The sequence below is a fragment of the Lepisma saccharinum genome, chromosome 4 (assembly GCF_977018435.1).
Source record: "Lepisma saccharinum chromosome 4, izLepSacc3.1, whole genome shotgun sequence".
Lineage (NCBI taxonomy): Eukaryota > Metazoa > Arthropoda > Insecta > Zygentoma > Lepismatidae > Lepisma > Lepisma saccharinum.
The window spans coordinates 60,801,840-61,045,632 of record NC_139232.1 but is presented as its reverse complement, the minus strand read 5'-3'; the positions used below and the strand labels follow the sequence as shown (position 1 = coordinate 61,045,632).

General features: G+C 37.4%; 2 protein-coding genes across 2 annotated transcripts; one reads left to right on the top strand and one right to left on the bottom strand.

The window, feature by feature from the left end:
• Positions 1-9,933: 9,933 nt before the first annotated feature.
• On the bottom strand, positions 9,934-159,476 carry LOC145986955 (ATP-dependent translocase ABCB1-like). The gene is made up of 25 exons (XM_083121419.1): positions 159,301-159,476; positions 143,751-143,834; positions 135,188-135,233; positions 134,310-134,473; positions 117,731-117,866; positions 116,916-117,013; positions 107,395-107,566; positions 103,815-103,942; positions 102,553-102,742; positions 93,435-93,659; positions 93,089-93,214; positions 89,770-89,973; positions 86,572-86,742; positions 69,889-70,045; positions 68,860-69,029; positions 67,763-67,906; positions 55,583-55,684; positions 53,809-53,970; positions 52,690-52,893; positions 51,010-51,251; positions 49,890-50,046; positions 41,575-41,769; positions 37,559-37,765; positions 11,208-11,354; positions 9,934-10,140 (listed from the first exon to the last, which is right to left on the bottom strand). The coding sequence occupies exons 2-25, from the start codon at positions 143,792-143,794 to the stop codon at positions 9,934-9,936; spliced, it is 3,798 nt and encodes a 1,265-aa protein (XP_082977545.1). The 5' UTR covers positions 143,795-143,834; positions 159,301-159,476.
• Positions 159,477-168,797: 9,321 nt separating this feature from the next.
• On the top strand, positions 168,798-222,567 carry LOC145986495 (ATP-dependent RNA helicase DDX42). Its single transcript, XM_083120571.1, has 18 exons — positions 168,798-168,923; positions 169,155-169,376; positions 176,676-176,823; positions 176,916-177,013; positions 185,256-185,358; positions 188,224-188,364; positions 189,473-189,629; positions 196,745-196,884; positions 197,824-197,957; positions 198,595-198,689; positions 198,946-199,076; positions 201,659-201,799; positions 205,420-205,570; positions 210,562-210,654; positions 212,004-212,137; positions 215,856-215,972; positions 216,838-216,957; positions 221,491-222,567. The coding sequence occupies exons 2-18, from the start codon at positions 169,168-169,170 to the stop codon at positions 221,602-221,604; spliced, it is 2,226 nt and encodes a 741-aa protein (XP_082976697.1). The 5' UTR covers positions 168,798-168,923; positions 169,155-169,167; the 3' UTR covers positions 221,605-222,567.
• The last annotated feature ends 21,226 nt before the right edge of the window (positions 222,568-243,793 follow it).

The window sequence follows — 243,793 nt, the reverse complement described above, 5'->3', positions numbered from 1 at the left end:
TTATTTACTAGTGTAAATTATAATAAAGTTACAGTGGATTGTGCAAAACTTTTTGACAACCCTTTGTATATTTATTTTAAAGTGTGGAGTTTACATTTGCCATTTCACATACTCAGACTTGAAATACATCTAGCAACAAATCACAAATGTTATAAGATAAAAAAATGTTAATTGTATAAGGATTTCAAACTCAAATTTACCTAATCAACTTCAAGATATCTTATCTTGCAACAATCTTCCGTCTGTCAGAAATATTCTTCTGCAATGGACATTAAGAAAGTAAACGGATAGAGAATTTTGTTTTATTTTCCCACACAGCTTTCTTTTCTTTTGTTCTTCCTGGATAAAAATAAAAGCTAAACTGTGAAAAACTTACCCCAGGGCATTAATAAATATGTATAAATTCTGTGGGTGCAGGACAGAAATTTTTTGGACGGGACAGGAAAAATCCACAATTTCCTGACACTGTAGAAATCTCGAATTATACTTGTCATTTCGACTGGTGATTGTTTATGCACTTCTGGAATAAAAACTACCAATTTCTGAGAAGTGTCAGACAATTACAATGCAGAAAACAATGAGAGTTATAACCACTTTTAAACATGATCATTTCAAATTTCTGACTGTTTGAGATTCCTAAAAGTCAGGAAATAATTTCCCGAAGTTGAGATTAAGATGGGAATTTCTTGGTACCCAGGTGGCCACGGTGGCTCAGTCGGTAACGCGTCTGACTACCATGCTCAAGGTCCCGGGTTCGATCCCATGGCCGGTTCAAATCCGGGAACTTTTCTAACGATGGAAGCGGCCCCGGCACCCACCCAGCATCGAATAACATGGGTACCTGGGGGAAACCCTGGGGGGTAAAGGCAGTCAGAGGCGTGATGCTGATCACATCACCCCCACTCACGACCGGATCAAGAAAGTGTGGGGCGTTACCCCCACACCCCCTATATGCCTTCATGGCGTGGTGCTATGCACAGGGGAGCACTTTTTTTTTTTGGTACCCACTTTTCTGGATCCCGCACACTCCCAATAAATTCAATGGGATTTGGATTAATAAAAGTTGCAACTTTTCACGTCTATGGAGAAAAATTCATGCAGAATTCACAGAGCCATTAATTCACGCATACTTCCAGGAATTCAAGGAATCCCCAGTGAGTAGTACCCTGGCATTGTGAAGCATAATATACAGAGCACTCCGCGACAGTCGCACGCTACAGTCTGTTTTTTCGCTCTCCCTGCCTTCGCTCTCTTTCCCTTTCTGTTGACGTTGCAGACTGATGCCAGCATAATCCTCCCTCGGAAGTTGTGTTGTGTCATGTCCGCGTGTTTTAGATTTTGGCTTAATATGGCACCACAAAAGTTTACATTACAACAAAGGATTTATCTTGTCGAGTGTTACTTCGGAAAGAGGAATTGTGGAGAAGTGCGACAAAATTTCCTGGTGTTCCCGTTCCACATAGGACCACTATATTAAAAATCGTAAAAAGTTTAGAGTAACAGGGTCAGTTCTGAATAAAAGTGGAAAGAAAAACCCACGTGTACTTACTGAGGAAAAACTCGATGAGATAGGACAAAGGTTAGAACAGTCTCCTCGGAAATCTATCCGCCGTCTCTCACAAGAATTGGGTGTTTCAAAAACCATTGCATTTAGAGCCGCTAAAATTCTTAAATCTAAAAATAAAAAATAAAAAAAAATAATCTAAAAAATATAGTATGCAAAGACAATTCGCACACCATCCGTGAGTTAAAAGAGAGTCTTGTATGAGAAATCGGGAGAATTACAGTAGACGAACTTGCACGTGTAAATGCCAATTTCCTTCAGAGATGCCAGGAATGTGTTGCAGCAGAGGGACATCATTTTCAACACCTTCTGTAGTCAAGGTTAGTACACAATATGAAAACTATAATTTTAATAGCCGACTGTCACGGACCCCGTTCACCAGGAAATACAAGTGTGGATGCCGGGCCGCTTGCTGCCGAGTCTCGTAGCGAATGTCAGGGAATGATCTGTACATACTGTACGTAATTCATTCTACATATCAACAAGTAACTTTTGCTAACAGCACAAGTTTTGTATTACAATAATTTGGGGATAATCTTGAAAATGATGTATACAAATGAAAATTTGGTTAGAAAATTAATATTTGGTTATTATATACCTATTAAAATTTCTTAGGGTTCTTTTGAAATTTTTAACAATTTAAAGTTTTTTGGAATATGCTTTTTGAGCTTTAATTTAAGACTTTTAAAACCTGTTTTAGGATTTTTAGTCTATTTCAGGATTTTTAGAGACTATTTTAGGAACCTAAAAGCACACTTTCTAGAACCTAAAAATCCGACGTTACTGATTACATTCATTAAGGATGAATATATCCTTCACGTTTTGAACTAAATATGCATTAGTTCGTTGTGTGAGAACCAGAGAATGTTAACTCCCAATTTATCAAATTTGCAAGAGAGTGGAAATAATGTATTCTTAGGAATATGTCTGATTCTCAAAAAGAGTCTGTAAACAGATAAGTGACTCCACCTTACTGCTAAGGATTAGAAGTGGTGATATGTCGATCTGAGTCCAAATAGAGCTCTTCAGAGGAGAGGTGTTAAACAAACCTGAAAACTGCATTTTTGGAGTTAATTCCTCTGGTTCTCATATGAAGACTTCATATTAGATTGTGTTATTTTGGTTATTCATGTTCATCTTTTAAACTTTTATCAGAATCAGTACATTCCTGTAACAAAATATGAGGGTTATTTTTTAAGTAAGGTCTGTTTTGCAATAAAAACGAAGTAAGTAAATGTTTTTCAAGAAACAATTTTTTTTCTGAATTTACATACCCTTCTTTATTTTCCTTCATAATTTCCTTGCCAGTTTAAACAATTATCGTAATGAACTAAGAGTTTTTTGATACCCTCCTCATAGAACTCTGCCACCTGTGATGATAGCCAGTTACTCACGAAAGCTGAGATAATTGTTGTTCCTTGCGGCAAAAAGTCCACTAAACAAAACACCCTGCCTGTCCCAAAACACAGTTGCCATGATGCTGCTCAAAGAATGGTGAGAGACTGCACGCGCACTCATTCCCATGCTCACGTGCAATTTCAAACAGTATTCACAAACAGACCTTGCACCTAGCGACTTCCACCTCTTCCGCCATCTGAAGACCTTCCTGGGCGGCAAACGTTTAGACACTGATGAAGTGAAAATGACTGTGAGTAACTGGCTATCTCACAGGCGGCAGAGTTCTATGAGGAGAGTAGTACTGTAAATGTATGTTTGAGATCACCCCTGATTTTTTGACCTCTAAGAAAATCGCACCAAAACCTCAAAAACTCACTTTCTCTCCACGTTCCGCGCCTCATTTATTGCGCTGACAATGTTTCACAGCGCAGAAAAGCCGGTACGAGTAAATACACTTTCTCGTACTTCAAGTACGAATGCACCTTATCGTAATTTTCTAAGTCCGGCAATGTTTATATATCGTGACCTTTGTAAACCTCTCGGAACGATGTGATCTCTCTGCCACACACACACGCGTGCGCGCGCCTCTCATTATTTCCGTATTGTGACGTGTTTTTTTTCAAGCAAACAAATAATAATAATTGTTTTTTTTTAGGATTCCTGGCCTCTATAACCCCGCCAGGGTGCGTGGTGCCCAACCAAAAAAAAAAGGTTCTAACAGCTGCGGTTAGATAACCACACCTCTGTAGAGTTTCACGTGTTTTTTTTTTCTCAAAGGTCCTATGGGACACCTCTGTTTGTCAAAAATTCGAGATATTTGCAATTTAACGCAGGACTTGGAAAATTTTCGGAAATTTTTTTTGGTTCCATGACGACCTATGTTCATTTTGGTATGGGAGGACAGAGGACACTGAGACTCGACCAACGCACTAAACCCGACCTTTCTACGACTATTTGTTCAAAAGTTACGAGTGATCAAAGTTTTGGAGGAGGGTGGGTTAACTTCTTACCCCTTGACCCCAGGACCACCAAAACTTGGTACACGTATTCTACACCTCCAAAATCGACAGGGGGGTATCTAACGATACCGTATGGGGGTGTTTTTCGATAACTCTTACCATTTTCGAGATATTTGTAATTTAAGATTTTTTTAACGCTGGACTTAGAAAATTTTCGATTGATAAAAAAAAATTGGTTTCATGACGACCTATGTTTATTTTGGTATGGGAGGACAGAGGACACCGAGACTCGACCGACACACTAAACCCGACAGGTGGGATGCTTCGTTTTGGCGCAGCTTTTTGACCTACTTTTGAAATTACTTACGATATTTTCCATATGGCTGTCTCCCCTTACGATGTTTTCCTGTAAGGCAGAGATCGTCTGTCAATGGGCCCTCAGTGTAATCTACTACAACCTAATACTAACTTTCTTTTTACGTTTCGCGGCTGTTTTATTGCAGTGACGAACTAAAAGAGCGGAAAAAAGGCTCTGAAAGGTGAGTGTCAAAAAAACGAACTTTCAAGTATGCATGCTCCAGTAATGTAACTTTCTAAAAACATGTGCCGTCCATGTTTCTATATCGTGAGGCGTTTCTGCGATGATGGCCTTTATATGCGGCTGTGAATGAAGTTCTACTCTTAGAAGCAATAATGCTGTAACGCGGAAGAAAGGATATAGGATTCTTGCAGTGATATGGCTGCATCAAAACAACTGCTTTTTATTCACCAGTTCCATCTGTTTCTGCGGTGATGTGATTGTTAAGTCATCCAACAACAGCTTTTAATAATGGTCGTGGATTCCTGTATCCAGATTGTTGTTGCATCTGCGCAAATATATAGATACTCAATCTCTCGTAAACATTCTGTACAACTAAATTATGTTCAATTCGTCCTCTTTATTTCTCAAAATTAAATTTCTGTATGCATCTCGTAAGGAAATGTGAGTCCATATAAAATGTTCAATTTGATCCATCCATCTAATTGGTAAATAACCTCTGGATATTTATTCTTCTTCTATTCCTTGGAGAATGGATTCCCAGGACCAGTTTCAAAACGACGTGCTACATGCTCAAAGTATTGTAAAATCTGATGACAGCAAACTGTCTAGAACCTTTCTTGAATACACAATTCATTTCAAATCGTTCGTCAGTTCTTTCAAACGTCTAATAGATTCGTAGCATTCGCAACCAGCACCACCTTTCGAAGGCACCGATTTTGGTCTGATGCCTTTATTGTCCATGATTCAACACCGTGCATGAGAGGGCATCCCCGATTGCCTTGTAATCAAGAGGTCCTGGGTTCGATACCTGGTGGAGGCACTTAGTTGTTCGGATCCTACTTTAAATTGTAGTCCCGATTAGCCTTTCTGTACCAGTCGACCTCGTGATGTAGTGGTTAGCACCAATTAATTGATTTTGTTTATTTTACTTTTTTCCCGCCACTTTTGGCTAAACGCGAAGATGAGTATGTGATGATGATGAAATTAATGAAGGGACACCACAAATAACACCCATGCCCAGGCCAGGATTTGAACCTGGGACCCCTGCCTCAACGCTGTTGATTTCCGGTTCAGTGGTTAGCACATGATAACTTATTTGAACCAGTTTAAAAATTCAAATACTTAGGAGTAATATTAACAAATGAAAATTATATTAAAGAGGATGTAAAATAAAAAAGTAGGCTTAAAATTTAGGAAATGTATGTTACTTCTCTCTAAGAAACTTATAGTTAAAATATACAAAACAGTAATTTTGCCTGTTGTATTATATGGATGTGAAACTTGGTCTGTCATATTGAAAGAGGAACATAAATTGAGAGTATTTGAAAATAAGATCGTTAGGAAAATATTTGGATCTAAAAGGGGTGAGAAGATAGGTGAGTGGAGAAGGTTACATAATTTAGAACTACATAATTTATATTCATGTCCAGATATTATTAGATTAATTAAATCAAGAAGACTTAGGTGGACAGGTCATGTGGCATGAATGGGAGAGGAAAAAGGAGTTTACAGGATTCTTGTTGGGAGACCTAATGGTAAGAGACCTGTAGGAAAACTAAAACGAAGATGGAAGGACAATATTTGGGATGGACCTAACGGAAATTTTGGTAGAGATGGAAAAGAGTATATAGATCTTTCTCAAGATAGGGACAGATGGAAGGCCTGTGTTGATGCAGCCATGAACCTTTTGGGTTTGAGAAGGCTAGAGAGTTAGTTAGTTAGTTATGAAAGCACATGCCACTATAAAAAAATACAATCCCTGGCAAAAAATGAATTTAAAAAAAATGAAATTTATTTCCATATAATGAACTTCAACCTATACAATTGTACATATTTTTTTTTTAATTTTGCAGGATTTAAATGAAACAGACGTAAATAAGAATTGGGAACACGTACGTAATGCAATAGAATCAGCAGTTAAATAAAGTATAAATCAAGAAAAAGTAAGCCATGGTTCGCATAACCTAATAGAAATAGATTGATTGATTTAAGTCCACTTTATGCACAGTAAGGCTAATCGGGCCTGGACCTGTAGTTTAAAGTGGGATCCCAACCACTACATGCCTCCACCAGGGATCAAACCCTTGATTACAAGGCGACGACGCTACCACTGCGCCATCGGGGAGGCACTAATATAAATAGACTTAGGCGGTTAAAGAACAGCAAGTTTTAGAAGATTACTTGAAAAGTAAAATTAACGAAATTGAAAAAAAAGTATCAGAGGTGCAAATGAATTGAGAGAGGGGTGGCAACCTAAAGTAAACTTGATAAAAAATGGCTGACTATTTTAAAATAGATGGAAGAACTACTTTAATGACGTTTTAAATGTTCATGTAGGAGATAAATCAGAAATAAATTAAGTACGCACAGCAGAACCTAACTTGAATGAAGTCAAAGATGCCAAAGAGAGAAATTAGTCGAGAAGAAACTTGTTAATATGTCTGACAAATGTACAATTCATGATGGATTAAAAAAAAAAAAGAAAAGAAGATGCTCTTTTTAATTTTTTTGCCTTAGAATATGCTTTTAGGAAGGTAAAAGAAACTAACGAAGTACTGTTAGCATATGCAGATGATGTAGACTTACTGGGGAATGATGTAAATACAATTAAGAATAATGCTAAAATATTTTTTCAAAGCATCTAAAGAGATAGGTTTTTAGAAGTTAGCAATGAGAAATCTAAAGATATGTGCTTACAGGCCGAAACCAAGTGATAACAACTTGTTTGAACCAGTTTTCCAAATCCAAATACTTAGGAGTAATACTAACAAATGAAAATGATATTAAAGAAGAAATGAAAAGAAGGCTTAATTCATGTTATTTTTCTCTTCATAAAACTTTTGTCCCCTCATTTCATATCTAAGGAACTAAAAAATTGAATATATATATATATAGATCTTGCTCAGGATAAGGACAAATCGAACTTTCGGGTTCAAGAAGGGTAGAGAATTAATTAATTAGTTAATATTCAATGTAATATGGTTTCACGTATTAAACAAAAACAAAGTTAGTAATATGGTATTCATATTGACAAGGGAATTCTTACAAATTCATTATCTTCGTAAGTTCGCCAATAGCATTTTTCATCCTGTGTTATTTCAAATCTTCAATTATGCAATGCAAAAAAGAAGAAGAATTTCCATGACATGATAACATGAACTTGTACGTTGAAAGAAAAATGAAAACGAAGACCTGTGATAAAAAAAACAACAAAAAAAAACACGCTTGATATTCAAAAGAAGGTGGCTCTTCCATGATAATTTTTACTTTCTCAATCCGAACAAATTCATAAACATTATCATCATTGAATGTTGTTGTTGTTGAGTTGGTGTTTTAAGTCCACTTTATGCACAGTGTGGCTAATCGAGACTGGACCTACAGTTTAAAGTGGGATCCGAACCACTATGTGCCTCCACCAGATATCAAACCTGGGACCCTTTGATTACAAGGGGACAACGCTACCACTGCGCCATGGGGAAGGCCCCATCATTGAATGGTTGGTTACGTTGTCCCTCCGAACGAAAGATGGAATGTATACAAGCCTGTGCCTCCTAAGTTCATCGTGGCTTGCGAAATGAAACTTCTGATGATTTTTATTTTTTAAGAACATGCTTCGCTAAAGAGGTCAAAATGACAAGTTCCGTAATTCTAATAACTTGTTGGTTTCATTACGAACGAGGAAGGATAGATGGAAGCGATTGTGGATAGATAACAGGATAGATAACAGGATAGATGGAAGCGATTGTGGACGAGAACAACAAGAAGAAGAAGAAACATAAGGAGATTAATCGATGCGAACAAGATAAAAGATGATCTGATGTAATGATACTACAGCCATGCATTCTAAATTTTCTAAGTCCACAGCATTAAAAAAAAATCTTAAATTGCAAATATCTCGAAAATAGTAAGAGTTATCGAAAAAATATATCGAAAAACACCCCCATACGGTATCGTTAGATACCTCCCCTGTCGATTTTGGAGGTGTAGAATACGTGTACCAAGTTTTGGTGGTCCTGGGGTCAAGGGGTAAGAAGTTAACCCACCCTCCAAAACTTTGATCACTCGTAACTTTTGAACGAATAGTCGTAGAAAGGTTGGGTTTAGTGCGTCGGTCGAGTCTCGGTGTCCTCTGTCCTCCCATACCAAAATAAACATAGGTCGTCATGGAACCAATTTTTCATCAATCGAAAATTTTCTAAGTCCAGCGTTAAAAAAATCTTAAATTACAAATATCTCGAAAATGGTAAGTTATCGAAAAAATATATCGAAAAACACCCCCATACGGTATCGTTAGATACCCCCCCTGTCGATTTTGGAGGTGTAGAATACGTGTACCAAGTTTTGGTGGTCCTGGGGTCAAGGGGTAAGAAGTTAACCCACCCTCCAAAACTTTGATCACTCGTAACTTTTGAACAAATAGTCGTAGAAAGGTCGGGTTTAGTGTGTTGGTCGAGTCTCGGTGTCCTCTGTCCTCCCATACCAAAAGGAACATAGGTCGTCATGGAACCAAAAAAATTTTCCGAAAATTTTCCAAGTCCTGCGTTAAATTGCAAATATCTCGAATTTTTGACGAACAGAGGTGTCCCATAGGACCTTTGAGAAAAAAAAAAAACACGTGAAACTCTACAGAGGTGTGGTTATCTAACCGCAGCTGTTAGAACCTTTTTTTTTGGTTGGGCACCACGCACCCTGGCGGGGTTATAGACGCCAGGAATCCTAAAAAAAAAAACAATTATTATTATTTGTTTGTTTGCTTGAAAAAAACACGTCACAATACGGAAATAATGAGAAGCGAGCGCGTTCGTGTGTGTGTGGCAGAGAGATCACATTGTTCCGAGAAGTTTACAAAGGTCACGATATATAAACATTGCCGGACTTAGAAAATTACGATAAGGTGCATTCGTACTTGAAGTACGAGAAAGTGTATTTACTCGTACCGGCTTTTCTGCGCTGTGAAACATCGTCAGCGCAATAAATGAGGCGCGGAACGTGGAGAGAAAGTGAGTTTTTGAGGTTTTGGTGCGATTTTCTTAGAGGTCAAAAAATCAGGGGTGATCTCAAACATACATTTACAGTACTACTGAGGAGGGTATCGAAAAACTCGTAGTTCGTTACGATAATTGTTTAAACCGGTAAGGAAATTATGTAGAAGAATAGAGAAGTGTATGTAAATTCAGAAAATAAATTGCTTTTTGAAAAACATTTACTTACTTCGTTTTTATTGCAAAACGGACCTTACTTTCAAAATAACCCTTGCACATGAAAAGTTAAAACTAAAACTCAGAGATACTATTAGGTATGACAACTCAAGAGCCACACTAGTACTGTTATTTTTACTTCCTGAGAATTATTATATTTCACTGAAACATCTCATGGTAAAATATAAATTATTGTGGTTTTGCTTTTATAAAGAAAACAATATTTTATTTCTAAAATCATCATTATACTGACAAAAATTACATGCACAAATACTAAGATGTCATTGTTCTTTTATAATTAGTCCACATGTTTTTATAGTAATTGTTTTCTTTAAGAAGTTCCGCAGGTGATCCCTCCTTTGCCACTCTACCATTCTGTAACACAAATATGTAATCTGCATCCTCTATGTAGATTGGGTTTTCTGTGGTAATAACAGATGTTCTTCTAAAGCATGAATTGTGAATTCCTCTCTGCATCATCTATTAAAGATATGTAAGATTGTCTCAGAAGCATCTTTTTTTTTTATAATCAAATTGTAGGACACATTTTACTTGATTGAGACCTTTGCACACCCATCTGTGTACCCAGGTCATTTCATATTTAACATCAAGGAAGAAAATGTACTTTTGTAGTTGATACCTTTATATGTATTCAGTGTTTCGACATGGGTTGCCAGTTTCTACTCACCTTTTCATCATTGAAACGGTTATTTATGAAGAAGATACTAATAAATGCTATAGATAAAGAAGACACTTTATTATTCTTGGGCTCTATTCCTCCTCGAGTGTGCTGCATTACATCAATGTGACTACCATATGAAATGCTTCATTTCAGTACTTGAAACTTGCTTCATATTTATTACCATTATTCTTCAACTACAGGTGAAAATCTTCTTCCTCCAACCATAAGTTGCAAAATATACATAGTCCCACAGAAGTAGAAAGAATGCAGGGCAGACAGTGCTCACAAATAGGTGAGAAAACAGAACTGGAATTAATATATTTTCCACAATGCACCGTCACCACTGAATGAAAAGTTGATGATCTAGGAATTCAGAAATATGGATACAGCTGATAAAAACTGTAATTTTCAAATACAGGGACAACTGATGTCCTGGGATGCAGGACATGTTACCTACATAAGGGACTGTCTCTTAAAATCGGGAACAGCTTGCAATCCTAGCCGAAACATTGAATCGAAAAGGTATCGATGTTTTTCTACATTTGTGTTTGATATACAATTTTACATGATTTTAACAGAAATCTAGAAGATTATGTTCAAATTTAAGCGAAAAATGCAAGCTCGCCCAGGAGTTGAATCTGGATCTCTGCCATATCATGCCACTGTTCTACCAACTGAGCTACTGGCCCAGTCCTGGTTTCATCTGCTTTTTTTTTTGTTTATGCTGTTTTGTGTGTGTGGAAGATTAGGAAAATAAAATCAACAATCAAGTTCAAATTTTAATGTTCTACAATTGATGAGAAACAAATTATGTTAATCCTGGATCTTAACTTTTTTTTTGCCATGAAATGTGAATTTAACTTACCAATTGGCTGTCATGGTCTGAAGGTGATACTGGAACATCAATCAAGAGAACCGTAGGATCTTTTATAAGAGCTCTAGCTAAAGAAAGTCTGAATTTCTGATCCGGAGACAATAAATATCCATTGTTGCCAATTATAGTATCATATCCCTGAAATGAAAGAACATGTACACACTTTTAAAATGCTATCAATATAATTGGTGAAGAGAAACAGGAAAGCTGAAAGATAAACTTATTTACTATAAAAATATATGTAAAAATTAACTTCCTTCCAGACTTCAAGTATCTACCTATCCCACATCTCCTATGGCTCCTAGGATGTGTGTAGTTAAAACTGGTGGAAAGAGAAGCTAATACATATTTTCGGTTAGTGATAAGAAAAACTGCAAAACAGGACTGGGAGATGATTGTGTCTGTACACTTCCATCACCTGTAAATAGCTCAGGAACTGCACAAGGTAGAATAACATTCTAGGGCTGAGTCGATACAGATCAGTAGCAGTAGGGTCATTCCATGTCAAATCATCCAGTATTTTGTGAAAATGTCACCCACCATCCCCGATTTTGATGAAATTCGGTATACTTATAGAATTTTTAATGATGATGATTACAAAAATGACAATTTTTTTTTGATTGGTCAAGGGGTTCAGAAGTTACACACATTTTAAAATCTCCGTGTACGCCACTTGCGGCTCCACTTTGAATGACACACATTAGGTTATAAATGATGGTATCTTCCCTCAGCTTTGCCGTAGAAACTTCAGTTTCTTTTCTTTTGTTCAAAATTGTAAGTTTTCATTTAGATAAGGTTTCAGATGAATGTATCAATAGCCATGTATTTTTAGGTATAGTTTCATGTATTATTTTAGGAAAAAAATGCTTTAAGGTATAATATTCAAAATTTCTGTTCACTATGTGTGAAGGTAAGCATAGGCGTAACCTGGTGAGGGGAAAAGGGAAGCATTTGCCCCCTCCAAAATTCATAGATTAAAATTTACAAATAATAATTGCAGTGGAACCCCGATTTCAATTTCCTTGATTTTACATTGTCTTGCATTTTACATTCAATCTTGGTGGTCCCAACATAGCAAATTGCTGAGAAAGTTTCCTCCATTTTACATTTACTCGCATTCTAAGTTTTTTCAGCTCTGTCGCCTGAATAATGTAAAATCGAAGTTCCACTGTATCTAAGTCAGTTTCAACTGTCTTCAATTTTTGAAGAAATATAATCATCATTATTAGCATTCCCAAGTTTAGCATATTATCTTTGAGAACATTCTTTTTGTGCATTTTATCTCAATATGTAAGTTCTTTTTTTGGCTACTCTTCACGGGGATATGTAATATGAAGTTAAAATTATAATAATACACATTTGTGCTGATTGAATTTTTTCCAAATGAGGCTTTTTTGCCACATATGAGGGGCGATCAGGTTGCTCTGACCCTAACATAGAAAGATAGTGTTTCAATTTTTTTTATTTTTCAATATACGTACTCCCCTGCAACTCCAATGCACTTCTCCCATCGTGCTCCAACGCCTGGATACCTTGCAAAAAAAAAATTCTTCCAACTGGTCCTCCAACCATGAGTCCACAGCCCTTATCACCTCAGAATCATCAGAAAATTTTTGCCCATGAATGTCATTCTTCAAATGTTTGAACAAATAGAAATCACTGGGGGTCAAATCTGGGGAATAGGGTGGGTGGGGCAACAATTCGAACGAAGCATCTGCGATAGCAGCCCTCTCAATGCGTGAGGTGTGGACAGGTGCATTGTCCTGGTGAAGGATCACACCACGGGTCAATATCCCATGCATCTTTTTCTTGATGGAATCACGTAATTTCTTGATTAGGTCACTGTAGTATGTGCCAGTGATGGCTTGGCCTGTTTGTAGTTGGTCCACAAGGAGGACACCCTTGCAGTCCCAGAAAATTGAGGCCATCACCTTCTTGGCTGACGTTTGCACCTTTAACTTCTTCGTTGGTGGAGAATGTGGGTGTTTCCACTCCATGCTTTGTGATTTTATTTCTGGGTCGAAGTGATGGACCCATGTTTCATCCATAGTTACAAATTGGGCAAGGAAATAGTCTATATCAGCACGAAACTTGTCAAAAATTATTGACTGATGAGCACTCGGGTGCGCTTCTGATCTGGGGTGAGGTTTCGAGGGACCCATCTTGCAGCAATTTTTTTAATTTGCAATTCCTGGGTAATTATGTTTTGCACAGTGTCATATGACAGGCCACACATCTCAGCAATATGACGGATAGTGACTTGATGATCCTTCAGCACAATATCGTGGACTTTGTTAATGTTTTCGGTCGTCATGATAGTTTTTTGGTGCTCCACCTGCATGTTCATCCTCACACGACTCTCTCTCCAACAATTAAACTCACAACACCATCTCTTCACCATACTGTATGAAGGAGCAGTGTCCCCTAGTGTATCCACCAAGTCCTCATGAATTTTGGATACCATTCACTTCTTCTTCTCAAAATATTTGATCACAGCTCTCACCTCAGTTTTCTCCATTCTGGCACATTGACACAACTTCACTCAGTTAAATCCCAGTAAAAAGAAAACTGTATGTTACTCAGACATGCAATTCAGAATGGAAGTATATAAAGGATCACTAAACGATAACAAAATAAAAAAAAAAACAATCATAACGTCATTCCTTCTATGTTAGGGTCGGAGCAACCTGATCGCCCCTCGTACCACAGAAAATCTCCTTGTGACGGGCTGGTTGGAACAGTTTAAACACTTGTATAGACTTCTACAGTATCAAGTAACAAGTGCGGCAATGATGTACAAATTAGAAATAGTATTCAACGCATAAATTTCTTACTAATCATGTAAGGTGAAATGACAACAGCGCACAGTGCAATGTGTCAGCGATTGCAAAGTACTACACAACAGAACCAGGAAGATTAAGTATACTATTTTGAACTGCCTGGGAGATGGAAAAAGAGAAATACTGCACTTATGCAATGAAATCTATGAGAAAGGGGATTGGCCACAAGATTTCACGGAGACTGTTTTGGTACCTCCGCAGAAGTAAAGTAATGCCAGAAAATGTTCTGAGTACAGGACAATCAGCTTGATATCTCACTCGGCAAAAATTCTTCTAAGAATTCTGAACAGACGCCTATACTCGAAGGTCAGTGGCGAGTTAGAGCAAGAACAGTTTGGTTTCAGGAAAGGAAGAGGTACAAGGGATGCAATTGGTTTACTGAGGACCATCGGGGAAAGATATTTAGAGAAAGGAAAGGAGGTGTTTGTAGTATTTGTAGACCTGGAGAAAGCCTTTGATAGAGTGAATTGGGTTAAACTTTCAGAAATTCTGAAGAAAATTCGTGTAGATTGGAAAGAGAGAAGACTTCTAAGCAACTTATACATGAATCAACGAGTTAAAGTGAGAACAGGAGATGAAATGACAGAAGGCTGTGAAATTGCAAGAGGAGTACGACAAGGATGCTGCCTATCGCCTACTTTGTTTAATATCTACTTAGAAGATATAGTGAAAAATTGTTTCCAGGGCACAGGAGGTGTCAAATTGGGAGGAAGAAGAATAAACTGCATAAGATTTGCTGATGACATGGCATTATTCGCTGAGGATGAAATAACCATAAATAGTATGTTAGAAGAGTTAAACAGCAGCTGTGAGCAGTATGGGATGAAGATTAATGTAAAGAAGACAAAGGCAATGGTTATAGGACGGAAACCAAGGAATATTAATGTGAGAGCAAACAGTGAAAGAATCCAGCAAGTGGATAGCTTCAAGTACCTTGGATGCACTATAAGCAGTGACATGAGCTGCAAACAAGAAGTGAAAATGAGAATCGCAATAGCAAAAGAAGCTTTCAATAGAAGAAAAAATGTTTTTTGTGGACCCATGGACATAGGTCTAGGGAAGAGATTAGTGAAATGTTTTGTGTGGAGTGTAGAACTATATGGTGCAGAAACCTGGACGTTGAGAAGAAATGAAGAGAAACGACTCAAAGCTTTTGAAATGTGGACATGGCGAAAAATGGAGCATGTAAAATGGACAGACAAGGTAAGAAACGAAGCCGTACTGAAAAGAGTTGGTGAAAAAAGATCTATACTGGAGACCATCAAGAAGAGGAAAATAACTGTGGTTAGGACACTGTCTAAGAAGGAACTGCCTACTAAGAGATGCCTTGGAGGGAATGGTTGAAGGAGGAAAAGTCCGTGGAAGAAAGAGATATCAGCTTATGGATGATATTAAATTAACTGGGCCGTATTCTATTACGAAGCGTAAGGCAGAGAATAGGGAAAGCTGGAGATTGCAGTGAAAAACCTGCCAATTAGGCAGAAAACAATGAATGAATGAATGAATTTTGAACTTAGGCTACAGTTTTGGTAAGTTACTTTTTACAAGTAACCAAGTTACAGTTACTCATTTAAAAACTAACTTGAGTTACAGTTATTGGTACTTTGAAAGTAATTGCAAGTTACTTTACAATTACTGTGAAAGTAACTGTTAATGATCATTGATTTGTGTAAAAATTACACAAAATCAATATCATGAAGACTTGCGTATTTTATTTATCTTTCTAGTACCTAATATGTCTTCATATATTTACATTACTACTGCAAATAAATAATGGAACACAGAGTCGTCTTTGCTTTGTAATGGTAGAACCAGTACATGATCCTTTTCTTTATTAAATGTTGGTATATGTTCATTAATATTATTTTCATGGATTGGTGAAGGTAATATTTGTTATTCAGTTTCTAATGTAACCTGCTACAGAGCTGGTCTAAGTGTCTGGGAAAGCCAGTTGCTCAGAAAGCAGGTAGTTTAAAAACTTGTCCTTTCAAAACCCGGAGGGCAGTGGCGGCAGGTGGCAACTATGATGGGTAGTGCCGTGATCAAGTAAATAGGAAAAAAAACCTCCGCAATGGCCCCCCGCCCCCTCCTTGAGTGTGCGCCACTAGCCAAGATGTTTGTCCTTGTTTGGTAACGTGGAAAACAACATGTGTTTAAGTAATAACGTACTAATCCGATTCATCTTCACTCACTGACCTATCTTTATACACTACAGGAAACTTGCCTAAAAATATAACAATTACAAGAGGAAAGGAAAAACAAATCCTATCACCTTCTCCTCCTCCATGCACACGTATTCTAACTGGATGCCAAAAATATCTTTGTTATGAAAAGAAATTGTCAAAATGCCAAAGGAAACTTGCATCATCATAGGATATTTTTTAAAAAGTCTGGATGGCCCTCTTGGTGCATGTATCTATTATCCAAAATGTTCATTTAACTTTGTAAAAATATTAGGTTCGTTTCTCCAAAAGTAGGCAGAAATTACTTCCCCAACGGGTCTTACAAACCAGTCGTATTTAGCAACTTTTTTGTAAGGTGGCAACTGTGTCGTGTCAACACTGCGAAAGTTCCCTCGCCAGGCCAGGCTAAGACTGGCACGGTTTCTTATGGGCTAACCCCGCCTCCTGCCACTTTGTTCTCGGCTCATGGTGGAAATTTTCCACGCTGAGACTTCTTCAACCCTCTGCACGTGTGTAAACTTGGTTAGGTCCCTGATTAGGCCAGATCTTCCGCGGCACGAACTGTTGCCTCGCGAGGGTACGAACGAAACAGCTGGCGATGCAGTGAGGAGGTTGGGGTGGTCGTCACGTCAGCTTGACCGATTGCATGATTCGAATCTCCTTGTCTGTAAACTATCAATGTATTCATTTAACTTTACTTGGCGACATATGAATTTCTTCTGAGGGTAGTGCCATGGCATGGCAGCTTTACCCCTTGAGCCGCCACTGCTGGAGGTTGAAAAAAGAAGTCGTTTACTGGCTTTTTTCGAATCGCCTATATAAGGGATTCTATTGAGTAGCGGGGGTTGGCATTTTTTTGTTGCTTGGGCAAGAGGAGAGACCTTGGCAGTTCTCGATGCCGGTAGTGGCTGTGGCTAGTGGTCACGAGTCAACCATTCTCATGGAGATAGTACTGATGGTCTAGGCCAACGTACAAATCTAGTTTTGCACCCAAGTTTTAATTTTGTATTAAGAAACGGCGTTTTTAGTAGTGGCTGTGGCAAGTCTAAGAGGGCTAGCAGTCACGAGTCAACCATTCTCATGGAGATAGTACTGATGGTCTAGGCCAACTTACAAATCTCGTTTGCACTAAAGTTTTTAATTTTATATTAAAGAAAGGGCACTTTTAGTAGTGGCTGTGGCTAGTCTAAGAGGGCTATCAGTTACGGGGTAACCATATTGAACACTATAAGGATGGGACCTGTCATCTTGATGGGTGACCCTATTTCTATTGTAATTTTGACAATGTTAATTTTGCTCCACAACTTCCATGTTCTGTGACTTTTAACAAATATTAGTGCTATACTCTTGTGTAAAAAGTTAAACTTTTATCTTACATGTGAAGGCTACTACATTGGATTACTACTATAAGTACGATCACTCGTCATTTTGAAGGGTACAGTTCTTAGGTAGAAAAATCTGTTAGCAATAGCATATTCTAAGTGTGAGTGAACCTTATTTCATCTTGGCTCATTGTTGTTCATCTAAGGGACGTATGTTCAAGTTGAATGTTACTTCAGGTAGGTCAACGAATTAGCTTACAGTAAAAAAAATTGGCAAACTCTATTCGTTTACTCTATTTGGCTCAGTGCAGTGTCCTATGTCGCCCGAACGTGGCTTACTGGATCGTGATGTTGTTAGCTACCTCATTATCTCAGTGATTTGTCAGATGTCGAATCTGAGGGAGAAGACAATATTTATGAATATGATGAGTGCAGAGTAGATAATGACAATGCCGGAATGGATGTTCGTTACATACTACTTACGAACTTGCCTACATTTATTCTTCAGGTGAAGATGTGCAAGATGATGACAATACATGTGAGTGTCGGCAGATTGATGTTTCCTCCTTTATTGATTTTTATTGTTTTTGTTTATTTTACTTCACTTTTGTGCAACTTTGGGCTAATTGCAAAGATGGAGACGAGTGATCATATGATGAAATTGATGGATGGACAGTCACAAACATCCATGCCCAGGCTGGGATTCGAACCTGGAACCCTTAGCGTCGTAGCGCGATGTGCTAACCACTGCATCATGGGGGCCGGATTTTCCTCCTTGCTACGCCCCTTGTGGGTACGTACTTACATGCTATTTACCACGGCTACAGATATCTTAATCTCAGGGGATAGGTTCTTTGTTTGAGAATTCAAAATAAGAAAGCGTTTTATAGCCAAGAGGATATAGTAAAATGCGGATCTATATTCTGAGAACTTGACAAAATACAGAGAATATATATATATATATATATGTATAATCGAAAAGGCTTCTCCTTCTTTTATTATCAAAAAGGCTTCTTCTTCTTTTAAAAGGCTTCTTCTTTTAATATGGAAAAAGCTTCTTCTTCTTTTATTATGGAAACTGCTTCTTCTTCTTTTAATATGGAAAGGGCTTCTTCTTTTTCTTTGAATTTCTTCTTCTTTTATTATGGAAAAGGCTTCTTCTTTTATTATCAAAAGGCTTCTTCTTCTTTCCTTTGTTTAATTTATTATCTTCCTTTAAAGCGTAATCTTATTTATGTGTTCGCTTTCCCCCCGCTTCTTTGTCAAACAATACAAGCTGTACTTGTAGAAAGAGTAGGGTCGACTAAACTGACAATAGCGCCACCTCCTATTGGACGACCAAAGGGGAATAACCAGGATCGCTAATAACAAGCGCTGCCAATGGCCCAGTGCGACTAATAAAGAGCACAACTGAAAAGTGCTTGGGGCGTCTAATTTGACACAGCGCCACCGGGGACAAACAACCAAAACACTGACGATGTTCTCCTCGTCAGGAAAATAAAAAGAGATAGATTTCTGAATTCGTTCGTTTACTTAATAACTTTCCTAAACGTTTCATATGCGGCCATATTCTTAATTCTTTTAATTTACTATATACAACATTCTATTTACTTCTTTTATAGTATTTGAACTCTTCTTTTATATATTTCTCAATTTACTATAATATATATAATCCCTCTTCTCCGCTCTAAGTTTTATATAATTTCCCTTGCTCCTTTTATATAGCGTGCTGCCATCTCTCGTCGATTCCGAGAAACCATTCCTCCTTGCAACTTTCATTGTGTCATCGAAACTGGCACGTGACACAATATTCCCCTCCTTGAGGATGAAAAATTTATATATTGGAAAGTTCATTTGTAAATTTATAAATTTTTCCCTCATTCTATGTGACTTCTCTTACTGTTTCTATTGTTCATTAACCAAGCTCTTTTTGACTTCCTCCATGCAGTTGTACCTACGGATATTCTCCAGGTTCTCCCTTCTCTCTATCTTTGTTTCTATATGCTTTACTACCGCTGTGTTCCGAAACAAATTCATGACTTCATATAGACCTTCATATATGAAGAACAATTTCTTGATTGCTTTTTCTGATGCTTTGCTCATTGGGTGTGTTTTGCAAAATACTAAGTCTCCCTTTTTTAATTTTATTTTCGTACCATTCTCTGCTTTCTTGTTCATTTTCTTCATTCTCTTAATGTATATATCTAGTAATACTTCCTTAGTCTCTTTTTTTGGATATTACTTCCCTCGGCCAATCAAATTCCTTGAAGATTCCGGGTTCTTCCATATATCCCAGAAACAATTCAGCTGCACTCTTCTTTGTTCTCTCAGATATAGAATTATTTATCCATCTTATTGCTCTGTTAACTGCTGTAGACCACTTCGTATGATTGTCATGACATAACATTCTTAGAATTCTTACTATTTCCCCGTTATAGGGGAGACCGGGGTAATTAGAACATGGGGTTATTGGAACATGTTAATGTAGAATAATTTAAAACGAAAAGACTGGTGTAATAACATTTCATACCTATGTACCTACACTAAACCTACATGCAGAAAATTTGTTATTGGAATAACTACACAAAAGTAAGTTTTATTTGACTTTTATTATACACCTGCAAAAATGATGTGACGCATGCTTGGTATTTCTCTGCTCCTGCATATACTGGATGTGAATGAAAGAACCCTTTCAAAATTTTCTTCACCCCTATAATAAAACATAAGGGCACACATCATTTCATGTGAGTTTGGTTGTCTATGGGCAATTTGCCTGGTTTTTATAAGCAAAGTTCTTATTACCCCAAAAATTTCTGCAAATGGGTTATTAGAACATTGCGTAATTTGCTTGATTTCGCTTGGGTATACCAGATTGTACATGTAACTATTAGAAGTTTTTTCTTTACTACATTGTAGAATGGCCTGTAACCTTTCAAATAAATCATAGAACACTGATTTTCATTCACACATATTTGCTTCACAGCTGGGAAATTGAACTTTATGAAAAAAAGACGTTAACTTGGGATTTTATTTAAACAAGCATTGATAACTCCAGAAGAAGTAGAGCTATTGTGTTCAAATTTGCAGGGTAAATGGGACATTTATATATGATATTCGTATTACCCCAACAGCAATCTAAAGCTATTCAGTTGAAATTTCCAACTTATGTTCCATTAACCCCAAATGGGGTAATTGGAACAATTTTATGGTGTCATGACAATTTTTTTTTTTTGGACGAGTATTTGCAATGCAGGTATGGTCATTATTTTTTTCAAAAATATGCAAAAGATGTCCTTTTAAATGGTAGAAATTTTTAAAAAATCCATCAGTAACTTTCTGAGTAATTTACAGTGGAACTTCTACAGGCTGTTTCCTGTTCTAATTACCCCGGTCTCCCCTATCTCTCTATCGGGTTCGAACTTGGATGATACCTAGTAACGTTTATCATCTTAATTCCTTTAAACTTCATGTAATCCTTAAAGTATTCCGATACAAATTGTGTACCATTATCCGTTAGAATTTTTAATGGAACTCCATAGTGTTTGACAAATACTTCTTCTAAATATTTTACTATTTCCTTTGCTGTAGCCTTCTTGAGGTTATAACATATTACAAACTTACTGCATACGTCGACGCATGTGAGAATATATGTAAATCCTCGCGATCTTGGGAGAGGTCCAATCAGATCAATAGATATCATATCTAGAGGATTTTTTGCAGTTACGTGTAACTCTTCTCTTTCCATTTTTAATTTTGAAGGTTTAGTTTTTATACATAACATACAGTTTCTTACATGATCCACCACGTCTCTCTTCAAACACTTCCAAAAGAAAAATCTCCGGGCAAGTCTCAATGTTTTATCGATCCCGAAATGTCCAGACTTCTCATGCACTTCTGCGAGTACTTTTTTAATTAGTGCTCCAGGTATGCAGAGTTGCACTTGATTAGATTTCTCTATGCTTACTCTAAAAATCATTCCTTCCTTAATTACATATTTTCCTTCTATTTTCCTCATTTTCTTTTCGTTTTAATTTCTATCTCCATTCAAAACATTTAGGATGCCGCTTAATTCTTCGTCTTTCTTCATGCTTTCTATCCATTCTTGTCTGGATATGTTCCCGAGTTCTTCATCCATGATGGCGTTTATGGATAACTTCAACACTTCCTCCGGTTCCTGCATCATATGTAAAGCAGATCTACTTAACGCATCTGCAATTTTATTTTACTTTCCTTTCATGTCCACTATTTCAAAACTGTATTCCTGGAGAAGTAATGCCCATCTTGTCAAACGAGGATTCCATTGCCTAGCAGAGTTTAACCATATAAGACTCTTATGGTCGCAAAGAATTTTAAATTTTCTTCCTTTCAAGTAAACCGCAAACTTTTCAATAACGAATATAATGGCCAAACATTCCAGTTCGCTAATGGTATACGCCCTTTCGAACGCCTTCAGTGCACGACTCGCATATTGAATTACAACATCTTCTCCATCCTCGGTTTTCTGGAAGAGAGAGGCCCCTAGACCTATATTTGATGCGTCTGTTCCTATGATGAAAAGTCTTTTAAAATCTGGCTGGCCTATAGCTGGACTAGATGTTATGTCTTCTTTTAGTACATTAAAAGCCTTTTCCTCCTCTTGTGCCCATTTCCATTTCACCTCATTTCTCAAAAGATCGTATAAAGTCTTGGCCTTTGAAGCGAAATTCCTAACAAATTTGCTCATCCAATTGCATATCCCTAAGAATCTTTGCAATTGTTTCCTGGTTGTAGGCTTTGGAAAACATTTTATAGCCTCATTTTTATCGCTACAAAGTCTTACGTTTCCTCCAGATACTATATGCCCTAGGAACTTGATTTCTTTCTTTGCAAACGAACATTTCTCTAACTTAACGGTAAGTCCTGCTTCTTTCAATTTACATAAAACCCAGTCTATTTTGCTTACATGATCCATCCAGTCCTTTGAATGTATACACATGTCATCTACATATATTGCTAACCATGACTTTGTTTCCAGACCAAATATTCTGTTCAGTGCCGTTGTAAACGCCGACACCGATGAATTTAGTCCGTAAGGTAGTCTTCTAAATTGCAATAACCTGGACCCATACCTAAATGCTGTGTATTTTCTAGACTTTTCTTCAATCTCCACCTGGAAGTATCCTAGTGTTAAATCAAAAGATGTGAAGTACTTACTTCCCGCAAATGAATGCAACAACTCATTAATTTTATCTACTTGATTTTGTGGTAGTAATACATGGTTATTTAGCTCTCTCAGGTCCAAAACAGGTCTCACGCCTCCGTTTGGCTTATCCACTACGTGCATGGGGCTTATGTGAATACTATTTGAATCTTCTATGATATCCCAGTCTAGCCATTTCTGTAGCTCTTCTTCAACAGCTTTCCTCTTGGTAAACGGTATAGAATATTGCCTAGATACTATGGGCTGATTTGTGTCTACCTCTATTTCATATGAATACACATTCGTAAGTCCAGGTCGCTGGCTAAATAAGTTCCTATGTTTGACAAGTACATTTCTCAATTCTCTTCTCTCGTTTTCAGAGATTTCTATGCATTCGCTCACTTTATCTTGTATTTCTTTAATGGACGCCACATATTCATTTTCTTTTTTCTTTATTTCTCTATGTTTATCTTCGTCGTATTTACTTTCTTTATACATAACGTCCCTTTTGTTAACCACAAGACCTTGTTTTCGAACACACATTTCTTTTGTTGACTCGTCACACATTGTCTCCATAGGAATATCAAGTCTACACGACTCTTCCAATTCCACATTTAGCCTTCTCTCTTTAACATGAATGTGCCCATCATACTTTTCTAGGAAAGACACTCCTAAAATAATCTCACACCGTAATCCTTTCACCACTAGGAAATTTACTGAGAAATTTTCACCTTGAATATTCATCATGATTTTTATCGATCCCTGTATCTTGTATTCATCCTTGCCGGCTGCCATGACCAATCTAATCCTGTCTTTCTCGCATGTATCTAATCTAGCTTGCGGGTACTTCTCTCTTATTTTCTTCCAGCATTCGTAACTCATGACTTCCACTATGCTTCCACAATCTACCAAACATTTAACTTCCAGTTCTATTATTTTAGCTTTAACATAAAACGTTCTCCCAGGTTTTAGTCTTCCAAAGTCTGGTTCTCCTACTAAACATAATTCTAAACTGTCGCTGGGTTTCTCTATTGTTTCTCCCCTCATTTCATGTTCCTTTTCACTAGCTCTCACACCTGGGGATTGCTGCAAGAGCATTACATGTTTGACGCTCGATTATTCTGGGCGTTCTCCAAATGTTCTCCTCCGTGCGATCTTTCTTGGAACCTTCTTCCATCATTACAATAGCTTCTTGTTAGCTCCATTGCCTCGTTTCTCTCTTCGTCCTGAGATATATTTCTTCTCTCAGTTTCATCATTGGATGCTCGTCCATTCTGCTGTCTTTCTTCTCTTTCCTCTCTCCATCTAGGACTTCCCCTTCTGCCATATCTTTGGAACCTATTTCGGCCTCTATATGTCCTATCACATCCCTGGTACCTTCCATCTCCAACAAACTCTTGATTCCTGACGTGATTGTTCCTATTTCTCAAGTTGGTTCCTCTTCCTCTATCCTGGTCCTGACCTCTCAAATCCAGATTTCTAACCTCGAGCTCTTGTTCAGAACTTTTGCCTGTTGCTATTATCTTCGTCATCATAACGTCTCTTTGAATAAGGTCGACCATCCCTGTCATTCCTCTCTATCCCAAGAGTTTTGAGTTTTCTTCAACATATCTTCTGTCCTTAGGTATTCTATTAAATCATCCACTTTCTTTATTTTCACCGCTGCTATGGCTCTTTGGATTCTTACTGGTAGCGTTTGGATTACTTGTTTCACTAATTCCTCTTCACTGCATCCTTCTTTCAAATTCTTAAAGCTTCTCAAGGTTTCCCATGTACGTTCCTCCAGACTTTCAATTTTCGACCAGTCGATGTGTTTTCTTTTTAGGGCTTCCAATTGCCTTTCCTTGATGTCTTTGCTACAATAGTAATCTAAAAACTTTCTACTGAATTCTCGAAAATCTTTGAATTTGTGTTGGTTTAATTGGTACCACCCGGCTGCTGACTGTTCGAAACACGTGTCAAAGAGACTACGAGTCATGTGATCTGGGATTCTCATTAAACGTATGTTCGTGGTAAGCTCCTTCAGGAATTTCCTTGGGCATTTCTCTGATATATTCCCATTACATTTAGGCATATGCTGTAATTCCTGTGGTCTAGGTATCCTTGATTTATATCTTTCACAGCCTTTGTATTCTTCTTCTAGCGTATCTAAAAATTTCTCATTGTTGCTACTTTCTTCACTACTCCTCCATTTTCTCTTTCTCCTTTGGTAAGATCTTTTCCCATAATCTTTTTTCCTTTCTTCTTCCATTGTAGACTCATCGCTAGAGCTTTCTTCTTTTATCTCTTTCTTGATATAAGTCTCTTCCTCTCTGCATCGAAAACTGGATCTAGCGTTCCTTTCTTTTACTGATATATTCCCTAATCTTCTTTCCACTTCTTCCATTCTCTTCTCTGTCTTATCCATCCTGGATACTGTTCCATTTATTTTTCTATCCATTTCCTTTCCTCTCTTATCTGCTGCATTCATTTTGGCTCGATTTTCCACAATCTCCTTTTCTATACTTAGAGTTTTTTTCTTGAGCTTCTTGAAGTCCATGCAAGTTTTCTTCTCTAAGTTTTAAAACTTCCCTTTCGATTCTATTGTTTATTTCCAGACTTCTATCTTCTATCAGGAGCTTAGCTTCCTCTATCTTGCTTTCGTTTTCTTTTATTCTTGAACCGGCTAATTCTATTTGAGATTTACTTTCAACCAGCTTTCTCTCCAAATTTTCATTTCTTTGTTTATTTTCCTCTCCGAGATTCGAAACCTCCTCTTCTATTCTTCTATTTATATTAAAACTTGTACTCTCGATTAACAACGTTGTTTCTTCTATCTTGCTTTCCAGCGACTTTCTATTTCCTTCACACGTTTCATTCAATCTCAAGAACATCTCGTGGGTTTCGGACCTCGAAGCTTCCAATTTCCTGCTATTTTCCTCGAGCCTTTCTTCCATCTTTTTATTATTTTCTTCAAACTTCTCTTCTAACTTTCTACTACTTTCATCTATCTTTTCTTCACACTTTCTTTCTAATCTTCTGCTATTTTCTTCCATTTTCTCTTCGAGTCTTCTGTTATTCTCTTCCCCTTGCATCGATAACTTCTGGAGCATTTCTATTATGTTCACCTCTTCCATCCTCTTTGGTTTTTCCTTCATTTTCTCTTCTTCCTTTCCCCTTTTCTTCTCTTCTTTTTCATTTATCCTTTCTTCCTTGCAATTTTTGCATACGTAATATCCTCTTTCACTTATTCCTATGTACTTTTCTCTTCTTATCTTCTCACATAGCCAATGTTTCATTTCTTTGCATGAGCTGCATAGGATAGTTTCTTCCTTATTTCCCTCTTCTCCACAGCAGTTTAATATTTCCTTTCTGTCTTCCATTTCATCCATTATAGTTTCTCTGTTCTCGCCTTCAATTTTATTTTCTTCCTCCATTTTGGCTTTCTCCTTCTTTGCATTCTCAGTCACAATTCTGCTAGCCGCAACGTTGGTCGCCACTAATGCTACGCCCCTTGTGGGTACGTACTTACATGCTATTTACCACGGCTACAGATATCTTAATCTCAGGGGATAGGTTCTTTGTTTGAGAATTCCAAATAAGAAAGTGTTTTATAGCCAAGAGGATATAGTAAAATGCGGATCTATATTCTGAGAACTTGACAAAATACAGAGAATATATATATATATGTATAATCGAAAAAGCTTCTTCTTCTTTTATTATCAAAAGGGCTTCTTCTTCTTTTAAATGGCTTCTTCTTTTAATATGGAAAAAGCTTCTTCTTTTATTATGGAAACGGCTTCTTCTTCTTTTAATATGGAAAGGGCTTCTTCTTATTTTTTCTTTGAATTTCTTCTTTTATTATGGAAAAGGCTTCTTTTTCTATTATCAAAAGGCTTCTTCTTCTTTCCTTTGTTTAATTTATTATCTTCCTTTAAAGCGTAATCTTATTTATGTGCTCGCTTTCCCCCCGCTTCTTTGTCAAACAATACAAGCTGTACTTGTAGAAAGAGTAGGGTCGACTAAACTGACAATAGCGCCACCTCCTATTGGACGACCAAAGGGGAATAACCAGGATCGCTAATAACAAGCGCTGCCAATGGCCCAGTGCGACTAATAAAGAGCGCAACTGAAAAGTGCTTGGGGCGTCTAATTTGACACAGCGCCACCGGGGACAAACAACCAAAACACTGACGATGTTCTCCTCGTCAGGAAAATAAAAAGAGATAGATTTCTGAATTTGTTCGTTTACTTAATAACTTTCCTAAACGTTTCATATGCGGCCATATTCTTAATTCTTTTAATTTACTATATACAACATTCTATTTACTTCTTTTATAGTATTTGAACTCTTCTTTTATATATTTCTCAATTTACTATAATATATATAATCCCTCTTCTCCGCTCTAAGTTTTTTATAATTTCCCTTGCTCCTTTTATATAGCGTGCTGCCATCTCTCGTCGATTCCGAGAAACCATTCCTCCTTGCAACTTTCGTTGTGTCATCAAAACTGGCACGTGACATCCTTTCCAAGTGAGTGTTCGTGTATTTCTAATTTTTGTGATAGAATAGCATAATTATATTTTTGAAAAGCTCCCACCAATGAAAAAAGCATACATAGTCTAAATGGTAAGAAAAAATGTTTCTACAAACACAAAAACTTAAAAATAAATAAAAATACACCATAAGTAAATAAATAAAACACACTCATAAATAAATAAATGAAAAAATTGAATAAATACAAGAAATACACATACACACCATGATGTTGACAGGTGATTTATTTATATATTTTTGTACAGAACATATTTAATTATAATTTTGACAATGTTAAGTTAACTTCACGTCTTCCATGATTTAACTGAATATGAATAACATGGTCCTTCTGAACAGACAATTTGTTCCTTTTGTGACCCTCTATTAGCCGCTGCAGGAGGCAGAATTTGTAATGACTGTTTATAATGATGTGAAAATAAAAGAAATAGAGAAACACAGGTGTTGTTTCACTTTCAGAATAAAAGCAGTGAATAATATTGCATGGAAAAACTGTACCCGTCAAAATGACGGGTTCGTCATAATACGTAGTTACGAAATCACCATCCTCCTAGTGTTAAACAGACATAGTTCTGATGGTCTAGGCCAACGAACAAATCTCTATTCTACATATATCAAAAATATATCATTTCAACTAATTTGGATCATGTGGGGGTTATTGCATTTGTAATTCATTTGTACATATTTAAACAAGAAATAAATAGTCTTCTTATATCTTTTTAATCTGAACATCCGAACTTTCATTCATGAGAAAAGAAAGAATTTCCCTTATATCCATGGTACAGAAAAATAACAAGAAATTGTATGGTAGTTATTCTAACATGTGTTATTTTGAATGAACCGTATTGTTAGTTTATCATGTTTTTGCATCTTATTCACCTGTGGCAGTAGCAGAACAAGTAACAGGTAGAGCCAAGGCAGGTTTTCTGTCGAACAGAGGAAAAAGAAGCAAAACAGTTTTGAACGATTTTAATTAAGAAATCATTAGTATGCTAACCATGGTATTTTGAATATTCTGTCATTGATTTCACTTGCACCTATTTCTTTCTCCTCCATTCCAAGTTCAACAAGATCCAAAGATCTATTCCTTCGACAATGACTTTTTCCTAGCCTGACAAACCACTCCAAATAAACGCAGCAGTCCACCAAAAACACTGAAGTGTTCAGATACAATTAGAAATGAATTGAAGTAAAACGTGGATGTTCTAAAGTTAGCATGCAACAGAGCATAGCTTCCTTGCCAGGCCAGCAATTCCAAGAAAATCCTTTTACGTAGCATCCAGAGAAGGTAAATATATTTTTTTTATAGTTGGGAGCTAACTAACTCTCTAGCCTTCTTAAACCCGAAGGTTCATGGCTGCAGCAACATAGGCCTTCCATCTGTCCCTATCCTGAGCAAGATCTATATACTCTTTTCCATCCCTACCGATTTTCTTTAGGTCCATCTCAACGTTGTCCCTCCATCTTCGTCTTGGCCTTCCTACAGGTCTCTTACCATCGGGTTTCCCAACAAGAATCCTGTGAACTCCTCTTTCCTCTCCCATTCGTGCCACATGGCCTGCCCACCTAAGTCAAGAAGTCTTCTTGGTTTAATTATTCTAATATCTGGACACAAATACAAATTATGTAGTTCTAAATTATAACCTTCTCCACTCACCTGTCTCCTCATCCCTTTTAGGTCCAAATATTTTCCTAAGAATCTTATTTTCAAATACTCTCAATTTATGTTCTTCTTTCAATGTAAGGGACCAAGTTTCACACCCATATAATACTACAGGCAAAATTACTGTTTTGTATATTTTTACTTTTAGTTTCTTAGATATTAAACGAGAAGACAAAAGTTTATGAAGAGAGAAGTAACATGCATTTCCTGAATTAAGCCTACTTTTTATTTGTTAACATTACTCCTAAGTATTTGAATTTGGAAACTGGTTCAAACGAGTTGTTATCAATAATTAGAGATTTTGATTATTACCTAACACTTGGTTCCGACCTGTAAGCATATATTTAGTTTTCTCTTTGTTAACTTCCAAACCTATCGCTTTAGCAGTTTTGAAAAATATTTTAGCATTATTCTTAATTGTATTTATATCATCTCCTAATAAGTCTACATCATCTGCATATGCTAACAACTGAGTCACACCATTTAATTTTAGTCCTTTAGTTTATTTTACCTTCCTAACAGCATATTCTAAGGCAAAATTAAAGAGCAATGGAGATAATGTATTTCCTTGTTTTAACCAATCATGAATTGTAAATTTGTCAGACACATTAATACCCACACGAATTTTACTTTCTGTTTCACTGGTGCATACTTTTATCATACTAACAAGCTTCTTAGGTATTCCAAACTCGACTAATATATTATACAATTTATCTCTTTTTGACCGAATCATATGCTTTTTTTAAATCAATGAATAGCTGATGGACATTTTGATTAGAATCCCACTTTTTCTCAAGTGTCTGTCTGATGTGAAAAATATGATCTGTAGTTGATCTGTTACGTTTAAATCCACATTGATAATCACCTATAATTTCATTAGCATATGGGGTTAGTCTTGTTAAAAGAATGTTAGATAATATTTTATATGTTGTTGAGAGTAGAGAAATTCCACGGTAATTATTGCAGTTCATTTTATCACCTTTCTTAAACACAGGAACAATTATGGATTCTTGCCACTGTTGAGGGATTTCTTCTTTATTCCATATTAAACAAATTAATTTATGAATTTGACATATTAATGAATTTCCACCATATTTAATTAACTCAGCTGGTATTAAATCAATGCCAGGTGATTTGTTATTCTTAAGCCTTTTAATAGCATCTTTAACTTCAGTCAAGTTAGGTTCTGGAACTAACGGTTCTGCTGTGTGTACTTCATTTACTTCTGATTTATCTCCTACATGAACATTTAAAAGGTCATGAAAGTAATTCTTCCATCTATTTAGAATATCGCTTGGGTCAGCTAGAAAATCACCGTCTTTATCTTTTATCAAGTTTACTTTAGGTTGCTACCCCTTTCTAAATTCATTTACACCTTTATATAAATCTGATATTTTTGTTTTTGCGGTTTGTTTCAATTTCGTTAATTTTGCTTTTCAAGTAATCTCTTTTTTTACTTCTAAACGTGCAGTTAACTTCTCGCTTTATTCTATTATAATTGCTTAGATTTGTATCATCAGAGTTAATTAACCACCTAAGTCTGGCTTGATTTCTTATTTCTATTAGATTATGACATTCATTATCAAACCATGGCTTACTTTTTCTTGGTTTATTGTATCCTATACTTTCTTTAGCTGCTGATTCTATTGCATTACGTATGTGCTCCCAATTCTTATTTACGTCTGTTTCATTTATATTTTCATCATCATTTAAATCCTGCAAAACATCAAATCTATTTGACAGTTTAATTTGGTAATCTTTCTTAATTCTTTCATCAGCAAATTTTCCTGTATTAAATTTTATAACTTTTAGATTTTGTTGCTTATGATTTATCACTGAGAGTCTTTCTCTTAATTTAGCAATTACTAAATAATGGTCACTGGCACAGTCAGCACCTCTATGTGTACGAACGTCAATTATACTAGTATGCCTTCTCTTATCAATGAGAATATGATCTATCTGATTATGAGTTTTACCATCTGGAGAAGACCAGGTATATTTATGGATATCTTAATGTTTAAAAGTGGTACTTTTCACAATTAAATTCTTTGAGGTTGCAAAAGTAATCAATCTTATACCATTATCATTACTTAATTCATGAAGACTTTCTTTACCAATCGTGGGTTTAAATGTCTCTTCTTTGCCAATCTGTGCATTACAGTCACCTAACAGAATTTTCATATCATACTGAGAAAATTTATCAAAGACCTGTTCTAACTCTGCATAAAAATCATCTTTAGTATCATCATCTTTATCTTCCGTTGGTGCATGTATGTTTATTAAAATAATTTTACACCACCTACCCTGTAAAACTGCATATGATATCCTATCATTAATAAATTCTACTGTTTTAAGAGCCGAGATAATTCTATTATTTATGAAAAAGCCTGTTCCAAAATTATGATTTTCAGTACGACCATAGAAAAAAGTATAATTTTTAGTATTACAATTCCCTTCTCCTGGCCACCTACTACATCTAATTTATACTTAACTATCTCATTAACTGTACACTGAAATGCCCCAGGCCAGTAAAGGCTCAGAACATTCCAGGTGCCTAATTTAATATCCTTATTCCTAATGTAGATCTTATCCTTAGTCCAGGGACCTCCCAAAGTAGTCCCCACCCGGAGATCCGAATGGGGGACTATTTTACCTCCGGAATATTTTACCTTGGGAACGTCCATGGCCTCATATTGCTGTTTCTTGACATGTCTTTTTACAGTGCAGAGTTGTCAGCTCTACGCCTAACCCCCAATATGAATGGAGGACTGCACCTGTGCAGCTTTTCTGATTGTAGTTTCTTATTCGAGTATTTGCAATGAACATAATTGTCAGCGATGTTTTCTCAATCCTTTCATCATTACATCTATTTTTGTTATTGAAAACATCCGAAAGGTATTTCTTGTTCTCACTCTATTCTCGGTTTACAGATCCTTACTTTTTCTTGTGTCTATTCAAAAACTTGCAAAAGTTTGTCTTGTATATTTCTCCTGTAGTTTACGGTTCTTACAAGCACATAAACATAATTTTTGATGTAACATTTTGGGCATGCTCCCTTCATCAGACATTTATTCTTACATGAAGATTTGGCACACAAAGGAGATGTACTACGAGGAATTTTCAGTGAAAAATGCAAGCTCTACCAGGACTCGAACCAGGGACTCTGGCATACTGTGCCATTGCTGTACCAATGAGCTACCGAACCAGCCTGGCTTTGCCTGATTTTTCACTGGTGCTGTTTTACCTGTATGGAATTGTGTCTGCTAGTGTTACCATGACGTTGCCTGGTTCCTCCCAGTGTAGACATGTAAATTACATTAAGATTTGACACACACAGGAGATGTACTACATAGATTTTTCAGCGAAAAATGTAGGCTTGACCAGGACTTGCACCAAGGTGTCTGGCATATCGTGCCATTGCTCTATGACTGAGCTACTGAGTACATCTCCTTTGCCTGATTTTTTGCTGTTACTGTTGTCCCTGTGTGGAATTGTCTCTGCTAGTGCTACCACAATGGGATCTCTTACCTTTAAAACACTACAGATGTCGACGTTGCCTGGTTCCTCCCAGCATAAAGATGTCAATTCCTTAAATTAGGCTCACACAGGAGATGTACTACTTAGATTTTTCAGTGAAAAATGCAGGCTCAACCAGGACTCGAGCTCTGGTCTCTAGCATACTGTACCATTGAGCTACCGAGCCAGCCTGGCTTTGCCTGGCTGTTTTACCTGTGTAGTTATAGTTGGGAGCAAAATTGTCAAACTTAAGTCTTCCCCTACTGCAAAAAGTAACTCTGTTACCACTGTTAACAATACAGTTATTTACTTTTAAAAGTCGCTAGTTACATTTAGAAGTCCTAAATAATGAGTAACTGTTACTTGTAACCAGTTACTTCTAAACACTAGTAGTTTAACAGTCAATGCAAAAATAATGAGTGCTGATGAACTAAGTTTTGTATAACTGTGTGGTTTGACTGTTTTGAAGAAGTTTCTTTTTTAATTCCAACTCTAAACAGTTATATAGTAGCTTGTGTGTGTGACTCAAACTTGTTTGTAGGATTGCTTAGAAAGTCCATGTCAAAAAAGGAAATGCAGCAATTAAATCCTTGCATCCGCTTGGTCCATCAACTTCTTACTACTGGCCACAAAGTATTCTGTGTCCAGTTGACATTAACAACACAAATGGAAGGACATATGTACTTAGTGATAAGTCATATACTTTAGTGTGTTTGAAATGGTCAAAATATTCTTCTAAAATGTGAACAGAACAATTGATAGTACATGAAATTTTGGCAATGCATAGAGTACAATACTGTAAATATTATTAGTACTAACTTGGGAACTATTTTTGGGTTTAAAGAATCACAAAATTTTCCATCCCATAAAAATAGTGTCCAACATTATTTGCTAAATACATTTGAAAAATCACAATTATTACTCTGTATTTAATTGTTCCTCAAGTGCTAGAAGGTTCACAATATATATTTAACTGGTAAATTTTAATTAATCTATAAATTTTGAAGGGGGCAAATGTTTCCCTTTGTCCCCGCCAGGTTACACCTATGCTTACCTTCACACATAGTGAACAGAAGTTTTGAATATTTTACCTTAAAACATATTGTACTTCAGGCTTTGTGCTAAATACATAAGCATTTTTAATAAGATTAACTTTTAATGCAAATGATTTTTTTATCACCCTGTCTCTGAACTGCCCATCCCAATTTTTCCATCAGGCATTAGTACACACACTGAGCTACCTACATATAAAATTGGGGGAAATTGCACGAAATTTGCTCTTGAAGTTAGTAATTTATTTTTCTAAAATAATACATGAAACTATACATAAAAATGCATGGCTATTGATACACTCATCTGAAACCTTATCTAAATGAAAGCTTACACTATTTTGAACAAAAGAAAAGAAACTTGAAGTTTCGACGGCAAAGTTGAGGGAAGATACCATCATTTATAACCTAATGTGTGTCATTTAAAGTGGAGCCGCAAGTGACGTACATGGAGATTTTAAAATGCTCGCAACTTCTGAACCCCTTGACCAATCTAAAAAAAATCGTTTTTGTAATCAGCATTAAAAATTCTATAAGTATACCGAATTTCATCAAAATCGGGGATAGTGGGTGACATGGCCTGGATGAATTGATGTGGAATGACCGAGTATCTGTTCGAATTTAATTGCTGATACTTTTTCAGAGTTAGGTATCTTGTAAATAAAGGTAAATAACCCGAGAACACTTGTTCGAAAGGTACAGTTACCCTGTACTCATTGCACTGTATCATAAAGGCACATAGATAGGAGCTCTGGCCACTTTTACCCCCAGGTACCCATTTGTTAGAGGCTGGGTGAATCCCAGAGCCACTTTATGCAAGGTCAAGGTCAAGGTCACAAAAATTCTCAACCTTTGGATTGTCAATTAATGCACCATTTCGTGAAAACTACGGATGATATTTCAGTTCTGTCTTTTTGTTCATTAGTATATGTATGAAGGTATGACAGACTCAAATTACAAATCAAAATATCCATTGTTACTATTATTAACAAGCGGCAATTGAAAAAGTCATTTCTTTCCCTCTGTTATATTACAGGATATATTTTATAAAAAGGGTTATAACTCCTCAACCACCCCTTTCTTCTGATACATTTCACTTTTACATGTAATAATGAGAAAAATAGAACATTTGAACAATGTGCAACAGTCAGGGGTCCGGTGGGGACACAGGGATAAAGGCTTAAATTTCAAAATTTTCTGAAATTATGCAACATTTCTGATCACTAATTTCAGTTTTTTCTTTGTTTATTTTTCAAATTGGTGCATGAGTATTACATATTCTCAAAGAGTGGTATTTTGTCATGCTTCCTTCCAAATTTGGTCCTCCAGCATCCATAGGGCTGACGCTAGAAACACAATTCCAGAAATTGTTTCCATAAGCTTACAACACTGCTGCTTCTTATATACTGTTCTTATTCTTTCCCCTAGAAGAATCACTTTGTTTTCAACGAAACTTTGCACAGTTGTAGGAATGTACCTCTGCTACATAATACATATTTATCATTCACTTTGGTCTATTGTGGTTGGCACAGGTGCCAAGTGACAAATACCATTTATAAAAATAAAATAAAAATATTCTTCCATTAACTATCAGTATTGGGATGCACAATGTATAAATTTCACCTCCACTAAAAGCTCTGTCTTATAGAAAGAAAACAGAACAGATTTCATCTTTCTACAACAATTAGTTCCCGATTTAAGATTTTCATAGTACATCACGGCAAGTTTGAAAAGCATGCGCTTGCGTGCCGGAAATGCTATTCACATGTGCAAGGCTCCGTCTGCTAAAGGTTAACCATTTGCATCCATGATTTTACCCACAATAATGTCTTGCTTTTATTTTCATCTCTAGAAAAGGATCTAGGCAGAACTAAAAAAAAAATCAGAGAAAAACTGAAGGTGTGTGTTGGAACAGTTTTCTAGGTTAGGGCTGTTTAAATATTATCATAGAATGTGTACATGCTCAGGGTGGCTAATCACCAGGAATTCCTGGAATTATGCTTGAATTCTGGGTGAATTTTTCTCTGCAGACGTGAAAATTTGGAACTTTTATTAATTCACATGCCATTGAATTCACACATATTTTAAATGGCCTGATGCAATTTTTTTACAGTTTAGATTTTATTTTACCGAGGAAGGAAAATAAAACAGAATTCTCTCAATTCGTTTGCTTTGTTAGTGTCCTTTGCAGAACAATCTATCTTTCAGACCGAAGATTTTTGCAAGATATCTTGAAGATGATTATGCAAATTTGAGTTTCAAATTTATATTTAATTTTGAAAAAAATGTGTTGATAGATGTATTTCGAGTGTGAATATGTAAAATGGCAAATTTAAACTCCACACCCTAAATTAAATATTTTAAATATATATTCCGTTTAATTGAATTGAGTTAGAATTTTTGGGTACATTGGAATCACAGAGATCCTTTATATTGTTAGGATATTTGTGCGTGTTGGTGTTGGTAAGAGGCGGTTGTAAGGTTGAAAAAGAGAAAGCATCAGCTTGTACCCTTGAATTTTTGGAAAGTTTGCCTTGAAAGCCGGGAATTATATTAGGTCAGTCAAAAAGTAAATGCAATCATTTTTTTAAATTTTTCACAGCAACAATAGAAAACTTACAATGATATCATTTTCCAACATAGTCCCCCTGCACTTCAATACACTTGGTCAAACGTTCCACAAGCTTTCCGATACCCTGAGAAAAAAAAGGTTTTCGGTTGAGCAGCAAGCCACGTATGCACCGCTTCCTTCACCTGTTGAACTGTGTCGAATCGCCGGCCTCTTAAAGCATCTTTAAGTGGACCGAACAGATGGTAATCCGACGGAGCTAGATCGGGACTGTATGCAGGATGCTCTAACACCTCGAACCCCAGATTCCGAAGAGTTTGAGCGGTGTTGGCGGCGGTATGAGGACGCTCGTTGTCATGCATCAAAAGAATGCCTTCCAACAATCAACCTCGTCGTTTGCTTCGAATTGCAGGCTTCAACTTGTTTGAAAGCATATCACTGTATCGTTCACTGTTTATTGTTGTCCCCTTTTTGACATAATGTTTCATAATTACCCCTTCTGAGTCCCAAAAAAGTGTGAGCATCACTTTTCCTGCAGAGTGTTGACGCTTGACTTTTTTTCACTGGAGATTCAGGGTGTTTACATTCCATGCTCTGGCGTTTGCTCTCAGGTTCGAAGTGATGGATCCATGTTTCATCTCCAGTGATGATTCGTTTCAAAAAGGCTTCACCTTCGTTAGCATGTCTGTCCAATAATTGCTGACAGATTCTCACATGATTTCGCTTGTTCTCGTCAGCGAGTTCTTTAGGGACCCATCTCGCACAGACTTTATGAAAGTTGAGCCTGTTATGGGTAATTTCTCATTCAGAACTATGACTAACGTGCATATGGTTTGCCACTTCATCAACAGTCACTCGTCGGTTATTCAAAACCAGCTCACAAATTGCTCAATGTTGTCATCAGTAGTGGATCTGGCTGGACGACCTGCTCTTTCCTCGTCCTTCACACTTGTTCGACCGCTTTTGAACTTTTCAATCCACTGGTAAACACTTCGCAACGGTAAATCAATGTCACCATATTGTGCTGAAAGTCTTCTATGGATTTCAGCTCCTGATACACCTTCAGACCACAAAACAGACGCTGTTCTTCTGTGGTGCACACGGGCAGTGGCGCAGCCATGTTTACTTGGCAACACTGCAGAGCGAACTGAAGTGATGACGCTGTAACCTGCCACAGGCGAAGACAACGATACTATCTATCGGCTTGCGAGCGCAGAAAGCTGTACAGCCAACATACGGAAGAAAAGAAAAACATTGCATTTACTTTTTGACTAACCTAATACTTGAATTTTATCATGGTCCTAGAGTGGCCACCCTGATACTGCAACTATATCATCGAGATAGTAATACAAAATGAGGCCTTTGGTTATTTCCACTCAGCTCATTTCATAAGAGACTATTCTTCTCTACAATATTTCAGTATAAAAAGTATTAAGTGCTTATCGATACTGTTTATTAACAAAATTTTTGAAAGATTGCAAATTTACCTCTGGCAAAGCAGTAATAAAATTATGAGCATTTGCCATTTCAGCCACAACAAGTATTTCTTCCATTAAAATTTGTCTGGTGGTATCTCCATATTCAATGTTTTCACGAACTGTACCATCAAAAATATCAGAAATCTGAGGCACAAATGACATTTTTTTCCTCAAAGTCTTAATGCCGTATGCCATTATATTAGTACCATCCAACACCTGAAATGTAATTACACTACTACTGTTACTGAATTTTAACACTATGAATCTATACTGTCACTGAGTACTCACTGAATTCCGACCACCCACCTAACACTTTGTTGGTCCACCTTTGGCTCTGCAGACGGCCTGGACGTGACGTGGCATGGATTCCACGATGTGCTGATATGTCTCCACGGGGATCTGACACCATATATTCCTGATGGCATCCCATAACGAGCCAACTGACGTCGATGCAGGATGCATGGTTCAAAGAGCATGTTCCACAACATCCCACAGATGGGAGAGTTAGAGGGCCAATTCATATGCTGCATCTCTGTGGAATGTTCCTCCAGCCAAGCAAGTACAGTCCCGCCTTGGTGGCTCTGTGCATTATCGTCCTGGAAAATGCCGTCCCCGTGTGGGTAGAAGTGTTGCATTGTGGTGTGTAATTGGACCCCAGTGTTGCTGTCTGTGTTATTGACGCACCTGATGCTCAGGCACCCACAATCATGCCCTTTTGGAATGACTTTAAATCCTGACCACCTCCCATTTTAACGTGCGCTGTTCGACTAACGCGTAGTGTTGTGCCTATACATTCACCACGACACTTCCAGTCAGGGTGGTCGCAAATCAGTGTATAACGGTACATTGCCACGTACCATTATAAGTATATTGTATTGCTCATCAAATTATTTCATTTTAAGCTTATTAGTTTAGAAAAACAGTTATTTTGGTGATATGAAACCCAAAATTTGATTGATACTGATGTGATTTTCTTTGCTTTATGACTTACATAAAAATCGTACATCAATACAAAGTTTGGTAATGTTGTAAAAGGAACCTTAAGTTGTCATTCACTTATGATAGTTATACAGAGTAAGTACTTACGATTGCAATGCATTAAGCATAAAAACATCGATAATATGAGATTTGGCAAATTTTGCAAGATAATTTGGGTTTGTACACATGCGTAAGCTAATTTGAAAGCAAATATAACTAAACTAACCCCGTCTTAAGTAGAAATTGGTCATAAATTTATTATTTTACTTAGAAAGAGTCATATCATATCCTACACATAAAATAAGTTGTTCTATATAGTACAAACTTTATTCATGTGAATAAATCTACAACATATGGGAAAAACTTTTTTCCCGCTGAGGGTAAAAATATTTATCAAACATTTCATGTTGTAATTTAAATAAAAACATAAGTTTAAATGATAAAATATCAATTTATTGTGTAAAATATGCTTCACAGTAAAAATTATAACATAATATTGTAAAAAATAATATTTTGTACAAGCAAAAAATTTCAAGGTATATATTCTGTGACAACAGTAGCAAAGTTATGCATTTGGAAACGCTGAAAATAGGAGGTAAGAAAAGATGGCCAAGACGTGTCTTGCATGATGGCTGAAAAATACTCATCTAACTTGTTGAAAGCCACATAGTGTGCTAAATAGTAGTAAAAAAGCTGCTATTACTACTAATAGTGCTTTTGGAATATGATGTGCACTGTAATGCATGAAAATATTGATCAACTTTCAATTTGTTGATCACGGCCACCTATCCTAGTAAGCGGAAATGGTCAAATTATCTATAAAATAGGAACTTCGAGTGATATAAATCATTTTGGTGAACTTTTGTGAAAGAAACTTAAAAATCCTAGAAGAAATTTCATACTTCTTCATGAATATTTTTAATGTAATGGATTCATGCTTCTTGTGATTGGAATAGATTACACTCGATTATTCTTTCTCAATTCAGAAGACAAATGGAATATAAGTGAAACGTATAATAACATGTACTAAACTGAATGAACTCATAAATGTCACATATTGTATCTTATTGATGCATGCCTATGTACATGTAATTTAATCCAAAAATGTATGCGAGGATATTTGATGAATTAATTTGAATTTCATGATTATTGATTGATTGATTTGTTGTTTTAAGTCCACTTTATGTACAGTAATATTAATCGGGACTGGACCTACAGTTTAAAGTGGGGTCCGAACCACTTGTCTCTCCAGCAGGTATCAAACCTGGGACCTCTTGATTACAAGTTGATGACGCTACCACTGCACCATCAGGAAGGCCAAAAATTTCATGATCATATATCATTGGTTATTCATAAAGTTGTGTATATATGTATTCAGTTTATTTGATGAATTATAAATCTACTTTAAATTATGACTAGTATATTACGAGGGGATATCAAAAAGTAATTGAGTAAATTCTTTACAGCCAAACGGAAATGTATTCACGAAAGCTGAAATATACATTTGGAAGTACATGTATGTCGCCACTTTTCCACGAGACGGCAGGTGTGTGTACCTCGTGCATGCTGAGAGGCACTTGTTTCAAAATGACAGCTACGCTTGATACGTTCGACACAGTTGAGCTGCGGAGTGTGATTCGGTTTCTGTAGTCAAATGGACACAAACCACCTGAAATCTATCGTGAGTTGTGTGCAGTGTATGGTGACACATGCATAACATTCACAAATGTAACTGATGTGCAAAGTTCAACGCAGGGCATGTAAATGTCTTCGATGAACCTTTTCTGGATGGCCTCGCACATCCCACACACAGAGCAATGTTGACGCTGTGGAGGCATTGATTCAGGAGGACCGGCAGTCGACAAATCAAACAACAGCAGATGCAGTGGGCATTTCATATGGCAGTGCATACACCATCATCCATGTAGAACTTGGGTATCGCAAAGTGTCAGCGAGATGGGTCCCCAGACAGCTCACACCACAACCTATGGATGACTGTATGGGATATAGTCTTAAGCATTTGCTCCGGTACCATAAGGCTGGAAACGCATTCCTAGACCGCATTGTTACCGGGGACAAATCGTGGGTTTTCATTACACTACTGAACAAAAGCGACAGAGCATGGTATGGAAACACACACACACTCGGCCCCACCCAAAAAATTCAATCCCGTCTGCAGGAAAGGTTTTGCTTACCGTTTTCTGGGACAGCCAGAGTATCATTCTTGCTGTTTTTGGGGTAAAAGGAGCAACTGTAAATGCTGCTGCATATTGTGCCACACTGGATCGTCTACAAGCAGCTCTGTGCCGTAAACGTCCAACAAAATCTCTGGAGGTCATCATTCTCCATGACAATGGTAGTCCCCATATGGCTGCATCAGTGATGCAAAAAGTCAATTCCTGGCATTGGGAAATTCTCAAGCATACAGTCCAGACCTGCTCCCATCAGACTTTCACCTGTTCGGCCCACTGAAGGAACACCTTGCTGGCAAACACTTCAGCTGCGACACAGAAGTTGTGACAGCCATACGTCATTGGTTATGCATCAAGCTGAACGATTTCTACTGCATGGACATCGAAAAATTGATATCACGGTAGGATAAATGTGAATGTATGTTATGTGGAAAAGTAGAGTAATGTTCAACCTTCAAAATGTATATTTCAGTTTTTGTGAATACATTTCAGTTTGGCTGTAAAAAATTTACTCAATTTCTTTTAGATATCCCCTCGTATTTAATCAATACATTCTCATTCTTTTGATGGTGTCAAATTACTACTGTTGCTATCGGGCATAAGTCCAACATCTGATATCTTGTTATTTGAGATTGCTGTTCAAAGCAAGTTATTTGGTAACTGACTCTTCAAAAACAAATAATAGTTATAGAGCAGATAATGAGACTATCAGTCATTTGATAATGACTTAAGAAAGATGTTACAAATCTACAATCTTTGATTCATGCGGAATATTAACTTTTTTTTTTCAAGGATAAAAATTATCACAAGAAAATACAGAAACAAAATCTAAATTATGGAATAGTAAGTACTCACCACATAGCCTTCGTCTGGATCATAAAATCTTATGAGCAAATAGAGAAGGGTAGATTTTCCAGAACCTTGAGGTCCAACAATTCCAACTTTATGCCTGCTTCTAATGCTGAGATTCAAGTTTGAGAAGACATTCCTCTCCTCTGCACTCTTATAACTGAAGTTCACATTAGAAAGCTCAAACTGTCCAAAGTATACCTTGAAGAAACAACAGTATGTACGTGAAACTGAATATTACTTCACACAAAAAGGGCTATGTGATCATAGGCTATAAACCTTCATTTTCTTTTTTTACACAAGTCTGTTCCAAACTCATTGAAATAAGCAATATAATATTCAAATGTAAACTTCGCTATTACAGTAGAAGTTACAATATATTCAGTACAGCACCATTCAAAAAGAAACTGAGACTTTTGTTGTTTCACCAATCTTAATTATCTTATGTAAATATGAGTTATGGGTACCGATAGAACAAGTCATAAAGTTAATTATTACAACCCCAGGAAACCAGTGGTTGCAAAATGACTGCATCTGAGATTGAGAAAGCTTTCCGTGTCATGCAATTTGAAAGAACAGAGTCCATACTGACCAGATTTTGTAAATAAAACATTATGGCTTAAATGAAGACATTTCCTCAACACCCTCCATGCTATGGGTTGTGGAATACCAAGCTTGGCACTGGCTCTATGTATTGATTTCTAAGAACTGAAATGATTCTTGAATCCATTCTACATGGTCTGCTAACATAGATAACTTTGCATTGCTATTTTCTTTGCAAATGCATCTGGTGTTCTGGAATCTCTTCACCCAAAAGTTGTGACGCACTGTCATTACATACTGTTCTTTGTCAACCTGAGATGCAACCATTTTGTGACCTTGTGTTATGACAATGAACTACAGGCTAAAAAGAAAGAAATAAAAAAAAACTACGAATTCCTCTATCAGTATGCTCACGCCTATATAAGTTAATTATGATAGGTAAAACACAATGAGAAAATGTTATTTTTTTTTCGAAACACACTTTACACCTGCATAAAATTAACACACATGTACAGCAAATAGTAGAAATGGACTGATGAAAATTTTGCCAATATTCTACCGATCAAATAAAAAGTTGTAAAAATTCCTTGAGGAACAAGATTGATCTATTAATTAACCTCCTTAATTATTAAATATAATCAGGTGACTGCAATGGAATTTGTGGATAACAAAATGGCAGAATTTTGTTCTAAATTACAGGCAATGTACAGATATATCAGACCTGGGCCATTTCATCTCAAATCATACAGGTAAGTAATAAATGTGTCACCTTCGAATTTCAAAATCAGTTGAAAAAAATATATGTTTAAGGACCACATGATACATGTTCAAAATTTTTTTTTCTTTCTTTTCTTTTCTGTTGATTTGTTACAGTGTTACAAGCTCACGAAGAAAGACACTATTTGATAAAAAAATGTAGGCAAGGAAAGTAATGCAATTTTCAAACCACTATAAATCAAAAACAAAAAATGGTAGAGACTTAAGGTTTCCTTTAATTGAAAGCTTGAACAAAGTACTTCCAAAACCTTAGTAAGGAACATATTTATGAAATCCTCTTCAACTCTAAATTAAGAAACAAAATACGAAAATTTGAAATTTTTTTCGAAGTTCAAATTTTTCTTTTGAAAAAGTGAAGAACAAAGGACATGAGAGTTTTGCTGGGAAAATAGAATATGGGACCTGGACTAACTACTTTCTAACGTTATGTAGAATATTCTTTGTAAAATATGGGGCGGAAAAAATCCATTTTGACCTTTTTTTAGAAAGCAATTTCTCAAAAACACCCATCTCAAAATTTCTGAAAATTGTAAATTATAGTCTTTGGTTACTGTACTCACAGGAGGTGCAATCAGACCTAGCAATATTTTTGTGTGTAACTGGGCAGAATTTTTGAAAAAATGTCCTCCATGTTCTATATTTTTTTTATTTTTGCTGTAAAATATGTTACACTGGCAACACTGTTTCTAAATGCTGCTTATCAGGAAACCTGTAAAGCATCAAATATATTATTGGTAACATTTTGTCACGCCCGCAGGCATGAGTGTGCAATGGTGAGAAACCACTTAAAATAGGGTCATTCAATTCCATTTCGACCAACCCCTATAGACTCATTTTTTTTTTTAATTAATAAATAATTTAATAACTTATTTCTATATCCTTCAAGTGTTCAAATCGACATTTCAGGCTTGCGTCTAGATCTGTCGGCCATTTTTAATTTGTTGCATGTGGTAATTTTATGCTTTCAGACATTTATGAAAATTCTTATTTCTTCTGTTGCATAATTCCATATGTAATGATCCAAAATTCATCTTTCATTGTGTTTATTGCTATTCGTCATGAATATCCAAGATACATCTAATGCTTTGAACATTTTCACTCCAAGCGTTTTAAAGCTATTCTGGTGGTTCAAGATGTGTGTATATACAGGGTGTTTCTAAAGGTCGTTTACAGCGCTTGGGAGGTGATTCCTCACACGAAAACAAGCAAAAAGTCTAAGTTCCATTTTTACGACTGAGGCTTCGTTTCCGAGATAGGAGCCTCGCAAAAGGTGACAAAGTGATCGTCACACCTAACTGGGACGAATACTATCACAGATAGAGAGGCGGTTCCAAGGGAATCATAAAGGAATCGTATGTGCTCAGTCCGGAAGTCACTATGAAAAGTTCACTGCACGCATGCGCAATGGAGTCCTCAAAGGAATTGGGGATTTCCAGCAAGAACAATACATGGAAAGGGTATGTAACGCAGCAAGAAGGACTGTGACAATGAGAAATGCGTTAAAGACAACACATCCCGACCTCAAACATCAAAACATGAGCACCGAACACAAAATCCGAAAAGTTGAGCACGGTTGCATACCCCAGTTACAGCGAGGAATGAACGAATCATGTCATGTGGCATACGAGAGACACATTACTCCACCAGGAGGAGGGAAAGAAAAACACATTATCAGGTGATTGCGACAACGTGTATTTTTACACGCGACAACTACGTAATATCCCCCCCCCCCCCCGACACACACACACAACAAACAACAAATGCTACAATGTCTTATGCACAGACAGTGCGTGTCACTGTACACCAACTGAAGATGTCATTTTCACCACACAAAGGGGGTGGGGAGCAATACCAAAAGTGTTCGCACGCGATCATTGTGATGTAAAAGAGACCAGTTTTGGAAGCGCTGCACAGGCAAGTCTGGCTCTCGTAGTCTACGTTTGACCTTCATGACTGCTGTTCCCGCGAGAGGAGCTCGAAGGGTTGGTTCTCTCCGGCAGTCGTTCCAGTCGTGTTGCAGGTGCAGGGATATGATCAGCAGTTCGCTCTAGGTTGTCATACGCATTGAAGAGTACTAGTATGTTGTATTGAAAGAAGTTGACGTGGTGGAGTGGACAAGTCAAGTATCGCAACAATTGGTCTGTGGTGTTCGTACGGTGATACGGCCAATTTGTGCAGTGTGCCAGTGTTAAACAAAAACAATACTTTGCAGTTCTAGCTCCCTATTACACAGATGGCTGCGTATACGACCCAGCAGCTAGCAGACATGCATCTCATGTATGGGGAGGCACATGGTAATAGCCGCGAGGCAAGGCGTCTCTATGGAGAACGCTTTCCACATAGACCTTTACCGTCTCACACCTTCTTTCAGGTAGTGGACAATCGACTGCGTGAAACAGGGTCAGTGTTACCACCGCGGCAAGAAGTTGGAAGACCCCGAAGTGTACGCACACATCAGTTTGCAGAAGATGTGTTAACAGCGGTCGCAGAACATCCTGGAACTAGTACGCGCGTGCTCGCTCGGGCACGAAACACGTCTCATGTGAATGTTTGGCGAGTGTTGTCAGAGGAAGGAATGCACTTTTTGTGGCCCATCACCAGCACAGGTTTTCAGTGAATGTGTTGTGCGGGATAGTACATGATCATTTAATTGGACCATACATTCTCCCTGTTCGCCTGAATGGTCGCACGTATCATGCATTTCTTAGTGACGTTCTCCCTGAACTGTTGGAGACCATACCTTTGGCACTGCGGCAAGAAATGTGGTACCAACACGATGGTGCACCAGCTCATATCGATTGTAATGTACGACATTTCCTGCATGACGTGTTTCGCAATAGGTTCATTGGTAGGGATGAGCCTGTGCCTTGGCCACCGAGGTCGCCAGATCTCAACCCTCTCGATTTTTTCTTCTGGGGAGAAATGAAAACCCTCGTATACGACACACCTGTCACATCAGCTGAGGACCTCGTTGTCATCAACGTCGCCGCCGCGACGGTAGCAGATACATCTGGCTTGTTTGCTCGTACTCGACAATCCTTGAAATGTCGCTGTCATCTCTGCGTAGAAGTGAATGGCAGACATTTTGAAAACCGTCTGTGATTATTGCCCTCGGCAAATCTCAGTGAGAACACTCTTGGTATTGCTCCCCACCCCCTTTGTGTGGTGAAAGTGACATCTTCAGTTGGTGTACAGTGACACGGACTGTCTGTGCGTAAGATATTGTAGCATTTGTTGTTTGTTGTGTGTGTGTGTCGGGGGGGGGGGGGATATTACGTAGTTGTCGCGTGTAAAAATACACGTTGTCGCAATCACCTGATATTGTGTTTTTCTTTCCCTCCTCCTGGTGGAGTAACGTGTCTCTCGTATGCCACATGACATGATTCGTTCATTCCTCGCGTGTAACTGGGGTATGCAACCGTGCTCAACTTTTCGGATTTTGTGTTCGGTGCTCATGTTTTGATGTTTGAGGTCGGGATGTGTTGTCTTTAACGCATTTCTCATTGTCACGGTCCTTCTTGCTGCGTTACATACCCTTTCCATGCATTGTTCTTGCTGGAAATCCCCAATTCCTTTGAGGACTCCATTGCGCATGCGTGCAGTGAACTTTTCATAGTGATTTCCGGACTGAGCACATACGATTCCTTTATGATTCCCTTGGAACCGCCTCTCTATCTGTTATAGTATTCGTCCAAGTCAGGTGTGACGTTCACTTTGTCACCTTTTGCGAGGCTCCTATCTCGGAAACGAAGCCTCAGTCGTAAAAATGGAACTTAGACTTTTTGCTTGTTTTCGTGTGAGGAATCACCTCCCAAGCATTGTAAACGACCTTTAGAAACACCCTGTATATATACACCGTATTTACGCGTGTATAATGCCCACACTGGTTTTTGATAGGGAAAAGTGACAATCAATTTATATCTTGTATATAATGCACAGTACAATCCAGGTTCAAGAAATGGCTTTCTTAGTTGTAGGTTGTAAAGCTGTTGCTATGTGGACCAAGAGAACATTACATTACAAAGTGAAAAATTGTGGCACAAACTTTTATAAGTGGTTTTGCTCATTTCCTCTTTACTTTTCCAAAAAAACTTCAAAATATATACTTTTTCTACGACTAACGAAACATTTATAGGAGGCACATTCAAGACACTCAAACTAGCAGTTAGCAGCACAAGATTTCTTCCATTAAGGCATTTACACACTCCATATATGTCATATTATTTGGCCAGTAATACATTTTAATTATTTTCCTTATATATTTTTTTCATACAAAGTACCACAAAAATCAGAACGTTCCTTCACTTTGTAATGAGCTTATTTCAACCGCATTGCAAATAAGTGTCGCCATCTTGAATGCAACCCTGTTGCCATATTCAGAAACTGAAGAATTCAAGCTTTACAACAATATATAACATGATAGGGTTCCGTAAACATTAAAACAATTATTCCGTGCATAATACGCACCACACTTTTTTGGGGCAAAAATTTGGGGAAAAAGTGTGCATTATACATGAGTAAATATATAAAACATAGTTACACATGTAATATACATACAATGTCATATTGAGACTGAAGTGGTGCAAATTTAAGATTTTTACTTTGTCCTCCATATGGGGTCACAGAGTGTCAAGATTTTGATTTTCAAAACCTTCAATATTTTGGGAGTTTATCGAAAAAAGGAGGACCCAAGCACCTCATATATTTAACAATTTTCAGAATTATTTATTGCATTTATTATAGTATACAATGGAAACTACTAGTCTCAGAGCAAAAATAGTAATCAACAAAATGAAATAGCATTTATTTCTGAAGAAAATGAATTTTGGATCATTACATATGGGATTATACAACAGAAATTATAGCAATTTTCATATACATCTGAAAATGGTAAAACACGTCATGCAACAAATTAAAAGTGGCCGACAGATCTAAACGCAAGTCTGAAATGTCGATTTGAACACTTGAAGGATATAGAAATAAGTTATTAAATTATTAATATTTTTTAAAAAAATATGATACGTCAGAGGTTGGTCGAAATGGAATTGAATGACCCTATTTTAAGTGGTTTCTCACCACTACACACTCGTGCACATGCGTGAGTGTGTGCATGCACGCACAAAATGTTACCAATAATATATTTGATGCTTTACAGATTTTCTGGTAAGCAGCAGTAAGAACAGTGTTGCCAGTGTAACATATTTTACAGTAAAAAAAATATGGAACATGCAGGATATTTTTTTAAAAAATTCTGCCCGGTTACACACAAAAATATTGCAAGGTCTGATTGCACCTCCTCCAAGTACGGTAACTAAAGACTATATTTTACAATTTTCAGAAATTTTGAAATGGGTGTTTTTGAGAAAATGATTTGTTAAAAAAGGACAAAATGGATTTTTTGTTATTTTTTACAAAGAATATTCTACATAACTTTAGAAGTTAGTGCAGAAATAGCTTTGCAAATAGTTAGTCCAACTTCCATATTCTATTTTCACAGCAAAACTCATGTCCTGTGGTTCTTCACTTTTTGGGAAAAAAAAAAAAAAAAAACCTGACAAAATTTTGAAATTTTTGTATTTTGATTTTTAATTGCAGAGGGTTTCATAAATATATACCGTGATGGTGAGTTGACAGCACATGTATGATTTGAGATCTGTAAAAATATTGACAATTTCATACATACAAACTGATAGAGTACTGATTAATCTGCCTCATCCCTACAAAGTAGTTAAAAAATGTTCCCAGAAACAAAAAGACGAAATAATATACTGAATGAGTAATAAAATGAAGCATGATCTTTTGAAGTTTGGGGCTTGTTAACAGACAAAAATTTACACTTAGTAAAATCTGCAATTGCATTAAAATATATGCCTTTCATAACTTAGAACAAAGTTACCATATTTACGTTCTTCTTAAAGGTTTGCATAACCACTTTTTGTAGATACAAAATAATATAACACAGTTATTTTTGTGGTTTTTATTTATAATAATTATTATGAAACCATTAAACATAAAAACCACTAAAATAACTGTGTTATATTATTTTGTAGTTACCATATTTTACAAAGTGAGAAAGACAAGATCTAATATATTTTTAAAAAATTTCAAAGAACTAATGTACTTGTTTTTCAGTTCATCAGTAACCTTACATTTTAGTTTAAATAATAATAACAACAACAACAACAAAACAACAACAACAACAACAACCCATGGCATAACAGCCAATGATGGCCAGTTCCTGTCTACCTACTGACTGCTAGCCTCACACCCACCAGAAGTGGACGATCATCCAACCAGTTATGAGATGACATGTGGTCAGCATGATGAACCACCAGTTGTTGCAGATTTCCTGACTGGGTTTCACTACTCATTCATTAATTCATTCATTCATTGCTCCCCAGTTTCTTCACAATGCTGTGTGGCCATCGGTTCCACGAACAGGCCAAAATCTCAGGAGAAAAATTGTTATGCTTTTCCCTGGAGACTCGAACCTGCACGCATCCCGTAGCCGGAGCCTAAAGCTTCCACCTTAGACTGCACGGCCACGGTGCAGGACTACATTTTTGTTTAGGCATCTGTATTTTCTAACGTAACTATAACAACACAATGACAAAGCAGGCTACATCAACTGGATACTACATGATACCACCTTCAAATTAATGTTGAAACAAGTTCGTATATGAGATGGCTTTTGTAGGTACCTAGTATTGGTCGCTATTGATCGTGTTTCAGTATCAATGATCACATTTGCATCTGAAAACGTGAGTTCTAACAAGCATGTTGTAACTTGCTATGCTTATTTTTAATATTTGAACATTTTGTTAAGGATTTGTAGAAAACTTGGACATTTTTATTCTGGGAAGAAAATCTGCATGGACACCATTTTTAGTATCTAAAAAGAGGAAATGTCTAGGAAAAAGAGGACGTGTGCTAACCCTAACTTAGAGACATATTCAGTAATCTTTTCCAAAACTCTTAGCTGCTATTTTTATAAACTTTACCAATTCCTGATTCCAAGGCAGTCCACCAAACATAGAAGTTCTTCTGTATGTCAGTTGCAACAACCGAGTCAATGACTGTTTACCTTTTGTATAATTTGGAGAATATATGCATGCATATGCAATTGCAATTGTTGCTATAATAATTGCTTCTGTTACTCTATGGAAAAAAAACAACATAACTCTAACATAATACTACAAAACCAACAAAAAACATTTTTCACTAGAAGTCTTAACAAATCTGGACACTATCAAGAATATAATGAAAACTAAGGACAACAAAGACTAAACAATATAAGAGAAAGAGGCTCTCTTAGGTTAATGACTAATGAGTACTGGAAAACATTCAAAGCTTTTGAGAGTTAGCATTGCCCAAATGTACATATAACTCTTCTCTGGAACTCATCTAGTTGTTAAACTCTGCAGTAACTTTTAACTCTTACTTTGGCCTCTATCACTCTATATTCTGAGATATTAAAAAAGCCTCTTATACCACATGGTGGAAACATTATTTTTTTCACACTTAATAAAAAACACAGTAACAGCATGTTAATATGATTTCTTTATAAAATTATTTTCCTTTTTAATATGCTGTTATGTATGAATTGAGCTTCATATTTTGTTTGCTTTCTTTATGTCACGGACAACATCCAATTTTATTTGGACTAGGAGTATAGGTATCAAACAGTATTGGTTTCAAAATTAATTAATGATAATGTTTCCAGAGTAAAATGTCTTGTAAAATGCCATTCAATGCTTTTGTAAAGTCTAAATATTTTTAAAAAAGGCAATTTTCATTAAATTGCACCAATAAATTAATTCCATACTTAAATGACAGCTGTTTCAAAATTCTTAACCTGTGAATAGTTGAAGCAGACCTCTGATAGATTAATTTGGTGTAGTTGCAATGGAACACTTACATTTTAAAATTTATGAAAACCTAAAACTATTAAAATTTTTAGTGTTCAAGTACAAATATTAGTGGAAACTTATTCTATTCAACGTCATACCAACTCAACCATAAAATATACCTTATTAAAATTTCCATGATCATATACTGAATCTTTCAACAGTAAGAGTAAATGTAAACTTACATAGCTACAATTTTTCAACACAAACCCACCTGACAACTTGGCTAATGGATAAGTCATGATAGACATTAATGTTAATTGCAAACCACATTATGAGGGAGTATGCAAGTATAGAAATACAGTGAAAGGCACCAAACACCAAGGCTCGGGCATGGTCACTGCCTAACAGTCTGGGCCTGTTATTTTTGAACTCAGATTCGTGCATGCTTTCAGCCATAAGTAACATCTCATGATTTTGCATACTTCTACAAAAATGTGTCAAATTTCCCACAATCTGAAAGATAATTTTAAACTAGAGTAAAAAAGTAATAGTATTGTTTTGCTTTGAACTCCTAATTTTCTTTATCATACTTCTTAACAGGGAATGGAAGTGCTTGGGCCTGTCATCAGCTGTATCAGTGTATCTGCAAAGTTTCAGATAATTTAAGAAAAGAACACACTAAGTTTTGTGGAGCAACAGCCCTTTGAGGGCAAAGGCCAGGCAAACACCTTTTCGTTGGGTGATGCATGGTCAGTAATTCGAAGCTCATTGCCAGTGTTTTCTCACAGACTGGGACTACTTGCACCAAAGGCAAGAGTGTAAACCATTCAGTTACATCGGAGTTCTGTACATAATTTATTAGTCAGAAATTTCTACAAATAAACTGTAATAGTGGACACCACTCTGTAATTCTCTTATTATATTTATGATGACAAAACTTTTAATTTGTGTATTCTGGTTTTACAAGAGTGAATTTATAGTATTCATGCTATTTTTCAACTTTCTTCAAATTTGTTATTTAGCATCGCTTTTCTACCACTTTTTGCTAATCATGACATAGACGATGCATGATAGATAATATGATGAAATTAATGAAGGGACACTCACAAAGAATGAGCATGACCAGGCCAGGATTCGATCCTGGGTCTCCTGACATCATAGCACACTGTGCTAACAACTCTGCCACGAAGGTCAGCTATTTCTCACTCATGACACACACATTGATCTGTCACTTTACACAGTACTGATAAAAAATCATATTGGTCCACCATTCCTGTTAGTATTGCTGTAATAGTTATGCATAAAAATGCATTTGGGAGTTAATAAGAAAGTTGGAATTGTGCTAGGATGCTTAATTGTTAAATAAATATCCAAGTATTCCATAAATGTACTAGACGCATTGGTAAAATGCCAATACTGGCTGCTTCCTACAACTGTTACAAACTATGACCAAAAAAAAAAAAAAAAAAAAAAAAAAAATGGCAATAAGCTTATCAAGACTATACATACAGTTCTAAAGTAAAATCTAAACCATCTAACCTCCACCAGCTACTCTTTCAGAGAAACATGTGACTCATTATAATTGTACATACAGTGTTACCCAACTTTGCATCTTTGGGTTCTATACTTTCCATATTATGGAATCAAAGCTCAGGGTTCCATTAAAAAAATCTCATAAAATTTTCTTGGAATTTACTCCTTCATTTGAAGTTTTTTCACCTTTGTCCAAATATATCTATCTCAAGAGGTTCCATTGGATTAAAGGGGGAATATCGAAAATGGTAAGTGCTCTATCGGTTGAGAATAGAAATATCAATATGTTGTTTAATTTGTTGATTTTTTTAAATGCCTGCCTCTGATTTGCTGCATTGTTGCTTATTGTTTGCTGCAGTCTATGTCCACATAAAAAGAAAGGAAAAAAAGGGATAACACTGAAACATAAAAGGCTTACCATAGCAAATCTATCCAGATCAATTGCTTCAGTAGGAGAAGTAGACACTAAGACTTTCACATATGCATAGACATCCAACAACAAAATTGGTACAAGTGCAAGAGCAGCTAATCCTAATTTCCAATCATAATACATCGAAAGGCCAACTGCTGATGCAACTGATGCTAAGGCTTGCATAACTGCTGCCAGAAATGAGCACATCATCTGTAAGAGGTTTCAGTATAAGAGAAGTATTCTAATTACGTATCATAAAATTGCAAGTTCAATTAAAAGAGTAAAAGTAAATTATACTCGACTACTTAAACTTCAAAATACAATTTTAAAATCCATCGTCTGCCTATTTTACAAAATCTTCTGTCAATAATGATAGATAGATCCATGCAAACAAACAAATGGAACCCTAATTTTGCATTTGTTGACTGCCTTTTCAACTAGTGGCTGGAAAGCAACATATCAGTGATTTGTTCAGTTATGTTTGGCTGACACAATTTATTTTCATGACTCGAGGAACTGAACACTGCTCACAGGAGAAACAAATGAGTGTTGATTTCATGATGTGGTAAATGCAGTTTTAATATTGTGTAGGTGATGTTCTGTATTTCTGCATTGCAAATTTAATTGATTTTTCAATTAATTTCAAAGGACTGCTGCTACCTTCATTAACAAAGGTTATGGCATGTTGCCAAACTTACTGTAATCACATACTTCCTATCACAGTGAGGAGCAACAATGAAAAAAAAAGGAAACAAAGTTGAAAGAGCATTTCATGAAAAATGGTTGGTAAAAAACACACAACACCAGAATTCTGTTTGGCAATGGTGTCAAAGGAAAGTCGATGCTACTTGTCCAGCATCTACTTTGCAACTGAGGTTGTAGCCCTCTGGAGAACAGTGTCAAGGTCAGCCGCCAATTGGGGTGGTGGTCAGCGTAAGTTCTTCAGTCTCAGTCTCCTGGAATATGTACAGTCAAGATTCCACTGAATGTGTGCCATGGGAAAAAAACATATTGCATTAAATGCTACTAGAAAACATAATAAAAAGTTCATTGTACTATTTATAGCATACTAATTTATAAAATCCAGGTTTTACATTGTAAATAAAATATATAAAATATTATTACCATCTTAACATTATCTGCATCATAATATAGTTTGCAATTTAGTTTATCGATAAAATTTTTATCCCTGTCAAACCATGCCAAATCCTGTTCCAAGAGAGTCTTGAAAAGGTTTCTACGAACTCTTCTGGTAAACCTTTCTTCTGCTATAGTGAACATGTATTGCTGAAATACAAGTTTTAATAATCTTAATATTAGTAAAATTGATGACATAGAATATGAAATATGTTACAGAAAATTAGAATTTGGGTTCAACAGTAACTGTTGTCAAAAATATCTTCATATTTTTTTTTCATGCACTTGTTCATAAAAAGTGAAAGAGGATGTCACTTTATCTGAACAAGAGTGTAGATAAAGTTTATGGCAGATGGAATATGTGATTCAGTCATTTTATGATTTCAAACAAATGAGGCAATATACAAGGTGGGCACAGTCGCTTTCCCCAGAACAAGTATTTCTTCATTTATTGGGGAAAGCAACTTTGTGCCCACCCTGTATAACATTATATACATTTTTGTTTTTCTTGTGTTGTTCTCTTGTATAGAAGTAGAAAGTAACATACATAGATTTTTTTTTCTTTTGGGATACAACCATAATTGGTACACTTATCAATAGGAGTTTAAAATGGCATATTAGTACATCCATTTATCTGTAAAATTGTAGATAAATTTACCAATCTGAGATAATGGATAATTGACTGCATAGTTCTCCCATTTTGTAAATATTCTCTTTAATAGGGCAAGGCATTTAATAACCTAACAACTGCTTAAAATGCCAAATGAAAAATGAATTTATGACCCCAAGATAGTAAAAATTTGCCAAATTTTTTAAAAAATGACCAGTATTTTTTTAAACACTTCCCTATTATTAGTTCTTTAACACGTTACGAGTTAATTTTAGTTTAATAACCCCTAGTCATCCTTTGTAAGAACATACTTTATGGCAAAACTGGCAAAATTGTGCAATTTAAAATCAATTTATAAAAAATAATTTTACCCTGTATTGTTTTTGAAAACACAAATTACAGTGGGTTTTACAATAAATCTGAAATAAAATAAATGATAAAACACTTGGTGGAGATTTTCAATTAAAATAATATTGTCTGCTAGTAAAGAATTTTACATGAAGAAGCTCCTCTATAGTTCCACTGAAACAATTGCACCATACTGAAAGCAAACAATGACCTGTGGATTTAATTCACAGTCAGCAAAAAAAAAAAAAAAAAAAAAAAAAAGTTCATGTGACAAAATTTGAAAAATAGGGTTTGGAGATATTGCTATAAGCCTACTTTGTTCCCTGGAAATGTTGTTTGGTTATGTGTGAGCAAGCATTAACAAGCAGAAATATTCAATAAAAAATAAAATCTTAAAATATAACAAAAAATGACACTGCCTTCCAAAGTACCACTAATATGTAATTATCTAAATTACATAAAACATTACCACAAAATGACCTATCCCTCGAAAATTATGAAAAATGAAAAAGTGCCCCCCCTTAAAAAAAAGGGGAACTATACAAGCATTTCTTCCCAAACAATTTCCATTTCAATCGCTGAATATGGGCTTGAAATTTGCATGCACATAGTAAAGAAAGAGCACAGTAGATACTTGAATGTGGGCTGAGACAAAGAAGTTGTAAATAGTTCAAAGATATCAATAAGGATCCAAAAACTGGAAGCTACTTGGTTGAAGACTTGCAGTGCTACAACAATGAATTTCCAAGCATGATGCTAGAATTCAAGAGTTCACAATAAATAAATGCAGAAGAGCAATAATACCTGTAGTAGTGTTGCAATTCCAGTAATAATTCCTGCAGTCAGAAACACATGGACATGATACATGACATTAATATATTTTATCCCAAACTGGACTGCAGCTACCTAAGAAACGGCAAAAGCACATATTAAGAATAACCATGGGGAGGAGGAATAATCAATATTGAAAGGCAAAATATCACATTCACATTAACAACACAATGGCATAAACTCTATTTTAAAGGAATAATACGAAAAAAAAAAGAAAAAAATGGAATGATATGAGATGCAGACAGTGAAACTCAATATCGAGACCTATTACCAAAAGTGAAATAAGTACAAGATAGCGGGGTCAACCAATTCAGTTAATCCATCTCACTAATCAACTTTGTAAATGCCCTCAGCTAAATATGAAGTCCTGATTGACACATCATTATACAGGGAGGTTATTTCAGTCGTTCACCGCCAGAGTGACGGCCGTTCGGCAGACTCTTCATGCAACAGGTCCCGGCAAATTGCGTTCAGGAAGTCCGTAACAGAAACCGCTTGTTTTCTAATGTTTCCACTTTTCACAATTACAGTTACAATTACAATTGAAATAAGCACGTACCTTGTCGCAAGTATGCTGGAAAAGGTGTCCTCTCAAATACAAATATTTCTGGCACCATATTTCTGACATCTAATCTTAGATTAGTCATCGCTACTTTATCCTCAGTTGTCGCGACAGCGCCGGCAGCTTATCGGGGGTTGGGTGAGTTGTCAGCCGCGAGAGGGCGCTTCATACTGCACGTGTCGGCAGTGATGCCAACCGTAGGGACATGTCCCTAAGCATAGGGACTTTTCACTAAATTTCGCCCGCGTAGGAACGTAGGGACAGATTTTGCCAAATGAGGGAAAACGTAGGTACTTTTTTCAATCTCGGTAAATGACATTTTATGAATTAGTTTATCTGGATACTTTAGCGAAGAGGAGAAAAAAGAACTAACTAACAAATCTCCATCAGAATTTTGGAACATGTTATCGGTTACCAAAAACTTTCAAGGCAAGTTCCTTTTTGAAAACATTTCCACTCTCGCGAAAATAGTGCTAACATTGCCACATTCTAAAGCGGAAACGGAAAGAATATTTTCAATGTTAAGTGATACAAAAACAAAAAAGGGAAATAAAATGGGACCAGAATCGTTAAAGACTGCAGGAAATACAGCATCACCAACCAACATCTATCTCTGCACAGCAGCAGCATGTATGACTTCAAATAACATAATCAACAGTAAACGACTCAATGTTATTCATTAGGGGTGTGCGGGATCCTTTACTTTAAAAAGTCGTTAATTCTCGACGTTTTCTGCCTTGTAAGTTTCTGGAACTTATCGAAAATTGTAAGTTTTTATTCTAGAAATGCAAAAACAATCACTTAAAGTGAAAATGACTTGTAAAATTCGAGATTTCCAGTGCTTCGGGAAATTTCGAACATTTCCCATCCCGAAAATTTTCCGACTTGGTCGGGAAATTGCAAATTTTTCAGTCCCGAATGTCGGGATTTAAAAAAATTACCGTCCCGATCCCGTCCCGACCCAAAAAATTCTGTCCCGCACACCCCTATTATTCATTAAGGCAAGAATTTACAATACCGGACCCTTCTGTAATTTCTATGCTACGTCTTATACTCAAAAAAGGTAAAGTGCTCCCCTGTGCTTAGCACCACGCCATGAAGGCGTATAGGGGGTGTGGGGGTAACGCCCCACACTTTCTTGATCCGGTCGTGATTGGGGGTGATGTGATCAGCATGACGCCCCTGACCGCCTTTACCCCCCAGGGTTTCCCCCAGGTACCCATGTTATTCAACGCTGGGTGGGCGCCGGGGCCGCTTCCATCGTTAGAAAAGTTCCCACGAAATAATTATTCGTGATGATTTATCTCAAGTTAACATGTTGGGGTGAGGGGAAAAAATGTTAATTAACGTGTAGAAGTTGTAAAATAAGCATTTCAATTCTCGCAATGATTCTCCGTATACAAGTATGGTAGCCATATTTGTTGATATGAACAAATTACAATTAGTTACGCTGTCTACAGCGTTGCCACACTGTTGATTTCATACTTGGAGAGCATGGATTGTGTAAGAATAGCGGAAGAGAACAGTAAAAAAGTTGTTAATGTTATACAGATTGTTAGGTGGAGTGTGCAGGAGGGCTAATTAATAAACTTATTCATTTCAGTATATTGCCCAAAGAACATGCTTACATGTGACAGCGACAATCACGATGTAGAAGAACTGATTTGATTACAGGTAAATTTGGCAACATTACATCAATCATAAAATTGCAGGATACTAAAATGGCGTCTTCGATGATGTTAAAGTGCTACGAAAAAAATATTTTTTATCGGTTCGTAATCACAATTACCGCAAAACCATTCAGGAATAGCCCCACTGAGCATTCTCGGTAAGGTTAGGTTAAGTTAGGTTAGGCAAACATAGTTAAAATTTGGGCTCGAAAAACGGGTAGCCCAACAAACCATTGACGGATAGCCCCACGAACCATTCAGGTACAAAAAAGGTAAAGTGTTCCCCTGTGCATAGCACCACGCCATGAAGGCGTATAGGGGGTGTGAGGGTAACGCCCCACACTTTCTTGATCCGGTCGTGAGTGGGGGTGATGTGATCAGCATCACGCCCCTGACCGCCTTTACCCCCCAGGGTTTCCCCCAGGTACCCATGTTATTCGACGCTGGGTAGGCGCCGGGGCCGCTTCCAGGTACGGTTAGGTTAAGTTAGGATAGGCAAATGTAAATTCGCTGCTTCATTAATTGTGGAAGCACCGAGCAGAAAGATTTGGTAAGTAAATGTGTATATTTTATCTTCTGTTTTGCATGCTCATGAGGTGATAATTTTTTTAGTCGCTTTACTTGGCGTAGGGACATTTGGTCAGTTGTAGGGACATTTTGACTACGTCTGTAGGGACATTGCCGAAAAATGGTTAGCAACACTGTCGGCTACCAGACGTCAGTGTACATTCATGTTCACTTCTGTTTGCGTTTATCAGTTACGCGTGTTTTTTATACTGTGTTATTGCTAGTGCTAGTGCTTTATTGTGTGTTAATTGTTATTCATTCATTAGTTATGTCGTTAAACAAATATAGTCTTGAACAGAGAGTTTTTATGTACGATAATTACGTAAAAACGAATTCTTGCAGAAAAGTGGTCAGGGAATTACGATAGACAGGATCTCTTGAACCTAAGAAACGTGTTGTATTGCTGTTAAAGGAGGTCATTTTCAACATCTCTTATAACACAGGAGGTTAGTGATCATCATTATTATTACTTTTAAATATAATTTTACGCTTTCGGTTTGCTTTATGCGCCGGGATGCTGTCTTCCCTTTCTGACAACTGACGATAAAGTAACGATGTCTAATCTAAGATTTTCTGTCAGAAATAAGGTGCCAGAAATATTTGTATTTGGGAAGACACCTTTTCCAGCATCCTTGCGACAAGGTACGTGCTTATTTCAATTGTAATTGTAACTGTAATTGTGAAAAGTGGAAACATTACAAAACAAGCGGTTTCTGTTACGGACTTCCTGAACGCAATTTGCCGGGACCTGTTGCATGAAGAGTCTGCCGAACGGCCGTCACGCTGGCGGTGAACGACTGAAATAACCTCCCTGTATATATATGCAATACCTATACTGCGGGCCCGGCACCCACCCAGTGTCGAATAACATGGGTACCTGGGGGAAACCCTGGGGGGTAAAGGCGGTTAGGGGCGTGATGCTGATCACATCACCCCCACTCACGACCGGATCAAGAAAGTGTGGGGCGTTACCCCCACACCCCCTATACGCCTTCATGGCGTGGTGCTATGCACAGGGGAACACTTTACCTTTTTTTACCTTTTTATACTTCTCCAGCTCCCACCCGTTCCACACCAAAAAAGCCATTCCATTCTCTCTGGCCCTCAGGGGACAGCGCCTGAACACTTCACCCACCTCCCGCCAGAATTATAACCTCCGCCTACACCAGGCCCTGGTTAACCGTGGATATCCCTCCATCCTGGTCACCAAGCAAATATCGCGAGCTGCCTCACATACCACTACCACCAAGAAACCTGCTGCTACCAACCTACCTGCACTCATCACCCAATATCATCCCCACCTCAACAAAATCAGGCACACACTGCACTCTCTTCTCCCAATTCTCCACAGTGATCCTGAAACCAAAAACATATTTCCCGACAAACCCAAAGTGGTTTTCAAATGCCCCCCCCCCCAACCTCCAAAACATCCTGGTCCACAACACTCCATCACCACACATCCAACACCCCCCTGTCCATAAATGCAACCGCCCCAGGTGCAAGACCTGCCCCATCCTCATCACTTCTCACACCCTCCACGTGCACACGGCCACTGGCAAATTTACCCTCCAACCCAAAGGGACCTGCTATGCCTCAAACCTTATCTACATCCTCACCTGCAACATCTGTGGTGATTTTTACCTGGGGGAAACATCAACGGCCCTCAACCTCCGCATCAATAACCACTGCTCCTCCACCCACAACCTGGACTTCACTGTCGCCGTCCACACCAACCACCACAACATCAGTTTCAACGACTGCTTCCGGGTAGCGATCATCCATATCCTTCCCCAACCAGACAACACCTCTGTTCGCAAAAGATGGGAGAGGGCCTATATATCGGCCATGAGTGCAACCACTCCACCAGGCATGAACAAGGCCACCCAGTAATGCCCATCCCTCCCAACTCATCCTACACACTCACAGTTTACGACGAGCCTGGTGACGAAACAGTGTTTTTTTCGTTCGATGCAACGCTGCTTCTTCGATGGAGACCTAGCAACTCTGCAGGGCCCCAACTTCCGGTTCCGTCTCTTTCTCCTCACAACGATGATGCTACGAAGTTAGCGAAAATTTTTAATTTTTCTACTGTCCAGTGAGTGTTTCCTTTTACCTTCTTTGATACACACCTGTCAGAATTCAAACTAAATTGTTAGCACTAGGGATGTGACGAAGCTGAAAATTCACCGATACCGATGTACTCACCGATAATTTTTGGAACCGATGCCGATATTTAACCGATTCCAATACACAAGGTTATTAAACAGAAATGGGATGTTATTTTCAGCATGACAAAAATATATTTGCTATGTACATTTCTATTGCATATCATATGTATATACATGGGTCATTCCATGCCAAATGAACCAATTTTAAAATAATTGGTTGCATGACAATTTTAGAAAAATTTCATTTTAAGTACATACGTTTGTACCAGGTGGTTATAATTAAAGTGACGGTGTTCAGAGTGGTACAGCACGGGCTGTAATGAGAGTAGCAGTCTGAAACTTCGTAGATATGATAATGAAGCAATGTGCTCGCGAATTATGCAAAAAAAAAAAAATAGTTCCAATTCTCGCCACCAGGGTAAAAAATGGCGCTGTAAGCAGTCAAAACGTGGAATTTTCCGTAACTCTGACGTCAAAGTCGGTGACATTGCCTAACCATTGTGTGAGCTCCCTGGTTGTTGTTGGTGACGCTTGTTGCTTTTTTTTTCCTTTAGTGATGTGAATGTTCGCCGAACATTAAAAGTTTGATTTTTCCCGTGTAAAAAGCAATGGCTATTGCGAAGAAAGACCGTGCACTGCTAGTGAAGTTGTTTTACCAGAATGGGAGCAATAGTAACGCTGCACTGCGGAAATATCGCCAACAGAAAGGGCTGAGAAGAGGGCCCATGTCAATTAATGGGCTGAAGAAGATGATGAAGAAATTCGAGGAAACAGGTGAATTGGGTGTTGCACCAGGGAGAGGAAGGCGGCCCATCCCCGTGGAAGTTGTGGACGAAGTTGCTGTAGCTGTAGCTGACCGTGCAGCACATGCCTCAACTTCTGCAACCAGTGCTAGAGCTGTGGCACGTGAATTGTCACTCCCCTGGTCAACAGTTCGCAAGGTATTGCGGTGCATTTTACACTGGTATCCCTACAAGATTCAAATTGTGCACCAATTGAAACCCCAAGATATTCCACAATGCCGTGAGTTTGCCCATCGGTTTTTGGCACGCATGGAAGTGGATGACATGTGGCCGGGGAATATTCTGTGGACTGACGAGGGGCATTTTACTCTGGTCGGTACAGTGAATACTCAGAACTGTCGCATATGGGGTTCCACTCGTCCACATGTTGTGCAGGAACAACCATTGCACTCAGTTTACGTGACTGCTTGGTGTGGGTTCACTAGCTCCTTCATTCTTGGTCCGTTTTTCTTTGAGGAGATGACACCTCAAGGGCCTGTTAGGTGTACAGTGACATCTGCACGTTATAGGGACCTCCTTGTGCAACACGTGATTCCAGCTTTGCAAGAACGGAACTGTGAACACACCACCATTTTCATGCAAGATGGGGCAACACCACATGTCGCTCGCCACGTGAAAGATTTGCTGCGAGAAACCTTCACTAATGACCGCATCATCTCTAGGCAGTTTCCACATGATTGGCCTTCCAGATCCCCCGACCTTAATCCATGTGACTTCTGGCTGTGGGGATATTTAAAAGATCGTGTCTATCAGGGACATGTCCGGTCTCTGCCTGATCTGAAAGCTAGCATACAACGACATGTCGCTCAGATTTCACCAGACATGCTGCGAGCAACTGTCGATCATGCCGTGTTACGAATGCAGCATGTTGCTGAATTGGGAGGCCATATTGAACAGTTCTTGTAACCATAGTTCCTAATAAACATGCCAGAATCATTGTTCTCGTGTGTTTGATCTTTCCTGCCTATTTCCTGTAACTATACCACGTTTTGACTGCTTACAGCGCCATTTTTTACCCTGGTGGCGAGAATTGGAACTTTTTTTTTTTTTTTTGCATAATTCGCGAGCACATTGCTTCATTAGCATATCTACGAAGTTTCAGACTGCTACTCTCATTACAGCCCCTGCTATACCACTCTGAACACCGTCACTTTAATTATAACCACCTTGTACATGTCTCTAGATATGTAAACCAATGTTCAAAAAAATATTGTCTTTAGTTCTACTGGGGCAGCCATTTTTCCCAACATGGCGCATGACTTTCTTTGCTCATTTAGCACTTTTCAGAAACTTTAATATCTCAAACATCATTAGAGCTAGAGACTTGAAACAAAATTCACTTTGTAGCTAATGAAGTATACTTTCTTAGATATTCAAGTATGTTTTGCTTAAAATTGCATCGTAACTATGAAAATTATGGTGGAAATTGTGGTAACGATAGTTAAAAAATTAGATTTTTAAGACCGATTTATTCAATGAAGGGGTTTAGTCTAAGGTTTGATTCTTTTTTTCATGTGTAGATCTGCCTGGAGGGTGTCTGTAAATAAAATATCAGTGGCAAGAAATGCACATGGGCTCAAACATGGCCGTTCATTGAATTTTGACAGTTTTCAGGGTTAAATATCTCAGATGGGTCCTCTTGAAAAATTCTGAAATTTGGCACAAAGGAAGCCCTGCATGAACCTAACTCACAGTAAAAATCTCAACTTTTAGATTCAACTCGTTTTGGTCAATATGAGGTAACATATGCCTACTAATTTCTGACATTGCAAAGTAAGGTTAAACAACATCCCATACTTACAATAATGATGCGTCATTGCAAAAGGTTTGATTTATTAGGTACCAATGACCAGTTGGTATTGTCAGCTCCAAAACTGAGCTTCCACCCACATTTTTTTAAATGTAGCAGTACATGCAGCTTAAGATAGGCAGTGGCATGCCCAGGAATTTCGAATGGGAGGGGATGGGGGTTACATATACTTTTTAAGAATAAAGCCCTGTCTTTGCCACATTATCCTGCCTTTGACATAATTGTTTATGGAATACTAGGCTAAAGGTATTGGGTTATGACCCCCACCAAGCCCTCCTTTGGCACTCCACTGAAAGTAGGTTATTTATTTTGGAGGGTCAAAGCTGGTAGAATATACGTATATATATTCCTCAAGAAAAGACATTCGTTGAAGTAGATGTGAGTCATGCATAGCAGAAGATTCAGAGACATGTTTTGATAGGATGTGAGGCAAGCCTGAAATTGATCTGTGCATGGACAATCTCTGCTGTCATTCTTCCTTTGCCTAATGTGCCGAGAGAGTGACTTGTAAATGATCGTTATCTGTGACTGGAAATGGAGTGTTCTGTAGAATGTTTAACTGGAGAGGACTGTCACAAATACACTTTTGGTAAGGTTCCCAAAGACCTAATTAATATTAATGAACTCAGTGAAAATGATAAAACACTTCTTAGGTCAAGACTACAGGTGATGGCTTAGAGACAATATGCAAACACCATTGAAAATAGATTTTTATATGGTAAAGTATTTTGTGATCTTTAGAAGTACCACTTAAAGAAAAAGTTAAGAAGGGAATTTTTAAAATCAATTTGGATCATATGGTAAGGCAAAAAAGTGTCAGGTAAGCCTTATACCAGTTAAATCAATATGCCTGATATGTTGGAGTAAAATTTTCATATCTGGAGAAAGTGACTCACTTAAATGCCAGAATGGAAAGTCATTGTGCCAACACAAAAAACTAAAGGAAATGCATGAAGTCTGTTCTGTTTTTTATGTCTCTCATCTTTCAAAACTGAGGAGGCTGATTGCAGAAAAACAATAAAGTGCTCTTGCTCGGAAAACGATTCACATCATACAAGGAGTGCAAAGGAAACTGGAAAGTTGCTTTTCACAAAGTATTAGAACTGAAGAAAAGGAAGGCAAGTGTGACAAGCCTTTGATTAGCCAGTACAATCATATGATGGAAATTATAAGAAGAAAAATGTAAATTAGCGAAAACTAATGTTGAAAAGGTCAGAATCATCAGTTTGATTGCTACCACTTGGTCAAGAAAAAATATGTGTGATGAATTGAAAGTTTCTGATAATTTACTTAGGAACTTAGTGAAAGAACAAAGAATTCTGCCTGATTTAACAAAAAGAATGAATAGGAAACTGGAGCTGACAACACCAACTGGTCATTGGTACCTAATAAATCAAACCTTTCGCAATAAGATTTCGCAGATTTTCAATTGTCATACCTTGCAATTTCAATTTCTGGTAAGTCAAGTATTAAAACCTTATGTTACTATATTTTATGAGCCTTTATTTAACCCAAATTTAAAAAGGAAAAAGAAAAGACTTCATTATTGTAAGTATGGGATGTAGTTTAACCTTACTTTGCAGTGTCAGAAATTAGGTAACATACGTTACCTCATATTGACCAAAACGAGATGAATCTAAAAGTTGAGATTTTTACTGTGAGTTAGGTTCATGCAGGGCTTCTTTTGTGCCAAATTTCAGATTTTTTAAAGAGGACCCATCTGAGATATTTAACCCCGAAAACTGTCAAAATTCAATGAACGGCCATATTTGAGCCCATGCTGTAAAAAGAGTTGAATTTCTAAGCACTGATATTTTATTTACAGACACCCTGCAGGCAGGTCTACACATGAAAAAAAGAATGAAGCTTTAGACTAAACTCCTTCATTGAAAAAATCGGTCTTAAAAATCCAATTTATTAACTATCGTTACCACAATTTCCATCATAATCTTCATACTTACGATACAATTTTAAGCAAAACATACTTGAATATCTAAGAAAGTATACTTCATTAGCTACAAAATGAAATTTGTTTCAAGTCTCTAGCTATAATGATGTTTGAGATATTAAAGTTTCTGAAAAGTGCTAAATGAGTAAAGAAAGCCATGCACCATGTTGGAAAAATGGCTGCTCCAGGAGAACTAAAGACAATATTTCTTTTTTAACATTGGTTTTGTTATCTAGAAACATGTACAAACGTACGTACTAACAATGATTTTTTTCTAAAATGGTCATGCAACCACCATTGGATCGTTTGGCATGGAATGACCCACATATATATTCTCAAGAGATCCGAATGTACATTTGCATCTACAAAAGATGGTTATGTGAACCTTTAAGAAGAACATGGATTCTCAAGAGATTTAACATTAGTACATAAGCAGCTCTTTGAAATGCAAAATGAATTCCTGTTTTTAATGTTGGAAATTTACTGCTGCCAGATTCAACTTCAGAAACATGACTTTTGGAAGCACTTCAGGAAGTAGCCTACTTCTTCTCTTATCACAAATATGTTCAGCAACACTGAACACTCAATCACTGAATACTGATGAAGCAGGTATGCCCAAGTATTTTCTCACCACTTGCTTCAGGTTTGAATACTCACTTTTGAATTTCCAATACAACAGCAGATCCTGGATCAGCAATGTACTGTTTTATTTCCGATTTTGAGTGAGGTTGATCCTCTGAATGAGAGTTTGCAATAATTTTATTACAAAAACTCTACAATAATGATGAATCATAACCTAATTTTCAATATCTTTTACAAAACTAAAATGTAAAACTTATTAGAAGGTAAAACTCTAGTATAATCTGTACCGGTTTAAATATCGGATTTTTGCCGATGCCGATATGTCAATTTCTGCCAATTTTCATACATCTGTAATCGGCGTCAGCACATCCCTAGTTAGCACAGTAGGAAGCTACGGTTCTATGATGAAAAGGAATCACATATAAATGTAATTGAAATAAAGAAAATATTTCTTTATTATTCCCTCTTGAGGTAGTGTATGTCTTTTTCATATATTTTAGCATGCATCAGTTCTAAATCTGATTATACTCAAAGCATCCTTTTGAGGTATTGTAGCATTTGTAAGCTTGCTTGTTAATGGAGATGAAAGTTACATAAAGTGACACACATATGTTCTACATCTGGATGTGATTTAGCCAGATGCTGAGTTTTGAAAACTGAAGATCAGGATTGTAGAAAACCTGGATGAAGAAAGTGCCATATTGAGTATACTCAGATGTAGAACTGATGCATGCTAAATTATAAAAACAAAGACTTACTCTATCTCAAAAGGAGATAATAAAGAACTTTTTTCTTCATATAAATAACATTTATATGTTATAAATGTTCTTGTTAACAAATGCATAATTTGATGCTGTTGTAACTTGTGTTATTTCTTGTTTTTTATCAATATAATTTGCTTAAAAATATTTATAATTGTTTGAGCATAAACACTATTCATCAGCATATGTAAGCTGGTATTCCTTTTCAACATATATCCGTAGCTTCCTACTGTGCTATAACATTGATTTGAATTCTGACAGGTATATACATAAAATGATGTGCCAATCAAGACTTCATATTTAACGGAGGGCATTTATCAAAGTGATTGATTAGTGAGATAGATTAACTGAATTATGTTCTCGATATTTAGTCTCTCTGTCTGCATCTCACTACCTTTTCATCATATTTATCATTAATAGTCTTGAAGGGCTCTTTCACATGAGATATTACATGACTATGTCGGTGTAAAAAAAAACAATTGAAGGTGATGTAAATAAAATTTTGGTTGCCATATTCTCAAAAATGGGTTTTCATTTAAATATATATATATATATACACTATTTCTCAATAAGTGTACAAAATTTAAAAATTGGATGCCAATGGGATCCACAGTTATGGTAGATTCAGGTTAGGGTGAGTTAGGTAATGCCTGATAATGTATTTGATAGACAAAATGCTATAGTTCGAAGGTAAAAGTAGAACAGAAATGAAACACAATATTGTTTGAATTAACGTACATCAAGCTGATATTTGCATTCCCAGTTCTTATAAATATAGGGTAACTCAAAAGTCTGGTACCATAGGCAACTTAAGCAATAAATGTAAAGAGGAAAAAGTTGCACCGTTCAAGCGTACACTGATACGAACCTAATGGGTAGCCAAAAATGCCACATGCTTTGCCCAGAATACTGCATGTCATCGCAGTACCATAAAGTACTGGGTAAATTAAGAATTGATGTAGATAATTACATGCAAAGTAAACAAGTAAAAAAAAAGTGAATGTGACATGAGCAGTGGCACAGTGTGTAGTGTAGCCTGATTCTCATTTGTGCATGTTTATCTTTTTCTAGTGCTCTGGGGAGGGAAAGGAGAGTGCTTGTCACATGTCCAAGTTTTTTCTACTTGTTTATGCCTTTTTGTGTTTCAGTTAATAATAACATATGAATGGAAGTCAGAGCAAAATGTAACTGTTAAGCTCCAATGATTGTTTCACAATAATATTTACAATAATGAGCAAGTACTGGTGGCAAGGAGAATATCCCTGTATGTATGAATTTTTACCTGTAACACTTCTCCAAATAGTACAGCATACACTGTCAAACTGATTCCAATTATCATGGATGATAAACAGCCCACAGCTATGAAATGCCATTCCTTAGTATGCATACACATTAGCTTCCTTAATGTTACAACCTGTGGCATGTCCTGCAGAAATACATAGGAATTTATACGGAATTAGAATATAAAAATACACAGCAACTGAGCCTGGCTTGGCTTCAAACTATGTAATATAAAAATAGTAAAGTAGTTTTAGAATTGTTGCTAGTTAAAATGTTCAATTTGTAACTACTGAACTTGAATATATCCAGATTTTTGGAAGAAACGTTACAATGCAACAACTGTGTACTTTGTAGTGACATTATTTAGTATGGGGGAAAAATTTAACTTTCATGTGAACTTTACATGGGCATGGTATACTAATAAAAAGTAACTGAAAAACACCTACCTAATATTCTGACATTATAATAATCAGATGCTATCGAAAAAAAAAGGAGAATAAATAGACAAATAATGTAAGAGGGAAGGAGGACCATCAATCTGATTAGAGGGTATGGGGAACTTCTCTGTGAAGCTTCATTGTGTATGGTGTAGAGCATCAAACCTAACTAGAAGCTATCACCATTTAATCTATGAGTTCCAGGTTCAATTTCCAATGGAAGCACATTGTACAGTGACTTGAATCCCACTTTAAATTGTAGGACCAGTCCCAATTACCTTATCTCAGCATGAAGTGGACTAACTAGTGAATGCTTCCAGAAACAAAAGTAAGAACTATGCAACTTTAGTGTGAATGTTCTCATTGATTTAAATGGACCAATGATATTTTGTTGTTTTGCATTTGGTTATTTAATATGTCACATTTATTTAGGTTAATCAGAATGACAAGTATGAATGATGATTAGATTACCTCAAGCTGATGAGTCTGTGAACTGACAACATCATAACAGTCTTGGTTAGAGAGACCTGGCTTCAAGTTCAAACATACCTTTCTACCAACTGAATACCCATTAAGCAAGCCAAAGTTAATGTGCAGTAAACATTCCCTTTTGCAATTTCTACATTTGCATAGTTCTAATTATACACAAAATAATGCATACCTTATCAACATTCATTTTCTGAGGATATGGCAATACATGTTGGCTTTTAGGGAGGAAAACAGGTACTGGTCTTCTGTGCACCACTATCTTCTGTAGCTTTTGTGTTCTCAAAATAGATTTCTGATCTTTTAGATGAGTTAAAGATGATCTTGAGCATGTCTGAGAAATCCCTATCGGGACAAAAATGTAGTTATTTCTTCCTGATACTCTCTCAGAATTATTATTATTACTACTACTACTGTGAACTCATTTTTCAATTAGGCAATTAATGTGGTGTTAAGTATTACAAATTTCAACTTAAGGGGGAAAAACTGTCATTATTCCATTTTCAGGAAAGGATTTCCTGAAATTTGGGATGCCCAAACAGTCGCAAAATTCCCATTATTCAAGATGGAACATTTCACAGTGCAAAAACGGCAGTTTTTCATGCCAGAAACTCAATGGTGAGATTGTGGGGTAGTATCAAAATTCAAAATTCAGAAGAGGTGAGAAACTCAAAACATTTCCCATACCCTATCATTAATTAGAACCATAACAGCAGAAATGTAGAAGCAAACAACTTGTGATACTTATTAACCTCCACTGAAAATTCTAAATAATTCCTGGGTGAGGATAAATGAATGTAAGTTGGTGGTGCTTACATTATTCCAGAAGGTCTTTAATAACCCCTACTAATAGCTGACCATTAGGAGTATGTCAACATACACAGACTAATCAAAACATACGTAAATCTATACTTAAGATAAAGGTGTAATTATTTTTCATAATACACTAATGAATTCAATGAATGTGTTATACAATCCCGTATAATACATACATTGATTATTTTATTACATCTTTCAATGTGAATCAGTTTAATCTAAAGTATAGGCTTATAACATTTAATGCAATGTAATAAGAGAAAACATCTTATTCAACATTCAATCAATGTAGTACACAAAAGATAACAGCTATTTTATTTCTTACATTGCATGCACGTGCAAACACAACACACAAATTTTAATGAATCCTTATAAACTACTCTCTTACCTGGAGAAATGTAGTTGAGATTACCATGATCTTGTAATAGTTGCTTTGTTTTAGTCATATCAAAAATGATTCCTTGAGGTAAGAGTATACTTTTATCAGCAGTCATGATAACCGAGGATAATCTGGACACAAAGATTATTGATGAATTCTTGCACTCCTGAAAAGTAGGATCGTATTTAAAATTTGGACTGACATGAAATGTTTGTAAATACAGAAAACTGACAATCTATCAATCTCATATAAAATTGTAAACATACAATGATGATTTAAAAAAATAATACACCTCCTCAGTGAATGTAAGTGACTGTGTCTGATGGGCTATAAATTTGATTTCTTTCTTTTTTTTAGGGGGTGGTACATCTTGGATGAAGTATTTATATCTTTTAACTAATTTTATCCATGCTTTGATCTTTTACCATGTCTTACTTACAAACCTTTCGATTCATTGATTTGCTTTATTTTACTTCGCTTTCTTGTGCCACTTTTGGCTAATTTGCGAAGATGGGAATGAGTGATGATATGATGAAATTGATGAATGGACACTCACGAACATCCATGCCCAGGCTGGCATCGTAGCACGATTTGCTGACAAACCTTTCAAGACATGAGGAAGGATTTGAGGTTGGTATGAGAATTTGGATAATATCAAGGAAGTATGCATGTTGTGACGATTTCTTTCAAAATTTATTGATAAAATTGTACCATCATACTTCCAAAAACCCAGAAAATATTTTACTTCAGTCCAAATGTTTGTGACCCATCTTGTTCCTTCCTCGGTGCTGGAAAGTAGTAGGAATGGGGAGGTAAGGGATGTTTCTGATTCCAATCAAGTACAAATATTGGTAATCAACAGGGCTCGAAAAATCCCGGTCGCCATGACGACTAAAAATTTCAGCCTGGCGACTGTGATCTTATGCTGTAATATGTACGAAATTTCGATGATTCTAAGTTCAAATTGCAGTACAGCGTAAGTTAGCAAATGATTTTTTTTATCAACGTTGTGACCATTGAATAGAGTCCGTAACAATTTCTTACCCTTTGTCCCCCAAAACCCCATTTCCTGCTTTCTCAAATGATTTAGTGATGTTTTGAATACCGTGATGCTCATCATCTTGTACAGAGTGTTTCAAATATCGCACAACCCAAAATTTGGAAATGTATATCATGAAAACCGTAAGATATATTTACACTGGTTTTTCTGCATTATAAAGCCTCATCCATTGAGATATTTTTCAATGCTTAAAATTATCAGTACACTCCATACAGAAAATTATATAAATTTATAACTGGCAGAAAGCAGCATTCAAATTTTTCCAGAAATGAACTTCTGAGTAAGAAAAATATGTAAGAAATTATTGAAGGGTCATAATTAGACATTTGATGACTGATGCCATGTCAGTCTGTCATTTGCGACAATCTATCCCATCTTGTTATTGTTTTTATCTTTTGTTATCTTTGTTTCTACTTTATGTTGTTTCAGTGTAAAATGGCCAAATAACACTGTATCTGAAACTCTGAATAAATAAATAAATAAATATTGGTCATGTGCAACATTTGATGAATTTTTGACTGGCGATTTTATGGGTTGAGTGAAAAGTGCCATTCTTGGGACATATCTCCGTATATGGCAACACTAGCAGGTCGAAATATTGCCAACAGTCGCATGCAAGATGTGTCTAAGTATTGGCTATACATTTACGTTAAAAATCGTAAATCAAAATTTTGTGCCGAAATTAGACTCTTGAGAGAATCCTAGGTTACCCCTGGGGCACGTCAAGTATCTGAGCGCTCAGCGAGCAACATGATCGCTCAGCTACTTGACGGCCGAATAGGAGTTGCTCCACGAGCGCTGCTCACTTGATCGCTGAGCGAACTTGAACCTTGCTCACCGCAGGTATAAGACACAGAATATATAGTTCTTGGGTTTCGGTCTCGTGAGGCAAAAGGAAGAAGAGGAAAACTGTATGAGGATGGCGGTGGTGGGGTGGCGAGCTGCTAGTGGCTGGCGTCCAATCAGGAAATATTTATGATGAACTGAACGGCTTGCGATATAGCGTAATTAGAGAGAAAGTTCAAGTAACAGAAGGTGATGTAATATTCCAGTTTTTGTAATTGTATTAAAATGTAAGTGTTGTTTATTCCAAATAATAAATACTAAATAAAATATACACCGTCGTTTTGGAAAGTTGTACAAGGGTGTGAAAATGAAAATTTCGACAGTTTTGTTCACATCAACTATTCCATAATTAAGAGTTTTTCAAACACCGAAATCTTGTCCACTCAACGCAGCCACATTCATCACAGATTATTCAAAGGCACTGATATTTTGATCAATGAGCAAACTGCGTCAAGTAAATGATCTGTCTGCTCAACGAGCGAAAATCTTGCTCTGCGAGCGTCGCTCAGATACTCGACGGGTCCCAGGTTACATTGAATTCTCTTCGCCACAGTGCCTGGTTAATTCAGCATGGCGTATTCATTGGAGCAGTGCATGTGCATTGTTGAAGAGTATTTCACTACTAATTCTTACACACATGTGCAAGAGGTTTTCCAATAAAAATGCCCTGCTTCTGCTGTACCTCACATGGCAACTGTTTTACAACCAGTCAAACACTAACAAATGATCCCACAAGTAGTTTAAGAGTTGGTATTTATTGTTGAAAATCAGTTCTCAGAGGTTTTCAGCAAATTAACAATGTTTTTTAAAATAATGTAATTGCTTTTATTTAGATAAATGCTAACATAAATTGATGAACCCAGTGACAGCCTACAGGATTAGTTTAGTGCAGAAAAACCGGTGTAAATATCTCTTACGATTTTCATGATATACATTTTCAAAGTTTGGATTGCGTGACTTTTGAAACATACTGTAGCATGCACAATTGCTAGTACGTGGTTTCCTGGTGCCTGATATTCAGAGCTGGCACCTAGATTTGAAAACAATTTTTCGAGCACTGGTAATCAATATTCTACAGATCCAATACACAATTAGAAATGCTCTATGAAAAACCTAAACAGTTCATTCATCATCTTATTTAATGTATATAACTATCTACCTGCAAGGGGTTTTGCCTAATTTACTTTGCAAAATGAGATGCGGACCCTTCCTTCTTAAATATGAGAACATTAGGAATTATATCTTAAGTGACCATGAAATTTAATTTCCAAATGAAGAACAGAAATATGCTGATCTACCCAGAGATTCGTTAAGTTAGTACAGTCCTGCACACCCCAGTAATTGTCTAAATGCAAATACTGTAATTCTGATAAAAAGGCTTATTAACAATAATCATAGAGTTTCTAAAAACAATATTACAGAGTGCAATTTGATTTAAGTGTTAAATATACAACAATACCATCATTAGCTTTAGAATATTTTTATCATGATAATTAGAATCCTCTTACATAACAAACCCTTTCAAATGCAACAGGTCAACATAATTCATTGAATGTGTCTCCTTTAATTATTAAACATTTTATTTAGGTAAGTTCATTTTCCAGTAACTTCACTTTATTTAAGAATAACATTAATTTCACTTAACTGTACTGAAAAAGATCGCATTCCACATATGACACAGAGTACATCTAACTACTACAAATTTTTTAAAAAAAAATCATCAACATCATCAACCTATTAAACAAAATCGTACAACCATCAGGAACTACATTCTTATACGTGATGTAGACATGAAACAACTCTACCTCCTTGGATCTGAATAGTTTACACTATACAGCCAGGAGGTCAAGTGAGACACTGAAAACATAGGGTCTGTAGACCCTTACTCTCTACAAGGTATTGACATGTAGAACCATCTACAGATTTTTATAAAAAAAACTAATCAACATATGTAGTATAGGAAGCTTTAGCATCTTCTATCAGCTATGCTTTACTCAACAGCAATTGACAGAATTTAAAAAAGAATCAAGATATAGGAGGCTTGTTAGCAAGAAGATTAAAACAAGTATATGCCTATGCTGACAATATATTAATAATGTCCAGAACATGGCAAATGTTGAAAGATACCTTCATAAAATTAGCAGAAGATTCAAGAAGAACTGTAATAAATAAAATATATGAAATGCTCAGGAAATCCTGTAATTGAAAGATCAGTTAAAAAGAAAATAAAATTAATGCTTTTAAATATGTAGGTCCAGTAGTAAACATTAACAACAAAAATGAAATCAAAGAAAGGATAGCAGCAGGCAATTGAGTTCTTAAGAAAGGAAGTTGTGATGCAATATTGTTGAGCTGGCTAAAACTCTCAAATACTCATAGCTAGAGAACTGGAAGTTCAGGCATTTATTTTCGTTAAAATAGGCAGGCAAAAAGGCATTTATAATGTGGTAAATAGGCACTAAAAATGAAAAAAAGGCAAAATAAACCGAAAAAAGGCAAAATAAACCGAAAAAAGGCACATTTAGAAGTCGCTTATTTTTATGTATAATTTCTGGCAAAATGTTAAAATCTAAATTGGGAAGAGCATTTCAATTTTCTCCGTCTTGATTGCACATAACTACAAGGTGCTTTCTAAGTTCTAAACATTCATTGATAGTCGTCTGTCAGAGAGAATGTTTTTCATAATAGAAAATGATCTTTCTACTTCGACAGAAGTTATTGGAGCATACATATAACAAGCTAATGTAGCTGGACTCATTTTGGTAACAGCATTTTCACCTTTTAGAATATCTGAAATTGTTTTCAATTGTTTCAAGTCCTCATTTGCACTCACTACCCGTTAGTACTTTTCCGCAACAGCTCACCCCTTTCCTCATGGCACTTCCATCATCTGCTGCATAGATTCCTCGAAGATTTTCATGGATGCTATAATTGTAATTGCCTCTGGCAATGCACCATATAGAAAAGAAAAGTTAAAAATTGTACTTACGTATGTGAGTATAGTGCTCTTATTGTAGAACGACGTTTCAGAGATTGACTATCTCTTTCCTCAAGTTCGTATAAAAACTAAGTACTTGGCATAGTACTGCGTCAAAAATGTAATATGAGGATTGTGGTTAAGGGTTGGTTAGGGTACATTTAAAATATTAAGTTTTTGCTATTAGAAGTACGTAAAAACCAAGCCGTTCCCTAATAAAACTTGTACAGTAGACCTATTCACAGGTAAAAAAGTTAAAAAAGTTAAAATTCTAAAAAACCTGCATAAATCACAATGCAACCTGCAGGTTTGGCCTTTCCTACCCAACTGTGCTTATCTATCCACATGAAGGTCAATTCTCAACGAATATTTCCCCTCCCCTTAATTTTCTCGTTTCCCCTTATTACGTCACAAATCCAATGTGAATTCACGTTCCTCTCTTGCAGCTTGCATAACTTCCGGAGTGACGTGGAAACCGATATTGGGTTCAATCTTCCAGGCTTTATCCCATTTTTTGAGGAAATTGATCCACCCTTCTTCCAAATTTCCTTCGTCCCTATTAAGATTACTCTTCCCCCCCCTACAAATACTCGCTGTTTCATACATGTTTCTTCCTAATTTCCTCCCCTCTTTTCTGATTACCTCTTTTTTTGCGATTCTATGCCCACTTTCCAAAATATGTTCTGAGAGACCCGTTTTGGGAACTTTTTCCCTTATGTCCTTTTCATGTTCGCTCCATCTTTTACCCATATTTCGGCCCGTCTGTCCTATGTACTCCTTCCCGCATTGGCATTCTATTCGATAAACCACCTTCTGTTTTTCCGGTATTTCCCTAGTTGTCTTTCCTTTCTTATAATCGGTGAAGTATTTTTCTACATTCTTTGGTGCTTTCATCCCGCAAACGATTCCAAAATCTCTCGTTATTTTTCCGATTTTTTCCGATACGGATTGATGGTAAGGGATGCCAACGTACTTTACCCTCCTATTTTCGATTTTTTCCCCTTCTTTTTGATCCCCTTCTTTCCTAATAATTTTCCGTGCTCTCTCCGCTATCTTATCCATTTCTCTATTTGTGCATCCATTTTTTAATCCTGTTTTTCTTATCCACCGAATTTCGTTGTCTTTTTCTTTTTCATTATTGCATAGTCTACCGGCCCTAATAAAAAAGTTAAGGAATACGTTTTTCTTTGTTATTTCGGGGTGCGCCGATTCCTTGTTAATATATAAGTTCCCCGATAGGGGTTTATGATGTACTCCTGTTCTAATCCTATTCCCTTCTTTCAAGATACTAAGATCCAGGAAATTGATTTTTCCATCGCTTAAGTTTTCCCTAGTGAAGTTTATTCTTTCGTCTTGTTTTTCTAATTCTTCAAAAACCTTGTTCAGTGCTACCCCCTTTCCTATAATCAAGATATCATCAACGTATCTCCCATAATATTTAATACACATTCCTGTTTTTTCCAAAGCTGCCTTCTCAATGAAGTGCATAAAAATGCTCGCTACTATACCCGAAATGGGGTTTCCCATCGCCAAGCCTTCTTTTTGTCTATAAATACTGTCATTGACATAGAAAAAGTTATATTCCGTTACAAGGTTATACCATCGTACATATTCCGAAGCAGTTAGGATGTCTATTCCTTTTTCTAACAGCCACCTTAGTAAACAATCTCCCGCCCGCCCCCTCGGTACACTTGGGTATAAGTTAACAACATCAAAACTACTTATTGTATCCTCGTCATCAATTTCCAGATTTTCTATACATTCTTTAACTTCTATGGCATTCCTAACGCTATATTGGGTGTTCTCATTTACCTTCCTTATTCTTTTTACCAGCAATTTTGCTAGCCCATATCCAGGATGTTCGTATGTTGGTATAATAGGTCTAAGTGGTATGCCTTGTTTGTGTGTCTTAGGTATTCCAAAAGCAATTGGTATGTTGCCAACTTTAATTTCCTTAATAAGGATTTTCTTTTCGCTTGTGCCCAATGTAATGCTTGTCTCTACCCCTTTTTTGATCTCTCTTCTAATCTTATTAACCTCTTAACTGGGTATGACGTAATACTCCGTTCTGGCTCTACTGATTTATAATGGGCATGACGGGATACTACGTTCTCATGTTCTTACTGCTGATATCTGTTGTGTATGACGAGATACTTCGTACAATTACTTTCTTCTTTGTTTCACCAGATGGCTCTGACTTCCAGACTGTTGTAACCGTTAGAGTTAGCGGGAAGCAACGAACACAGCCCGACGTTCAGTTCTATCGCGTATGCAATAATGGCTCAGGCAAATCGGAAGCGACGGTGTGTTTTTCCTGCTGAGGAAATCCGAGATATATTGTAGTTGTAAATCTCGCATATTGTAAAAAGTACAAGAAGGACCAATAAAAGAATAAACAATACCTAAATGGTATGCCATGGAGCACAGAAATATTAACTCAAATATTGGTTTACGAAATTCATCAATTTATCAACAAAAATTCCCAGGGCAGATTGGGCTTTCGACGAGGAAATTACCCAGTTAAGAGGTTAATAGGGTCTTTCTCTATTTTCTCAAAATCGTTACCTTTAAAGCTATCTTCTAATTTTTGGTGATATTCCTCTCTGTCCATGATAACCATCTTGTTCTCTTTATCAGACCTAATTAGAAATACGTTATTTGCCTTCACCCATTTTCTTACATTCTTTAAATCGCATCTTAGGTTTTCGTTTACTTTCTCTTTCCGTGTTCTATCTCCCCCTTTCATGTTCGTTTCCTTTTTAATTTCTTTTTGCAAGTGTTGTTCTACAATATTACGTATCCTTTGTCTAACCTCAGTTTTATCCTCCCTTTCGTCAATAGTTGTTACGATCGTTTCTGCTGCTATTATGAATTCCTCTTTTTCAAGTTTCTCTACCCCTATTGCAAATTTCTGCCCCTTGTTCATAATCCTAATCAACTCTTTAGGTGGTTCGTGGGTGGTTAAATTTAAAATGTTCTCATTATTTCCCCACTCCTCTGTTTTTGTTTCTTATTCTCTAGATTATCCTTCCTATTCAATTTTAATTTCATCAATTTCCTCTCTATAGTATTACTATCCCTAAATTTGGCTTTATCCACAGCTCTAAAGTGTCTCTCTTCAATGCGGTTCCACGTCACTTCGTCTAGTTCCCCACTAACTTCCAAATGTAATCTATAGCATTCCTTATTAAGACGTTCGACTTGTCCATGAGCCTCCCTAATACATTTCCCTAGTATTTTAAACTGTATTTCTTGTTTTTGTTCAATCATGCCTACACTCAACGGTTTATACCCCCATTTTAAAAAGTTTGGTAAAACCCCCATTTTCCTGCATTGTTTTAAAAATCTAATCCTGATTAAACCCTTATTCAACTTAATCCTCTTATTTTCTAGTGCACGCACTTTTCTCCCCGTATCGGAGATCAATAGCATTTTATAGGTTTGTCGCGTGTTACTCACAAATCCAGAATATAGAAAATAAGAGGATTAAGTTGAATAAGGGTTTAATCAGGATTAGATTTTTAAAACAATGCAGGAAATTGGGGTTTTACCAAACTTTTTAAAATGGGGGTATAAACCGTTGAGTGTAGGCATGATTGAACAAAAACAAGAAATACAGTTTAAAATACTAGGGAAATGTATTAGGGAGGCACATGGACAAGTCGAACGTCTTAATAAGGAATGCTATAGATTACATTTGGAAGTTAGTGGGGAACTAGACGAAGTGACGTGGAACCGCATTGAAGAGAGACACTTTAGAGCTGTGGATAAAGCCAAATTTAGGGATAGTAATACTATAGAGAGGAAATTGATGAAACTAAAATTGAATAGGAAGGATAATCTAGAGAATAAGAAACAAAAAACAGAGGATTGGGGAAATAATGAGAACATTTTAAATTTAACCACCCACGAACCACCTAAAGAGTTGATTAGGATTATGAACAAGGGGCAGAAATTTGCAATAGGGGTAGAGAAACTTGAAAAAGAGGAATTCATAATAGCAGCAGAAACGATCGTAACAACTATTGACGAAAGGGAGGATAAAACTGAGGTTAGACAAAGGATACGTAATATTGTAGAACAACACTTGCAAAAAGAAATTAAAAAGGAAACGAACATGAAAGGGGGAGATAGAACACGGAAAGAGAAAGTAAACTAAAACCTAAGACGCGATTTAAAAAATGTAAGAAAATGGGTGAAGGCGAATAACGTATTTCTAATTAGGTCTGATAAAGAAAACAAGATGGTTATCATGGACAGAGAGGAATATCACCAAAAATTAGAAGATAGCTTTAAAGGTAACGATTTTGAGAAAATAGAGAAAGACCCTATTAATAAGATTAGAAGAGAGATCAAAAAAGGGGTAGAGACAAGCATTACATTGGGCACAAGCGAAAAGAAAATCCTTATTAAGGAAATTAAAGTTGGCAACATACCAATTGCTTTTGGAATACCTAAGACACACAAACAAGGCATACCACTTAGACCTATTATACCAACATACGAACATCCTGGATATGGGCTAGCAAAATTGCTGGTAAAAAGAATAAGGAAGGTAAATGAGAACACCCAATATAGCGTTAGGAATGCCATAGAAGTTAAAGAATTCATGATTGGGAAAAGAGAGACGCGGTAGTATATAAATACGGAGAAACTAGTACTCACTTTTATCCGCGAAGCTGTTTTTTCTTCTTTTTCCATTAATTTCAGTGGCCACTGCCACCATCCTCGTTGGAACTTGCTGCGCTGTTGCTTGGCGTGCATCTTTTGTTCGTAGTTCTCTGGCTGCCGTTAGGTGCGCTGCTAGGTGCGCTGTGCATCTTGGTGCGTCGTCTGCTATTTCCGGGCGATAACTGCTGCAGTAGTGGAATCCAAGTATGGTGCGCTTGCCCGCTATCGATGTTTAGTTCGTGCGGGAAGTGCATTATGGCGTGCGTTTCCTTGATTTTGGTGTCTATGAGCGTGTGGGCAGGGTGTTTGACTCGAACCTTTTGAATTTTATGACTATTGTATTTGATATGTCTAGCAAGACCAGTAGTGGGTTGGGCTTTTTTCGCATCTGCTAGGTGTTGTTTGGATTCTTTCATTGACAGATCTGATGGACCTGCCGATGTAATGAGCCTTGCATTCACACTCTGCATCATATACACCTGGGTTGTCAAGGGGGGAGAGGAAGCACCGTTTGTGCTTGTTCAGTTTATCAGTTATTTTGGAGTTGGGTTTGTGCGCTACTTTGATGCCAAATGGGAGAAGGGCTTTGGCTATGCGGTTGGAAGTGGTGGGATGGTAGGGGAAGGCAAACCATTTATATTGGTCGCTGGGGGTTGGTTGTGGCTGGGTTGCTTGTGGATGGGTTGATTGTGGTAGGTTAGGGTGTCTGACCTGTATTTCTGCCTTACTGCACCAAGTGGAAAGTTGTGATTCAGTGTAGCCATGTTTCAGGGCTATTTCTGTGATGGTGGCTATCTCCTCTCGTAGATCCTCTTCCTTGCCACAGTAGGAGAAGGCTCTTCGATAAAAGTTTAGCCACACATTGGCTTTTTGCTTAGGGGGATGGCTAGAGAGAGCATGTATGTACTGGTTGCCTGCATCCGGTTTTCTGTAGACGGTGGTTGTGAATTTGTTAAGTGCACGGCTGATGGTGATGTCCAGGAAGTTGATTTTACCAAGTTTTTCATGTTCTACGGTGAAGTTGAGCCTGGGGTGGATGCTATTTAGTTTGTTCACTAGGAGGTTGAGTTCTTCTGCCTTTTTGTATACAACTATTGTGTCGTCCACGTACCTTCCATATCGGATGTGTTGTAGTTCTGGAGTATGGAGTATCTCTTTTTCAGCCAGGTGCATGACGATGTTGGCTAAAGGAGCTGATAGCGGGTTGCCCATCGCAAGGCCTTCGGATTGGTTGTAGAATTTATCTTCAAATTGAAAGTAATTGTGTTTTAGACAAACTTCCAATAGCCTGGTTATCTCTTGTACCTCTAGGGTCGGGATTCTGTTAGTTGTCAGCCAAACATGCTGAAATTCGCCGACTGTCTCACATGTGCGAACGACAAAGAAATAGACTGGAAACCACGCTACCACCCGCTAAGTGGGAGCATGCAAAGAATAACATCGAATACATGCTGCAAATCTTGGAAAACCAAAAAACTAGGTCTTTATGCAACAAACTTCACCACTTGGGAGGAAACGTGGCCGAGTGAGAATGCAATCAACCCCAGATGACGGACATGGAAAAAAACATAATAAATCTGTCAAATCTCTCAATCCCCAACAAATTCAAAGAACTCCTTGCCTACGGCGATAAGTTTAATGTACAAAACAGTAAGCCACCCACCCTCGACCTCATATGTGCGGCAGAAAAAAGCAGCTTGTTTTTGCTCCCAAAACCCCAAGATTCGGAAAACATCAGAACGTCAGCAGCCGGAATTTTTCAAAAAGTTATGACCAACAGTGAAACCAGGAAACCTAATCCAGTGCACCAAGAAATCTCTTCTGTCCTCTCCGATTTTGGCAAATGGCTGAACACCAATGATGTTTGGTGTCTAAAGTCTGACAAAACAAACCAGTTCGTAATCATGCACAAAGGTGATTACTCCACGAAAGTGATAGACAAACTAAACAGTGGACTCGTACAGTGTCATCAAAAAAAGACCCCCACAGACAGGTACAATAGAATTGTGAAAAAATGCAGTGAAAAACTAGTGCCATACTTAGTGAACAAGACCACAAATTCCTCCCTCAATCCCCACCCTTCACCTGCCATTGCCTATGGCATTCCTAAAAACTCATAAACCTGGAATCCCCATGCGACTTATAATAGCTGGCTTCAATTACCCCACAGTTTCCACCTAACAAACTGGCTAAAAAAACGAAAATATCTCATTTCAAACCACAAACTTACATACGTGTTCCGCAACAGTGCCGATGCTAAAAAATCTGGTAACTTCAATAGTGCAAGCTGACAGTGCCAAATTAGCCAGCATTTGATATAGTAGATATGTACAGTTCAATCCCCATAGACCTAGCACTGCGTTCGGTGGGAAAGATGGCTGACAACTAACAGAATCCCGACCCTAGAGGTACAAGAGATAACCAGGCTATTGGAAGTTTGTCTAAAACACAAATTACTTTCAATTTGAAGATAAATTCTACAACCAATCCGAAGGCCTTGCGATGGGCAAACCCGCTATCAGCTCCTTTTAGCCAACATCGTCATGCACCTGGCTGAAAAAGAGATACCTCCATACTCCAGAACTACAACACATCCGATTATGGAAGGTACGCGGACGACACAATAGTTGTATACAAAAAGGCAGAAGAACTCAACCTCCTAGTGAAACAAACTAAAATAGCATCCACCCCAGGGCTCAAACTTCACCGTAGAACATGAAAAACTTGGTAAAATCAAACTTCCTGGACATCACCATCAGCCGTGCACTTAACAAATTCACAACCACCGTCTACAGAAAACCGGATGCAGGCAACCAGTACATACATGCTCTCTCTAGCCATCCCCCTAAGCAAAAAAGCCAATGTGTGGCTAAACTTTTATCGAAGAGCCTTCTCCTACTGTGGCAAGGAAAGAGGATCTACGAGAGGAGATAGCCACCATCACAGAAATAGCCCTGAAACATGGCTACACTGAATCACAACTTTCCACTTGGTGCAGTAAGGCAGAAATACAGGTCAGACACCCTAACCTACCACAATCAACCCATCCACAAGCAACCCAGCCACAAACCAACCCCCAGCGACCAATATAAATGGTTTGCCTTCCCCTACCATCCCACCACTTCCAACCGCATAGCCAAAGCCCTTCTCCCATTTGGCATCAAAGTAGCGCACAAACCCAACTCCAAAATAACTGATAAACTGAAACAAGCACAAACGGTACTTCCTCTCCCCCCCTTGACAACCCAGGTGTATATGATTGCAGAGTGTGAATGCAAGGCTCAATTACATCGGCAGGTCCATCAGATCTGTCAATGAAAGAATCCAACAACACCTAGCAGATGCGAAAAAAGCCCAACCCACTACTGGTCTTGCTAGACAATATCAAATACAATAGTCATAAAATTCAAAAAGGTTCGAGTCAAACACCCCTGGCCCACACGCTCATAGACACCAAAAATCAAGGAAACGCACGCCATAATGCACTTCCCGCACGAACTAAACATCGATAGCGGGCAAGCGCACCCATACTTGGATTCCACTACTGCAGCAGTTTATCGCCCGGAAATAGCAGACGACGCACCAAGATGCACAGCGCACCTAACGGCAGCCAGAGAACTACGAACAAAAGACGCACGCCAAGCAAAACAGCGCAGCAAGTTCCAACCGAGGATGGTGGCAGTGGCCACTGAAATTAATCGAAAAAAGAAGAAAAAAACAGCTTGGCTGATAAAAGTGAGTACTAGTTTCTCCGTATTTATAAGTTAAAGAATGTATAGAAAAATCTGGAAATTGATGACGAGGATACAATAAGTAGTTTTTGATGTTGTTAAACTTATACCCAAGTGTACCGAGGGGGGCGGGCGGGAGATTGTTTACTAAGGTGGCTGTTAGAAAAAAGGGAATAGACATCCTAACTGCTTCGGAATATGTACGATGGTATAACCTTGTAACGGAATATAACTTTTTCTATGTCAATGACAGTATTTTATAGACAAAAAGAAGGCTTGGCGATGGGAAAACCCCATTTCGGGTATAGTAGCGAGCATTTTTTATGCACTTCATTGAGAAGGCAGCTTTGGAAAAAACAGGAATGTGTATTAAATATTATGGGAGATTACGTTGATGATATCTTGATTATAGGAAAGGGGGTAGCACTGAACAAGGTTTTTGAAGAATTAGAAAAACAAGACGAAAGAATAAAACTTCACTAGGGAAAACTTAAGCGATGGAAAAAAATCAATTTCCTGGATCTTAGTATCTTGAAAGAAGGGAATAGGATTAGAACAGGAGTACATCATAAACCCCTATCGGGGAACTTATATATTAAACAAGGAATCGGCGCACCCCGAAATAACAAAGAAAAAACGTAATTCCTTAACTTTTTTTATTAGGGCCGGTAGACTATGCAATAATGAAAAAGAAAAAAGACAACGAAATTCGGTGGATAAGAAAAAACAGGATTAAAAAAATGGATGCACAAATAGAGAAATGGATAAGATAGCGGAGAGAGCACGGAAAAATTATTAGGAAAAGAAGGGGATCAAAAAGAAGGGGAAAAAATCGAAAAATAGGAGGGTAAAGTACGTTGGCATCCCTTACCATCAATCCGTATCGGAAAAAAATCGGAAAAAAATAACGAGAGATTTTTTGGAATCGTTTGCGGGATGAAAGCACCAAAGAATGTAGACAAAATACTTCACCGATTATAAGAAAGGAAAGACAACTAGGGAAATACCGGAAAAACAGAAGGGGGGTTTATCGAATAGAATGCCAATGCGGGAAGGAGTACATAGGACAGACGGGCCGAAATATGGGTAAAAGATGGAGCGAACATGAAAAGGACATAAGGGAAAAAAGTTCCCAAAACGGGTCCTCTCAGAACACATTTTTGGAAAGTGGGCATAGAATCGCAAAAAAAGAGGTAATCAGAAAAGAGGGGAGGAAAATTAGGAAGAAACATGTATGAAAACAGCGGAGTATTTGTAGGGGGGGGGAAGAGTAATCTTAATAGGGACGAAGGAAATTTGGAAGAAGGGTGGATCAATTTCCTCAAAAAAATGGGATTAAAGCCTGGAAGATTGAACCCAATATCGGTTTTTCCACGTCACTCCGGAAGTTTTTATGCAAGCTGCAAGAGAGGAACGTGAATTCACATTGGATTTGTGACGTAAATAAGGGGAAACGAGAAAATTAAGGGGAGGGGGAAAATATTCGTTGAGAATTTGACCTTCATGTGGATAGATAAGCACAGTTGGGTAGGAAAGGCCAAACCTGCAGGTTGCATTGTGATTTATGCAGGTTTTTTAGAAATTTTAAACTTTTTTTAAACTTTTTTTTACCTGTGAATAGGTCTACTGTACAAGTTTTTTATTTAGGGAAACGGCTTTGGTTTTTACGTACTTTCTAATAGCAAAAAACTTAATATTTTAAATGTACCCTAACCAACCCTTAACCACAATCCTCATATTACATTTTTTGACGCAGTACTATGGCCAAAGTACTTAGTTTTTTTATACGAACCTGAGGAAAGAGATAGTCAATCTCTGAAACGTCGTTTCTACAATAAGAGCACTATACTCACATACGTAAGTACAATTTTTTAACTTTCCTTTTCTATATTCTGGGATTTGTGAGTAAACACGCGACAAAACCTATAAAATGCTAATGCACCATAACGTGCAAAAGTAAAACTTGAATAGCACAGGAGTTTTTTTCACTTCACGAATTGAAGCCGCTTCATTTTCTGGAAGAGCATCGATCACCTCACTGATTTTTTTCAAGTTTGTTAGCATAATATATAGCTGCTGATATCCAGGTTCCCTCTCTCGTCAAGACTGGTTGCTGAGGTAAAACTAAGCTCAATCGCAACTTCCTGAAATTTTTCGGGTTCGAGAGGGAGATTTCAGAAATATTTTCTTTGTGTTTCGAAATCAAAACCTGTTCACTTCAGCAGTCAATCATGCACAAGAAATGTTAACCGAAAAGGCAATATACTGACTCAGCATGAAATACTTTTTTTCTCACACTTTTCTCCTTCAGCAATGTTGAAACATGCGTGAGGTTCAATTATTACTTAAATAAGGCGAAAATTGTTCACATAATAAACGGAAGAAAAAATAAATGCCAACAACGTTTTTTTGGGAGAAAAATAATTTATATACCCTTTTTTTAAAAAAAAAATGTCAAATTTCATTGAAAAGGCAAAAAAAAAGGCATTATAATTAAAAAATAAGCAGTGGGGTCCCAAATAGGCAAAATAGGCAAAATGAAAAAGGCTTCTAAAACATTCGAAACAACATAAGAAAACGTATATTCGGAAAAAATTTTATATATGCAGTAGATAAAAAGAGGCATTTTTGGACAAACTTCCGGGCTCTACTCATAGCACTATATAAAGAAAGAAGAATCAACATACGTAACTCATAATGTGAGAGATGGTAAACACAGGGTACATATATTACCTTTCATGGGAACATATGAAAAAGTGACAAAATGTCAAAATGTTGCACTAAATTAAGGCTATTTATAGAAATATCAGATAGTTTTAAAATATCAGCAATTATTAATTATTCACATGATTACGAGAACTAAGTTGATATTGAATTAGAGGATATCACAGTAGCATTTTCTAAATGTAATCACCTGTATCAGCTGAATACTTCCCAGAAGTTCATGTATTCTACAGGTATGCAAAGAGGAACAATTTTTCCATCTGTCTTTTTGTATGTTTTGTTTGTGGCATGTAACTATGAATATTTTAATCAATTTTAAATCAGTATTAACTAACAAACTCTCTAGCCTTCTTATGGCTGCAGCAACACAAGCCTTCCATCTGTCCCTATCCCGGGCAAGATAGATCTGATCTTCTTCATCCTTTACCGATTTCCTTTAGATCCATCTCAATGTTATCCCCCCCATCTTTTGTCTTGGCCTTCCTAAAAATCTCTTACCATCAGGTTTTCCCAACAGTTGCAATGGAATTCTAACAATTATAATTATTCTGTATAGCTTTTAATTGTTACAACAGCCAAATATCAGTGTTGTTAATATTAAAGATTAATAACTCAGTCCTAATAGATACTGTTAAAAAGAGCAAAGTACAAGAATGAGATGTACTCTTACATACAGCTTGTACCTTGAATAGTAATTTCATTATATCTATTTCTGAAGTGGCATCCAAGGCAGATAATGCATTGTCCAAAAGAAGAATAGGTGGCTTCTTTATAATAATTCTTATCATCATCATTTGTTGTTGCTTGTCTTTAGATAAATAAATACCTTCATCACCAAGCATAGTGTTATAAGCCTGTAAATATTATTACATGTACTATATTTATGTCACATCATCATTTTCATACTATATCATCTTTAAATACAGAGAAACTAGTACTCACTTTATCTAAGAAACTCTTTTTTTTCTATTAATTTCAGTGGCCACTGCAATCATCCTCATTGGAACTTGTTGCACTGTAGCTTGACATGATTCTATTGTTCTTAGTTCTTCGGCTGTGGCTAGGTACGCTGTTGTCAACTGTCCATTTGTGTGTGGTGTGCCTGTCTGCTACCGATGTTTAGCTCATGCAGGAAGTGCATTATGGTATGCGTTTCCTCGATTTTGGTGTCTACGAGTGTGTGAGTGGTGTGCTTGGCTTGTATCTTTTGGATTTTATGGCAATTGTATTTGATGTGTTTAGCAAGATCAGTAGTGGGCTGGGCTTCTTTTTGCATCTATTAGATGTTGTTGGATTCTTACATTGACAGATCTGATGGACCTGCCGATGTAATGTTCTTTGCACTTGCACTCTGCATCATATACACCTGGGTTATCAAGGGGGGAGAGGAAGTAACATTTGTGTTTGTTTAGTTTATCAGCTATTTTGGCATTGGGTTTGTGCGCTACTTTGATGTCATAGGGAAGAAGGGCTTTGGATATGCAGTTGGATGTGGTGGGATGGTAGGGGAAGGCAAACCACTTATATTTGCTGTTGGAGGTTGATTGTGGCTGGGTATGGTGCATGACCTGTATTTCTGCTTTACTGCACCAAGTGGAAAGCTGGGTTTCTATGTAGCCATATTTCAGTAATTTCATAGATCTTCTCTGCAACAGTAGAAGAAGGCTCTTCGATAAAAGTTCAGTCACATATTAGCTTTTTGTTTGGGGAGATGGTTGGAAAGAGCATGTATGTACTGGTTGCCAGCATCTGGTTTCCTGTAGACAGTGGTTATGAATTTGTTGAGGGTGCAGCTGATGGTGATGTCCAGGAAGTTAATCTTGCCATGTTTCTCTTGTTCTACAGTGAAGTTGAGCCTGGGGTGGATGCTGTTAAGTTTTTTCACTGGAAGGTTGCTGTATTCATACTCCCATAAAATCTATTTTAGAATGAACTGATAAAAAAAAATATATGGATAAAGTGAGTACTAGTTTCTCTGTATTTATCTACTACCTTGTCTCTCATATCCCCCCAAAAAAACACATTACATCAATAACTGTAAAATTAGCATAATTAATGCAAATTATGTGCTACTGTTTAAATATTCTATTCATGTAGAAATAAGATTCAAGATCTGAGTTGATTAATGCTGCATTCATACTCCCCTAAAATCTATTTTAGAATGAACTGATAAAATAAAAACCTTTACAAACTTTACTGTAATTGAAAAACTGTGTTAAAGATACTGTGAGTTTAAACCTCTGAAGAGCCTCTTACAGTGGTAATGCTGATTCACAGTGGCGCAACCACAGGGAAGGGCATTGTCCCCTACCCCCCAACCTAGGATGGAAATGAGTTCTGGGGGGCAAACATTAACGGCCAAGTGTACCTGCAGGGGGCAATTACCGCCCACAACTCCAAATTTATTTTATGCAAATAAAAATACTTTTCGTAAAATTTTCTTGCTCGCTTCGCTTGCAATAACTGCTTTTCTTAGTCTTATGAAGTTCAGAGCCGTAGCTAGGGGTTTAACGTATACTTGGTTCATTGCGAGTTATACTAATTTAGGAAGTTGGGCGAAAGTTCTGTGGATAAACTCCTAGACCAAAGTCTTTTGGTAGAAGCAATGAACACCGGATAAAATGTTTGCTTCTATACCCCTTATTGGGATATCAAACAACGCCAACAAATATTTCCAAATGAATTGTCACTTTCAATTATTGCCTGAAAACAGAAGAACATGTATTTGCTTCACAAGCTGTAAAAGAAACACACTATTATTAAATAACACTATTATATTGTTATCACAACCAACTAACCAATAGACAAGGTAGAGGTACTTGCAAATTTAGCTTTTGTCAAGAAACAAGCAGTAGTGATTTAAATTTTAACAAGAACAAGAATTTATCAATTGTCGCCTTCGTCAACTCCTTACAACAGTCAACATGGGAAGTCTTTTTAACATTTTAATTGTAAATAAGTTTTTTACAAGACAAGTTTTTACAGTAATGGTTTTAAACGAACGAGGGAATATGGGGGTAGTAAAGGTTGTAGAAATGTTTTCCAAATTCAACCTTTACCTAAACTGTACAGTTTCATTTTTTCTTGCCGTTTGAGATGATTTGATGTGGCTATGACATAATTCTGGTAGTCGGAAAAAGAACCTGAAGAAGGGAACAGATGTTCCCGGAACGTCGTATGAAATAATAGATACTCACTACACGTAAGTACAAAAGTTTTGTATTTTTGATTAATTTATTGAGAATACGAATTAATCTATATAAAAGTGAGTAAGACACACACATCAAAAATTATGAATTTTTTAAAGACTTGTTAACAGGAAATACAGAAATTTCTCTTCAAACAGGGAGTTAAAGAAATAGCGTGTTTGGCCATTGGCTGACTTACATGGTAGAATACTATAGGCTTGCTCTTGACTTTAATGTTTGCTGGCTGGCAATCCTGTGGTGTTTAGTGGAGAGCTTTATCTATCTTCTATATATATAAAAATGTATGTATGTATGTATGTATGTATGTATGTATGTGTTTATGTGTGTTTGTTCCGGCATAACTCTCGAATGCCTGGAGCGATTTCAACCAAACTTGGTACACGTATCACTTGCAATCTGGAAAGAAATACTGTGGGGGTAATACACCCCTGGCACCCCTAGGGGTGGGGGTAGGAAGGGAGTGACGTAAAAATAATCGAAAACGACTGATATTAGTGTGGAATCCATAGATCTCTCTATAAGGACTTTTCGGATACTGGTTATCACAACAAGGCTAGCTTAACCTATTAGATATGGGAGTGTTTCAGTACAATATCCACTACTAATCTGAGGAAATAGAAGAGTGAGAAATGACAAGATTATCCTTTGTTATATTCTTACTTCTGCACTTACCTCACTGTACTGCATAATGAAATTATGAATATTGAGCTTCTCTGCAGCCTTTTCAATATCTTCCTGTGTTACGCTTTGTTCGCCAGAACGAATATTATGAGAAATTGTACCATTCCGAATTAAATGATCTGACTCAATCATCTGCACAACATTTCTCAACCAATACAGGGAAAATTCACGTATATTAATTCCATCAAGAGTTACCTGTAGGGAAAAAAAACTGTATTGTACACGTATTGGGTAACAATTATAATACTGTGAAATAAATTACAAACCATGAATGTACAGCTATGTAATATACTATTACACAAAATTGTGAAGAAGGATGAATGATCTGCGATATACAGGAAATGAGTTTTGGTGAGAAGTTAGAAACAAGACTTTTATTCAGGAGACAATAGCTTCAAATCCCACTGCCAGTCATGCAGATTGAGGTTCATACCAAAATTTATACAATTATTGACGCTTTTATTCACATTCATTTCTCGTGAAAAATTGATCACATTAGAATAGATAAAATAAAAGAGAAGAAGCTACATTAGGAATAGAGCTTTATTTGCAGTCATACTATAGAAAAGAAAACCAAAATCGAAAACGGGGACAGCAAGCCTGCTGTGAAAAGAAAATTTCAGCACTAACAGTGGAGTTCCTTGTTTGTGATCCCAACCTTGTACCGATTCCCTGTCATAAACTCTATTGTTTGATAGAGTGCGTGCAGGTATCCTTGTGATTCTTTGCATTGAAACCGAGCTCCCAGGCCCCAAATTTGAGGATGGGGAATTTACGTTGTCAGTAAATTGAGAACAGATTTCAAGAGGAGGATAGACCATGACAGGGAAACTTGTCCCAGTCGGCACTTTGCCTTTTGTGTGAACGGATCCGCAGCTAAATAGAAATAAAGATTTGGAGATGCTTTTATTTCTACTTCCTTGAAATCCAAGGAAGGGGTGGCAATTTGCAGATATCGCAGATTTTATAACTATGCCAATGAACCAAAAAAGGCTAATCCACGAGCGGTATTTGAACAGTGGATGAGGGTGAATTATCCTCTGGTTTCTCTATCCCCTGTAGTCAAAGTTGACCTGATTTCTGCCCACTTGGGGGGAAAATAGAGGTCGAAGAACCTTGTCCTGTGGTTGCTAATGTCTTGCTCCTAGGGGAGCAAATGTATGTTCTAATTTTTATAATGCCCCAATGCTTCAGGAGCAGTTAACTGATGTTAGAAATTTTTCAATGTAGCACAATGGGCTATCCTCCCTTGCCAGATTATTTGACTTCAATTATGGGATTGACCAGGGTGCACACAGAGGTGGGCTCATAATGGCGAGGACCGCATTATCAAATATGTGTATTTGGGGATGATTTTTTTCTTAAAATAATATAAAATTCAACAGTATACATTTTTCTTAATTATATGTAATATTGTAATATGCAAAAAAAGAAGTTTACAAGTTGGCACCATGCTGCAATTGCAATGAGGTGGGGGAGAGGGGAATCAGAATATATATCCTTAGTAATCCATTTACTTTAGCTGGTTTCAAGTCACTTTTACTACCAGGTGCAAACATATTTAGTTCGTTAGGTGATTGGAATAATGAATTTCGGGGGAAGGCAGATCAATTAAAGTGTAAAGCGAAGTGATTTCAGTTATGAAATAGTTACGCTGTCTTAATTAAATGCTTTATGAGGATTATGACATCATGTGGGTGAACGACATGGGCCTTGGGTAGGAGGGGATGGCATCCCCTGGGATTGACGACATGAGGGATACATTTTATCTGAGAGGTAATCTACATTGTGCTCTCTACAAGAATTTCCCTCCATTATATCATGCCAAATACTTATACTTCCCAACACATGTGTAAAGAATAGCATTCTTAGTAGAAAGTGTTAGGTGGGGAATTTTCTTCAAGTCTTGGGAGTAATTGGGGGGATATTCTTTGCATAAGCCAAGGGACTTAGCTGGGGAATACCATTCTCTCGCACCCCCCTGCCCACTGCACCTAGAGCATTGGTAAAGATTTTAAGTAACATACAAACAACATATTTATATTCGTGTATGGATATATACGTACGTACACACCCTGTTGCTGTGAACCACCGACAACCTTTCACAGCATGAAGAGGACATCAATGTGATCGACTTTTCTTGATAACGTTTTATTGATGTAAAGTCGATGGGGTTTTATTTCGACTTTACGACTCCTCAAAAATCGGCATTTTTATCCTATATGTTTGCAGTCACGAATCACATTTTTCTACTGGAAAACTACGAAATCTTTAGTATGCTATGGATAGATAGGAAAGAGTCGCCCTCAGGATATTAATATATCTTAGCGAATCACTAAAAAACGATAAGCAACAGTACGTGAATTGAGTGAAAGTTAAAATCAGGAATGTCTTTCTGCCAGCTACTCTACTAGCACAATCCCATAGAGTACTAATGTTTCGATGTTGGTAAAGGTAAAGTTCCCGTGCATATAGCACCGTGAAATGAATGCACATTTATGAGATGTGGGGGTAGACCCTTACACATTCTCGATCTCAGCCATTTTGGAGGTGATGTGATCAGCATAATGCTCTGGCTGCCTTTACCCCCCTGGTTGCCCCAAGGGTGCCCATTTATTTCAGGCTGGGGGGGGGGGGCCAGAGCAGCTTTATGCGGGGACAAGGGCAGAAAAATTCGAACCTTAGATTACCCACACTGGGAATCGAAACCGAGTCTCTCGCGTGGCAGTCAGACGTCCTACCGACTAGCCTACCACAGCTCTTATGTATGTTTGCAACCATATATCTGTAGTGCATAACTACATACACACAGGATAAAATGTGTTTTTTCGAGGGCTGATAGAAAGCCGAAACAGGTCCTGAAGTAGCAAAAAGTTATTAATTACAGAAAGTTATTTGTCTTCATGTCCTCAACAAGCTCCCAAATTTCGTTGGTGGCTCAAGGGAAATCCTTGTGTTGAAGGTGGGGTAATAATTATGCAATATTAATAACCATGTTGGTTTTAGTGTATAATTTTACAAGGAATCGAAGGTGTATATATTTTCATTTTTCAAACTATAAGGGCCTCACTCTTCCTAACGCGGCCCTGACCCACATTACAATAATTCTGTTTCCATCTATGGTGTAGATGCTACCTTGCCAAAATCTACTCACCTTTGATAAAACACATACTAATTATTTATTGAACACAACAACAATTACAAAAAAACTACATTGTAAACTTCTCAATGGCCTGAAATAATATTTGACAGTAATCACATGCATTACTAAAATCATTTCAGAATTTTCAAATTCATAGTTAGAACTTACAGATCCAGACACTGGATCATAAAATCTTCGTATCATGTTCATAAAAGTTGTTTTGCCTGAATCAGGTGGTCCAATTATGGCAATCTTTTCCCCTTTGTTAATTACTATATTTAATCCGGCAAATATCTGGAACACAAATTTCACAATTAAAATTTCTAGAAAAAATTACAGCATCTTACATTTGTACCCAGCAGTTAAAAAAAATGTCAGATGAATGACAAAAGAGCTTGACTGTATAAATTTCTACCACAATTCTGTTCTATATTCACTGTACTCACATGATTACTTATAAAAATGAATGTATTTTCTTTAACAACTTTATTTATTATCAATCTATTATACCTACCTTTACCTCTGGTTTGGAGGCATATGAGAAGCACACATCCACAAATTTTATCACACCGTGAAAATGCTGTATATATTTCCCACTACAATCTGTGCTGCCAATAGGAGGTACATGGTTAAGAACATGAAGAACTGATTCACTTGCTGCTCTTGCATGGATGAAAACTTGACGGTTTTCCATAATCCATGTAACATCTGTTATTATCTCTAGCACACTTAGAAAAATCTACAAATAAAATAATAAATTACATATTCATGTCAGGTAGGTTATATTTCAATAGAAAATAAACTATTTCCTTCTAATTTTTGTAATCAAGAACAAATATTACAAACAGCATATAACAAAAGAAAGGGAATATATTAAAGAAAGAAGATATCAATGAAACTTGGTTTTAAGCTCCTTGACCTACCACAATGTGGATATCTATATTGAGGCAAGTAAGTTGAAAATCTCCATTTACATCAAACCAAACGAAATAATTATTTCCAGAACTTACATTTCTCATCTTTGCCATGCCTATCTCATACAGGACAATGGTTGAACACAATACTCTCATCCCATCAAAACTAGAAATTGCATATTCTGCATTCCCCATGTTCGTATTTTCTCGAATGATTCAGATAAATTTCCTGATTTCTCTCTTCCACCTTTCTTTCTTTCATCCTTATGATGGGGATACAATATTCCTGAAATGTTGATAACCTCTTGAGGCCTTTTACTTTAGTGTTTTCTGGTTTGTTACGTTTTTATATTAATTTTAATACAGATGTAAATAATTACTTTTTTGCAAGAGACATTTTCTCACATTTGAAGCAACAACATTTGCTGCAAAGGCCTGACTTTGGATTGCAGAAGGGTTCTAAGGTTTAACGTGTTGATGGTTCCTTCATGCAGTGATGAAACATTGGACTGGAATTCTCCCATACCCAATTTCCATCCAATGGACACAACCACCGAAAGTTTGAATGTCCCATCTTAAACATTCGGAAAGATGAATGTGGATTATAAGCAGAAATTTCTTCTGAAGAAATATAAGTTTGTATTTAGGGGGGTGTTGAGGAAATTTTGGGGGTTGTGGGGATAAATCACACTTTAACCATAGCCACCTGAGCCTCTTTCGCATGTAACCAACTTGCTGCCCGAGCCGATTTTCAGCAAAATGCAGAGTTTTATAAAAATGACTGTAGATCGGATGCTAATTGCCGTAGACAGACAAATGATATATCGTTTCACTCGGAATGAACCATAGATTCGGACTATATAAAATTTATGCACCTTTGGCACATATATGGAGGGAGGGGGAGGAAACTGAAAATTCCAAAATTTTTGAAGAACAAATGTTTTTTTTGCCCTCACCTCGACAAAAAGTACAAGACATTCTAACAATACACATGGAAATAATCGCTGGAGTGTTAGGAACAAGAAAATAATTGCACTATTATCATATGATCAATAGAACAAGACTTGTACCCCCAAAACGACATGTCTGTACACCACTGAGCCATTCAGCAAAATCCGCAGTTACCTTGAAACGACTGTAGGTTCGAAGCTAATTGCCATAGACGGACGAATCAAGTACAGTTGTATGCGGAATGAACCATAGCTTCGGACTACATACAATTTAAGCACATTGAGTGTATATATGGATGGGAGGGGAGGAATTGGAAAATTCCAAAATTTTTGAAGAAAAATGCCCCTTCCCCCCTCCGCCCCTGAACAACAAAGTAAAGAACATTGTCAAAATACACATGGAAATGATCGCTGGCATGTCTGGAACAAGAAAATAATTGCACTATTATCATACGAGCAATACAACATGACTTGTACCCCCCCTAACAACATGTCTACGCATCACTGACTCAGTTTCAAAGGAAGCCGCCATTTTACCGCCATTTCCCCCCCTTTTTATGAAAGAACAAGACATGCAAGAGTCTTTACGGTGCAGAATATGTGTTAACAATAATGTAAAAGAAGAAAATCGCAAATCCAGCCAAAAATAGTGACATTATAACGTAAAAACTACGAGCATGCTAGAGGATCTCGATCGAGACACTCAGGATGCAAAGGGTTACATGTAGGATCTTGATCGAGATGCTCGGGATGCAAAAGGTTAAACCTTACAATCCTCCTCCAATCAAAAACCATGACCCATTACCAAATATTGTTGCTTCAAATGTGAGAAAATGTCATAAGCAGAAAAGTACATATCCTCGTCTGTATTAAAATCAATATAAAATCACAAGCCAGAAAACACTAAAATGAAAGGTCTCAAGAGGTTATTGATATTTCAGAGATATTGTATCCCCATCGTCAAGATAAAAGAAAGAAAGATGATGGAGATGGAAACTAAAATGGCTTGGCTGCACATGTATGAGTCGTCCTCCGCGGATGTGTGGTCTTAAGGTGCTGTGCTTTGGGTTCTGTCTGCGTGGGTTTGAGTCCACCTTGGATCAGTCTCTGGGTTCTCAGCCTGTGTATAGGACCAGTGGCAACACACCATTGTGAGGAAATTGGGGAGCTACGTGTCGGTAGCGTAACCAGGTCTCGGAAATCTCCTATAACGGCTGGGGGTTCGGCATGCTGACCACAAGTCACCCCATTACCAGTTGACGATCTCCACACCTCTAAGTAGGATTGTGGGAGGGAGACTGGCAGTCGGGAGATCAGCCCAGGCCCTTCGAGGGCTGTCGAGCCACGAGTTATTTTTTTTTTTCTACTTCCAGGTGATACAAACATAAAAGTTGAAATATACTTTCAGGTTTTTCACACCGAATTTACTATTTTTTTTCGTAAATAATTTCTTCTCATTAACTAACTAATTCTCTGGCATTCATAAACCTTGGGGTCTCATTATTTTTATATTTATTTCACTGTACTGGCATCATCTGATAGCATTAGTATGAGAACTTTAATCTCTATAAATCGCTGAGACTTCTTAAACATCTGGGTATCTACAGAGTACACAAACTGCTGTGCAAACAATTTACCAGTCTAAATGTCCTGAGAATTAAACGAAATTTGCAGTTTCATTACTTCGGCAAAAAATCAAGTAGATTTTACAATTAATTTATAGCTTCTCTAATATTCTGCTTATCTCAGGTGTGATTCTATGAATATGTTAAAGTCAAATATGATATAGTGTAGTTGTAACGGAGTACATAAATTCTAATATTTTTTACTATTTGAAACAACTTCTTTTGCTACAAAGAATAAGTATTAGTGTTGATATAAACATTAAACAATAAATTATCAGTACAATATAAAAAGAAAAATCTTTTATAAAATCCCTAAAAGTACTTATGTTGGTGAGTATATGATTTCCGTGAAACTATGTTTCGGGATGTAACTACTCCCTTCATCAGGTAGATAAGCTATGCCAATTTAATTATACCATTGGCTGCGTCAAACAAGACATGGATCAAGAGATATGGTAAAAATGGATAAAAGGTTAAAATGTGATCTAAGGCAGCTGGACATGTACAGGTTTCTTATTCCTACCATTATGCTAGAATCCTGATGCAAAAATCCGTAAAAACAGTCCAAAACACGTTAAAAACAATTTTTCAGAAGTGACTCAGTGAACGCAGTACAGCTGTCTAAGGAGGCCTCTCATGGAATGCCGGAAGTTGTGCGGTGTATTTCCCTCTTACTCTCCCTTCCCCCCCCCCCCACCACTTCCGTTGGTTTATGTCATATCTAGCTCGAAATCTATTATTTCACGAGACGCATTGACCTGGAAGCCAATTTTTTCTCTTGTTGTATCCCACCTTTTGAACATTTTCATCCATTTTTCATCAACGTTCCCGTCCTCTCTGTTTAGTTTATTATCCCTCCCTTTACAGATATATGCTGCTTCGTACACATTTCTAATTAATGGTTTATGATCAACTCTCATTATTTCTCGCTTCTGAATTTCATGTTCTTCCTCGATCATGTGTTCTGATAGTCCAGTTCTTGGGGTTCCTTTTATGTATTTATCATGCTCCCCCTACCTAATTTTCATGCTCCGGCCGGTTTGACCTATATATTCTTTATTACATGAACAAGTTATATTATAAACCCCTTTTTCATTTTCCATTTTATTCTCCTTTTCTTTCCCAACCTTTTTATATTGTGTGAAATGTTTCTCTACCGTTCGTGGTGCCCTCATCCCACATTTAATGACAAATTCTTTAGCTACTCTTTCTATCTTTTACAAAATTCCTTTGAAATACGGAATACCGATATATTTGTATTTCTTATTCTCAGAGTTAATTTCGTTTTCTCACATCTTTTTTCCTTTATCACTATTCATTTCTTCCCCCCCCCCTATCCTTTTTACATATCTTGTGCGCTTTCCTGCATATCTTATTCAGATGTTCCTCTTTGTATCCATTCTTTCTTCCCATCCTATAGATCCATTTTTCTTATTTTTCTCTCTCATTTCTTTGACTGATTAATCGTATTCCCCAGATGAAAAAGTTAAGAAAGACGTTGTGTTTTGTTCTTTTGGCATGTTCTGACTTGCTATGAATGTGTAAATCTCCGGCAAGAGTTATATGGAAAACCCCGGTTTTAATTTTTGTTCCGGTTCTGATGATTTTTAAATCTAAGAAGCACATTAAATATTTGGCCGCAGTGGCTCAGTCGATAACGCGTCTCATTACTATGTTAAAGGTCCCGGAATCGATCCCCGGCCGGCTCAAATCCGGGAACTTTTCTAACGTTGGAAGCGGCCCCGGCTGATCACATCACCCCCACTCACGACCGGATCAAGATAGTGTGGGGCGTTACCCCCACACCCCCTATACGCCTTCATGGCATGGTGCTAAGCACAGGGGAACACTTTACCTTTTTATTTTTACCATTAAATCTTTTGCCATCTCTTGTTTTGTGAATTTAATTCGGAGGTCTTGTTCCCCCAATATATCAAATAGTTTCAAAAGATCAGCTTTTCCTCCTATAACCAGAACGTCATCGACATATCTCCCGAAATATTAAATATTTCCTACCATTTGTTCTAAGGCAGTTTTTCTCTATAAATTGCATAAAGATCCTCGATGCAATCCCTGAAATAGGGTTGCCCATGGCTAAACCATCTTTCTGTATGTATACTTCTTCGTTGAAATAGTTATACCTAGTACATAGGTCAAACCACCTTACATATTCCCAAGCTACAACTATATCTACTCCTTTTTCTCTAAGCCATCTAAATAAACAGTCGGCTGCTTTGTCTCTCGGGATGCTAGGGTAGAGGTTTACCACATCAAAGCTCATTATTTGATCATCTTTATCTAACTCTAGATCTTCGATCTTCTCTTTTACTTCCTTAGAATTATATACTGAATTCTGTGTTATTTCCCACTTCTTTAATTTTAGTTACAAGAGTTTTTGCTAAATTACATCCAGGGTGGGAGTACATAGGAATGATCGGTCTTAGTGGTAGCCCCTCCATGTGGGTTTTGGGGATCCCAAAGGAAACCGGAATTTCTCCCTTTTTACAACATCCGATTAGTTTCTTTTTCTCCGTTCACCGAGTCACTTCTGAATAAGTGTTTTTAACGTGTTTTAGAATTTTTTTATGGATTTTTGCATCAGGATTCTAACGTAATGGTAGGAATAAGGCACCTGCACATGTTCAACTGTCTTAGATCACATTTTAACCTTTTATCCATTTTTACCATATCTCTTGATCCATGTCTTGTTTGACGCAGCCAATGGTATAATTAAATTGGCATAGCCTATCTACCTGATGAAGGGAGTAGTTACATCCCGAAATGTAGTTTCACGGAAATCATATACTCACCAATGTAAGTACTTTTAGGGATTTTATAAAATATTTTTCATTTTATATTGTACTGATAATTTATACTACATGAGTAAGTCGCACCTGCATAAATATTAATATATATTCCGATACAGGGGGAAAAGTGCGCAATTTTCAAAACACTACCTTATCTCCTTTACCTTCCTATTCTTTTTTTTTTGTTAGGTTAGGTAAAGTTAAATTTAACAATTAATAGAGTATGGTTTCTCAAGGAATGTAGAAGGTTCGGGGTAATCCCGGGTTTCCTGAAATGGGGATACCGTCCATTAAGTGAAAAAGGGGTAGCACAAAAAAAGAACGTTCAAATGGGGATGTCAAAATGTATAAGGGAGGCATATGCTAATGTAGACCCATTAAATAAAGAATGTCTAAAGCTGCATTTGGAACCAGGAGCTATTATAGACGGCATGACCTGGTTGGAAATTGAAGAAAGACATCACAAGTACGTAGAAGCAGCAGAAGCAGCAAAATATAAACATAGAGTCGTCATACAGAATAAGCTGAATAAGCTTAGGAAGAACGACGTAACAAAAAACATACGCAATAAGGATAGGGAACAAAGTGACCCAGAGGGGAACATGTTAAATTTAACCGATCTAATTCTACCAAAGGACCTTAACGAAATAATGGGAAAAGGGCAGAAATTTGCTATTGGGGATCAAAAATCTCTAAAGAAGATTTTATAGTAGCAGCGGAAGGGATAGGAATGATGATTGATGATAGAGAACACAAAAGTGAATTTAAGAATAAGATTCATGATATTATTGAAAATCAAATCAGAAAAGAACAGAATGAGGTAAGGGGATGAGAGAAAACAGATAGGATTAGGAAGGACACCTGAAATGAATTCAAAAAGAAATTAAGTAACGTTAAGAAATGGATAAAAGATAATAACTTCTTCCTGATACGACCAAAGAAAATAAAATGGTAGTTATTAGGAGAGAGGAATATAGAATGAAAATGAAGGAATGCTTCCGTAGTAGCGATTTCGAAATTGTATGAGGTAACCCCATCAATAAAATTAGGAGGAAAATCAAAAAAGGAATCGAAACTAGCATAACGCTTGCAAGAATAGAGAAAAAGAAATTAATCGAATGTTGTAAAAAGGGAGAAATTCCGGTTGCCTTTGGGATCCCCAAAACCCACAAGGAGGGGGTACCACTAAGACAGATCATTCCTATGTACTCCCATCCTGGATGTAATTTAGCAAAAACTCTTGTAACTAAAATTAAAGAAGTGGGAAATAATACAGAATTCAGTATTAAAAATTCTAAGGAAGTAAAAGAGAACATCGAAGATCTAGACTTAGATAAAGATGATCAAATAATGAGCTTTGATGTAGTAAACCTCTACTCTAGCGTCCCGAGAGACAAAGCAGCCGACTGTTTATTTAGATGGCTTAGAGAAAAAGGAGTAGATATAGTTGTAGCTTGGGAATATGTAAGGTGGTTTGACCTATGTACTAGGTATAACTATTTCAACGAAGAAGTATACATACAGAAAGATGGTTTAGCCATGGGCAACCCTATTTCAGGGATTGCATCGAGGAGCTTAATGCATTTTATAGAAAAAACTGCCTTAGAACAAATGGTAGGAAATATTTAATATTTCGGGAGATACGTCGATGACGTTCTGGTTATAGGGGGCAAAGCTGATCTTTTGAAACTATTTGATATATTGGGGGAACAAGACCTCCGAATTAAATTCACAAAACAAGAGATGGCAAAAGATTTAATGGGCTTCTTAGATTAAAAAATCATCAGAACCGGAACAAATATTAAAACTGGGGGTTTCCATATAACCCTTGCTGGAGATTTACACATTCATAGCAAGTCAGAACATGCCAAAAGAACAAAACACAACATCTTTCTTAATTTTTTCATCTGGGGAATTCGATTATGCAGTTAAAGAAACGAGAGAGAAAAATAAGAAAAATGGATCTATAGGATGGGAAGAAAGAATGGATACAAAGAGGAACATCTGAATAAGATATGCAGGAAAGCACACAAGATATGTAAAAAGGATAGAAGGGGGAGGGGAAGAAATGAATAGTGATAAAGGAAAAAAAGATGCGAGAAAACGAAATTAACTCTGAGAATAAGAAATACAAATATATCGGTATTCCGTATTTCAAAGGAATTTTGTAAAAGATAGAAAGAGTAGCTAAAGAATTTGGCATTAAATGTGGGATGAGGGCACCACGAACGGTAGAGAAACATTTCACACAATATAAAAAGGTTGGGAAAGAAAAGGAGAATAAAATGGAAAATGAAAAAGCGGTTTATAATATAACTTGTTCATGTAATAAAGAATATATAGGTCAAACCGGCCGGAGCATGAAAATTAGGTAGGGGGAGCATGATAAATACATAAAAGGAACCCCAAGAACTGGACTATCAGAACACATGATCGAGGAAGAACATGAAATTCAGAAGCGAGAAATAATGAGAGTTGATCATAAACGATTAAGTAGAAATGTATACGAATTAGTGTATATCTGTAAAGGGAGGGATAATAAACTAAACAGAGAGGACGGGAACAATGATGAAAAATGAATTAAAATGTTCAATAGGTGGGATACAACAAAAGAAAAATCGGCTTCCAGGTCAACGCGTCTCGTGAAATAATAGATTCCGAGCTAGATATGTGACGTAAACCAAGGGAAGTGGTGGGGGGGAGGGGAGAGTAAGAGGGAAATACACCGCACAACTTCCGGCATTCCATGAGAGGCCTCCTTAGACAGCTGTACTGCGTTCACTGAGTCACTTCTGAAAAAGTGTTTTTAACGTGTTTTAGACTGTTTTTACGGATTTTTGCGATCAGGATTCTAGCGTAATGGTAGGAATAAGAAACCTGTACATGTCCAGCTGCCTTAGATCACATTTTAACCTTTTATCCATTTTTACCATATCTCTTGATCCATGTCTTGTTTGACGCAGCCAATGGTATAATTAAATTGGCATAGCTTATCTACCTGATGAAGGGAGTAGTTACATCCCGAAACATAGTTTCACGGAAATCATATACTCACCAACATAAGTACTTTTAGGGATTTTATAAAAGATTTTTCTTTTTATATTGTACTGATAATTTATACTACATGAGTAAGTTGCACCTGCATCAAAATGAATTAAACAATAATAGTTCAATGTTTGTGAATGTGGTCTTCACTCAGATCAAATATACACACGTGTATCACATAGTGGAACCTCATTGTAAACTTTTAGAGGCCTACAATTGAGCTTTTGTAACATAGTACTACATTTAAGAATTGTTTACAAATACATATTACACATGGAATATACTACTTACAATAAGAAAATTCTTTGGTGAAATTTTTTCATCCTGCAGATTGTTTGCCTGTAGGAGAAATGCTGAACTATACCAAAAGCAAAAGCCATATATTGTATACACAAATATCCAAATCAGACCACCTTCAATCCCAGAAAATATTCCTCTACATACTCCAATTTTGTAGCATGGATTTAAACAATGCTTGTATCTGTAAAAGTTCATATTGAAGGAAAATTATAAAACTTAGCCCTAATACAGGAGCAAATTGAAAAGTCTTTGCCACAATTTCTTTTTCAACTGATATAATAAACATGTAAGGAAATCAAACTATAGGCATTGTTCTATGTACCTTGCACTATTTTTCCACATCGTTACCATTGTCACATCGCACCACTAGTTTGGAGATACTGCTGTTGTACAATTCGGCCAGTTGATTGTGGTACCACTGCCGGTCTTCACTTTGTAGTCGCAAATGATCCTCTGTCCTGCAAGGATACACCAAGGATTCGCGAACGGTATCGTAAAAACAACGAAAAACATTGCCCGCTTGAATGCAATGGTGAAAGCAGATCGGTGTGTGCATCTGAAGGACATTTTCTGAGGCGGATGAGGATGCCCCGATTGCTCACTGTCATGAAGGTCTTCTCTGCCATTTTTCGAACTCACAACACCACCACCACACACTTCTCAAAGCAAGACACTTGTCCCCATATGTCGTCTGCATTTCCCTATGGATCTCGATGGGCATTTATCCCTTGCTCCATAGAAAACAAATAACACTTCCCTGCTCATACAATGTGGAAGTGTTGAGTACTACACCCACCTTTGCAAACTGACAGCAGCAGCGTGCCGCGGAACAGCCGAGTGTTAACGCTGGGCCGTTCCAAGAGAAACCTATTGCATTCAATGTATATCTCGGTTTCTCAATCGCACTACTATTTTGGCTGAAAAAAATAGGGGCTAAGACTTTTCGATTTGCCCTCATATTGAATAATTGTTAATAATGCAATCTGCAGTTGGCACAATGTAAAGCTACTGACTTTAATAAAAATATAGAGAAATAAATTTATTGTATAATTCAGTCAGAACAATGCAAAAGTATACCAGAAATATAAACATTTCTGAAAAGCTGACACAGGATACTCAAAATATATGTAAGAGATCAATTCTAGCAAAATTAACATTTTAAACACACATTTCCATTATTAAGTGATTTGCTCAATATGATACTTTTGATTTTGTTCAATACATACCTTAATAATAGATTTACATATACTTACTTCCTTGCTTCCTCAGCTTCGGAATTATATGTTTTTACTGTCTTCAGATTGCATAATGCCCATGTGACCTTTGGCTCAGAGTAACTGATGTATCTTTCCAATTGTGTTTCTGACAAACATTTGTGTATCTGTTAAGTATTATGACAAATGAAAAGAAAAATTCTGCAAGATAAACTTATGAAGTTTAACAAAACATAATTATTTAACTCATCTCTTAAATATAATCTGAAACAACATCCAAAACATATAGCAAAATACAAAATCCCAAATATCAGTGGATGATAACACTGCACAACATGAAATTTGTCCTTTAGATGAAAATGTGTGATTCTAATGTATTTGTGCATGACAAAAACGAATCTGCAATTTGTTTCCATGTATCATGTGTAATTTAGCCAAAAACACAAAATTTGAAAGTTACATAAGAAACGTATGGTACAATAGCCGAAAGTGTGTTTCTCCTGTGTTACAAAGAATGAATGAATGCCCAAAATTATACATTGGTATGACAGAATAATTTTTTTCCACCTGTTCAAGTGGCTCTGGTGCCCACCCAGCGTTGTATAAAGTGGGTACCTGGAGGAAACTGGGGGTAGAGGCAGCCAGGGGCATGGTGTTGATCACATCACCCCCATCTTCGGCCTTGATCAAGAAAGTGTGGGCCCTAACTACACACCCCTATACGACACTGGGTGGGTGCCAGAGCCACATTTAATGCCAAATTCTTTAGCTACTCTTTCTATCTTTTACAAAATTCCTTTGAAATATGGAATACCGATATATTTTTATTTCTTATTCTCAGAGTTAATTTTGTTTTCTCGGGTCTTTTTTTTACTTTATCACTATTCATTTCTTCCCCCCCCCCCCTATCCTTTTTACATATCTTGTTTCCTGCATATCTTATTCAGATGTTCCTCTTTGTATCCATTCTTTCTTCCCATCCTATAGATCCATTTTTCTTATTTTTCTCTCTCGTTTCTTTGACTGCATAAACGTATTCCCCAGATGTAAAAATTAAGAAAGATGTTGTGTTTTGTTCTTTTGGCATGTTCTGACTTGCTATGAATGTGTAAATCTCTGGCAAGGGTTATATGGAAAACCCCAGTTTTAATATTTGTTCCGGTTCTGATGATTTTTAAATCTAAGAAGCCCATTAAATCTTTTGTCATCTCTTGTTTTGTGAATTTAATTCGGGGGTCTTGTTCCCCCAATATATTAAATAGTTTCAAAAGATCAGCTTTTCCCCCAATATATCAAATAGTTTCAAAAGATCAGCTTTGCCCCCTATAACCAGAACGTCATCGACGTATCTCCCGAAATATTAAATATTTCCTACCATTTGTTCTAAGGCAGTTTTTTCTATAAAATGCATTAAGATCCTCGATGCAATCCCTGAAATAGGGTTGCCCATGGCTAAACCATCTTTCTGTATGTATACTTCTTCATTTAAACGGAAATAGTTATACCTAGTACATAGGTCAAACCACCTTACACATTCCCAAGCTACAACTATATCTACTCCTTTTTCTCTAAGCCATCTAAATAAACAGTCGGCTGCTTTGTCTCTCGGGATGCTAGGGTAGAGGTTTACCACATCAAAGCTCATTATTTGATCATCTTTATCTAACTCTAGATCTTCGATCTTCTCTTTTACTTCCTTAGAATTTTTAAAACTGAATTCTGTGTTATTTCCCACTTCTTTAATTTTAGTTACAAGAGTTTTTGCTAAATTACATCCAGGGTGGGAGTACATAGGAATGATCAGTCTTAGTGGTACCCCCCCCCCCCCCTGTGGGTTTTGGGGATCCCAAAGGCAACCGGAATTTCTCCCTTTTTACAACATTCGATTAATTTCTTTTTCTCAGTTCTTGCAAGCGTTATGCTAGTTTCGATTCCTTTTTTGATTTTCCTCCCAAGAAGGTTGCATGAAATACTGTTGCTTCCTCTGTCAGTGGGACAGTCGAGACAGAGATAATCATTATGTCCGTAAACACTGGCCGCTACCACCGGCATCAAGAACATATAACGAGAGCTAATTGAGAATGCGATGAGGAAGAAGCTATTTTAATATCATCAATCAATCAGAATGTATTTCTGCCCCATTACACAGCAAGATTGGTTTGATGAGAATCTTCGTCAAAGTACTAAGCTGAAAAGACCAAGCTTTCAGGTACCTCTGGACAAAATTCCCACACTGAAGTGAGGCAAAGGTTAAGGAAGGTGTGTTTGCTGGCACACAGATTAGAGCCGTTTGATTCTACACTTCCTGACCCAGCAAATGCAGCATGGCAGGTATTCAAGTTGGTGTGTTCTAGTTTACTGGGTACTGTCAAAGCACACAAATATGAAGTCACTGTTCGTGACATGGTGCACTGATTTCATATCATGGGGTGCTACATGTACCTCAAATTACACTTTCTAGACTCACATGTGGGCTTTCCCCCGAAAAACCTGGGAGCAGTCAGTGATGACCATGGGGAAAGGTTCCACCAGATAACTGCTGTGTTTGAAAAGACGTTGGAACGGCAGTATGCTTGCTTACTATTGTTGGTTGGTCTATCATCAGGGAGATCCCTACAGATATGTACAAGCGTAAATGCTCCACAACGTCATGTTCGTAAGTATTGTTACTGTGTTTTCTTACTGTACAGTGTATTGTAATATGCCTATCACACAGCAATGCATCAGGTGGCTGTCCAATGAAAATGATGCGTGATAGAAGCATACGTTTTTCACAATTCAATTCTGTATCCTTTGTTTAGTCCAAATCACATGATTTCATCTAAAGGACAGAAAATGTCTTCAAATTTGTTGTGCAGTGATAATCAGTGGCGTGCCCAGGATTTTTGTAAGGGAGCAGATTATGCTATATTTTTTCAGTAGTCAAACATGTACTTTCCCATCTTTACATGCAGCTGATAGACAATGGATTTTATGTTCCCTGGTTTTACATTTTCCCGCATTATACATTCAATCTTGATGATTCCAACATAGCAAAACGTTATGAAATTTTCCTCGATTTTACATTTTCCTGCATTTTAAGGCTTTTCAGCTTGGTCCCATGGAAAACGTAAAATCGAGTATATAATTCCCAAGTGAGGAGAGACGGAATAAATGTCTGTAATGTTATTTTAAGTTTCAACATATTTTTATTGAATCTTATTTTACTTTCTTCAGACAAAGTTTTAATCATCCCAACTGTTTTCATCCATGTTGGGAGATGAAGACAATGTTTTTAGGTTTTTGAGAAGAGCGGGCCTTTACACCGTTTCTGATGAAGTTTTTAAACTAGCCTTATCTTTTTAATGTTTTGTGTTTGACCTGTGCATGTTTCTTTACAACCTTGCACTTTTAACATTTCTCAAGAGGCTCTTTACACACCTTTATTAATATTAAAGTAAGGGTTTTAGGTAAGAGGATCCTTTTAGGGTACAAAATGGCCATATGTGCTGATGAACCCAAAAATTTTAACTCATTCATTCATCAATAAAGTATTAATTAATCTGTCCTATTTCTATAAAAATAATAAACATGTATAATATTAAATTCAACTGCTGTATTATTAATCTTGACCACTTACTTTAGAAGCAATACTTGATACAATGATTGCAATAGGTGCAGTAGTTAATAGGACAACAGATAACTTCCAACTATGAAACACACAATGGAGAGTTAACAATATAGTGCGAGTAGCACTAAATAATAACATTCCTAACTTTTCTCCAGCACCATTGTATATAGCCCTGAAGTTACTGAAATAAAAGTGACTTTGTAAAGCAAATATATCATAACACATTATTATGGACATTAAAAAAGATACTTAATCATTATTTTATTGTTGATAATACTTTATTGTTGATAATACTTTGTATTAAAATATATCTGAGAATGGTTAAGCTGTCCAACAGATGAACATTAGCTGTACAGAAATGTAAACCTAGCAAAGTTTGTTTTAAGTTCACTTTATGCTAGATAGGATAAACGAGACTGCACTTATTTTTATTATTGCTTCTTTCACACTTAAGTGTTATTATTATTATTATTATAATGATATTAACAAGATTCATTGCATAACTGGTTCTTTTTGTCTTTTTGTTAAATTTATCCCACGGCTATAATTGTATCATTAATCGAACTAAAATAAATGTCTGATGAAGGGAGTGTGCATCCTCCCAAAACATTACAACAAAAATGGTGTTTATATGCTTGCAACAACTGTAAACAGGATTATGATTTGGGGCAAGCTAAACCAGTTCTGCAAATTTTGTTCAAATCTGGAACAATGAGGCCAACATCTATACATGGAATGATCCATTCCTACATAATATTCTACATTTAGACATCATGGTTGTGATAGATCTTTCTTTAGGCAAACCCAAATGTTGCAAATACTGCAGATATTCACATTTGGGAAATAAAAGACATGGTAGTATAATAAATACCCGTAAGAGAATTACTAACTTTATCCACGAGGCTTACTAATAACGTTCTTACTTTTCGGACTTTTAACCACTGTGTTAATTTTAAAATACTAATGTTTCGGAAGTTGACTCTGCCTCCGTCTTCAGGGTAGTGTGTAGTCTGTTAAATCATATGGTGTCTATAAATGGTTGCCCTGGAGGATTATTCTCGGTGGCCAAGGCTCCACCTCGTCTGTCGGTCACAAGGACCTCCATATACATTAAGTTGCCAGGGAGGATTATGTTGCGGTGGCCCAGGCTCCACCTTGTCACAGGATTGATGCTATAGGATATCAACCCACCCAAACTGAAAAAACTCCTTCAGTGCCGCTTATGTGCTACTGTCAGACCCTCAATGGTTGTGGACATATAGTTAAAAGAGAGAGGACTGGAAGAGAAGGGAGAAAAAGAAAAAGAGAGATGGTTTGGTATAAGAAGTATGGGCGATGCCACAGAGAAGATATGCAAAGTGCTGAGGAAAGTGGGTATAAGAACTTACAGGAAGGGAGGACGCACTATTTTAAGTATAGCCAGCAAGAAGAATGAAGAAAAGAGAGAGGAGGAAGAGGAAGGGGTTATCTACGAGGTGAAGTGCAGAGGATGTGAAAGTGTATACATAGGGGAAACGAAGAAGAGACTTAAAGACAGGTTAAAGCAACACATGGATGATGTGAGATTGAAGAGAGACAGGAATGCCATATTCAAACACACTAGAGAAACAGGACATGAAGTTGAATGGGATTCGGCTAGGCGAATAGGAAAAGAGAAGAGAGAACTAGTGAGAAAATGGAAGGAGGCCAAAGAAATAGAAAAGAAAGGAGAAGACATCATGAATTGGAATGGAGGGCTCAAGATAAACAAGGAATGGAAGAGTGTGTTAGAGAAAGTTGAAAGGATGAAGAAAAGGAATGAAGAAAAAAGAAGTATGAAGAAGGAAGAAAGAAGAGAAAAGAAGAAGACCAGAGGAGGAGGTATTCACCCATAACCAGAAAGGCAGGAGGGGTGGGGGAGTGGTGAGCAGGTGGTTCTTAGACTCTTGCTGATCTTGACCTGCCAATCACCTGTCAGTGTAGTAGACCCATTAGTCAACAACTGTCAGGAGGTGATATGTTTAATTCCTTTGTAGAAATCTTCCTAGATAAGGACTGTCAACTTGATTTGTTGTTGTGTGGCTTGTGACCTTGCTATGTGTATGTAATCTTTCTGTGTGTAGTTTATTTCATCATTTTAGTTTAGTTCTTCGTCTGAGGAAGACCCTGATACAGGGTCGAAACGTTACGTGTTAAGTGTTTATACCTTAATAAACTGCCTTGGTCAGCAACTTATTGGTTCCAAAAGAATCCTAAAAATAACCAAGAAAAACACCATCAGATCTACATTCCACTCCAGGAACACTCTTCGATCCAACCTGGTCCACACTAAACCCTACACACCCGATATACAAACAAAAAACTTAATCTACAGCATCCCATGTGAATGCGGGAGAAAATATATTGGGGAAACATGCAGAACACTTGAAGCAAGGGTGGGGGAACACAAAACAAACCTCAGGCTGGGATACTTAGAAAAATCGAAGCTAGCTGCTCACGCCTGGATACAATGGGACAAAACACAGATAATAAACAGGAAAGAAAATAGCTACAATAGAAAATTCAAGGAAACATCACATATGACTGCAGCTACAGACCCAATCAGCCAACCTAGCCTAGAGATCAGACAAATATGGACACCATTAGTACAAAACTTTTTTAAATACACCAAGAGCAACCACATGTCACACATTTATCCATAGAACACAACAAAAACACTAAGAAATAGTGAACAAAATTGTACAAAAATACAAACTACAAAAATCATAAACATCAACAGGACCAGAGTACACAATTCGGACACTATCTCTCCATACACCTAAGATCCCATGGACAGTCTGTATAGATTATTCATATACATTGCACAACAACCACCTTTAGTTCACTGTACACCGGCACATGACTCTCCTCTAGTGGAATGCGGATGGAGTTTTGAACCAAAGACTGCAACTACTACACTATCTACACCAGCAATAGATAGACGTCGCTCTAATAAATGAGACCCACCTGAAACCCAAGAACCGATTCACCCTACGAAACTAAATCATACACAGACAAGACAGACCTACCCCAAAAGGTGTCCCAATGATAGCAATAAAGAGAGATTTTCCCACAGAGACAATCTCCATCCCACAACTGCAGACCATTGAAGCTTTGGCCATCAAAATCATCACACCAACTGAACCGCTGGTCCTTGTTGCAGCATACAAAAGACCGGAAACGAGGGTAGAGCTTCAAGACCTCCAAACACTACAGTCATTAGGCACCAGAGTACTGATAGCTGGGGATTTGAACTCCAAACATCCAGAGTGGAATTCTAGGGTCACCAATCGAAACGGAGTACAGCTGTTTAACCACATACCATTTATAAACCTTGCGGTAACAGCACCAAAGGATCCGACACACTTCCCCAAAAACGGAGCTAGGCCAGATGGCACACTACACAAAGGAATCAACTTCACCATACCGCCATATGTCGTCGCCGATCTCGACTCAGACCATGAGCCGGTTATATGTGTTGTCGCCCATAGACTACTGACACATCTCACTACTGCACCAACTACTGCAAATTGGCAGCAGTACAAAACAACTCTTCACGAAGCAATCCAGCTGCCTCTCCACGTTGCAACCCCGGAAGATATCGACACGGCCGTTGAGGAAATCGGTGCCAAGATCACTTCGGCAATTCGAAACAGTACCACCAAACAAAACCGTTAAGAGTAAGCAAACACAACGGACCTGAAGCTACACATCCTGTTGCACCTAAAGTGATGGATCAGATGCAAATATCAACAGACACGACATCCACAATACAGGCAGCTCCTCCAGAACCTGAAACGTCGAGTGAGAGGACACCTTCAAAGATCAAGGGAACACCTTTGGGACGAAAAACTGAAGAGCTCCGACAAGCCAAACAACGAATTCTGGAAGCTTGCAAGAAATTTCCGCAGACACACGGCCAGCTCAACGACGCCAGTCCTCCATGACCCACAGGGCAATCTCCTATTTCAACCAGAAGAACAAGTTGACGCAATCGCAAACAACCTTGAAGAATAGTTTTCTCCCAATACAGAACCATGCGACGAGGAACAAATAGCAACGGCAGACAACTTCCTGGACACATTCAGAGAGCAGCCGCATGCAGACATACCACACCTAATTACTCCCTGAGCGATTCACACAGTCATACGACAGCTGCCAAACAATAAAGTGCCAGGCCCGGACAAAATACCGACAGAAGCCTTCAAGCAACCCCCTAGGAAATTCCTGATTGTCCTAACCCAAATATATAACGCAATTCTTCTCACTGGCTACTACCTGAGAGCTTGGAAAACCGCCAAAGTCTGTTCAATCCTGAAGAAGGGGAAAAGCCCGCTACACCCACAGCACTATCGGTCTATAAGCTTACTGTCTCACGTCAGCAAGGTCTTCGAGCGCCTCCTTCTGTACCGATTACAAGACCACGTCCAACACCTTGATCTACTCCCAGACCACCAATTTGGCTTCAGGCAACACCACAGCACGACCACCCAGCTGGTGAGGGTGGTCGACCATCTCTCGATATGCTTCAACTGGAAACACCACATACTAGCCATATTCCTCGACATCCAGAAAGCCTTCGACAAGGTTTGGCTTGAAGGACTCATATACAAGCTACACAGACTTGGTATACCTGACTGTTATGTACATTTGCTGGACAGCTCCCTCCATCAACGCACCTTCTTCGCAGTGTTCCAAGGAGCCATCTCCAACATTCGAACAACCACAGCTGGAGTACCCCAAGGATCCTCCCTCTTGCCGATGCTTTACGCCCTGTTTACAGTGGATGTACCAACAGCCTTTGGTTGCCTCCCAGCCACTTTCGCAGACGACACCGCATACTTTGCCGCAGCCAAGGATATTCGTGTTTCCTACCTCAGAATGCAAGAACAACTGCAACAATACGACCACTGGGCAAAACAATGGAGAGTGTGAGTGAATCCCGACAAGAGCACCGCCATCGAGTTCTCTCGTAGACGCCGTCCGCATGAATACTATCTCAGACTACAAGGCCAACCTGTCCCCCACAAACAAACCACAACATATCTCGCCATGCTGCTAGACAGAGTGCTCTATCTCAAAGATCACATAGCCAAAATCGTCAACCAAGGAAACAAACGCGTGGGAGCACTTTACCCGATGCTACGGTCGCCAGGACTGCGGCTGGAAACCAGACTTCAACTGTTCAAGGCAATCATCAGGGTGGCTACAAACAAGCAGAAATGAAATTCCCTGACTTTTCCAGGTTTTCCAGGACAAAATTTACATTTTTCCCTGACAATTACAAACTAAACTAAATCGATGTTTTTGCAAATTGATATAATAAACTCATACAGATCCAGGTATGGATTTGTTAAGTACCATTATTATCTTCTATGATATTGACTTAATTTCTCTATTCTCTACGATTTGAATTCAAACTGCAAATAGTGAATTTGGAAAATTATTACAATTCACAAGCTAGGGAAGGATTATGGAATTTTATCATACGCAGTAAGTTTAAAATAAAATACTTGATTATTTTTAAAGTTACGACTAAATGAGATTAGAGTGAAGAGTGATTGACTAAGATATACATTTTGTAATTAATCAGTCTCCTTATCCATTCTCGGTATTATATGTTGATATTTCCACTGAGGTTTGAAACCCTCTGCTTGGAAGAACCATGAGTGCGGACTCATTATTCGATGCATAAAGCTACTTCTCTTTTCTCTGTAAAGCAAACAACTTAACTCTTGCATATAAGTGAAAAAATTGAATCGTACAAAAGAAAGTGTCATATTTCCTTACATTATCAATGGGATTTCTGCTCCAGTACAGTATATCCAAGTGAAGGACTGTGAAACTGACAACATGCAATTATACCATTATTCCTGTAGGTATTAGAAATTTAACGCAAGGAATTTATAGAATTGCATTGTATAGGTACCTGATTTAGCTAACCAAATATTAAAACAGGAACAGTCTGTTAATAACCGTTTCTGAAAGTTCACATACGTCTGGCATGCTGAAAAAAGCTCCAATGGTGTCTGTACGCAATACTAGTGGCTGGAGAGCGCACATACATGCAGGCCGGAAGAAGTGGCATGTAGCTGTAATTTGGTACAGTCGCAATGCAGCCATTTTAGGACAGTTATAGGTTGAAGATTGCAGCTCTCATACAGTCTCCCACCAACTACAATGTAGCTTACGTGTAGTAATCAGATTTTTGCACGCTCAGAATTTGGCACAGAGCCACCAGCAATCGTGTGAGGTATGCAGACCAGACGTCATGAGTGATAGTATGGTCAGACGATGGTGAAGACAATTCACAGAAGGCCAATCGAATGTGCACAACCCCATACAGCTGAGTACACGCAGGCCCTTTGCATCACTTCAAGTGAGAGATCTTGGACCACTCCCTGTACAGCCATGGCCTTTCATGTACCTCTTTGTTCAACTGAAGAGGTTTCTGGCAGGACAAGGATTTGACAGCTACACTGCGGTAGAAATAGTTTCAGTCTTTGCTGTCAGACACATATGCCATGGGTATACAACATTTAGTGCCTTATTACAACAAATGCCAGAACAACGGTGGTGATTATGCCGAAAATTAGGTTAGGACTCACTGTTACTGATGCAATAAATTACTTCTTATATTCTTGTTTGCTAATTGGTAAGGACCTTGATTTTTCTTTTTTTCAAAATGCTGTATTCTTTCCATTTTTTACAAGTCACATTTTCATTTTAGCGCATTTTCTGGCAAATACCTGAAATTATACCTTCATGGTGTATTTAAACTACTGTTTCAAATTGTAAGTCACATCGCCTACACCTCTTCGTGAGAGTTTGATATCTTGGAAGTTATATTGGGAAAGTTATTTTCCATACTCCCTTTTTAATTTTAAGGTAAGGGTTTTAGATAATGGAATTTTCCCCGTATATACTGAAGGATGCATAATGACCATAAGTGGCGACGCACCAAAAAAAATTAAATCAATCAATCTCACGTAACAGATCCATCCATCCATCCATCCATCCATCCATCCATCAGCTCTTCATGGATGTATCCGATTAAAATCTTGTGCAATGGCATGCGAACTTCTCTCCCTAGACGTCACTTTGATCTCGATGTGTTACGAGGGTCACTATTTATATTTTGAGCCTAACAATGAAAAAACAGGAATTTGGCATTGAAAACTGCTTTATTGTTTTTCGAAGTATTCTCCTTTATGGGCAATACACTTTTGCATTCGTTCAAACCATTTGTCAAAGCAGTTTTTCCAATCTTCTTGAGACACCTCCATAATATGGTTTTTGAACGCATCAATGGCGTCTTCCACCGACGAAAATCGTTGTCCACGCAATTTATTCTTGACATTCGGGAACAAGAAGAAGTCATTGGGTGCCAAATCAGGACTGTACGGCAGATGACCCATCAATTCGATTTTTTGACTGTTCATAAAGTCGGTTGTTAGACGAGATGTGTGACAGCAGGCATTGTCTTGATGAAGAATGATCCGATGGCGTTTGTTTGTTTTCCGTATTTGACCAAAGACCTCTGGCAAACAAATTGTTGTGTACCATTCAGAGTTGACCGTTCTACGTTCCTCTAAAGGCACAGTTGCCACATGACCAGTTTTCCCAAAAAAACAGGCAACCATTTGTTTCGATGTGCTTCGAGCGCGAACAACTTTTGTTGGATTGGGTTCATCTTGAAACACCCATACAGTCGACTGCTGTTTACGTTCCGGCTCATATGCATATATCCATGATTCGTCACCTGTTACAATCTTATATACGTCTTTTGAAGCACCACGATTGTATTTATTGAGCATTTGTTTGCACCAATTGACGCGAGCGTCTTTTTGAGTTTTTGTCAAATTGTGTGGGATCCAACGAGAACATACCTTTCTCACAGCTAAATGATCATGTAATATTTTATATATGCTGGTGGAACTAATGCCTATGGTTGCCTCAATCTCACAGTATGTCACATGACGATCTTGCAGTATTAGGTTTTGCCCAGCATCAATGTTTTCTTGAACAACTACTGATTTTGGACGACCTTCATGAATCTCGTCGGTGAGCGAATGGCGGCCCCACGATTAAATTCGTTATACCAGCGTTTCACAGTGGCAAAGGATGGGGCTTCATCGCCAAATGTGGAAGTAAGTTGATCGATGCACTTTTGTCTTGATAATCCACATCGAAAATCGTAAAAAATCATTGCACGAAAACGTTCACAAGTTAATTCCATTTTATTGTTGTCGCGCAATCTCCAAGGCAACATAAACAACACAAATGAAGCTATTGACAAAACATTTGAAGTATGTTATGGTCAATAATGCCAGACGATTCCGTGCAAACGTCAAATCGCACCTAACTTCAATCAGTGTTGCCAAGGCTCAAAATATAAATAGTGACCCTCGTACCAATGTGCTAAACAAATTTTAAGGCATTTTTCTAACACCTCGAAAAGGAGCAAATTGGTACAAGAATTCAGTCATAACTTTTTACTGGTTAAAGATACATCAAAAAAACCTTCACCATATATATATTTCCATTGCAGTATTTATATTTCATCACATTAGACTATTTCATTGTATGTTACTATATTTCCTGTGTACATATATTATATTTCATTATACTATTACATTGAAATATCTATGATACTGTAAATATAAATCGACATGTTCGATATCACTGCATGTAAATGCAAACAATGTGATTCATGGATGAAATCAATCAATCAACCAATCAATCATAAGCAGCACTTAATGAGTTTTTTTCATTTTTTGGAGAGTTGATATCCTACAGCATCAATCCTGTGACAAGGTGGAGCCTGGGCCACAGCTATATAATCCTCCCTGGCAATCTACATACATAAATAGGTGTTGATGTGCCCACCCGACAAAGTGGAGCCTGGGCCACTGATAATCCTCCCTGGCAACTTAATGTATATGGAGGTCCTTGTGACCGACAGACGAGGTGGAGCCTTGGCCACCGAGAATAATCCTCCAGGGCAACCATTTATAGACACCATATGATTTAACAGACTACACACTACCCTAAAGGTGGAGGCAGATTCAGCCTCCGAAACATTAGTATTTTAAAATTAACACAGTGGTTAAAAACCCAAAAAGTAAGATCAGCTACAAAGAAGAATTGTTAATGGGCCACCATGCACTGTCAGACCAACAGCACGAAATAAGGGCCTGGCTTCTACAACAGTACTCAAGAGTTCTATGAGACAGGCATCATGAACCTTGTGAAGTGCTGGGATAAATGCCTGAACTGGGGAGGAGACAAAGTGTGCATTTTTCTTATTGTAATTTCTTGTGTAATATTTTCTGATATGTAATCAAATTACCAAGTTTTAGACTTTATTATGTCTTTTAGTTTCACTATCTGAGGTATCAAGTTAACACTGCTATTCCAAACTTGCAGGATATAAAAAATCATAGTCTACACTTTCAAAAACCAAGAAAAGAATATACTTAACACTACGTAAAACGTGAATTAATCCTTACGATGCAAGAGATTCAGTTATTGTTTTGTCTAATGATGCTATCCAATTTGGATCTTGTTGCAGAAGAATTTTCATATACTGGTTTCGTACATGCAAAATCTACAAAAAGAAAAACATAATGAATGAGTCATTCAATGCTCTTCTTAAAAGTTCGCATAACCATTGATATATTGCAAGATAATACAGTAAATGTTATTATTAAAGCACATTTTATTCTTGTGACGACTATTTCATCCTGATTACTCAGAACATTTTCAAGCTTGTAACGTTATTACAAGAATAAAAACTACTTTAACAGTAAAATGATTAAAATTCTCAGGAGGAAAAGTTCCTTGAACTATTTCTAATACTCAAGTAAAAATTGTCTTAATTGTCAAAGATACACAATTTTCAAGTACATTAAATTTAAAATATCTTGAGAGGTTCAGAATCTTTCAAATTACTGTGGATACAGACCTCTCATTTAAATTTAGGAACTAGTAAAAACAAACCCTGTCAAAGTATTACAAGAGAGCAATTAATTTTGGACATCATACTGTCACTTAGAAACTGCTTCCTTTTCAGATTTTTACGATGGTCAATGTTTACTATCTAGTGAATCACACTTGAAAGATCCATTCTTTATTTGTTGCTAAAAATTAATGGTATTCTCTTATAATTCTGAGAAAAATTATGGCATGTCTTACTACAAGTGGCTTAAAATGTCCAATTTACATACAGTGTTTCTCAGATTTCAAATGTAAACAAAGTATGCTCATAACTGGAAAATTACAAAAAAATAATTGATTACTGTATTGAAATACATATTCAACTCACCTGGCATTTAGCAGAATAATCTGTACACAGCAAACACATGTATCCCATGAATAAGTGTACGAAACCTATAGCGCAGCAACCTATACCAAAATATTTCATCTTCTGCACAAAATTGTCATGCAACAAGTCACGTTTCCTGTAAGAGAATAATTCATTACAAAAAAAAATATGTATATATATACACGGGGTGAGTTCTTTAGCTTGACACAATGAAATATCTCGAAAAGTACGCATCTGATCAAAAAAAAGTTCTGAATGAAATTTGTTCGTCTCGAAGGGGCTCATCCAATGATGCCAAACTCAACCCAACATCCCACCTCCTAGGGGTGGGGCGAGGGGCAACTTTAAAATCTCAAATAGGAACCCCATTTTTTTTATTGCAGATTCGGATTCTCCAGACAAAAATACGTAGGTTTTGTCTGAAACTTTTTGTTGGATTTGTGATAGATGGTGCTGTAATCGCAAAAAGTAAGATTTTGCGCAATTCTCGAGAAATACACTGTCCTCTTCGTCAGGCTTCGTGGCAGATTATGCCGTGTCTGTTTGACCAGGAAACAAGCTGTTAAAAATGAGGTTAACCAATTATAAAACTGTAAAACGTTGAAGAAAGGGAATGTAGAGGAAAGATGGGTAAAGATGTTAAACAAAATGGAAGAAGATAAAAAACAAATAGGCTTTAATGTAACGAAAGAAATGACACACGCGTTCATGATGATAGAGGAGTTCCAAGGCGGAGGAATGATGTAATAATTCAGGAGTAGCGGGGAAAGGGAGGGGGAGGGAGGAAGCAAGTGAGCAGAGCCAGTACCAGCTGTCGGCAGCACATCAGCAGCACATCAGCAGCACAACATTAGCTGTGAAGACGACTAACTCGACGATCCATTCCGCGAAAGTGTTTATTTTCACATGGTAAAAGGTTTTTATGGAGCTTTGAAATCATCAACGTTTTACAGTTTGATAAGTGGTTAACAACGTTTTGAACAGATTGCCAAGCATGTTTCAAGATCGCATGTTTTCACCTAAAGACCATTTGACCTTGTTTCCTAGTCAAACAGACACGGCATAATCTGCCAAAAAGCCTGAAGAAGAGGTCGGAAGTAGTGCTTTTCTTCCTTGAGTCCATTAGTGGTTATAATGCAGGCTATAACGGTGCAAGAGAAAATTGAAATGGTGTACATTTATGGAGAAAGTGGCAGGAATATCAATGATGCAGTGATTCTTTATGCTCAACGTTTTCCAGACAGGGTGCGATCGCACACTTCTTTTCGCAGTTGTTCAACAGTTCTCCACCGAGGGAACTGTACAACGAAAAAAAGGAATCGCCGAAGAACAATTGCTGGAGAAAATAATGAAATTACGGTATTAGCTGCAGTGGCTCATAACCCCCACGTTAGTACTCGACAAATAAGTCATGAATCGGGAATTTCGCAGACTACTGTGTGCCAAATACTGAAGCGTAGAAAATATCATCCGTTTCATGTTTCGTTGCATCAAGAACTTCATGGCGATGATTTTCAGAACCGAGTGACATTCTGTCAATGGGCGCTTCAGCAAATACAAGGAGACCCCAATTTCTTTACTAGAGTTTTGTTCTCTGACGAGTCGACTTTTACAAACCACGGTACGATTAATCAACACAACATGCATAATTGGAGTGTTGAAAACCCACATTGGTTATGCCAAGTTGAACATCAGCGCCCTTGGAATGTAAATGTTTGATGTGGAATAATTGGCGATAAACTTATTGGTCCATATTTTATCGATGGGAACTTAAATGGTGAGAAATATCGAAACTTCTTGCAGAACAAACTTCCAGTATTGCTTGCAGACCTTCCCTTAGACGTGCGACAAACAATGTGGTTGCAATATGACGGTTGTCCAGCACATTATTCCGTTGCAGCACGGGAAGTATTAGATCGCGTGTACAACCGTTGGTGGATCGGAAGAGGTGGTCCAGTGTCTTGGCCTGCAAGATCGCCAGATTTTACTTCGCCTGACTTTTGTTTGTGGGGCTACGTGAAGAGTGAAGTTATCATGAACTGCCCACAAAGCGTGAGAACATGATTGAGCGAATCACCAATGCATGTCGAAAGATTACACCGTGCACTCTTCTCAGTTGTGTCCAATCATTCCAAGTGCGGATAAATCAGTGTATCGAAGTGGGTGGTGACATTTTCGAGCACTTATTGTAAAATGATTATTACAAACAAGAACCCCGATGGTGAGAGGCGAGGGGACTCACCTAAAACAAGCATCCCGATGGTGAGAGGTGAGGGGACTCACCTACAACAAGCACTCCGATGGTGAGAGGCGACGGGACTCACCTTACAATAGCACCCCGATGGGAACAAAATACTGCTATGTCCACATCATTGTTCCTAAATGCAGTTTCTTATAAAAATTCAACATGCCTCACGTCATTTTGCGATTAAAAGTGCAATTTTTATCATTTCGGCAATATTTCATTTTTGCAATTACAGCGCCATCTATCACAAATCCAACAAAACGTTTCAGACAAAACCTACATATTTTTGTCTGGAGAATCCGAATCTGCAATATTTAAAAGTTGCCCCTCGTTCCACCCCAAGGAGGTGGGGTGGGGGGGTGGAGTTTGGCATCATTGGATGAGACCCTTCGAGACGAACAAATTTCATTCAGAACTTTTTTTTGATCAGATGCGTACTTTTCGAGATATTTCGTTGTCTCAAGCTAAAAAAAACTCACCTGGTATATAAAAAAAAACTGATTTTATGTAAAAATTTTGGGTACAGTATATTTTGCAGCTGACAGGCAGTTGTTTCCTTCCAATAATTAAATATTGTAATCCCTCTTACTAGTGGCCACGGTGGCTCAGTCGGTAACACGTCTGACTACCATGCTAAAGGTCCCGGGTTTGATCCCCGGCCGGTTCAAATCCGGGAAATTTTCTAACGTTGGAAGCAGCCCCGGCGCCCACCCAGCATCGAATAACATGGGTACCTGGGGGAAACCCTGGGGGGTAAAGGCAGTCAGGGGCGTGATGCTGATCCCATCACCCCCACTCACGACCGGATCAAGAAAGTGTGGGGCATTACCCCCACACCCCCTATACGCCTTCATGGCGTGGTGCTATGCACAGGGGAGCACTTTACCTTTTTTTTAAACTTTAATCCCTCTTACTAAAGAATGAAAGTAATCTCATTAACCAATGTACTGCATTTTTCTACTGTGTGACGTTTCTCTCGCCGAAAAGTATGTAATTTAGTTCCGACGCATAAAATCGCCACAATTCAGGATGCTCTGCCCCTGTGCAAGTTGCTGTCTGCACCTTCCACTGTCAAGGAGAAAGTTTAGTTTTGCAAGCACCAGATGGCAGCACCAAGAACAAGATGCATCGTGCAAGAACAAAGAAGTTTAAAGTCTAGTAAAACGCGAAACAGACTTTAACTTGCGGTGTGCAATGTAAGAGGAGCAGCAGCGATCATTGAAGAGTCTCGCAGGTTCGAGACTGAAAAGGAAGGATGGCGTAATTAGCATTTTTGTTTTTCCACGCTAAACGCACTACGTCCAAGTTTGCAGAGAACTTCGTCAAATTGCTTCAAATTCCATGGAGCGAGAATTGACTGTAGAGAAGAGATAGGATGAAGTAGTCATTTTTTGACTTCCCATTTCCACGAGGCTGCCGAAGTTACGTCATACGAGGCTTCTTACATCGCAGAAATCAAGAAGTATTGAAGGAGGGCTTTTTGTGAGTTTCTGCACGTTTTGTCGAAGCTTGTCTATTTGATGACGAGGGGGTACAGTGACTGGAAAATTATGGGCGATAAAAAGTAGACGTGGCAACATGGTATCATCGAACTACGGAAACAGGTATGTGTTGTGCATCGAACATAAAAGTTGTTTTTTACCAAGCAGCATTTTGACTGTCTTGAATATTCAAATTGAATAGTACAGCAATTCAAGGGCATTGTTTCTGAAACTTTGAATATCGGATTAAAGGAGATGCTCAAGTATGAAAAGCATTTAATGAAGTCTCATGTGGAAATAACTGTAAATAATTATATTGCTTCTTGGAACATTTAAATCGAAACTAGATTTCTCAATGTGGGTGGAGCGTTAAACACGAAACCATTGTGTAGGAATTATGCTGTGAACCTTCTAATAATTAATTGCATTAGTAAAAATCACTGTGCTTGTTATATAAATGGTCATGGTGCTCCATGATGTGTGTGGATAAATGCCAGTGTTGAAATTTAATGACGAGATTAGGTGAAAATTGAATGATAAGAGAGATCGCTACTCCCCTTTTCTCCAGTTTAGTTTTTCTAATTAAATGGAGATATTGCTTATGCTTAAAATAAAGATTAATAGAGCATCCATATTCGTAGTGGGCTACGTTTATGATTAATTGGATTGTTAAATATTAAAATTTAACCTTTTAGCATGTTAAATTTGCATGAAATTCATCTACTGTTGATACACTGCTATTACATATTTGCACCTGTTTGAATATGTTATCAAAAATTGATGTCTAAATGAATAAATTGAATTAAGATAAACTAAATACGACGTTGTTTCGTAAGTTAACCTGCGACGTCAAAGATAAGATGCATGTGTTTCATGAAGGTAGTATAGAATGTAGCGTAGTACCAAAGTAATTAGATCTAAATTGAAATATTGAATAATGCATCTGCTGGTATTTTGTTGTATGCAAATGTTGCACATTTTTTGGCAAACCAAAGCTTGTTTCCAACTTCTGAGCGTCGGAAGTGAGGTTCAATAAGAGCCTTGAGGTGTTCCGTAACCTCAGACCAAAGGTCTCACAAATAAAGACTATTGTGCATTCTACCAATACTTGTGCTAACTTTCGGACCTCACACATGCTTTCCTATTTAGCCATTGAGTAGAACGTCACAAAGTTCCTGGCAGCATCGCATGGTTGCTAATTGCCAAAATTCCCCTTTACAAGGAATTGCATTTTATTTTTGAACATTTTGGATAATAATTTTGAACTTGAAATTGGAAATAATTTTTTCCCACCAACAGCCCCAACCACCACCCTATAAATTTTGTACCTTAAAGTAAATTTAGTTTAAATTGCGGTATATTATTTCTTATTACATTGGTAATTATGCCTCTTTCTGAATCTCCTCCTAAGGAGGATTTAACACACTTGATGCACGATGGTACGCTCTATCTACCCCCACCTCCTCCTTTGATAGGTCCACATCTCCCTGTTTCTCTTTCTTCCCCTTTTCCTGTTTTACCCCAATTACCTACTCTACCATACCAGAATCCATCTACCTTGTCTATGTATATTCCTTCCACTGTTCCACTTACAACTGTTACAAGTTGTACGACCAATCCTACAGTTTCCATAACTTCAGCTATTTCATCTGCATCCTCTACTCATACAAATATATCTTCAACACATCAGGTTTGTACAAATTCTCCGGAACATTCTATGGTTTTACGCAACTTAAATCTGGCTATTGATTCCCTTCCATTTTGTGACGGCCAAAACCATGAGATTCTTTTTGCCTATTTGAAATCTTTACAGTGTTTAGTTGCCTCCCAACAGTATCCATTGCATTGGATACTCGGTAACACCTTACGTCGTACTGGAGGTGTACTTCATTCTCTTTGGCTATCAATCTTACCATCCTCTATGTCTTGGTGGGACATCAAAGTTTATGTCTGGTGTCAGTCTGTCCCCACGTATCTTTATTCCAACTTAGTGGACACACATGTATATCACCCTCAATATCCCACAGAAACTCTCCATGCTTACGTATCTGATGTACGTGATTCTGTGCAAGCCCTTGCCCTGCTTGGAACGATTATACAGTGTGTCCGAGAAAAAATATACCAATAAAGAATTTAAATAACTCAACAATCATTAACGATAGAAATGTCAAATAACGTTTATTTGGAAGAGGGAAGAAAGGAATTTTTTTTACCACCAGAAGGGAAAAAATCGTAACATAATTATTCGTGAGTAGTCTGTACAATGGCGCCGTTTACTGTTCGTCAGAAAGTTGAGTGTTCTTTTGGTTTGCAGAATTGAAGTCTCCTGTAATGGTACAAAGACGATTCCGACAACAATATGGACAGGAAGCACCAGAACGTCATTACATTGTTAAATGGCATAAACAATTGCTGGAAACAGGGTCTTTGTTGAGGAAGAAAGGTAGTGGTCGTAAGCGTGTGAGCGAGGATAAAGTGGTTGCAGTTCAGGAAGCTTTCCAGAGAAGCCGGCGTAAATCTGTGAGACGTGCTAGTTCTCAACTTCAAATTCCACTTTCTACTGTGCATGATATCATACATAAAAGGTTAAGGCTTAGAGCCTACAAGTTACAGCTTGTTCAGAAACTAAAGTGCAGTGATAAACCCGCTAGGTTTGATTATGCTAGTGAAGTGCTATCACGCATTGATGATGACACTGAATTCCTCACACCCGTAACATTTTCAGATGAGGCTACCTTCCACATTTCCGGAAAAGTGCATAGGCATAACTGTAGAATATGGGGTGAGCATGCAGTCATTGAACATGAACATGACAGTCCAAAGTTGAATGTGTGGTGTGGTTTGACACGAGATTCCGTAATTGGGCCCTTTTTCTTTGAGGAAGCTACAGTTACAGGTCCAAGTTACCTGCAAATGTTGCAACAGTATGCTGTACCTCATATACCTCATGGGTACATGTTTCAGCAGGATGCCCCCCCCCCACATTATGCCCGTTGTGTTACTAACTTCCTTAATAACAATTTCGCTGGTAACTGGATTGGGAGGGGTGGACCCATTAAATGGCCACCACAGTCAACAGACTTGACTCCTTTGGACTTTTTCCTTTGGGGTTACGTGAAGACTATGGTTTACCAAACACCTGTGCAAGACCTCAAAGATCTCCGTGAAAGAATTATCGATGCATGTGGATGGAGGTTGAGTACCGCCTTGATGTTTGTTGCACCACAAAAGGATCACACATTGAGATCTACTAAGGTGAATTTTTTTTCTTGTTCTTTGGTTAAAAAAAATGCTATGGTTTTCTCTTCCAAATAAACGTTATTTGACATTTCTATCGTTAACGATTGTTGAGTTATTTAAATTCTTTATTGGTATATTTTTTCTCGGACACACTGTATTGTAGTTACATATATTTTACTACACTTTAATACTATTACTACTGCTTGTCTCAATCAGTCCCAAAACAATGTTGGAATTGGTCAAATTGGCACAGGAGATCACTCCGATGGAGATGCAGAAGGCCTATACTGCACAACATCCTCCTTTACCACGTCATCCTCAAACTCAAAGTTTTCCTTCAGGTGAAAATGCCATGCATCGTCCAAATAGACCTACAACTCCTGTGTGTTGTTCATACTGTCACAAAACAGGGTATACAATTAACTATTGTAGAAAAAGAAATGCCAGGATGCATTTTCAAAATTCGCAATAACAATTTTTTGACTTCTTGATACTGAGTTTGAGTTTGAGTTGCTGTTTTAAGTCCACTTTATGCACAGTAAGGCTAATCGGGACTGGACCTACAGTTTAAAGTGGGATCCGAACCACTTGTGCCTCCACCGGGTATCGAACCCGGAACCCCTTGATTACAAGGTGCCATGGGGGAGGCCCATTCTTGATACTGACATTTTATATTGTTATTTACCAATCTTTTGCTATGTGTATTATTTATCAATGTCAATTATGATCTCATGATTAGTATCATTCAAATTGTATTATGCTTGGAATTGAATTGATTCAAAATTAACCTTGATTTTGTATATTCTAGTCAACCAATTTAAATCATTTTTAAGTGTATGATATAGGAGATATGTACATTGACTGCAAAAATTGTCTCTTTATAATATATTAGGCAGAAACTTGTTATGTATTGGGTTATATTCACTTGTATTCTAGTCAAATACATTTGTTTAAAATCACTAGATATCAATTGATAAAATTAAGCATTATAAATGTGTTGTTTGCAATATCGTGCTTGAGCATATACATTAATTTTTTATGAATTATATATATATATTAGCATCAAATTTTGATTGTCAAGTTTTGCAAAAACTTTTTCAATAAAAAACTTTGCAAACCCACTCATTATTGTAAAGATGCTCTTCCCTCCCATTTCACTAGTCAAATACTATATTTCTTCCTCTCTCTTTCCTATAATTCTTCTTTTCGCTTTTTGTTTTTTCTTTATTTGCATGCATTATTGAGGAGAAATATTTCTACAAGCTTCGAACAACGAACATAATGGAATTACCAGGCTGTCCCAGAAGTCCTGCACCATCAGCACACTGAGCTCCAAGAGGTGAAGTTTGCGAGGGTAGTTGGTGCCACCGGTGAAAGACTGTTGACAGGCATAGAGGACAGGTTCGTGGGATGAAGTGAAGGCACGCGCTGCATGTGTAGCGAGTGTCCCCGTGAAGTTAAAGTGGACACGATGAGTGAGGACCAAATTGGACTTCGTGCAGTGCTACGTTTTTTATGAAAAAAACAAACTACTAACAGCAAAAGCAGCAGCGGAGGAAATTTGTCGTGTGGAGAACGAAGAAGTGGTGAATCGATCGACAGCTTCCCGTTAGTTTAAAAAATTCGCTTCAGGTGATCTACGCCTCATGGACAAGCCTCGCACGGGACGACCTTCTATAGACATTGACGAGTCTCTGCAGGATACTGTGAATGCTACACCACAATCCAGCACACGTGTGTTAGCAAGAGTGGTTGGGGCATCCAAATCGACAGTAACCGTCGCTTGCATGACATGGATTACACTAATACACAGCCCCGACAAAGTCCGCAAGAGCTGAGAGAAGTGCAGGCCCAGCGCAGAGTTGTAATTTGCCAGATATGGCTCCAAAACCCGCATGATCTTCGTTTTTGGAGGAGGATTGTGACAGGAGACGAGAAGTGGGTGTTTCTGAAAACCCTGATACACGTAAACAGTAGGTGAAAAGAAGACAGGAGGCCATCCCCATGTGAAACAGGACAGATTTGGGAAAAAGCTCATGCTGAGTGTGTGCTGGAATATGGACGGGATTGTCCATTATGAGTTTGTTCCAGAAGGTCATGCTGTAACAGGTTAACTGTATTCTGAACAATTACGCCGAGTGTATGCCATTCTGAACGGGAAATACCAGGCATTAACGAGGAGGACGAGGTCACTGCTACAAAATGACAATGCTCCGAGTCACCGGTCTCGAAGAGTGACCAACACCCTGGCTGAGCTTGACGGGCTTGAGTTGTTACCTCATCCTGCCTATAGTCCGGTTGTTGCACATCGGATTACGGTTTGTTTCGCTCTCTCACACATTTCCTGTGTTGTCGGCACTTCAAGTACCTGTTGTGAGTTTTTCAATTCTAAACCTGCAACCTGGTATCGCCATCAGATTGAACTGTTGTCGCAGAGATGGGTGAAGGTAATCGAACATGGAGGTCTGTACTTTGCTGAATAAAGTCTGTCTTTGTTTCTGATATTCTGTGTTTCATTTTCACCCTTGTATGGTGCAGGACTTCTGGGACAGGCTGGTATATGGGAACAGCTCTTCAATTACAATATACTGCAGTGATAACTACAAAATGGAATTCTACATCTACTACTACATCTACTACTATCGACAATACTTCACCTTCATTTTCGATGTATGTTGGAAAATTTGGTCTGGTTGGTGACATTGTAAAAAAAAAAATTTTGAAACATTTGGGTGTTTACAATGCTTTTCTTCATTTTCAGAGGGTATTTGATATCGTTGTTCACTCTGTTTTAAAGCTATAAATTATCATGGTGCATTTGGGTGAGAAACTTGTATATAATGATTTGATCTCACGTCAAAGTATTTCAATTAATGAAGATTTGAATTTTGATATATTTTTTTAAAGGTATTTACACATATTTATTATATTTATTCTCTATCATTATTATATAAGATGTTTCATCTTCATTCTTATTGAATTCCTCCTTGGTATCTTATTGGTAAAATGTTTTTTTCATATAGGGATAAATGTTTATGAAGAGTGTGTGGTATTTAAGTGTGAATTCGGATAGGTGTTGCACACTCAGTAAAGTCTTAAATTTTCTTACATGATGCTCATAAGGTTAGGTTTTTTTGTTAAATTTGCATGTGTGGGGAGATTTGTGGCGTTTCTCTCGCCGAAAAGTATGTAATTTAGTTCCGACGCATAAAATCGCCACAATGCAGGATGCTCTGCCCGTGTGCAAGTTGCTGTCTACACCTTCAACTGTCGAGGAGAAAGCTTAGTTATGCAAGCACCAGATGGCAGCACCAACTACTTCAACGCATCGTGCAAGAACAAAGAAGTTTCCAGTCCAGTAAGATGCGGAACAGACTTCAACTTGCAGTGTGCAATGTAAGCGGAGCAGCAGCGATCGTTGAAGAGTCTCGCAGGTTCCAGACCAAACAAGGAAGGATGGCATAATTAGCATTTGTCCAAGTTTGCAGAGAACTTCATCATCGAATTGCTTCAAAATCCATGGAGCGAGAATTGACCGTACAGAAGAGATAGGATGCAGTAGTTAGTTGACATCTACAATTTAGTCTATCCACTTCGTCCTTCTGATACTTGTCTGTGACACACTGAACCGTTGACAAAATAGAAATGAAAGAACTCAAAATTCCAAAGGTAAGTAACACGTAATATATATATGTATAGTCACGGCATTATGTGGCAAGGGGCAAAAATGGTTGAAAATAAAGTGATATAAGTAGTAGTAAAACAAGCTCTTTGACGACTGTGTTTACCTACGCACCGGATAGTTTGCAACATTACTGTGAATATGGCAGTATATTCCCTGCTGATTCATAATTAGGTTGTAACAACCTAACAACTCGTGGTTGTGCATGTTTTATCCATAATGTAACAACGTGAACCTCGGATACTTCCGATATCAGCACCGCAATACCACAATGCATGTATCAGGACAAATGGACATACAAACCTGTAGATATCAACCTTACAACGTGATTTGCAAATATTTGTCATGTAGCTGGGCGTAAACAGCCAGATGTAAACTGTTAAGTCCAATAAAATTTATTGTTGATGATGCTTATATTTGACAAAAGAGACAAAATCCGATATTGCCTCCTCATTTTGAATACGTTGTTTTTCTATCATTTTTCGTATCGTTGGTTCACTTCCCCCTTCCCCTGGGATGACTGCTGGTCTTCTGGCTGTGTTTCCCTAGATGTGTCTACTGGACACGATCATATCTTCGTTTTACAGATCATAATGTGGTTGGTAGTCTGTCATTTTCCCCAAAATTTGTGTGTTTCTTGCAACACTGCCGTGCACTGTTTTGCCACAGGAAATGACATCACAGATGCGATAAAATGTTGTGTGTGGCTGCCAGCATTCAGGCAGCAAAACGGGCTTTTTTGAAAGACTGTAGTGCCGAAACTACACACCAACGAGAAAAATGTTACTGAGAAAAGTTGTTTGTTTTGATGCCCTATGTGCGTTTTTGTGGTCCGTGCCATTAAAATGACACCCTGTATATTTAATGCTGGCACTATTCCAATGCTTTCAGTACAATATCTTTTACCTTCACACACTAAACAAGTATGTATTTAGAGTAGGCATACCTGTAACTTACACCACATGCCATTTCACTAAGTAGATGAAGTCCAATTTTGCCATGTACTTACTTTTCACTCAAGCTTTCCCCACATCATGTGGCTACCTCAGGAGCTAAGACAAGAATAGTCAAAGTTAGCTCTTAGCTCCTGGAGCTTGAGTGAAAAGTAAGTACATGTGAAAACTGAAATTGATCTACTTAGTGAAGTTTGTATTTACCTGTGTCTAATGCTTAAGAGGATATCTTACAATTAAAATTAGTAAATGGGGAGGGGAGGGTGGGGTTGATACTGCACTTAACACGATATCCTTATCTTTTCAGTAGAATCATTACAACAGGAATAATAGAGGAAGGTAAATCCCAAGTAGGGAATATAAGATGACATATATACGTACATATCTCCTTATGCATTATATTCCTGGGTGATTCCATGTCAAATCTTGGCCCTTGACCCATCGGTTTTTGACCATTTTGGTGAGAGCAGTGTTCGAAATGGAGGGGATGCAGGGCATGGTATTCCCCTAGCTAGAAAAACTTATGCAAAGCATTCTCCCCATATCAAAACATAGACGTAGTCACCCTCCCCCTAAGCAAACAATTCCCACCTCGAGCTCTGTGTGAGCAAGTGTGGATCTTATGTTTATGAAACTCACTTGAAGGGGATTTATATAACCGCTTCTTTATGAAATGATATTTTCAAATTTGTATATCTTGGGAACAAATAAGATTAGGAAGATGAAACTGGTCTTATTTTCAACATCAAGAGGCAATATTACATGCTATCTGGTCAAATATGTACAGTTGAGACTGCTTTATAAGTAACTCAGTTCTGCGTAATTCTGTTTCATACAGTAAATTACTGTAAGTCACGGCAAAATATAATTTAAAAACACTATTGTGATTTATTGTGATTTTAAAATACTTTACATGTAACTTTTCTACCCTCTATCAGGGTCTTCCTCAGAGGAAATACTAAACAAAAATGGTAAAATACACAAACAGAAAGTATATATATATACACACATAGCAGGGTGTCTAGACATCAAGACAGTCCTTATCTTGGACGATTTCTCTAAGGGAATTTATATGCATATCACCTCTTGACAGTTGACTAATGGGTCTCCCATCGGTGATAGAGAGGTCAAGAGTAGCAAGAGTCTGGAACCACCCCTTCTGACTTTTTGGATGTGCATGGATTCCTCCTTCCCTGGTTTTCTTCTCTTCTCTTTCTTCCTTGTTCATTATTCTTCTTTCCTCCTTCCATTTTCTCCTCCTTTCAACTTTCTCTAACTCTCTCTTCCATTCCTTGTTTATCTTAAGTCCTCCATTCCAGTTCATAATGTCTTCTCCTTTCTTATCTATTTATTTGACCTCCTTCCACTTTCTCACTAATTCTCTCATCTCTTTCCCTATCCGCCTAGCCAAATCCCATTCTACTTCATGCCCTATTTCTCTAGCAAACTTGAATATGGCATTTTTGACTCCCTTCAATCTCATGTCATCCATGTGTTGCTATAACCTGTCTTTCAGTCTCTTCTTAGTTTCCCTTATATATACATTTCCACATTCTTTGTACTTCACCTCGTAGATAACCCCTTCCTTTTCTTCTTCTCTTATCTCTTCTTTATGTATCTTGGAAAAGCCTTTAAACTGGGTAGTCTTCCTGCCTGCTTCGTGTTCTTTTTAAACCCTCTCCTCCCACAATCTTTTATGATCTTTTCTCTAATATTGTGTTCCTCTTCCATTCCACCGATCTCCTCATGTGTGTCCCCTTTCAGGTCTTCATAGTTCTCGTACCATTATTTCTCCATCACTACTATGACCCCTCCCTTATCTGCCAGTTCCATCACCACATCGTTCTTTGTCTTCATTCTTTTCATACTCTACCTTTCCTTCTGGCTCAAAATATCTAATCTTCTCTGTTTATCCATTTCATTCTTCAATATGGCTGCTGCTCTTCTTCTAATCTTATCCCCCACTGCTTCCTCAATGTCATATATTGTACCTCTTCATAGTCCACTTTTTCCTCCACAACTTTGAAACCTCGGTCTAATTTCAAAAAGGCTTTCTCTTCTTCCGATATTTGAACATCTCCAATTATCACCACTCTTCTCCTGCCATCTTCAACTTCTTTCTCTCCTCTTTCTTTCTTCTCTCCATCCCAGTCTTTCTCAATTTCTCTTCATCTTCAGTTTTACCTTCTCTCTAAATATTTCTTGTCAGCTTCTCATTTTGTGGAAGATGAATTCTCTAGTAAAAAAGGTGAGTCCATCTTCTATGGTTTCTTCCATTCTTGCCAGTTCCTCCTTTATTGTCCTGATTTCTATCTTCCTCTTTCTTATATCATTCCATATCATTTCTTTTTTCCAGTTTCTGTACTAATATCTTCCATCTCATGGTGCAACAATCCACTCCCTCCTTATTTATCCTCAGTCCCTTCAGTGTTGTGCCCTTCTCCAAACATTCCCTCAAGAATCTATCTTGCTCCTGCTTGTGTATGTCCTTCCTCTTCAAGTTCTTCCAGTCATTGATTTTCCTCATCAGCCTCGGAAAATGTCCAATGGTAACATAATTAAGCCTTGTTTCCATATTAAAGACACTAAAGTCCCCTTCCGGATGTCCATGAGAGCCATGATGTGCTCAGCGAATCACACTTTGTAGCCATAGATACAGCGTATATCAATTAGTACCACTTTCCACCACTGACTCACACTAGTGTGCCAGTGGAATCATTTATAAATGGCTCGGGAATGTTCAGAGCTCAGTTGCCGACTGTAGAGCATGGTCCAAGGGAACTGGTCCTAGCTTAGACTGAGCAGAACCAAGTTTTCTTTCCAAACCAGATGGTCCAGGATTTGCAGTGAAAACCAAAACCCTACCTTACCTGGTGCGACCTTGGCGCAAGCTGAGTTGATCTTAGAATGTTTCCTTGCCTGATCCCAATCTGGCAACTGCACAAAACTAGGGTGGCTTACCAATGATTTCTTGTTCATTGGAAAAAATATGCACAGTGATGTCAGTGTATGTATATATATATATATATATATATATATATATATATATATATATATATATATATATATATATATATATATATATATATATATATATATGCTATTATAAAGGACTAATAAATTGATAACTATATATGAGGGTGATTCAAAAAGTAAGGTAACAAGATCTCTCACGGGTATCATAAAGCAAAGTAACAAGATCTCTCACGGGTATCATATCCCTCCTCTTCTTCGAATTTCACACCTATGTTCGCAGCAGATCACAGCTTTATCACACAGCCATTAGATGTTGTGTCAGATTTTCACAATATCAGTTGGAAGATGGCTGCGCTCACGGAAACATGGTCAATCATGGAAGTGCGTAGTGTGATCAGGTTCTTGCATCTAAAGGGCATCTTACCGTTATAGGGGATGAAATGTGGGTGTATCGTGTGACACCGGAGATGAAGCAAGCATCCATGCCATGGAAACACACATCGTTACCACCTTTCAAGAAATTCAGAACAGCTCTCCATCCGCAAAGAAAGTCATCGTGGCAAGTCTTTTGGGACCACAAGGGCATGCTTCTGGTTGATTTCCTCACCAGGGGAGCAACAGTTAATGCTTCCAGTTATTGTCACACACCGAGGCGGTTGTGGGAGGCAATTCGCAGAAAATAACCTGGACTTCTCACAACAGGTATCGTGTTGCTGCACGACAACGCTCAACCACACTCAGCCAACAGCATGCGTGAATTCTTACGTGTTTCCATTGGGAGGTACTGGACCATCCTCCCTACATCCCTGACCTGGCATCCAGTAATTTCCATCTCTTCGGACCATTGAAGAACCACCTTGGTGGTAGGCAATTCACAAGCGATATGGAAGTTCAGCAAGCCATCATGACGTGGCTGCAGGGACTTGACACAGATTTCTTCTATGGCGGCATTTATGCTTTGGTGCACCGTTGAAACAAATGTTTGAACAAACATGTGACTATGTTGAAAAGTAATGCGTATAAGTGCCACACTACTGTGCATCAGTGTATCTGCCTGTGGAATAAAGTTTGTCCATGAGAGATCTTCTTGTTATCTTACTTTTTTGAATCACCCTCGTATAATATAGTTATCTCTTTATTAAAGTAAACCCTATTGCTCCCTTTATTGTTTCCTTTTTAGCTGTTGTGACATCGTTAGTTTGAGTAAGTAAACAGATAATGAGTGAAACTCAGAATTTTTGTATTAGTGTTGTTAATTAAAGTGTTCTATTAAAGACAAACAAACTATACTCTTATTTTTATTACCCAGCAGGCCCTGAGATACCATAAGAGACTTATCTTACCGACTTAGCAAGCTACTGTTAATAGACAACCCTGTTTAAGCATACAGATCATGAAAAAAGTGTAGCATGGTTTAGTATTAACTCTGAAGTTATTTATAATTTGTTATCAAACATAAGAACATGTTTCAAAATAAATGACTACATGTAGTACGAAGCACGGTTCAGCCTACTCACTATTTTCAACCATCGGGCACACTACATGTAATTTTCAAAATATATTCACTTAAGTAAAAAAAACACCAGCATCAAATTTTAATAGGCTACATAAGATGAATTGGAACTCAAAGTATCTAAAAGTGAGCACAATTGATATCCAAGTCTAAAAACTGAATACAGTGACAAACTTGATCAAAAAGTGTTCAAAATACCTATTTGAACCGATAATGTATAATACTGACTCTTTATCTTCAATATAAGACTAATTTCATCTTAATATGCTTTATTATTTATTATTTTCCAAGATATACACGTTTGAAAATACTGTTTCATAAATAAGCAATTTCCTAAACTGTTTTTAAAAATTAGGCAAATATTATTTTATGAATATAGGATCCACACCCACTCACCAAAAATGATCAAACTCCAAGAGGACAAGGGTCTACATCAACTTGATTTGACATTGGAATCATCCTCATAAGTTTAACAACTTATATACATACTTTTGATCGGTCTCCCCCAAAGCAGTAAATGCTTCTACTCTGAAAAAGGCATCTACAAGGTCTCCAAACAGATCGATCATCACACACAGAGAGCAACCAATTGCAAAACAGCAAAGGAAAGCTATACCAATCATGCATTTGTCTTGTAAGGTAGCAAACTGAAACTGAAAAATGGAAATCAAGCAATAAATAAATACTAACAAGTAATTAACATTATAAGAACGAATCTAAAAGCTGCAGAAATATATTCATCCTATTAGACCTTAGGGAGATATAGAAAAATATATATATATTTCAAGATGAGGCTTTAAATTATCTCATAACTATAACAAACCCTATTCATTAATTCAAGAAAACTGATGGTAACACAAGAATAAATTATTAGAATCTGTAGTAATTTAAATCCCAATTTGAGTGTAAGAATCACAAATTGATTGTTCTGGGAATTCTAAAAGTCTTCATCCAATCTAAAGTTTTCATTGGCATTCTTCTATTCACTTACAGCTACAATGAAGCTGCAAAGTGCAAAACTGTTTGTATAAAGAACTGTAAAATTACCGCTTTCAAACAACTTGAAAATATCCAAGAGACAATGCTCCTGTATGTAGGATTAGAAGATATGTGAAAATTCTGTTTTACAATTAAAATAATCAGAATTCCATACTCACAAAGCAAAGCAAATTAACAGATTTATTTAAGTACTAAAAGCATTAACTTCAAACACCCATGAAAGCGATTTGCAACTTGTTCTTAAACTACAAGTGCAATAAATTAGAAGAAATCACTAATGAAACTTAACAAGAAGAATATTCCTTACAATTACAATTCCTCAATAAAATATTATTCTAACACCACACTTGGTCAATATATCAACTCACCACCTGCAAATATGATGCTGAACCTCTTATCTGATATTCCAATTGGCTGTAGAATAAAAACAACAACAATAATAAGAAAACAAATATCTACAAAATGTTAATGAGAAACCATCAATGTAGTAAATTTTATTAGGTTTAATATCGACTAACAAAAAAAGAATACATGTTATAGAAAAAGACGAAATTCCAAACAAATATTAAAAAGTTAGAAAATCAAATGCCTCTTCAGAGTAATTTACAAGAATTTGTTCAAAAAAATAACAGAGAAAAACATAGTTATGGTTCCAAGTCCTGTAAGGATTCGGCTTTGGTGAATTTCTGGCTGCATATTGGCTTTTTCATGCTGTCAAACAAGGCAGAATCAGATTGTGCAAGCTCTGATGAGTATGGAGAATGTTTCAGGATGATATACCCCGAGTTCCTGTTACTTCTGTTGTTGGGTGAGGTAATGTGGCACCCAATGAGCACAGAGCTTTTTTATTTTCAAATCTGTTGTGATGATGTCATGGATCGTTGCCTTTAACAGCCCCATATTATGCTGCAAATGTTCAAGTGTAACATTATCATGTAATGCTGTTGAAAACTTTCTTGATGATTTCCGGGATTTGGGATGTTCGTGGGAATCATGAACTGACTCACTAGGTTACACTCACGCTTCTGCCCTTGAAAGCCTGGACCCAATGAAACACAGCTGCACCTCTTTCATCTCGAATGACAATGCGGTAATCCCGCGAAATATCAACTTATTTCTTTTCGTATAACATAGTATACAGGGTGAACAGAAACTATAGGGACAAACTTCAGGAGGTGATTCCTGATAAGTAAAGGAACAAAAAAGTTCATATCAACATATGTCTGGAAATGCATATTTACCAAGGTACGAGGGCGGGCTGAAAAGTAATGCCTCCTATTTTTTTGTGACGGTTTAAAGACATTTTGGATTTTGAGCAACCATGCATTGTACTCTTCAGACTTTTCCCCTTCTCTATTCCAAGTTTCAAACTTCTATCACCATGGGTTGCTGAACTAGAGCGAGGAAAATGGCAACATGTAACCATACTATGTTGGTGCACCTGAAACTGCATGTGGTGACCAAGTTTCTAACTGCAGACAATGTGTCATCCAATTGACATTCATCACATAATGAAGGCTTTTTATGGCAATGAATGTGTAACGTCAGTATTGTATGATGTTGGGCTGTTCATGCTCACAATGAAAACCCCTGCTGAGGAACTCTCAACGTGTGTGACAAGGAACTTCTTGAGAGTTAAGCATTCCTCGGCAGGGGTTTTCATTGTGAGTAGGAACAGCCCAACATCATACAGTACTGACGTTACACATTCATTGCCATAAAAAGCCATCATTCTCTGATGAATGTCAATTGGATGACACATTGTCTGCAGTTAGAAACTCGGTCACCACCCGCAGTTTCAGGTGCACCGACATAGTATGGTTACATGTTGCCATTTTCCTCCCTCTAGTTCAGCAACCCATGGCGATAGAAGTTTGAAACTTGGAATAGAGAAGGGGGAAAGTCTGAAGAGTACAATGCATGATTGCTAAAAATCCAAAATGTCTTTACGCCGTCACAAAAAAATAGGAGGCATTACTTTTCAGCCCGCCCTCGTACCATGGAAAATATGCATTTCCAGACATATGTTGATATGAACTTTTTTGTTCCTTTACTTAACAGGAATCACCTTCTGAAGTTTGTCCGTATAGTTTCTGTTCACCCTGTATATGTAATATATATATATATATATATATATATATATATATATATAATAAACATTTAGCTGTTCACTGGAGTGGAATCCAGTGTATTTATATGATTGTTATTTTCCTCTTCAAGTGACTACTTTGTACTATTACACACTCATGGACAAAATTAAGAGAATGAACACAGAATGGCGACGTGTGCGAAAAGTAGCAGAGGGAATGCAATGACATTCGGCATGAATACACATAAGTATACAACAACCTATACCACCAAATGACAATGCAGGTACGCCAGCATGGGCATCGTCAATGAGCATCACACCATAAGTGTCCAAATGTAGAACTCGTAGAACTCACCCGATATGTCATTAGTAGGGCATGTGGTCACCCCTCACAGCCACACACCGATGTCCCATGCTGGTCTTGAGACCGTTGAGGATACCCTGTAGCAGTAGCATCCACTCCTGCACCAAGGAATTCCTTAGTTCGTGGATGGTTCGGGGAGGTGGTTGACGACATGCAATAGCCCTGCCAAGAGCATCCCAGGCATGCTCTATTGGGTTCAGGTCAGGGGACCTGGCTGGTCAAACCTTACGCCAGATATCCTCGGTTTCCAGATATTCATTTACCAGATAGGCCCTATGTGGATGGGCATTGTTATCCATGAAGATGACTTGTGGACCAACAGTACCCTGAAAAAGGTGCACATAGGGCTCCAGGATCTTTACCCTATACCTGTAACCACTCAGAGTGCCTCCATCAAAAACATGGGAGCGGTGTGCGGACGTCCAACATGAAACCGGCCCACACCATAACACCACCGTCGCCACAGCGGTCCCTTTCAATGATGTTTGAGGGCTGGTATTGGGTACCACATTCTCTCCATATGAAGATGCATCGGGAATCACTGACCAAACTGAACCTGGACTTGTCACTGAACAGAACATGGCCCCACTGGTCTTGGGTCCAGGGCTGATGTTCCCGGCACCACTCAAGGTGGGCTCTCTTGGGGGCTGCGGCAAGCGGGACACACACGGCGGGTCGTCTGGCATACAGTCTCCTCTCATGAAGCCTTCGGGACATGGTTCGTCAGAAAATAGTTCCGGTGGCCGCAGAGAGGTCACGGGAGAGCTGTGTAGCTGTGGCTCTTCTGTTGCACCTCGCTGTCAGTGCCACATAATGGTCCTTGTTGGCTGTTGTGGCCCGTGGACGTCCTTGCCCAGGCCTTCTGGTTATGGATCCCGACTCCTGGAACTGCCTCCATAAATTACAGATGACGATGGGGGTCAGTCACATTGAGCTCTCGGGACACCTGCGCTTGAGGCTGGCCTGCCTCCAATCTGCCCACTATTATCCATCACAATCCATCGTCTAGGCGTACGTACGTGGGTACCCATCGAACCACACTGCGTATCAACTCACCAAGACTGTCTCAACACACAATACGTACATGCTGAACGGTTCGGATGCAATACGTGGTGGGTGGGCCTGCAGCTCTATTTATGCCTACGGCGACCACATCACCGCCACCACCATCCAATTCGCCTATGTATGCATATCCGTCAATCGGTGTTCTCATTGGGGCACAATCTTTGCACGTTTCGGTCAGTGATTCACCCAGAAAACGACATTATGTGATCATTCACTTTATTTTGTCCATATATATGTATGTGTGTGTGTGTGTGTGTGTATATATATATATATATATATATATATATTTTTGAGGTATCGGAGTCACAACTTTTTCATCTCCTCTGTCTCTAGCAGCATACTGCAGGAGGGCGCATTTAGGGATGCAAAATTAACTATTCATTATGCTAAAAATTTGAGCCAACAACAACACATTTCTTTCTTACACTCTCAATATTATACGATTTTTCTTGTTTTTCTCAGAATTGTGCAAAAGTGACTCAGGTCCCTTTCTGCAATAAGCCATTCATATATATAAAAGGGACAGAATGAGAAAGAGTACCAGAAGGGCGGATAAACAAAAATGACGTAGGAGACAGTAAACACTTACCACAATTGAAGAAAAGTTTCATATTTCGAGGTCATGACCTCATTTTTACAGTAGGTAGAAAGTATGGAGTACAAAAGCATAGAGGCACAGAATACTGACACCAGCGTCCGTCAGCACAGTGGTGCCAGAAACAAGTGATAGAACAAGGGTTTTGCGAAAAGATCCTTTGTTGTGGTTAGGGATGGAATGGAGAATACTTATTGGGTGGCTAGGTTGAGTCCGGGGGGTATGGTGGCATGCGTTCCTGAAATGTAGCCCCTTTCCCATCGCCTGCGGGTGGAGGTGTCAGTGTGCTGGGGTAATAGGTGTATTATGTAGGGTTACCAGATTGCTATAAGGAAAATGTAGGACATTGAGTCAAAATGTAGGACACAACACATTTGCAATTAATAATACATATTTCTATAGAACACGTTGGAGAGTAATTTAAAATTGACACTTTTCAGTTTAAAAATAATTCTTAATGAATTCTTTAATCATACTAAATATTGAACCTCTTACTATATGTTTTAACTGGTAATTCTCAGAGGAGCCAATTTTCCTCAAAATGTCATGTTTTAGTCAAAATATATTTACGAGAGACTGGACAGTCAAACTCTCTTAAATTATATGGAGCCGTACCAAACTTTTTTACAGACTTTATGAAAAAATATTTCTTTCGCGAGTCCTCAACATTTGCATTATGACCTGTAATGGCAAATAAATATTCAGCAATTACCGTAATTTGAAATGATTCCAGAAGTTTTCTTCGGTAGTTCTTAGTTCAATAACAGGGTTTCTACAAAAATAACAGATCCAAAATTCTTGACTTTTTCAGGACTTTTTTTCCCCAGTTTTTCTTAACCTTTATTTATTCAACCCCTACTTAGGTAAAGTTGGAAATTAGCAATTAAGAAAATAAATATCTATTTAATGAAAAAGAACTAGCAAAAGTCCAGTGAAAATGAAAACTGAAGTCTTATTTAACCAGAGAATTAGACGTGCTATATCTATTAATGCCCTCAGGCTGCACTTTCCAGACTAGCGAGAGACTGCCATCTGGACGCACAGTATGTATAGCCTTATGTTGGGCTTGTGTTGTTGTTCCTATATGTTTGTGATTGTCTCTTCGTCCATCTTATCTCACCAGTATTCATCCTCATCTTCGCGATTAGCTAAAGGGGCAGAAAAGATAAGTAAAATAAACTAAATCAACTAATCAGTCATTGTGATAGCAAAAACTCTTGACCACAAGTATAATTTATTGACTTTTTCACCTACTTGTTGATTTCTTTACTTCTTCTTGACTTCCATTGCTTTCTTGACTGGGAGACACCCTACATAACATTGTTCTCTATACCCCTGCTTTACAATCAAAATAATGTATAAGAATGGGAAACATCTTGTTTCATCCCAAGGCAAGAAAGTACCCTCAGGCATTGAACAGTGACATCATCAATATGTGGCCTCAAAACGTTGCTCATTAACTGCTTCCGTGTTTGTTCTAGCAGGACACACTTTTCTTTTCTTTTTGTTTAAAGACTGAATCAAAATAAATTTCACTATTGAGTTTGGGAGCGCAGTCCATTGACTTGTAACTTGCATGATTTCTCTTTGTTCAACTGAAACACGTATTTTCCTAATTAATATTATGTGATGCTCAAAATTACGGACATTAATGACATTTTTCAAATTCCTCCTGGATGCCAGACATAAGGCTAAAATGTAGGACATGTCCGGGAAAGACCGGACGTCTGGTAACCCTAGTATTATGGCTACATGGAAACAGTTGTTAAGGTGGTATAGTGGCTCTTGGTGTGGGTGGCGACAGTGAAGTTGGAGTTTTGGATGGAAGCTCTGTGGTTATTGATGCAGAGGTTCAGGGGAGTAGAGGTTTCACCCAGGTGTAAGTAACCATAGATTTGACAGATGAGGGTGTATATTAGGTTGGAGGAGTGGCAGATGCCCTTTGGGTGAAGGGTTAATTCACCAGCTGCAGTCGGGATCTGGAGGGTGGGGGAGGTGATAAGTATGGGGCAGGTCTTGCATCTGGGTTTGTTGGACTTGTGGGATGGGAGCAGTGGGTGCATTATGGACCAAGATGTTCTTGAGGTTGGGGGGCATCGGAAGACGACCCTAGGTTTGTCCTGAAAGATGTCTCTGGTGTTGGTATCACTGTGGAGGATGGGAAGGAGGGAGTGGATGGCATGTTTAATTTTCAGGAGGTGAGGGTGGTATTGGGTGATCAGAGTGGGAGGGTTGGTTTTGGGTTGCATGGCACGGGGTCACTAAGATGAATAGTGACTCTCCCAATGTCGTTCAACTCCAAGACACCTCTGGCACCCCTAGGGGTGGGGGTGGGAAGGGGGTGACATGTAAAACGACCGATATTAGTGTGGAATCCATAGTTTTCTGGGCTGCTGAGATAAATAGTGACACTCCCAATGCCGTTCAACACCAAGTTAATTTTACACTATAGTTAGAATTCATTATATTCCTGTCTAATAGTAGATTGGGATAAATAAATACCTGGGCAATGCCAGTCCATCAGCTAGTATGTATATAAAACACAGGAATAGGATGAGAAGAAGTGCCAAAAGGGCAGATAAACATAAATGATGAAGGAGACAGTAAACACTTACCACACGAAAAGAAATAAGTTGATATATCGCAAGATTACCGCAATTATATATATATAATGTGTGTGTGTGTGTGAGGGGGTGTAGGTAGAGGGGGTCATTGGTAATATTTTGTAGGGGGGGGCAAGATTTGTAGATCTGGCACTGCTGACAGACCTGCCTAAGCAATTACAAATATCATATCACAGTGCAAGAAGATGTGTACATCATTTTTCACTTACCGGAAAGGGTAATAATATTCTGCAAAATAATAAAATGCAGTTATAACATTCAATCAAACATCATTTCAACGTGACAATAAAATAACAAAGAAAAACATAAAATGTCAGCCTAAGCAGTTTCAGCCCATAATAATCTATTTCATTTTCACGTATCTCGGTAAGATACACAAAACTGCATTTTAAAATGGAGATGATGACTATGTTTACTTATTTTTCAATTGCACTTCGTCTTTTACTTCATGATCCATATTTGAGGGCCCACTACCATATACAAATTACGGAAATACGTGTACTAATATGGTTCAAGAGTTTGAGTGAATTTCGCTTGAGTGGAAGAACTATCAATTCTGTGTGCCATCTATTGTTGCCCATGCGAACTACTTGCCGCTCGAACGAAAAATGCTACTTGCAGCACTCTATTGTCCACCATTGTCTGTGATAGTCACATTCCATGATGACACGACAGCATGACAGTGAGGTGCTCACTTGTCCACATTTCACCTGACACTGCTGCAAAATACAGCCCATCCTGCGTGCGAGAATACTATGCACTTCCACTTGCCAACAGGCCAAGCTCACCAGTTACACGAGCCACAGTTACTTTTCCCATAATGTTCCATTCACATGGTTAGTCTCACTGTTTACCAACCAAGCTAAATAGCATGTTGCTAAATGCTTTAATTGTTAGGTTAGGCAGGTCACGTTTAACGCTCTTGGGATTAAGAAAACATCCCTAAATGCTTCTGTTGTTTTACTGCTCTTAGCACTAAAATAACATCCTGGAACGACTTGAGATGACCGGACCCCTCTCCGATTTTCTTCATACTTGGCATACTCACTAATTGAGGCCTCCTAATCACGAATCTGAAGTTAAAATTTGTCGGAAACGTCTGGAAATTGTAAAATAAGCTAAAATAAGGCATTAGTTTTCGGAACGGAAACCGTCGATTTTCGCGAAATTTTTTGTTTCACAAGCAAATATATATATATATATATATATATATATATATATATATATATATATATATATATATATATATATATATATATATATATATATATATATATATATATATATATATATATACCCCAATTCCTGATACTACCACGATACCAAATTTTAACTATATTTGCCTAACCTAACCGAAACTAACTTAACCACGTACTAATGGTCCATGGGGCTAGTGCCAATGGTTCGTGGGGCTAGCATCAATGGTTTGCAATTAGTTGCAATTTCTAGATCCTGATACTACCACGACACAAAATTTTAACTATGTTTGCCTAACCTAACCACGTGCCAATGGTTCGTGGGGCTAGCGCCAGTGGTTCATGAGGCTAGCGCCAATGGTTCGTGAGGCTAGTGCCAATGGTTCGTAAGGCTAGTGTCAATGGTTCGCAATTTCTAGACGTTTCCGACAAATTTTAACTTCAGATTCGTGTGATTAGGAGGCCTCAATTACTGACTATGTCAAATATGAAGAAAATCAGAGAGGGGTCCGGTCATCTCAATTCATACCAACATCCTTAAATGTTTCCAACACCTGATCACATATCAGGTCTCAAGCACAAGATTATCTTCGAGCTTCACATAAAAATCTACCAAAACTCAGTGGAAACCAAGAATGGCTGATCACTGCAAAGAGCAGATGGTCACATAGGCTACTTTTCAAATCATAATTTCTCTGATAATTAATGCTTGGTGAAGCTTTCAACTGTGCTAATTAGTTTCTCCAAACTTAGAACTTACTTCGACATACTCTTACAAAACTTGCAAAAAAAAAAAATCATTAAACATTCCGAAATGTTAGCATGATAATCATAGAAAATCCACCAAATGACTCCCTCTTCAATTTGTAAATACTATATTAAAAATTAAAATACAATGTGGTTTTCTTACTAATCTTACACGATTTGACTAAAATTATTACAATTTGAAAGAAACAAAGTTCTGCAAATGAATGTTACAGCGATGTAATAAAAAATACCTGAGTATCGAAGTTCGGCGCTCTTCTGTTGGTTTGTACTGCATTGTCCTTTATACCAAACATTCAACAGAAAATTCAGACTACCTGTATTAAAAAGAAGAGAAAAGAAAGATATGAAATAATAATGTATTTTTAAGGACAAAACTAGTGCAATTCTTGATCACTTTCGGATGCAGCCAATCTTCACAAAAGATATTTCTATTAATGTTGGAGGATTTCATAAATGATACAGTTACTCACAGTGTTGTTCGTACAGGGCAAACTTATCGTCAGAGTCAGATTTGCTAAAGAGTATTTACATAAGGATCAGGAGTTTTGGGATGTGATCTTGTCCGATTAAACCAAAATAAACCTGCACGGATCAGATGGTGTGATCAGTGTGTGGAGGAAGGCAAGTACACAGGACAATGTTGCCAATACAAATCCTATGGTAAAACATGGTGGAGGATCCATTATGATCTGGGCCTGTATGTCAACTAAAGGAGTTGGGAAAATGCAAGTCATTGGTGGAATCATGGACAAACATGTCTGTAATAATATCCTGAAGGACAAAATTAGTTAAACCTGAAAAACAATGCCAGCAAATGGGGTTGCCATGTGTGTTCACATTCCAGCAGGATAATGAGAGCAAACATACTGCTCAACTCAACAGGGACTGGTTGATTTTGAATGTACCAAAGCAGTTGAAAACACTAGTTCAAAGTTCAGATCTGAATCCGATTGAGCATTTATGGACATTTTTGAAGAAACGTGTCCATAAACATGAGTGCAAGTCGAAAGAAGATCTGAAGAGGGCCGTTGCTTTAGAGTGGGAGGGAATCAGCCCAGACATCTTCAAGACCTTGGTCGCTTCTATGCACAGTAGATGCCAAGCAGTTATTAAGGCCAAGGGTTATGCATCTGGTTATTAAACTGTCTTATTCTGTTAACATTTTTATGTTTGTTTTACTGTTCTCATTGCAACTGTACGAACAGAAATGTGAGATCAAAATAGCATGTTTGTGCTAAAATGTATGTTTTTTCGTTATTAATAAAGTTTATGGAGGAACAAACTGTTGAAAATAAATCACCATGTGTGTTATAACTACATGTAGGGAGAATATCTAATGTACTAAGTCTTATTGTAATTTTTGCTTTCATTTACTTCTCACACTTCATCTGTACGAACAACATTGTGAGTAACTGTATTACTTGTTATGTCACCTTCACCAATAACACTAAATATTTTAGTCTTTGAACTTAAGTTCTTTCCCTTCTTAACAATTCAATGTAATAATCACATCCATTTTTCTCAGTAAGTAAGGGTGCAATTAATTGTAAAACCAGTTAGGAATAATGCTTCAGTGCTACGAATGAAAAAGTAAAAATTAGAAATGGCTTAGGAGACAGTAAACACTTACCACAATAGAAGAAAAGTCCTTTATTTCGAGGCATTATCACTTTAGATAGAAAGAACGAAGTGAACAAAAGCGCAGAGGCACAGATATATACATAATGCAAGGTAAAGAAAATAAACCAACCTAACTGACCCTAACTTGTACTCAACAAAAATGTACTGGACATTTTTTAACCTTGAAACCTTACACTTTAACATGTGGAAATTACTGATGCATTAGCTTCCACAATGTGACGTATGGCAGGTATCGAGCCCATAATGGACAATCATATCAGCATCTTTTATACACGTGAAGGGAGTGAAAAACTTGCAAAATACTAAGGAACCTACAGTATGTAACATTGTTATTCGTACACATAGAATTTCCGAGGGAAAAAATGTCATATCTACTAGTAAATATAATCATTTTCATATGTACCTGGAAATTAATGTTAATGAAGGTTTCACCTACAAATGTCAATAAAAATGTATGTTCAAACTGTATAAACAGAGCATATAACTTGTGTGAAAAGAGAAAAACAGGCTGTTTCATGCAACATTGTTATTCGTACAGGCAAGAGTTTTAATCTTCCTTGCATACAGCGTCACCGCTATTCGGGCGATTTTGTGCAGTTTGCAACTTCGTAACAAGTTAGAACATGCAGGCGCACTCCCCGTAAAGCGGAATGCTGGCGTAGGTATTGTTGTAGGCCTATCATCTATCTATCAGCGTGTTCGAAATGGGCAAGGTGAAGGAACTTAGTTCCGATCTGAAGGATATTACTATAAATTTGGCCCTTAGAGGTTATTCGTTAAGAAAAATTAAACAAACAGTCAATAAATCACACTCCACAGTTCAATACATAGTAAACAAATTTAGAGAGGAAGGTTCAACACAGAATGTGCCAAGAAAACCAAAAGAGAGATGGTTGAATAAACTTGAAGAATGCTTTATTTTAAAAAGAGTGCGAGAAAACCCCCGACTAAGTGTTCCTCAGTTACGATCGTTAGTAGAAAATGTTGCTGGCAAGATGACGTCTGATTAGGGTTACCAGATCGCTGTAAGGGAAATGTACGACATGCTGTCCCAAAATGTAGGACATTAAGTCAAAATGTAGGACGCAACACATTCTCAATAAATAATACATATTTCTATAGAACACGTTAGGAAGTAGTTGAAAAATGACACTTTTCAGTTTATACACTGCTCCACAAAACTTAAGCAACTCTGTACAACGTGGGATAGGTGAGATGTGGTACCCATACAACACTTGTATCAGACATGTACAAACATAAACAAGCACAAGCAGTGTGAGTGCCTTCTATAACACGTGAGCAGCACCTTATAAACCAAGATTAACAGCTTGTGCCTGCCAGCGCAAACCACAGCCTAGTATTGTCCCAGTCCTCAAGCAGTGAAGTGGTGATTCGTGCGTGGGATATCAAGTGTAGACACCTTGATATGAATCGTAGACATAATTTGACTGACGTTCACCCAGGTCGAATAATTGGCCGACTGGAAATGGGTTGGTCCCAAGTGGAAGTGGCACGTGAATTCAATGTGAATAAAAGAATAGTGTCAAGGTTGTGGCTTCGCTACCAAAATTGTCCTACTGTCAGTAGACGTCATGGAGGAGGCCGTCTGAGAGCGACATCAGCAGATGATGACCGGTTTCTCACAATCACTACCAGACGTTGAAAGGCCGTCTTTTGGAGGTGGTATCATGCTGGATGGGAAAACGGACCTCCATATTGTGGAGCATGAAACTTTGACGGCACAACGTTATCGGGATTAAATTCTCCATTCAAGTGTTCGCAATTTCCGTGGAGCATTTTGTCCGGACTTCCTTTTTATGGACGGCAATGCACGCCCACACCGTGCACATCTTGTGTCCGATTATGTGGTGACAGAAGACATTACCCGTATTGAATGGCTTGAATACTTGCCGGACCTTAATCCAATCGAGCATGTTTGGGATGCTCTTGGGCGAAGAATAGCGCAGCACAATCCACAACCACGAACAATTCCTGAACTGCGGACAGCCCTCTTAGAGGAATGGCCCAGTCTTCCTCAAGACTTGATAACCACTCTGATCCGCAGCATGGTGGCCAGATGTCGTGCCTGTGTGTCTGTTCGAGGTGGTCACACACCATATTGACAGCCTGTACCCTCTCAGATTCCAGCTTTTCATGTAAGGTTATAGTGGTACTGAACTTGCTGGCCACCCTGTACACCATATCTGCATTGTTGGTGGTCATTTGTGTTGCATTGTGCATCTGTACCTTCCTTATGTTCATTAAACGTGGTGAATTGACATTTTCTTTTCATTTAGTCCTACTTCGTTCGAGTTGCTTAAGTTTTGTGGAGCAGTGTAAAAAAATATTTCCCAACGACTGTTTAAATGCAAAATTTCAAAACTTGCAATCATACTAATCAATGCACCTCTTACTACTTGATTTAAGTGGTACTTCTCAGAGGAGACAATTTTTATCAAAACTTCAGGTTTAGTCAAACTATATATTGATGTTAGAGTGGACAGTCAACTCGTTGGAATTATAAGGACCAATACCAAACATTTTACCGAGTTTATGAAAAATAATCCTCTCGTGAGTCTGTCGTGCTGATGATAATGAAAGTACTCTCTCAACATTTGAATTATGACCTGTAATGGCAAACAAATATTCAGCAATTACTGTAATTTAAAATGGTTTCATCTTGGGTAGTTTTTAGTTCAATAACAGGGTGTCTACCAAAATAATACATCCAGAAATCTTGACTTTTTCTGGACTTTTCTAGATCCTACTTAGGTAAAGTTGGAAATTAGTAATTAAGAAAATACATATTTATTTACTGAAAATCCCTACCAAAGGGCCAGTTAAGATGAAAACTGAAGCTGAATTTAAGAAGAGAATTAGATCTACTATTTCGTATTAATGCATCCTGAACTGTGTTTGGCAGACAAATGAGGCTTTGGCGTCTGGACTCACAGCCAGTATAATCTTATTTGGGGTTTGTATCAGTTGTCCCTATATGTTTATGACTATCCATTCATCCCATGAGCGTTTTCACCGCATTGCCTTGCATTTTCCCCACACTTAACCCTCCATATGGCTCCCTGGAGTCATCCTACTCGGAAATGCCACACAGTTATTCTCCACTTTCCTCATCCACCCCGCCATCACCAGTTTGTGCCTCACCAGTCCATGAACCTAATACAAACAATCTTTTAACTCTGCCTATGACCCCACCCGATTCCCCACCGGAATCACCCGAGAGACCTCACACTATCTACTATTCTCCTAAACTCAAAAGGACTACTCCCTCCCCTCCCTCGCCAACAAACATCCTTGCGCAACTGCACCTGGAGCCCACCTCCTCAGAACTTCCGCGAACAAACCTTGTAAACACAACCTCTGCTTCAGAAAAGAACCTCAACCCCAACGCTCCTGAGTTCCAACCTTCCAGTAAATACCCTAATTTTTGCAAACCGACACTCCTAAACCCACCTACACCGGAAGTCACTTTCAATAACATAAACCCAGATACAATATATAAAGATTTCGAAACGTCTTTACGCCTCAGCCGGCTGGAACAGAAAGATAACCTGGCAACCGCACTGAGACTAATAATCAGATATAAACATAAGAACGGCAGAAACATTACTTTTCCATATCCGGAGGCTATAGACAAAATAACTCTAGCGTCGAATAACATACCAATTACGGAAAATGAACTCTTTGAACTCTTTGAACTCCTTGACAAGGTTTTCTCACGAAGGGAAGTGCCCTTCGAGCTGGAAGACATTTATGCTGACTTTGCAAGGGCGTACGGAAGAGTCGCGTTTATCTACCATAAAGAATGGCCGCAATGTTACCAGATCGTCAGGCATCCATGAACGGCCAAATAAGAGTCTTACAGGCCAACCTCAATGGTGCAAAACTAGCTACCCAGGAAATATTTGAATTCGCAAATATAAAAAAAATTGATATTCTGTCCATTCAAGAACCGTATACTATTAATAGTAAAATACCATACGTACCGTCAGGAATAAAAGTATTACATGACAGCGAGAAACCACAAGCTGCTATAATTTTAATGAACAAGAACATCATTCCAACCAAAATCGCTCAATTTTCGAACTCGCACATTAATTGTGTACAACTCTCCTTGGAAAACTTTACGTTCATCCTTATAAATAGTTATTGTCAATTCAGCACTAACCTCGAAATTTTTCTTGACAAGATTGGGGAAGCATGCGATGCCTACAACATCCACAAATTACTGATAACTGCGGATGCGAACTCTTCCTCCCCTTGGTGGCACGGCGACACAACGGATCCTAACAGAGAGTTGATGGAAGATTTTATTGCGAGCCACAACCTCTTTGTCGAAAATGCTCCTGGAAATCCGCCAACGTACAGGGGAAGAGCTGGGGCGTCCAGCAACATAGACATCACTTTATCAAACAACAAACTCTCAGGAAAAGTGTGAGAGTGGAAGGTCTTCGACATGGAAACCACGAGTGACCATAACATAATCACCTTCTGTTTATTAACCGACATCAACGAACCCACAAGCAATGCCGAAAATACGTACGACTGGAGAAAAACTAATCATAGGCTTCTTATGCAAGCAATAAATCTCCCACCGCAGGTGGACTTTACAAAGACTGTGCATGAATGGGCAAAATACGTGACAGAAGAACTAAAAAATGCAATAGATCAATCAACCCCGAAAATATCGTCCAGCGGGAGACAATCTGGTAAGCTCTGGCCCAAAAAACTTAAAAACCTAAAGCAAGTCATGAAGAAAGCGCGTAAGCTGTACCAGAGGACGCGAATACACGCTCTGAGGGTAATAAACTTAGATCTCTTCAGGAGGGCCAAGAGCAGATACGAAGCCGAGCTGAAGAACTTTAAAACCAATAGCTGGAAACGCTTTGTCGAATCAAAATTAAAAAATGACAAATGGGGACTCCCCTATAGGGTTGCAATGGACAAGATAAAGATTGGAACTGGTTTTACAACTCTGCAGAAAGAGGACGGCACCTACACCAAGGACCTGCAAGACACAGCGGAATTGCTACTTAACACTATACTTCCCGATGATAACGTAAATGAAGATAACGACACCCATAAATACATCAGAAGTAATTATAAAGAAAAAAACAACAACAGACCCCTCCTTCCCTTCAGCGTGGAGGAGGTCATAACTGTAATCACGGCCACAAGAAGCAAAAAATCGCCGGGTCCAGACAAAATTCCTGCCGAAATCATTAAAATGGCTACCACGGCTATCGCCCCTTTCCTAACGTCTCTGTACAATCAATGTCTCATTGTTAAGGAATTTCCGAAAATTTGGAAGGAATCTGAACTTATTATTATTAAAAAAGACGGGAAAAAAGAGGAAACGCACCCCAAGTCGTACAGACCGATCTGTCTTATCAACATATTGGGAAAAATATTCGAAAAATTACTGACTAAAAGACTTTTGGAATTCACAGCTTTAACAAACAGCTCAGACATTCAATTCGGCTTCACGAAAGGCAGATCTACCGAAGACGCTATAAACAATCTATTAAACACGATTGGCTTGGTTGATGAGAAATATGCAGTGGCGGTGCTGGCGGATATATCGGGGGCCTTCGACAACCTCTGGTGGCCCCACCTCTTCCAAACTTTGCGGAACTTGGACTGTCCTGGGACACTGTACACTATCTTACTTGACTACCTCACCGACAGGAGAGTGTTTTTATCTCTTCCAGAAGGAAAAATCAACAAACGTATATCTAAAGGGTGCCCACAGGGATCGGTCATCGGTCCACACTTGTGGAATGCTAATTTCGAACCATGTCTCCAAGTCATGAAGGGCCTACAGGTAGTACACAAGTGTACTGCGTACGCAGATGACTTATTGCTGGTGATAACTGGAAATTCCAGACGGGAGATTGAATCACGCACTTCTACTGCTCTTAATAGATTGACGCAATGGAGTAACAAAGCCAAATTGGATCTTTCTGCGAATAAAACCAACTATGTTTTACTAAAAGGAAAATTAAGTTTTAACAGAAACCCTACAATTAAAATAAATAATAATAATTCCATCAAAAGAGTGAAGGAAGTAAAATATCTCGGAGTCACTCTTTACGAGGGGCTGCTTTTCAAGAGGCACATCGAAACCATTACCTCTAAAGCAGAACTAATAATGAACAAGGTGGCCACGATAGCCTCCAACAAATTCCATCTGCCACCCTCAACCTGGAAAACGTACTTGGTCTCCATTTATGACTCTTATCGTATGGTGCATCTGCGTGGGCATCGACATCCCTGGGGAAATCGACATACGTACATAGACTCAGATCATCGCAGAGAAAGGTTCTGCTCAGGCTAACCGGGGCGTTCAGAACAACATCTACCGAAGCCTTGCTCACAGTAACGGGCACCTTGCCGTTGGATTACATTATAAAGCTCCGGGCCCTTTCCTACTTTTTCAGGAAGGGCAACGAAAGAAAGATAACCGAGATGCTAGGAAACTTCTACCCAACATTCCGTGACATAAAGCAAAGAGTAAGAGAGGATTGGCAGAGGGAATGGAGCTCTTCCGAGAAGGGTAGGAGACTCTACCAGTTCATGCAGAACACGAACGAGCCTTTGGTGCATAAAAACAAGGGGTTCTCAAAGGGCTTGATCCATTTTCTCACGGGCCACGGCCCATACGGCACCCATCTTTTAAAAACAGATAGACGAGACAACGATCTCTGCAGGTCCTGCACGACGGAAATCGACACCCCAGAGCACAAGGGATTTTTCTGCCAAGCTTCGGACGAAATTATCATCGCAGCGAGGCGCGAACTTCCCCACACGGACGTCTACAATCTGCTAAGGAGTCCACATTTTGATAAACTAAATGCTCTGGCAGACACGGTGTCCGATGCGGAGCTGAAGATATTCATGCGAGATAATCGCCGGCGACCTTTTGCCCCCCCGAAACACCAAGAAGGAATCCGAGGAGAGGAATCCCTGCGCCCCCTCCCGAGCCCCTCCCCGAAGAGGAGTCGCCGGAGGGTGCGTCGGGGCGTCGCTGCTGGACGAAGGAGGCGGCCGAGAGAAGAAGAATCCACCCACCCCGCACGCCTGGAGAGTGACACAGGAAGTACATGAGACGGATTAGGAGGAACAAGCAGTGTTAAGTTAACCATCTCAGCTTGATCCCCAGGGAGGACAAAAAAAAAAAATCTCAAAACAAGAAACTGACATCCCGGGAGCTTCCCTTCTGGAGATTTTTAATTTACTTAAGAAAGCTTATCTGATCAAATTAGATCAAATAAATGAATCACCGCTGGAAGCCAGTGGACTCCCTGGGAGTTGAGCTCGGGACTGAGATTAGAATTACAATTTAAGATTATAATTTAACAACATCTAATATATGTATGTTCATTGCGTTCAATTAACTTACACAAGTTGTACGCTTAGCATGGTTAAACATATTCTATTTTTCTTATGTAATATATTAATGTTTATATTTCTTGTACTTTCAACATATATAATTTTAACAGGTGAAGGTAATAAAGGGATATTTTTAGTTTCATAAACATTAATCACTCCCGTTGCATTGATTAAATAATTAAATAATAATGTAATAAAACAAAAAGTTATGACCCCTGGTAGTGAGACGGGCGTGATAGGATGCCATTTTATAATGTAGAGAAGCAACGACAATAAAGCATCGTTCTTCACACGGACATTGCTCCTTGTCCGTCGTGATCCCTTGTCCCCTCCCTGGAATGCAGACGCTGCACTCTTGCATGGACGTGTGCCAGATCAGCAGTTGTGCACGCGGCGGTAACGACCCTAAAGAATTCAAATACAAATATCACACTCCAAAATTTTAAATTTATCTCTTCTTTCTAATTAATGAATAGCAATCAGTGTGGGCGCAGGATGCGGCCTTTCTTTGGGCTCCCTGCTCTGGTATGCCAGACTGGGGTTCTGGACTTGTGAGTTGGGTTCTGTGGGTTTGATGAGGAAAATAATCTTGTACATCAAACCGCTCTGGAATGCCGGAACGGAATCCACTGCAACTCCAATATTATGCATGCTTGTCTCACTGCCAGGGAAACGTTATCGAGAATTATTGAAGATGTTCTTCGTGATGTTGTTAAAATAATATTATTAATATTGTTATGTAATGTAATGTCACTCACGAGGTTCATGTCATCTGTTCTGGATTCCAGAACAGAAATAATATCACATAAAGTATTGTATACATCAATTATATCATGTATATATTCCTTGTATAGCATTACAATTTATTATTATTATACCTATTTTAAAATGCAAATAGTAATAAATAGAGGAACCGTCAAATTCGGAGCAACTGACATCCTGGTATATTTTTAGGAACCAGGACAATAAGACCATACCCTCGAATGTAGGCGGGAGGAGGCGGGCTTACTTCGGGGGTTCCCCCCTTATTACATGTATTGAATAGCTGTATATTTGTGTATGATTGTTGCTTATAGTTGATAATTGTCTAAATTATATGATAATGCAAATTCAGTATGTAATGTAATAATGTAATAAAGGGAATTATTATTATATTCATTCATCCATCTTATCTTACCATCATTCATCCTCATCTTGCCAATTAGCCATTGGGACAGAAAAAAGTGAAGTAAAATAAACTAAATCAACCAATCAATAGCAAAAATTCTTGACCACAAGAATAATTTATTGCCTTCTTAGTGACTTCTTGACCTACTTGTTGATTTTTTACTTTTTCTTGATTTCCATGACTTTCTTGACTGACAGACACCCTGAATAACTTTGTTCTCCATACCCCTGCTTTACAATCAAATTATATTGAATACTGAATAAGAATGGGCAACATCTTGTTTCATCAGTATAAACCCTAAGGCAAGAAATTCTGCTCAGGCATTGAACAGTAACGTTATCAGAAAGTGGACCCAAGACTTTGTTCTTTAATTGCTTCCATTTTCCCGTTTGTTTAATAGCAGGACAAGCTTTATTCTTTTTGTGCAATGACTGAATCAAAATAAATTTCACTATTGCGTTTGGAAGCGCAGTCCATAGACTTGTAATTTGCATGACAATTTTTCTGTTACGTATTTACCTAACTAATATTATATGATGCTCAAAATATAGGACAATTATGATATTTTTCAAATTCCTCCCGGATGCCGGACATAAGGCTAAAATGTAGGACGTGTCCGGGAAAATCCGGATGCCTGGTAACCCTATGTCTGATCAAACTCTCCGACGTGCCTTGTGGAAGCATGGATATCATGGCAGAATACCACGAAAGAGGCCGTATGTAAATAAGGTGAATCGCAGGAATATACTTTCATTCACGAAAGAGCACATCCACAAGGACCAGGAATTTTGGGATAGTGTCATATGGTCAGACGAGTCCAAGATTAATATATACGGGTTAGATGGGATAAATAGGGTCTGGAGAAAATTAAATAAAGACAATGATCACATTAACACAGTTCCAACAGTTAACCACGGTGGAGGGTCATTAATGATTTGGGGCTGTATGTCGTCCAAAGGTGTTGGTACCATCCAGTTTATTGATGGTATCATGGATGCATATGTCTATTTGGACATATTGAAGAACAATGTAAAGCAGAGTGCCCAAAAAATGGACATGCCGCCTATCTACAGATTCCAACAAGACAATGGCAGTAAGCATAAGGTGCAAGTTAACATGAATGGCTAATATGGAATGTGCCCAAACTACTACAAACACCAGCTCAAAGTCCAGACTTAAATCCCATTGAGCATTTATGGGCAATTTTGAAGAGGCGAGTCCATAAAGCAGATGTTAAGTCCAAACAAGAGTTGAAAACTGTTGTCCAAGCCGAGTGGAATAAAATAAGCTCTGCAACATGTCGGAAACTGGTTAATTCTATTAAGAACAGGTGTCAAACAGTAATTAAAGCCAAAGAATACGTATGAAAGTATTAGAACTATCAGTCAATTCGCTTTGAATATACTTTTTTCTTTTATATTATTAAGTGTACGAATAGAAAAGTTGTACAAAAAATGGCATGTTTCTCTTTCAGTTTCATTTAATTTATTAATGTCATTGGTTATACAGAATTTGGGTAAGATTTTATGTTCCTAATGATATTAGTTATTGAATTGTAAAGAAACAATTTCAAAAGAGTATATTTTCTTTCAGATATTAAAGCATTTTCTTTGAAAATCGGTGTGTACGAATAAGAATGTTACATACTGGCCTAAAAGCATCTTCTCAAGCATACAAAAACATAAATGGATACCATACATCCCAGAAATTGGGGTACTTATGTAAATCATGCTAATCGGTAAAATAAATTAAGAATAGAAGGCAATGATAATGAAGTACTTGCTTGCTGTGACACCCATATGCAGAAATAAATGAATGTAAAAATTGTTCTTCTCAGAAAATACAGTACGTACCATAGAAATGTACGTAGTATACTGGCATCAAGTGATTTCATATAATTAGAACAGGAGGCTCTATATTGGAAAAAGCATTGTATAATACATGGACTTTGGCCCCAAACATTAACCAAACATAGAAAATAACAATTGTGTATGTATGTGTTATGAAGTAGTGGTTCTTTGTTGTTGGACACACATCCCATTCTTTAAGGATGCATTGTCAAAAAGAAAATTACATGCTATAAAATAATACTTTCTGATACCCCATGTTAATTTAACAATTTTATTTTTACATAAGACATTTAATGCTGTCTAATTTGTTTATGTTTGTCTTGTGTAGTAGTTGTGGTGTGTAGTTTGTTTATGTTTATATTGTGTAGTAGTTGTGGTGTGTTTCTGTTTATATTGTGTTATAGTTGTGATGTGTTTGTGTATGTCTTGTGTAGTAGTTGTGCTGTCTAATGTGTTTGTGTTCGTCTTGTGTAGTAATAGTTCTGTCTAATGTGTTTGTGTTTGTCTTGTGTAGTAGTTCCTCCATTCATATTGGGGGTTAGGCATAGAGCTGACAACTCTACACTGTAAAAAGACATGTCAAGAAACAGCAATATAAGGCCATGGATGTTCCCAAGGCAAAATATTCCGGAGGTAAAATAGTCCCCCGTTCGGATCTCCGGGTGGGGACTACTTTGGGAGGTCCCTGGACTAAGGATAAGATCTACATTAGGAATAAGGATATTAAATTAGCCACCTGGAATGTTCTGAGCCTTTACCGGCCTGGGGCATTTCACTGCACAGTTAATGAGATAGTTAAGTATAAATTAGATGTAGTAGCTGTCCAGGAAGTTAGGTGGCCAGGAGAAGGGAATTGTAAAACTAAAAATTATACTTTTTTCTATAGTGGTACTGAAAATCATAATTTTGGAACAGGCTTTTTCATAAATAATAGAATTATCTCGGCTCTTAAAACAGTAGAATTTATTAATGATAGGATATCATATGCAGTTTTACAGGGTAGGTGGTGTAAAATTATTTTAATAAACATACATGCACCAACGGAAGATAAAGATGATGATACTAAAGATGATTTTTATGCAGAGTTAGAACAGGTCTTTGATAAATTTTCTCAGTATGATATGAAAATTCTGTTAGGTGACTGTAATGCACAGATTGGCAAAGAAGAGACATTTAAACCCACGATTGGTAAAGAAAGTCTTCATGAATTAAGTAATGATAATGGTATAAGATTGATTACTTTTGCAACCTCAAAGAATTTAATTGTGAAAAGTACCACTTTTAAACATAAAGATATCCATAAATATACCTGGTCTTCTCCAGATGGTAAAACTCATAATCAGATAGATCATATTCTCATTGATAAGAGAAGGCATACCAGTATAATTGACGTTCGTACACATAGAGGTGCTGACTGTGCCAGTGACCATTATTTAGTAATTGCTAAATTAAGAGAAAGACTCTCAGTGATAAATCATAAGCAACAAAATCTAAAAGTTATAAAATTTTATACAGGAAAGTTGACTGATGAAAGAATTAAGAAAGATTACCAAATTAAACTGTCAAATAGATTTGATGTTTTGCAGGATTTAAATGATGATGAAAATATAAATGAAACAGACGTAAATAAGAATTGGGAGCACATACGTAATGCAATAGAATCAGCAGCTAAAGAACGTATAGGATACCATAAACCGAGAAAAAGTAAGCCATGGTTTGATAATGAATGTCATAATCTAATAGAAATAAGAAATCAGGCTAGACTTAGGTGGTTAAATAACTCTGATGATACAAATCTAAACAATTATAATAGAATAAAGCGAGAGGTTAACCGCACGTTTAGAAGTAAAAAAAGAGATTACTTGAAAAGCAAAATTAACGAAATTGAAACAAACAGCAAAAATAAAAATATCCGAGATTTATATAAAGGTGTAAATGAGTTTAGAAAGGGGTAGCAACCTAAAGTAAACTTGATAAAAGATAAAGACTGTGATTTTCTAGCTGACCCAAGCGATATTCTAAATAGATGGAAGAACTACTTTAATGATCTTTTAAATGTTTATGTAGGAGATAAATCAGAAGTAAATGAAGTCCACACAGCAGAACCTTTAGTTCCAGAACCTAACTTGACTGAAGTTAAAGATGCTATTAAAAGGCTAAAGAATAACAAAGCACCTGGCATTGATTTAATACCAGCTGAGTTAATTAAATATGGTGGAAATTCATTAATATGTCAAATTCATAAATTAATTTGTTTAATATGGAATAAAGAAGAAATCCCTCAACAGTGGAAAGAATCCATAATTGTTCCTGTGTTTAAAAAAGGTGATAAAATGAACTGCAATAATTACCGTGGAATTTCTCTACTCTCAACAACATACAAAATATTATCTAACATTATTTTAACAAGACTAACCCCATATGCTAATGAAATTATAGGTGATTATCAATGTGGATTTAAACGTAACAGATCAACTACAGATCAAATTTTTCACATCAGACAGACACTTGAAAAAAATGGGAATATAATCAAAATGTCCATCAGCTATTCATTGATTTCAAAAAAGCATATGATTCGGTCAAAAGAGATAAATTATATAATATATTAGTAGAGTTTGGAATACCTAAGAAGCTTGTTAGTATGATAAGAATATGCACCAGTGAAACAGAAAGTAAAATTCGTGTGGGTATTAATATGTCTGACAAATTTACAATTCATGATGGGTTAAAACAAGGAGATGCATTATCTCCATTGCTCTTTAATTTTGCCTTAGAATATGCTGTTAGGAAGGTAAAAGAAACTAAAGAAGGACTAAAATTAAATGGTGTGACTCAGTTGTTAGCATATGCAGATGATGTAGACTTACTGGGGGATGATGTGAATACAATTAAGAATAATGCTAAAATATTTTTCAAAACTGCTAAAGAGATAGGTTTGGAAGTTAACAAAGAGAAAACTAAATATATGCTTACAGGCCGAAACCAAGTGTTAGGTAATAATCAAAATCTAATTATTGATAACAACTCGTTTGAACCAGTTTCCAAATTCAAATACTTAGGAGTAATATTAACAAATGAAAATTATATTAAAGAGGAAATAGAAAGTAGGCTTAATTCAGGAAATGCATGTTACTTCTCTCTTCATAAACTTTTGTCTTCTCGTTTAATATCTAAGAAACTAAAAGTTAAAATATACAAAACAGTAATTTTGCCTGTAGTATTATATGGGTGTGAAACTTGGTCCCTTACATTGAAAGAGGAACATCAATTGAGAGTATTTGAAAATAAGATCCTTAGGAAAATCTTTGGACCTAAAAGGGACGAGGAGACAGGTGAGTGGAGAAGGTTACATAATTTAGAACTACATAATTTGTATTCATGTCCAGATATTATTAGAATGATTAAATCAAGAAGACTTAGGTGGGCAGGCCATGTGGCACGAATGGGAGAGGAAAGAGGAGTTTACAGGATTCTTGTTGGGAAACCTGATGGTAAGAGACCTGTAGGAAGGCCAAGACGAAGATGGAGGGACAACGTTGAGATGGACCTAAGGGAAATCGGTAGGGATGGAAAAGAGTATATAGAACTTGCTCAAGATAGGAACAGATGGAAGGCCTGTGTTGCTGCAGCCATGAACCTTCGGGTTTAAGAAGGCTAGGGAGTTAGTTAGTACATAAGACATTTAAAAAGTAGTACCTATTTGAAACCTACCTTTCAGGACAGGGGCATGCAATAAAACATCTATTATCATCAATGCTGTGCAGCAGCATGTTTAATGGCAAAATTATTTCTAACTTGAATAACATGCAAGTGCCTAAGTTCATTGAAAATTCACGAGCGTCAGACAATATACTTGCACTACAATGAATTAAACAAAATTGCTCAGACAGGGTGTTATTTGAAATTCAAGGAAAAGATTTACTATTGTATTTTTTATACACCATAATATTGATTTTTTTTCGCGCTACGCGAACATGAATACAAATGTAAAAATTATCACTTCATTAAAATAAATGAAAGATAAATTACACGAAATAATAAAAAAATGGCATAAACAGAATTCATATAATATAGATTTAATTGACTCTTTTGCATATATGCTGTATAAATAAACGAAACAACATCTCGTGTCACAGCGCCATATTTCTGGAAACTATGGGTTCTTCTTTTTCTGACCCTATCAACTGGTAGTCGATTTTAGTCATCTTCCTGAGTTTTTTTTTTTTTTAAGTATTTAGTTCGCTATTCACTTATATTTCACAAGAATGAAAAAAAAAACATCTGTTGATATTTATTTATACTGTTTGTTAGATCGTCAAATTACATCTTCTTGCATATCCATAAAGAAGCCATATGGTGGGAGGAGTAGGGTCCGTGAGCAGGGCAGTAAGAGATGTAGGGAATGGAATTCTATTTCGACGCAAACCACTATATAATTTATCTTGTTCTCTGTCGAAATTGGGACATTGTAAAAAGGAGATGTGTAGCATCTTGATTATCTTCTCCACATGCGCAGGCTTGTTTTTTTGTAATATGTAGTCGTGATAAATGATCATTAGTGCGAACATGACCTGTACGTAGACGTATTATAAAAGTAATAACTGATCTTGGAAAATTATATGGGTAGTACCAAGGTTTGTTTTGTGAATGTTCTGCAAACCATTTATATGTGTTGCCCGTGGATTGAAATTGTTCTATACACCACTGTTTCCATTTATCTTGAAGTTTATATTTAGCTCTTGGAAGAAGGTCCGTGTATGGAAGTCTCGCAAGTGAGGTAGATTCCGATGATCGAGCGGCTTTGGCATATGTGTCCACACGTTCATTTCCCGTGTTTACTTGGTGAGCCTTTACGTAACTAAACTGGACGTTGATATTTCTTCCATTAGCATACTGAGTTTGTTGGATTATAAGTATGATGAATAAAGGATGTTTACAAATCTGAGGATATGAGGAACTCAGCGCCATTAATACGCTTAAAGCATCTGTTATGATAAGAATTTTTGTATAATTATTATGGATAGCGTATGTGAGAGCTTTATATATTGCATAACTTTCTGCAGTGAAAATGGAAGTGTCAGGTGGTAAACGGAATTGTTTGTTTATATTTTGATCTGGAATGAAATAAGCACAACCCACACCTAGGTGGTCTTTGGATCCATCAGTATATATGATTAGGTGTGTTGGCCATTTCTCTTTATACATGATATGTCTTCCTAAATCCCTGAAATGGATATTGCATTGGGTATATAAGGGTATGTCTAATTGATAAATTAAAGGATGTTGGAAGGTAAAAGACTTTGCACGTGATTCCAGGTCTATGTATTGGCAATATACAAAATAAAAGAATGTGTGTTTAGGATCTATGGCTTTATTTTCTGTCCATTGTTTTTGTATTTCAAATAATTTATTGAATGGGTGCGTATGATTTTCCCAGGTTTTGAGCAGAAATTTTATTGTTAATTGGATCCGTCTATGTGTCAAACTAGTTTCTCTGCTTTCCATATATACACTGACATTAGGACAGGACTGCATGACACCTAAGCAGGTCCTCAAAGCTTTTCTCTGTAGTATGTCTATTATGTCTAAGAGACTTAACCCCCATAACTAAAGGCTGCATACTCAAAGTTTGATCGAAAACAATTCCTATAAAATAGCAGTAAGATTTTGGGGTGGCCACCCCATTTAATTGTTGTGATACTACGGAGTATATTTATTATTTTACGGCCTTTATTGATTAAATGCGTGATGTGTGTATTCCATGTGAATCGCCTGTCAAAATGTATACCTAAATATTTATGTGTTTCTATTACTGGGATATTAGAAATGTGTGGTATATTGTTAGGATGAGTATCCAATCGTTTATTATTAAAACAAATAATTTTGATTTTGTTTCGCTGATGGATAATCCTTCTTTGAAAAACCACGCTCTTATGATGGCGATTAAATTCAGCATTGCTATTATACATTGAGTAGCATCATCTGTAATGTTATAGAAACAGAAATCATCTGCATACTGAAGGGGATGAAATGGTAGAATTGGTAATGCATGTATCTCATTCGTATAGATATTAAATAAGAGAGGGCTCAGAGGTGAGCCTTGAGGTATGCCGATTGAAGTGGAACGAGGATCGCTTAGTTTGTCGGCGAACCATCCGAATATAATCCTGTTGGAATATAGATTCCACACAATTGTTGAAAGTTTTGGGTGTATATGAAGATTCTCTAATTTATGACAAAGATTATTTAAATTTATAGAATCATAAGCTTTTTCAATATCTATAAACAAACTGAAACAGTAGGAACGTGTAATTTTACTATTTTGAATTGCTGCTGTTAGAGTGGCTATAGCATCTTGACTACTAAGATTAGTTCGAAATCCAAATTGTGTGGAATGAAAAAAATTTTCACGTTCTAATAACCAGGATAGTCTATTTTTCATTGTGCGCTCAAATATTTTTTCCAAAACTGAAATTAGTACTATTGGTCTGTATGAGGATGCATGGTCCGGAGATTTGTTTGCTTTTAAAATTGGAACAACTACATGATTTTTCCATTCTAACGGAACTATGCCGGTTTGATATATATTGTTGTAATGTGAAACAAGAATATCTGTTCCGGTATTCGGTAAATGTGTTATGGCCTGGTACGGAATACCATGAAGACCTGGTGCTGTGTTTCTCACATTTTTAAGAATTGTTGTTAATTCATCTCGGGTTACAGGTGGAAAATCTTTTGTAAATTTTGAAGGGAGATTCTCGTTATTATCATAATGTAGGTGAACAGATGGTGGAGTTAATTGGGAGAGAAATTGATGTTGCCAACTGTCATCTATCGGTCTTTTTTGAGGAGAACGTGGTTTTGCGTAAAGAATTGAATTTATGCCAAATATTTCGGGATGATTCCTGCATGTCTATCGAATTGCAGTAGTTAATCCATGCTTGTCGTTTGGTTTGTAAGTATATTTTTCGTGCTTGAGCTACGGACTTTTTCCATGATATGAGGTTTTCAGGATTGGGACATGAGGCATATTGTTTTTCTCTGATTTTTCTATTTGATTTTGCCTCTTCACATTCTGTCGTCCACCAATGTATCTTTGGAAACATTGTTTCAAAATGAGTATTTTTCCGCGAGGTTAGTATATCTAAAGCTTCAGTAATATATTGAAGTAGCAGTGTATAAGATATAGGCTGGGAGGAAGTAAGATGTTTTCTTAAAATAAAGGAATCTATTAATATTTTATATAATTCCCATTTTACATTGTTAGTTTTCCAGCGGAGAATTGGTAATTGGACGGGGGAAAAAAGTTGGCTTGGTAAAAATTGGGCACGGATATATATGGGAAAATGATCGCTACCATGGAGTTCATCCTCTATGAAATACTGAAATTGAGGGAATATTGAGTCCGATGTTATAGTTAGATCAATTGATGTTGGATTACTTCCATTTCGAGGTATATGTGTTGGTGATCCATCATTTAAAACGATGAAAGAGTTGTCGTCCATCCAATCCACTATACTAGTGCCAAGTCTATCTGCTGTATGCATACCCCATGCATCGTGATGCCCATTAAAGTCCCCGACAATTAAATAAGGACTGGGTATGTTGAATGTTAAAGCTTGTAAATCAGTTTGTTTTATATTTTGAGAATTGTAATTGGAAGGAATATACACATTGATTATCGTAATTTTATATCCTGCTATGTAAATTTGGATTGCTCTTGCTTCTACTTTATAATTCTGGAATAGTTTTTTATGTTTATGTAAATGTATTTCCTGGTAGGCTACCTTTTCATGGACATATATACCAATTCCCCGTTCCGTATCTTTGTATGGAGGTCCTATACAATGATAATGGGAAATTCTATATATTTCTTGCTGACGACCCTTAGTTTCTTGTAAACATAGTATTAAAGGGTGTCTTTCCGTCACTAGTTTTAGTAGATCTGGTTTACGTGCAGAGAAACTATTGACATTCCATTGAAGTAATAATGTCATATTAGTCGAGATTCTGTAAAACGGCCAGCAGGTTTGTAGATAGGGTATTAATATGTTGTAAAAGAAGTTTCTGTTGCTGTAATTTTTTTATTTGCACAAGAGTAGACCATAGAAGCGGTATTGTCTTTAATAATGAGGTGTAAACCTCTTGAATATTTTCAGATCGGAGATAAGAGGATGATTGTTCTAAGTTTTTATCTATTGAATTAGCATGCTGTACCCTTGAGGAGCTAGAATTAGAATAAGCATTTTGTGCTATATTTAAAGAGGTCTTGGGTTCTGACTCAGCAGAAGAAGTATCTGTAACTGATGGTGTGGAAGGGATGGAATGAGTATGTATCCTTGGTTTCCTAGGATGTTTCCTTTTTTCTTTTGGTGTCACTCTGATATTTTTATGTACTTCTACCGTCTTCCCTGATGTATGTGGAATAGGATGATGAAAAATACATTTTGCCATTTATTAATGTTGGGGCTGTGATTTGCAATTATGATAGGTTTAGATGTAAGGGTAGGTTGTGCATTATGATTTGGAATTTATGAGCCTCTAGGTGAAGTATTTAGTCGGGCACGAAACTGATTAGGAGGAAAATCTGTTTTGTTTACAATGTGATTCAGAATTTCCTCTATAGATGGTGGTTGTATATATGTGCCTTCAATAATTTCTCTAACCTCACGGTAAGAGAGATTATCGTTCGCCATTCGCTCCTGTATTTGTTGTTCTCTTTGCCACATTGGACAATTTTTATCAAGAGCTGAATGAGCTCCTTGGCAATTAGAGCATTTTGCTGGTAGGTTACAGGAGGAACCATGCTTATTGCGCATTTTGGTTGGGAACGGCACTGAGTTGCCGTGTGTGCATATCTGAAACATTGTCTGCACTGAAGAACAGCTTTTTGCCTTGGATTAACTTCATATATCATGCTATTTATGATTATTTTTTGGGGAATTATACGCCCCAAAAATGTCAGACATATAAGTTTTGTATCTCGTAGCAAAAATGTTCCATCATTTTTCCACAACTTCTTTTTCATGCGTTTGACTTCAATGACTGGGATAGGCGATTGAACGCCATCAAGTACATCCTGCTCGCTAACATCATATTCTATCCCGTAAACTAGTCCTTCTCGTTGAAGTAAAGATTGCGGTATACGAGATTTGATCGAGAGCTCAGCTTGAAATTTTGTATTTTTGACGAATTTGTTTGCCTCCAGAGCAGATTTAAACGTAATTCTAACTCTATTACGACCACATTGATCAATATGTTTCACTGGTATTTCTGCCTTCCTAAATTTTTTTCCTAGGCTTCCCCCAGCTAGATTTCCAATATTTTTCCCTATACCCTCTATCAAGACAATGTATGGGCCAGAGCTGTTGAGTTCATATAAATTCTGATAGGAGATCCTTCTGTTCTGAGATTTGATACAATTTTCTGTGTTTTGAGACATTGATCCTTCTTGTGAATTATTACATTGATACTCCTCACTATTAATGTTATCCACTTCGATATATTGCGCCGGAGAAGGAGGAACATCAGGATCCACATAACTAACTTGAACACTAGCATTTTCATGCATTAATGCAGCATTGTGACAATCGTTTGAGTCTTCTTCCATTTGGTCTCTGTTTGTAGACCTTAAACGGCCTTTTACTTTACTTCTTATTATATTCTTATATATCTCTCGAAGATCACACACGCTTAATTGACACAAATTAAACACACCTTCATCACCTTTAACACAAAGGTGTTCATTATATATATATATTTTTTTTGTTAGAAACTATGGGCCCGTTCCGAAAGTCGCACGAGTTTAACGCGTTAAACGAGTTATGGTAACTGGCTGTCCCAGAAGTGCTTCCGTGCGTTTCGTGAGTTTCATTATGCTGTCCCAAAAGTCGCATTCCGTGCGTTTCGTGCAAGAACGAGATTCACCAAACGCACGGGCCAGGAGGCTGGTTTGTTTCGTTAGAATCGTCTGCTCCTTGCAGACAAAGCGCGTGCTGATCAGGGTTGGCATGTTTAAAACAAAAGTGTTTAAAACACTTTGTTTTAAACGTTTAAAACACACGGCTTTGTTTTTTTGACAAATGTTTTAAACGTTTAAAACAATCTGTTTTAAACATGTTTTTTTACAAGTGTTTAAAACACATTTTGGTGGTAGATATTTTATAGTCTGTGATAATTTTTTTGTTTGGCAACCCTGTTTTTCATTGAATCTGTGTCAATTAATCCGTGCTTCACAGGTCTCACTTATCGCACAACACTTGAGCAACCTTATGTTCTGACGTCACGGGAGAAAGCTTTTTAATTTTAGGCTAAATGCTTATGTTGTTAGGTTAGGCAGGCTAGTTATGTATGCACAAGGTAGCAAAATTGTTGTGCGACAAGAAAGACCCGTGCTTTACTGTAAAATCGAAACCTCTCAGTTCCTTGTTTCGTATCCACATTTTCCACATTGAGACTGGTGGAAGCTTGAAATGGAAACTAATATCTAAATACACAATGCGTGATTTTGATCATGACGTGATTTTATTTTCTTTTGCGATATAACTGAATGAAGCGCAGATGCTTACTTTTGGTAACATAATTTTGTACTTTGAAAAAATTCATCTGGAGAATCTATTATGACACTGCAGGTTGTTTTCTGCTATATAAACTGTTCAAGCAGCAGGAAATATTTCACCGTGATTTTTTCAGGACGAGGATAGGAATTCTATAATATTTAGTTTCTTGAAATTTAGATGAATATAAATCCTAACCTACTTCAGCAGTGGCGGAAAAAGGGGGGCTATTACCCACAACTTTTGTCCCTGCAGTCACGGGCGCCGACTTGTCAAAATTATTGGGGGGGCTCTGATCACTGAAATAAATTAGTGAATGACTCACTCTCTCCCTTTTTTAAGTTTTGGCCTCAGTGTTCGGAATCTCATAAAAGCTAGGGGTGTGCGGCATCCCGAAAAGTCAGGACCGGAATCGGGAAAAAAATTTCCCGTTCCGATCCGGACTTTCTTGAAATGATTTCCCGAATTTTCGGGATCCCGTGCAGTCGGGAAATACCGAATGCTCATTTGAAAATGTCGTTATTTCTCGACGTTTTCTGCATTGTCAACTTCTGGAACTTACCGTAAATTGTTAGTTTTTAATGCAGAAATCACTTAAAGTGAAAATGACGTGTATAATTCGAGATTTTCAGAGCTTCGGGAAATTTTGAACATTTCCCGACTCAGTAGGGAAATTGAAAATTTTTCCCGTCCCGATCCCGTCCCGCACACCCCGAATAAAAGCCCATGAATTCCTCAGAAATATCATTTTTTTTATTCACAGTTCGAATGCAGAATATTAATTGTCCACGGATTGATATGTCACAAGTTTCGTCACCATAATAGCAAAATATTCCCGACTTTTATTATCTGCTACCACGGAGCGCAAAACAGATCTCCCTAATATATCAATGATCTCGTTCTGAATGTCATGCGAGAGCCATTTGTAGCCCGAACGTCCCATCCACTACCCTAGTTCATGCACATCGTCTTTTGAAACTCCTTTTTAGTAAAAATTTTAAGAATACTCATAATTACATACTTAGTATATACTAGTAATAAATCATGCGTTTTGCTGTCTCTGGTCATAGCCTCCCCAAAGTTGATGGTTTAGCGGTTTCAGTCCCCCAAATTGATGGTCTTGAAAATTTTAAATGTGTATTAAAAGTTAAGTTCATGTGGCACAATTCAGAGTAAACTTTACAAGAGAAGCAAAATAATACATTAGATCCTCTTAAGCAAAATTATTTGAAAGCTCTATCCCCACATTGTTAATATTTGGGGGGTTCGAGACCCCCCCCCCCACAAACCCCATGGAGTCGGCGCCTATGCCTGCAGTAGAAGTGTGCGAGATCCCGAAATGTCGGGACCGGGATCGGGAAAGAAAATTTCCGTCCAGATCCCGACTTCCCGACTTTTTGGGATTCCGAATGGTCATTTTAAAACGTCGTCAATTCTAGACGTTCTCTGCATAGTGGTTTTGTACCAGAAGTGCAAAAACAAGCACTTAAGATGGAAATTACGGGTAGAATTCGAGATTTCAAGAGCTTTGGGAAATTTCGAACACATCCCGTCCCGAAAATTTTCCGACTTTTTCGGGAAATTGAGATTTTTCCCCGTCCCGAATGTATGGATTTAATGCATTTCCCGTCCCGACCCAAAAAATTCTGTACCGCACAACCCCTACCCTGCAGTATGGTAAACCTTATCTCCAAAGGCAAATAAACTGTCCTTGTCGCCATTGTACTCATAAAAATGACAATTTTTTCTCTCTAACGACTTTAACTATAATTTTCTGGGAAAAGGTTGAATTTGTTTTGTTGAAAACATGTTTAAAACATGCTTTTTTAAACTCATGTTTAAAACTATGTTTAAAACAAAAAAAACATGTTTTAAACAAAAAAACAGTTTGTTTTGTTATTTTTTAAAAAAACACAATTTTTGCCAACCCTGGTGCTGATGGATTCAAACTGCACTAGTTCGGAAAATGTATTATAATTTTAACAGAGATCGATATGAAGCAACGTGCACAAGATGAATATGCCTTGACCGTTCTTAGAATGTGATTAAAATGAGTAACAGTGTCCACAGTAGAGTTTATTTTTGCCATAATACATTCCTTCCGCTGACGCCATGAGGAAACTTTCTCTAAACAAAACGCTGCGCCTGCGCTTTAGCCTAGAGTGTCCCATAAGTCTGTAAAATAACTGGTTTCACCAGATTCACGAGCCCAGTTATTTTCGTTGAATCTGTTCGTTTCGTTAAGACTTTCGGAACGCACCCAATGATTATGTTATGATTCCGAACTTTTCGGGATCCCGAGTCAGGAGTCACAGATTAGGTGGGAAAATTCAAAATGATCGTATTTAAAAGGTGGCAAATTCTCGATGATTTTCTTTCAGAAATATGAAACAATAATTGAGTGTCGTTAATTTCCGAATATCCAGAAAATTTCCCGACAGAGTGGTGAATTTTAATTTTTCCCGTCACGAGAGTTGGACCATGTTGGACAAAAAAAAATCTGTCCCTGCTTTAATAACCGTGTGATTTTTGTGTGTTACAATAGTTCCATCAATGGAGTGCATTGCAGATGTGGTCGATATCTAAGTTACATTGTCTGAGAGTTTCTATCGAAACATGATATTTTTCATTACGGAGAGTTTTGCAGGTTCTCCTCTTTTCAAAAATAACTATATATTCTGTAGCAGTTGTTTTGGAAAATATTACGCTATTTGATCCGTAGTGGTGTTTCATTCGCACAACCGTTCACTTATTTATTTGTAAGGATACGCTTGGAAAGTAAGTAAAAAATTAGCGGATAAAATATGCGATCAATGAATATATATGTTAATATACTAGACACAGTTTTCAATTATGTTAATATGTTTACTTATGAAATAATTAAGTCTTGGAGAATTTACAAAGTCATTAGTTTTACGTAGGTACAGAAATAGTGTTTTGAGAGCTTTTAATGCAGCTGTTTTATTTTTAAAAACCAGTAAACTTCAATGTTATTATTTTTCCTTGTAGATTATTATTGAACATGAGCTATCACAGGAATAGCGATGGGAAGACCAAAGGTTTTGGGTTTTCGGGATTTCAATTAAAACGAGAATCAAAATCAAATCAGCTGCCGCCGCCTCCGACGAGTGCAATCAGCAAACATGGGTACTCTACAATGACTGCAATAAGTCAAAATGCGTTAGCGGCTAGTTATGGTTTGCCAAGGAAAAGACCGAAGTCAGAAGAAGAGTAAGTTGTGTAATGTTAATTTATATTTTTAATAAACCTCGTTTATGTAAATTTAACCGAAGTTGCTGTTACGTACTCTTTTATATTGTTAATGCTAGAATATCGACATCAGTAACAAGGTAATTGTTTTAAATGTTCGTCTATCGGCCGAACACCTCTCACTCGTTTATTTCGTCACTTTTTACATTCGTACTTACCTATTGTGCATTGCGAAACATTGGCAAGAGTTTACTATCCTTCGGACACCTATAACTTCTTATTTTCGTCAATTTTTGACATTCGTACTTACCTATCTGCTTCGCGGAACATTCCGTGAATGGTTTTTGGCGCTATCCATCCCGGAATCGGTGGGAAATTTAAACTAAAAATTATTTTTTGTCCAAATTTCCCACAGATTCCGGGCTCCGCCCCAGGGGTAATTGACCTACCACTAAGGTGGCCCCACCTTCGCTCCGGCTCCCCGGCTTTCTCTATAGACTCCCTGTTAAAGGCATGTTTGAAATTGGCCGGATTCACCTGCCCCCAAATGAGCCCCAAACTTTTAAATTTGAAGAAATCCGTTTCCAGGATACGGAAATCTTACCTGAACTTCACACAAAACACCTTCCCGATGTTAGACAATACTACAGGAACTTATTACGGTAAGTAGTTTCTTCTGTAGAAATGAAGAAATCTGTCCGAAGGATAGTAAACTAGTACCGCTGTGGTAATATCGTGAAAAACACATGATTTACCACTCCAGCAGATTCTACGATGACAGAAAATATCTCCACGAAGTATCCAAATGCTAGAAAAACTTATTCCTGTAAGTACTTTCTTGTGTAAAAATGAAGAAATCCGATTGGCAACTTTTACAGATTCTTTTTTTTCGGCCCAAGTTCCAGTTGTTTAATTTCTAACTAATCACAGTTCACCCACATTTTTTTTACATAGTTCTATTTCTATTTATGTCTATTAGCACATACGCCAGAATCTTGGTGATGACTTACAGCTTGTTTTCTAGGGAACGATTTTCCCATTAATTGTTGTTTGCGAGCAACGTTAACATTCATCTTGAATAAAGACTGTTGCTACCATCAACTTCACATGGGTGGGTACGAAGTGGCATTACATCTGTAAATACTTTTGTTGTTAAGCGCTTTGTACACAATCAGATGAATCATGAACAAGTCGTTGAATTGGATGCCAAAAATCGACAATTGACAGTCATTGAACAGGAAATCTGGAACAGTCTGAAATTGTGCATGCACACGATCAAGAAAAAATTGGGCAGGTTTACATTTTACCAAGGCATATTAGAAAGTCGAAAAATGTGTATTGTAGTTTTATTTTCTTGGTATTAATAGTCTGAATGTTATTTGAGTCACCAGAAAAACAACGTGAACACAGCAAAATAATTTTATAAAAATCTCATTTCCACAGATATACAGATAGTTATTTTTCGTTGTGTTAATGTAAACATCACTTTAAGACCAACATACAATATTATGTTTTACGGTTGGTTGTCGTCGTGTCGAATATATTTCATTATCACATTATTCACTTCTGTAGAAATATTCATTATTCTTTTTTGTATAATTGAGATTAAATAAATACAGATTGTTCCACCGCTCCTCCTTTCCTTTCTCGCAAGTTCCAAACACGTGTTTACACTTCCCACGGTGCTTTCTCTTCACCACAGATTAGATACAAATAGCATTCTACACCTCGATGCTTCTTTCGAATAATTGATTTGATTTCAATAGCATGTGCTACTTAGAGTTAGGCTTAGATGCTGTTATTTAGAACCTTTCCTAATTAGAAATTATTTGACCTAACCTTGGATCCAATGAGAAAAATGATGTTGCCTCTGTCGTCATTTCCTTTTAAGCATTCAATCCAACAACTTGTTCGTGATTAATTCGATCGTGTACAAGGTGCTTTAGGTCAGGTGGGTCAAGTTTAAGGCTGTTAGCAGTAATGAATGCTCTTAAATGCTTTTGTTAGGTAGGTCAGGTTTAGTGCTCTTATCATTAAAATGATGTCCATGCCAACACCTGACACATAATATCTGGTCTGAAGCTCAACTCTCCATTCAAACCCCGTATGAAAATCTGCCTGTAAAAATGACCATATACAAGGAACAGCTGCTTGCTGCGAAGTGTAGGTCCTTGTGTAAGTTAATTTTTAAATCAAAATTTCTCTGGTAAATAATATTTGGTGAAGCTTTCAACTGTGCTAATTAGTTTCTTCAAGCTTCAAACTTCCTTCCTCCATTGTTTTCAATATTCTAAAGCACTTCCTAATACTTCTATAAAACTAGCAAAAAATCATTATCAACATTTGGAACCATTACACTTTTTTCAAACCTGGTGATAGTGTTTGACAGTGAACCTGAATTGTAAAATAAATTCATTTCATCAGTTTATATATTTTTAATTTATAGTACTTTAGATGACTTAGCATATTAACTCACCACCACCTGTTCTGAGTTAAAGTCCTGATGTTCCTTTGTGATTGTCTCCTGGTTGATTTGTTCATCTTCATTGTTGTGATTAACATAATGTGGTAGAAAATTAACCTTTATCGTCCAGATGGTCGAAATTTCAACCTCCACATGTAGACCCGTTGTGGGCGGATGGTTGATGTTTCAACCAGCAGCACCCAGTAGTAATTAATGCGCCATTTCTTGAAAACTACACAAGATATTTCTGTTCTGTCTTTTTTGGTCTTTAGTATACATATGAAGGTATGACATACTCGAATTACAAAACAATATATCCATTGTTACTACTATTAACAAGCGATGTTTGAAAATTCAATATGTTCCCTTCATTTGCCTTCATTACTATCTTATTATTAAGGGATAGATTTATGAAAGTGACTATAACTTCTAAACTACTGCATCTTTTTGAAGAAATTGAATTCTACAAGCAACATTTTAAGCAATGCCCAACAGTTAAGGATTCAGGGAGGAAACAGGACAAAGGCCCGATTGTCAAAATTTTCCCTGACCATATGTTAGCCATGCCAGCAATCAACGTGCCATTTATTAAAAACTATACATTATATTTCAGTTCTCTCTTTTGTTCATATGTTTACATCTAAAGATATTATATACTCGAATTACAAAACAATACATCAATTGTTACTATTATTAACAAGCGCCGTTTGAAAAAAGCTGTTTGTTTCTCATTTGTTACTATGCGATAAATTGAAGACAAAAGGCTGTAACTTCTCAACCACTGCATCTTTTTGAACAATTTAAATTCTAAATGTAAGAATGAGTAAAAAGCAACATTTTAAGTAACATCCAACACTTAACGGTCAAGGGGGAAATTGGGGGCAAAAGCCCAAAGTTCAAAATTTTCCGTAATTAAGCAAAATTTCCAAACTCCGTAATCTTTTTTTTTCTTTTTTCTCAAAGTTGTTGTACGTGTATTACATATCCTCGTGCTTCGCTCCAAATTTTGTCCATCCAGCGTCCATGTGTTGGTGCTAGAATTGAACTTCCAAACATTGTCCGAAGCTGGTCTATTGAGGAGGGCACAGGGTTGTGCCATATGCCAATTTTTTTTAAAAAAATCCATTTTCTTCTTCCTTTAACACTAATTATTGGGAGGCACAATGTATTTCTGTGCCTTATATCTTCTATACTGAACGCAGCTCCAACTGGCAGCTGACCTTGATGGCTATTTCTGGCCTTTTCTGTCCCCCAATTGCCTTCGGGGGTGTGTGACTCGATGGCGTCAACACACTCAGTTGCGAAGTAAGAGCTTAAGGGATCACAACGCTCTCCCAAAGTAACGTTGCCAAGCGTACTTCTGTTTTTGCCAGTTGTCAATTTGTGTGTTTGCGTGTAAAAGTCCCTCGTATAGGACTACGTGAGCAGTTGTACCATTAAAACCCCGCTGATTTCTGGTGCTGGAAATATCGTTGTCTGAGAAGACTCTCTCGCACTTTACAGTACGTTTGGCAACATGTGGTAGACTCAACACTCATTTGTCTCATCCTGCGAACAACGTTCGGTACCTTGTGACTCGAAAATGCCACAATTCAGTTGAAGAAAATTCAGCTGATTTGCTGTTTCCCAGCCACCAGTTGGAGTTGCGTTCAGTATAGAGACATGTATGACAGTTGTTTCCACTACTTCCAGAAATGTGAAGGAATTATTTGTGGTGTCAAGGGATAGTCTTTAGGTGTTTACTTTATCCTCAAAATAATGTTCCTTTAACTCCCCTAGTTTTTGTCCACATTAAAAAGTGTAGATTTTTGTGAAGTGTGTGATGCTACATTAGCATGCAAGTGAGAACAGAAGTGCCAGAAAGGAATATGTATTTCTTTATTATCTAGGTACAGATGATCCTGCTATTGAGTTCTACATTACTTTAAATGAATTTACCAGATTGTTTGCTAACTCTCAAACCAATCAGAAAATCAAATAAAATACATTTTGAAAAAAAATAACAATGTTGAAAATTATTTTTCTCAGCTGCATAATTAATTTTCTCACCATCACTTTTTACTATTAATAAAAATTATCTGAAGTTGATTGGCATACAGGAAAAGCATCTCTCCGACTCTTAATCAAACTGGAATTGGGAGGAAAGCCTGCTTTTTAAGGATGAAATGGAATTTTTGGCTTTTTCAACTTGTGTGGCAAACCCTTTTTAGTTGCAGCCCCAGTTCTCAGCTTCAAAGTTCCTATTGATATATATTTTGACCAACTTCTAGTTTTATAATTTCTTGTACTTTATATGTGTGCCAATTTTAAACATTGAATTCATACAGTTAGTGATGATACCAGAAGAGGGACATGGAGGAGGCAACTTTTGTGTAACCAGTCGGTACCAATACCTTCCAGCAAACAAAGCTAGTTTATCTAAATAAAATGCTCTTTCAGTCAAATTGTATGGTAATTTTTTTGCCATGTTAAATCTGGCAAAAAATCTCTGCTTTTCCCTGTCTTGCTAGATGTTTGGGGGGGGCATCTTTACTGCATACGATATGAGAAATATTAATATTGCATTATTATATGTCTGAAAACAATAAATGAAATTCTCTTCATGTTAAGTATGCAAAAATGCCATGAAGGCTTGGTCCCCATACAATCTATCTTAAAATAAGTCTGATATTTTGCTTTTATTGCAGCAAATGTAATGTGTGAATTCATATTGTTGTCAAGTGGGAATCCTCTTGTAAATGACAGAAACCAAACCAATGGGTATTTAAAATCTAACAGATGTTTTGAATTAGTTTGCTTTCTGAAGACAAAATAAGCTCTTCAGTAGCATAAATAAAATCAGTAGTCTTCAGGATTCTGCAAGAAATTAATAGTTTTTTTTGTGCATTACACATAGACTGAAAAATATTGTTACTTGTATATAATTTTGATACTTAAAGGCATTTTATATTTATTTATTTATTTAATAGAAGATTCCAAATACAGCATTAGCTATTTTACATTGGAACGATTTTATAGAACATAAGGACAAAAATAATAACATAATACATCAAAAATAATAACATAGAAAAATTACATGTGGTTAAGACTTACATACTTTTAGTTAACTTTCTTCTAAAGCGGTTCAGATTTTCAACAATGTCTATTTGGCTTCCTAGATTATTATATTCACTGGGCAGTCTATGGAACAGAGAGCGCTGGATGAGGCACAGTCTTGGCTTCTGAGAAGCAAAAAGTTGAGTGCTTCTTGTTGAGCAGGCAGGCACACGAAAGTGAATTTCCTGAAGAAGGCGGTCACTTCTGATGTTGCCATTCATTATTTTATGTAGAAATATATGGTCAGCCAGTCTATGTCTCTCTTGAGGAGTGGATATTTAACATTTGCAGGAGGATGGACTTTTGCAAGTGTTTTGTGGACGGAATTCGGTGTCGAACAATGGCCAGGAAGAAATTTAGGATGGAATTTAGTCTATCTGAATTTGAGGGGCATGCCATAGACCAGATCGGAGAACAGTATTCAATTTTAGGTGACACAAAAGATTTGTAAAAGGTGCTGAGGGCAGTCAAGTTGTTTATTTCCATGAAACAATAGAGAAGACCCAGCATATGCATTGAACCCCTTGTGACTGTAGAGATGTGCTCAGAAGAGGAAAGTTTCTCGTCAAATATGATGCCCAGGTCCTTTTGTACGGCAACTCTTTGAACACAATTATTTTTTATGAAATATTTAGTATTAAATGTGTTTTTCTTTAAGGAGAAGGTCATCATGGTACATTTTTGAGGGTTGAGTTTTAAGTTCCATAATTCGCACCACTTTATTAGAGAATCTAAATTCTTTTGCAGAAGTGTCATGTCACTGAAATTGGAGATTTTACTATTAGATTATACTATTAAAAAATGTATTTATTTTGCTAATCATAGTAGCATATACCATGGTGACATAAAGATCACATATGATATCGTAATGTGTTTTGTCTTTTTTGTTGGACATGTGTTATTAATATTTGATACTAGAATTTCAAATTTTGACGTTCACATTCGTTATTTGCAACCAGCAAAGACAACATACCATATCTGATATAATCCTTGTTTCATTTAATGTAAATTAAGAGGTTAGGGAGGCCCTTGACTACCATAGTCCCTCCTCCATTGTATGTAACTACATTCATGAGTTATCAAATGACACTAGCTAGTGTTGTAGGTATTCCTTTCAGTACATGCATTTTTTCCCCTCTGAACTTCAAATTACAAGTGCAAAAGTTTTTGTACAAGCCAATATTTCGGTTTGACTGGATCATGTTTAACTACAAACGCTTATTGATGTACTTGAATTGTGATTACCAGAATGTGTGAATTTGATTTAATTAAGTGTAACAAAGACCGAATATTTGTTAAATATTAAGTATATACGAGGATGAAGTAAGTCTTGGAGCTTTCCTGGCGACGAATGCCCAGGCTATCAACCAGGGAATTTGTGGATACAGGGAGGAAATGCTAATTTCTACCCTGAAGATGAGAGTGACATTAGCTCTCAAAAGCTTGGAATTTTTTCCACATCTCACCTGGTCGATAGTCAGTGAGAATCTTTTCATTATATAAGAGGCTGTCTGATATTGATGTTGTGTGTTGCTGTATTGTGACCAGGAGTAATATGCATATTATATGGTAACTTGAAGTCAGGGTTTCACTGTATTTTTGTTAGTGAAGTGTTTGTTGCTTTTATAAATATGGGTAAATTACATTACTGTTTCAAAAGTAAACTGAATGTTAGCAAGAATGCCATTGACAACACCATAATTTTTTGGTATAACTATGGTTTAAAATTAGATGTAGGGCAGAAATTTTTTCTGTTCCAGGTACTTTGATGAAGACGACGAATCGTCAGCAAATCCTTCCAATTTGGAATATATTCCTGCTCCTGGGAGCCCATCATGCCAGCAGGCAGCAGAGTCAGATTCCGAGGAGGATCCTTTAGATGCGTACATGGCTGGGATAGAAATGCAGGTATTGTATGTTAATATGTCGTTGTAAGGAATGTTTTATATTGCTTTGTAGTTCTTATATCTGATAATAATTGGTTATTTCTGTTTTAACAGGTGAAGAAAGAAACTGTAACGGTAGATGAAAAAGAGAAAATCAAGAAAGGAATTAGAGATGATATTGAGGAAGAAGATGACGAAGAATCATACTATAGGTAAATGTGTTACTGTGATTGTGTTTCAATATGTTCTGTTAGTTTTGATCCATGTGTTTGTCATGGTTTGAAACCAGCCTTAGATATTTGGTCACCCTTTGGTAACTACTGAATAACATAACATTTAGGTGCACCATAATGCATTTTGCAGGCTTGGTGGCTAAGAGCATTGACTTTTGATCTTGCTACCAAAGTTCCCAAGTTCAAATCTCGGCTTGTACGTTGGTGTTATTTGTGAGTATCCCTTCATTGATTTCGCCTATTTATCATTCATCCTCATTGTTGCAATTAGCCAGAATTAATATCTGAGCATAGAATTGGTTGGGAATAGTGATATATGGATCTACCAGTCTGGATAACCTGGAAAAGTTATGGAAATGACAGGGAAATTTACTGTTTCAATTTATCTGGAGAAAAAATCAACATTTTTGTAGTAGCTTACTAAGAAGTAGGTTTTTGAACAGAGAAAAATAGGACAAGCAAGAAATTTTAAATTCGTTGTGAACAAACTATACTTCAGTTTGATACAGTACTTACAGTAGAAATTGTGTATTAAATACTCTAGAAAAAGGAGACGTGTCGTGAACTATGTTCATGTAGAAATATACTATAGCAAATGGCTGCTGGAATTTACCAATTTCTTGTTGGAAGATTTGACTTGTGTTTGGTAAATATACAAAATATTACTAAATTTTTTGATAACAATGTATTATTATGCTATAGTTGTCATGCTATTTTGTACAAAAAGAATTCTTTGTTAGCCATTAGTCAGTATAAGGCAGGCATTATATAAAAGCCCCTGATACCCTATTCAACAGTCAATTTCTATTCAGTTTCTTTTGTTACACGTGAAGCGAATATTCTAAAAACTTGGTTTAGTGGGATTCTAAGTGTGGTGTTTAGCTAAAATATAGTGACCTTCTTACACATTTTAAAATACATGATTTACGTGAATGGCATGGTTGGAAAATTTTTGGTCTTGGTCTGAAAAAGTCAGGGAATTATGTTTTTTTACAAAATTGTAGACACCCGCATGTTGAATTGGAAGATTACAAACAAATTGCAATTTGATAGCAACAAGTTGGAGATGCAAGACTAGTGTTTGCAGGAAACATATTGATGCATTTCTGCACTCACAATCATGGTGAAACTGGTAGGTTATAAAACTGATTGGCCAAAAAGATATAAACAAAATTACCTATTGTTCAGTATCCAGAAAAAAACAAACGTCCCAGGCTCCTGCATTTAAAGTTTCAAAGATATCATGTGCATTTTCCCCAGTGTTTTATATGTATTAAAATTACCTTGTCACGAAAAATAATAGGTATACACTTGAGGTGACTTACAGAAATGCTCATATTTTGGTTGAAGAGAGCAAGAAAAATTTCAGATCCATTTCTTTGCAAACTAACAATAATTTAATTTAATGGGGTGCCATGATGTTTACCGTTTTCAAACTTTTCTATTTTTGCTGGTTTCAAACCTAGGGCCACATTTGTGAATTGGAAACATTGCTGTGTACAAAGTGGAAAAAGACACACTGATATATATCTACGAGGGCTGATCGAAGAGTGGGACTGATTTTTTTGTGCTGTTTTTGCTCTGGTGGAAGGGTCACATGATATTTTTCAAAGTAGTCCCCCTCAATGTGAGTGCACTTATGACAATGTTTCTGCCAGTCTGCAAACACATGATGTAAGCCATTCTTTGCGAGATCCTTGATAATTGCCTCACAATTCTTCAGCATTGCTTGAGAATTCGCAAAACAATGCCCCCGTAGATTTGACTTAAGTGCAGGGAACAGAAAAATGTCACGGGTCTAGGTCGAGAATATAAGGGGGATGTGGTACACAGGTGATGTTGAATTTTATCAAATATGCCATGACATGTTTTGCCACATGAGGTCGTGCATTGTGTAAACGTCAGGGCTGAGCCAATACGGATGCTGATGTATCGGTATCAGAAAATATCTGTTGGAATTCATCTAGCAATACCAACCGATACTTTTCCGGCATTTTGGTCTTTCACGGGGTTCGCAAAAATGCCACGCGACACTTCCGCAGAGTCTAATTATCCTGGAAATTATGTGAAATTTGAACTTTATTTTTATTTTGCAGCAATTTTACATGAAATTATTTTGAAAATTACGTAACATCTAATTTCTTATTCTGATGTAATTCTTGAATATTCCAAAAGCAAATTTCTTGGTAATTTGAACCATATAATTGCAGGAAAATATTTACACACCAATATTGATCAGTATTTTGAACACATTTTTAATTATTGCAATTTTCAAGTATCTGTATTGGTTGGAATCTGTAAGAGTATCAGTATCAGTTCAAAGTGGTATCGGCTCAGCCCTAGTAAACGTGTTCCTTGGTTGCTGGAAGATTATGCATTGACTGGGCCCCAAAATGAATCCGAGGGGAAAATGTATGACCAAAGAACACCATTCACAAAATTGTACTTGCCTTAGGGTTGTCGTATGTAACAAAATGTAAAAATGACTCCCTCAATTGCAATGTTGAAATACTTTTACACTAACCACCAAGATTTATGCCATACACCTATTGCACCACAAAGCCTAATCTATTCATGAAATTATTAGCTTATTGTTTCATTCAATACTCGTTTATTACAAATATAGGCAGATGTTCTCATTAAAATATTGACACAACAAAATATATTTGTACTTGCTGCTTATGTATCACAGACAATTTATCATGCTAACGATTTTTATATAAAGTAAACCAATAATTGTTTGCACACGTGTACGATCATGACTTGCAACCAATAGTTTCCATTAATTTGAAGATAAAATTACACAAGTATAAATTATCAACGGAACATTTCAAACAATTTAATTCTGCCTTTAATTGCTCAAGGTGAAAATGTGGTATTTACTTTCTCAAGATAAAGCAAGAGAGGAAGTGACAAAATACTCTTGTTAATTTTGCACCGTATACTACAGGATTTTTGTCTGGCTTTTCTTATACATTAACATCTCTCGTCGTTGCGATGAATGTAGCTATATTTGCCTTTTGCCGTATCCTACATATAGCTTCATGAGCATTAAAATTTTACTTTTGGTTGTAAACACAGTTCTATCATCCGCAAACAAACTACGTCCTTTTTGAATGCACTTGGTATTGAACATGACTGGTAATGTTGCATACGAAGGTTTGATTTAATTTTGTCAAGGAAGTTATATATATATATATATATATATATATATATATATATATATATATATATATATATATATATATATATATATATATATATATATATAAATCAAATAAGGTAAAAGGAAACACTCACCGGACAGTAGGAAAATTCAAAATTTTCGCTAATTTATAGCATCATCGGTGTGAGAAGAAACAGAAGACGGAAACGGAACCGATGATGCTATAAATTAGCGAAAATTTTGAATTTTCCTACTGTCCGGTGAGTGTTTCCTTTTACCTTATTTGATTTTTACTTAGCCCTTTTGGCCCTCCTTGCTTTTATCCATATATATATATATATATATATATATATATATATATATATATACACACACACACACACACACACACACACACACACACACACACACACACATGTACGAGGGTCATCCAGAAAATAAAGACTGTTTGGTTATACAAAATGAAAAACACAATATTTATTGGAAATAAGCAATTCTGTTACATACCTGAAGCTTCCTTCACTTCTCTACATAATCAGCTCCTACATTTAAACATTTGTCGTATCTGGGCACGAGCTTCAGAATTCCCATGTTATACTCTTCTGCCGCCAGTTCATTAAGCCAGGTGGTCACTGCATTCTCCAACTCTTCATCACTTCCAAAACGTTTACCGTCCAGAAACTCTTTCAGCTTAGGGAAAAAGTGGAAATCGCTAGGAGCAAGGTCCAGACTATAGGGTGGATGATCAAAAATTTCTCATCCGAATTGATCCAGCAATTCTTGAGTTGCACCAGCAGTGTGAGGGCGGGCATTGTCGTGCAGAAGCACAATTCCTCCAGAAAGCATTCCTCGCCTCCTGTTTTGGATGGCCGTAGTTTTCTTAGTCTCACAATAACGATTTGCATTGATCGTAGTGCCTTTTGGCGGAAATGCGCGAGCGGTCTTTTGTGTGAATGCAGTGACCACCTGGCTTAATGAACTGGCGGCAGAAGTATAACATGGGAATTCTGAAGTACGTGCCCAGATACGTCAAATGTTTAAATGTAGGAGGTGATTATGTAGAGAAGTGAAGGAAGCTTCAGGTATGTAACAGAATTGTTTTTTTTTTTCAATAAATATTGTGTTTTTTATTTTGTATAACCAAACGGTCTTTTTTTTTCTGGATGACCCTCGTATGTTTTGACCACGTCGTAATAAAGGATATGTAAAAGTTCACTATTGCAGCACTTGTTAAGAACACAATCATAACATACCTTGAAACGTGTCTGTTGAGCTCTCAATCCCCATACCATCCACGGGCAACAATTGGTCTACGTGGGATGATCAAATTCACTTTTATGTTTCATCCACGTACATCCTTAGTCTACAATCAGGTACTTGGGCATCTAATTTAGCAACGGGAAGACTGTATTCATAATTGGGAAAAGAGAGACGCGGTAGTATATAAATACGGAGAAACTAGTACTCACTTTTATCCGCGAAGCTTTTTTTTCTTTTTCGATTAATTTCAGTGGTCACTGCCACCATCCTCATTGGAACTTGCTGTACTGTTGCTTCCCAGATAAAAGTGAGTTCTAGTTTCTCCGTATTTAAATACTACCGCGTCTCTCTCTTCCCAATTATGAATACAGAACCTTCGCATGTGAAGGAATTACGGGAATACGAACGGAACGAACGTAAGTTACTTGTGCATCGATTGGACGTAAAATTCTTGAAAGCTTGCAAACGGTGCGATGTTTTAGACCGAGACACACAGTTAACAACAGCGCACCTAGCGGCAGCCAGAGAACTACAAACAAAAGACGCGCACGAATCAACAGTACAGCAAGTTCCAACGAGGATGGTGGCAGTGGCCACTGAAATTAACCGATAAAGACAAAACAGCTTTGCGGATAAAAGTGAGTACTAGTTTCTCTGTATTGATGAAGACTGGATTGTAAAAATGAGTATCTGATACTTTCAAAATCTTTCCGAGGCATATGAAGACTGAATCATGAGTTTAATGCCTTTGTGATTGAAAGCGTATCGTAGAACTATGATGAAAAGTTTAACAGTACGAAGTGCAGCTATGCAAGTTTGAGAGGTAGGAGTGTGAGAAAGAACTGTTGTCGCTCGTCGCGGAGTTGTAAAGTTCTTTGACGGCGATAGAGGGCCTGATCAGGAAATAAATACAGATGTCCTCTATTGGTAGTTTTAGGAACTACCCATGAGGTATAATATGTCAAGGGGGGAAAATTTACAGAGGGAAAGTTTTAAATACAAAGTGTAGCAGCCATGTTAATGGTAATAATAGCTTTTAACGGGAAAAAGGATTGGAATTATCATCCATGTTACAATTGTCATGAAGAAGTCACCGACCATTCAGACAAAGTTGTAGTCGTTTGTTTGCAATGTGCCTCCTCAGTGTCACCAACACTGACGCCGCCATATGAAATTACCAAGATTTCACTCAGTTGACGTAATGCTATCCGCCGATCTTCACTGGCACTCACTGCAGTGTGACAGCAGATGCGGAAACACCAGGCCCACCTTGCTTAACACTTGAAAGTCCTTGAACCACCGAAAGACTGTGACACAAGGTATTGCGTATTCACCTTAAGCTTGGTGCAGGTTTTCATATGTTTCTGTGGCTGTATGCTTTAAGCATCAATAATTTTTCTTGTATGTACGCCTTGCTTGCATCGTAGAAATATTTATCCTGTAGTCTATTGTTATTATAAGCATAAAAACACAGTTTTTCATTGTGACGTTTCATGAGAACACACGCTCCTTTCATCAGACATTTATTTCTAGTTTGATTAAAGATACAGTTATAACAATGGTTAAAAATTTTGAAACCAAAAAGAATCAGTTATACAATGGATGTTGTCAATGTTGCATTGTTGTAATATAGTAACTTAACTGTGAAAAACAGTCTATTTTAATTTTATTTCAGAAAAAAAAATTGATCACTTTTTTTATTATTATTATTTAAAAATTATGAATCCCAAATATCATCAGGCAATTCAAAATCACCATTGCTTTAACAGATTTTCTTGATGTTTTCCGTTACATTAAATTTTAAAGATGGTGGCTTACTCTAGTTGTGAAAAAGAAAATGCAACGCGAAACATCAAGAAAATCTGTGAAAGCAATGATGATTTTGAATTGCCATAATTTTTAAATAATAATATTAAAAGAAGTCATCGAAAATTTTTATCTGAAAAAAAAAAATAAAACTGACTGTTTTTCACAGTTAAGTTGCTATATTACAACAATGTAACATTGACAACATCCATTGTATAACTGATTCTTTTTGGTTTTAAAACTTTTAACCAATGTTATAACTGTATCTTTAATCAAACTAGAAATAAATGTCTGATGAAAGGAGCGTGTGTTCTCCTGAAACGTCACAACGAAAGACTGTTTATGCTTTTAATAACTGTAGACTACAGGAGAAATAATTTAAACAACAAATTTATGCTAAATGCATGCAGTGCCTAGAACAAAGAGCGTTGCTGCCAAAGAATGGATCCGATGAAGCTGCCATGTAAAGGTATTACGTATGAAACCCATCTTGCCCAATATTCACATTACAAACAGGTAACGACGATACATGGTGCTGTGCAAAAAAAATCAGTCTCACTCTTTGTTGATCAGCCCTCGTAAATACAAAGGAACTCTGATTTTACGTTCCCGAATTTTATATTTTCCTGCTTTATACATTCATTCTTGATGGTCCCAACATAGCCAAATATAAAATTTTCCTGCATTTAATATTTTCCTGCATTTTAAGTTTTTCAGGTCAGTCCCCTGAAAAACCTAATGTCAAGGTTCCACTGTATTCAGAACAATAAATCACAATCAATAAAATACCGAAATTCATACTGACACATCTTGTACCTCTCCATCCTTCCTGTTCTTTATGAAGCATCCAAAGATTGGTGAGATATTGGAATTTTAAATTTATTTTATTGATGTGCTGTTCTTTTTACATTCATTGACTAAACATAAGGAAAAGCATAAATGAAAATTATTTGTGTTATTATTAGAGTCTGTGTCGCACTTTAAAGTGGGCATAGCCAGGATTTATTTCAATGCACAAGAAAATGCTCTATAAAAATGCCTAAACCCTTCAAAAATATTATCTTTTACTCACAATCTTGTGTGCTATTTTTTCCAGTGTTGCTCTGCAGTTTGTCAAAGCAAAGTGGCTCCCGATTGTTACTTGATACCCCAGCTTTCAAAGATCTAGGCTGGTTTGACCTTTGAACATGCTGTTGCTTCCACACTCTTACAGCACTCTGCAAAATAGTGCATTCAAGAGAACCCCCTTACCTACTTTCAAGATTTCAACTCCTAAGTGGCACATAGTGGTTCGGATCCCACTTTAAACTGTAGGTCCAGTCCCAGTTAGCCTTTCTGTGCATAAAGTGGACTTAAAACACCAAGTCAATCAATCAATCAATCAACCCCTAAGCGCAGCACACACCTTTGCTACCTGTTCGCGAAACAACTCCTTGCTCACAATTCCCTCCCACAAGACAGTGTTTTACGGAAATTCCTTCATGGTTACTGCCACCAGAGCGTAGAACGACCTCCCTAATGACATAACAAACTCTTCTTCTCTCGACCAATTCAAATCAAAATTAAGAAATTATCTTCTGGAGGCAACTTACCAGTACTGAAAAATAAGGAAAGACAATAAAATGAAACCTTTCTTGATGTAAATTTGTAGGACAAACACCGACTGACTTTTCTGTATTTTAAGTATTTTTGTTGTGTGTGTGTGTTCATGCTGTACATGCTTTTTTTTATGTTTCTTGCAGTATATATGTGTATTTTTGTGTTTTTTAAAATTTTCTTTGGTATTTTGATGTTTTATATTTCGCAAACTGTTAGATATTCAACTCAATTTGTAAAATGTAAAGTAGAGATGGTTAGGTGTAAGAAGCAGCTTGTGCCTTAACTTCGCCATCCAAGAGAATAAATAAATAAATAAATAAATACTTATAATATGCACTGTATCATGTGCTGTGTGTGAACCATATTAAACACACATAACCCTGCTTGCAGGTACATGGAAGAAAATCCTAAAGCAGGTGTAGTGGATGAAGAATCTGATCTGGAAATAGAATATGATGAAGATGGAAACCCCATAGCACCTAAGAAGTCAAAGGTACAAAAGTCTTTAAGTTTATCTATTAGAATTTACAATACATATTTATGTGTATCTTTCCTACAGTATTTTTTTTTTCTAAGGTTCAACATCAAAGTTAAATTGGATATAAAATCCGTGAGAGTTTATCATGTAATAACTAAAAAGACAGCCTGCAAATTTACCTCAATAATTTACATAATAAAAGTGAGAATGTTTAGAATACATATTTGATGGAATTTGCATCATACTTTCCTTCTGAATTCAAGGAGAATTATTATAAACACTTTGTACAAACAGCATTAAAATCACAACATACAATAATTCTATAGTTATTCATGATTTAAGATTGATTCAATAAGGACTGATGCAAGAGAGTACAGTGAAAAATGTGCTTTGTGCTACAAGTAATGTCTGCAGTCATCCAAGTGATTTGAATATCAGACATAAAGTTTCCCCCCTTCTCTCTGCTAGTTTCATCATACATATCATACTAGCAAAGAGTAGTGATGATACCGTAGGGGGCATGGAGAAAGCTAACCCCCCCTTCAAATGAGAAAAAGGCAAAGGTACAGTTCCCCATGCACTTTGCACCATGCCGTGATGCATATAAAGGGGATGTAGGACATCATGTGATCAGCACCATGCTTGGGCAGCCTTTCCCCACCAAGGTTGCCCCCAGGTACAAAATTATTTTCGGCTGGGTGAGCTCCAGAGCCACTTTATGTGGTAGCTTAGATCACCCGCATTCTGATGGCATTTAGATGCGCACTTTATTTGGCTGCTCTCAGAAAATATTGCCGCACCCCTCGTTTATTCACACATTTTTCCTGACCCCGTCACTTTATAGCACATGAGTCACGTAATATGCATAGAGAAACACGTAGAATAATACATTTATCCAAACTTCGCCCCCGCCCGTCCCCCACACAATTGATTTGACAAGAATATTTTTACGTCAGTCTGCTCATAGGAAAAAAAATCACTTTAGCTTGTGCGTTTTCAGCTTCATTCTGATAATCAAATTATATAGCATTAGTGTAAAAACCTCAGAAAGTATTGCTGCACCCCTCGTTTATTCACACATTTTTCCTGGCCCCGTCACTTTATAGCACAGGAGTCACGTAATATGCATAGAGAAACATTCTCTGCCTCACGTAGAATAATAGATTTATCCAAACTTTGCCACCCGCCCATCCCTCACACAATTGATTTGACAAGAATATTTTTACATCAGTCTGCTCATTGGAAAAAATCACTTTAGCTTGTGCGTTTTCAGCTTCATTCTGATAACCAAATTATATAGCGTTAGTGAAAAAACCTCAGAAAATATTGCTGCACCCCTCGTTTATTCACACATTTTTCCTAGCCCCGTCACTTTATAGCACACAAGTCACGTAATATGCATAGAGAAACATTCTCTACCTCACGTAGAATAATACATTTATCCAAACTTTGCCCCCCGCCCGTCCCCCACACAATTAATTTGACAAGAATATTTTTACGTCAGTCTGCTCATAGAAAAAAAAATCACTTTAGCTTGTGCGTTTTCAGCTTCATTCTGATAACCAAATTATATAGCGTTAGTGAAAAAACCTCAGATTAGAAATAATCGAACTAAGCCAGCAACAGGTTAAGTTTGCAGCAGGTTTTATGTATCAATCCACTCTAAAACAGCACTCAGCCTCCCCGTGCCAGTCTCACCTTAACCGCCGAGGTATTCATATCACAGACAGTGAGAAAATCTGCAGTATTGAAGCGGAACTATTTTCTGTGTGCACGTTTGGGTCTATATATGCGAAAAGTTGCTGCAAGGTTAACCTGTCGCGAGGCTTAGATCCAATCGTATTTCCTTAGGAATCGAAACGACTTTCCATTGAAGAGAAAGTGCAGTTGTTATCAGGTATGGCAAATCCTTATTTTCCATTTCCAACGCTGTAAACAAGAAGAAAGGGAAAAAATTACAAACATGAAACAAGCTCCCTCCCCTCTTTTTTTCGTTCCCGTCAACTAGGAAGGATTCCCTAAATGAGTGGGCAACGAGTCCCGTTGTCAATTTTCCACTTGCGTTTTTGTGGAGGGGAAGGGTGAACAAAGACACCTCAGTCACGCACATGTCCAAACTCTAGGGATGGCAGCATTTAGGTAGAATCGGTTTGGCAGTAGTGCACTTGTTGTCTGATCCTTAGGCAAAAGGATCGGCCCATTTATTCTTCACAGGGCCTACAAGAAGTGTCGTTGTCCCTTCCTGTCTTTCAAGGAATGTGCGACAAATGCAAGTTGTCCACAGACCATGCCTCTTCGTTCCTTTCCTCCCTCCACTCGCATGAAAGCCTAACATCTGGAAGTTCAAGGATGCGTGGTGAATGAAACAGCTGCAAAAGCAAGAAAAAGCAGGGAGAAGTCGTGGTCAACAAAACAGGTTTCTGCCAAATTTTAAAATATCGTCACAGCTCGGAAAATGTATAAGCGGGAAACGGGAGTTAGAGTGAACGTAAGATCGAGGTGAATGTCCTATTATTTAATGCGGCCTTTTGCCGGGGCCTGACTGGATGAACGTATTAAGTGGGAAAACGTATAATGCGGGAACGTAATATCGGGGTTTCACTGTATTTCAATAGAAAATACAATGAAACCCTAGTTTTATGTCCCCACTTTTTACATTTCCTGTGTGTCCCAATAAGGCAAAACATTTAGTCTTAATCCCCTTAAAAGACATAATCAATGTATCATTGTGTATTGTATTATGATAATAAATCTGTTCATCTTTGTGAGTAATGGTTATTTTTATTTTATCATACACATCTGTAACAGATATTTGGTTATATGAAGTTTACTTTCAAAGAAAACAACATGTTCTAACACAGACAACTCTTTTATTTTCAGGAGATAGATCCATTACCACCGATCGATCATTCTACAATTGAGTACACTGAGTTTGAAAAGAATTTCTACAATGTTCACGAGGAGATTCAGTCGTTAACACAGAACCAAGTTGATGAACTTAGACAGAAACTTGGTGTCAAGGTAAGAATCTATTCCACTACTGATGAGGTAGATCAGTTCAACCCGGTGAAGGCAATAGTGGTTCGAATCTCAATTGAAACTGTAGGTCCAGTCACAATTAGTTACCCTTACTGTGTACAAAGTTGACTTAAAAACAAACTCAAGAAAACTCATGACTCCTGGAGAGTCATATATTTATTAATACTTGTACAGAATTATTTACTTTTGCTATTTCTACAAAGAATGCTTGGGAATAAATGATTATGGAAATTTGTTTTGCATCATCACACACAGAAGGTGAATCGGTTCATTTACTGGAAACTTCCTTCTATTTATTCTTTACATTGATAAATAAGTGAAAATAGAATTTATGAGCTGTTAAGTTATTTGTATAATTTATTTTTTCACAATCTATGACAGAGCACAAACATTTTTTTCCTAATTAGTGTGGCCTGTAAGAGTACTGCTTGCTTTACATGTTTAGAAAAAACACTCCTGTTGCAAAATATTTCCGAAGAAGTGAGTAACTTATTTACGTAGAATGGTGTGCAAAGGCTATTTGGGAAAAGTTTGATTAATCATCATTAGATATATATATGAATCACTGAAGTTAAATTGAATAAAATAAAATTTCAAAAACAGAGGGAAAAGAGGCAATGGCCAGACGTGCAGGGGGTCTCAGAGTGCAGTGCCTGGTGTGACTACAACAGTTACATCACCAACTGACTAGCCTTGTATGTATAAATCTGTTTTGGCACATTTTATAGAAAAACTAACAACACAGTTCTTTTGTGGTTTTAAAACATACTTCTACCTATGTGCCATGCATGTATCTAAAGTTCTTCACAGTTGTCCATGTTACCACATTCAATCCTGTTGATTCTGTTCACTCCAGATGATGCTGACACTGTTCTAAGTTTCAATCCTTTTTTACGTGTTTAACTAGGTTGTTTCAAATCCTTGTGATTTTACATGAAGAATCATTTACTGTTTCTGGAGGAGCATTGTTTATTTATTGAAACATTGGGTGACTACAAAACACAGCACTATAAGGTACAATGTTTAAATTTCAAGTTGTCTTTTCAACAAATTTAAATTAATAAAATACTTTGCATGGAACTTCTAATAGGTGACTGGAGCTCTTCCCCCACATCCTGTGACAAGTTTTGCTCACTTTGGCTTTGATGAGCCCTTAATAAAGGCTGTGAGGAAGTCTGAGTACACACAACCAACACCTATACAGGCTCAAGCAGTTCCTGCAGCCCTTGGTGGAAGGGACATCATAGGTAAGTTTATCATGTTGAACTAGGTTTTCATATATTAGGTAATAATATACTTTAGGGCTAGATTGTCACAGATGTATAGTATCAGCAGATTCTGGTGTTATGAGAAATTATAATTTGAATGTAATTGCCAATATAGCCAATGCAATGATGTAGTGTGTTTGTCTCCTATGATATGCATTTTGCAAGATTCAAAATTTTTATCAAGTCTGCACCAAAATTGTGTGGTAAAAATGGATTTCGTGATTAGATGACTGTTTAATATTCTGATTGTGTCCTAAACAAACCTATCATTACATTTGTACCAAAGCTCTGGTAGACTTGAGAGTGCATACCTGTATTTGAACATTTTATAATTACGGATAAGGCATAACTTACACCACATGCCATCATTTCACTAGATAAAAGAAGTCCAGCTTGGCATGTACTTAATTTCACCAGGTTGAAGTTGACTACACTTTTTACTCAAACAACATAACTTAAATTTGGCCACCGAACCATGAAATAAAACCTGTTGTATATTAAACACAGTTAAGAAGGAAGGGATAACTCCACTACAAACTTTGGAATATACTCTTGTATCTGCAGCTGTGGTAAGCAATACATAGGACAAACCAAGAGAAACATTTGCACGAGAATTCAGTAATATAAACGGGATATTAAAGGAAACAAACAAAAATTAGGTTTATCAAAGCATTTATTTGAATTAAAAACTTAGACTTAGAGAAACCAAATTTATCGAAAGTGCAAGAGGGCAAATTGAACTCAATGTAAGACTGTCATTTACCATCGTAGAACCTTAAATGAGCATACAGGATGGCAATTATTATTGGAAAGTACTACCAACAAAAGAATACAGTGTTTCTGTATGGAATCCAGATGAACAAATGACAGCCATTTCATAATTGACAAATGGCTAACAGGAAGTTCTGCCATCACTTCCTGACAGCCGGGCAGCCATGTTGGATGAGAGTCAGTTGCCAGCATGAGTTGGAGTTGGAAGCAGTGACACAGGACACTCAGCTCTCTTTTATACAGTTAATTTTAACTAGGGCCAAGCCGATACCGATACTTGTATAATTCCAGTTTAAAATAACAAAGGCTAGTTACCGAGTCATAAAGCTCATCAGATCACATTCTATTAATGACATTTAAAAACTTCCAAATTATTCTCATGTCGCATTATAGCACTTTAAAATGCCTTGTGATATTTTATGTGAACTACTTTCTACCCCCACAGGATGCAAAAAGAAGAAGAAGAAGTTTCTGAAATGTTGCAGTTACAGAGAAAAATCTGTGGATTACTATAAGTATCCCTGCTTCATTTCATGACCCCCGATTTCATGTAAACAACATTCTTGTTACTTGGATTAATCTGAAGAGTGAGGAAAACGACTTAAAACTATAAACAAATGCAGACATTGTAGATTAAGTACACACAGGAGATGTAAAAAAAAAAAAAAAAGGTAAAGTGCTCCCCTGTGCATAGCACCACGCCATGAAGGCGTATAGGGGGTGTGGGGGTAACGCCCCACACTTTCTTGATCCGGTCATGAGTGGGGGTGATGTGATCAGCATCACGCCCCTGACCGCCTTTACCCCCCAGGGTTTCCCCCAGGTACCCATGTTATTCCACGCTGGGTGGGCGCCGGGGCCGCTTCCATCGTTAGAAAAGTTCCCGGATTTGAACCGGCCGGGGATCGAACCCGGGACCTTTAGCATGGTAGTCAGACGCGTTACCGACTGAGCCACCGCGGCCACAGGAGATGTACTACATTTAAATTTTCAACGAAAAATTCAGGTTCGACCAGGACACGAACCTGGGTGGTTAGAGCAATGGCACGGTATGCCAGAGACCCGGATTCATGTCCTGGTCGAGCCTGCATTTTTCGCTGAAAATTTCTACGTAAAATGCAGACATTTTTATTAGTGCTCATTTGGCCCGGTTCTGCATATGCTCTGCTGTCCATTATTCTCTGTCATTTGCAATAAAAGCAAGTCACTGTAGTGTCGGTATCGACCAGCGGTCACACATAAGGGTAGAGCACAAGACGAACACAGCCCTCCCTCCCACAGCGACATTCATCCCTTTCCCAAGAACTCTGGAATGAGCCTAACATGATAATAATGCTGGTTTTAAAAACATCCATGTTCTTACCCATGAGTTTGTGAGCAAGAATTGGCAATGAATGGTTTCTTTTATTTCCACATAGCTTTGACCACCAATTTTTTTTTCACAACACGTTCACTTTAGTCCTGCCGTTAGTTTTGACATCTGCTTCCCAGAAGGATGCAGCATATCTCGGAAATGTACATGTAATACCTGAGGGACCCCAACGGAAGGGTGAATGGACCTTTGAAAAGGACAAATCTTGACAAATGAGTTGTTTCTCTTGGCGGCTCTAGTCACTCAAAAACCTTGGTATCTGCGATGAAAATTCAACCGATACTTACCGATACCGATGTATCGGTATCGGCTCAGCCCTAATTTTAACCAAACTTACCTTCCCCAGGTTTTAACTTTGACTATTTTTGTCTTATCTCCTGATGAAGCCACATGATGTGGTGAAAACTTGAGTGAAAAGTAAATACATGCCAAGCTGGACTTAATCTACCTACATTTATAATTATTTAAAAAAAAATTAAATTGGCACAATGTTCTAGTATTAAGAATATATACAGGGTGTCATTTTAATGGCGCCCACGGACCACAGATTCGAATAGAGGACATCAAAACAAACAACTTTTCCCAGTAACATTTTTCTCGTTGGTGCATCGATTCGACGCTACAGCCGTTCAAAAAATACCGTTTTGCCGCCTGAATGCTGGCAACCCAACACAACCTTTTATAGTACCTGTGACGTCATATCTGCGGCGAAACAGCGCACGGTAGGGTTGCAAGGAACACACAAATTTTGTGAAAAATGACAAACTACCAACCGCTGTAAAACGAAGCGAGAAACGCGTCCAGCAGACCGAACATCATAGCCTACCAGCCAGAAGATCAGCAGTCATCTCAGGGGAAGGGGGAAGTGAACCAGTGATATGAGAAATGGTAAAAAACGTATTCAAAATGAAATGTCAATGTTGGATTTTGTCTCAGCCTACATCTAAAATATCAACAACAATAAATTTTATTGGACTTACAGCTTACACGTGGCTGTTTACGCCCAACTACATGTCAAATATTTGCAAATTTCGTTGCAAGGTTGATATCTACAGGTTTCTGTCCAAATGCTTTGCGGTACTTTTGTGCTGATAACGGAAGTATCCGAGGTTCACGTTGTTACATTACGGCTAAAACACGTACAACCACAGTAACAACGTAATGATGAATCAGTAACGAATATACTGCTCTGTTCACATTTGCAAACTATTACATGTGTATCCGGTGCATAGATAAACACATAGTCGTCTCAGAGCTTGTATTACTACTAGTTATATCCCTGTATTTTCAATCATTTTTGCCACTTGCCTCATAATGCTCTGAATATACATTATATTATGTGTTGCTTACCTTTGGAATTTTGAGTTCTTTCATTTCTATTTTGTCATCTGTTCAGTGTGTCACAGACAATTACCATCAGAAGGACGAAGTGGATATTGTAGATGCCAACTTGGTAACTAGATTTACAAATATTTGACATGTAAGCTGAGACAAAATTCGATATGACCACTTCCACTTGAATTCTATTTTCTTTCTACTATTTTTCGTATCGTTTGTTTACTTCCTGTTAGGTTACAGAACGTGTTTTCTTGTTTTGTTTTACGGTACATAATGTGGCTGATTGTAGCTATGTCATTTTTCACAGAGTATGTGTGTTCCTGGCAACCCTGGAACGCATCGCTTCACGATGGGATATGACGTCACCAATGCAATCAAATGTTGTGTGTGGTGGCCAGCATTCAGGTGGCAAAACGGGCTTTTTTGAACGACTGTAGCGCCGGCACAACGCACCAACGAGAAAAATGTTACTGAGAAAAGTTGTTTGTTTCGATGTCCTCTATACGTTTCCGTGGTCCGTGGGCGCCATTAAAATGACACCCTGTATATCAATTCAAAGTGGTAATTGCTCAGCCCTAACTAAAATTAACATCAGCACATCTCTAATGGAACACATTTGCTATGTTAACATTGTGAAACTACACAGAAATAGTTGTGTGCATATGATATCATCTGAACAAAACTGAGCAAGTTATCATCTCCGCATGACTGTTGTGTTTCGTTCCTTCGCTCCTCAACACCGGGTAAACAAATTCATGACATTGATCTCAAAAGGAATGAGATGTAGTGAATTTTAATTTTGTGTTTTCACCTGAAAACCATACAAGAAAAATGGATCAGAACAAACAGTGACTGAGAACAATGACGATATAAAATGACCCACAACAGTGGTGTAATAGGAGAAACATATGATGAATTAATCAACCAATATGTTCCAAACTAAAGATTAAAATTATTTCTCTTGTAGTTTAAGGTTGTTACAAGCATATAAATGCAATTTTTGTTGTAATGTTCTGGGAGAACACACACTTCCTTCATCAGACATTATTTTTAGTGTGATTAATGTTACAATTATAACAATGGAATAAATTTAACTAACCAAAAAGAAGCAGTTATGTAACATTGTTGACAAGATTCATTATATAACTGCTTTTGTTTTGTTAAATTTATTTCTTTATTATAACTAGGTCTTGGAAGTTGAAGACCTATAAATTGCCAAAAAAAAATACCTATAAAAAGACGTAAAAATATCAAAAAAGGACCTAAAAACGGAAAAAAGGACGTATAAGTGTGATCCAAATTAATTAATAACTTCAGTTTTAATTACATATTTCATGTATTTGGTCGTATACACCATGCTGAAAGCTTCAAAACAAGAGAAAGTTGCCACTTACAGCGCGACCTTCCAGACAAGTTCCGGTTAAAGGACCTTGTACCGTACCTGCTTCAGTCGTCCAGTGTTTTTCTCTCGTTTCAGGGATGGTTCAAATATTTTTTTTATTATTTATTTATTTACTATAGAACGGATATTTAAGAGGTGATGGTGATGATCTGATGATGATTTGAATTGAGAATGGGCAGTAAACACGTAGTCGAAAGAAGGTGAAGTTGCAAAATAAAGCTGTTAAGACCTTTAAAAAGGCTACAAAAGGACCAATAAGCCAAAAACTGCCGATAAAGGCAAAAAAGGACAAATAAAACCCACCTTTTTCTGGCCTACAATGACCCAAAATGAACATATATTATGTTGGGCCTCATCTTCGGACACTACGAAAAAAAAAAAAGGATATTTCGTCAACTTCCGAGCCCTAATTATAACTGTAACATTAATCAAACTTAAAAATAAATGCCTGATGAAGGGATCATGTGTTCTGAAACGTTACAACAAAATTTGTTTATATGCTTGTACCAACCACAGAAATAATTCTACAATGCAAGCAACATGTACACATACAAGAAAAGTTAAAGAGTACAATATAACATATTTCCTGCTGAGATCGGTTTTGAGTTTTGAGAATGAGTTTTGTTTACGCAAAATATTTTTTGTGCAGTGGTAGGAGGAATACACACCTCTGTGGTTCTACTTGTAATTTTTAATTTTTTTATTTGCCTTGGGATGCCACTGTTAAGTATCCAAAGTTTTCTAATATATTACCAAATTTAAGCAAAAAATCCAAGCTCAGCCAGACTCAAATCCAAATCCAGGTCAATGGCACACTCTGCCATTGCTATACCAATTACCAAGCCAGCCCTGGTTTCACCTGAATTTTTAGTTCTACTGTTCTACCTGTTTGTAAATGTCTCTGTCAGTGATACTGCAGCTGGATCTGTTGCCTTTGAAACTGATGACGATGATGATGCTTAGCCACTCCCAGTATAGAGATGTATATTACCTTATTATTTGGTACACATGGTAGGTGTATCTTGTAGTAATTTAAGCAAAAAATTTTGGTTCAACCAGGACTCAAACCCAAGTCTCTGGCATACCGTGTCATTTTTATACCAATTTAGCTACTGAACTTGCCCTGGTTCCACCTGATTTTTTGTTTCCAAAGTTTTACCTGCGTGGAATTGTCCTCTTTGTGTGAAAAAGAATATATGTGATTTTCAAAATATTTTTGTCCATTTGATACAGTGGAAGTATTGAGTATACACACATTTAGGAAAATTTTTCCAAGGTGGAAGGGAGTGGAGGAAGGAAACGCAACAGTCATGTGTGAATAAGAACTGGCTCAGTATTGTTGAAATGACATTGTATGCACCGGTAGGAAGATTTACCTGGAGCATTCTTCAGGATGTTGCTAATCATCAATTTGAACCCTTTAAGAATTTTACCTTTCCCTCCATTTTCAACCCATTTGCAGAGTCATTTTGAACGTTTTAAACTCCTTGAAAAATTCATGAGGATCCTTGGTACATCTTATTGTGGAACAGTGGTTATTTGGAGACTTAGGAAAGTGTTAAACAAGGTTCATGATAAAGGAAATAGATTATTGGAACATAAGAGGTTCAGGATTGTTTAGAATTTGAGTTGAAGGACCGTTAAGTATATTAAAATGTGAGCATATCAATTTGTATGGTGCCATGGTTCCACAGTCCATGAATTTTAAGTTTTCATGCATAATTGATCACTCCTTTCTTGTCTCAATAAGCCAATATGTTATAAGGATTTCTTTGATGACAAATTTCCTCTATTAAATAGGAAAAGAGCTTCCGTAGGGTTTGTGGTAGCAATCACTGTTATGTAGAAGGTATGTTTTTATAATTAATTTTCAAAGAGTTTTGTTTATTTTACTTTAATTTTCATGGGCTTTTCTCACCTTTTATTTTCTACACCTTTATTCACCTTCACTAAAGTCAACCTTGCTTCCATTTAGTACACCTCGGTAACTGCAATTTTGCAGGCCAATGACACACTGGAACCTCCCCATCATTGTGATTAGCCAAAAGTAACTGAAATGTGACATTAAATAAACTAAACCTGTTTTGTGTGCTATCATTTTTTATTATTTTTGTTTCAATTCTTAATTGTTTAGTAATGCATCACACCTTTTTACTTTCTCATAAATTTGTACAATGATTGTATACAATGATTATGTTTGTGATGTTTCAGGCATTGCTAAGACTGGAAGTGGCAAGACTGCTGCTTTTATTTGGCCCATGCTCGTTCACATCATGGACCAGAAAGAGCTTCAACCAGGAGATGGCCCAATTGGTCTTATTTTAGCCCCCACGAGGGAGTTGTCGCAACAGGTAATTTCAAAACAGAAGCCTTATCCTTAAAATGATTTTATACATTTAAGAATTTAAGAACAATAGCCATGTTATGAAATATTCTCTGAAATATATATGTGTTGTTATTAAATATGCACCAGTACTGTTTCCATACTAATATTTTAGGCAGTGACTACATGGGCTGTTGTAAACCTATTGTTTAACACCCAGTAGTGTGCTGGTTAAGCATTTTTAAAAGGAATGCAAGTTTCCATAGTTTGGCTTCCATATTAAATTGGAAGTCCAGCTGAGATTAGCCTGTGTGCATATGAATTTTGTATACACTATAAGTGTTCATATAATGTCTTTTGTGGGGGTTCCATACATTTGTATCATTTTATTTTCATGATACATTTATGCAGTGTTGACAAATGTGAAGATTTAAAATACTTTACCATGTAGTAGCCATGGTAGATGAAACACATGGAACAGACAATAATAATATGTGTTTCTCAAAGAATACTGACAAAGGAAAAGAGCTTAAAATGTGAAAATAAAAATGTGCTCAACAGTTTTTAGTAGGAATCGACCAGTAGGGAATATTTACCATCAAACTGTCATGAACCTGCATGGTTCATCTCTTTAGTTAATGCATGACTCTAACAAGGTTTGCCTAAGAAAAATGGTAGGTGCAAATTATAAATTTATTCTATAAAAATGAGACGCTTCAATTAAACTTTTACATTCATAAAAGTAGTAACAAAATAGTACAATGATGCTCTCAAGCGTCTGATGAAACACCAGAGCAATTTTATCAGTATTTTGATGCGTCATTACCGAAATAGTGCCAAGAAATCATCTCTGTCCCTAATTCTAATGAGATGGGAACTGTTGTTTTAAAATTTAAGCCATTGCTTTGCAGTTATAATTTTGGTAACATATCCATGTGTTGGCTTTCATACAAATTGTTGTTTCTAGATATATCAAGAAGCAAAGAAGTTCGGGAAAGTGTACAACATACAGGTTGTATGTTGCTACGGTGGAGGATCAAAATGGGAACAATCAAAAGCTTTAGAAGCTGGTGCTGAAATTGTAGTAGGCACCCCAGGTAGGTCAACAATGATTCTAAGTGGTTGTGGAGGGACAGAACAGAAAGTATAAGAGCTTTAATAGCCAGGAACATTTATATCTTTATTTTTTTCTGGAACTTAGAAGCATAAATTTTAAAAAAAATGTACAAGGTGTCCATAAATATCCTCTATAATTATCACTGTTATGCCCATGAACTTGGTGTCTCCAGAAAGAGTAACTCAGAATGCATCCAGCGGATGTGCTGGAGCATATGGAAAATACCTCTCAGGAATTTGATTACTTTGGTGCCTGCTACGTGGCATTGGCGGGTGCACATGAAGTAACTGTGAGATATCTAGGTAAGTTAAGAAATGATTGAGTTACTCTTTCTAAAAATTCCAATTTCATGGACATGCAACCACCATCAGTAATAATTGTTGGCAACATATTAACTTCTCTGTCCTAGAATTTTAAATTTTGTATAAACTGGAAGTGTTCAGATAATGTATTTTGTCGAGGGGTATTCATACATTTGTGTACTTTTATTTTCATGATACATTTATACAGTGTTGACAAATGTGGATATTTTTCTTTGTTTACCTAATTTCTTTTTTTGTGCTACATTTATTTTGGTTAAGTTGTACCTGCAATACAATATTTTTCCTTTTTAACAGGTAGAATGATAGATTTGATCAAGATGAAAGCAACAAACCTTCAACGAGTAACATTTTTGGTTCTGGATGAAGCAGACAGGATGTTTGATATGGGTTTTGGTAAGTATTGCATGTTATCTTTTACAAATTTTATGCACATGTGTAAACAAAGAATAATATGTCTAACTCTATTTATTATTGGGTGGAAATAAATGTAAATTTCTTGCAGCTTCGATTTTTATGAAGTATTTGTAAAATTTGCGTGAATGGCTTTGTTGTCCTCTTATTTGTAATATTCTATCAACTTTTGTCATACCTTGGAGTTATTACTTTTCCATGTCAAATATTTCAAGGTTGTTTTACATTGTATTTACAGAACCTCAAGTTCGTTCAATTTGCAACCATGTGAGACCAGACAGACAGACTTTGCTGTTCAGTGCCACATTTAAAAAGAAAGTTGAAAGGCTGGCTAGAGATGTTTTAACAGATCCCGTTAGGATAGTTCAAGTGAGTACTGTATTCAATTACATTCAGAAGACTTAATGGTGGTGAAGAGTTAGAATACTATGTTCTGTAACCACCTCAACCAACTATATTATTTCATAATGCATTAATTAATACAGATATGCCCATAGATCTCTTGTATTTTATCTTTTTTTTAATTGTGCATTATGTCCATAAAAGATTAGGAAAAATTGTAATACAGGAAAACCTTGTTAATATGAAGTTCAAGGGACCAAAAAATGTCAACTTTGAGTTATCCAAACTTTTTAAGATGGTGCGTGTTTTTCAGGTGTAAATAAAGTAGAGTATAAATTACCCCCACAACGGATAAGCTTTATGTGTACTATATAATAATATTGGAAGTTTTAAAGAAAGTGTAAAAAATGTTACACAAAATGAGGACATGGAACTTAGGCGGACACAAAAATTCCAAGGACATGGTAACACAATTTATTCTGCGTAGTTATACAACCGATTATGCACAGGACGCATGTTGTGAGAAGAAAAAATAGAACATGAAATAGTTTTCACGAAAAAAGTAGTTTAAAAAACAGTATTTTCTTTCAATTGTGCAAAGTTGTTGCACTTCCACAAACGTCATACAATTCTAGTTCATAAGAAACCCGTTTGCACGGAGACGTACGGAAAGGAAAACAATCTCTCGTTTATTGCAAGAAGCAAAACTCTGAAGAATCTTGACAGCAATCACACTGGCACGAGCAAAAGACTGGAGATAATCGGACAGAATGAATATTGGATTTTATGTACATTCACTAGAATATTATTGTCCATTACAGGATTAACTGGTAAGAGAAGATTCTTACCCGGGGAAAAAAAAAACCCTTGGGGCTGTAAATTTCGTTCTGGTTCAGCTGTCTAAAACACATCGTAAAAAAAAGGTCATGTTTTCTTCGCTTCAGTTAACTTCATCTTCACCCCCACCCCTCCTCCTTTCCAGGGATTAGTCCAAACTCTTCCTCAACTTGCATTGTAATCCACCCTGAGAAAGGAAACACGCAGCTTGCGATCTGTTTGCACCGAACGTGTATCCTAGGACACATTAAACAGCGCCGCACTCTATAATCGCTCTGGTTTGGATCCCACTTTAAACTGTATATTTTGTCCCGCTTAGCTCATCAGCATAAAATGAACTCAAAACAAGCTTTACGAAACTTGCATATTTTCAGATATCGAAACGAGGTATGATTATTTACTCTCATGTTAATTGACAATATATTGTTGGATTCAGGAGTGTTCTGGAAGTCAAACACTCGCTCTGCCAAAACTTTTCCTCTCGTATAACTTCTTTTTTTTTATCGGTCTTGGCATCCATTCCTACATTGAGCATTACAGGTTTTTTCCTTGTTTTTTTTTTTTCAAGCACGCTGGGTTCTTCAAAACGAACGTGTTCAGAATTGGTTGCTTTATTTTAGACGCCAAAGGAAAGGAGCCCGCATGCGCACACGAGCAAGAAAATCGTGGCCGCAACAATTAGCAACGGACACCGCCCTCTGTTTGCTGATAGGAAAAAAGGGAGAAGTCACAGCCAACAGAACACTTTTTTTGGCAAATTTTACTACCGGCACATTTGGGAAACGTATGAAACAGGAAGCGGGAGTTGCAACATCCATAAGATCAAGGTAAACTTTTGTGGGAAACCTAGACGACAACGCATTAAGCGGGGTGATGAACTTTAGTTGGCCTATGTGGCTTTGATTATCTGTAACAGTTTCCCTTCTTATGAAGTTCTACAGGCACAAAGAACATGCTTTTAATGGAAATGGAAGTTGTCAGCTACCAGGCCAAAAGTTGCTCGCTCACGGGAAACTGCTGAATCTCGAGCTCAGAGCTAGACAGATGCGCGAGACTTACAAGTATTTTGGAACATTCCTGTGATCTTATCTCACATTTCTCATCTGACACTGGTGAATATTTTGAAGGTGGTGCATTCAGCAGGAAAAGAGCTTGACCTGCCATGCACATTGACAAAGAATGTCAAATGTCCAGCAGGCATTTCGGGCTGCTTCCCTCGAGTTGTCAGCAGCTCTTAGGACAAGGAAACATGTCAAGGTCAAGTTAAAATAATGTCCAAGCACTCTCCACATTCGATCTTCTCTTGTCGACTTATGCAGGTGTCTACTTCGAATTAAGCGAAACCAGTTTTGCCGAAGGGTCTTGTAAACAACTTCATATTAAAAATTATCCGTATTTCGATTTATCCGTACTTAAATACATTATAAATCGTATCTTATCGGCTGGGGAATGGAAAGAACTTCGGATTAAAGGATACTTCGTATTAACCAAGATCGTATTAACGAGGTTTTCCTGTAAATGCCAAATTCATTAAGAATCTTTCATTAAAAACCCATTAAGAACCATATCTCCCAGTATCTGAAGGTCTAATCCTGCAAATGTATCTCATGTATACAACGAAGCACTTATTTTCACTTATTTTGCTGTTTTTCAGTTTTCTACAGTGAGCAGAAGTAACAAAAAAAGGTGAATAAGGTATATAATTTGAAATGTTGTGTGTTGTAATCTATCCACTTGCATAAAATACTTCTTATGTATGTATTATTTTCTAGGGTGATGTTGGAGAAGCCAATGAAGACATAACACAGGTGGTCAAAGTGGTAACACTTGGAGGAGCCAAATGGAATTGGTTAGTCGGTCGTCTTGTGGAGTTTACATCTCAGGGGAGTGTGCTAATTTTTGTCACAAAAAAGGTAAGAATAATTAGGAAAGCAGTTGAATGTTAATTAAGGCGAGCTGGTGCCAATACTCTTACAGATTATAACCGATACCAAATGCAAGTTCAAAATATTGATTAATATTAGTGTGCAAGGATTCCACTCCGGTTATATGCATCAATTGACAAAGAGGATTGCATTAAAATATTCAAGAATTGCATATTAAAATACACGTTATGTAATCACAAAATCCATTTTTTCGCACAATACTGGTGCAAAATCTATGGAAACTTTTAATTTTGCATTATTTCCACGATAACTAAACTGTAAAATTGTTGCATGGCATTATTGGAAATACGTGAAAGACCAAAACATCGTAAAAGTACAGAAGTGTACCGGTATACGTGGCTCATCACGAACACATTAATATATAATCTCAAAATATTGAATATTTTTTAGTTACGTTAGAATATGCTTTTGTTTACTTAACATGACAATGAGGCTCAACCTCGAAATATAAGACTTTCCTTCAATTGTGGTAAGTGTTTATTATCTCTTACGCCATATTTGTTTATCTGCCCTTCTGCCACTCTTTCTCCTTCTATCCCCCCCCCCCCACACACACACATTTATGTCATAATTTTTAGTACATGGGAACAATAAACGTTTCTTGTTTGGTCATGACAAAGCTTTAAATTTTCAACTATTAGACTTTGCACCTTATACATTTTTCTTTCTTTCTTTGAAATTGATTTGTCAAATAAAGCAAGGGCGTAACAAAGTTTACTGATCAACCAGACTTTTGTGATAGTGTATTTATTTATTTATTTATTTATTTATTTACTCACAGTTTCAGATAAAGTCTTATTTGGCCATTTTACACTGAAACAACATAAAGTAGAAATAAAAAATAACAAAAGATAAACACAATAACAAGATGGGATAGATTTACATGTTCTTCGTCAGTAATATACAAAAATTACGTTCTGGAAGGAAAATATCTACATTCAGGGGAAGTTTGTTGTAGATTTCTGGGAGCCTGTAAAACAAGGAGCGTTGTAGAATGGTTTGCGTAGTGATTGGGTTGTGGAAGAGTTGCAGGTTGCGCGTTAGCTTTTGGGGTACCCTAAGTATGAATTCACTGATTAGGAGATCTGTTCTGATTTTGCGATTTATTATCTTGTGTAAAAATTTCATGTCAGCTAGATCACGACGAAAGGATGGAGTGTGAATATTCAGAGCAGCCATGGTGTCTGATTTGGATACATGTTGAAAGGAAGGTATTCTATGGCGAACAATTGCAAGAAAGAAACTGACAACAGAATCTATTTTGGTGAGATTGGTTTTTGAGGCCAGTACATAGTCAAGGTTGTCACCACGTGTTTTATGCAAGTTGAACTGGTTTAACCCTATTCCGTGAATGAACGTATCAATAAACTACTGATCATTTTGGCAGTTTATAGTTCCCGTATTTGGGCTTGCCCAATTGATGGACAGGTTGAAATCACCGAATAACATAATATCACCACTTGTCATTGCTGCTAATACCGAATCCCTGCAGGCTTCGAGGATGGAAATAGGAGAGTTCTAATGTGGGTGATAATACGATCCAATTGGAAGTTTTTTTGTTTTTTTGAAAATTGAGTTCTATCCAAATAATTTCACAGTCCTTGATTAGGTCTCTTCATATTTTACAATTCCATTTAACATTAACGCAGATCATCACTCCTCCACCACGACGACATGCACAGTCATTTCTAAATACATTGAAATGCTTTAAAAATGGAAATTCACTATCCATCACCATGTCGTTTAGCCAAGTTTCAGTGAAAACTAAGCAGTCATATTGCAGTAGCTTACTTAAGTGAATGTCGCAGTTAGAAAGTTTGTTTTTTGTACTTTGCACGTTCTGGTAATACATGGAAAAAACCGTATCATTTCCTTGGGAGGGTCCCGGGTTGACATGGATGTCACTGCACAAGAGCACGAGGCACAAGAGGTGAAAGTAACCGAGAGTGGATCGCTTACCTCGCGGTCGTTGGTCCTTGGACGTCCGTAGTCCCATCATGGCTGCGGACAGGCCAGAAGAAGTTCCAGCGGCTGGAAAAGGAAAGTTCCTATATCCTATTTTCCACATCTCCAATAATGAGCCACTATTGACCATAGTTACTTCAGAGTTCTGATTCACACGTACATGGTATTGAAAAGCACAAATGAAGCACAACACCAAGAAAATAAAACCACAATTTGCAGAGCGAAGAAACACGCTCCCAGTACAAACCGCCATCTTGACGACGTTTCAGACCTGTTGCTTAGAAAGTAGTATTTTCAAACTCTGAAAAGGCCGAGATGATCCTTATCTATGGCGAGTGTAGGAAAAATGCAACACAAGCGTGTGGGCTGTATGCACGACGGTATTTACGCTCGCCTCTGCCGACAGGCATGGTGGGGATGTGCATTCACACTCAACATCACGTTACAATTACTTGAGAACTACTTGACGTATTACAATGTAACAAACGCCATTCTTAATGAATTTTTCTGTGCTTTCAAGTGAGCTAAAAATAAAATGGGGTTTCCATTTAGAAAAACTAAGTTTGTGTGGAAAACCATATTTCCTTACGTAGTTGAACGTACTGTGTCCACTAATTTCATGAGCCCCTCTCATACCTATATATCTGCGAAAGCAGTTTTTCAATATTTATTGTTGTTCATGAAATATTTCTGGTTGTACTTTATAATCCTCTACGTCTCTTGTTTGCCCTTTAATGCTAAAGAAGTGAGACGAGGATTGTCTTATCGGCGCAGTGGAACGTAATGATCATATATTAGGTACTTAAATTATACAATTTAAACTTAATATTCTTTAACACAATCTTTATTACAAATAATATTATTACTTATACTTTCCAAATTTAGTTAACTCAACAGAAATTTTTATGGATTATATCCCCTTTAAACTAGTACAGTTCGCCCATTTGATTGTCACCAGTCAGTAAGTAACGGCTACACAAGTCAGAGCCAACCGCAGCCCCACCCAAAACCCCCAAAAGCCAACATGACCCGGAGCAATCCACCTAAAAAAATTAAAACAAAACAAATTCCTTTTCTTGCTCTTTTAAGAACTCAAAATAACTCCCTTAACTTTAGGTAAATTACACCCGGCCATGCAGGCCCCAAAAGGGTGATAGACGGTAATGCAGTATACTCAGCCTGTCCAGCCTGTGTCCAGTCCGTCCAAAGTCTCTCTCAGTCGGCAAGGATCTGCCACGCTAAACTTCTCGCTCGCCCAGCGCAGAAGCCCAGCCAATGGCATAACCTTCCTGAGTCACCTGTCTATTGAGTCTCAATATGTCATTCGTGAGTAATATTACACTATGGGCTTACAACTTTTAGGTGCCCCACACGGTATATATATTTGCTAGTCGATTATTTTCTGTATTTATATATGAGAGTATTAGTATGGACAACGAAGTTAGTAGTGTGTTTTATACAGCGTATGTAGATTTAATTGTATCTTCTGCAAATATGCTGTATAAAGAAACAAACTGCCGGAGTACTAAGTGAGGTGAGTGTACAGGACATGAAATGCAACTATATTGCATTTTTTTTGTATGAATGTTTAACACTGTTTCTATGGTACGCTTATTTTCCAGGCCAATGCTGATGAATTAGCAAACAACCTGAAGCTGAACGAATATGATGTGCTCTTGCTTCATGGTGACATGGATCAGACTGAAAGGAATAAAGTTATCACTCAGTTCAAGAAGAAAGAAGTCAGCATCTTGGTTGCTACAGATGTTGCAGGTAAGATTTACAGAAATGTAATATCATTACAGTAACTAAAATTGAGTCAAAGCCTGCATTATCGCTATTAAATTATTATAGAGTAAAAAATCATATTTAAAAATAATTGTTATTCCTCTCTGAGGTTTTATTCTTCGAGAAGAGGCTTTTCTACATGTTGCCTGAAAAGGTGTTGTTTTTTCTTCTTTATAAAATTCATAAATTCATAGCAAGATTTGATGAATGCATACATTCCTTGCTAGTATGTATTGTAACTTTGATATCTTCTAATAATTGTGTATTTTTTTAGGGATGAGTAGATTCTTAGATGCTGATGTGGATGTACTAGGGTGAATCAGAAAGTAAGTTACACCCGACCCATGTTCCTGTACTGAGAGAGATAAAATATTCACACTTGGTGGCAACACTGTCTGGAATGTTTTCTTCACACACCAGAAGCATCCGTGCTTCAGCTGGTTTAGTATGCGAGTAGTCACAGTGTGAGTATGGCGCATCGTATTAAGGTGTTGTCCAACATTGAGATGCGCTCCGTCGTCCAATTTTTGTGGGCACAAAGGCATAATCGGAGTGAAATCCATTGCCAAATTGTCGAGGTGTATGGTGAGAATGGGATGTTACGCACCATGATCGCAAAATGGTGCCAGATGTTCGAAGAGGGAAGATCATCGTGAACGACGAACCGCGTGTCTGGCAGCCTGCAACTGTGAACACTATCGACGTGGAGCGTGTGAATGCAATCATTGTTGCTAACCGCCGCGTGAAAATTAAAGAGGTTGCAAGTGAACTGAACATATCCTATGGTAGTGCGTCTATGCTGATTCGTGATCAGATGGGTTATCGTAAACTGTGCTCTCGCTGGGTGCCACACTTGTTAACAGACGGGCACAAAAATCAACATTTTGATGTTGCGCTGTGATTTCTTTGGCGTTATTCCACAGATGGTCCGCAGTTTCTGAGCAAAATCATCATAGGAGATGAGTCCTGGGTGCACCAATACACTCCCAAGACAAAGAGGGCATCCATGGAATGGAGACACAAGGATTTGCCACCAAGAAAAGCCAAAACCTGTCCCACCGGTTCGAAAGGTCATGCTGACGATCTTCTTCGATTCCGAAGGCATTGTTTACAGTGAGTTTGTGCCCCGAGGAACAACAATCAATGCCGCAACATAATGTGAGACTTTAAAGAAGCTGAGAAAAGCCATTAAAGATTGAAGGCCCGGAAGATTGAGTGATGGGGTTGTTCTTCTTCACGACAACGCTACCTCCCTTACAGCTGGTGTCACACAGGATTCACTGCAGAAATTCAAGTGGGATGTGTGGTCCCACCCTCCCTATAGTCCCGACTTGGCACACTGTGACTATAGCTCTTGTCAGTTCTTACGGCAGGCGCTCTAGAAGCTGGCAGGGGAAGTGGGGAGCGGGGATTACGCAACAGACCAACCAGACAACAGCAGTGGTACCCGAGAGACACGACGCGGCCGGAAAAAGTACAACGTGAAACTCGTTCTACTGGCCGCTACGTTTCTTATCGTGCTGGATTGGTCGCTTCCTCGCTCCCCACTTCCCCTGCCAGCTTCTAGAGCGCCCGCCGTAAGAATTGAAAAGAGCTATACCTCCTTTTCGGTCCTCTAAAACAAAACCTAGGGGGTCAGCGTTTCACGTCAGATGAGGAAGTGCAGGAAGCAGTCTCAAAGTGGTTAAAAAAAATTGGACGGAATTTTTGCACACAAGGAATCGAAAAACTGGTCACACGATACAAAAAGTGCTTGGAACACCTTGGTGACTATGTTGAAAAAAGTTAAAAGTTCATGTGTTTTCGTCCAATAATTTTTTCTTTCTAATGTTTTTTTTTTTTTTTTTTTTGTACAGGGGGGTGTAACTTACTTTTTGAGTGAGTCACCCACGTATCTGTATTGGCCAATACCAGTTGAATCGGCATTAGAAAGCAGCCATTCAAATTTAATTACTGATACCAGCTGATGCTTTTCCAGAGTTTGGTACAACACTTTTAAGGAGTCTTGAATATCCTGGAAATTATGCAAAATGCATAATTTTCATTACTTTGGACATAAAAATTAATATTAGTTAGTACAGTCAACTCTCGATTCTATGACCCCGGATATAACGACCCTCTAGAAGTAATGACCCTTTTCCCGGGAACCGTGAAAAATTTTGAAAAAAAGTTTAAAAAATTAAGGAAATCGGCCGAAAAATACTTTTTTGCACTCGTTTTATTCGCACTCATTCCCTTCACGAGCACTCTACCACTTGCAAGTGTGTCTGATCTAAAAGTAGACACCACCACACCAAGCTTGAGTGACATCCAATAGCACATGACTTCTACCCTCCCCTCCCCCAAGCATGCGAATGTAACCTCACACCCGACAGCCGCTACCCAACACGCTAGGCTTGTTTTGCCATTGGATACGCAGGAAGAGAAGATCGAATGTGCTTGGATGGTATTTTAAATCGACCTTGACTTGTTTCCTTGTCATAAGAGCTGCTGACAACTGGAAAGGGGGGGCAGCCCGAAATGACTGTGCTGGACTTGCAGTCTTCGTCTGTGTATGTGGCAGGTCAAGCTCTTTCATCGATGAATACAGCAACTTGAGAAATTAGAGATAAGATTGCAGGAATGTTCCAAAATTCAGATGCCTGGAAGTCTGGACCATCTGTCCAGCTCTGACTTAGATTTCACAAGTTCCCGTGAGTGAGCAACTCATGGCCTTGTAGCCTACAACTTCCGGTAACTGCTTTCATTCAAAACATGTTCTTTGTTCCCTGTACCACTTCATAAAAAAGCGAAACTGATAGTGATAATCAAAGCCACATAGGCCAACTAAAGATTGTCAACCTGCTTAACGATTTGTCATCCAAGCTTCCGCAAAAGTTTACTTCGATCTTATGTGAATCATAACTTCCGTTTCCCACTTAATATGTTTTCCTAACTGTGCCGATGTCGTAATATTTGCCAAAAAAGTGTTCCGTTGGCTGAGTGATTTCTCTCTCTTTCCTCTCAGCAAACGTGTAGGGGGAGAGGGGGGAGGCAGCGATGACGATTGTTTCAGCCACGATTTTCTTGCTCGTGTGTGCACACGGGGTGATTACAGGCGAGAGTGGATGTCCTTTGACGTCTAAAATGGGGCAACCAGTTCTGGATACGTTCTTGAAAACAAACAAAAATCATAGGACAAGTAACCCCCCTTATTCTCTGCCACTTGTGTGTCAGAGAGGCAAAGTAATAATTGCAGAATTCAGGTCCTATTTTTTCTTTTAATGCTATTTACTGCGTAGGAAATATTGACCGTATTATTGTCTGTTGCATAGTAAAATGTAAAGCAAGGGCCATTTCTTTCTTCTTCACACTGCCATCTTCGACAATTGCGTTATCTTAAATGCTGAGGATTTTCTCTTCAACCACCTGTTGCTCGAACTTCCAGCTGGTCTCCTTGTTTTTACGCTGCAGCTGGCGCTAGTGTTTTGTCTAGCGTCTGCAAAGCTATCGCTTGCCCATAACAGCAATGATTCATCCAGCGCAAGGCAAAAGTTATTGTTTTGAATCTCACTAAGCTGTTTTGATTTGAAAATAATGAAATTCGATCTCCAGAAAGAAAAACAAGACTTAAAACAACTTTATGTTTTGCGCCTGATAAGCAAAACTGTAAATTTTATTTTGCATCTGACAAGAATAAACTTCCTCAACACTTGGAGCGTGTAGGAAGGAAATGCACACAATATAATTGCCGCTTTTCTTCAAAACCATTGATGTGGGAGAGAAAAAAAGTGCTCAATGTAGGAATGGACGCTGAGACCGATTTAGAGAAACATCATTCAAGTTGAAAACGTTTGGAGGAGCGGATGTTGGACGTCGAGAATAATACTAAATCCAACATTAAATCGTCTATTAACATGAAAGTAAATAACGATCTCCCATTTTGATATCTGAAAATGCACAGGTTTCATAAAACTTGTTTTGAGTTCATTTTATGCTGATGGGCTAATCGGGACTAAATATACAGTTTAAAGTGAAATCCAATTCCAAACCTGAATGATTATTGACTGCGATGCTGTTTAATGTGTCGTAGGATAGACATTGGGTGAAAACAGATCGCAAGACTGTTGCATGTTTCCTTTTTCAGGCTGGATTACAATGCAAGTCGAGGAAGGAGTTTGGACTGCTTCCTGGAATGGGGGACGGGGGTGGCTATGAAGTTCATTGAAGCAAAGAAAACGTGATTTTTTTTACGGTGTATTTTACATAGCAGAACCAGAATGAAATTTACAGCCCCGCCTTTTTTTTTTGTCTGGAAAGGTTGTGTTGTTTCTCCCGAGAGATCTTATCTTACCACTTAATCTTGTAACAGACAATGCTCCAGTAGACCCGTATAAAATCTAACATTCATTCTGCCTGATTATCTGCCGACTTTTGCTGGTGTCAGTGTGACTGGTGTCAGTGTGACTGGTGTCAAGATTCTTCAGAGTTTCGCTTGCAATAAGCGAGAGATTGTTTTCCTTTCCTATCCATAGATCTCAGTGCAAATGGGTTTCTCATGAACTAGAATTGTAAGAATTTCCTGGAAGAGCAACGACTGCACAATTGAAAGAAAGTAACCTTATTTTAAATCCTTTTTTTGTGAAACGTTTTCATGTTCTATTTCCCTTCTTACAACATGCATCCTGTGCATAACAGATTGTATAACTACCATGATAAATGGTGTTACCGTCTCCTTGGAATCTTTGTGTCCGTTTGAGCTCCGTTTAAGCTGAAAATTGGTGCAAATTCCAATAACGACCCCTTCGAAATAACGACCCTTTTCCCGGGAACTGTGAAAGGTCGTTCTATCGAGAGTTGACTGTATGAATTATTGATAGAATTTGTCTTTTAATTGTAAAATTTGCAACAAAATCGTTATATAATTAATATTATGTGCCATGTAATTATATTTCCTCTAATTTTCCCATATAAATAGATACCTTTTTATATTTCAGCTAGAGGCTTGGATATACCTCATATTCGGACAGTGGTCAATTTTGATGTTGCTAGGGATATAGACACCCATACACACAGAATAGGACGTACAGGTATTTCTTTGAGTTTTTACAGATTTATATTGAAAGTTTTATTATTGTTGTATAGAATTGTGTATGATTTCGTATGATTCCTATAATATCCATATTCATAGTGACCTCATAGTGTACATCAGAAAACACTGAAGGTGTATGAATTGTTTGATTCAGGAATGCCATGTTGACCATGTTATCCATGAGAGCTGTGAGTTTAGTTTTAAGCCCTCTTTGTGCTATTTGGTACTGGACCTACAGTTTAAAGTGAGATCTGAACCACTATGTGCTTCCTCCAAGCATTAAACCTGGGACTCCTTGGTTACAAGGTGATGACGATTCAACTATATCATGGGTGGGGGTCACAGTTATCTATTAGATATAAGAATGTTTACACATTCTTATATACATAAAACAGATGATACGAGATTTTATGCAGCACTCCCTATTTCTGTTGGGGAGATTTCACACCCAAGCAGTAAGCAACACTTGTCACTTGAAAAATGACCAATCAAATGCTGCTTTTCATGAGGCTGCAACATGAAGCTGTCCTGTTGATTGGTTGTTCCTCTCAAGTAAGAAAACCAATAAAGCAAAATCTGTAAATACACGATACTTATGTTTTAAGGGCGAGGAAAATGCATTGGCAAATTAATATTCTGAGATGAAGTACTCGCTTGTCTACAAAACTGTTTTGTAGAAGATTCTGTTAATTTTGGTGTCCACTACCTCCCACCCTTTTGGGAACAACAAGCTTATTAGCCGGACCCCGTGGCCGAGTGGTTAGCTCATCGCGCTACAATGCTAGGGGTCCCGGGTTCGAATCCCGCTCGGGCTTGGATGTTTGTGAATGTCCATTCATCAATTTCATCATTTCATTACTCATCCCCATCTTCGCAAATTAGCCAAGAGGCACAAAACGCGAAGTAAAATAAATCAAATCAAATCAAATCAACAAGCTTATTATTAAGGTACATATATTATTTACCATTTCATTAGACATCTGAATGATTCCTTCACCCTCTTTAATTCATGCATGATACAAAATGACTGCTTGAAGGAAAAAATTGCATGTTAGAATTTAATTGTGTTTAAAAAAATTAAATGAAACCAGAATACCTGAATTATACATTTTTTCATAAATAGATAATGGAAAGCTGTTCTGTGGCCAGTGTGTTGACTTGTCCTCCAAAAATCCCGACTTTGAGTCCTGGCATGAGCGTGTGTTCCTTCATAAATGTCTTGTAATTGTCATTCATCCCCATTGATTACAAGTAGGCAAAAACAACATAAGTAAAAAATTTCAAATGGTTAACAGAAATAGTAAATTGTACTTTCACAATTACTGCATGTATTCTTTTTTTCAATAGGCCGAGCTGGAGAAAAAGGAATGGCTTATACGCTAATAACAGATAAAGACAAAGAATTTGCTGGTCACCTGGTGAGAAATTTGGAAGGAGCAAATCAGGAAGTGCCAAAAGAACTTATGGATTTGGCAATGCAGGTATGTATTACATTTTTGTTGATACATTACATTTGGGACTTTTGTAGCACTCAGTACTGCATATGCATGAGTCACTTAGAGACTTGCTTGTGGTAAATGAAAAATAAAAATGTCAGTATAGAAATAGACTGGATTTCAGTTTCGAATTCAGTCTATAAAATTATATTTTGGTACTACTGTGCTGAATAGTCTCAAATTTGATGCCTATTACGAAAGGCAATACTAATTTCTATACTAACAAGCATATTCATTATATTCACATTTTTTACTTGTGTGAAGGAATGTAATATTATAAAGTTCATTTCTTTTTAAAGAAGTCTATTTTCCATCCCACATTTTGTCCCAGAAATAATCAGCATATTGCATAATCTGCAGGATAATCCAGACTCAAGTTAGTGTTACATAGGCCGATAAACTGCAAATTCCATGTTTCAGATTTTACTTCGTATTTCGTACATAAGTCCAAATCATTTTGCGACAACATATGGAAGAATAATGCAGTTCTCACCTTTTGAAATCATGTAAAATTAAAGTTGAGGTGTCCCTACAGGTGATGGAAGACTGGGAACACTACTCAGTTTACTGTTGGACCATTGTTCTTCAAATCATCTGTGATTCGTACTACAATAGTTAAAAGTATGGAGTTTTTTTTGTTTAATTTTTTTCAGTTAATGCTTTTGTGTTATGTAATTACTAGAGTCACATAATTTTGGTACATAAAAAAGCAAAATTTTGGTGCAAAAACTGAGTCAATTTCAGGTTCAAAAGTGGTAAATAAAATAAAATGTTGGTGTTATAGCGGTGAAAAATCAGATGAAAAGTGCTATATAAAAATTAGGGATGGGCCAATATGAAATTTTGGCCGATACCGATAAAGTACCGATATAAAATTTACCGATACTGATAACCGATATTCTACCGATCCGATATAAAATTAGAAATGGCCCTTGAAGAACCTGAAAGGTTCATTGACCTCCTTAATATATGTGTGCTTCAAGGTGACTGCAGTGCAAAAGGAGTTGCATTTTTAGACATTTACTTTTTTAGAAAGGTAGGGCACGGAGATTATCCATAAAAATTACAACAAAATGGCAGAATTTTGCACTAAATTATCATATATTTATCGATATATCGGATTGGTAAAATAATCGGTAATTTTACCGATACACCGATATGCCTATATCGGCCGATACCGATAGAGTACCGATTAATCGGTCCCATCCCTAATAAAAATATATTTTGGTTTTAAAATTGTGAATATAATCCTGAATTTGATTTAAAGACTACACTTCTTACACAAAGTTAATATTTCACTTGTAATAGCACATTTATGTATTTATCAGAGTATTAAGTTTATTGCTCTGTAAAGGAGTCCATTTTTGCTTCTCCAATATTAACAGCAGAATTAATCAATTTTCCATGAATTGCATAACTCAGGATAATTCAGAATGTGTTGCGTTGGAAAACAAACCCTAAATTTCGTGTTTAAGAGTCTATTTCGCATTTTGCAGTTCATTTCGTATAATTTCGTGACACAACATGGTAGCAAAATGCACCTCCCACCTTTCAGAAACGTGAAAAATTGACACTACAATGTGTTTTTTTGAAATTTCGTTTTTTCATTCAAAACAAAATATGCATGCCTCTAGTAATTACTGATAATGGAGATAAAAAATATAGTAAAGAAACTATTCTTATATTTTGTTGAGTTAGGTTCTTTAGTGAGTATTGTAGATGGTAATTTTAGAATAATAGCACTGGATTGTCATAATTAGTATGAGAATTACATGTTTCATGATTATGTTACTGCATGGACATTTGTGATTTTTATTTAATTTCACATACTTGCAGATGTCATATAATTTGTTTCCATTCTGAACAGTCAACCACAAAGTCACTCTTTATACTGTCATTACAATGGAATTAATAACTAAGGTCTAAATCACCATCCCTGAGACCTTCTGTAAACAAACGGTCTCACCGATTCGATGTATCACTCTGCGTCAGCTGATCCATGACCGCAATCATCTGCTGTTACACTCATAGTTCGCCGCACCTATTCATTTTATATAAGAGCCTCTGAATGTGAGAACCCGTTCTCAAAACATCAGACGAATATGCAGCCGCATACATTGTTACTCTCTCGGTCATTCTCTCTTTCATAACCCTTAAAACTGCAGACACTGACACAACACTGCACTGGGATACCAACTTAACCACTTCATTTACTGGTTTCTCAGGATACTACTGACAGAACGTTACATAAATATTGAGTAGAATCTGTTTCTCACCCCTTTTCAAAGGCTGTCCTTGCTGGTGTTTTGAAAACAAGCTCGGAGTAAACGGAGACTTTCCCTCACGCATAGAACTCGGCATGTTATTTTTCTAAGGCTAAGTCAGGCAATATTACTAAGTTGCACTACTTCCTTGCTGTGCACATGATCATTTTTAGAAAATAACCAATGTTATAAAATATCATTATGTACACAAATCTCGAAGCTCATTGAAAGTTACAATGCGTATTACTACAAAATGTTCACACTTATCTTGCCTTGCCATGTCACCAAGTTATTTTAGGAAGTGCACTATATTTGGCGGAACAAAAATCGTTATTAGGATGCTTGTCAAAGTTTCCAACTGCAATAAATGTACGAACTTTTTGTCTTGTTTTGATCATCATCAATATATTTATTGGACTTACAGCAATGCATATGGCTGTTTATGCCCATTTTATATTTTATTTACATAAGATACAATTTACATAAAATCTACAAACAAATTTCAAATACACTCCTATCTATATCATCCTTAGAAATATACATTACCATGTTATATCATTTTGTCTAAAAAATGCAAGTAAAATATATTCAAAGAAAGAAGCCAAATTTATGGGAAATGATTACTGGTGCAAAGAGTTAACCATACAGGTGAAGCAATAAGTAAAAAAAGAAAGAGCATTGGGTTTAAAGTGAGACGTCATTTGCGGCAGCGTATCCCATACTACAAATTTGCCATTGTTTTACCTTACGTAATGAATCCTGTAACAACGCTGGATTTTCGTGTGGATTATTTTACTTCTATGAGTTTGCAATGCTTTCTGCATGCAGGTGGTTTTGTTTACAGAAGGTGTCAGGGTTTGTGATTTGACATATAGAGGCATGCATATTTCGTTTTTGACGAAAAAACGAAATGTGAAATAACACATTATAATGTTAATTTTTCATGTTTCTGAAAGGTGTGGGCTGCATTTTCCCACCCTGTTTTGTTACGAAATAATGCGAAATAGACTCTTAAACTCTGAATTTAGAGTTTATTTACCGACGTGACACTTTCTGAAGTAAGAATTATCCTGTGAGTTATGCAATTCACGGAAAATTGATTAATTCTGCTGTGGATATTTGAGAAGGAAAAATGGACGCCTTTATACAGGAATAAACTCAATACTCTGGTTGCTACATAAATGTGCTTTTACAAGGGATATGTTTAGTTTGTGTAGTAAGTGCAGTTTTAAATCAAATTTGGAATTATATTCATGTTTTTAAAACCAAAATGTCATTTTATATACTACTTTTTCACCGCTATAACAGTAAAATTTAATTTTATTTACCGATTTTGAACCCGAAATTGACCCCATTTTTGTACCGAAATTTTGCTTTTTTATTTACCAAAAATATGTGCCTCTAATAGTAACTAATAATTCTTGCTCTATTATTTGCAGACACCATGGTTCCGCAAGTCTCGATTTAAGAGTGGAAAGGGGAAAAGTATGAATATTGGAGGAAGAGGTCTTGGTTATAGAGAGAGACCTGGTCTTGGCTCATCTACTGTACCTCAGGTGTGTAATATCATCATCATTATCATTAATACTGCTGTTGCTTTCGAATGTGTTACTATCATTTCTAATGAGAGGTTCATAACAGTGAAATTATAATATAGAACTGTGCTGTTGATTTTCCTACTAGGAGTTTACGCTCTAACTTTTTATTTATTATGCAGATTATCTGAGATTTTTTTTATAGTGTTGGGTCAGAATGATGAGAACAGTTGGAGAGCTGTTTGAAAAGCTTTTTTCTTTAGACTTTCAAATTCAAAGGATGTCTGTGCCAGTGGCTGGTTTAATGTATAATCAGACAGATACAGAAAAAAAAACTAAAAGTAGAACAGAACATTTACCAGTAAACAGAATGCACAGTGATTTAAAATAGAAAAGTAAACAGAATGCACTTAAAATAGAAATAATATGCAAGGTAGGTAATGGAATTTATATATGTGCATGTATAAGACAGTAAAGTGCTCCCCTGTGCTTTGCACCATGCCATGAAGGCATATAGGGAATGTGGAGTTAGGGCCCCACACTTCCTTGATCACGGCTGAAGGTAGGGGTGATGTGATCAGCACCATGCCCTTTGCTGTCTTTACCCCCCAGAGTTGCTTCCAGGTACCCACTTTATATGACACTGGGTGGGCAAAGGAGCCACTTGAACAGGTGGAAAAAATCCTGGTTTTTCCCCACCAGGGATCGAACCTGGGTCTCTCGCATGGTAGTCAGATGGCCTAACGACTGAGTTACCATGGCTCATGTATGTATGTATGTATGTGCATGTGTGCAAGATTAATTATACATACACATTATTTTTGCCTTCAATAATTTCAAGTGGATCAACAAGAATATTTTTCTATCTTCAATTGTCTATTTTCAGAGTCCAAATGCTAGTGGTGCTATTCCTGCATTAGAGGCAATTCCCAAACCACGCACAGGTCCCGGAAGCGATAGGTTGTCGGCCATGAAATCAGCTTTTAAAGCACAATATCAGACTCAGGTAAGAGCATTGCATATGTTTATTCTTGTGTAAAGTATATGAAAATAGAACAGAAGGTAACTGTCTTACAGCTTGTGCTGAAACATATATATCCAGGAATTCCGTAATCAAATCATTTCCATACTTGTAATTGCCTTATGGTGAATTTCAGATCTACTGTTGATCTGGCTCTTCTAAATCCATACTGTTCCTCTCTCATGTTCAGCGCTGTTACTTCCCATATGTTTTTCTCTAATATTTTCTCATACACCTTTGCTGAGTGGCACATAAGTGTTATTCCTCTTTAGTTTTTAAATTCCTTTCTGTCCCCCTTCTTGAATATGGGAACTATTAGTCCCTTTGTCCAATCTCTTGGCACTTCTCTCTCTTGCCACACTGTTTTCATCACACTGTACAGCTACTGCACACCAATCACCCTGCTCCTAGTATCATTTCCACTGGCAGTTCATCTATTCCAGGTGCTCTACCTCTCTTCATTCTCTTCAGAGCTTCCTCCATTTCTTTCCATGTGATTCATTTTTCCTTCCTATTTTCTTTTCCCTTCAGTTCTTCATGTTCATTTCCTTTTTTCACATCCACAGGGTTCCCACACACCTGGAAAACCTGGAAATCTCAGGGAATTTGAAAAAAATACAAATCTCAGGGAAATCTTGTGACTGATTAATGATTCCCAATGAAGCAAAACTGAGGGATTATAATATGCTCCTGTCTGTGGATAATCCAGGCTGTTGTAGCATTTCTCTTTCAGCAAGGAACTCATATCTATTTGTTTGTCTGTTTCTTGTTTTTAAATGTGATTCCAGAGCTGGTGACCAAGTGTATACCCTCATAAATTTTGCTCTTTTTAAAATTTAATTAACCGATTTTGATCGTTTACATGACGTAAAATATATTTCAAGATGTGGAAAACGCATAATAAAGGTAACCTGATGTCTAAAGTTAACCAGTGTTCATCTGATTTCCCTTATTAGGGACTAGTTTTAAGTTTTTTCTTCCTTCTTTTTTTACAAAATAGTAAAAAAATGGAGTGTCCTGTTTAGGGAAATATTTATTTTCTGCCATCTTATGTGTACAATATTGTTGATTGTGTATTTACTGCATTTAGAACAGAATTTTAAATATTTACTTACTAGTGCCATATATGAATTATGTACTGTTCATAAATACTTGTTCATATTTTAAGTTTTTGATCATGTTCAACTATTGTTATAGTCATGACATGACATGTGAATTTTTACATGCCTCAAAAGCTCACATATGTGTAAAATGGAATTACTGGTAGGACCAGCAGATCTACATTAATATCATGTAGTGAAATAGATTTCTCAACAGATATCATGAGGTGAAGGCCAGTCGAATGGTGTATACTTAACCCCCCATCACACTTGCACTTGCAACTGTCACTAACTTACCATTACGTACTTACATTCCTCACTTCTTCATCTTAGATTAGGCTTGTTTTGGAGCACTGTTAAGTTGGTTTTGATTTTATCACATGGCAATGCATATGTGGAAAGTGAGTTTCTGTAAATAAGCAGGTTTTAATAGAAAACTTGAAAGAAGTCTGTTGTGGCTATTCGGCAAGTTTATGATGCAGTGAAAGTGGTGAGAGGAGTGTCAAATGTAGAAGTAAGCAAAGATATGATCCAGAGTGTTAAAGGTGCACGTATTAGATACGAAGAAGCATTGCAGAAGATGAGAAAGAAATGTGATCACAAAGAAGACAAAAGGAAAGAAATGAAATGTAAAGCAAGTGAGATCCGTGCTTTACAAGCCAAACAACATAAGATGCAAGAAGAAGCGAAGGCTATTGCAGAACAATGAAAAAAACTTGAAGCTTCTGAGAAGTATAGTTTCCTAATTTGCTGTATCAGACATTAAGTACATTTCTTGTTTTATATTTCAGTCTCGGTAACTTATTATTCCTTTTTAAATCGGTACTAATAATTGTCACTTCATTTTTATATTTTTTAAAAATTCCAATAATTTGTTTGTCTTAACTATTATTGTACGCATTACAGATAAATTGATATTGTATCCATTTATAAACATGTATGAAAAGTGTGAAAATATTTCAGTGTTCTATATCAGATATGTTAGAAATTGTTTCAGAGTTGTTTAAAGTTCTAGAAAACTGGTCATCTTTGTTCTTAATTACATGCAAAGAAGTGTGTTTTATTTTATTATTGAACTGGTTTTGTTATTTGCATCAGAAAACAACAGTAATAAAGAAGGTGAGGATGGTATGGCTATGAGGGGAAATGGAGGAGGCCATTGTAAAATTATAGTAGTAATTTACTGTGCATTCAATACTCTGGAAAAAAATATGAGGATTCTGGAAAACTCAGGGAAAATGGATTTGGAGTTTGCGTGGGAACCCTGCATCCAGCAATTTCTCGAAATGATTTCTCCACATTCTCCTTATTTCCTCATCCTCATCTGCGACGTTTCCCCTTTCATTCCTTAGCTTACAGCTGTTCCTTTTCTCTTCTTCTTTCTCTCACTAATCCATACAATACTTTCTTGTTCCAATCTACATCTCCTTCTAGCACTTTGGCACATTCTTCCATCCACTTTCTTCTTTCTTCCTATACTACTGTTCTTGTCTCTTTCTTCTTTTCCATGTACTCTTTTCGTGCATTTTGTGATTTAACTTTAAAACAATTTTTTAAATGCATCATTATTGTTTTTCACTGCTTCTCTAGTTCTTTCATTCCACCATGGTGTTTCTTTCTTCTTTCTTTTCTTGCTTGTCCTTCCACATACCTTTTCGGCTGCCTCTACTAATTCTGTTTTAAATCTTGTCCATTCTGTTTCTACTCCATTGGATTCATCTCTTTGCACTTTAGTGCACAATATTTCTGGATATTTCCCTTTTATTGTCTTATCCTTCAATTTCCATACTCTTATCCTTCTCTCGTTCCTCCCTTCTATCTTTTATTTTCCATCTCCTCACATCTCCTACTAGTAGTCTGTGGTCACTGTCTAAGTTATTGATGGGTATTACTTTAATGTTGTTCATTATCTTTTTTACTTCCTTGTTTATCAATATATAATCAATTACAGACTTTTGTTCATTATTCCAACTGTATATTGTAATCTTATGGCTGTCATATATCTTCTTAAACCAGCTATTACCTACTAACAGTCTCTTTCTCTTACAAAAGTCTAGCAGTCTCCTTCCCTCCTCATTCCTCTGTCCCCATCCAACTGCTTCAAGTATTTCCATATACCCTTTCCTGTTGTCTCTTCCCACTTGTGCATTAAAGTCACCCATCACAATTTGCCATTCCTTTCCTACATGTTCTTCCATGTCTTCTTCAAGCCAGCCCTCGTGGCAGAGTGGTTAGCACATCGCACTACAATGCCAGGGTTCCTGGGTTCGAATCCCAGCCTGGGCATGGATGTTTGTGAGTGTCCATTCATCAATTTCATCATATCGTCACTCATCTTCGCAAATTAACCAAAAGTGGCACAAAAGCAAAGTAAAATAAAGCAAATCAATCAAAATGTCTTCTTCAGATTCTTCTTTCTCCTCCCTTGTACATTCTGTTCGGAACACTTGAATTATTTCTAGTACTTTTCCTCTTACATTCATTTTTAGTTTTATTATTCTGTCATTTACTCTACTTTCTCACTTATTCAACTTCTGACTACAAATCCAACCCCACTTCTCCTGCCCTCTTTGGTACCTGTCCAGTACAGTTTATAGTCTTTCCTCACTTTCATTTCTCCTCTTCCTTTCCATTTTGTTTCGCTTATTTCAAAGATGTCCATTAGATCCACAATTTCTTCAGTCCTTCCTGTCAGTGTTCCAATATTCAATGTCCCTATTCGTAGCCCGCGTTGTCTCCAATTTCCAGTCCGGCTTGCTTCTCTCTTTGCTCGATTTTTTTGTTTTTTGGCAGTTGGCTAATCAGGCCTGTCACAGCCTATACCTGGGTGGTGGGGCTGCCATCTGTGGGTTCTGAGGTACACCTTTGTTTTTCTGTTGGGGTTCCAACTTCCTTAACCTTTCTGGATCCCTCCAGGCCCACAAGGCAGTGTGGGCAAACACTTTTATTGCGGTGTTTATTCGCCATGAGACAAGGCTGTCGATGGGTATCCATGCCACTGGACACTCTTCCACACCCTGATAGCCTTGGTGCGGGGCTGCTTATTTGGGTTCCCCTTATTCGTAGCTTCCCCTCCTATCTGAGGGGATTTTCACTATCCGCCACCTGAGACCCATTCAGTAGCTGAAGCTCGCACTGGAGTCAATCAATCTATTATATTGTAATGAAAGTTTGCATAACTTTCATGTTCAGTTTTGAAAAATGTAACCATATGTCTGTTTCAGTGTATCTAGGGATGCTTTATCAAGTAAAGATTATGGTTTTTAACCTCAAGTTATGGTAAACAAATTGCCATGCAACGTAACTTTCCATTTCATTTGAGCCTTCCCTGAATTAATTATAATTCAGTAATAATAATTATTATTGTGTGCCATTCTGCTGTATGTTTTGTACTAATACAATTACTTTCTCTTTCTAGTTTTGTGCATCTTCTGACCCAACTTGGACACAAACACGTTCTGCTCCTTCTGTTGAAAATTTAGCAGCAAAACAAGAACGGTCAAGAAAAAAGAGCAGATGGGATAATGCATGAAGCACTTCTTCATGATTGCTATTTGATGTATTTTTGATCATTTTTAAAATACTGACCCTGTGCTTGTTTGTGTGTCAAGAGTGCATGGATAAGAGAGAGTGACTTTGTACATAGGATATTGATTTCAAAAGAAATACTTTGAATTGGATGTATTGCAGAAGCACCGAACAAAAGCAAAAGAATAGATCTCAGACCTGCAGTGCGAAATGTGTATATAATGAATTTCATTGAATTAATGAAGATTGAGATCGTGACAAGTTAAAGAGTGTAAATAATTAAAAAAAAAATTGAGTAGCACTTTTTTTTATTGCAACCAACTATCATTAAAGTAGACTTGAGTGATTTCATACAGTTCATTACACTGCTACTAATTAAATTAGTACTGGAAACAACAGGATAGAAATTAGAATTATATATTTGCGAAGCAGATCAAGATCAAACAATGAATAACTGAATTTGCATTTTGCAGATGGTTCATTAATACTGATTTAAAAATTACATTCATATGCTTGATGATTGTGTTAGACTTTTCTTGTTTTCTGAGTCAAGTTTGCATTTTGCTTGTACATATGTCATAGTCATGTCTGTACAATACAAAACCTTGTCATTGAATAAGATATGTTATTTAATAGTTCAAATTCATGACTTCAGTGCAATGTAAGACCCTTTCTGAATTAAAAAAAGTATTTGACAGTAATAGCATTCTTATTACATAAACTTAAGCTAAATGAAAACAAATGATAAAATAAACACAAAAATAAATAGCCACTATTGTGGGAAACACATGAGCTATGAGTCTTATTGCTTACTGCTTATATTGTAGAAAAATAATTCTGCAGGAGACCATTGTAATTCATTCTGTAGTTGAGATTGATCTGGAATGTGTACAATTGTAAAATATGTGTGTTTCTGTACTTATTTATTAAAATACTCAAGTAGCCATCGTGATAAAATGTATAACATGAGAATCAGCTCCAGACTTAAGAAAATACATTCGAACTGCAATTTTAAGTTTATGAATTTTAAATTTTCCTCATTAAGTTCCTTAGCCACCATAAAAACATGAGCCCATATCAATATTAGATTGGTATCAGGAAGTATAGGGTGTCCAAGAAAGAACTCTGGGGTTTTTCAGTTGAATTTATTTCACTGTTAACTTGAAACAGAAACCCATGTGGCAATATTACCAAAGTATAGTGCCAGAAGTATTATTACCTTGTAGTGTAACCCAATGTACCCACCATTTTTTGCTCAGAACATCAAAACAGAATTCCACCTTAAACCACACTCGGATTCAAGTTATAGTTCACATGTCCATCAGGTAATAGCACTGTCAGATATGCTAATGGACGTCACGTTTCCACAGATTGTAAATGTGGAGGCTTATTTTTTCTACAAGATTAACCTCTTGTTTACCAAATATCTTGATCAAGATATTTACCTGTAACCCCTCGGGTACCAAATATCTCGATCGAGATATTTCGACATGTTCGTAGTTTTTACGTCATAATGTCGCTATTATTCGCTGGAATTGCGATTTTCTTCTTTTATATTATTGTTAACACATATTCTGCACAGTAAAGACTCTTGCACGTCTTGTTCTTCCATAAAATGGGGGGTGAAATGGCGGCTTCCTTTGAAACTGAGTCAGTGGCGCATAGACATGTCGTTTTGGGGGTACAAGTAGTGTTCTATTGCTCGTATGATAATAGTGCAATTATTTTCTTGTTCCAGACATGCCAGCGAACATTTCAGTGTGTATTTTGACAATGTCCTGTACTTTGTTGTCCAGGGGCCGAGAGGCATTTTTCCTGACATTTTGGAATTTTCCTGTTCCCCCCCCCCCACATCCATATATACACTCAATGTGCATAAATTTTTTATAGTCCGATTCTATGGTTCATTCCGCGTATAACGATATATCATTCGTCTCTCTGGGCAATTAGCCTCCGATCTACAGTCATCTAAATGAAACTCTGCATTTTGCTTAAAATTGGCCCAGTACTGGGGAGCTTACCTGGCAAAATGGGCTTGGTAATGAAAAGGTTAAGCCCCACTACATTATGCACCAGTTGACAGGAATATGTTCAACTTATTACGAGGAAAATGTTCAGCCTGTGAAGGTCCCATTGCATCACAGTGCAGTGGTTTTCTTCCATTGAGACTATGTAAAAGACACTAAATATCACGAAAAAGTCCAGTCCTTTTCCTATCTGCACTATTAATGGCAACCATCAAAGAAATTCGTATGAATGTGCTCACCAAAGTATGGTCTGAGGTGGAATTCTGTGTTGATGTCTGTAGAGTTGTAAATAGTAGCTGATATGTAGGTCCTTTCTCAAGGTTTTCACACTAAGCTGCATGAGTCCAACCAACCCCCCCCCCCCCCCACCATCTGTCCTGAATAAGGCCACATGGTAATTTTTCAAGCTAAATCCCATCTCCACCCCCTCATCTCAATTTTCACTCCTTCCCCTCACATTGTCCCACAGATCACGCCTACCCTACCACTCACAATTTTCAACAATCGTAGTTGTTGAGAGAACCTTTTTTTCATGCCAACTGTACCTTGGCTCTGGACCTGTCAACCTTACAGGTTGAACACTTAGTTACGTTTCTGCTATAATTTACCTACATCTGAAGATGCAGCCACGAAAATTTAACCCCTGAGTGGTACACTTAAAAAAGTTACATGACTGGTACACTTGGGTCCTGGGGACCCGTATTATTAAAAATTGAAAATTGTGACCTTAACCATTTTCTTTATTGCTCAAAAGTTTTCAGGTTCAATATAGATGCTTTCATCTACAAAAGAGATCAAAATTTTTCTGAACAGTGTGAGCATAATGTGCGGCTGCATTCTTTAGATATTGGTAATTTGCAACGGTGGCAGTAGTTTGTTTTCCTGTCCTTTTTGCTTTGTAAAATGCGCAACATTTACGTTTGGATTTTTCAGTAGTTACTACATCATCTGGTGGTTCTTTTTGATCTGCTTCTCCAAGAATACGCAGCACTATACGAGTACCACGGATATCCCTCTGCAGAATTGGCATCGATTTCCTTTGTTCCAGCAATGGTGTTATCAGATGATATCTCACTTTCACTGTCATGTTCATTCTGTACGTAATTAGCACCATCTTCAGAATCTTATTCCCTATTCATGATGTCTGCTATTTCATCATCGGTTGAATGACTTCCTCCCGCTATAATGTTTGGAACAGAAGTAAATATAACAAATTATCAATAATCCCTCATCCAGAAAAAGTTACATAAATGGTACACTTGGGTCCTAGGGACCCACTCCCCTGTAATACACAAGCTTCCAAGCACTTTACGGAAAAACCTTTTCAGCACAACATTCACCATTCAAAAGACTACTGGGGAGATGAAAGTAATCAGACCTGCCATCTGTGAGTAAACACGTCAACAAAATTCCATTGGGTCCTGAGGACCGATGTGTACCACTCATGGGTTAAATATATCCAGTGTCTGGATGTGGAGTGTTTCCAATTTCCTTTTTTATGTTAGTCCTCTGGCCCTCCTTCGTTCCATCCAATATATATACACACACAGTGAAACCTCAATTTTACGTTTTTCAGGGAACCATGCTGATAGCACTTAAAATGCGGGGAATGTAAAATGAGGATAATTTCATAACATTTTGCTATATCGAGACCATCGAGATTGATTGTATAATGAGGGAAGATGTAAAATTGGGATTCCACTGTATATAGTAGAGATTGTTGTTGATCTTGAGGTTGAGTGCCGTGGCTTTTTCCCCTACAAAAAAGACACCACAGATGTTGCAGGTGATGATATACAGGGTTGCTCAATAAGTCACTTAACACCCCCAGTACGAGGGCACTGCGGCATGAAACGTGAAAATGGCGATGACCAATCGTTGCCTGGCCAAGGGGGAACCACATTGACGTCACCCGCATGGTCGGCAGCCATCTTGATGTCCGTCATCTTGAATTCAACTTCAGAAATTTAACTGGGAAGGGGGTCATGCGACATATCAAAATGGGCTAGAATTTCAAAAGTAAAACAACTGTGACATTTGTTTTCACCTAGCTAAATTTAAGGGCGATTCCCGCATGGGAGATTGACACGTCCTTTCCTTTTTGCTTAAATGTTTTTTGTTCAAATTATCATTAGTATGTGATTATGTTGTATTTATTGTTTAGACCAATCACTGAAAATGTCCGGATATTGACTTACCGGTATGTACATATCTTGTAGTATTGGTTGACATGGGAATTACGATTGTGTTTTGTCTTTACATAAAAGTTTAAAAGAGTGATGATGTTAATTGATCGTGTCAAGAGTAGCACATTTCCTTTTTCACTGATCTGAACGAAAATGCCACTAACACGTGAGGAACGGATTGCCATCATATTGATGTCAGGGGAGAGAAGTACGCGTGACATTGCCGCAGACTTCAATAACCGCAATCCTGCAAGACAACCGGTGTCACATGTGGTCGTCAGCCAGTTGCAGGCAAAGTTTCAAGATACTGGATCTGTGGACGACAAGCCGCGACATGGACGTCCGAAAACAGCCACTGATGAGGGTACTGCTGTAGCGGTGTTGGCATCATTTGCAAAGTCCCCAACCCGTAGCACACGGAGACTGGTCCTGGAAAGCGGTGTTAGCAGGGGTTCAATTCAAAGGATTGTACGTGACCACCACTGGCATCCGTACAAGATACATCTGCAGCAGCACCTTAGTGAGGACGATCCAGACAGGCATTTGCAGTTTTGTGAGTGGGCTATAGCACAACTGCAACGTGACCCTGCCGTCGGTAGCAAGATTCTGTTCAGTGATGAGGCTAATTTTTATGTGTTGGGGGAGGTGAATAAGCAAAATCTGCAGTACTGGTCACCCGAAAATCCACATTGGACAGATCCCAGCAAGGTGACTGGAGACGGGAAGCTAATGGTGTGGTGTGGTACTTGGGGTTCCTGACTTGTTGGTCCATTTTTCATTGAGGGCAACTTAAATGCGGAGGGCTACTTGCTTCTGCTACGGGAGCAGATCTTACCATCCTTACTGTCAGAAGATGGGAGCTATCCTGAATGGTTCCAGCAAGATGGTGCTCGACCGCACCATGGGATGATAGTCCATCAGTACCTGGATCAATAATTCCCTCACCACTGGATTGGTCGCCGAGGGACTGTGGAATGGCCTGCACGCTCACCTGACCTGACAACATTGGACTTTTACATCTGGGGACACCTGAAAGCCATGGTGTATGCTATGAAAATCAGGGATCTGGCCCATTTGCGCACACTCATTGTGGATGCCTGTACTGCAATAACTCCTGAGGTTCTTCAGAATGTGGTAAGGTCACGGGAGACACGATTACACGTGTGTGTTGCACAAGAGGAACATCATATTGAGCATGTGTTATAACTTTGTGGTATTGTTAACTCTGCAACAATTAAAGTTAGGTGAAAACAAATGTCACAGTTGTTTTCCTGGTGAAATTCTAGCCCATTTTGATATGTCGCACGACCCCCTTCCCAGTTAAATTTGTGATGTTGAATTCAAGATGACGGACATCAAGATGGCTGCCGACCATGCGGGTGACGTCAATGTGGTTCCCCCTTGGCCAGGTAACGATTGGTCATCGCCATTTTCACGTTCCATGCCGCAGTGGCCTTGTACTGGGGGTGTTAAGTGACTTATTGAGCCACCATGTGGATGAAGTTTTGAGGTGTGACAGGTCACTTTGACGTGGAGGGTAAATTGGCAGTGTGAAACTGTAGGGTGTGGGAAGTGATGAAAATGGGATAGGTTTTGCATCTTTCCTGGCAAGACCCTGAGTTGTTTTCAACCCCCCTTCTCCCCAATCTTCAAAACATCCTTCTCCATCACCCCAGGGTCAAAACCTGCCCCATTCTTGTCACTTCCCCACAAATTCACCCTCCACTCCAACTCCTTGTTGCAAGCATCCAGCCTGGAAATTGATCGAAAGAGCTAATCAGTATATAATATTTCTATGTATGTATGTATGTGTGTGTGTGTGTGTGTATAATGAAGATTGATTACATTATTGTTAGTTCTGTTGTAAATAGTACATTAAATTTGGAACTGTTCCTTATTTCTCATTTGGAGGGAAATTTTAATTATGATAAACAGGTGACGGTACTTTCCACATGTACGTAGTTATTTAAATTTGGATTCTACATACAGGAAGGTTAATATGAACACCCATATGAAAACGGGCTGTAAATCTTCCTTACAGTACAACCACCCCACCTGGTACACTTAGTGTCCATGGATGCGGAGACAGTGGCAGCTCATGGTAAATCAAAGTAGAGGGACAATGATCCATTTAGTAGTAATGTGAGTTTAGAAAACTTATATCTAATTTATTTAACAGCCGTGTGATATTCGTTTTTATTTAATATGAGGGTTATTTTTTAAGTAAGGTCCGCTTTGCAATAAAAACGAAGTAAGTAAATGTTTTTTAAAAAAAACATTCATTTTCTGAATTTACATACACTTCTCTATTTGCTACATAATTTCCTTGCCAGTTTAAACATTTATCGTAACGAACTACGAGTTTTTGGATACCCTGCTCATAGAACTCTGCAGCCTGGTGAGATAGCCAGTTACTCACGGTCGTTTTCACTTTTTCATCAGTGTCTAAACGCTTGCTGCCAAGGAAGGTCTTCAGATGGTGGTAGTTGCTAGGCACAAGGTCTGGACTGTGTGTGGATGATGATCTGATCGAATTTTTTGGTTGGGAGGTATTCGATCATTTGCATACAGTCCAGACCTTGCACCTAGCAACTACCACCTCTTCCGTTTTCTGAAGACCTTCCTGGGCGGCAAGCGTTTAGACACTGATGAAAAAGTGAAAACGAAGAAGTGTATGTAAATTCAGAAAATGAATGTTGTTTTTTTTAAAAAAAAAAAAACATTTACATACTTCGTTTTATTGCAAAACAGACCTTACTTAAAAAATATCCCTCGTATAATAAATTACACATTAGCACCTAGTATTCAGTGATCAGAAGGCTACATTTTAAAAGTAGCTTCGCTACAGCTACAGCTACTCTTCCAAAATGTAGCTTCGCTACAGCTACAGCTACATTTTCCAAGAAGTAGCTCGCTACGCTACTCCTGTTCGCTACTCGCTACTTCGCTACTTCTTGCGCTACTTCTGCTAAAAAAAAAAGAAAACAACCATATGGGTATTAAAAAAATCCCCTTCTACTGGTAAATAGATTCTGTTATTTATTATCATGATTCCAGTCATTCGATAATGTTGATAGCAATGTTACTTTTGTTACTTATTTTTACTATAGTTTTTGAGAATACCATACCTATGCAAGTGGCATATCAATTCAAATTTGATATATGGATATTGCAATTAGGGTGTTACCCAAATTAATTATTACAACTATACACAAATAAAATTTGGTAGGATTACGTATTTATATTCACATCAACATATTCTCCTTGAGAATAAATATTTCATTTTTATAGACTGATATAAAGTCAGCATTTTGAATGAAAAGTACCTGTAGCCCTTCGACTACAAAAGGGCCCCAGGTTCGATACCCAGCGGAGGCACATAGTGGTTAGGATCTTGTCTCGATCAGCTTATCTATGCATAAAATGGACTCAAATACAAAAACTAGGAAAGACACCAAGCTGGGAGGATGAGATCCTGCTGCTCCTCCATTCCCCACACTGCTCATCATTCATCATTCTTCCTCGTTCTCACAATTAGCCGAACGTGGCAGAAAGCTACTATAGATAAGAGAATAATTAAGTAAACCATTCATCCTCATTGTTATGATTGAGAGAAGTGGAAGATTAGATGAGGAGGTATGCAGAAGAGGACAAATGGTTGGTGGACTATATCAAAGCATTCGAAGATTAATATGGAACATTGATGTACCTATGAAATTCAAGAAGGTAGTATACAACACATACTATGTGCCAATAATTACGTATGGAGCAGTATCTTGGACAATGACAGAGAGAGACAAAGTAAAGATGCAGGCAGTGGAGATTAAATTTTTAAGGAGTCTTTTGAGGAAGACTAGAAGGGATAGAATAAGAAATGAGGAGATCCGACAGACAGTGGGTGTAGTGAAGCTCCAGGACAGATAGATCAGGCACAGATGAGATGGTTCGGACACATGAAGAGGATGGATGCAGAAAGACTACCAGTAAGAGCTTAAAATGCACAAGGAGCGGGAATAAGGCCAAGGGGGAGACCAAGATATCGGTGGAAAGAGCAGATAGTGGAGAGTGTTAGGAGAAGAGGACAAGATTGGAACACCTTGAAAAGAGAGGAGTGGTGAAAGACCAGGAAAAAATGGAGAGGCTTTACTTTTATGCCGACCCAGCCAGAGCCACGAAACAGCGAAGGATGATGATGTCATGATTAGCAAAAGTTACAGAAAAGTGACGCAAAGGTAGGAGAAATACATAAATTTAAAAACTATGTATATTAACTAAAGGAAATTGTCGTTTCTGCAGGAAAGTCAATGACTCGTACATACTTTTTGCAATATGATGAAATTATTGAGGAAACTGTCGTGTAAACCTGAGTGTTCTAAACGTATTGTAATTTTAAAATTTGTGAACAAATACTATCGTGAAAATAATTGTAATTCCAGAAACTCTATCATTCTTGTAACAATAATTTCTTGCTGGTGAGATCCTATATACTGACGATGATCAATGCTGTTAATGTACTGAGCCATTTATTACTGGCACTATTCCCTTGTCAGTGGAAAATCCATCGCTCGTTTTTGCATTGAAAGTTCTGTCTTACACAGCAATTAATGACATTTTGGTGTCTCTTACACCATGAATATCCACAGGATTTGTTCCGGTGGTGACGCAAACGAGGCACTTTTTTCGAGCTGCTAGCAGGAATATATTCATATATGTCAGTTAGTTATCTGGATATCTGAATTATTCAGATACTAATTATATAAATTACACACACATATATATATATAATCTACAATCTAGATAATCTGTATCTCCATGTAATAGACTGTCTTTATGAACCTCCTGCAAAATTAAGGGTTATTGTCGATTTTTTCTGACGCTGTTGCCACATTCAAAATTCACCTCAAAATGCTGAGAAAAAATGTAGCTGTAGCGAAATTTTCGCTACAACTACAGGAATTTTGTAGCTTCGCTACCGCTACAACTACAATTTTCTAAATGAAGCGTCGCTACAGCTACAGCTACAAATTTTGTAGCTAGCTACAGTAGCGACGCTACAAGTAGCTCGCTACTTCTGACCACTGCTAGTATTTAACAGTAATACAAAGACCATAAAAGATGGAAGAAGAAATAGAATGCTAGCAGATTTAGCCATACATTTTCTATAAAGCCGTTGCCTTGTAATCAAAGGGCCCTGGGTTCAATACCTGGTGGAGCCACATAGTGGTTCAGATCTCACTTTAAACTGTAGGTCCAGTCCCGATTAGCCTATCTGCGCATAAAGTGGACTTAAAATACAAACTCGTAGCATTTTCTAACTGAACAGAGGTAAAAGAAATAGAGAAAGAAGGAAAGTTGCCAGACAACTTTGCCATATTTTCAGGAAATTTTAGTAACGTGCTAATCTAAACATGCACTTTAGATATACATTGTAGACTACATCAAATGTGCTTTGCACTGAACACACAGATACATAAAACAATGCACATGTGTGATGACTTTCAAAGTAACAAGAATGTGTAGCTGGCCTCCGTGGCAGAGTGATCAGCACAGCACGTTACAACACCAGGGGTCCTGGGTTCGAATTCCAGCCTGGGAATGAAAGTTCTTTGTGAGTGTCCATTCATTAATTTAATCATATCATGACTCATCCTTATCGTAATGATTAGCCAAAATTAACAGAAAAGCGATGCTAAATTGCAAAACTCAAGCAAGAGTTTGTAGTTCTTCCGTTACCGATAGTTAATTTTTTCCTCATTCAAATTTCATTATTTATTGATCTACATTTATGTCATGAGTGAATAAGGAAATGGAATACAGAATATATTTTTTTCTTCCTTTAACGCCCTTGCTTCTGGTAACTTTTCAGTTCTCTTAGAAAGAGAGACCAGCTTTGACTAAGGTTTTGGACTTGTGATGACAAAGCTGTCGTCTTCCCATGCATGTTATTCTCCCTATCTTCCTCGCCCTCCCAGCCAGGCCAACTCACTAGAGAATGATCGCATGCAAGTAATGCACATGCACGTAGGAGTGTGGCACCTTGCAGCAATCCAACGCAGCACCGTACCATATGAAGTAACTTCTTCCCACGTGGTTGCACTGCGTAAATATAGGATATGTATTTTAATGTCTTGGGAAGATTTATACCACACACTGTCCGGGAATATCTGGAGCAAGCCAACGAAAACAAGTCCTCTGCTCCAGTAGAACTCGAGAGGGCTCGACCAAAGAACATATGAGAAGGGAAGTGAGTGCATGGGGGGCAAAATGCGGTTGCAGCTACACTCACTTCCTTCCCTTCTCTGCCGTTATCCGTGGCCTTGTTCTTCAGATTCCAAGTATTTGTGTGTTCTGTACAAATAAAGAAGAAGATCGGGATTACATAATTTAAAATTCACATTGAACGATTTCGTGTTTCCATTATGAGTATTACTGAAGGAGTAATTGATTAATTTTGTTTATTTTACATCGCTTTTCTGCCACTTTTGGCTAATCATGAAGATGAGAATGAGTGAATAGGGTGACCAGACACATACATTCAAAAAAGAGGACAGAGCATGTGTCTGCCATTACTCATAATTTAATCAATATAAAAAAATCTTACCAACACTTTGCACCTAGACACTTCTCAGATGATCTCTTTCAATAACTTCCTCTTACCTTTAAGCAAAGAAAGCAATCTCCTAATCTGTTATTTAACAAATGACAAAGAATATCTACAATTTGAAGCACAGAATTTTAATATTAAAATGAAATATCCCCACAAGTGAATGCAAATGTAAGAAGTAAGATTCGCTTTAACTTATTTCCAAAAACCTAATTAAAATTTTAGGTAGTTTAGATTGGGATACGAAATATGATTTTAATGCCGCCAACATTTCTTGGCCTCTTTCAACAACAGGGAAAATTGGCAGCCATCTTACACTTTACCTCATATTCGTTTCTTCCATCCTTTAAAAGCTGGATATTTTCTTGCGAGATCATTGGTGAATTTACACTTTTGCTTCGTTATTTCATAAAAGTAAAGGTTACTTAATAACCAAAATTTTAACTACGCATTTCTGTATCGCGTATGTATAGATCGAAAAGGAACTGGCCGACCTTCGTGCACACCGCCAGCGGTCCCACATTCTAATCCCGGCCTGGGCATTAATCGTTAGCGCACTTTTATGTATAAATTGAAGTGCTAATACAGTATGACTGTGCATTGTAAGAAGAAAATTGAAAGAAGTTCACATTCATTGCCCATTTTAATGTATTTTTTAATTTTAGGGTGTTTTTAAGTGCCTATTTTCGTGTCTTTTCTTAGTTTATAGTGCCTTTTAAGTGCCTATTTTCATCATTTTAGGGCCTATTTCAGAGGTTTTTAGTGCCGCACACTACTAATGACTCAGTCGAAAAAGTGATCGTGTTCAGCTCCCAGACGCTAGGTGACCATTGCTCGAATACTAACGCACCCTAAATGATATGCCTTAAATGATGATCGGTATGTGTGGAAGCATTCTCTTTGCAGCACATTTGCTATGGTCCAAAAAAGGAGGACATTTACCGATTTCTAAAAAATCCGCCCGGACGCCGGACAGACACCTAAAAAGGAGAACTTGTCGGGATAAAGGAGGACGTCTGGTCACTCAGAATGATGATATGATGAATGGACGCTCACGAAGAGCGCCCAAGCCGGGATTCGAACGTGAAACCCTTTACTGAAGGAGTAATGAGCGTATGTTATTATATCTTTCTGGAATTCCACTCTAGTGGTCGTAGCTTCAAATCCCTGCGGCGGCAAAATCTTTTCGTAAACTATCATTGACTTCTTGCTAAATGAAATAGTTCTGTTTGGTATTAATGATGAGGGATAACATATGTCTATTTTAACAAGAAAAGATGACGTTAGGACCATTATTGTAAATACGAAGTTAGAATTATTATTTTTATTGGTCTAAATGCACGTAAAATCAAAAATCCTAATGGGAAGATTTTATCCTGCACTGAGCTTAAGAAAAACAGTTTTCTCCGACTTGCGAAAAAAAAATGTTTGTATTTATTAAATAACCGTGATTGTTTTTTTTCCTATTACTAAACGCTAGACCCAATATTTTCTGCAGCTAAAATAAATCACCTTCTTCTTCCTCTCTTCTTAAATCCTTTTCTCTTTCTCACACGCAGACACACGTACAACTCTCAGACATCCTAACTAACTAACTCTCAGACATCCTAACTAACTAACTCTCAGACATCCTAACTAACTAACTCTCTTCCCTTCTTAAACCCAAAGGTGTGTATGCAGCAACACAAGTCTTCCATCCAGTAGCGTAACTAACAAGCTCTGCGCCCCACCGCAACTTACAGTTGTGCGCCCCTGCTATTTTTTTAAACTTTCTCTTCTAAAATATTAATTCACTTTTGCATATATTTGGTATTTACAAATATGAAAATACATACATGTAATTAGAATCTATTTAAAAAAAACTGCTACGAAAGGTTTTAAAAGACAAGCTGTAAAAAATTGTTACATTTACAAATAAAAATGCACTGTTACTACAAAAATTACGATATTTTTAAATGCCAATTACAAATCCTCTGCTTATTTTGATGGAAGCAAATTCTTGTGCTAAGCCCTGCGACAGGTTAAGTTTGCAGCAGGCTTCATGTATTAATCCACGCGAGAACGGCGCTCAGCATCTTCCGAGACAGTCTTGCCTCAACCGTCTAGCTGTTCATGTCACATACTGTGAGAAAAACCGTCAGTATTGCAGCAGAACTACAGGGTAGCTCAATAAGTCACTTAACACCCCCAGTACAAGGCCACTGCATCGCGCAACATGGAAATGGTGATGACTAATCGTTGGCAGGCCAAGGAGGAACCACACGGTCGGCGGCCATCTTGATGTCCGCCATCTTGAATTCAACTTCAGAATTTTAAATAGGAAGGGGGTCGTGCGACATATTAAAATGGGCTAGAATTTCACGAGAAATGCAATAGTGAAGGTTTTTTCGACGTATCTTTAACCAGTAAAAAGTTATGACTGAATTCTTGTACCAATTTGCTCCTTTTCGAGGTGTTAGAAAAATGCCTTAAAATTTGTTTAGCGCATCGGTAATGCATCAAGATCAAAGTGACGTCTATGGAGAGACGTTCGCATGCCATTGCGCATTATTTTAATCGGATACATCCATGAAGAGCTGTGCATTATGAATGGTTGTCGCGAACAATTTACAGTGTGACGCTTCCATTGAATTAAAAGTACTTCACAGTGACAAGGCTAATGTTTATGTTCATAAGGAAGTTTATAAACAGAATATGTGACCCTTGTCATCTGATAACTAACTTTGAACAAAAACTGGTTCATAACGTTCCCATAAGTGTTCTGGTGTTATTCCCTATTGAAAAAACCTTGTAAAAAGTACCTTCTTCCATAAGCAAGTATGAAAAAAACTGTTTATTTAACAAATCCAAGTAGCCCTAAGCATTTAAGGTTCCGTTGATGGAAAATTGATAACCAATCGTGTTCCACACAGCACGCCACACCATTAACTTACCAACACTAACCATTCATCTTTGATCTGTCGAAAATGGGTTATCAGATAAAAGCATCGAATATTCTGTTTATGAACTTCCTTATGAACATAAACATTAGCCTTGTCACTGTGAAGGACTTTTAATTCAATGGAAGCGTCACACTGTAAATTGTTCGCGACAACCATTCATAATGCACAGCTCTTCATGGATGTATCCGATTAAAATAATATGCAATGGCATGCGAACGTCTCTCCATAGACGTCACTTTGATCTCGATGCATTACCGAAGCGCTAAACAAATTTTAAGACATTTTTCTAACACCTCGAAAAGGAGCAAATTGGTACAAGAATTCAGTCACTTTTTACTGGTTAAAGATACGTCAAAAAAAACCTTCACCATTGCATTTCTCGTGAAATTCTAGCCCATTTTGATATGTCGCACGACCCCCTTCCCATTTAAAATTCTGAAGTTGAATTCAAGATGGCGGACATCAAGATGGCCGCCGACCGTGTGGGTGGCGTCAATGTGGTTCCCCCTTGGCCAGATAACGATTGGTCATCGCCAATTTCAAATTCCATGCCGCAGTGGCCTTGTACTTAGGGTGTTAAGTGACTTATTGAGCCACCCTGTACATTGTGTGTGCACGTTTGGGTCTATTATATGCTAAAAGTTGCTGCAAACTTAACCTGTCTCGGGGCTTAGTTTCGTCATATCCAGTTTTCGATCACGATCGCTTTCAATTCTTAACAGCGTTCTTCTTATGATTTCAGATAATACTACATTCCGAAATTAAACAATTTCTGTAACTAGAGTGTTTCGAAAGTCGCGCAACCCAAACTTTGAAAATTTATATCCTGAAAACCGTAAGGGACATTTACGACGAGTTTTTTAATTATAAAGCCTCATCCATTCAGATATTTTTAAATGCTTAACATTATCCATTTATTCCATACAGAAAATTAAATAAATTAATAACTGGCGGAAGGCAGCGTTAACATTTTTCCAGAAATGCACTTTTGGAGTGAGAGAACTATGTAACAAATTATTGGAGAGTCATAATTAGACGTGTAATGTGTGATGCCATGTCAATCTGTCATTTGCAACCAAAAATGATCATGTACAGCATTTGATGGATTTATTGGCGATTTTATGGGGGGTTGAGTGAAAAGTGCCATTTCCGGCACATATCTCCGTAGCTGGCAACACTAGCAGATCGAAATTTTGTCACCAGACGCACGCAACATAAGAATTGTCCATACATATACGTGAAAAATCAAAATCATAATTTTGGGCCGAAATTTGACTATTAAGTGTAAATTTCTCCGTACCTGGCAACCCTGCTATTCCAACACAGCTGACGGGAGCTTGTTACGAAATGGTAAGAGCGGGTCGTAAATGTGGCTACTACACGTCTATTATTTTATTATTATTACAATTTGGACATTAAATGTTCCGATTAAATCACTAAACTAATCATGTAGGCTATCACTAGGTTAATAAATTTATGTTATTATTTAAATTTATCCAAATAAAAGCAATTAAAATATTTTATAAACATTGTTAATTTACTGAAAACATCTGAGAATTGATCTTCAACAGTAAATACCAACTCTCAACAATATGTGGGATCATTTGTTGGTGTTTAATATTGTTGATTGTTGTCCTGGTGGCGGAGTGGTTAGCACATTGCGGTACGACACCAGGGGTCCCAGCTTTGAATCCTGGCCTGGGCATGGATGTTTGTGAGTCAAACACCCATGCCCAGGCCGGGATTCGAATCCGGGACTCCTGGCGTCGTAGCGCGATGTGCTAACCACTCCGCCACGGGGGCCGGCAAGATCTTGTTCATATTTCTCTCAGAAACTTGTAGCAGATTCCCCTACAACAACTAGAAAGAAACTTAACAACAGCATAGTTTCACCAAACCTTGCTAATGATCGAATCACACGGAACTGGATATTCAGTTAGTTGGCGCTGAACTGGCTACCTGCCCGGATGTGATGGCTGTCTGGCTGGCTGCTTGACTGATTTGGAGGAATAGGACATGTTCTAATTGCTACTGGCTTTCCTCGACTGGATTCTGTGGAACAGCCAATCAGAGCAAAGTTTGGCCATGTGAAGATAATCTGTGAGTTTGCAAAGGGGCGTTTTTTGTCTGTGGTTTCCGAGTGCTAGATGTTTTTGTCTCCGTTTCTCGATAAAAAAAATAGTAAAGAGATGAAGTGCAGTGCATTCGTGTTCAGTTCATTAAAATTTAGGTATTTATGAAAAGCGATGAGATGTGTACATGACAAATATGATTAGCTGAAAATTAAATTCCTTATTATTACAAGTGTATTAATAAATGTTTGACATTTTTTTTGTGTGTGAATGAATCCTGCGAATAACATGTATGAATATGCATACCCGAGTTCATCAAAAAACTTGTTCGGTACGCATTGATTACCATATTTTTTTCGAGCAAATTTCTAGTCCATACTTTTCTTTTTTGATTTTTAATAAAAGCACAAAGCAGTAATCTCGTACAACATTCTTGAAATTGTTCGTCCATCTTTACAAATTGTCTGCTTTGCGCAATGTCTTATGGGAACAAAAGTCTATCGACAAGTACGGTGATAAGTGTCGTGTGATGCGAAAACTAGCAAATGAGTAGCCAGTCCAGCGCCAACTGGGCATACCCACTGGAAATCCAGTTCAGTGTGATGCAGGCTTAAATCGGAGGGCGGTAAGTAGAAGCGCTGAGGGCTGAAATCGTTTCCAGCACATTTCCTTGCCTGTCGTCTACCCTTTGGCGACTTAATCTGTGTACGAGTTCAACTATTCAGGTAATGAAGGTTTTCTTCTAACCTGGAAATTTATCTTTATACTTTTCTAGTGTTTAACATTTTCTGTTTGCAGTTGTAGCGGCAAAAAATATAATGTGTTCGGTTGAAAATATATTTTAACGGCGAAAGGAAAACTTTTGTGAACTATCGTTTCTTCTTAATTGTTCATTCTTACTGCGCCCCCGAAGCTCGTGGGCCTCCCCCCCCGCGCCGCGGGGGTGTTATCAGTGCCGGGTCTACAAATTTTGGGCCCTCCTGCAAGAGGTCCCTTCTATATAAAATACACTATTTGTCAAAGGACATGTCAAGATTTTTCAGTGTATGTGTGTGTTCATAGATACATACGTACGTGTGTGTGTATGTATGTATATATATATATAGCCTATACACACACACACACACACACACACACAAACCTTTGGAATAAATATTTGATTTTTATTAGTGTCGCCTTTCTGCCACTTTTGGCTAAACGCGGCGATGAGGACAAATGATGATAGGATACAATTAATGAAGGAACACTTACACATGTCAGTAGTTGTATTTACGGTGGGATAAACCCGAGAAAGTATGAACCCCCCCTCAAGCAGATTTGCTATACTTAAAACTAGCTCAACATGCATACATGAGCTTTTTGCTCAAGTGTGGAACCCCCGTATAATCCAAGATTTTTGTAAAAAAGCCCTCATGGATTCCATGAGAAAGTATGACCCCCTCAGATTGATGAGGCTACACTTATAAAAGGTACTTCTGAGAGATAAATTTGTTAAAAATATGCCCCTCTTGTGGCCACACTTAAAACTAGGCCACACACACACACACACACACACACACACACACACACATATTTACTTTTGGTTTAAGTTCAATTGAGCACCAGCCTCAATTTGTTTATCTAATATTAAAACAATGTAATTCTTATAACAATGTAATATATATTTGATAAGCAACAACAACAGGCCCATCTATGTGCAAATGTCTGAACTCGGTGAATACTTGGGAACAAGTCAATTTTTTTCAATATATATATTTGATAAGCAACAACAACAGGGGCCATCTATGTGCAAATGTCTGAACTCGGTGAACACTTGGGAACAAGTCCATTTTTTTCATTATGTCGATATTTTTAACTTCTTTTGCCAGTAATAGGGAGTGGTAATAAGCAATAAACAAAGTACTTTGGAGCTGAAAATGCCTTTCTTAAGACGTCGTATATTACTAAAATATCTTTAATTCACATATTTCTCATACCGCCGTATCTTGTTCTATTAGGTTTGTTCAATAAAATTGCCTCTTCAAGAAAATTGCTCAAGGGCAAACGAGGTACCAATGGGGCAAGATACGGCGGTATGGGGATATGTGAATTGTTGGTTTCTTCAATTCAGATAAATGGATTGAATAGAAACTGGGATATTTTGCATTTGTTACATTCAGTTTCTTTGTTGTAATCTGTTCATATATAAAATCAAGCACCGAGAGGATATAAGATCAATACTTGAACAATATGTGCGCATGACGGCCCCAAAGCGGTGGGATCGATACTTTCCCGGTGCACAGTTCTATTGCACGGTGCACAGTCCTATTTGCCTGCATTGAGAGCTCCGGCAGTGTTATTGGCATCGATTAGTTCCAGACAATTCCGCTTCCCTAAGCATGGAGGCGCTGCGGTATGGATTGCATGTACGCTCAGCAGAAAAACGGGATACACTCAGAAGAAAGTACTTCGGCAAAAATGTTAGAGAATAGCTCATGTTTCTGAATGCACCCCCACAGTGTTTCTATTGGCTCTGAAAAACTATAAAAGCCAGGGTACAGTGCAGATTCTTCACCATTGCTGGATTGGAGACTTGAAGCATATAATTTGGCGGAATAACCCAAGTAAGATCATATATACATACACATACAAAGCACAGTGCTGAACCCAACTGATCCAGCATAAAGTTTTGATTTGAATCCCAAGAAATTGTATATAAATACCAAAGCCAAAAATATTAAGTGCATACACACATATATACATATACACATACAAAGCACAGCGCTGAACCCCAACTGATATTTTTTATTCAGTATAAAGTTTTGAATTGAATCCCAGGAAATTGTATATAATAAACAACAACAAAAATGCCGAATCAAAAACATTGTAATCAGTGCAATAAAAATATATCCAGCCCCAATTGGGCCAAGCACCAAAAGATTTGTAACCCAGATAAATACAGAACTCCCACAAAAATTTGCCCCAAATGCAATAGAAAATATAACATGGAATATTTCACATATAAACATAAAGGTACTTGCTCTGCACAACCATCCACATCTGGTCTGAAAAGAAGGCACGAAGTACCTCTTAATGCCAGAGCAGCAAAGCAGCCACGCCATGAACCCATCCGTAGCAGTTTTAACGGCCAATTAAGGGATCACAAGTTTGTATCAGAGCCAAGATGTGGCATTGAGAATTTCTTGAACAGTATAAATTCTAATCTGCAAACAATTCTAAATGAACAAAATGGCTCTTATAAGCTGTCCCTCAAATTGTTTGTACAATATAAGAAACCAAACGGTACAAAATTTACACAGCCCCACATAACAGAAACTGTACCTGTATATTCAAATTCAAATTCAGACACAATAATAGGCAATTTGATAGATCAACTTAACATTAAACACTCTGAATTTGCAGCAAAAGAGTCCGGATGGAGTCTATGCGGTTCATCACACAAGTTATATGTTAATATTTCTGAATTCAGCCCATTGCAAGGTTCCACTTATGTGCCATTACCTGCCAATATTAAAAACAGAAGAGCCGTGGTTAATATAGAAAATACCGACCAGAAATGTTTTCTGTGGTGTATATTAGCTGCTTTGTTTCTAGTTTCAAGGCATCCTGAGAGAATAAGTTATTACAAACAGCATGAACATATTTTTGACGATGCAATGGAGGGTTTAGAATATCCAATGTCTGTTCAGAATATTGATAAATTTGAAAAAAGGGCCAGGCACATCAATGGCAAACAATTATCTATTAATGTATTTACTTGTTCCACTGGCAATTGCTTGATAGATCCTCTCAGAATCAGTACACTTGATGATGAATCTGCAATTCCGATTGATCTGCTCTTAATTGAAAAGGATGGCACATATCATTATACTCTGATACATAATCTTGAAGCTTTAGTCAGAAAACAACTAGACAAATATAAAAAAATATTTAAGTTGTGCAGAAGATGCTTAACTGTATTTGATGGTCAAAAAATGGTGAAGGGGGTTCGGGAAGAGAGTGCAGAAATTGCCAAAAACAAGTTAATTGAGCATCTGAAATACTGTGGCAACCATAAACCTGTTCATATGGTAATGCCCAATCCAAGTGAAAATTGCAAATTCAAAAAGTATGAGGCCTTGTTGGAACACCCAGCATATATTGTCTGTGATTTTGAATCGAATCTCAAATCTCTTGCATTCTGTAGCCCAGATCCAGAAGAATCATCAATTACACCGTACCAGCAACATGAACCTTCCAGCTTTTGTTATGTGGTTGTACAGAATGGTGTTGTTACTAAAAAAGATTCATACATGGGACCAAATGCCATCAAAGAATTTGCACATAGAATAGAAAATGTGTGCCGTGACATAGCATCTAACATCTTATTAATATCAAAACCTATGTTGCCTTTAACAGAGAAACAGATTGAAGATTTCAACAATGCAGAAAAATGCCCGGTATGTGATTCTGAATTTTCAGATACAAATATCAAGGTACATCACCATTCTCATACAGATGGTAAATTCTTAATGGCCCTGTGTAATAGCTGTAATATTCAGATCAAGAGACCAAGATTTGTCCCCATATTTTGCCATGGAGCATCCAATTATGATTTCCATCATCTGATCAGATACGAGGGGTTTGAGAAGCAGAATTTAAATATTTTAGCTGAAAATGATGAAAAATATATATCTATTAGCAAGATAATTAAAGTTGATGGTGTTCCTATTCACATAAGATTTCTTGATTCTTACAGATTTTTATCTGCTAGCCTGGCCACACTGGCCACTCAATTACCTGATGATCAATTAAAAATTACACGTGCCTCGTTTCCAAATCAGGACCTGAAATTAATTAGGCGGAAGGGTGTATATCCATATGATTATGTTACAGATTTTTCTAAATTTGATGAGTGTTCTCTGCCACCACAAGAAGAGTTTTACAGCAAAATCAGAGGATCTGGAATCACTGATGAAGATTATGACCATGCTCAATTGGTGTGGAACGATTCAAAATGCAAGACATTTGGTGATTATCACATGGCATATTTGAAACTTGATGTGACCCTCTTAGCTGATGTAATACAGGTATTCAGAAAATCTTCTATGGAAAATTATAAACTGGATCCAATATATTTTTTCAGTGCCCCGGGCCTAGCATGGTCTGCAATGTTTTTAAACACCAAAAATATATTGGATCTAATCCAAGATCAAGATATGTATCTGTTTATGGAGAAATGTATAAGAGGAGGGATGGTGCAATGTTCCCAGAGATATGCCAGAGCAAATAACAAGTATATGCCTGATTATGATCCAGCACGGCCATCAAATTATATACTGTATGTAGATGCGAACAACCTCTATGGTCACGCCATGATGCAAAAACTGCCATATGCAGAGCTTGAATGGGTTGAAAATTTCAATATTGAAGATCTTAAGAATTATGATGACAGTAATTATGGTCTCATCTTAGAGGTTGATCTGATAATTCCAGATTATTTGCACAACAAATTTTCTGATCTGTCCCCAATTCCCGAGGTTAAGTGCTCACCTGGCTCTAAACAGAAGAAGCTCATGATGACTCTGGAGCCGAAACAAGGATATGTCATATATTACAAAAACCTCCAGTTCCTGATGAAACATGGTGTTCAAGTAACTAAAGTTGGCAAAGTCTTGAGGTTCAGGCACTCAGAATGGTTGAAACCATATATTGATACAAATACAGAGCTTCGAACATCTGCAAAGAGCCAATTTGATAAGGGCTTGTTTAAATTGATGGTGAATTCAGTGTATGGCAAAACAATTGAAAATGTCAGGAAACATACCGATGTTAAAATAATTACTGACCCCAGCCGGAGCAAAAAATTGGTTGCAAAGCCCAACTTCAATTACAGAAGAATTTATGATGAGCACATGGCACTTTTCAGCATGATGAAAACAAAGATCAAATTTGATAAACCTATTTATGTAGGGGCTGTGATATTGGAATTGTCCAAATTACATATGTTAATATTGTATTATGATGTGCTGAAACCTTTTTATGGTGATCGTGTAAAATTATTGTACATGGACACGGATAGTTTTATTCTTGATATTCAAACAGAAGATGTTTATCAAGATATGTCACAGCCTGAATTGTTTCAATACTTTGATACCAGTGAACATACATTAGTTCAACCCCACAACAAAAAGGTGCCTGGCAAGTTAAAAGATGAGACACTTGGTGATGTTATTGTGGAATTTGCTGGGTTAAGTGCCAAGGTGTACAGTTTTAAAACATGTAGTGCTGTTGTCAAAAAGGCCAAGGGCGTTGGCAGAGTTACTGTGGAAAAAGATCTTGAATTTGAAGATTATAAAAATTGCATCAAGTCCCAGAATTCA

What these genes read in the sequence shown, in the direction of transcription:
- LOC145986495 (XM_083120571.1), top strand. Translation starts at nt 169,168, where the DNA reads ATGAGCTATCACAGGAATAGCGATGGGAAGACCAAAGGTTTTGGGTTT. An exon ending in TTATGGATTTGGCAATGCAG is followed by an intron (nt 212,138 to 215,855) that starts GTATGTATTACA and finishes TATTATTTGCAG; the next exon opens with ACACCATGGTTCCGCAAGTC. An exon ending in AAGCACAATATCAGACTCAG is followed by an intron (nt 216,958 to 221,490) that starts GTAAGAGCATTG and finishes TTCTCTTTCTAG; the next exon opens with TTTTGTGCATCTTCTGACCC.
- LOC145986955 (XM_083121419.1), bottom strand. Translation starts at nt 143,794, where the DNA reads ATGCAGTACAAACCAACAGAAGAGCGCCGAACTTCGATACTCAG. An exon ending in TGCCTTGGAATCAGGAATTG is followed by an intron (nt 41,770 to 49,889) that starts GTAAAGTTTATA and finishes TGTTTCTTCAAG; the next exon opens with GTATACTTTGGACAGTTTGA. An exon ending in ATCCAGACGAAGGCTATGTG is followed by an intron (nt 37,766 to 41,574) that starts GTGAGTACTTAC and finishes ATTACATTTCAG; the next exon opens with GTGTTGGATGGTACTAATAT.